Genomic DNA, 285027 nt, shown 5'->3' with positions numbered 1-285027 from the left:
TTATCTGTTTGTAGCTTGTAGCTTTACTCTCCTCATGCTGCTGTTTGCTGGCAGGAAGTCTGTGTGTGTGTGTGAGCTTGTCTAGAAATGCAAGAGAGAAGCTCACTGCAGTGTTAGACAGGAGAAAAATTTGTCTTGCAGACCCTAGACTTCTGATAAAGGGTCGGATCCCAGGGCAACCGAAATTGTGTACAGCAGAACTGATAGAGACAGGTTGCAATTATATCTGTGAAATGCTGTATTTCTTCGTGGGAAAATCCCTTTACCTGTTAGGGCAATTTAACCCTAAATTAACGAGGATGTACTATTCACAGGCTGAGCTCTCTTCATACATGGCAGATGTCAGCTGTATAATACCAATGACACCCGCCTGTAACTGCTGCATTGGTGATCCCTACCATGGCACCTAACTTGCCTTCTGATGGGCGTTGCCGTCTTGGATGGCCGATTGCCGCCCCTGTGACATCATTGGGGGTGGCAATCGGTTACCATGGCAGCCTACAATCTCATAGAGACCCGTAGGCTTGCTATGAGTAATGATATCCAATAGCCTGCAGATGGCAGGCTATTAGTTATCATCAAAATTGCTATATACTGAAATACAGTAGTATTGCAGTATATAGTACGAGCAATCAGACCCTGTAGGGTTAAAGTACCCAAGAAGGTCTGAAGTAATAGTAAAAATTAAAACAAAAACAAAACATGTAAAAATATAAAAAAGATCACATATGAAAATAAATTACAGTAAAAATCATACACATATTAGGTATCATCACCTCCCAAAATGCTTATTCTATCAAAATATAAAAAAGATTACAGGCAGTCCCCGGGTTACATACAAGATAGGGTCCGGAGGTTTGTTCTTAAGTTGAATTTGTATGTAAGTCGAAACTATATATTGTATAATTGTAGATGACAATGGCCCCGGTAACAATTGGAGTTTAAACATTTTTTGTTGTAATTGGACCAAGGATTATCAATAAAGCTTCATTACAGACACTTTACAGCTGATTATTGCAGTCTAGGACTATAGAAAAGAATTCAGAAAATTTGAATAAAAAGTGATTGAACAGTCATACAGGTCGCAAGGTGATATAAATTAAAACGCCAGTACATACTGCAAAAAATGACACCTTACACAGGTCCGCACAACAAAGTGTGAAAAACTTATGGGCCTCAGAATTTGGCACAATGACATTTTTTTTTTTTTGTACAAAAGATTAACATTTTTTTAAAATCTACTTAAACCTAATAAAACCTATATAAATTTTGTATCACTGTGATCGTATCGACCCAAAGAATAAAGAGCAGGCTTCATTTGAAGTGCAGAATAGAGATGAGCGAGCACTAAAATGCTCGGGTACTCGTTATTCGAGACGAACTTTTCCCGATGCTCGAGTGCTCGTCTCGAATAACGAGCCCCATTGAAGTCAATGGGAGACTCGAGCATTTTTCAAGGGGACCAAGGCTCTGCACAGGGAAGCTTGGCCAAACACCTGGGAACCTCAGAAAAGGATGGAAACACCACGGAAATGGACAGGAAACAGCAGGGGCAGCATGCATGGATGCCTCTGTGGCTGCATAATCGCACCATTATGCCAAAATTATGGGCAACAGCATGGCCATGACAGAGTGACAGAATGAAGCTAGATAGCATGTAAAACATCCAATAATTGACCCTGACACTATAGGGGACGGCATGCAGAGGCAGCGGCAGCAGGCTAGAGAGTGGCATGGCGACATACCCTAAATGGACTCAGGCTTCAAACCAATGGGTGGCAGAGAGGAACCAAAGGAGGTGAGCAAGAAGCGCTCAAATAATATCAGTACATGATAAAAGATTAAAGGTGCTGCAGTTAAAACTATGTTAGTTGGATCTTGGGATGGAGCTGGCGCTCTGCAGCCAGGCGAGCTTTCGCCAATCCAAGCCCCTGTCTCTAGGCTACTCCCCAAACAGCACTTCTAAGAACCTTTTGTATAAGATCAAGTGTAGTAGCGTTCTTATAAGTTTGGGATATGGCGGGTGAGGGGAATGTAAACAGATGCGCAAGAAGCGCTGAAATAATATCGGTAAATGATAAAAGTTTGCCAGTATATTTTGTGGATTACACAGCAGGGTGGCGACAAAGTTAACAAGTTTGATGTGGAATGCCCTGTAATAGCTCTTGGGCGGTGTGCCTTTTATCGCCTAGGCTCAGCAGTTTGAGCACCGCCTGCTGTCGCTTAGCGACGGCACTGCTGCTGTGCCTAGAGCTACCGACTGATGGCGCCATGGCCACGGATGGTAATTCGGAGGAGGAGGAGGTGGAGGAGGGGTGGGAGGAGGAGGAGGTATAGTAGGCCTTTGAGACCTGGACCGAGGTAGGCCCCGCAATCCTTGGCGTCGGCAGTATATGACCAGCCCCAGGGTCAGACTCGGTCCCAGCCTGCACCAAGTTAAGTGTAGTAGCGTTCTTATAAGTTTGGGATATGGCGGGTGAGGGGAATGTAAACAGATGCGCAAGAAGCGCTGAAATAATATCGGTTAATCATAAAAGTTTGCCAGTATATTTTGTGGATAACACAGCAGGGTGGCGACAAAGTTAACAAGTTTGATGTGGAAGCCATGAAAACAACCCAAAATTCTGCCTGACACAGCTCGTTTGATAAGGGGACCATGTATGGAGGCAGTGAACTAGTAGTAGATTAAAGGTGCTGCAGTTAAAACTATGTTAGTTGAATCTTGGCATGGAGCTGGCGCTCCGCTGCCAGGCGAGCTTTCGCCAATCCAAGCCCCTGTCTCTAGGCTACTCCCCAAACAGCACTTCTAAGAACCTTTTGTATAAGATCAAGTGTAGTAGCGTTCTTATAAGTTTGGGATATGGCGGGTGAGGGGAATGTAAACAGATGCGCAAGAAGCGCTGAAATAATATCGGTTAATCATAAAAGTTTGCCAGTATATTTTGTGGATAACACAGCAGGGTGGCGACAAAGTTAACAACTTTGATGTGGAATCCATGAAAACAACCCAAATTTCTGCCTGACACACCTCGTTTGATAAGGGGACGATGTATGGAGGCAGCTATATGGACGACTTTTGGAGGTAGCAATGGAGACAACGTGTGGAGGCTGCTATGGAGACAATTTAATTTGGATAGTGCCTGTATGTGGCAGTCCAAAAAAGTTTTCAAACCAGAGGAGCAGGTAGGTGGCCCTCCAGAAAAATGGAATAGATTGAGTGCCTGTATGTGGCAGTCCAAAAAAGTTTTCAAACCAGAGGAGCAGGTAGGTGGCCCTCCAGAAAAATGGAATAGATTGAGTGCCTGTATGTGGCAGTCCAAAAAAGTTTTCAAACCAGAGGAGCAGGTAGGTGGCCCTCCAGAAAAATGGAATAGATTGAGTGCCTGTATGTGGCAGTCCAAAAAAGTTTTCAAACCAGAGGAGCAGGTAGGTGGCCCTCCAGAAAAATGGAATAGATTGAGTGCCTGTATGTGGCAGTCCAAAAAAGTTTTCAAACCAGAGGAGCAGGTAGGTGGCCCTCCAGAAAAATTGAATAGATTGAGTGCCTGTATGTGGCAGTCCAAAAAAGTTTTCAAACCAGAGGAGCAGGTAGGTGGCCCTCCAGAAAAATTGAATAGATTGAGTGCCTGTATGTGGCACTCCCAAAAATTGTTTAAAACAGAGGACCGGGTAGGTGGCCCTCCAGAAAAATTAAATGCATAAAGTACTATAGCTAGAGCCAGTGGGCCCTGTCAAAAAATAGCCAGTTTCCTCTGCTTTAGTGTACAAAGAGGAGGAGAAGGAGGAAAATGAGGAGGAGGAGGAGGAGTGCATAAATTATTCAGGTTGAGCTTCCTTCACCTGGTGGAGATGGGAAATTATGAGAAATCCAGGCTTTATTCATCTTAATAAGCGTCAGCCTGTCAGCGCTGTCAGTCAACAGGCGTGTACGCTTATCGGTGATGATGCCACCAGCTGCACTGAAAACCCGCTCGGACAAGACGCTAGCGGCAGGGCAGGCAAGAACCTCCAAGGCGTACAGCGCCAGTTCGTGCCACATGTCCAGCTTTGAAACCCAGTAGTTGTAGGGAGCTGTGTGATCATTTAGGACGATGGTATGGTCAGCTACGTACTCCCTCACCATCTTTCTGTAAAGATCAGCCCTACTCTGCCGAGACTGGGGACAGGTGACAGTGTCTTGCTGGGGTGACATAAAGCTGGCAAAAGCCTTGTAAAGCGTACCCTTGCCAGTGCTGGACAAGCTGCCTGCTCGCCTACTCTCCCTCGCTACTTGTCCCGCAGAACTACGCACTCTGCCGCTAGCGCTGTCAGAAGGGAAATACTGTTTCAGCTTGTGCACCAGGGCCTGCTGGTATTCATGCATTCTCACACTCCTTTCCTCTCCAGGGATGAGAGTGGAAAGATTTTGCTTGTACCGTGGGTCCAGGAGAGTGAATACCCAGTAATCGGAGCTGGAATAAATTCTTTGAACGCGAGGGTCACGGGATAGGCAGCCTAGCATGAAATCTGCCATATGCGCCAGAGTCCCAACGCGCAAGAATTCACTCCCCTCACTGGCCTGACTGCCCATTTCCTCCTCCTCCAACTCCTCCAACTCCTCTTCTTCTGCCCATACACGCTGAACAGTGAAGGTCTGAGCAATGCTCCCCTCTTGTGTCTCGCCAACATTCTCCTCCTCTTCCTCCTCATCCTCCTCCACCTCCTCCGATATGCGCTGAGAAACAGACCTGAGGGTGCTTTGGCTATCAACAAGGGAATCTTCTCCCCCCGTCTCTTGTGACGAGCGCAAAGCTTCCGACTTCATGCTGATCAGAGAGTTTTTCAACAGGCCAAGCAGCGGGATGGTGAGGCTGATGATGGCGGCATCGCCACTGACCATCTGTGTTGACTCCTCAAAGTTACTCAGCACCTGACAGATATCAGACATCCACGTCCACTCCTCATTGTAGACGTGAGGAAGCTGACTGACCTGACTACCAGTTCTGGTGGAAAATGACATCTGGCAGTCTACAATCGCTCTGTGCTGCTGGTAAACTCTGGATAACATGGTTAATGTTGAATTCCACCTCGTGGGCACGTCGCACAACAGTCGGTGAGCGGGCAGTTGGAGGCGGCGCTGCGCTGCCCTGAGAGTGGCAGCATCTGTGCTGGACTTCCTGAAATGCGCACAGATGCGGCGCACCTTCGTGAGCAAATCTGACAGATTGGGGTATGTCTTGAGGAAACGCTGAACTATCAGATTTAACACATGGGCCAGGCATGGCACATGTGTCAGTCTGCCGAGTTGCAGAGCCGCCACCAGGTTACGGCCGTTGTCACACACAACCATGCCTGGCTTCAGGTTCAGCGGTGCCAGCCACAGATCAGTCTGCGCCGTGATGCCCTGTAATAGTTCTTGGGCGGTGTGCCTTTTATCGCCTAGGCTCAGCAGTTTGAGCACCGCCTGCTGTCGCTTAGCGACGGCACTGCTGCTGTGCCTAGAGCTAGCGACTGATGGCGCCATGCCCACGGATGGTAGTTCGGAGGAGGAGGGGGAGGAGGGGTGGGAGGAGGAGGAGGCATAATAGGCCTTTGAGACCTGGACCGAGGTAGGCCCCGCAATCCTCGGCGTCGGCAGTATATGACCAGCCCCAGGGTCAGACTCGGTCCCAGCCTCCACCAAGTTAACCCAATGTGCCGTCAGCGATATATAGTGGCCCTGCCCGGCAGCACTCGTCCACGTGTCCGTGGTCAGGTGGACCTTGTCAGAAACGGCGTTGGTCAGGGCACGGATGATGTTGTCTGACACGTGCTGGTGCAGGGCTGGGACGGCACATCGGGAAAAGTAGTGGCGGCTGGGGACCGAATACCGAGGGGCGGCCGTCGCCATGAGGTTGCGAAAGGCCTCGGTCTCTACTAGCCTATAGGGCAGCATCTCCAGGCTAAGCAATCTGGAGATGTGGACATTAAGGGCTTGGGCGTGCGGGTGGGTTGCACTATATTTTCTTTTCCACTCCAGCGTCTGGGGTATGGAGAGCTGAACGCTGGTGGATGCTGTGGAGGATCGTGGAGGCGACGATGGGGTTTTTGTGCCAGGGTCCTGGGCAGGGGGCTGACTATCAGCTGACACAGGGGAAGGAGCAGTGGTGTGCACGGCCGGAGGTGAACGGGCTTGGTGCCACTGATTCGGGTGTTTAGCATTCATATGCCTGCGCATACTGGTGGTAGTTAAGCTAGTAGTGGTGGAACCCCTGCTGATCCTGGTTTGGCAAAGGTTGCACACCACAGTCCGTCGGTCATCCGGTGTTTCCTTAAAGAACCTCCAGACTTCTGAAAATCTAGCCCTCGCCGCGGGAGCCCTCGCCACGGGAGCTTCACTACGTGACACATTTGGCGCTGATGCACCTGCTCTGGCCCTGCCTCTCCGTCTGGCCCCACCACTGCCTCTTCCAACCTGTTCTGCTATAGGACTCTCCTCCGTCTCAGAAGCACTGTGTTCACCCGGCCTCTCAACCCAGCTTGGGTCTGTCACCTCATCATCCTCCGATCCCTCAGTCTGCTCCCCCCTCGGACTTCCTGCCCTGACAACAACTTCACCACTGTCTGACAACCGTGTCTCCTCATCGTCCGACACCTCTTTACACACTTCTTCCACTACGTCAAGAAGGTCATCATCACCCACAGACTGCGACTGGTGGAAAACCTGGGCATCGGAAAATTGCTCAGCAGCAACCGGACAAGTGGTTTGTGACTGTGGGAAGGGTCCAGAAAACAGTTCCTCAGAGTATGGCGGTTCAAATGCCAAATTTTCCTGGGAGGGGGCAGACTGGGGGGGAGGAGGCTGAGGTGCAGGAGCTGGAGGAGTGCCGATTTCGGTGACATGGGTGGACTGCGTGGAAGACTGACTGGTGGACAAATTGCTCGAAGCATTGTCGGCAATCCACGACATCACCTGTTCGTACTGTTCTGGCCTCAACAGTGCTCTACCACGAGTCCCAGTAACTTCAGACATGATGAACCTAGGGAGTGTAGCTCTGCGGCGTTCCCCTGCTCCCTCATCAGCAGGTGGTGTCTCACCCCACCCAGGACCACGGCCTCTGACCCCTGCAGTAGATGGACGCCCACGTCCCCGCCCTCGTCCTCGTCCTCTACCCCTAGCCCTCGGGTTAAACATTTTGAAAATGAAAGTTATATAACTTTAATTTTTTTTTTTACTTTTTTTTGTGTTTTTTTGTGTTTTTTAGTTTTTTTTTTGTGTTTTTTAGTTTTTAAAACCAAACAATGCTATCCTATTGCTATGGCTATTTTCTAGCCAAGTATGAAAGCACACTGATGAGATGACGCTGAGTTATGAAAAAATAAAAGGAAAATAAAAAGGAAATGGCAGACTGTGCCTAATTGAAATCCAACCCCTAATAAATTTTTCCACTTCGGTCTTTGCGATGGATATGTGCGTCACTAAGCGCTAAACACAGCGGTCGCAAGTCTCACTCCAAATTCCTCACAATTGGCTAGTATATGCACTGCAGCAAGGACAGCCACCAGCAGATCAACCAGAAATAAAATATATATAACGCTATTGTAGGCGTAAGTAAGCCGTTTGGATTCTCCTTTGGCTATTTTCTAGCCAAGTATGAAAGCACACTGATGAGATGACGCTGAGTTATGAAAAAATAAAAGGAAAATAAAAAGGAAATGGCAGACTGTGCCTAATTGAAATCCAACCCCTAATAAATTTTCCCACTTCGGTCTTTGCGATGGATATGTGCGTCACTAAGCGCTAAACACAGCGGTCGCAAGTCTCACTCCAAATTCCTCACAATTGGCTAGTATATGCACTGCAGCAAGGACAGCCACCAGCAGATCAACTAGAAATAAAATATATATAACGCTATTGTAGGCGTAAGTAAGCCGTTTGGATTCTCCTTTGGCTATTTTCTAGCCAAGTATGAAAGCACACTGATGAGATGACGCTGAGTTATGAAAAAATAAAAGGAAAATAAAAAGGAAATGGCAGACTGTGCCTAATTGAAATCCAACCCCTAATAAATTTTCCCACTTCGGTCTTTGCGATGGATATGTGCGTCACTAAGCGCTAAACACAGCGGTCGCAAGTCTCACTCCAAATTCCTCACAATTGGCTAGTATATGCACTGCAGCAAGGACAGCCACCAGCAGATCAACCAGAAATAAAATATATATAACGCTATTGTAGGCGTAAGTAAGCCGTTTGGATTCTCCTTTGGCTATTTTCTAGCCAAGTATGAAAGCACACTGATGAGATGACGCTGAGTTATGAAAAAATAAAAGGAAAATAAAAAGGAAATGGCAGACTGTGCCTAATTGAAATCCAACGCCTAATAAATTTTCCCACTTCGGTCTTTGCGATGGATATGTGCGTCACTAAGCGCTAAACACAGCGGTCGCAAGTCTCACTCCAAATTCCTCACAATTGGCTAGTATATGCACTGCAGCAAGGACAGCCACCAGCAGATCAACCAGAAATAAAATATATATAACGCTATTGTAGGCGTAAGTAAGCCGTTTAGATTCTCCTTTGGCTATTTTCTAGCCAAGTATGAAAGCACACTGATGAGATGACGCTGAGTTATGAAAAAATAAAAGGAAAATAAAAAGGAAATGGCAGACTGTGCCTAATTGAAATCCAACCCCTAATAAATTTTCCCACTTTGGTGTTTGAGGTGGATATGTGTGTCACTAAGAGCTAAACACAACGGTAGCAAGTCCCCCTGCAAATTCCTCACAATATGGTACTAGCTGCACTACTAGTGCCAGCAAGCCCAGCCACAAGCAAACAAAAAAAAAAAAGTATAACGTTATTGTAGCCCTAAGAAGGGCTGTTGGGTTCTTGTTGAATCACTCCTGCCTAACAGTAATCTACTAGCACCCTAACGCTGTCCCTGACCAGCAGCAGCTCTCTCCCTAGCGGCATCCAGACACAGAATGATCCGAGCAGCGCGGGCAGCGGCTAGTCTATCCCAGGGTCACCTGATCTGGCCAGCCAACCACTGCTATCGACGTGTAAGGGTACCACGTCATGCTGGGTGGAGTGCAGAGTCTCCTGGCTTGTGATTGGCTCTGTTTCTGGCCGCCAAAAAGCAAAACGGCGGGAGCTGCCATTTTCTCGAGCGGGCGAAGTATTCGTCCGAGCAATGAGCAGTTTCGAGTACGCTAATGCTCGAACGAGCATCAAGCTCGGACGAGTATGTTCGCTCATCTCTAGTGCAGAATGAAAACCGTAAAAACAGAGCCCACAAGAAAACGCTGTAAGTGTGTTTTTTTTTTTTGGCCGATTTCCCCACACATGGAATTTTTTTTCCAGGTTTCCAGTTTTGGAATATTAAATGGTGCCACTACAATGTAAATTTTTTCCGCTGAGATATTAAGCCCTAATACACCTCTGTAAACGTAAAAATAAAAAAGTTATCACTTCTGTAATGAGGGGAGTAAAAAACAAACGCAAAAACGAAAAAGGGCTTTGTCCTGTAAGGGTTTAAAAACAAAGAGGTCCTTCTAAATCGCTGGCTTGGTGTCTTGAATCGCCCTGTATTCTTTCCCTCCTTTCCCAATATAAAAAACAAACATATACCGTATATACTCGAGTATAAGTCGACCCGAGTATAAGCCGCGACCCCTAATTTTACCACCAAAAACTGGGAAAACCTATTGACTCGAGTATAAGCCGAGGGTGGGAAATGCATTGGTCACAGACCCCCCCCCCAGTATATAGCCAGCCAGCCCTCTGTAGTATACAGCCTGACCCCTGTAGTATACAGCCAGCCCAGCCTGCCCCCTGCAGTATACAGCCTGCCCAACTTGCCCCCTGTAGTATACAGCCTGCCCAGCTTCCCCCCTGTAGTATACAGCCTGCCCAGCTTGCCCCCAGTAGTATACAGCCAGCCCAGCTTGCCCCCAGTAGCATACAGCCTGCCCAGCTTGCCCCCGATTGTATACAGCCAGCCGAGCTTGCCCCCAGTAGTATACAGCCAGCCCAGCTTGACCCCAGTAGTATACAGCATCCCCTCAGTAGTTACAGCCTCCCCTCAGTAGTATACAGCCTGCCCCCAGTAGTATACAGCCTACCCCCAGTAGTATACAGCTTGCCCCCAGTAGTATACAGCTTGCCCCCAATAATATACAGCCTGCCCCCAGTAGTATACAGCTTGCCCCCAGTAGTATACAGCCACCCCAGCCTGCCCCCAGTAGTATACAGCCTGCCCCGCATTAAAAAAATAAATAAACTTATATACTCACCCTCCGGTGGCCCCGATGTGCAGTGCTGATCCCCCGATGTCCGCACGGCTCCTCTTCTTGCTTCAGCGCCAGTCTTCTTTCTTCTGCAGGGCGCCGCCATTGCTCTCCCCGGCCAGCAGACGCATAGTATGACGCGCCACCGCTGACGTCATACTAGGCGCCGCCCGGGGGGGAAAACATGGCGGCGCCCAGCAGAAGAAAGAAGACTGGCGCGAAAGCAAGAAGAGGAGCCGCGAGGACATCGGGGAGCAGCGCTGCACAAGTATTTTTTATTCGTGTATAAGCCGAGGGGAAGTTTTTCAGCACATTTTTTGTGCTGAAAAACTCGGCTTATACACGAGTATATAACTTTGTCCAGACCTTTCTGCACCAATAAGACCAGGGTGTACTACGCAGGCTTCACCGAATCACTGCACAGCCACCAAGAGCATCAGAGACGAGTGTAATGTGTAGTGTTTTTCTATCCAGGCGTCTGCTAGCTTCAGGGACCAATATTACTTGTATGACCATATAGTATAGGGTGGCGATTATGGGAGAATAGTCATCTCTGTGGCTGTTACTGTGGCTCCACTGTCGCGGAGCACTGGCTGTGGTTCCCTTAGGGGGTAGTTGTTGTTATTATAGGACAGTGTGTCACTGTAAACTGTATCACAACATCTTTTGTATACAGGGGTAACATTTGACAAATTTGGATACTTCATTGAGTCTTTGCCTTGTTTTTTATTTTTTGCATTAGTCATGAACTGTAAAAATTGACTGACATTATTTTACTTAGTTCAGAAAACAGATTGTTCTTTGTTTCTCACATCCTACATAGCACCTTTTTTTGCTCACTAAACACCCACTCATTATATTTCTATAATTGTCTCTGATTTTACCTGCATCAGGTTTACATATATAAAACACTTTGGTTGTTTGAAGTTTCATCTTTATACAAATCCTGTGTACTTTTTTTTATTTTCAATCCCGCCAAACATAATTTTATTTTATGAGCCCCGCCATGGCCACTACACAGAGAGCTGTTATTTTGGCTTAGCTTTCTGTGTTGATTCCAGCACCAGAGACAGATTAACTGATTGGTTGGGGTCCCCTATTTCACTAAGCTAGAAAACCCCAATACGCATTTATATTATACTTACATGGTGCCTCTATGACAATGCCACAGCTTCCATAGCAACTTCTTATGAAGTGTGTAAGGGCTCATTCCCTAAAACTAATTATGTTTTTCAGGACGTGTGTTAGACGTTTTCAATCATTTTCATTCGATCATTCCCTTGGCTGTAGATTCCAGAGCTTCATGCATGAACCGAATCCCTGAGAATTAAAGGGAACCTGTCATCAGAAATTGAGTTAATTAACCATTGCTACTATGTTGTGAAGCACATTAACACATTCCATATCATGTTTCTTTCATGGTTCAATGTGATGGCATCATTCAGAGAATCAACTTTAAAGTGATTGGTAAATTGGATGTATAGAGTCATGGGGGCGGAGAGCTCAGCATTGAAGTCAAGCTCTCCTCACCTCAGAATGAAAGAGATCTAGTTAAAGATGTGCCTGCATTTAAGACCATCAGTTACAGTGAAGAGGCCATTCTGAAGTGAGGAAAGCTTGACTTCAGTGTTTAACTGTTCGCCACCTTGACTTTATACAACCAAATTAAATGTCATTTCAAAGATGATTTTCTGGACGATGCAAACACTATGGGTCATGATCTAGAAGGTGTTTCTCTTGATAGCATACAAGTAGTGGTTTATTAGGTCAATTTCTGCTGACAGGTTCCCTTTAAAAAATAGAGCTGGTTCTATTTCTGCTTGTGTTTGCATGCTGAGAAATCTTTTTTTTTTCCACTCACTGGCCGATGATTTATAGACCCATCCATATAACTGCATTAGTTGTGTGCATGCAGGGTAAGTAAAAATATGATATCAACCTTGTCTTTCACAGGGCAGGGTAGAGGGAGCATATCTGGCAGTGGTCATTATTACGATGCAGTTGGAAAGCTGAACTGGTAAAGCAAGCAGTGGAAACAGCACGGATAACACCATGTAGAGGGTCGCTTCTAGGCATGTTCTTAGCTTGAGAAAACTTCCTATACTTTTTTCTTACAATGGCTGCTGTTCTTTGCATGCCATGATTTGGAATGCCTTTGTATGCTCCATGAGACCCCAGCTTCAGGATTTTATACAAGGTTTCTAAATACACTCATGCCAAACACAGCATGCACACTCTATGCCCTCAGCATATTTGAGAAGATAAAAGTAAAATTAGTGAGCATGTGAGCCTGACCTCTAAGTTGGTAAGTGAGGCAGAAATGCTCATGGCTACAACATGACCTAATTCTGGATTGGCTCTGCAAATAACATCAGATAATCAGAACATTAACCTGATCTCTTTTGACCATATTATTTAAATGTTTCCTATTCCCTGCTAAGGTTAAAGCGTATTCACAGCTTTATAAGATGACTTCCAGGCAGATACGTGTAATAGGCTGGGCTTGAAAATAACGTTCCCTTCAGTGTAATAGCCCAGTCTCAGCCCAGGAAATTTAGAATCAAAATCAATTCTGATAAAAAAGGACACTTACTCTCATAGATCCAGGCACTTTGACCTTCTGTAATCTTCTTATATTTGTTATCCATCGCCTCCTTCCTTCTAAAATCAATGTTTAAAATTATGCTTATGAGCCAGGAGCACTAGGGTGTTCCTTACCAGAGCTCCTCCATATTGTAACCTCACACACTGTTACACTGTACTGTCCCACACACACACTTTCAGCTGCTGCTGAGAGATTAAAGTAGGTAGAAGGAGTAGCGAAGTGCCAAGGGAACAGTGAGGGGGGGGGGGGGAGATGTGCTTCTGCACAGTGTAACAACCTGTGCAGCTATAGCACAGAGGGGCTCTGGTAAATCACCCAGAGACCTTCAGGCTTATTAGCATAATTTAAAATTTAAAAGAAGCATTTCACATATAGATTACTAGACATGCTTATGGAGTATTCTTTTTGAATTGTGAGATATTCAAGGGTTGTTCAAAATGTTTCATTGCTCCTGAGAAATGTGGTGTAGATTACAAACTAATCCACAAAATAAGGCAACAAGTCTTCCTCTGCCTTATGTGCCTTTATGAGGTTGTCAAGGGAACTATGCAGTGTTTTGACAAAAAGTTGCATTACATGGTATTGAGAAATTAATGTTTTTTTCAAGGCAGGGGCGGAGGTGGTGAGACAGTTTATGACACATGACTGCACAGCCGAAAAGTTGATCACTTTCCAAAAGAAATTCACTTTAAGTCAATCAAGGAGCTTGAAAAATAATATTAAATAAATAAACAGATTAATATCATAAAATATATACTGTATGTTTATTCCTTAAGAGAAATAGACCATCAAAATCAAGCATGGAAAAAGCAGGGACACACACTGTGACTATGGTAATCTTATATTCATTATCCATAGCCTTCTTCCTTCTAAAATTAACTTTTTAAATTATGCTAATGAGCCAAAAAGGCTGTGTGAGTGTTAGGCCCGTTCCACACTTGCGAGTGTGATGCGATGAACTCGCATCACACTCGCAATGCATGCTGCCGCAGGTGTGAACTGACATGTTGAGTTCACTCCCTCGGTGCAGCGTTCGGGCCGTGCGTTCCCGGCAACATGCGTTGCGAGTGTGATGCAAGTTCATCGCATCACACTCGCAAGTGTGGAACGAGCCTAACTAGAGCTTTTCCATTCTCAAGTTTCATAGGCTGTTACTCTGTCTCCCTCTCCCTCAATTCCCTCAGAACTTTTCCCCTTCCCTCTGCCTGATGTAATCTCACAGAAGCAGAGGACGTTTCAGCTAACACGCAGAGGGGGGGAAGTGCTCCTGCGCAGATTACCACAGTCACAGTGCCTGGATCTATGACTAAGTGCCCTTGGTTTATCTATGCTTGATTTTTTATTAATCAACCGCATATATAATAAAAAGGAGTTTAGCACCATTAATGCCACAGATAAAAGTGTATAGAAAAACTAAATAGATTCAATTAACCTCAGTAAACTTACATGTACCGTATATACTCGAGTATAAGCCGACTCGAGTATAAGCCGAGACCCCTAATTTTACCACCAAAAACTGGGAAAAACTACTGACTCGAGTATAAGCCGAGGGTGGGAAATGCATTGGTCAAACCCCCCCAGTAGTATACAGCCTGCCAGCCCCCATGTAGTATTTAGCAGCCCCTAGTAGTATACAGCAAGCCCCTAGTAGTATACAGCAGCCCCTAGTAGTATACAGCAAGCCCCTAGTAGTATACAGCAAGCCCCTAGTAGTATACAGCAAGCCCCTAGTAGTATACAGCAGCCCCTAGAAGTATACAGCAAGCCCCTAGAAGTATACAGCAGCCCCTAGTAGTATACAGCCAGCCTGCCCCCACGGCCCTTAAAAAAATAAACTTATATACTCACCCTCCGATGTCAGCGTGGCTCCCCGATGTTGGCGCGACTTACCGATGTTCCCGATGTCAGCGCGTCCCGTCTTCTTTCTTCTCCGCGGCTCCTCTTCTCTCTTCCGGCATGGACGCGGCCATCTCTTCTTCTAGCATGCGCATACTACGACGCGGCCACTGCTGACGTCATAGTATGCGCGGCCACTAAGAAACCATGGCCGCCTCCATGCCGGAAGATAGAAGAGAGAAGAGGAGCCGCGGATAAAGAAAGAAGACGGGACGCGCTGACATCGGGGACATCGGTAAGCCGCGCCGACATCGGGGAGCCACGCTGACATCGGAGGGTGAGTATTTAAGTTTATTTTTTTAAGTGGGTAATTTTTTTTGTTATAGACTCGTGTATAAGCCGAGGGGATGTTTTTCAGCACATTTTTTGTACACGAGTATATACGGGTATATGTTTTATCATTAGGCTTCTTTTATACTGTCATAGGAGCTTTTAGTACATCAGATTTAGCATAGTGGCTTAGATTACTTAATAAATGTGGCATATAATATGTTGGCCTTCACTAAATTTGAGACTTTTTGGTGAGAAGTTACCAAAAAAAAAAGTTGCATATTTTTTGCAAGTATTTCCTATGACTGGAGGGGACTGCATTGATTTGGAATCACTATTGTGATAATTGTAAGACAATTGCATGCCATAAAATTTACATGACTTAGAAAGACATATGTCCAAAGCAACTACTCAACTACACATAAAGAGCATTATACAGACCAATAGCGGGAGTGTCACCTCACACACGTTTCACACTTTGGATCCACAACAATCTGATGTATACTATTTGCCTGGAAACCTCCGTATCTCTGGATAGCTTGGTAGATAATTTTCTACTTTTTGGATCCACTGCAGGTACAAACTAGAGACCCAACCTCCCGATGCATGTATTTCACCACACGTGATCTGGTAGTGCCTGACTGTTCTGGGGGTCTCTGGCAAGAATAGGGGTCACATGAGCAAGATATTTACAAAGATGTGACATCTGAGGCTATTGATTGGTTGCAGCAGTAATTGCATTCTGGTCCTGCCAGGACTCTGAGCAGAGGGAACAGGCTGCACCATGAAAACAGGGTGCCAGAGGAGAGTGAATATCCTGTATTTTTTTCTCTACTCTCGTCTACTGGAATATGTATGAAGGAATTAACTCTCAAATTTTTGCAAGATTACAGCTGATGCTACATACATTTGTTTCATAGCAATCCAGAAATGCCATTCACAACACTAGATTTCCGGTTGCTCTTTTGGAGGCATTGGAGAGTGGTGCTTGCTCATATCACTGCTGGCAACTGGCAGACTCAGTGTTATTTATAGCCCTGGTATTTACATGTGGCTGCCCAATACAAGCTCTAACTAATGTATAATGATCCTCCTAAATTATAACTTCCAGCAAGGTCATTCATTTCTTCTTGAGTTTAATTGTTTGACAAAATTTTGCACAGAAACATTTCACATAGTTCAACATCGTCAATTTTTGCAATTGTAAAGCATACAGAATATATTACTATATAAATAAAGTAATAAATACAACAATAAGTGATGCATATAACTGTTTTAATTGATGCATCTACTTATTCCTACACCATGTAATAATATAGGATGAATTACCAAGCACTTAGATGCTTTTTGCTCTCCTGGACTAAGACCTGAATCTGCTCTAATAATAAGCAAAGCTTTATGCCATTATATGACATACAAAAGTAAATAAACCACCAATAAATAAAACACTGACACTTGATTAGTGGAAAAATTAAATTTTTTTGTTGGCACTGCCTTTATTAAGATAACAACATTAACAATTAATCTTAAAATGTATTAATAACACAAAACTAGAAATGCTCAGTTTAAATCCATTTTACCAGATCTTAATCTTATATCTATTGTCCACTCAAAAAGAGCAACTAACCCATATGACCAGATTTGGCACTTATGTGAAATCTAGCCCCTCCCAAGTTTAATCATCACTTGCAAGTCTAAGTTCAATATGTCTAAACCAATTTTGGAGATATGGACCAAGTCATCTCTATAGACGCCGGCCACTCCTCCCTCTAGATCCACATGGTGAAAAGAAAAACCACCCAGTGTTGGCATAAAACGAAATAAGGATCTATTGATCCTCATTGGAATCTTCTCACAATACTACAAGTAACGACTTTCTAAACGATAAACTTTCTAAAGATTATCTATAACTGTTTCATTTCGAAAACCAAGTCCACTGTCCCTACTTTACCGATATCATCGCCACCGAGGTGCACTATGATGACATCAGGAGCAGGAAATCTGTCAAGCATGAATAAGGCCTGCTACACTAAACCTCTCCATCTCACACAGCAGCTCTCCTCTCTGCCCAGAATATAAAGGAATGCCCTAATATCCAAACGTTATAACCTGTAAAAACTAAATAAAAGGGATAATTAACGAACATAAATATGATAACATTTTGAATCCCACCTCCCTAAGCATTTTATGACTCACTCAGCCCAAGGCATGCAGCCTCTGTTGCTGCCCTAATCCTAAAGAGGTGTGTAGAGAAATATTAATGACCTAAACCTATATGAGACGAACACTTCTTCAGAACCATTCTAATCTAAACTGGGTCAGTGGGGTGCAAGACTCCTGAACCAGGAATTGAGAGGACATAATAGGCCTGCATAAAAGATAGCATCTGACACAGGTCATCGAGCATAAAGGGGAACCTCTTCAATTTCCGTAATGCAATCCAAGCAACCTTATCCCGCTGGTCAATTTTCGAATAAGGTAAAAATAACAAAAGAAACTTACCTTTCTATCAAGTTGTACATGTTGCCGCAACAAACCCCGCCACTGACTCTGCTTCTGAGCAACAGTTCCACTATCCACAGAAGCACCAAAAAATAATAATATTAAAGCAGTATAAAACAAGACAAATTCAAAGTTAGAACAACAGACCACAGAAGTTGCCACGCAGATGCCAGACAAAATCTCTGGAGAAACAGGACAACGACCATCTCTAACATAATGATCACTTTTATAACCTTTTAAAATCTGTTTAATAGCACCTCTATATAACTCCAAATATGTGCAAAACTATCTTTAAACATAGAATGGCCATTAAAATGAGCCATGAATTCCATCCATACTCCCAGTTCTTCCTTAACTTCCTTAGGCAAAGACACATGCAATAATGAGTTCCTCAAAGCCGTTGTAACCCCAGACAACTGTCTACATAAAACGTGCCACATAGGCATAATCCTACATGCAAAAGCTAATTGTCCTGACAAAGACTGAGCGGACTGAACTGAGCACTTAGATATAGACATAAAACATACTAATTCTTTCCTAAACATGATAATTTACTAACTGGCACAAACCTAGCTTAGAATCAATTGTAATACCTAAAAATTCCAGTTCTTTTCAGCCAGCGGGACACCAAATTCTGCACAGCCACTAAAGAAAACTTCCAGCAATTCACAGCAAGCCACTAAATCTCCTGGACCTGCAAACAATAAAGCAATGGATTATGCCACCCTTCATGCATCGAAAGACCACAACCCATTCCAAAAAAGGATGAAAAAGCTTCAAAATACGCACACAACAGGGAACAGCCCATTTGGAGGCAGCGATCAAACAACTACTGCCCTTGAAATTGAAAACTCAATGAACTGAACCCTGACCGGTGAATTGGCAACAGCAAGACAATGACAATGCTGTCATTCAAAGAATCACCTTCAGGAAATAATAAATGATGGTTAAGACGGAAACTGTTGGGCTCCATCTTTGTCACTACATCCAGAGGAGACAATCTAAAATCTCTAAAAGGAAAATTAACAAAAGGACCCAAAACTCTATCTGAAACTACTGCTTTGCTAATTTTATCCAAAACTACATGAGGCCTTTCTTCCACTGACTTCAGATTTCTAACAAAAACACAACCAGAACCCTCATATGGAGGGATTCTAAAACCATCACGAAAACCTTCAATTGACAATTCTGCCATCTTGCGCCTTGGATACTGTTGTAGCCAAATGAGCATTCTCTCCAGCTTTACCGGAGTCAATGCTTTTTGGCCCGCTGTGGTAGATCTCTTAAAACATCTGGACAACGGGTGACTGCCTCCACACAAGGAGCAATTGTGCTTGCATTTGCAAGTACGAGGCCATTAACAATGAGATTCATTGAAGGCAAAGCAAGTACCCTTACTAAGTGTGGTGGAATTAGAATTTTGAACCTTTTGAGTTTTGCGAATAAGAGGATTTCTGATTGGTCACCAAATTTACCCACAAGCCAATGTCCTTTACCCCCATTTAATGGAAGGAAAGACAGCAAGTTTCTGGCAGAAATTTTTCATCATAATGTTGAAAGCATCTAAAATACGTAATATCTACATACCCAAACAATGCGGAGGAAATTTTTCGGCAAACGACAAAAGCATATATACATAAAGCTTATAACCAATTATTTCAACTTAGATAGGCCTTCTCAGGTCATCCTCAGAATGATAATTTTTATCCAGTTTCTTATCTAAATAGTCTTTAGAAGAAGGAAGAAGAGATAAAGTCTATATAATCACCACTCCAAAAGAACAGTATCAGTATCAGCATCCACTTCATCTAAATGACGCCATGCGTACTCCTTCCCGATCCCGGTGGTGGGGTCCCTGCCCCTTCCCTCTTTGTGGCCCTAAGACCACTAATGGGAGCAACTACTGGGGCAGTCTGAGGGGAGTAGGTGAACAACTGGGGCAGTCTGAGGCGGTGGCCCTACTGATGAGACCCTGGCAGGTGAGTTAGCATTAACCACTCCTTGCAAAGTGGATAGTAAGGAGGTTAAATTAGACATTATGGGGGACACGTATCACTCCTATTCTTTCTTTTTCTTTTTTTGTGTGACTTTTTGCAGTTTGCAACTTTTTAGGCGTACCAAAGTTAGCTGCCTCATGGATTCAATGTAACCCAGATGTTTGTTCAACATGTGCGACTTTTGGGCTTGGAATTATCCAATTCTTACATCTACTAAGTCGCAAAACAGAGCATGCTAGACCCAGACTTACTTTTGGTAAACTACTATTTGGGACTAAAAAGTGAGAATAAACAGGCAACCCATAACATGTATCAAAAAGGGAAAAAACTTAAGATGCATGATACATGTTCCCCTATGTGTGGTAGTGCTGCAGTGCAGTTCCAGCTTAGTTTGATGACTTCATCCGGGGCACGATCGCTGGACTGGCTGAAAATTCCTCTTCAGCTATGGGTACCGGAGTGGCAAGACCAAGCTCCGCTATCCTCTGCGGCTGGTCACTGCAGTAACTCTGCCTTCCGTGTATAAGATCCACAACACGGGAAACATTCCCCAAAGCAGCTCTTGCGCTCCTCTTCTCTGCCCTCCTTGTACCAGCCCAGCGTGGTGGTAAGCTACAATAGGTGCGACTATCTCTCCTCTGACGTCACCCTTCTTCAGCTGCTCTTCCTCTGTTAGAACCCATCATTTCCGGCTGCTGGGCTTCTCCTTCAAACATGGCTCTTAGGTTTGCTCTTAAGTTGAAATTGTATGCAAGTCAAAATAGGTATATTTATTGTAGCTCCAGACTAAAAAAAAATTCATCCCTGTGACTATTGGGTTTTAAAAATGTTGTGCTGTCATGGGAACAAGGATTATCAATAAAACTTTTCAGACACCTTACAGCTGATCATTGCAGCCTGGGACTAAAGTATCATCCAGAGAGCTTCACCAGAGGTCACAGTGAGCTGAGAAGTCCGGCTGTAAGTCGGGTATCCTTAAGAAGGGGACCGTCTATGAGTATGTATGTAAGTATGTATGTATGTATGTGTATATACACATATACATATACACATACACAGACACATTCATCAAAAATGTATAAGATGCATAAAGTAAAAAAAATGTCAGCACCCCGGAATTCCTAGTGAAAAATATTTAGCACTCTTTTAATACCATGTGTTACAGCAATGTTTCAATCCTTACAAACTGGAGTATTTCTCAAGCCAAGTGCAAAAGTGAATATACAGTGGGTATTCAGGGGTATTAAGGTTTTTTTTGCTAATTAATGTTCACTATGCACCCCATGTTGACAAAAAAAAAGAGAAATGTAGATATTTGTTCTAATTTATTAAACAAGAAAAACTGAAATATCAAGTATTCAGACCCTTTCCTCAGTATTGAGTAGAAGCACCTTTTGAGCTAGAACAACCATGAGTCTTCTTGGGAATGATTCAACAAGTTCATCACACCTGGATTTGGGGACTCTCTGTCATTCTTCCTTGCAGATCCTCTCCAGTTCCCTTTAGGTTGGATGGTGAACATTGGTGGAGGCCATTTTCAAATCTCTCCTGAGATGCTCAATTGAGTCAATCAAAAATGGTCACAGAGTTACCAAAGCCACTGCAGTGTCCACTTTAATAAATGTGGGCCACTATATCTGTAGTAATGGCACCTGATATATAATGGATAAGGTAAGGTATATTACACTGGACATGAGTAAGTATAAGGACACAAAAAGGACGGAAACGTTGCTGTAGCACATGCTGATAGAAGAGTGCTAAGTATTTTTTGCTAAGAATATCGGAGTGATTCCATTTTTTTACTTTATTTGTGGACAGAATGAGCTGTAAGTTCTGTGAACACTTAGACAACACAATGTACTTCTAAGTTGATCACATTTCTGTGAAATCAACCTGACCAATTATGAATCAACACGGATACTGAATCAGACAACAGATAGTAATGATTAGTAATTGGTAACCAAACCCCTAGGAGTGGTTATGTGGGAGGTGACCACAGACCATTTCTCTGTCTTTATGTTTTTGGCTATTGTTTTGGTCACATATGCATTTTGTTGTTGTTCTCACCCCTACAGATAGCATAAGTTGGTGTCTACATCCCACAAAATGTGCTTAGTTAGTGCAGCAGATCCAGGATGGCACATTAATGTGAGCAGTGGCAAGAAGGTTAGCTGTGTCTATGTACAGAGCAAGGTTCAGATACCAGAAGATGGGGCAGTACACCAGGAGATGTTGCGGGAGCCCTGGGTTCCTTCTAATGCATAACAAAGCTATGTCTTGTGTAGCTGTACGGTGTCAGCAAATCCTACACAACAAAGGCATTGAGGCTATGGACTGGCTTGCCCCTTCCACAGACCTTAATCCAATTGAGCTCATCTGGAACATCAAGTTGCGTTCCATCGACCAATGCCACGTTGTACCACAAGAGTTTAAGAGTTGTCTAGGCATTTCCTGAAGCTTTAATCCAGGTCTGGGAGGAGATCCTTCAGGAGAACAACCACCTCCTTATCAGTAGCATGCCCAAGCTCTGTAGGAAGGTCATATAGGCAAGTGAAAGCCTCAAAGACTACTGAGCCTCATTTCCTTGTCTTATGACATTTCCACTGAAGTTGGATCACCCTTTAATTTGATTTTCCACTTTTGAGTATCATTTCATATTCGAATCTCCATGGATTAATTTGCATTGATCATGTATATGTTTTATAGTTCAAAATGAATGTATGTAATGAATAAAGGATTGCTACTGAAACATTTCAATCAGTGAGATTTGCAATGTGGTTGTAATGGGGACACAGGATTCTGGGACAACAGACAATACAGTAAACCCTAAAACTATAGCCCTGCCTGCTTGCCTATTCTAGGTGATACAAGATAACCACGAAGAGGTTCCTTCCCTGCACCAAAAGTGTAGACATATAACAAGACAAACAAATAACACAAAGGGGAGGTCAACAATCTGTCTCACAACTAAGAAGGCATATAAAATACAGAATAGCATACAAATACGTAACATAGTCAAAAACGTAAGCCAAATATTGGAAAACCAAAATAACCGATGTCTGCTGCAGGTAGAAAGCTCCAATTAAGAGTGTTAACCCTTGCTGGAACAGAGCAATTTGTGCAGAGAGCTCTGTGGGTAGATTCCAGCCATAGAGCTCTGTTCAGACTACAGACTAAAAAGAACAAGAAAGAATCCAGCGGCTTTTATGGATGACAGTACAAAGACCCTGCAAATAGTATATATATACTATTGTGTGTCTATAATTTACTTTATTAATTTATTTAGTAAACTTTAGTGAAAACAGGATGTTCCGTTTCTATTTAGCAATGCCCTCACTGAGCAATTCTAAGTCCATATTCAGAATGTAATGTGTGTTTCTATAATGTTGAATACGGCTAGAATTACAATGGTTTGCTCTGTAACCTGCCTCTGCTCACCCTGCTTTTGTATTATTGTATAATAGTTTTAACTGTAAGCTTATACAACACCAAAGATGTAACTGGAAAGACCAACTACATTCTCATTCTGAAATATATTTTCATGAATAAATTGACATGAATTATGGAAGCTAAGTTCCAAAATAAAACGGAAAACTTGCCCAGAAGAGTATTGGCTTCTTTTTTCATCAAGTCCATGGATACACCATTTTGGTCTTTACATACCTTTGGACAAGTGGCCACCTTTTACAAGTAGAGAGGTATAAGATATAAAATCAATCTTCTTTATTCATTCATTCAGCAGGAACAAACTGTCCGAGCATGATAAGAGCTAAAAGCTGCAATTTTGCAGCTGTAAATTGGAGGACACCAGTGTTCTAGATAAAAGAGCTAGGAGATGGATGGATACTTTAACCTTAGAACCTCAATCATTTATATACATGTAGGACCCCCACTGTTTACTGTATCATTTAAAACTACAAAAACAATACTAAAGAAGAAAATTCATAAAAAAGAACTAAAACACTAGTACAACCAAAATAATAATGGAAAACTGAAATAAAACTAGACGATAGCCTTGATTTAATTGACAAATGTTCAATAGGGTGTTATCATCACTTACAATTACATCCCTGGGGTGAAAACGCTTCTAGCTTTTAACCAATGTTTAATAAATTAAACAGTTTTAATCAAATCCAAAGCAGAGATGATAACACTTGAATCTATTTTAACTTCATGTACTTTGATCTCTAGACAATTGCATATTAATTAAATACACTTATGTTTTATATTTATAATAATCTTCCTAATTATACAAAAGAAAACGCCTCCCATGCAAAAATGGTTATTTAATAAAGTAAAGCACGGCAGATTTATACATTATCATCCCCAATGTTGTTGGATTTTCCACTAGGATCAGTGGTCTGGATGAAAAGTACCATGGTGATTAATATATCTTTGTGATCGTTTACTATTAATTGCATAAAAAGAGCAAAACAATAGGACTATTAGGTACCATTTATATTAAAATTTTGGCTGCTCGAAGTATTTGTTGGGGTTAGCGTTCTGCATATGCCTTAGTATAGGAAAATAATTGGTGCGCATAAAAAAACCCAACAACTTTCTTTTAGATGGGTTTCACGCGGCATTGTGGGGACGTATATGGATATACACGCTTATGGATGTCGATGGATATAGACGCCTATGGTGCCTGGCAGCAGTGCGGTGATCACACGTGTGTCACAGTACTGTACCATGCATAGGGAAAAGCTAAAGCATTCTCTTACTTTCTCCGTGCTATGGCCTAACACTGTTTTTATTTTGTCCTACAGAAATAAACAACAAGGCAAACTCAGTTTTTTCAATATTATACAAAGAAAATTTAAAAAATGTAAATAGGAATTTGGTTTGGATTTCTCCTATAGATACAGTGAATATTTTTAAAGGCAATGGGGCACATTTACTTACCTGGTCCCTGGATCGTGCGCCCGATATCCTGCATGTGTCGCTCCCCGCTCAGGTCCACTGGAGTTCACCTTCTTCTTCCCGGTGTATGTGAGTGCATGTTTTGCGACACAATTTGACTTGTTAAATCCCGCGTGTAGTCCGAAACCGTCAGATCGTCCATCAGCCCACCCTCCGATTTGTGTTGCGCGATTGCGACACAATCAGATCGCATGCAACGCAATCCCCGGCGCTATCCCCGAAAACGTCGGAAAACCTGACGGAAATGCGGCCGCGGGACCTTAGTAAATAAGTCCCAATATCTTTTATCTTCCCATAGTTTAAAGGGTTATTCCATGATTTGATATTTATGGCTTATTATCAGAACGTATGTTAAGCTCCTTGTTTATCTCTCCAACAATGTATGCAATGCTGTGTTTCCTTTGTAGTGTAACCCCTCCCTGTCAATTAGATATTGATGACAATCAATAAAAAAAAAATATTAAGGAAACCTATTTAACCCTTTCATGACTGCCATATGGCTATAGAGATTCTAATTGTACATAGATGCAGATAGCACATGTATAGATGTCATGATAGTTGCCCAATTCAAACGTCTATATCTTCTGCAAAGAGTTTGCATGTACTGTCTGTGTTTGCGTGAGTTTTCTCTGGGTTCTCCGGTTTCCTCTCACGGTCCAAAATATACTGGTAGGTCGTTGATTAGATTTTGAGCCCCATTGGGGACATGGACCGATTTGGAAAGCTCTGTGTAGCGCTGCCTAATCTGTGTGCGCTATATAAGTAAAAAAAATATTATTATTATCTTCTGAACCATGGCACCTAGACACACAGTGCAGTGTTATATTAAAGAGGCGAATCTCTTAATTTTCTCAAATGTAACTTTAACAGTGTTTCTAGGTACCGTGGCTCAAAAGATAAAACTGTTTGAAGTGTGCTGATGTCACTCTGTCAGCTGAATGTACTAACATGTTTGGTAAAGTTTTATTCAATTTTACTACTTTCTAAAAAAAACTTTGAATAAGAAAAATGGCTTATTATTTTTTACATTTACATTTTTTTACTAATTCTAAGAAAATACATTTCATAGATAAAACTATCCGATTAAGTTGAAGTCTCAAATGTCATTATAAAAATGGTATCAATATGATTTATAAAGCAGTTTCAACGATATTGTCATATAAAACAACTGCAGAAGTTGACCTCGGCATTCAGATACCAATGACCCTCAGTCACAAAAGGGTTATACGAAGGAACTGAAGATCAACATTAACATAACTATTTGACTAAAGCAAGGAATTTGTGTTATTATAAACATTCGATTAAATTTAGATTTAAATTAGACCTGACTAAATTTAAATTTAGTCAGGTCTTTCTTTGTATTATATGATTTGGTCGTGAAATACCGTCATGAAGAATGTTTAACTCTAGTATCAACTCTAGTATTTTCAGGCTGGCTTCAATTGATTCATGCAAGAAGTGGGGAGCAGCATCAAGGTTAAAGTCATGGAGGAGAAAATGTGTCGGGCTTTGTCATGTCGCCTTGCATGCACCAGCACTTATTCACACCTGAGATACACTCCATATCCCTCATTAAATAATAATCAACTTATTACTATTGGGTGGTTGGGGGGGGGGGCCTCTTTCTGTATTCTGGGAGTAGATAGATTACATTCACCCTTGCATATAGTGAATGCAGCATGCGATCAGGCTGTGTCAGACTGTGTATGAGACTGTCCAGTGTTGCAAGTAGATTAGCAATTTTACACCTACACTGCACATGTAACTAAATGCATTAGAACAGCTCTAAGGCCTCTTGCACGCAATCTTTTTTCTTTATATAGCTGCAAAAACAGATAAAAGCCGGCTTCTCACAGCATTCCCCGACAGATCTTCGTGCCATTGAGAAAGCTTTGCCCTTTGCCTTGTACCTGTGATTTGATTCCCCGTTGTGACCCCGGACCCTTTCCCGTTTATGCTCCTCCACTGCCAGCTTCTGCTGCCTGTCTTGACCTCCTGCCTGTCCCTGACCACGAACTTGCCTACTGACTCTGTACTCGCCTTGGCTACCACCCTGGACAAAGTCGCACCTGTGGAGCGACCTGGTGGTACCATGCCGCAGTAAATCCAACCGGCTTTGTGGCGGGCTCTGATGAAGACTGGGTGCCACTTAGACTCCGGTCCCAGGTGTCAGCTTGTGTCATTGTCCGTGGTGGTCCAGTGGGTCCACTATCACTGGAGCCTGACAGCCACAAAGTAGACCTATGTGAATCCTCATCTGTGTGTATGAGCCCATAGAAATAAATGGGACTGTGTGCAGCCACAAAAAACTTAAGCCATATCACCTGAGGAAATAACAATCGTGTGCTTGAGGACTCAATCTAAAAAGGTATACAAATTCATTTAGATGTTTTACAAAGCGTATTATAACTGTAAGTGTTGGATTATAGAATAATAGCATCCTGCTGGATAGACTTTTCATGTCAGTTTCACTAACTGTGCCAATGACACCAGATATTCAGAACCCAACAACAGGTATTCATGGTTCACCTCTGGATCTTTTATATAGGGATTAAAAACACTGGTTGCATATGACTTGTAGTAATAAAAGCAAACATTAAATTATTAGCAGTTTTTAAAACATAAAAAAACTATAGAAACGCTGTTTAATTTCAGGAAAGGGGATCTTTGTGACATCATTACATGCTTATAATAAGATTATGAATAAATTATGAAATTCTTTTAAAAGCTACAAAAGGCAAAAATAGATACTGCAAATACAAAATGAACCAGCAGCAAGCTATGGCTACATAACATAGGATAAAGATCACAATGCTTAGAGACATTGGGGCTCATTTACTAAGGGTCGCGCTTCTCACTTTCGTCGGACTGCACTTTTTCAGGGATTACAGGGCTTGTACAGATATTTAACAAGTGTCTGCCTGGGATTGTGTCGCACGCGATCCTTTCGTGCCGCTGCTGCCCTGGCTTCCATGCAACAAAAATTAGGGGAGTGCCATCGGACGGTACAACTGATTCGGACTGAGCGCGGGATTTGCTGACTAATACCTAAAAGTGGAGCTTGGTTCCAAAGGGGTCTGGTAAAATAATAATACTTTTCCTACTGTTGTTCGGCATTATAAGGGGTTGTCTAGTGTCTAGTAATTATATGAGGTTGAAATTAATAAACCTCTCATACCCACCTCCTCTGGTGCTCCCGTTCAGAAGTTGTACGAACAGAAACCGGTAATTAAGGGACGGTGATGCAGCTGAACGGAAGTGTGAAGAACACGGGTGTAACTAGGAGAAGCAGGGATGCCTAGCAAACTTCTGTATTGGGCCCCCCTTAAAAATATTTAATATATAATATTTGTTTACTTAAACATGTGAGTTACAATCACACACCATATATACATACATACAGCATATACACATGCATACATGCAGTACCATATATGCCCATGCATCATATACACAGACATGCAGCATATATATATCACATATACATACAAACAGCAAATACACACAATACCATATACAGACTTACAGCATATACACGCACATACAAATACAGTATATACACACCGTACACACGCATACAGCATATTCACACCCGATACACACCCAATATCCCTGAGGCTGGGGTCACCTGACACTGTAATCCCCATAGCATCTGGTGAAAATAGGTGAATATAAGATGTTTAATATTTGTTCTGTCCCCAAAGAGAAATATAAATCAATTTTATTCCTGGACAACCCTGAATAATATTAATGTGCCATTAGTGTCCCTTTACAGTCAACGAGTATTAAATGAGAGGGGGGAAAATGCTGCCATCGCATTATCTTCCCATGAGCGGATGGAATCCAACAGCCTGATGTTTATTTCCGCCAACATCTGCCATCATAGGGGGTAGTTGAAGAGAAATGTTGTATTAAAAAATCATGGAAAAATATTTGAACAATAAATCAAAACTAAATTTTGGACCGAAAATATATACTGTATATAAATATGTTATATCTAAAAACTAATTTCTCACATTTCTGATAGATTTGTTAACTTGAAAATGTTGCAGATTTATAAAATGGTTTCTTAACTTTTGATTAAACAATATATTCATTTCCCTGTCTAAATGTTCAGTGTCACTGCGTCTATTCACTATTATCTACTCAAATACATAAACTGAATCCCGTCAAAATAGAAATCTTGATTTACAGTTTAAGTGGTAAAGCATTAAGACATTTCCAGAACTGAAGGATGAGTATTCAGAGATGTGAAGTACATAAAACAGACATCTATTACACAATGTCTCAGCGCTTTTATTGACCATAGACTACATTATGCCTCTAAAGAGAGGGTATTTGTTTGCCTGAATGGCCTAAAATAGTGACAGCAAGTTCTATAAATGTATTTCAATAAGATTCCTTTAGTGAAAGCCCAAGGATAAATGTGTGATTTGTCTTGTGATTGTAACATGTGTAAAAATTGTCACAGAGCTTATTTATTGAATTAATGTTTCTTTCCATTGGAGACATTTTATGCTTCCATTCTGTGTGAATTCACTTTACCAGAACATTTTACAAGGTTTATAAGTACCTGTGATATATTGGGGTCATTTTTATTCCTTGAGGCAAAGTATAAAAGTCACTTGTATGTCAATCACTGACATGTTATGAAATGTTATAAATCATGGGAGATTGTAGTAAGACATGGATATAAGTGGAGAAATGTTCCTACACTTGTAGCCTTAGCAGCTGAAGTATTCTCTGAACTATGAGAGGTCATTTACAAGATGTGGATTTTAAATTGATTGAAATTTTTTTGGCTATAGACTTGAATGGAACCTGTTACCTGGAAATGTAATCTGCAGGCAGCATGTTAAGAAGCAGAATCAGCTAAGCAAATGAATACATAGTTTAGTAGTAACTTCATTTATATTTCTGCTCCTTCATAGTCATCATGTAGGTGATTAATTGTGCATACAAACATGTTTGTAAGTCAAAAATCTACATTTACCTATACATGTTTGTTCTTTCAAGGGTTACCTATTAATAATAAAAAAATAAAGAAAAGGTAGACCCACTACAGGCTTAAAGTCAACAGAAATTTATTATAGAAAATCTACCATCAAATTATAAAATTATTATTACTTTGAAAATTATGCTAATGCTCTGTTCATTGTAACAGCCTGTGATTTTTGTGTGAAGGAGGCCATGGATGACAAATATAAGAAGATTGACACAGTCATGGTGCCTGGATCTATGAGTGTACCAGGTTTATCATGCTTGATTTTGATTTCCTTGATGTAAAATCAATTCATAAAAAATATACATATAGGCAACATATGAGATGAATGTCGTATATTCTTCAGATATTAAAAAAAAATATATGGCAGGCTGGTACCGCTACATAGATGACATCCTCCTACTCTGAACAGGTACTGCTGAAGAGGGCATTTCTTACATAACAAATCTGAATCCATGGCATATAAAGTTGACGTCAAATATCTCCAACAAGGCTGTTGAGTTTCTGAACATTAAAATTATATATGATCATCTGCATCTTATCACTACTTTACATTGTAAAGAAGCTGCAACTAACAGTCTTCTTCATTTTTCCAGGTATCATTTGAAAACTGGAATACCGACTGGAAAATTTTTGAGAGTAAGATGGAATTGTAGCATTTATCAGGATTTTGCGATCCATGCGTTGGATTTGACAAACTGATTCAAGAATTGGGGAAACCCACATAAAGTGATCTCAAAGGCCTTTGCTCAAGCAAAAACAATTGACAGGGAGGAGCTTCTGTCACCAAGACATCAGTCCTCAGATATAAAAACCTGACTAATTGTAAAGTTACAATAATCAATGGGGTGATATTCGGAATATCTTGGAGAAAAATTAGTGTATCCTCCAGGGTGATGTACACCTAATATCCCATTATAACGGATAGACCACAATTCACTACAAGACAGGCAAGGAACATTTAAGACATTTTGGTTGCAAGCCACTTTCAACTACATCGACTACAGGGTTCTTTCCCATTTGTCGATCCAACACATTATGGAACTTTCAAGATTAAAGAATATATCAAATTTAAATTCAAATCCATCATCTATGTTCTCCTTTGTCCTTGTCCGAAATTACAGACAACTCAGGAACTTGGCAAAAGGTTTCAACACGTCAGGCACCAGGGGTACTGGACCCACTGGACCACTGTGGACGATGATGTAAGCCGACACCTGGGACCGGAGTCTAAGTGGTACCCGGTTTTCAACAGAGCCTGCCGCAAAGCTAGTTGGACTGGTTGCGCAGTCCACAGGCGCGACTTTGTCCCCAGTGGCGGCCAAGGCACAGTACAGAATCGTAAGCCAAACTTGTGGTCGGGGACAGGCAGGAGGTCCTAGTGGTAGTTCAGGGCAGGCAGCAAAGGAGCATAGTCAGAAACGTAACCAGGGTCACAACGGGAATTCAGAGCACAAGCACAGAGCACAGGGCATCAGGGCTTTCTCAAAGGCACAAAGGGGGGGACACAGGAAGAGGCTGGCTATTTAACAGAATTGTCAGCCGGTAGCATAGGAAATAATAAATGATGGGGGGCAGCATAGGAAATAATTAATGGTTAGGGGGCAGCATAGGAAGTAATTAATGGTGGGGGGCAAGATATGAAATAATTAATGGTGGGGGGGCAGCATATAAAATAATTAATGGTGGAGGGGCAGCATATGAAATAATTAATGGTGGAGGGGTAGCATATAAAATAATTAATGGTGAGGGGGCAGCATATGAAATAATTAATGGTGGAGGGGCTGCATATGAAATAATTAATGGTGGGGGGGCAGCATATGAAATCATTAATTGGCACCGGATATTGACCATTTTATCAACCAAAAGCAGGCCCATACTTCTCAATGAGATGCTGAAGTATACAAAGTGTTCCTGCTTTGTATTTTACTTCAAAATAAGATATGTCCAGTGTACGGAGGAATTTCTTATTTTTTATTTTTAAACTTCCGCCGCTCCAACGGTCTGACATGGACCATGAACGGCCCCCTATGTTAAAAAAAATTTGGGGACCCCTGCCCTACACTTTAGCTCTTAGCAGACATTTATTTATTATCTTCTTTTTTTGGAGGGGGGGGGGCATTTTATTCATTTGTGTTTAATTTTTGACCCCCTAATGAGTTGCAATAGGGACCTCCTTATTTTACTAGTTTCTATTTTGTTTAATGTTTTACATAGTACATTCATGCTTTTTTCTTTTGGACACATATTGGTTCACTTTGCATATCCGTTTGATGTTGGCGAACTGCAAGAGATATAAATTCCTTAAGGACTCCTTTGGTTTGAACATCTTTTGGATTGGATCTACATACTGAAATCCATCTTCTGCAGACGAGCAATTTACGGACTAAATTGGATTGGTTCTAGGAACATTAATTCATATGCTGGTGTTAGTAGTCAGAGGTGGTCAGTAGTTAACTATAAATTTGATGACTATTGCAAACACATTTTGAAATTTGTTGTGTAATTATGTTTTGGTTACATCTTTGGGTCTCTGCCCAGGTGAAGAGCATTTTATGGGATGTGGTCTATAGCATTTATATTTCATTGGACACCTATTTTACTGTGCATTATATGATTGTCTTGCCTTTTTCGGTAAGGCATGTTTTTTGACACAATTTGATATACATTGCACTTATACACTCTCTGATATATAAATTCTGGGTCTAATACTGATATACCTCAAAAGACAGAACTCCCAATCATGAAAAAAGAAGGTATTTAAGGTACAGATGTGATGTTTCAGCATAGTTTTTTTTAATATATTATACCTTACATATTGATGAATAACTGTTACATTTATGTCAGTGTTATATATGTTTAGAAGGGCGCACTCAGAAAGTGAAGAATGATAATATTTATTGTACACAACGCGTTTCGGGGTATGTCACCCTTTTTTCAAGTGTAAAAGAAATCTGTCAGAGAATAGAAAATATATACATATATAGGTATATAACAAATGTAGAATAAAAACTTGCAAAAATGGACAGAAAAAAAGGTTATATAAAAAATAATAAATAATAAGATGACCTATACATAAAATGCATATGCACAGGTATTAAAACAAATATTTTTCATAAAATGCACAGGTAAGTACCAGGCAGTCCCCGGGTTACATACAATATAGGTTCCTTGGGTTTGTTCTTAAGTTGAATTGTATATTTTATAATTATAGCTCCAAACTAATTTTTTTTTCGTCCCAGTGACAATTGGATTTTCAAAATTTTTTGCTGTAATGGGACCAAGAATGATCAATTACAGACACTTTACAGCTGATCATTGTAGCCTGGGACTAAAGGAAAGCATCCAGAGAGCTTCACCAGAGCTCACAGTCGGCAGAGGGGTCCGTCTGTAACTAGTGGTTGTCTATAAGTCGGGTGTCCTTAAGTAGAGGACTGACTGTATTCATGATTTGGTAAAAATGGGTGTTATTAATCAGTGGTTATTAAATTCATATAATGTACTCATAGTTGGTAAGTATTTCTAATTTAGTAAAAAGTCTAGGTATATCCGCATGCGCTTAGATACTGTAACATCCGTGCCTAAACGTCACACTATCCACAGTTGTTTATTCGTGTCTGAACTGTGGCTTAATGCTTGTGTTTGTATTAACTAAGCCACACCTTGCTTCTTGCATTTTAGTCCTGCCCAGCAAGGGTTACTAGCCTGATGGACAGTTCCCCAGTGTACTGGGGGCGTGTCCGGGATTGGCCTTATATACCTGCCTATTCCCATCATACCTTGCTGGTTATTTTTAGTCTTGTCTTATCAGTGTATCTAGTTCAGTTTTACCTGTCTCGGTTTGTTTGCCTGTATCTTGACCTGACCTGTGTATATCCCATCTGTACCTGTATCTGTATCTGACCTGTGTATACCTGCTTGAAGACCTGTATTTATCTGTTGTTTTGTCCCTGTCTCAGTCCTGTGTTTGTATTCTGTGCACCAGTGTGAACACTGGTCTATTCCTGTATTCCGGTTACCTGTTCAGACCTGTGTTAGTATTCTGTGTACCAGTGTGAACACTGGTCTGTACCTGTCCACTCCACCATCCAGCAGCTGCGAGACAAAGTAAGGCCCCTCACACACTTGCATTTTTCACGCGCGTTTTCTGAGCGTGCTTTTGATGCGCAGAACTTGCATTGCACTCTGACCCATTGTAATCAATGGGTCTTTTCACACTTGCATTTTTTTTCAGCATGCTATACTTTTGCAAGTCACACGCGTAAAAAACGTACCATACAAGTCTATGGAGATACATCAATGATTTTTTCACGCACCAATTGCCATAGAAAAGATAGAGCTCAGCCCTGAGTCCTTTCACACGCATTATCTGCGTGTGAAAAATGTATTGGAATTGCATTGAAAACGCGCGTGAAAAACTGAGACACTGAACAAACTGACTGAAAACTGATTGCACTCTGATGCAAAATGTCAGTTTTTCACTGACCAAACACTGATCGCACCCTGATCAAACTCTGACGTGATCTGCAATGCACATGGAGAATCTAATGAATATATTATTAGGACAGGTTTTTGTAGTCTAGTGATCTGAAAACTGATACCTCCCTTGAAGGACTGACAGAAAAAGACTTGTTTTATTTTTTCCCAATACTTACAATTCTACAAAAATGCTTCCGTGAAAAAGAAAATTTTAATTCAACAATTTTTATTACATGCTGCTAGAGTGTACTCAGTGACTAGATAGCCATTTTATTTACAATAGGCTAGATATAATAATGTTTTAGTTTAGAATGTTTATCAATGTTTACTGTTTAATGGACTCTTGTAGACTCCATGTGTGAGATTTGGTCTTCTGGGACGACATATAACTAATGTTACACATCATCCATAATTACCAATACTAATACTGGCACGATATTTGTGGCCGTTGACATAATTGAGAACAGGATATCCATTTTTTAGAACTGCAAGTTGTTGGACTAAGAAAGTTATTATACTTCCCTGACCAAGAAAAAGTTTAGCAACATAACATCTTATTCCAATCATAAGAAGTATAAAAAGTATAAATATCTTGCTCTACAAACACTCCACAAATGTAATTATGATTTTATAATCATTTTATGCACATTTTTACTATTTGTTATTCTTTTTGCTTTTTTGGCAGAGGTAGGCACTTTGGCCCTTCAGTGCCACCCTGCTTTTTGCCTAGCCTGAGATCTTAAAACACAATCAACAAGATATGTTAACATAGTTTACATGACATTGTTGTCACGGTTGCTCCCGCGATCCATGTCGTGGATCGCGGGTACACCCGTGCTCTGCTGCCACGGTCCCCGCTCCCCCAGCCCTCACTTACCTCTCCTGGCTCCGGCCTGTACTCTGGCTCCCTGCATGTAGGCCGCATGCTCCTTGCCTGCAGTTGCTCGCCCTCACCACTAGACGGCGCGCGCGCAGACTTCTCTAGCCTTAAAGGGCCAGCGTCCTCCTGATTGGCTGCTGCTAATCTGGCTCGCCCTTATAATCCGGCACCTCCCTTCTCTCCCGGCCGGATCTTCTCTTAGGATCTCCTATGGTTTCCATGCCAGGCTTCCCTAAGCCGTTCCTGTGGAAGAGAAAGCCCATTAGCGTTTCCAGACGCTTTCCTGTGTTTCTGTGTGTCTCCAGCGTTCCCATACGCTCATGGTGTGTCCTGTCTTCCAGCGTTCCCATACGCTTCCTGCTGTGCCTTCCAGGGTTCCAGTCCAGCTGTGTCTGCAGTCTGTGCCAGCGTTACCAGTGTTCCTCTGTGTTGCTGCTGTCATCCCAGGCTTGGACTGTTTCCTGCACTTCCCTGTACCTTGGCTGCCACCGCAGGCCTCATACCATCTCCTGCGGTGGTCCAGAGGATCCACTGGTCCACAGACTCCTCCCTCCGGACTCTTCCCATAGAGACTTTTAGTTCTGTTGTCTGTGTGACCCGTTACAATTGTTGAGATAGTATTTATGTGTTTTTATGTGTGTTTTATGCACTGTGTTGTATTTGTTTCCCCTCTTGAACATAGCGTTGTACATAATTTATATGTTCTATTTTTAGATCTAATAAATATTTTTAGATACAAATAACTTTTTGTGTACAGTCAGGTATTTCCATACTATATCTACTTTTCCCATATGATAAATGTTATTACTAAAATGTGATTCGTGAAACAAGCTTTAGATGGTTTCACTACACAAGGGAATTAATATTATAATGAAAGACTTAGCTCTATTAATACTGAATGACCTGGTTACTGAATTCTTGGATTACAAAGTTGCCTGTGAAATGTAGGTTAGGGCATATAGCCTCTATGTAACTCAGAAAGACCAAATCACTCTCATGACTAAGGAATTTCAGATCAGACATTAATTTAAGGTAAATTTGACTTGGAAGCAGGGCCGCCACTAGGAATTTTGGGGCCCCTGACTTGAATATCTTTGTGGGCCCCCGCCGGCATCCATTCCCACAGTAATACATAACATTGTATACACAATATTTTTGTTGTTGATCAAAACATTTTTAAGCCAAGACAAGCTAGACAGGACCCTACTGTACTGCATGTGCCCACTCAGTATTTACATAGCCCCTGCAAGTCCCCACTCAGTATATAGATAGCCCATGCATGTGCCCACTCACTATATAGATAGCACCTGCACATCCCCACTCAGTATATAGATAGCACCTGCATGTGCCCACTCACTATATATATAGCCCCTGCGTGTTCCCACTCAGTATATAGATAGCACCTGCACGTCCCCAGTCAGTATACAGAAAGCACCTGCATGTCCCCACTAAGTATACAGATAGCCCCTGCACGTCCCTACTCAGTATATAGTTAGCCCATGCACGTGCCCCCCCCAGTCCATAGACAGTCCCTCCAGTCCATAGATAGCTCCCATCCGGTCCACAGACAGTCCCCAGTCCAAAGATAGCCCCCCTCCAGTCCATAGCCAGACCCCCAATCCACAGACTACCAAGTCCCCCCCCCCCATCCAGAAAGCCCTTCCGGTCCTCAGACAGCTCCCGCCCCCCCAGTCCAGACAGCCAAAGTCTCACCAAGATACTCACCAAGACTTGCCTTCCTGCGCCCCTTACTCGCGGATCCGACTGATACGGCCAGTGCAGCGTGAAGAGTGTGCTTTTTATGACCCAGGTGCTGCCCCCGTTGCTTAGGCAACGGCACAGCAGTGCCTGGGTCAGAGGACACACTTGTCACAGCCCCGGGTACTGTGTCAGCTTCTCATGCACCCCTTTTGGTTGTAAACCGGGGAGGCCCTGAACACAGTCCCACTAGACTGCCACTACATGGCTTGTCGTCCATGGTTTATTACTGAATATTTATGGCAGCCCCTTGCAAGTAGTATCCAGTTAGTATTCCATAGAATTCCAGTTGGGCTTGAAATCATATAATGGGACAAAAGGACATTTTAATGGGGCACTGGTCATTTAATGTGATATTTCAAAATCATTAAAGGTGTTGGACACTTTACCTTGTGTTTTTTTGTAATGTGTGTAAGTTTGGGGGCAGGATATTAGGTAATTACCAAAAGTGGCCAACCCCTTTAATGTGCTGATTCTTTTGTCTGAGTACTTGTCACAAGAACATAGTAAAAGAAGACTTCCGCAAATTGCAGCACCAGGGGCTACATTCAACCTAAAGGACATGATGGGGCACATTTACTTACCCGTCCCATCTCTGCTGTGCGTTGTCCAACGAGAATTCGGGTCTTCCACGATCCACTAAGATTGTGCGTCCAATTTCCTGCATGTGTCGCTTACCCCGCTGAGGTCCACCAGAGTTCACTTGCTTCTTCCCGGTGCATGTAAGTGCTGATCTTGCGACACAATTTGCTTTTTAATTTCCACGGTTTGTCTAAATCAGTCGGGATGTCCGACGTTAACGCCCCCGATTTGTGTCACATGCAAGCCGGCGCCGATGCGCCACAATCCGATCGCTTGCGCCAAAAACACAGGGCAATTCAGCGCAAAATGGAAAAAAAATGCGAAACCCAACGAAAATGCGTCCGACGGACCCTTAGTAAATGTGCCCCAATATTTCCACATGTCTGTGTACATGTCTGAAACTTTATTTCTTGCCCTGGACTCAAAGTGGTTTCCAGAATTAGTGGAAAGACTCTTAAAGCGGGTGTCACTGTGGGTTTTTAGTCATTCCGCAGGTAATTAATTTCCATCCATCTGGGCAAATTTTCTAGGGTTAGCAATGGCCACATTGTTGACAAAAGTGTATGCAACAGTTGCAAATGAGGAAAGCTTTCCCCATGTGACTTGGATTGGGAAAATAAAAGAAGGTGTAATAAAAACAGGAGTAGATTTCTTACTGAATAAAAAGAGGGGTGGAACCCCTTTTTCATGTTTTTTATTGTCATAGGCTTTTGTTAACCAAGGTAAAACTACTTCTATAAAGTAAATTCCTAGATTATTTTGTTAAGGTAAACCTAGCTGATAGATCAAATCCTGTCATTTCTACTTTTCTTATTTTCCTAAAAAGTACTGTAATAGAAACAATGGAGCTCATTTACTAAGGATCCGAACGCCGCACTTTCATTGGGTTTCCTGAATATTTCCTATTTGCGCCAAATTGCCCCAGGACACGACCTTAGCGAATCCCAGCAGACCTGAATCCTCGTCGGACAACGCGGCGCAGGATCGCGACTGGACCAGGTAAGTAAATGTGCCCCAATGAACTCAAGATGGCGCCGAGACAGAAAAGTTTTGAAGCTAAGGAATGCTGACCTTACGTCAATGTGTGACAGCAAGGAAGTTCTGTCACACATTGAGACTACATGAGCTGGGAATTCTCCGCCCCTTCTGCTTCTTTACTAATTTCTATATAGATTTGTGGATCGAATTAACCTGTGCAGTGCTGATTTTTGCCCTGGGTAACAGCATTAGCAAATCTTGCATCAGCAATTTGTCTGAGTCTTCCTTTGCACATATGCTTATTGATTAGAAACACAGCCAACGCACACTAAAAGAGAATAATCTTCAATCCTACCCCAACAATTTCTCTTGAGTTTGTTGGTTAAGCGTGATGTTTGTTATGTTAGGTATATAATTTCATTGTCCATTTCCTTACCGCCATACAACTTTATAAGCTGTAGAGCGGTTACGGTTATATGCCCATACAGGGCAGGTGTCCATTGTTTAATAAAGCTTAGTTCTGGTGATGTATCTATAGGATGGTACAGTTCTATTACTGTATGCTTTGTTATGATGCTAACCTTATCTACAGAGCTCTTTTTTAGTATTTTTTTTGTTGGAGGTTGGCACTGGTGATAAACACATTTTCTTTACTAAAATGAAGTGAAAAACCTGTATATACTCAAGTAAAAACTGACTGAGTATAAGCCGAGGTACCTAATTTCAACACAAAAAACTGGGAAAACCAATTGACTCGAGTATAAGCCTAGGGTGGGAAATGCATTGGTCACAGCCTCCCCAGTATAGAGCCAGCGAGCACATGCCCCAGAGTAAATAGCCAGCAGCCCCATACTATATAGCCAGCCCCTGCTCCCTTGTATATAGTCAGCAGCCCATGTCCCCTAGTATATAGCTAGCAGCCCCCTAGTATATAGCCAGCCCCCTGCCCCCTAGTATATAGCCAGCAGCCCCCTAGTATATAAGTGCATGCCCCCTTGTATATAGCCAGTGCCTGTCCCCCCAGTATATAGCCAGTGTCTGCCCCCATGTATATAGCCCCCTGGTATATAGTCACCCCTTGTGTCCCAGCCTAAAAAAACCCCAAATACTCTGTACACACCTTTCCAACGCCCCCTGCAGTTCCTCTTCTGTCTTCAGCTCCCGGCGGCTGCCGTCGAATATAACATGATGTCAATGGCAGCTCACACAGTATGATGTCAGCAAGCGGCTGACCTCATGATGTAAAAAGATTGGGATGGTGGAATATCTCGCAAAATACACATTGGATTAAAAAAACTTAAAATATATGTGTCAAATATTTTTCAAAAATGCATCCAATGATACTAAATTTGACCCTCTACCCCAAACCCCTGGGGATGGGGGCAACTTTTACATTTTAATTGGGAACCTAATTTTTTTATTGCAGATTTAGATTACCATTGATTTTACCTAGGTCATTTTCAATTTTGGGAAGAGGTAGCACTGTTTACAATATGTCTTTAACAGCTATCCAATGTTATAAACTTCGAGCACTTAAAGGGGTTTTTCCCACGACGACAAGTTTAACAAGGATAACAAAATAACACATTCTCTAATACACTGTTATTACCAAAAATACAGCATTTCACAGATATAATTCCAACCTGTCTCTATCAATCCTGGTGTACACAATTTCAGTTGCCCCTAGACACAACCCTGTATATTCTGACTTAGGGTCAGGGAAGTCATCTTCTGTCTGACGGTGCAGAGCTCCTTCCTTCTCTAGCCGCTCCCCCCTGCATTCCAGGATGAAGCTCACAGAAACACACTGACTTCCTGCCACCAAACATTCTATTATAAAGATATTATTTGGCACAAAATTACAAAAATAGTGGAACACACTAGACTCCCTAGGATGTCCAGTATCAGCAGCATATAAAAAGTAAAACGAGCCACTAGAAAAGGTTTCGTTTAAAAATTTTTTTGCTTTTATATATTTCTTTTTCACAAATTAGTTACAAAGATATAAACATGTCAACAGGATTTTCTTTTTTTATCATTTTTGAGGTATTACCTCTAAGTCCTTTATCACATATGTTTTGGGTTGTAAGCAATTCCCATTCTTAGAGTTTCACTGTACCGTGGCTTTGTAGAGACTTCTCACAGGTAGGTTTCAGCAGAGGAGTAGATCTTTCCATCAGTCACTTCTTAGCAGAGAGACAAACACACTCGCATGATTCTTGTGACGTTTCGGAGGTCACGCCTCCTTCCTGCCACCAAACATCACATCTTAAGGAGAGAGAAGCTACAGGCGGATAAGTTCTTTATCCATACTGAATATGGTTTCTACATAAAAAATTAGATTCCCCCACTTCACCCCCGGGTGGGGAAAATACAGGTAAACTTTAATAATTATTGGATAGATTCATAAGAAATATTTGTCACTTCTGTGTTAATCTCTCCGCCTCCTTAACTTTGTAAAATTCATCCATTCCAACCTTTTTGTTACACCCTGTATACCAGTAAAGAAATTGTATTGTAAATTTTATTTTATAAAAATATTGTACTATACAAATTCATATCTATTGATAAAAAAGGAATGATTTAGAAAACAATATGTGATTGCATTTAAATGTTTGTGCGCACCTAACAAACAGAGCACTGTGTGGAATAATTCTCTCATTGCACAGAAGCCACTTACATAGGTTGCTATTGTCAGTCCAGGTACAATACTCCTGCATGCACCACGGGATTAATGTGGATTTCATGGTATTGTGCACTAAGCAGCCAGCATTGTGTAACTACTATAATTATGAGCTTAGTTTAGCACTATCAGCAATGAAAGCAAACGCTAGATAAATCAATGTTTCCTATAAATTGACAGATGAATCAAAAGGTACTTTATGGAGCTCACATGTTGGGGTGACTTTCTATTTTGTTTTGTATTAGTAAATATACAATGCTTTTTATATCTGATATATAAAGCTGAGTGTGTGTATGTATGTATGTGTGAATGTCCACTAATGGAATCTGCACCCTCGCGTTTATAATCACCAAATTTTGCACAGCCACTCCATGTGACTCAGGGGAATTTCCTAGACTAGATTTTGAGCCTAAATTTTCACCACGCTCTTCCCAACCAATCACAGCTTAGCTTCTATCAACCAATCACCGCTCAGCTTCTATTTTGCTTCATATTTTGCTTAATATGAGCTCTGAGCTTTGATTGGTTACTATAGGATATCAGTATACAGCTTATGTGTGAGTTAAGATGTGAAGTAATATAATAGAAAGGTAGATGGATAGACATACAAAAAGAGAGGTTACTTTATTCCAGGGTACAATGTTTCAGCTCCATTTCAGAAGCCTTTGTGCAAGATAGATAAACATATGGACCAGTGGAAATCTGTGCTTTGGTCTGATGAGTCCAAATTTAAGACCTTTGGTTCCAACCACCGTCTGTTTGCGTGACGCAGAAAAGGTGAACAAATCTCTACATGCCTGGTTCCCAGTGTGAAGCATGATGGAGGAGGTTTTTGGGTGTGGTGGTGCTTTACCATCATGGTAACCACAGCATCTTGCAGGTGCATGCTATTCCATTCGGTTTGTGTATAGTTGGACTTATGTTTATTTTTCTGTAAGCCCCTGATGAATCTATTATCACCATAGAGGAAACGCGTTGGGCAAATCTGTTTGTTTGTTTCCATATTGTAGGGTCAGTGATTACAGGTATAGCTGTGGACTGTCCTTGTCAGGACAGGAGCATTTGGGGTCATTTAGGGTCAGCGGTCATTTGATAGGGCAAAATAGAGCAGCCTTACAGTTCTCTCCTGCTACTTGGATGGATGAAATAAGCCTGAAGGACATCTATGCATGCTGTACCCTGACCTGTACCTGGCACCACTGACTGGGTGAGATAACTCCTGTTTTTCCTTTGCTATACTTGCGTTGGTCACTTAAATTGTAAGTTCACTGCCCTGCTGACTAAACTTTTCAGACACTACAGTATAAGAGAGACTGTTTCCAAATACTGTCGGAAAGCGGTCCCACTATACGGTGTTGTCTAGAGGCCAACTACTGTTTTGCACACTTACCTTATGGTGCACATGTTGACACCATATTTTAACGATATCTAAGTAAAAGTTATGTTTTAATATGTAATTTTTCACCTATGCTTCTTGATATATTTAGTTGGACCATCATTTATTTTTAAACAGGACAATGACCCCAAACGCACCTCCCGGCTGTGTAAGGGCTACTTGACCAAGAAGGAGAGTGATGGGGTGCTATGCCAGATGACCTGGCCTCCACAGTCAAAAGATCGGAACACAATAAAAATGATTTGGGGTGAGCTAGACCACAGAGTGAAGGCAAAAGGTCCAACAAGTGCTTAGCAACTCTGGAAACTCCTTCAAGACTGTTGGAAGACCATTCCAGGTGACTACCTCTGCAAAGCAGTAATCAAAGCTAAATGCGGCTACTTTAAAGAACCTTCAATATAGGATATATTTTCAGTTGTTTCACACTTTTTTTGTTAAGTATATCATTCCACATGTGTTAATTGATAGTTCGGATGCCTTCAGTGTGAATCTACAATTTTTATAGTCATGAAAATACAGAAAACTCTTTGAATGAGAAGGTGTATCCAAACCTATTCTGTACTGAATACATATATACATAGATAGATATACATAAATAGATAGAAATATATAGATAGACATAGATATAGATATACAGGTAGATAGTTATAGATAAATAGACACACATAGATAGATATAAAATAATGTTTGTTAACCCATTCTATTTTGTTACAGCTAAAAGTAGTTATTTACTATCCTGGGCTATGCCAGGTTCTACTATTGAATATAAGTGGATGAGCAGGAAATATTTTTAAAGTATTTTCTTAATATACTTAATAAAGCTTGTATCCATCTAGTATACTTCCCTGTTTCCAAATTCATCCATGTACATTATAAATATGAAATCATAATCGTTTTTTTCAGTGATAATCCAATCCCACAATTTCTTAGTAATGCTTCACATATATAATAAAAAGATTAAATAATAATAAGATGTTAGAAAAACTGATCCCTTGTGCATCCAGTTCCAGTACTTACTGGGCCCCGGTCTTGGCTATATACATAGGAGATGCCCACATATCAAACCATTGGTGGCAGTGTTTAAGTGCAAGGTCTGATCCTCACTGCCCCTTGCACACAAATGTATTTGTGGTCAATTTTCTATCCCCTGCATTTGCAAATAACTTATCTACCCATGTATTTCTATGGGCTCATACACACAGCTGAATATTTCACAGCCCAGAGTATGGCTAGTGCACCTGTGAAAAACCTCAGAGCATGTCCTATACTTGGCCATGTTTGTGGCTCTGCACTCCTATAGAAGTCTATGGGGCTGTGAAAAAACACTGCAACACAGGTGTCATCTGGGTGCTATCATTATTTGTGGATCTGGTAACACGATGTTGCATCATTTCACAGCTACAGTTTTTTTGCGGGTTCACAAAAACCTGTGAAATATGGACGACACAAGGACCGTTTTTGTGGATGATGAATAAGAAAACAGGCTAAAAATGGTTGAAAAACACTACACAAAAACAAAACTACAAGCCCTTGTTTGCACAAAGAAAAAAAGCGTGTGTGCAAGATGCCTAACTTGGAAAGCTTTGGGTAGCTGTAGTCTCTTTAGTAATATGTACTTTGCCTTGATTGTTTTATCTACTTTTGTTTGTGTATTGGGATAGGTTGTGGACCTGCCGATCACTTGCTATATATGGCTTGCAAATTAATTGCCTAACATTGGCTGGTTAACTGGATGGTGCTCTTATAAGAAGGGAATCTTTCACAAAAGAGACTGAAATTCGATAAACTGTGGTTGCCCCGGATTGGCTCCAGCCTAGTGTCCAGAGAATTGATTTGCTATCATCTTGGTCTTATTTAAAATGGTTTCCAGTTCCTTGAGATGGCTATCACTGCTTGTCTCTGAGTGGTTGTGGGGTCCTCCCTATGGTTACTGTACTTAGTATGGTGTGTGCCTTTTACTGTGTATATGACTTCTGTCCTGAATCCCTCTTCAGATTCCGGTGACATGTGCTACCCTGATGATTGAGCCTGCCTCTTCTGGAGCAGCGTCTGTTTATGGTTACCCAGAAGAACAGGTAATCTTCGACGCTAACTGTCCAACATTCTTTACTGCTTTCCCACTGACTTGCCTGAATTGGAGTGATGTGACACCATTGGGGGGATTTATAAACGCACTTGAGCCACAATTCTGGTGGTGTCTGCCAAATAAATGTCTAAAATGCTTTTCACCACATTTATCAAGGCATTTAGACCGTTTTTTGCACTTGTCCGACTTGTCCGGTGACCTTTGAAAATGGGTGTGGTTTTGCAAGAAAGGGGAGTGGCTGACTGGAAATAATGTGCCCAAAATTCTGGCACACAATTTAGACCAACTAAAAGTTGGTAAAAATTAGGAACCAACAGTCTTATACTGCACCAGAATTCATAATTCAAGGTGATAAATCTGGTGCAGCAAAATACTTTCCAGCTAGAGACTGGCGAAACCTGAGACATATTGTTAAATTGCCCCTCTGTAATTAAAATGTTTTAAAATATAAAATCTTCAATAAAAATTTGTTAATGAAAAAAAAAAGTTTCAGTGGTCATTTGCTGTGAAATTTGGAAACAGACTGGCAAGGAGTCAGTATGATAAGTTCTACCTCTCTATCTAACAGGCTAAACAGACAAATAAAACATCCCCACACTCGTCCCCACTAGCTGACTCCATATCGGAGGCCATATAATTATATACCTCCAAGTCAGTATATGTCGTCTGAGTCATGATGGGGGGATAGTACATGATCTACACAGAACAACGCCTGCTCCTCCACTAAACGCCTACTCCTCCATGCTACGCTTGCTACTCCAGCGATACGCCTGCTCCTCCAGCGCTACGCCTGCTCCCCCATGCTACTACAACTCCTCCACGCTACTCCTACTCCACCTCCACACTAATTTTGTGTTTTGGGGTACAGTAAAGGGTGTGAACAGGTTAATATTTTTGTGTGTGTGCTTTTACTTTATATGTCCCCCTCAAGATCACAAAAGACCCCTGGGGGACATTTTCACTTTTTTTTTTTTTTAACTTTCACTTCTTTTTCACTTTTACAAGTTTTCCCCTGTATCTGAGACTTCTATAAGAGCCTCAGTTACAGAGGAATGCCCACCTGTCACTGGGGATTCGGATCAGAGCTGTACTGGGTCTAATTAGACCCAGCAGCTGTGATTAAGCCCTTTAGACCCGGCGGTCATTCAGCGTGATGCACGGAGGAGCGGAGAAGGGAGAAGCGGTAACGAACCGCATATCCCTTCTCCCTATGGTCTCCGGCTGCCTCTGACACCCGGAGACCTGGTCCTGCTCCCCGAACTGCTCTTTTAGACTCGGACCTGCTCCTGCTCACGTTTAAAGTCAGCGGGCAGTTCGAGAGGAGTTAAAAGTAGGTGGTTGCTAAATATGCTGTATATACGGTACATAAGATAACAGTTCGCTACATTGCCATGAGCAGTATATGTAAATCCTTACTGAGAGTTATAGCATCAGAACTACACAGACCTCCAGCAAATGCTATTGCCCTAAATGCAAAAATTGAAGTGTGAGGCATATTTATATATAGGGATCTAGAAAACGTATATTCAGTCACTTTAAGTTTTCAAAAAGTGATGAATCTGCTTTTACTGATCCTCTACACTTTGTCAAGCTGAAATGTGGATTTTTATGGCAATGCTCAGAATATATTAACTAAGTGATTTCAATACATTTTCATTAGCAAGAATCCTCCTGCATTATCATCTCATTCCACCTTCTTTTCTGCTGAGCAGGAGGTCCTCAGTGCCAATTTATTTTTAAGCTCTTCTGCTTAAGGAAAGTGCACAGCGGTGCTGAAAATAATACCAACAGCCGAACTGTCAATTTATTATTTCATTGCCACATGGCACTGACTGACAATGATTTTACAATGTAGGTAAGCAATATAGACACAGGTTATCTAACGCCCTGCCACAGAGAAATAGCAGTATATTTTATGTAAAAACAGTATTAAACATGCCGAATTTAACACCTGGGTTACAGTGGTTTCCAGGGAAATTAACTATTTCTAAAATGGTTTAAAGTTAACATAATAAAACATTACATGCAACCGGAAGAATTTGATCAGCACTCACTTGATTAAGTAAAATGTGGAATAATCTTTATTCATCCAGAATAAAAGCACTACAAGTATACAGCAATGGGAATGTAAGATGCCATCTGTTGTGTTTCAGACCTTAGTGGTCTTTAGTCATAGATTTATGTTTCATGTTCTATGACTAAAGACCACTAAGGTCTGAAACGCGTCAGATGGCATCTTACTTGTAGTGCTTTTATTCTGGATAAATAAGGACTATTCCACGTTTAACTCGAACAAATGAGTGCTGATCAAATTGTTCCATTTGCATTCAAGTTTAAGATAGTGGAAGGCATCGAGCCTTGAGCACCTGGAGTAGAGCAGATTTGCTTTATCTTCAGTTGGATTATAGTAAAACTTAAGCATAATAAAACAATACTCGCCTCTCCCCAATCCCCTGCTGATCTAGCCCAAACTCCTTGGGTCCCTGCTTCTGTCCTACACACAGAGGAAATGCTCAGAGATTTCTTGCCTCAGTCAGCCACCAATCCAACTGGCAAAATTTCCATCTACAAGCATTTCTTGCAGGGGACCTGGGCAGAGCCTGTACTGAAACAGTGGAAGATGAATCACAAATAAATGACTAATCACAAATATGAGACATGTGAAAATATAGGAAGCATACAGGGTCCCCTTCAGGCCTTACACCTGTCACCCAAAATTAAAGTGAGCTGCTCCTAGTGCTTAAACAAACGCTGCAGTGTTAGAATGATAGCTATCTAACACTGTGGCGGGGTACAATGTAATCATCGGAGAAAGCTGTCCCATGTATTCATGAGGGGGCGGTCCGCGGCTCTGCCTCTACCCCGGACCGCCCCGCTCGCTCCATAGGCCAACAGTGACTGCCGCTTACTTTAGTAAGCAGCTCCTAGTGCCGAAATTTTAGGTGACAGGTCCTCTTTAAGCTGTTGCTGAAATGTGTAATGCTTTTATGTTATGTAAAACATGATATAGAACATTCTCCATCTTGGTGTATTTGTGTATTGCATATTTCTCATCTTTTGTCCTCATTTGAAGAAAATACTTTTTCCATCCCAAACACTACTCCACCTGATTGTCTTATACATTATAGAAGAGCAGAGTGCTAGAGATATTGGGGCACATTTACTAAGGGCTTTGCACCAGTTTTCTGACGGACAGTTTTCTTTCATTGTCTGCACCACAAATTTGTCACACATGTTTTGTGGTGAACTCTGTTAGGCCAGTACAGGGAAGTGACAGATTTGTGATTTCTGGCCCACGTTCTTAATGAATCTGTCGCACCAAACATTATACACAGGCAGAGCACTTTTAGTGAAGTTTCCCACTTTCTTAGTAAATGTACCCCATTATGTTCATGTAGTGCAGCCTCTTGTCTGCTTCCATTACACACCATCTTGGTTTTTGATTTCTCTGAGCTGTTCTTTAAATTCCAAGACTGATAGAACATGGGGTTATCTTTCTTTAAATTCAACTAAATAATCAATTACACCATAACTAGTCACAACAATCATGGAGGCTGGGCTGCCATATACACTGTTTTAGCTGGGTGACTATAGCCTGTCTAGTCATCAGCATTCAGTGCAAAATTATTTAGTGATACCTTTCCCCAACTGTGAAGATGCTGTGTGGTTCCTGAAGTCTGGTGCTTATGATAGTGACCACCTTGCGACAAGATGGGGGTAATTCACAGGGGGTCACATGACCCACTTTAATAAAAGGATACTAATTTAGAAATGAGGTAATATTGAATTTATTATATTGTATCTTTTTTTTAACAATTGTATTTTTATTGAAAGTTTTCCCAAAACAATACAGAGACACAATAATAATCTCACAAAATCATAGTAATGTAGCAAACATCACAAATAATATATTGTATCTTAATATGCATAAGTTGATTTCTGCATTCTTTGTCTATTTTGGCTATTGGGTTATCCAATTTTACAATCATCTTTTTACAACTAGGTCTGTAATAATATGTAACAATGACAAGGTGATATGCTCTACACCTAGAAGACATATCCAAATACTTTTTCCAGGATGGGACATGGAAAATGACGCCTCTTTTGCTACTTTGTATGGCAGCCCCTTTACCCTCAAGCATGACTTTCAGGAAGCCTAATGACATCATACCGGATTAAAGTATATCTATTCCAGAAGAAACAGATTCCCAACTGTAGACAGCTTTGTTTTGACATAATTGCATCTCTTCAGTACAGCGTAGGGAACTGGTTTAGCCAAGTGAGAGGCTTTTGACCACGGTCAGGAAGTAAGAGCTCTCCTTACTTTGCCAACTAAGGCAGGCGTGTGGAGACTTATAGCCATTGATGCTCCACTGTGGAATTATATGTTGGACTTTATTCTGTGAAACATATCATTTGTGTTCAAGAAACACATTATCATTTTTACTATTTATTGAGGTTCTGTACTGATTTTCTTATCTGAAAGCTATTCATGACTAGAGGTTTGGGGAAAGCTGCTCTAAATCAACTGCTGTTTTCCAGCCTTATGATGGTATACTACAATTTATGTATGACTCCAATATGTAATTTACAACTTTATAAGATATGAACTCAGGAGAAATAGAATATAATCTATTTATAATACTGCTACTTTTCACTTACTGTATGTGTCTTACAACATTTTCATAGTGAATGTTCCATATAAGTGCACCTGCTGTAAATAGATAACACTTTATTATAGATACTATAGATAACGTACAGATATTATATATAATAACCCCATATCACTGAACAGCTGACACATGTAACAAATGAGGCGATAACGCTGCATAATGAATAGAGGAAGCCCACAGATACAATGACTTGAGCGTGCACATAATCCACATCTCCCGCTGACGGAAATCAGTTCCATTAATACTTTATAATACAGTAAATATAGAGACATAAGCACAAAGCAACAATATTATCTACTGAAATTCTGCATGCACACCAGCCAATTTGTCAAAAGCATGACAGGTCAAATTAATAGTTACTGAGGAAAATATGTAGTGCTTGAGTTCATAACACTGTGTAAATATACAATCCAAAAAGAGGAAATTATGAGACAAATGGAAAGATGTATGGAATATGTTGTGGTTGAATGAACTGGTGTAGATCCAAAACATGAATAAAGAAATATTGCATGCAAAATGCGGGCAGCAAATAATAAAGGCAGGCACGATATGGAGCTATTCCACTGAATAATGAAGATTTACACTGTAAGGAGGCCTCACTGCTACCCCTTTCCCTTTACATGGAGCTTCACATAGAACATGGCAACTCAGTGAGCCTTGGATTATCTCCCTAGCAAGATGGAATTCAGCAGAAATTTCACAGTAAGCTGAAGCTCTTTGCTCTGATTACTCATATTACAATGTTCCTTGTGTTTGTTGAACCATTTGTTTGACCATTTCAGATAACAAAGGAAATGTTTTGAAGTAGAATTTCCAGCAAAAATAAAGGTAAAAAAATAAAAGTGCCTAAGCTGCCTAAGGGTATACCTTTATCAGCTGAAAGTACAATGTGTACATAGCCTATTATAACAAGAGATTTCCCAACAAACATGAAATGTAATACAAATGAATCCAAAAAGCAATTTATCTTATCAGAGGTAAATGATTCTTTCTACACTTACATAATTTAAGTACAAGTACACTAATTTTCTTCTCTATACCCCATTTTCAACACATACTGTATAAAAAGACTGTGCAAGGTGGTGCTGAGCAGCTCAGAAAGAAAAAGAAACATGTCTAATAGCAGATGTGACACACATAGGTGATTTGGAAGTTAATAGAATCCCTTTAAGAACGTAAATGAAATCTACCTAATAAACCAGGGGCACTTACTCATAGATCCAGGAACCGTGACTGTGATAATCTTCTTATGTTTATCATCCATGGCCTCCTTGCTTCCAAAAATTAACATTTAAAATTATTGTATTGAGCCTGAAGGCTCTGGGGATGTTTCCAGAGCCCCTCAGGAGATGTCTTTTCACTGGTCGTTATAATGAGCTGCCGGTGTAATCTATCAGCAGCAGGAAGGAGGGGAGACCTGCTCTGCTCATTGTAACAGCCAGTGAAAAGACATCCCTGATTTTATTTTAGAAGGAAGGAGGCCATGGATAACAAATATAAAAAGATGATCAAAGTCACAGTGCCTGGACCTATGAGTTAAGTGTCCCTAGATTTTAATGTTGATGTTTTTCTTTAAACTAAACAAAAATGCTGCATGAATAGATTATATAGTTTCTACCGTTCCCCTGATCAATTTGATGTTTTTTTTAAATCCTTCTGCCTGTCCACATATAAATATTAACTAAATATGATACTGATAGGTTTATACATTAATTAGCCCTTATTAGCTAAGGGGGTTGTAACCTTTGTATTATGTTTTTTCCCATTAAACTTATGTGTATGTTAATCTTCCATTGCTAAAATCAACATTTGCTGAATATCTGGAGAACAGTTTCCGCTCTATTGTGACGCTTTTAGGTAAATGTAAGGCTGCTTGGCTCTCAGCATGCTGCAGAGTCCTTTTCTGCCAATATTTTCCCAGGTAAATAATGAAAGAAAAAATAGCTCAATTTATCTTTACAGATTTATAGTCAGCATTGGACCCAAAGTTGGCACATTCAGCGGAAGTGAATGGAATCTCTGCAGTACAATAAATAGTATAAAAGAAACAAGAAGAAAACAATGTTGTTAACTAGAACGGTAAGGGGAGCAATAAATGAGAACGATAAGTTGCGATGAGGCTTTAGTGAATTATAGCAGGAAAAATTAATTCTGTAAAAAAGAAATACAGGCATCAAAAATCGAGAATGGGTGAAATATTGCCAAGGAAAGTAAGAGTTTTACATATTGGTCACACTTATTTCAGATCTTCAAACAAGCTATGATATGAAACAAATCGTGAATAAACACAAATTACAGATTTTAAATGCTTCATTTATTGAGGGGGAAAAACTTAGCCAACACTGAATCTGAAAAAAAGTCCTAAAGTACAGATAATATAAGCCCATGGCCTGGACGTTAAAGCGTAGCTGTAAAGTTATAGTGGTTTAACCAAATTATTATATGTGGTTCCCTCATGCCTAGTTTGTGCTGCTCATCCTTTTACAGGCAGTCCCCAGGTTATGTACAAAATAGGTTCCATAGGTTTGTTCTTAAATTGAATTTGTATGTAAGTCGGAACTGTATATTTTATAATTGGCAATGTGAAAAACAAAAGGAAATAAAGTCTTTCTTTCAGCTCACCGACATGTAGGAGGCCATATGAGGATCGGGCGCACGGAGCAAAGAAGTCGGGCCGCTCCGAGACAATGTGGAAGAACAAACGAAGGTAAGCTCCAGCGAGGATCCAAAAATGTGGGAAGTCAAGAAAAAATATGAAAAAATCAAAAAAATGGAAGCATAAAAACTAACTTTTAATTCATAAGGTTAAAAAACCATGTGCACATGGGAAAGAAAAAAGCCATGAGCTTACCTTCGTTTGTTCTTCCATATTTTATAATTGTAGTTCCAAAAAAAATGTTTTTTGCCCCAGTGACAATTGGAGTTTTAAAATATTTTGCTGTAATGGGATTATCAATAAAACTTAAAGGGATATTCCCATTTCAGATAGTAATTGATGTATTTTGAATAACGAAAAGTTATACAAATCTTCAATATATTTTCTGCATCAATTCTTTACGGTTTTCTAGATCTCTGCTTGCTGTCATTCTATAGGAAGCTTCTTTGTTTACTTTCAGTGGACGGAAATCTGACCATGGTCACACAGGTGTACAGCTCGTTATATCACACGGCTCTGACTACTCTCTGTGTTATAACCACCCATGCACCTGTGTGACCATGGTCAGATTTCTGTCCTCTGGAAGTAAACAAAGAAGCTTTCTATAGAATGACAGCAAGCAGATATCTAGAATACCGTGAGGAATTGATACAGAAAGTATATTGGAAAATTGTATTATTTTTCATCATAAAAACAATAACATTAATTTGCGAAAAGTGGGAATACCCCTTTAATCCCTTAACGACTTGGCCTTTTTTAGTTTTTTCACTTCCATTTTTCACTCCCCACCTTCAAAAATCTATAACTTTTTAATTTTTCCACATAAAGAGCTGTGTTATGGCTTATTTTCTGCGTAACAAATTGCACTTGGTAGTGACGGTATTTAATATTCCATGGCGCGTACTGGGTAGCGGGAAAAAAATTCCAAATGCAGTGAAAATGGTGAAAAAACACATTTGCAACGTTTTCTTGTGGGCTTGGATTTTACAGCTTTCACTGTGAGCCCCAAATGACATGTCTACTTTATTCTTTGGGTCGCTACGATTACATGGATACCAAATTTGTATAGGTTTTATAATGTTTTCATACATTTAAAAAAATTAAAACCTCCTGTACAAAATTTTTTTTTTTATTTTGCCATCTTCTGGCGGCAATAACTTTTTCATACTTTGGTGTACGGAGCTGTGGGTGGTGTAATTTTTTGTGACTTGTGATGGCGTTTTCATTGATATCATTTTTAGGACAGTGCGACCTTTTGATCACTTTTATTAATTTTTTTATATTTTCCAAAATGGCAAAAAAATGTCATTTTTGACTTTGGACGCTATTTTCCATTACGGGGTTAAACGCAGTGAAAAACCGTTATTATATTTTGATAGATCGGACATTTTCGGACGCGGCGATACCTAATGTGTTTATGATTTTTACTGTTTATTAACATTAATATCAGTTCTAGGGAAAGGGGGGTGATTTGAATTTTTAGGTTTTTTTATTATAATTTTTTTTTAAAACTTTTTTTTACTTTTACTTTTACTATTTTTCAGACTCCCTAGGGTACTTTAACCCTAGGTTGTCTGATCGATCCTACCATATACTGTCATACTGCAATATGGCAGTATATGGGGATCTTAAAGGTGAGGAACTTACCTTTAAAGGTGAGGTAGCTATGTTGGATGTGTCTTAAAGGAGTTGGTCACTTCCTGAAACTAATTCCAAACGCTCAGAAACTGCACAGTGTCACAACAAACTGAAAAGCTGATCATGCTCTACTCCAGGGGGACATTAAATAGTCTTTGCCTTCCCGTCTGTGGCATAAGTAAACATGGGTAGATTTCTTACAGCAGTCTTAATGATTTTTGCTTGGCATTATTTAAATTACCGTATATATTTGAGTATAAGCCGACGCGAGTATAAGCCACGACCCCTAATTTCAACACAAAAAACTGGAAAACCTATTGACTCGATGTATAATCCGAGGGTGGGAAATGCACTGGTCACAGCCTTCCAGTATATAGCAAGCCCCTGTAATATATAGACTGCCAGCCCCTGTAGTATATAGCCTGCCAGCAAAAAAACCCGCTGTACTCACCTTCCGACGCCCATTTGTAAATTTATTCACACACTTCCAAAATTAAATTCCTGTTTTTGATAGGTCAAATAAAATAACATTCTTGAGATTGTGATACCTGCCGGATATCTGTACCTGTTTTTCTGACCCTACTTACATGCACACTTTTATATGTTTTATCAGATAAAAGCTTTTTGTACTCTATTTTAAGTAAAAGTTAAGTTTTATTGCACTTTCACCATTTGGATTCTCTAAGAGCAACAAATAAGAAGTGAGCTATGGTTTGTAAAGTTTCCTAAGAAACCGTGGACAAGTGCCTTTAACAAGTAAAGGTCAAGAGGGCTGAGGTATACTTACCACAGAGACAACTTCAAAGGACCATAGTTATGCGTCTAGGGACCTTAAGCCTATAAGAGACTCACTATCCCATATTTTCATGTTTGTTCTCATCCATGTTTAAATGTACATGATGGAATTTGAAGTAAATACAGGGGCTAAATAATACCTACTTAAAGGGGTTGGCCACTTTCATCAAATATTTTATATGGCTTGTGTAAGGAAAAGTTATCCAATTTTCCAATATAGTTTCTGTATTAATTCCTCCAAGATCTCTGCTTGCTGTTTTGCTATAAAGCTTCTATTTTTACTCCCAGTGGATAGAAATTTGTCCAAGTGAGGGACATGCATGTGTGTCAGGCTCCAGGGGTAGTGGACCCAGTGGACCACCGCAGACGATGACATAAGGGGACACCTGGGAGCGGAGTCTAAGTGGCACATGGTTTTCACCAGAGCCTGTCACAAAGCAGGTTGGACTTGCTGCGGCGTGGTACCCCCGGGTCATACCACAGGTGCGAGTTTGTACGCGGTGGCAGCCAAGGCAAGGTACAGAAAAGGAAGACAGGTTTGTGGTCGGGGACAGGCAGAAGGTCAAGACAGACAGCAAAGGTTCAGGGTCAGAGGCAGAAGGTCAGGGCTGGCAGCAGAGGACCGTAAATGGGAACAGGTCCAGGGTCACAATGGGAAATCACACTAATCGTAAAGGTCACGGGAAACAAGCTTTTTCTAAGGCTGTGTGGCACAAAGACCCGTCAGGGAACACAGGAAGGGGAATTGATCAGGAAAGGCAGGTGGTCAGCACCAATTATCTGTGCGCTGGCCCTTTAAATTCAACAGACCTGGTGTGCGCGCCCTAGTTGGCGGTGACGCGCGCAAGGAGCCATGGGAGACGCTGCTGAAACCAGGCGAGGTGAGTAGCGCAGTGGGCCACACAGAGGTACACAGGTGTGTCTACCACTCAAGACTGGAAGTAAAAATAGAAGCTTTTATAGCAGAATGGCAAGCAGAGATATAGAAAACCGTGAAGAATTGATACAGAAAGTATATTGGAAAATTGTAGAACTTTCCATTACACAAACAATATCAAATATTTGCTAAAAGTGGACAACCCCTTTAAGTACTGGCACTCTGGTGAACAGCAGGTGACCACTATGGTCACCTAAGGACATTTTATCATGATGGTGATGCACCAAAGCACTGTAACAATCATAAATGGAAATTTAGAAAATCACTTACAATGTAATTACCCTGTTGAGCGCTAAATAGTTTTGATGAAAGGTACAAAATTACAATTTATCATAGTGTCATAAAGATGGTGCGTCCGCATAGTCAGGGTCCTTCTTCTGCTTGTATCAGTATAGGTTAGCTTGGTGTCTTTTGTGCTTATTTTCCATGGAATTAATGGTGCTCTATAAATAAATGATAATTATACTATCTGCCTAGCAACATTATAGTAGAAATACAGCACAGCATAAGGTGTGGTGCATTTTAATGGCACATAAACTAGAGCCACCTTTAGATTCTCTCACATTATAAATAGTACCCAACCCAACAGAGCGACAACGCTCCTATAAATCTTTGGCTGTAAATGTTGGTAAGGCCTTACTACATCTTATATTCTGATTGTGCTGCTCTCATAGTTTACTTTTCAAACACCTTATTAAACACCTTACTAAACCTAACAACTTACAAATAGTTTAAACACCTAACAACAAACAGAAAAGTAATGCCTTCATAGAACCATGAGAAAAGTGTGGGCGAAGCCAAAGGGTAGAAACATATTGGTTGGTGCCTATGCATTAACTAAATAAATTGTGGCCTGTCCCTATATCGATGTATACTGTGTACCTTATTATATGTAGTTATTTTGCTTACATTCTTATTAAATCATCTGAAATAAAAAATATTGAATTTGTATTCTCAATTTTTTTTGTCATATTTTTAATAATATACATTATACATTTAATAATATACATTAACCCCTTAATGACCATCAAACTCTTCTCTGTACTTTTGCAGATGTCGTAGATTAATGGCCAAAACTGTTTAAATTTATAAGTTAAAAAAAAAACATGCGTCTTCTAAGCTATTTGATAATTTATATTTTTAGGGGTTAGCATTACAAATGATTTTTTGTTTTTAAGAAAGTAGATGTCCTGTAAGAACTTTACAATCAGTTATACTAATGGTAGACTCCTATAACTTATCCATTCATTGCTTCTTCTTCTTTATTAAGGTCTTTTCTCTACAGTCTAAAACGTCTCTGTTGAAGGAAAAAAGACGTATCAAATATGATACAAACTCTCCGGAGCTCCTCCGGGCTCTGGGGGTTGATCATTTATTATAGCCCCTTTAGCCAGGTCTCGCGTATGCACACAGTGAGACATATTTATCAGAGCCTCTGTGTCACAACAGCACTTGCTAGCACTTGCTATTATTTGCCCCAATTTTCCTCAAAGCCCCTAACACATATAAAACAATATATAATTTAATAAGTGGGAAAAAGTAAAAAAACATGTTAGGTATCACCGTGTCCCAAAATGTCCAATCTATAAAGATATAAAAACGGATATTCCAGGTGGTGAACCCATAATGGAAAAATGTGCTCAATTCCGAATCAACGCTTTTTTTCCGTTTTGCAACACATAAAAAACATAATAAAAAGTGATCTTAAGGTCGCATGTCCCCAAAATGGTAGCAATGAAAACGTCAGCTTGTCCCTGGAACCTTAGCCAACTCCGTACTCCTAAGTATGAAGCAGTTATTGGAGTCACAATATGGAAGACGTAATATTTTTTGGGGGGTATATAAGTTTTTAATTTTTAGTAAACTCTATTAACACCTAATAAAACCTATATAAATTTGGTATTCCTGTGATCATACCGAACCAAAGAATATATTAGAGATGCTATTTGGAGTGTACAGTTAAAGACGTAAAACCATAGCCCACAAGAAAATGTGCAAATGTGGTTTCGTGTCGATTTTACTGCATTTTGAATTGTATTTCCAATTCCCAGTACAAGGAATGGAAAATAATATACCGTCACTAGGAAGTACAATTTGTTATGCAGAAAATAAGCTCTCATACAGCTCTGTATATGGAAAAATAAAAAAGTAATTGGTTTTTGAAAGCAAGGAGCGTTAAAAAGAAAGTAAAATGTAAAAAGCCCATCAGTGGCAAGGGGTTAATATGCCCCCCTATACCACATGATAAAAAGTTTGCAAATTCTCAGGAATAACCTGAGGTACCTGAGGCCACGTTCACATGTGGCATTTTGGTTACATTTGGAAACACAATTCAAAACTGTTCCCCTGTTGCTCATATGTAGGGGTGTTGGGTGTGGAAACCCGACCAATCTGACCCAGTTGCAGTCAAAAACTTAAGAAAAAAAGAAAAGGACTGAAAAAAATGGATATTGGAGGCAGATATTTATTATAAGTCAAAAACCTTTTTAGATATGATAATTTATATATTCATATGTTAAAATAATTGGTTTGCCCCATGCCATCCATCTTGCTAACTAAGCATATTAAGTTAACAAGACACGATGGGAGCAGTCTCAATATATGCATGAGAGGCTTCCCTCCAGCGCTCATGCTCATTTCATTTTCTATGTCAGCTGTATACATGATCCTATTATAAATTTTTTTGGTATCATTAATACTGTTTTAATTAGAGGAAGAAGTAAATATATAAATAGTGATTTTCACTTATAGATACTATAAGCTGTATGATAAATTTACATTATTTTACATTATTTTGTGTTTTCATGTGTTTGATTCTATTTGTGTTTATACTCTTAGTTCGCTATTACATTTTTTGAGTGGGGAAGGGGTGATTTGCTCCACTACAAAATTTTGTAGAGGCCCTGTGAATCTGTTGTACTAAAGGGGAAGAAAGTTGGACATTCCAGCTCTCATTTGATTTCTGATTTGTAGCTTTTTGTAACTCCACTTTTCAGTTTTACTGAATTTCCCCAAACATTAAAACTTATTTTTGGAAAGAAGAAAATAACAGATTATCGGCATATTGTATTTTATAATAACCATCTTGCATGCTGAGCTGCTAAAGCCAAAGACAACAATTAATTGCTCTTGCTGGGTTTTGAACTAGCGTGCCAGGAAGTATTCCGCTATTAAATCTGTCATTGATGACACAGTACAGCACATCAGGCTCAGCATGGAATAATCTCCCTCACTCTGTGATTTGTAACTGATGCATTCAAATGACCTAGTACATCTGCAGCTATTTCTAGCATGGACTAAATACTCTTCACAATTTTCATTAATCCTTAAATCCACAGGTTGAATTGCAGCAGCTGAGCCTCAGGTCTTTGCATTGCTGTTCCCTGGAATCCTATTTACCATGCCTGCTTCCTCATTACTCCGACTCTGCACTTATTTATTTAGTTACATGGTATTAGCCACGAAAGGAAATTAATGTGTCACACTACAATCATACAAATGACTACATTACAGTATTTCATTCTAATTCAGCAAATCTTTAATCAGCTTTTTTTGCATATTATTTATCATTGTCCACAGACACCAAAAAAAATCAGCAACTCTTTGTTCTTGGTAAAAGGTTTTTATATGATTTCTGGATGAGCATTTTAGAATGGAGAAGGAATGGCCCAATTTAATCAACAGTATGCCTGTGAGCAGGGCCGGATTAAGGGTGGTGGGGGCCCCTGGGCGCAAACTGGTGAGGGCCCTTCCAACAATATTTTTGGAAGTAAATAGTCTGCCAGCCCCCTGTAGTTTATAGCCTGCCAGCCCCCTGTAGTATTTAGCCTTCCAGACCCCTGTTGTATATAGCCTGCAAGCCCCCTGTAGAAAATAGCCACAAATAATAAGCTTTATACTTACCTCACCTTCCCTTCCAGTGATCCCACGACACTGCAGGCCCTACCTCGCTCTTTGGGCAACCGCCGGCCACTGAAGACACAGCTCCCATCGCTGGGGGAGATCGCCGATGCACTGTTTCGCCAGCAGCATGTGATGTCATCACTCGCTGAGTGAGCTCAGCTGAGCGGAGTCGCTGACTGTCGGAAACTGGTGGGGGCCCCTTAAAAAACAAAAGTGGTGGGGGCCCTGGGGCTCGAGCCCCAGGAACCCCTCCTTTAATCCTGCCCTGCCTGTGGGCTAATCCCAAGGGCTTTATTCAAGTATCTCCATTGTTTTTTTACCCTTTCACCCATATATAGAGATCTAGACTTTGCAACATGGACTTGTCTCAGAGCAGGTGACAGTTTGCACAGGTGTAGTATTTAGAGACTATCCTAATCTGGAATATAGAGCGACAAGTGGTCCAACTGAGGTATGTGGAACCCCATCGGACCCCTCGTTTTCATGATCTATGGGGGGCTCATCACTGACAATCCCACCAATCAGCAAGTTAGGCTATCCTGTGGATTGAGTCCAACTTGAAATAGTGGGAAAACCCCTTTTACAGATCTATGTTTTGGCATAAGACACCTTGGTAAATCTAGTGCACCCTCCATGTAACATCGAACTCTGTCTAAATCTTATTTTTTCTCATATACATTTTATTGTATCGCCATATTGTGACACCCATAGCATTTCTAAATTTCTGTGTAGGCAAATCTTACACATAAACTGGAGGGCACAAGCCAAGGGTCTAACCAACAGTGTAACAAATCAACATACATACAGGTAAACAAACTAGCTTAAAAGTTAAATCATAGGGAGACTAGTGTGGGAAGGTGTTTAGCGGTAACTGGGCAGTATTCAGACACAGTGATTCTAGATGTGAGGATATTTACTTTTTGAAGTGGGGGGAAGGTTATCCAGATGGACCAGGGGTCAGGAACCTTTTTGGTTGAGAGAGCCATGAACGCCACATATTTAAAAATGTTATTCCTTAAGAGCCATACAATATGCACATGCCCCCCCAGTAGATAGGTAGCCACAGCACATGCCCCCCACTAGATGGGTAGCCACAGGAAAAAAAAAATGAATATACACCTACCTGCACTCCCTGCAGCCAGCTCCTCATCGCTCCCACCCTCTTCTCTTTGACCCAACCTTAGACGATGGCGGCGATGGGTCGCACAAAGGACACACACAGCAGCCATCAATATTTATTAAAGATCTGTCTGAGAGCCAGATGCAGCCAACAAAAGCGCCACATCTGGCTCCCGAGCCATAGGTTCCCTACCCCTGAGACCATTCGTTCTGAAACTAGGCAATTGAATTGAATCAGTGAGAGAGGGTAAGTTTTTCTTAACAGGTGGAGTTAACAATGTCTACAACTTCTAAAATCTTGGGACTACAAGGTGAGCACCAGTGTGTGATCAGCGCTAATTTAGTGGCTATAAGGAGATGAGCTACCACTGTCTGCCGGGAAGGTGAGTAGGGTTGCAATTCTACAGCTTATTGGGGTGGGATTGTAGCAGGTCTCCAATATAGGCCATCTATCAGTTGCTTAACTGCAGACCAGAGGGGCTGTTCCTACCCACCATGACTCTGTCCATCTGTCATACACAGTATAGTAAAACTGGAGGTGTCTTTTGTAGCCTTGGATGTTCTGTGTATTTATATATGGTTTTCCTTTAAATTTAGGCTTTACATAACCATACAGTATCCCAACCTCTTGTACCAATATAGATTGTGTATGTCAGCAGTGATTTAACTCTTTACGATCTAATACAAATGAATATTGTAGATCATAATATTTAACAATAGTACCATTGTAGGCAAGGACCTCCACACCTGAAGGTAGAGAATATCAGCTGAATGGCTTTGCCCCTCTCAATATGTTGATGTTCAGGTCAGGGTTCCATTTTTTCATTGGAGGAAGACAATTTAGCTTTGTCGCCCATTAAATAATATAGGTGAGAGATTCCTGCGCTTGAGAGGGAAATGCTTGAGAAAGTTGAGGATCTGGTTCTGTAATGGTGGAGTGGGTAACTTCTGTAGAAATTTGAATACACTGGAGATTTGTAGTCGGACTGTGTGTACATGGAAGAAAGTACAGGTTTATAGAACCCTGTGGGTCCATCAGGTTCTGTATGCTGGAAATCTACAATTCTTTCCATCTATAGAGGTTTGGTATAAGGAGATGCATTGACAAAAATTCAAGAGGGATCTCTCTGAGGAGAAAGAGGGTTTCTGCCTTAGAGAGACAGTTAGCAGATTCGAGAAGGAGGTGGGCATTTTCCAGAGCGCAGAGATCATACATAGTTTCAGATGGGAAGGGTAGATACGCTTTGCGATATATCCAAGCTTTGTCTGCTTTATGGCGCCACCAATGAGTCATCTGGTCTACTACACAGGCCAGCTGGAAGTCTTCGAGGTTAGGTAGACCTAATTCCCCAGCTTTCCTATGTATAAAGCTGTATAAATTTCATGAGTAATAATGCAAGGGAGTTGGAGTTGCTGGAGGTGGTGAAAGGCCCCTTTTACAGTACTTTGAGCAAAATTCCATGATCTGAACAATGAGATCAGAATTTCAGATTCAGATTTCCTAAACTTCCAAAAGGCCATTTTTTAAATTTTATAATTCAATGCGGCAGGTGAGTAGACATTATAATAAAGCAATAATTAGTCTAGGAGGTAAAGTACTTAATTTCTACAGACCTGGATAATAGTTCATTTGATAATTTAGCTCTGTAAACAGTTAAAGGGGTATTCTCGTCTGGGCATTCACATTTTTTATAATTTTTTATAAATATAGTGATATGGCCCCTTAGAAACAAGTCTGTGTCCTTGGATACAGCCACCTCTGCAGCAGGGATTGCACAAAGAAACAAAAGGTTTTTGTATATGAAATGTCTGGGAGTTACTGCAGGTCCACAGCCGTCCTGTAGTAATGAATCCTGAATCCAGGAGGTCAGACAGGACTTGGTAGTGCATGTCTGGCCAGAGTGCTGGGTGGTCGTTTCCGAGGAAGCTATCTCGTTTCTAAGGGACAACATGACTACATTTATGAGAAATTATCTTCACACAGGAACATTTTTTTAATAACATCGAATTGAAGAAATGTTTACATATGGCAAAGTTAATTAAATTAAATGTAAATGCCCAGATGGGAATACCCCTTTAAAGCAATAGGAACCTTAACTTATCTGCCTGCTCCCTGTGTAAGTGCTGCTAAATATGTACAGGAAGTTTATAAATACAGTGATAACTGCAGGGAAGGAAAGATGAAAAAACAGGATAGAAATACATTGTTAAGATTTAGATATCATCATCAGTATTGATTTGTTGAAAATAAAAAGTTTGGATATACTTTCAATTTGTATATTGATCCCAGTAATATAATAAATAAACTTAAAGAGGACCCGTCAGGGCGATTTGGGACACTAAACCACCCAGGGGTCCTTATAGACCAGTGGTTTATCAAATCGCCCTCTAACAAGTCTCTCCATGGCGCTGTCAATAAAACAAACAAAAATTACTTTATGCTTACCTCAAGATGGGTACGATGAGGCGCACTGGACCCATCTCTTGTGTTTCCTGTGCCTGTGTAGTACTTCAATGAAGTCAGAGCTGTAGACAACTGCTTAATTGCAAAAAAGTGCCATAACCGCGGCGCATGCATAGTGAATCCAGGGTGTAGTTTCACTGCGCGACTGCACAGGCACAGGGAGCACTGGAACGAGGTAAGTATTAACCTTTTTGTATTTTAATAGGGGCACATAGGGACTTGCTAAAGGGCAATTTGGGAAACTAAACCACTGGTCCATAAGGACCTGTTGATGTTTTAGTCTCCCAAATTGCCCTGACAGGTCCTCTTTTAGTGCCTTTACAATACAACCTTTTACATGCAGGAAGCAAAATAAATAAATATTTGTGTAGACTAACAGAATGATTTTCAGCATCACCTAAATCTGTGTGTACTTCATGATGCAGTGCGATATTCAGCAGCATCAGCAAATGCTGTGCATAAAATGTAATTATTTTAATTGCTCTACAGCAATAGCTGGTGTCGCCATCATTCTCAGTATGTATCCCTTCCGCTTGTTTTTTTCCTTCTCTTTTCTGGCAAGAACAATTCATGCAGCTAATTACAATTTCTAGAAGTGATTAATAAGTCCATCATATGTAGAGCTCTAAGCCAAGTTTGCTATTATAGTAATTAGGAATATCACCTGTTACTTTCCAGTGACAGAAAACGAATGAGCGTGTATCATTATAATCCTGGTAATAACGTCTGTGTGATCATTAAAATACTTTAGTTTGCATTATTTAAAGACATGTTTAGTTGTCACATGTATTATTTACCAAAAAACTAATTCTGCACTTTTATCAACAGTTAACATTGAAAATGGAGCTGTAGCTGTTACTTTTGCAGAAATCATTTACTGAACTATTTCTATTATGCAAGTTTCAAAAATGAATGTTCCAAAAACAGTTCCTCCTATGACGATGGGTAGGGTGTTGTATTACAGATAAGCTCCATTCATTTCTACAGAGTTAAGCTGCAATATCAGCACAAACCATGGTGTCGCTCTGTTTTTGGAAGAAAGCAGCCATTTTTGTTTTTCAACCTTCGGACAACCTGTTTAAGTGACTGTTACTATGACAGCCTCGTGTCATACAATGACCCGAGGCTTTCTTGCTTTAGGCTATTACAATGTGCGATTTGCACATTGTAACAGATGATATGTGTTAGAGTTTTTATCCAGGGCTCCAACAACCCTTCCTCAGTTGTAAGGTAATTTCCAGATTATATAGGTCTTTGTTCCCAGCACTGGGGTGAACAGCACAGAAAAGGCACATACAGGTCATAAACTGCACTCAATCACACTTTATTCAGGGTGCGCAGTTGTGTATATTGAAAACAGAAATGTTTTGCATGTGGCTTGAAAAGGTGATAGGATACTGAGATGCTATAGGTTAGCTTGAATAGACTTTGAGCACCCCTTCCTTAGGCTACTTTCCCAAAATAATGTTGTTGAACTCTGAGTATAGTTTCTTCTAAAAAGCACTGTTCTCAAGTGAACAAGATCTCATCAATAAATGTACTAAAAAATGTAGTCAGAACATGACCTTTAGGCAGGAGCTGCAGAGAAGGACAGGAGTCAAGGACAAATTGGGGGTCATTTACTAAGGGCCCGATTCGTGTTTTTGCGACGGGTTAACCGAATATTTCCGTTTTGCACCGATTTTCCCTGTATTGCCCCGGGATTTCGGCGCACACACTGCGCTTGCACGCGCATCGGCATGCACGCGACGGAAATTGCCGGGCGTGGCCGTAAAAAGACCAGACGGATTCGGAAAAACCGCCGCATTTAAAAAAAAAGTGTCGCTCGACACGCGCTTACCTTCATCCAGGATGGCTTGGTGAACTTCAGTGCGTTCCGATGCTCTTCAGCACAGCAGCGACACCTGGTGAACGTCGGAGGAACTGCCTTAGTGAATCCTGGCCGGACCCGAATCCACCGCAGAGAACGCGCCGCTGGATCGCGAATGGACCGGGTAAGTAAATCTGCCCCTATATCTCTAAGCAGATTACACAAGATGGTGTCTGAATCATGAAATGGATGACAGTGAACAAAATAGCGTCTGGGTGAACAAAATTGCATTTGGAGAGAATATGATATCTCTCACAATGTGCAAAATCCCCATTTACTGCCAGTAAAAATCATAAACATGTTAGGTATCACCCCTTCCAAAAAAGTTGAATTTATCAAAATTTAATAACGTTTATTCCCGGCGTTTAACCTCGTTTTAATTTAGTAAATGTATGAAAACATTAAACATTTTTTGTAAAATTGGTATCCCCATGATTGTACTGACCCAAAGCATAAAGGAGACATGTCATTAGGGGCGCACAGTGAAAGGTGTAAAATCCAAGCCCACAAGAAAACTACGCAAATGCTTTCCAGTACAGGCAGTCCCCTACTTAAGGACACCTGATTAACAGACGACCCATAGCTACAGACGGACCTCTGTGCTCAGTGTGATCTCTGGTGAAGCTCTCTGGATGCTTTACTATAGTGCCAGACTGCAATGATCAGCTGTAAGTTGTCTGTAATGAAGCTTTATTGATAATCCTTGTTCCCATTACAGCAATACATTTTGGAAATCCAACTGTAACTGAGGCAAAAAAAAAATTTGTCTGGAGAAACAATTCTAAAAATATACAGTTCCGACTTGCATACAGATTCAACTTAAGGATAAACCTAAGGAACCTATTTTGTATGTCACCCCGAGACTACCTGTACATGGCATGGAATATTAAACTGTCACTATGAAGTGCGATTTGTTACGCAGAAAACAAGCCCATACACAGCTCTCTACATGGAAAAATATATAAGCTATAGAGAAAGATTTATCATTAGGCAGGTCCTTATTCTCTACTTTTGTCTGGGATTTTTCTTTCAAAAAGTCGCAAAAAAGTCACAAAATGCATAAAAAGTCCCAGCACATACACCAGCAGGGCACAGGAGTGACGTACGACTTTTATAAAAGTGGCTTTCCACTGTGAAAGTAGTGCTAGGTTTACACCATTAAAGTGAAGTGGCGGGAATAGTCCTGTGCGACCTTTGAAGACCTCAATGCGACTTTTATATACCAAAAAGCTCAGCAAAAGCAATGATAAATCTGTATTAAAAAATGTATTAAAAACAGAGTTCACCTTCTTCTTTGTGGTGCATGTAAGTGCATTGGAATGCGACACAATTTGAAAATTAAATCCTGCGTGCAGTTGGATTGTCCGACGGTACGCCCCCGAATTTGTGACACATGGAAGCAGCGCAGCTGCGGCAAAAACTGGTCATGTGTGACACAATACTAGCGCAGACTTGCCTGTCCAAGCCGCGCAGTCCCCGAAAACGGCGAACTGTCCATCGAAAATGCGATCTGCGACCCTTAGTAAATGAGCCCCACAGTGACAATCAGGAACAGCAGAAGACTGTGTAGTTTGCACTGGACTGACATGTGACACACTGAGAAATCTACTCTTATGTCCACTTTAACTTTCATTGGATGAAAAAATCTGCTCTTCATAGATCAGCTAGCAAATAAAGGAAGCTAAAGAAGGAATATGCTCAATAATGTTCCATAGTACCGTAATTACAGTGAAATCTACACCCGGAACCCCCCACCACAACTCCAGTTTGGAACTTCTATCTTTTCTCTGCCATACATTATATCAATATTTCATAACATTACAGAGATTCTTTCAACATTTACTTTAAAGGATCAAAACAAGCAACTGAAATAGGTAGAAATAGACTTTGCAACCACATCCTGCCTCGTCCCAGGAGCACACCTTGTATCTGTACAATAATCGACACCCACACCAAATAATTAAAACAGAACAAGTAGACCTGGTTGTAAAATATTTTGTATGTGACACAAGCTGTTTCGCAAATAGCTTGGGAATGTGGAGTCGCAATGTGTCATTACACGTAATCTTCTGATAACACTGGTTACATTGGCACGCAGGCAAATAATCACCAGGTAACCTGCAAGGAATGTGCAGATCCCTCATTGCTCATTCTGTCTGTACTTAAAGATTTGACTTAAATCAACTACTGCCAGTCATATCTGGAAAGCCATGATGGACAGCTTTATCTCTAGAGGAGCAGAGCCAGTGATGGCCATTCATATGCATCATCACAATTCAATGCACATATTTTAATGCCATTGAGTATATCTGATGTATCAGAGTCTTGTTCACATTCTCTACATGGCTGCAAGTTTATCCTTAGTGAATATATAGGTGGAGAATCCCCTCATTACTTGATAACTACATTTGGAAGATCCGCAATAGTAGGGGAAACACAAAGAATTATTTATGACAAGTATGATTTTTTTAAGTAAGTTCCACAGAAGTTTACATAATAAATTGTGGCCATTTTATTAAACCTTGAATGGCATCAATACATTTCTTATATATACACAATAGGCAAACAACTGTGCCCACTGGAGGAAATCATCCTCCACAAAAGAAATTCTTTTCAAATCTCTTTTAATTTCTTTACAGTTTTTAAGACAAGAATATAAGATATATTTACAATATTTGTGTCACGGGTGTCCCTGCATATGTCGGATCGCAGGCAGACCTGTGCCCCTCTCCGTGGCTGCGCCCTGTTGCGATCCCACTCACATCTCCACGTTCCTGGTCCTGTCCCCGCTGGCCAGCGTTCGTATCCCCGCCCCCTAGGGCGCCCGCGCCGGCACTTGCAGATTTAAGAGGCCAGCGTGCCGTTGTCCTGCTCACTTTGGGGTTACCTAAAAAGGCGGATTCTCCCAGCAACCCCCACCAGATCTTCCCTCGAAAGCTTTCCTCCGTGATTGTTGTTTCTCCTCTGACCTCCGTCGTGATCCTGGATCTGACCCTGACCTTGCTCCTACCCTGACCTCCTGCTCCATTCCTTATCCTGCACCATTATCGCCTGTCCTGACTATCTGTTTGTCCCCGACCACAAGACTGCCTAGCGATCCTGTACCTCGACCTTGGCTGCCACCACGGACAAGTCGCGCCTGTGGAGCGACCTGCCACAGCAAGACCATCCCGCTCTGCAGCAGGCTCTGGTGAAGACCGGGTGCCACTTAGACACTGGTCCCAGGTGTCGGCTTAAACGCAGTTGTGATACTGACAACCAGAAAAATATAAAACATGTAATGAACATATGTTAGTATGTTTTTTCTATTGTGCATTACAGTCTGGAATATATCCAGGATAGTGTGGTCTGGGGTACACGCTGCTCTAAAATGTATAGAAGAACGTTTCCCAGAGGTTTCAGGGATCAGGTCAACAAGAAATATAAGAGGGAATGGGGGAAAGGGGATAAGCATTTACATTGTGGAAAGTAGGTTAAATTGCAAGGTGGGATCCCTTGGGGGTTGACCGTAGTATGTCAATTTGCATTTTTGTGCTATTCTATAATGTTATGTGACATTTTTGTTGTGCTTTATTACATAGTGTTTTCTTGAAAACTCCATCCTATGAATCCGAGTGTGTCCTGTTATTTAGTACATTTAAGTTTTGTTTTTTTGTTTGTATTCTGTAAGATAATAAAAGAAATATAAAGATATAATGATACATTTATTATACTCCACTTTCCATGCCACCTCCACTGCTGGTGTGAAACTGAAAAAAATTTATGTAATTTTTTTCAAATCTAACATTTAATAAATCTGTGCGACAGGCTAATATATCATTTTCTTGCACACTTTTCACAAGGAGTGTATGGTGTATAAATGTAAAATTTTACAAAATTTCCAAAAAACAGTTTGACACCACAATAATGTACAGAGCTTGATGAATTCTCTCCAGTGACTATAGGATCAGACTACACAGGATTTGTTTGTGGTCTGTTACCATGGAGATGCATAGGTCCTCAAATGAGCTATTAGAACAAGTGTAATTACTTTAAGCAAAATCTTTAAAAACTTGCTTTATTTTATTTATTTTAAATGCACTAAAAAAAGCTGGTTCCAATAGTGGACAAATACTTTAATTACATTGAAGTCCCTATTACTGTCCATCCTCCCCATTACAATGATATAATGACACTATGATTGGGCTAGTCGATCTGCTCAGTACTAACATCAAAATCAACAACCAGTAAGTGATAAAATTGATCTTAATGGTGCCCCACTTCCTTACAGGTGGAAAAAAACAGAAATCTCCATCTTTCTTTATTGTTCACATGGACACATCTAAGGACAGAGCTGGGGACATGTGCAGATCACTAGAATACTCATAAGTATATCTTTCCAATATTGTATATCATTTTATGTTCTATATATATATATGTATATACATTTTTCATGATAGTTCTTTTGTTAGTCGGTTTTGCAATTAGCATGAAAAGCAAAAGCAACCACTTATACAACCATAAAATCATCAAAGTCATCTGAAAATTGTATCCTGCACACAGTATTTGAAATTTTACAAAACACAGGATAGAATTCATTTTTTTACAGAATTTTTTTTGTGTTCCTTAAATTATTTTAGCAGGCTGTAGTACAAAATGTGAAATGAGAATAAACACTGCCCTCTTGAGGTGTTTTCTAGTATAACAGCAGAGGAAAAAGCTGCACAGGCACAGCTCACTTCCTTCTCACTGCGGCTGAGAGAGTTCTGTTGGAGATATCTATTAATGAATGTATGTTGTAGCAGTGAAACCTCACATCTACAACACATTTATGGTATATCCTGGATAGTAATGGTATATGGAATACCCCTTTAACTAATGGATTTAATGGCTGAAAATTCTTATTTTGTGTTGTGCCCCTAAAGAGAGATTTTGCTGAAAGTGAACCAGAATAATGTCAATTTTCTATTTTTCACAGGTTGCAGTCACATATTGGGGCACATTTACTTACCCGGTCCGAGGAGTTCACAGAAAGTGCATTGTCCGTGTATAATGCACATCTGCCGCGGTTCAAGATCATGGTCCGACGGAGTTCACCTTCTTCTTCCTGGTGTATGTAAGTGCATTGGATGCGACACATTTTGAAAGTTAAATCCTGCGCTCAGTCCGAATCAGTTGGATCGTCCCCCAATTTCTGTTGCATGAAAGCCAGCGCAGCCGTGCCACAATCTGATTGTATGCAACACAATCTGAGCATAGACACCTGTGAAATACCTGTCAAAGCCGTGCAAATCCCGATGGTGCAAAGTCCAATGAAAGTGCGATCCGCGACCCTTAGTAAATAAGCACCATTGCGTTTACATTGCACTTTGAAAAGCAACTCAATAGTTGTTCAGAGGAAATTGTTTGTGTTAAAATAGTGTTTACAGATGTGTTTGCAATGTGTGACATTAACCTGAGATGACCAAAATACATCCACATTGTTTTCATATGCATGCAAATTTATGAAATTGCTTTTGCTTTGAGGCAGTTAGAAGCCCTGCTCCCATTAACCTGTTAAAGCACTAGGGTGTGCCATTGCTTCCTTGGCCCCCCATAGATGCTGGGAATTCAAAGAAGGAAAATGGTATCCTTGGTTAAAGGAGTTTTCTCCCAGGATAGGGTCTAACTTGCTGATTGGTGGGGGTCTTAGTGTTGGGACCCCCACAGATCACTAGAACAAGGAGTCTGATGTACTCCAGTCAGACCCCTCGTCGCTTCAAAGTTGAGCGGAGCAGCAGGAGACGCATGTCCCGGCTGCCCCATTCATCTCTATGGAGCTGACGGAGATTGCTGAGCGCTGTACTCGGCAATCTACGTCAGCTCCTTAGAGATGAATGGGACAGCCGGGGCATGCGTCTCCTGCTGCACGCTCATCTTGGGGAGTGGCAAGACCCCCACCGATAAGAAATTTATAGACCCTATCCTATGGATAGGGCCTTACTTAAAACTCGTTTAAGCAAAACTGAGCTTTTATCAGTTACCTTAAAGAGAACCTGTCACTAAGTTTTGAAACTACTAATTCCCTCAGATATGGTATGAAATGTCCAATCTAGAATTCCCTCTTTTATGTGAAATCTCACTAATTTACCTATAAAAATCTCCCCCAAAATCAGGCAAATATGACTCTTCTGATAACTTTTCACATGAAATGAGTCAAGTGGTAGAGTCACTTTAGGAGCCACTATTTTGTTCCAAGGCACCTAGAAACATGCTTTTTGTGTCATATTAACGATAAGGATCTAATATTCCTAATCTAATCGCTTTTGGCCTTGTGATCTAAAAAACTGAAGATACAGAAAGCTAAAGACACAATTGTATATGCAAGCTGCAGATAAAGATCCAGTTTCTGCCTATTTTTTGATTGCCTATGTTCTGTAGATCACATAACAATACGCTTGATGGGATCTGAAAGATGAGCCCTCTTCATACTCCCCCATTGTGCTATGGGGTTAAAGACAAGCTCCTTTTTCCCCCAGCCCAGGAAGAGATTCGCATACGTGGGAGCACAAGGGCTCCCGATTGCCACTCCCCTGAACTTTTGGTAAAACTTGCCATTGAAGGTGAAGAAATTATGCTCAAGCACAAATTGTAAAAGAGTAAATTCATTGTAATTACGATATTGAGAACCTCTTGACCTCAATACCTCAATACAATATCGTGACGAATGTAATTATAAAGGGCTTCCACATCTAAACTGCCCAAATATGTCTCAGCATCCACCTGTATGCCCTCAATACATTTCAAAATATTCCTCACTTATGATGATAAAGTGTAGACATAGGAGCAAAGGATCTGAACGACATAAAGGCTCACATTCTGTGTGATGCTTTCAATGCCCGAAACAATCAGATAGCCTTTCAACGGGTTAAGCCCTCTATGTATCTTAGGAAGGCCCTAAAATGTGGCTATCTTTGGACATTCAGGTTTCAAAATTTCTATCTCTACCTCAATTATCAAATTAAGAGATCTACTTTTCTCTAGAATGTCTATCAATGCATCCCTAAAATTTGATTTGGGGTTATCATCAAGGGTCCAGTAGCATTCTCTATTCGACATGATTTTTTTGCACATTAATCTATTGTTCATGGTCGAGAATGACTTGGTAACCCCTTTAATCTGAAGTTTAAAGACAATTGAATCATCTTTTATCAGATCACTTATACTGTCATTTTCCTACTTACTGATGTTATATTGTGCTATTTTCAGTTTATCAGTGACAATGTTCAGGAATGTGTCAATCGGCAAATCAACTGTCACTTTATGGCGACAGAAGCCTCAGTGGAAGACATATGAAAGCCCACATACAATTTGCAAAAAAACAATTAAAGGACTCCCAGACGATAAGAAATAAGATTCTCCGATTTGATGTGATAAAGATTGAACTTTCTGCTGTTAATTCTAAGCAGTATGTGTGGAGAAAACCAGGCACTGTTCATTTACCTGCCAAATACTTATGGTGGTGGCAGCATCAAGCTAGGGAGGTGTTTTTCAGCAACAGGGACAGGACTACAATTGAAGAAAAGATCAATGTGGCCAATTACAGAGATATCCTGGATGAAAACCACTTCCAGAGCGATCTTGACCTCATACTGTGCCAAAGGTTCACCTTCCAACAAGGCAAAGACCCTAAGCACACAGCTAAAATAACAAACCAGAGGCTTCAGAACAACTTTGTGACCATTTTTGACTGGCCCAGCCAGAGCCCTGACCTAATCACAATTGAGCTCTGGAGAGGTTTGAAATTGTCTTCCACCAACATTCACCATCCAACCTGAGGGAACTGGAGAGGATCTGCAAGGAAGAATGGCAGAGAATTCCCAAATCCAGGTGTGAAAAACATCATTCCCAAGACTCATGGCTGTACTGGCTCAAAAGCTGCTTCTACTCAATACTGAGCAAAGGGTTTAAATACTTATGACCAAGTGATATTTCAGTTTTTCTTGTTAAATAAATTAGCAAAATATCTACATTTCTGTTTTTTTATGTCAAGATGGGAGTATACATAATGAGCAAAAATAAGAACTTTTTTGATTTTATCAATAGGCTGTAAATGAAACAGGGAAAAATTTAAATGGGTCTGAATACTTTCCTTGCCCACTGTATCTTTATCTGAAGAAATTCCTCTATATTTTGTTCTACATTTTCTCATTATCAGAACTATAAGACATAGAAATATACACATCTTTGGCCTAGCTAGGAATTGTAATTTCAGGTATTTTGAGTTCCCAAAAGTGCATTGTCCGTCCGGAATGCACTGTGCCACGATTCACTTAGATTGTGCGCCCGATTTCCTGCATCTGTCGCTTCCCCACTAAGGTATGCCGGAGTTCACCATCTTCCTCCCGATGCATGTTAGTGCTTGGCTTGCGACACAATTTTGAAGTTAAATTCCACGGTTTGTCAGAATCTGTCGGATCGTCCGACAGCCTGCCCCCCGATTTAAGTTGCATGAAAGCCGACGCCAAAATCTGATCGGATGCGCCAAAATCCCCTTTTAAATCCCTGTCTCAGCGGCGCTAAATGGAAATCGTCGGGATGTCCGACGAAGGTGCGGTCCGCGGGGCGGGGCCGCAAAGTGTCAACTCTAATCAATTGCTGTCTATGGCTATGATGCTGTAATGCATATGACTAAATGCTGTTACAAAAGCACAGGCAGAATGGCAGCATAAACATATAAAGAAAATGAAAGACAAGAATCTACAATCAGTGATAAAAACTGTTGAAAATATTACTGGCCCTGTGCATACTGTTCATGGAATTACAACACTGATGACTATAAACCATTTACAAAATGAAGGATATGCCAATTCTACATACAATAGACTCTGCAGCAAAAGGAATACAGTGATTTTGTGGTAGGCATATGGTGTTAATGCTGTGCTGAGACGGACACACTCCTGCAAGCTGGCAGGCAGAGATAAATTAATATTTCAGAAGTACATTTACATTTTAATTGATCCAGAGGAAATTTTGCTTTTCTAAACTGTCAGAGATTACAGCACAAGCCAAATGAGGAAGAAAAAAATCACAGGGAAAAATAAACACGGGGTTACGATGTCAAGGGGATGGATTTATCAAATCTGCCGATACAGTCTTCCTACTAAGTGTAGCAACAGTTTCTGGCTGATAATTAAAGAGCAATGCCCCAAGATATACTTTTATTTCTCATACTGAATAAGATAAAGTCTAGACAAAAGATTAGTCTCTAGGCATTTTACAATCTATGTTAGAGGAAAGAGATTGGCAAGAAGAGAGCAGGTTACTGTGAAGCAAATGAAAAATGAGATGAAGGAGCCAAGTAATTGTGCAATTATGAAGGGAATCATTGATGTAATGGATCTGTGGAGACACATTCCCATGCATTCCACCAATGGCCTTCACAGGTTATGTTTCGGAGCCAGATTATCACATTTTTGACTGGAGGATTTCCTTTTTCCATTTGTGGTTTTAAGTTTATTTATTTTTACACCATGGTTAATATTTAAGGACTCTTGTGGACTCTTTTTAAATTGCAATTGCAAATTTCTTTTTATCATATAACATTACCCCTGCAGGCACTGTGCGCCATAAATAGGATAGTGTGGCCATCACCTCGTGCAGGGATAGGACAGCTGTATAATGAGGTAATGAGGAGCAGACAGAGTTGGACGCCAGCTCACAGCAAGGTAAAAAGCAACCAGTAAACTACAAAAAGCTGGCTAAAGCGGTGGCAAAAAAATTGCCCCCAGCATACAAGAGGTTGTGTATGCAGCTATTGAAGAGACTTTGCAGGCCTTACAGTCTGAGGTGGACATGCACACATCTCAAATAGCTGACGCAGAAAGGAGAATATCTACTTTAGAGGATGACTGGGCGGTTGCACTTACAAAACAAAAAGCGTTGTTAGAAGAGACTATGTGTCTCACTGATAAGGCCGATGACCTGGAAAACAGGTCTAGACACAGTAATCTGAGAGTAGTCGGTTTACCGGAAGCGGTCTCAGTAGCACAACGTGTTCTCAGTGCTCATACCGTAACAACAGGGACTACCAGGGAACTACTAAGTGGAGAGAACACACAGAATAAGTCCAACGAGGGCACCAAGGACCCCTCTACGCAACCATCAGGAAAGGAGGATAGGCCTTATCAATCCATAGAGAAAATACCTTGATTATGCTGCCTACAGAACCACATTCAGATGGAAAATGCCACCATACTGCTTTTCAGATTATTCAGCTGAACTTACTAAGAAGAGACTAGCTTTTAGTGCCCTTTGCTCAGAACTCTACAAAAGTAATTGGAGATTCCAAATCTTATATCCCTCTACAACGAAAATCACCCACCTAGACAGCATAGCCCAGATGATCACCAATCCATGGGTAGCAGAATTGACCCTGAAGGGCCTATAGACATGGTGAGAATCCACACAACATCCTAACAGCTCACCACCTTGATCCTCAACTAGAGGGAAATCTTGCTTACGCAACACCCACCGAGACCACAGAGGCAACCCTTACTTTGGGTCTGTGGAATAATTAAGAATTTCCCCGAGAAACTTTGATAAGGACTGTGATCCGTATTATATAATTTCAGGGTGAGAGGAGGAGTTGAATTCGATTTCAGGAAAATTAGGAAGTCAATGATGGACTTGTTGTTGTGTCCAACATCTTGGACGTGGGTGACTATACACCATAACTTGTATGACTCAGTTTGTATTGGTTTTATGATGTTTTTTGTTATGGTGTTTAAAGGGAGTCGGTTTCTGCACATAAAGGCTGGTGGGAGGGAATGGTGTGTACACTGACAACTAATTAGGGAATGTGAAGGGGCTTTGGACTCCCCAGAAGCACTCCCTAGTCTTGCATGTACAACATCCCCCAACGGGGCTTGCCTTTTCTTGGGGGCCTGGAGGCAGCCGGGGCCCAGAATACCGGAGTGGCTGGCGGTTGCAGCCTAGACACGATAGTGTCACAGTGCTTGGTATGGGGACCGGAGGGCTGTCCCACAGCCTGGCAGTTCTCCAGCAGGTGGTGTATGCAAGAAATGATATAGAGGGAGAGGCTGTGGTACTGATTCTCCCTGGGGCAGCCCTTAGAGTCTGCAGTGTGTGTCCCTGGTAGATGGATGGGGTGCCCTTGGTGTTACAGCCGTAGCAGGGACCAGCCGGAGGCAACGTTGTGCAAAAATAACTTACAGTTCTTCATTTGAACCAACAGCAACAGCAGGCAACATGCCCAACAATTCCTTACAGAAATAGGATACTGGGAGTGCTCTTGGAGAGGGAACCACAGGAGTCTTTTCACCAGCCTGGATGCAGGGGCAGGCTGGGATGGAGCCGTGTCCAAGGTAGGAAGCTTCAGCTTTTATCCTGGAATGGTTCAGGATTAGCCCTGAAGGTGGACTGACACCTGCTGCTGAGGCCTAGGAGGCCTGTGGTCAGAGCACGAGCTCTGAGTTGGTGCTTTTCAGTCAGAAGCTAGATGCTCAGAGATCTGCTCTCCACTGACTAAGGGTTTAGTTAACCCCTGGTCAGGTGCTCTCCTCCAATCACACTCCAGTTCACAATTAAGTGCATTGAGGCATTTCATTGGATGATAACAATAAACAATATTTAACCCTTGCCTATCCAGGCAGAATCTACCGCTGCACAATGACCTAATTATATGCGAAGTGTCCTGCAGAGGAGCTGATCAGACTATCTATTAGGGGAACACACATATTAGGGGCTTATTTGCAACAACTCCTCTGCCTTGCATTGGCAGGGATGTTGCACATGACTTAAAGAAACTCAAAGCTGGCATAGCCTTGCTCCAAGAATCTCATATACCGGTGACAGATATAAAATGAGGAGGCACTTCTGGGTGTCAGAAGAAGTAGAAGGGAAGGAGTCGAGAAGAAGGGGGGAATAGGGTTGCTCACACTCATAACGCTAAAATTACACTCCCTGTCTACTGACAATAGCATTCTGAATGTAATCATAGATATACCGGCAGGGGAGGTTAGTATATACAATATCTATGCTCCTAACCAGAACCAAAGGGAATTTTGTAACACCCTTAGAGGTGCTCTTGGAGAGGGAACCACAGGAGTCTGTTCACCAGCCTGGATGCAGGGGCAGGCTGGGATGGAGCTGTGTCCAAGGTAGAAAGCTTCAGCTTTTATCCTGGAATGGTTCAGTATTAGCCCTGAAGGTGGACTGACACTCTGTAGAGCTGCTGAGGCCTAGGAGGCATGTGGTCAGAGCACGAGCTCTAAGGTGGTGCTTCTCAGTCAGAAGCTAGATGCTAAGAGATCTCCACTGACTAAGGGTTTAGTTAATCCCTGGTCAGGTGCTCTCCTCCAATCACACTCCAGTTCACAATTAAGTGCATTGAGGCATTTCATTGGATGATAACAATAAACAATATTTAACCCTTGCCTATCCAGGCAGAATCTACTGCTGCACAATAACCTAATTATATGTGTAGTGTCCTGCAGAGGAGCTGATCAGACTCTCTATCAGGGGAACACACATATTAGGGGCTTATTTGCAACAACTCCTCTGCCTTGCGTTGGCAGGGATGTTGCACATGACTTAAAGAAACTCAAAGTGGCCATAGCCTTGCTCCAAGAATCTCATATACCGGTGACAGATATAAAAATGAGGAGGCACTTCTAGGTGTCAGAAGAAGTAGAAGGGGAGGAGTCTAGAAGAAGGGGGGAATAGGGTTGCTCACACTCATAACGCTAAAATTACACTCCCTGTCTACTGACAATAGCATTCTGAATGTAATCATAGATATACCGGCAGGGGAGGTTAGTATATACAATATCTATGCTCCGAACCAGAACTAGTAATCACTCTAGAACATTCATGCAAACCAGATAGCAACTTTTGCTGGAGATTTCCTACTTACCTAGCTCGAGACGACACATTCATTCAAAAACTCAGGGAATGGTGGACTGAGTATCAATTTTCTAGAACAAGATGGAGATCAGGGGGAAACTCATGACACATGTGGCAGCACTTATATGTCGAGCCAGGACGCAATATAAGACCAGCAGCTTACAGCTGAGAACAGCTTCCACAAAATATCTTACGATCTCGACACAGGACAATCTAGACTACTGGAAGGCAGCCATATTGCATCACAAGTCACTAATAGAAAAAGAAGTAACCCGATTTTAGGCTGAACTCTTTAGGCACAGCAATAAGTCTGAGAGCATTTTGGCGAGCCTGGAAAAAGGTCAAAAGCCAAGAAACCCCCTTATTAGACAGATTAGAGAGATAACAACACAGATTTATTCATGATGATCCACTGAAGGTATTGGCTATATTCCATAAATACTATTCACACCTGTACAGTTACCCGGACCCATTTGACAGAAGTAAGGTTAAGGAATACTTAGACAGGGTTTCAAATTAACCCTGGCAAAAGTGACCTCCTCTCGCTAGACCCATTGCTTTTTTCAGAGCAAGGAGCGATTAAGTCCCTAGATGTCTACTTAGCCACAACAAGTATAAAATTATCTGGGAATTCAGATAGGAAAAACATCCTCATCCCTATACACTCTAAATTACATCCCACTATTCCTGAAAATAAAGACTGAACTGCCTAGATAGTAAACCCTTCCACTGAACATCTTGGGCCAAATACATCTAATTAAGATGGTAAGCTTTGCTAGATTACTCTACCCCCTCCAAACGTTACTACTACTACTAAAAACAAAGGATATCAGGGAACTAAACAAAGTATTTATACAGTTTATATGGCAGGGGGAAAGGTTGCGAATGTCGTTGCTTAATGTACACTAAGCCCTCGGGGGGAATGAACTTCCCAGTAGTGACATATCATAGACTGGGTCCTCGGTACAAATCATTACTCCAACATATTACTAGAGTGGGTGATGCTAGGAGGATGTGATCTAGTCCCTGTGCACATGCCAAATTACCGACAATAGCAAAGAAATCTGCCCTCTTGAAGGACACCATAGCCCCCTGGAGGAAATTACGCCATCCATTTAAATTGTCCTACCAATTATCTAAACATCTTACACTATGGGATAATCCGGACTTTCCGTCAGGAGAGACGATCAGATTGTTTCTCTCCTGGAAAAAGAGGGGTATTCTTCAGTTAGGTCATCATATATACCCGACAGAACCAAGACTTTAAAATCTACAGGAACCTACACATCAGTTCAACCTACCTGCCAGACAGGACTTTCCCTATACTCAACTGACAACTGTTTGCCTTTCACAACTGAGATATTTGGTGGGGAAAATGTCCATCAACACTATCGACAGATTACTGGGGTGAAGAGCGGCATCTCACTTCTATATATATTAATAGGAAGGAAAGGGGATACTGTGGAAACGCCCCTACTTTCCCATACTGGGAGAAACTTGTAAGGGCCAACGATGTATCTTCTTGTATCCTACATGGCTGGGCAGGAGTTCGAAGAAATATACTGAGTGACAGATGGAGGGAGACTTTTCATAAGTAAAATCGCACTGGAATTTATACATTTAATATACCTGCATCTGTCTCCCAGCCAGCTAGGATAGCAAAATGTCTGAAGTGTGATTTGCCTCTAGTAGACATACATCATGCAATATGGACCTGTTGTGCTCTGCAGCCATTGTGGACAGAGATTCATACACGTAGAGTATTGGCTGATGTGGGAAGGTGTTAAAGTGGAGGTGGTGACATTGATAAATGTGATATATGAATTTCATAACACACAGCAGGACCTGAATCCAAGTTACACACATTATCATTTCATGTCACATAAATAGAGTGACTTGGCAAGCCTATAGCGTTCCCTGGGCCTGTTCAACTGTCAGGATTTATTAAGGCTACTGGCAGAGTTTGGTACGCAAACTCTGGGATACTTAGTGTTTCTGAAGTTTTTAGAGGGGATTTGTCAGAAACAAACAGAGAACAAACATGCCTTATATAAAAGTCTTTTTGTTCTGAAGCAAGTAGCAGTGCGATTTAAGAAATAAAATCTCTGCTTCTTATAAAGCTTGAAAGTTCTAAAGCTTGATATCTAAAAGTTCTAAAGCTTGGTTTATACTGGGTCAAAAGGAATCAATAAACTGTGTCACATTTGTAGAACACTTGTGAACCAGATGCTGTGTAGTGTAGTAAAGTTAAAGGAAATCTACCATTTGAAAATGGTCATTCTGACACAAACATACCTTTACATAGCGGTAGGTAAGCTGATGCTGGAGGTTGTCTTGTTTAGGCACAAAAAATCAGGAGTATCGTCCAAAAATCGATTTATAAAATATCCCTTGGTGCTCCTGTGCTACTCACACAGGGTGTTCAGCGCTTGGTCATTAGCACAACTATGCACGTGCCTAGCCCTGTCTTTCCTAGTTATGCCTCCGATCTCTCCCAATGGGGCAGATTTATCAAGTGTCTGAAAGTCAGAATATTTCCAATTGCCCATGGCAACCAATCACAGTTCCCCTTTAAAATATTCATGAGCACTGGTGAAATGAAAGCTGAGCTGTGATTGGTTGCCATGGGCAACTGGAAATATTCTGACTTTCAGACTGCTTGATAAATCTGCCCCAATGTGTCTGCAGCATATCCAAGGATGCAATTTTAGATTGGAAGACAACCTCAAATTTCAATCCACAAAATGTTGTGTTAAACTCCTCTACATGTGTCATTCTAAAGATCATACTATAATCTCATAGTATAATTGCCCCAGCTTTCCTAATTAAAAAAAATACATACACATTTAAACAGTCCTTTTATAAATTGCAGCTTTTAGTGGAGTGAAGATGTGCTGAAATTGTATCTGTTTAGCGAATTCTCATTTTATGGCTGAAAGTATTCACAATGAAGTTCTGGTCCCCTGGAAATACTAGATGCCATATGTGAAAAAAATAGGATGTTTCTGAATTTTCTCAGTGGACAACAAATCAGTGACATAATAAGCCAGTGTGAAAAAAAACATTGGAAACGATGGGTTTGTGAGGCATCCATGGAAATCACTGAACCAGCGATGTGATAAACAACACCAATGGGAAAGAGCCCTTAGTCTGTGGGTCACAGAAATCATGAACTATTAAATACACACTGTTGCACAGCCTACTTTAGTTAGCCCTTTATTAGTTGTCACGTCAAGGTGCCTGCCTAATAATTAGGCCATCTGCACACAATGGTGCTTATTTACGAAGGGTCCGCGGCGGCACTTTTGTTGGATTTTCTGGAGTTTTCTGGATTTGCGCCACTGTGACAGGTATTTAACTGCGGATTGTGTTCCATGCGAATGGATTGTGGTGCATCTGCGCTGGCTTTCATGCAACAGAACGGCGATCTGACTGATTCGGACTGAGCACGGGATTTAAGATTCAAATTGTGTCGCAAGACAATGCACTTACATACATCAGGAAGAAGAAGGTGAACTCAGTAGGACCTGAGCGGGAAAGTGACACATGCAGGATATCGGGCACACAATCTTAATGAATCGCAGCACAGTGCATGATCGTCGGACATGCACTGAACTCCGCGGGACCCGGTAAGTAAATGGGCTCCATTGCATTTTACATATGAAAATTCTGCAATTATTTTGCATTGTGTGCAGACAAGTTTGAAACATTTTCAAGCTATCTCTAGTTTGGTAAAAACTTAGGTTCTAATTTACATTGTTTGCTAAATGCTTCTTTCTAATAAGCAAAAAAAAAAGATTTTACAATTAAGATGTTTCATGCTTAAAATGTGCCATGTATCAGGAACAGAAGAAATAATGTGAGAGAAGTTAATCAGACAAGAAGGCAGCTGTGCAGAATGCGATTGGGGCTAGATCTGGAATTACATAATCACACATTCATTAGCAAAGCAATCAAATCCCATCAATCAGCATGAAATACACAAGTGTCTTTTACATAATAGACTGATTCTTAAATGCATTTCTGACAGGTAGGAAAAACAACAAATCTGTTTCGAATCAAATGAAAATGTTGTATAATGGATTCTAAAGAAGAGTAATGGTTTCACTGAAAGACATGTTTATTTAATACTTATTTTGTAATCTTTATTTGTTATTTAAATGTATTTCCAGTATTATTATAGAAAGAAGTAACATTCTGTACTGACATATCTTCCACAGTACACACCTGTGCCAGCAACTCAGATAAGAAATGATTGCAGAGGTAGACACGGAGTCTCTCATCTTAACTTCCTGCCATCATAAATGTATACTTAGGTGCATTAATGTGTATATGCATGTAAGAATGTATAAATGTTTGTGTATTAGTGTAGAACTATATGTATGTGTATATAAGTATATAAATTGTGATTGAGTGTATAAATGTGTGTGATTGTACAGATATGTATATTTTTTGTAAGAGTAGAGAGGCCCCATTCACATCTGTCCTAGTTACGTCCCTGAACATAGGGATACAATCAGAATCCTCCAATACTCATCTAAGAATATAACAAACATCCTCAATTAGCGATATAAGCATAGAATCAGAATCCTCCAGTACTGATAAAAGAATATAATCAGAATCCTCCAGTACTGATATAAGAATATAATACTGATATAGGGATACAACCATTACATTCTGGTACTGGTATATGGTTACAATCAGCATCTGTAGTACTGACATATGGATACAATAAGCATCCTCCAATATTGATATAATAATATAACCAACGGCCTCAATTGCTGATAGAAGCACATAACCAATAGCATTCATTACTGCTACAAGAATATAACCAGCATCACCCAGTACTGATATACAGAATATAACTAACATTATCTATTAGTTATATAAGGATACAATCAGAATCCTCCTGTACTGATATAAGGATACATTCAGAATCCTCATGTACTGATATAAGGATACAATCAGAATCATCCAGTACTGATACATAAGAATATAACCAACATCATTCATTACTGATACAAGAATATAACCAACAGCCTTCAGTACTGATATAAGAATATAACCAGCATCCTTCAGTATTGTTATAGGATTACAATAATTATTATTAGAGGTCTCCGTATTAATAAAAGACCTACCACAGTCTACAATGAGGATTTCCTGTCCAAATGGGACAAAACATTATCTGAGTGCTCATTTGCACTGATGAAACTTATTGTCCAGGAGGAAGCATCCAGACTGGAAACCTTGAAACAAGAAATTGAAATAATGGAACATTTAAAAGTGCACCAGATTACCAACTGAAATTGGACTCTGTTCACACTGCCATTAGTAAAATTTAAAACTCTATAGTGGAAGTGAAAAAGAAAGTTTCTTCGTGACTCAGAGGACTATTCAACTGGACGCGTATATACGAGACGACAACCGGAGCCCACAACCCCCCGATCCATTTTGAAAAAAAGAGACAAAAAAAGATATATAAAAAAAAGGGATCCCACGAAGGTGTCTTTCAGTTCTTCGGAGCTGGATTCAGTCTCTGGGTGACTCCGATTGATCATCTGGGACTGTGAATTTGAATACAAATAAAAACAAAAACATGTCCAATGTTACCAAACCGTCAAAAAACGGGGGCGCAGAGCCGGGAAAAAACACAGGCGATACCGCTTCAGTAAGCATAGATTACCCGACTCGCAGCAAGAGGAAGGGACAGATTTAGATCCCTCTTCAAACAATGTGCACGTCAAAGAAAATAGCTTTTTGAATTTATCTGCCTGTGTTTTTTCTGGAGATCAGATAGAGGTATTGGAAAAGGGGTTGAATTTTGTACCTTCAAAACGTTTTGATTTATTTGACACCTTGCTTGATGTAAATCGTTTTGTAAGAGCATTAACTATCAAACAACATTTTTTTGATTGTACAGAGAATATAGAAGACCAACCCAATGTTAATGTGTGTGAATTGAATGAATACAGTGACCTAGAGTTTTGCGACCAATGTACACTGCTAAATTTAAAAAATATGACTACTAGATTGGATTGTGAAAGGAATATCCATACTATCTCCACACATATACCTAACAAGGATATTTATCCTGTCAATTCCAGGGTACCATCCATGGACCAATTCCAATCTGTGGTAGAACGTGATCTATTGAAATTGAATGATGTGCAGTTCCCTGGCCATGACGACAACCTTGCCCCCAGATTACGGCTTGCTTTACATGCTTTAAAATCAAACAAAAATGTTATTAGCAAAATGGCCGAGAAAGGGGGCAAGGTTGTCGCCCTTGACAGAGACCTATACAAAGCCGTAGCAATGGGCATTCTGAGAGATATTCATACCGATAGAAAACTAAACAGTGACCCCACATCAATCTTTATGGAGCAAATCAAAAAAATCGTACAGGAAGGCATAGATAAGTATTATTCCAGAAAAACATTTAAATTATCTATGTCCCACCAACCCAGTTATTCCCATATTTCATGGGTTACCAAAAATCCACAAGGAAGTCTTTCCACCTCCTCTCAGACCGATTATCTCTGGAATCCGGTCTGTCAATGAGATACTTTGCGAATCGGTAGATGATTTGCTACAACCTCTGGTTATGACACTCCCAGGAGATAGCAAGCAGGTATTAAGAACATTTGAAACATTCGTGTGGAAGGAAAACTATATTTGGGTATCATGCGATGTCGCTGCCTTGTACAGCTCAATACCACATGATTTGGCCATCATTGCATTGGCACAATATCTGTACAAGTACAGCTCGTACTCTGTCGAGCTATGTGAATTTATCATTGATGCCACCAAGTTTTTGCTTTCTCACAACTATTTTACTTTCGATGGAACCTTTTTTCTCCAGACGAGAGAAAATGTTTTTGGGCGCGACATTGTCTGGTACGGGCGGTACATTGACGACATACTAATTGTGTGGTCAGGAGGTATGCCGTCCGTGCAAGACTTTGTTGCCTACATTAATAATAACAATGTCAATTTAAGTTTTACATATAATATTGACAGAACCAAGATAGCTTTCCTAGATCTTCTGTTAGAAGGTTGCCCGTCACAAGGCAAGATATTGTCCACTCTATATAGGAAGAAATCAGCAGGAAATACCATCATCAATGCGTCTAGCAACCATCCAGCACATACTGTCAAAGCCATCCCTGTAGGGGAATTTACCAGACTAAAGAGAGCGTGCTCGGACCGGAAGGATTTTTTGCATCAAGCGAATTCATTAAGTAATAGATTATCTACCCGGAACTATCCCAAATGGATGGTACAAAGAGGCTTTGAGATAGGGAACTGTAAAAATCATTCTGCTATGTTGTCCTTAGATAGAAAAGATAAAAAAAACTAAAAATAAATCTAATAGTTCCAACAATTTTATGGTAACCTTTTTGACCCAATACAGTACTGATTTTGATCAGGTGGTCAGTATACTTAAGAAAAACCTTCTGATACTCTTGAAAGATGGTTGTAATTTTGTGTCAAGGAGGGGACAAACATTGGGATCCATACTTTCCCCGAGTTTATTCACTAGTGAGAATTCAGGTGCACCCTTGGACACCAAGGGTTTTTTTTGTTGTGGCACATCGCGATGCAATGTTTGCACTTATTCTAAATGCTTAGACTATTTTTATTCAACGGATGGCACAAATAAATACCCAATAAAAACCTTTATCAATTGCGATACAACCTTTGTGGTGTACGTTATAGAGTGCACCAAATGTAAAGTTTTTTATGTGGGTTCTACTATCCGCAAATTGAAAACCAGAATAGCGGAGTACCTGAGAGACAGTACGAAAAACTTATCATGTAATATGTCAGGTGCATCCAGGCACTTTGCTAGTGCACATCGCGGGGAGACGTCCACTTTTGGTTTTTTTGGTATCAAAAAAATTCTCCCCCAAAAAAGAGGAGGTAACAAAAGGAGGATATTATTACAAAGAGAAGTTTTTTTGATCTTTCAGTTAGGTACACAATATCCTACTGGTTTAAATTTCAGAACAGATTTTTCATATTTTTACTAATTGGTCCATATCCAAACTGCTAGAATCCTTTTGGAACCTGATTGTATTTGAACAGCTAGTAGCATCGACTTACCTGAATCTTATACTATATCATTTTTCAGACGACATCATTCTTGAGGTAATGCGATGCTTCTGGTCGGTATTCAAACCTTATTGGAACTTTGTGCTGTGCCATTAGCAGAGAGTGAACCCAGTTCTCTTATGAATACTCTGTAATTGAAGTCTTTTTTCTATTATCGTATCAATATGCTTGGTTTTTGTGTATTTCTTTATGAAATTTTGTATTCCTATATGAACTTTACATGATATTTATCATTATATGAGGAAGAATTATTGAATTCTGTCTTTCTTCCCGGTGCCGTCTGCTGCACTCGGTGCCGTCTGTTTGATGACGTGGTGCACCACATGACACATACACACCCCTAGTTTGTGATTGGTGGATGGTTCCTTTAAATTTGTTTCTTAATTTATTGTTTCTATGCCATGACTAAGGGCACAAGCTGCCCGAAACGCGTCGGCGTTAACCTACAAGTTCCACTACGTTTTTAAAGTATTTGGAATAAAGATATTTGCTTTTATGGATGTGCTGCGATCCACTTTCACTACGACTCCTACAATAATTATCCACCAGTACTGTTATAAGGATACAATCAGCACTCTACAGTACTAATATAATAATAATCTTTATTTATATGGTGCCATCATATTTTATAGTGCTACATATGGAACAATAGGAGTGAGGGCCCTGCTCGCAAGAGCTTACAATCTATGAGTACAAGGGGGTGACTCAAGAGGTATAAGAGCTTGTATAACCGTTCAGCCAAGGGAACAGAATAAAATAAAATAATTTAATTAATAAAAATGCTGCTGCTCTAAACAGCCATCAGCCGCCATCTTATATACAATGCCAGGGGCTTAATTATAGTGTTAGCAGTCATAGCAGCATCTGACCTGACACACTAAAAAATGGAGGATTATATGTATATAACAGTGCACATTTTCCACGGTACACAGCATGAATCAGCAGCTCAGATAAGAAATGTCAGTGGAGAAGGAGGGGACAGCACAATGACAGGACTAGGGATCTCTCATCTCTTACTCCAGTTGTGTACTTCCACCATGTGGTCAGCAGCTACTGGGAAAGATCTAGGTCAGGGGTCGGGAACCTATGGCTCGCGAGCCAGATATGGCTCTTTTGATGGCCGCATCTGGCTCGCAGCCGGGGCTCCTATCCAGGGGCGCAACTACAGCCGCAGCAACTGCTAATATGCCTGCAAAGACCAGGGGCCCATATTTGGCCGTATGTCCGGGGCCCCTGTTGTGCCCCCGGCTGTAGTTATGCCCCTGGATGTTTTAGGAAGAGCAGCGCAGGGTCCGTGGGGTTAATTCAGGGGCGGGCATCTCCCTTTCCTTCCCTGCAGCAGTCTCCTCCGTGTGTGAGAGAGGGAGGGGGAGGAGACTGTCTGCCTGCAGCCAATCCCAGCGCTGGATGTAGCAGCGCGGGAGATTCAGACAGAGGAGAGAGCTGCACACTCTGGAGACATCCAGCACCCAAGGAGAAGGAGTCAGCAGCTGGGAATCAGCCAGAGATAAGTGCTGCCTCCCCCCAGTGTCCTGTCACACTCTGCACTAACCCCTTAGTGTCCTGTGTGCAGCTATGAAGCTCTCCTGAGACCCCTCTGCATCATCCCCACATATCTTCCCCGACCACTGCATTTCTACATTAATGTGAGGTTCTGCAGCAGCTTAGACACATGTTGGCTCATGTATGGGGATGTTCTGCAGCGGTTGGCGTCTGTATAGGGATGTTCTGCAGCGGCTGGCGTCTGTATGGGGATGTTCTGCAGCTGTTGGCGTCTGTATGGGGATGTTCAACAGCTGTTGGCGTCTGTATGGGGATGTTCTGCAGCGGCTGGCGTATGTATGGGGATGTTCTGCAGCGGCTGGCGTATGTATGGGGATGTTCTGCAGCGGTTGGCGTCTGTATGGGGATGTTCTGCAGCGGCTGGCGTCTGTATGGGGATGTTCTGCAGCGGCTGGCGTCTGTATGGGGATGTTCTGCAGCGGCTGGCGTATGTATGGGGATGTTCTACAGCGGCTGGCGTCTGTATGGGGATGTTCTGCAGCGGCTGGCGTCTGTATGGGGATGTTCTGCAGCGGTTGGCGTCTGTATGGGGATGTTCTGCAGCGGTTGGCGTCTGTATGGGGATGTTCTGCAGCGGTTGGCGTCTGTATGGGGATGTTCTGCAGCGGTTGGCGTCTGTATGGGGATGTTCTGCAGCGGTTGGCGTCTGTATGGGGATGTTCTGCAGCGGTTGGCGTCTGTATGGGGATGTTCTGCAGCGGTTGGCGTCTGTATGGGGATGTTCTGTAGCGGTTGGAGTCTGTATGGGGATGTTCTGTAGCGGTTGGCGTCTCTATGGGGATGTTCTGTAGCGGTTGGCGTCTGTATGGGGATGTTCTGTAGCGGTTGGCGTCTGTACGGGGATGTTCTGCAGCGGTTGGCGTCTGTATGGGGATGTTCTGTAGCGGTTGGCTTCTGTATGGGGATGTTCTGTAGCGGTTGGCGTCTGTAGGCTCGAATGTAAATTATCTATTTTTTATTTTAAAGGGAATTACCATTGTTTCGGTCCAATGGAGGCTTAGTACAGGGGGGAGGAACACTCCTTGCTGTACTAATGACTGCTGGAGCCATTGTTCTGTCAGTGTCCCTTTAAGTATATTGTACGGCTCTCACAGAATTATATTTTAAAATATGTGGCGCTTATGGCTCTCTCAGCCAAAAAGGTTCCTGACCCCTGATCTAGGTGTTTGCCGGATAACAGACAGGGTGGAGGACACAGGATGTGTTACTAAAGAGTTTCATCCAGTTAGCGAGATTGTGATAGGCTTGCCTAAAGAGATGGGTTTTGAGAGCAAGTTAGAAGCTTTAGAGGCTCTGTATTAGTCTGATAGTCAAGGGAAGGACATCCCATAGAATTGGTGCAGTTCAGGAGAAGTCCTGGAGACATGAGTGGGAAATTTGAATTAGGGAAGAGAATAATCTAAGATCACTGACAGATCGAAGAGCTCGGGTTGGGCAATAGAGATGAGAGAGGAGAGGTAGTGAGGTGCGGCATAATGCGGAGCTTTGTGGATACAATCAGCATCCTTCAGTACTGATATAGGGATACAATCTGTATCCTTCAGTACTGGTGTAAGGATACAATCAGCGTCCTCCACACAGTTTTCTCAAATGTAGTGTACTCAAAGTGTCATAGGATATATTTATTAGCTTATTACTAATGTCAAACTGGACATAAATGTGACACTGCTCCATGTGGAGATCAGAAAAAGTGAAAATGAGAGACTTCTTTGTAATAGAAATGATGTGGCTATGATTGACAGTAGCATTCCCTACATTTATACAACTACATGCATGCTTCTGTGATTTTTGAGTCTATAAATTTCAGAACTAGGTTAAAGGAGGTTATATAGAAAAACTGAAGAAACCATTTTTTTTTTCTTTTTTTCTCTAAGCTAAATTATCCTGATTTGAGATCTGACAACAAAGGAGAGACAAAGGGGCTCATTTACTAAGGGACGAGCTGCTCACTTTTGTCAGACTGTGCGCCTTTTTCAGGGATTACACAGCTTGCACAGGTATTTAACTAGTGTCTGCGCTGGGATTTTGGCGCACGCTATCCTTTTTTTGGCGCAGCTGCGCTGGCTTCCATGCAACACAAATTAGGGACCGTGCCATTGGACGATCCCACTGATTCGGACTGAGCGCAGGATGTACCTTTCAAATTGGGTTGCAAGCCCAAGCCCTTACATGCACCACTAAAAAGATGGTGAACTCTGTCAGACCTGAGCGAGGAAGCGACACATGCAGGATATCGGGCGTACAATCTTAGTGAATCATGGCACACTGCATTATCACCAGACAATGCACTTTCGGTGAACTCCAGTGGATGGCTTAATAAATGTGCCCCAAAATGAATAGTCCCTGGCACATACATAGAAGATTTTAACCCTTTCCTTATAGGGCCCATTTTTACTCTTTTCCATTTTCTACGAGCCATATAAATTCTATGTTTCAGTTTACAGAGACAAATGAGGGTTTGTTTTTGCACTTTCTAGTGGCTTCAATTTATATTTTGTTCAGTGTACAGGGAAACTGCAAAAAAATCCATTTGTGGTATAAAAAGAGAAAAACTGTTGCACCATTGCATTTGTTCTTAGTTTCGCTATATTCTGAAACCAATAACATATTCGTACTTCAGCTGTGTAAGGTGTAATTTTTTTGCTAACATTTTTATTGAAACCATTTTGGGCACTGCATAAACTTTTGATCACTTTTTAGGCACCTTTTTATGTGTTGCAAAATGGCAAAGGGATACCTAAATGTTTATGGTTTTACTTGATAGTTTTTATATGTGTTGTAGGGAAAAGGAGATGATTTGAGGTATATATTTTTTTTACTATTATTTAAGGCCCCCAAGGGTACTTGCAGTATACAGTGATCATACTGCTTCTCTATTACAGTCTGTCTCTGGCAGACTGTAATCCAGAATGTCTAATGGCAGTTATGGGAGCCTTTAACAGGCTCTCAGCTGTCATGGCAATCCATTGGCTCTATCTGATGATGTCACAAAGTGCTGACCGGTATTTAAACATGGAGGTGCCAATGAACATAAGTGTTAAGTGCTGCAATGAAACATAAAGACGGCAGTTACCGGCAGGTGTCAGCCGCTGCATATGGAGAGCACATGATCTCTCTGCATACAGACCTTACTACTGTACGATGTATATAGTCATATAGCAGTAATGAAGTAGTCGAATATACTAGGTTGAGAGATGATAAATTGAAGAGGAGTGGTACAGTTAGATTCTGGCACAAATAATAGCTGCATTTGCTTCCATGAAACATTTGGCTCTATATCAGAAGATCCCATAATATAAATACATAATTGAAGTAAATTGATTGGTTGTGGAATAGTCAGAGTTCTATCACCCTTCCTGTACTTAACACCTTTCTTGTAGTCCTTGATAGAGACGCCAGGCAGCTTTGCTGTACCTTTGACCATCTCACTAGGTGTTTGTACACATTTATGGGTATTGTGGTTATCATTTTTTCAGTTGTGGGTTTTAATGCAACACCATAAATAACTGTGTCACTCATCATTGGCCAATGCACACTCCAACCTTCCTTCTCGTTGGAACTGGTCTTCTTTAAAGAGTGGCTGACAAAAAATGAAATATTTCTATGTTTTTGGAGAAGTCAGTAACAAATGATGTATTATAAAATATTCTCATACTACATTCCTCCTAAATTATACATATATATAGTGTAGTGCAGACCAAAAGTTTGGACACACCAGGCCATTTGGCGTATCACCCCATCACTCACCTTCTAGGTCACATAACCCTTACACAGTCTTGAGGTGTGTTTGGGGTCATTGTCTTGGTGAAAAATAAATGATGGTCCAACTTAATGCGAACTGGATGGAATAGCAAGCCACTGCAAGATGCTGTGGTTACCATACCAGTTCAGTATACCTTCAATTTTTAATAAATCCCCACAGTGTCACCAGCAAAGCACCTTCAAACCTCCTCCTCAATGCTTCATGGTGGACACCAGGCATGTAGAGTCCACTTCTTCACCTATTGTGCGTGGCACATGGAGGTTGGAACCATAGATTTCAAATTTGGACTCATCAGACCATAGAAAAGATTTCCACTCCTCTAATGTCCATTCCTTGTGTTATTTATCCCAAACAAGTCTCTTCTGCTTGTTGCCTGTCCTTAGCAGTGGTTTCCTAGCAGTTATTTTACCAGCTATTTTACCTCTTAACAGTTGTTGTAGAGATGTGTCTGCTGCTAGAACTCTGTGTGGCATTGACCTAGTCTCTAATCTGAGGCTGGGGACTCGGATGAACTTATCCTCTGCAGCAGAGGTCACTCTTGGTCTTCCTTTCCTGGGGTGGTCCTCATGTGAGCCAATTTCTTTGTAGCGCTTAATGTTTTTTGCAACTGCACTAGGGGACACTTTCAAAGTTTTCCCAAATTTTCTGACTGACTGACCTTCAGTGGGACTATCAGCTGTGTATCCACCTGACTTCTGCACAACACAACTGATGGTCCCAACCCCATAAATAAGGCAAGAAATCCCACTTATTAAACCCGATAGGGCACTCCTGTGATGTGAAAACCTTTTCTAATGACTACCTCTTGAAGCTCATCAAGAGAATGCCTAGAGTGTGCAAAGCAGTAAGCAAAGCATAAAGGTGGCTACTTTGAACACTTTTTTGTTTGTTAAGTATATAATTCCACATTTGTTTAATTCATAGTTTTGATGCCTTTACAGAAAATCTAAATATCCGCCCTTGTCAAGTCCACATAGAATTAACCTTAACCACTGATTGTGATTACAGCTGCCCCATATTTATGAGCAGTGATTATTCCATAATTATATATTACTACAGGAGAACACATTAAAAATATTTCCAATCCTAGAAATACTCTATTGTTCTTCTTTGGGGGACAGGGACAGATAAGATTGATAAGAACCTAGAATAATTTCTGTATATGCAGTAGCAGAATAAAATTGTTATAGTTGAAGGTATCCTAAAGGTTAATAGGCAGTACGCTTTTGGTCAAATTTTTTTAAGGAATTTTAGATTTTTTTTAGCTTAATCTCCACAAGAAAATGCATTATGATACATATACACTCACCGGCCACTTTATTAGGTACACCATGCTAGTAACGGGTTGGACCCCCTTTTGCCTTCAGAACTGCCTCAATTCTTCGTGGCATAGATTCAACAAGGTGCTGGAAGCATTCCTCAGAGATTTTGGTCCATATTGACATGATGGCATCACACAGTTGCAGCAGATTTGTCGGCTGCACATCCATGATGCAAATCTCCCGTTCCACCACATCCCAAAGATGCTCTATTGGATTGAGATCTGGTGACTGTGGAGGCCATTTGAGTACAGTGAACTCATTGTCATGTTCAAGAAACCAGTCTGAGATGATTCCAGCTTTATGACATGGCGCATTATCCTGCTGAAAATAGCCATCAGATGTTGGGTACATTGTGGTCATAAAGTGATGGACATGGTCAGCAACAATACTCAGGTAGGCTGTGGCATTGCAATGATGCTCAATTGGTACCAAGGGGCCCAAAGAGTGGCAAGAAAATATTCCCCACACCATGACACCACCACCACCAGCCTGAACCGTTGATACAAGGCAGGATGGATCCATGCTTTCATGTTGTTGACGCCAAATTCTGACCCTACCATCCGAATGTTGCAGCAGAAATCGAGACTCATCAGACCAGGCAACGTTTTACCAATCTTCTACTGTCCAATTTCGATGAGCTTGTGCAAATTGTAGCCTCAGTTTCCTGTTCTTAGCTGAAAGGAGTGGCACCCGGTGTGGTCTTCTGCTGCTGTAGCCCATCTGCCTCAAAGTTCGACATACTGTGCGTTCAGAGATGCTCTTCTGCCTACCTTGGTTGTAATGGGTGGCGATTTGAGATCACTGTTGCCTTTCTATCAGCTCAAACCAGTCTGCCCATTCTCCTCTGACCTCTGGCATCAACAAGGCATTTCCGCCCACAGAACTGCCGCTCACTGGATGTTTTTTCTTTTTCGGACCATTCTCTGTAAACCCTAGAGATGGTTTTGCGTGAAAATCCCAGTAGATCAGCAGTTTCTGAAATACTCAGACCAGCCCTTCTGGCACCAACAACCATGCCACGTTCAAAGGCACTTAAATCACCTTTCTTCCCCATACTGATGCTTGGTTTGAACTGCAGGAGATTGTCTTGACCATGTCTACATGCCTAAATGCACTGAGTTGCCGCCATGTGATTGGCTGATTAGAAATTAAGTGTTAACGAGCAGTTGGACAGGTGTACCTAATAAAGTGGCCGGTGAGTGTACATGTGAACATAGGTTTACGTGACAAAAAATATAATTCTGCTGCAGGGGTCCCCGGGTATCATTCCTCAAAGTATTTTGCTTCTCAGTCCCCATTTAATACCTTTTTGGCCAACATGCAACATAATAATAACAATTCTTTATTTATATAGCGCACATAGATTACGCAGTGCTGCACAGAACGTACCAAATCAGTTCATGGTTTCCAGATCTAAAATAAACTACAAACAGCAATATGGAGGGGCGGGCCCTGCCTCCTGTGACATCATCACAAACACCAATGACCAATGAGATCATAGCTTGTGCATCTTAGACACATCCACACAGGCGAGTGTGGAGCTTGTAGATAAGAGGCTGTTTAATACACATAAATGAAAATGTGAAATTTTATTCAATGACGAGAAAAGTTTCAGTATTATAACTTTTGCAACTAGAGAAAAGTGAACACCGATACAGGTAATAGGGGGCACGGACACAATGTACCCCGCACTATATTAAATAGATTGTTTTCAAAACCAAATAACACCACACAAAAAGGAAACAAAAACCAAGATATAGAAAGCATAAAATAACAATTTACTAGATCAATTAAAACAAATCCATTTAAAAGACCACATACAGAGAAAAACTCCACCAATGGTCAAATAACTAAATGTACATGATAAATAGATAACAGTAGACCTGTATAGGAGTATAGAGCTATAGTCAAGGTCTTTTCTTACAAATAAGTATTGCACATTATCCAGTTGAACAACAGAGGACAAGGGACACATACACAGGTCTACATACACACATAGCCCTGACAAAGCAAGGAGAAACACGTGTCCAGTTGTGGCCACTCTTGGTCTGTACATACCAGTGTATGTGTCCTCTGTTATTCATCTGGGTAATGTGCAACACTTGTATGTAATCGAATACCTTAATCTCTATGTTCCTATACAGGTCTACTGTGATCTATTGTGACTTGTTCTGAGGACTATACCTTCCATACAGGTCTACTGTGATATTATTTCAAAAATGAATAGTGTAGGTGATAATAGTAAACTATTATCTTAAGCCCTTAGTTACCTGGCTCATTTGTTCCCCGATGACCAAGCCATATTTTAAAAGTTGACAATACTCATGCTCTGCAACACATTGGTATTTTCAGCCTATGCACACGCATAAGATTACATACGGATTGCCAAGTCCTGCTGGAGGCAGAGGAGAGGTCAGAGGGCCCTCATAACAACCGCAGCATCTAAAGAGTTAACCTCTGGTAGTGTTCTCCTATCCGGATCCATGCCTGATGCTGGTTTGGTACTAGTAGTGAGCAGGAAGCTGGTTAGGAGAAGATTCACCCAAGGATCATGATGCTGGGGTAAATCATAAGTGGTATAAAATCTTCTCTGTCTTTTTTCTGCTTTACTGCTTTCTCCTGTAGTTAGCAGTGTATCTGAAATCCTTATTGTATTCTTAAACCTCAGACAGATAAGGAGGCTAATTATTAACTCATTGCATATATTTAGCATATTCCACTTGATTCAGCTCTGTTGAGAGATTAGACTATTCAAGAGTTAAGTCATTACAATTTGCACACATTACGGTTACCTTATCTCTCACGAAGGTGTCCCCATCTGCACTGAGTGAAAGTATTATGGCTATGGCAGGTTTTTAATTTACTTACTCTCCTATACGTAATCGAGGGTCGTTTTGTCAACTTCATCATTAGAGCTAAATCAAGCCTCAGCACTTTCCAGAATTTCTCTAGGATATTCTTTATTTGTTCATCAAAGAGGCGCGGAATAGTCCTCTCCCCTTCTCTTTTCTTCGAAGCGGTCAGATCTATTTATCTAATCTGTGGCCTGAGCTACATTTTTTGTTGAGGTTTTTTTTTTGTGGAAAAGTCTTTTCAAGATCTAGAAGGATACGACTCGCTCAAGAAGTCAGATAATTGTGAACCTTAATACAAAGGATTACAGGCTGAGCAGATGGGTAAGATGGTTTCTCTCATTCATTACATGCCTCTTCATGGAAATTCTGTTATTCAACAATTAGTATAGGAGTAATTAACTCTTTCACCATCTGTTGGAGGTACTGCATAATAAAGATTTTCTTTTCTGACTAAACAGTACTGTATGTCATAAAAGTCAGAAAGGGGTTAATTGATTGTTACAGTAGGACTTCTAGGTAAATATACGTAAGTAGGCAGGATAATCCTTCATGCAGAAACTAAAAAGCGTACCAAATTGGCATCTATGAGTAGACACATGAAAAAATAAATCATATATACTTACCTAGTTCCGGAGCTGCCAGTCTTTGTGGGTTGTAAAAGGTGAAACCAGTGTAGTACACCCCGGCTTCACCGCACAGGCGCCGTAGGTGCCGGCACCAGAATCTTCAGACGCGAGTACAATGTGCCTCACCTGACTCACATGTAGGGAAGTATAAATGTTTGTTTTTTTTAAATTAGACTATGGACAGATGTCATACAGGTCAATTTGGTACCCTAAACTACAGGTCCAGTCTGACCTATAGTTGGCTTAGGGTCCCAAATCGATCCAACCGGCCCTCTTCAAGAAGCAATTTGTTTTTTTGGGGGATGATTTGGGAGCTTATAAAATATCATATAAAAAGAGCTTATAAAATATCATATGGTCCTGTAGTAATGATGTTGTCTTCAACATTTGCATAGATCTCACACAGTAACGACTGAGGACAGTGATTGGCTGCATTGGGGATGTGAGTCGTGCCATGGCTGGTGACTGTACACTGTTTTGATTTTCTGAACACTTCTTTTTAAATTATTAAGAATTCCTCGGAATTATTCTGGAACTCGGAAATTATTTAAACTGCTACGAGTTTGTATAGAGTTGTAGAATATATAACAAACTATAAAACTTGAATGCCTGTTTATTACATAACTTGATTATTAGATTTGACATCTCCAGATTTCCACCTTGAAAATGTCAAGATAATATTTGAAAAGACAACATTAAGAGCGTCTATTGTCTAGCCTCTCTCAGACATAATGGGATCTATTTCTCTCCTTCCTGTGTCTTTTTTTGCCTTGCCTTGTTCCGTGGGGATTTTCAGGAGCACTGCAGCAAATCATCTTCCATGCAACGGTGACCTCTGGGAAGCTAACAAATTAAGGTGAGCAAGCCAGAGCAATAAGACATCAGTGACAGATAGAGCATGCTCAGAGCTAGAAAGGGGGTAGAGCTGCAAATGACAGCTCAGTCTGCAGATGGTGCACTGAAAACAGCTATTATCATATGAATGAAACAGGCTGCCGAGATTTCTTTAGGATTCTCCAATCACACTTAAGACAATAGGATCCCTCATCATCCATTTTCACTGCAAAGGACAAGCAGGTGGACTCCAGATAGCATTGTGCTTTCTACTCTATCCTCAGCAATGTAAGCTGTATGTGCCTGATAGGGGTGATCTCCCATACTCGACAGCCTCAGAACCTCAAACCTGCAGCTGCACTGGAGCCCGAAATATTATGTTCTCATGGTAAGTAATAATGATGTTCATATTTTATATACATGTATACACAGTATTTGTATAAAGCTTATGTCACATTGTAGAACATATATTATAAAAGACGACGTTTTTTAAACGGTCGGCTGTGTATTTATATGGATTTATGCACATGGCTGGAAACCTTTAGTTGACGTAGCTCTGGAGATGACATCCTGGGCCTGAGATGGGATTTATATAGCTATACTGTATATAGATATGTTGTAACATTGTACGGTCAGACATGTCGCACTATAATTGTGGATGTAACGTGAATGGATAATATCTGGTGACATGTACATCTGTTTGACCATGTGCCTTAAATGTAAAGGAGTTAAACAATGTTACTGAATATTTAGAGGTAACATAGTGGGGATCCTGTATACAAACAGTTAAGGCTACAGAAAGCATTCATTTGTAAAGAAAATGTAAACAGATATACTGTAAGTAATAATTCAAATGGGACATAATTTTGTTAAAGGACACAAAAAAAGTTTCTATATTTTATCAAGCTTCAGACCGTAACTGGCATCATTCTTTGTGTGGCACATATATTCGAGTATATGTGTATACTCGAGTATAAGCCGACCCGAGTATAAGCCGAGTTACCTAATTTTAACAGAACAAAATGGGAAAACCTATTGACTCAAGTATAAGCCTAGGGTGGGAAATGAGTGGGGAGCCTCCACCCAGTATATAGCCAGCCAGCACATGCCCATCAGTATATAGCCAGCAGCGCCCTAGTATATCGACCTCCCCCTAGTATAAAGCAAGCAGCCCCCTAGTATATAGCCAGCCCACTGTCCCCTAGTATATAGCCAGCAGCCCCCTTTTCTACAGCCAGTACCTGCCCCCTAGTATATAGCCAGCGCCTACCCCCTAGTATTTAGCCAGCAACCCCCTGCCCCGTATATGCTCAGCCTATTAAAAAAAAAACTCTATCTGTTGAAGCTCCGTCTCCGGGTCCCCATGCACTGCCGTCACATATACCATAACATCATTCGCTTGCTGACCCAAAGATGGAGCCAAAACTTTAAAATTGGACCTGCCGGGGGCGTCGGAAAGGTGAGAACAGTGGGGTTTCTTTTCATAGACTCCGAGCCGAGTTAAGGTTTTTCAGCACATTTTTTTGTTTTGAAAAACTCAGCTTAGTGTATATGGTACATAAAATACTTTCCAACTCTTTCAAATACACCAAGTGTTGGAAATTCATCTTATAACTATCAGTCATAACAGGTATTCTTCAAATGCATGGGGAAATTTTTATGTATATGTTGTACAGATGAGACATTTCTTCTGTGTTTTTGGTCAGAAGGCAAGTTTTATACATGATCCTCAGAACCTCACTCTAATCTACTGAGAAATATGTTCTTAAGGGGGTCATAGAAGGTAATTAAAATAGATGCTATCTAGAAGTGCCAGTCATTTTTATCCTTTTATCTTTTAGTGTTACTCAGCCTTAGAAACATTTTTATTTATTTCAGAAGTGAATACAGTAATGATGGTCTTACAATACTTATTGAGAAAATAAGATTCTCTCCCATTTTTAATTAGTCACTAGTCACTTAGTTAGTGAGCAGAGTTTCTGAGGCTTCTCCAGTAGGTATGTAGTTAGATAAGGAGAGAAGACTAAAGTTTAAATATTTTATTTTCTAGAAAATTTTTCATTAGATAAGTCAGCTCAGATCTCAGTAACTTTATCATTTTATCCTTATCTATCAGCTGTGTGTGTGAGTATCGGAGGAAACGCTGATCAAAGCCAATTGCCCACAAGGGAGCTTGGTCTGACATACGTCATCTATGTGCTTTTAGAATTTATCAAACCAAACTGAGAATCATTGAACCAATGTCCGTTCTAGGCTCTGTCCATTGAATCCTGGAAGTGCACAGAGTAAGTTTGTTGGACCAAACTTTTCTGTGGGCAACGGGCTTTAAACACACTGCTAAAAACGGAAGAAATTGAAATAACACTCGGTAAAGAAAATTATACAAATTTTTAAACAAAATTATACCATTATCATATGTACTTTTGATATATGCAATTTGGCTATAAAGTTGAGCTAAAATATGACTTGTTTTATGTTTCAACCATGTCTCTCTAAACAAGCAGCATATTATAGGACAAGAGAGGGTAAACTGATTAATATATATTAATATATGTTGTTTGGGTTGTGCAGTTGGTCCTATGCGTGGTAAATAGCCCATCATGTATAGTACGACCGTGTGCAGCACCCTGTCTCACAACACCGTGGCCGAGCCAGGCGGCCATGCCATCAGAGATAGAGCGTAGGTCCTTTTTTTTACCTGATTTGTGACGCAGCTGCATGACTTTTAATGGAAAGGGGAGGGGTGAGGAGTCCTCCCTTTCCACCATCCAGGACTCCTGTTCTCTCTATTTTATGGGGAAGAATACTTGATGAAAAATACTGATGGTAAAAGGAAGTCTTCCCTTTTATCAAAGGTTCCCAAAGACATTCATGTAGGGAAGGCTCCATTCCATCATGCGTCTGTTGTTCTGAATGGAGAAGATTAAAAAAAAAAGTATTTTTTTGTTACAAATAACTGAAGAGAAGATCAACCAATACAGGGCAGTGTCTAAGCTGAGTCTAAGCATCAATTTAAATGAATTACAAATAATACAAAATCTATTCAACAATCTGTTCAGTTCATCCCATTATATAATATTCGGAATAAAGCAGTAGTTCTCTTTAAACAAGTTTATCTCTTGTAAGGTAGTCCAGCAGTGGAAGTATTGACATCATGTTCACAAGACTTCTGATCCTTTCCCAGTCCTCAGCACTGAGAGCCGTAGCTGACCCTCCCGAGAGGTATGTTTTTTTTAAAACAAAATTTCCATAAAACCTTCAATCTAAAGGATCAGAAAACACCTTTTATGATAATGCCAGTAGATGAATCTACACATGGCAAACTTATTTCCAAAATGTCTGTAACTCATTTATCAAAATCCACGTACATGCCCCTAAACCCTTTCGACAAAAAAGGAACTGAGGTGCAGCCATAGAAATATCTGCAGTAAATTGGCGATATGTGAATATAGATGTGAATATGCTGGATAAGAGCAGGTTAATTGCTTATCATCTTAACGCTGGATAAAACCTAACAAAATCCTTGATTATTGTGGCAGGATTACAAAGTCACTTGCCAAGTCTGTCCGTCGTTGCCTCATTTATCATTTAGATCTAGTACTATTAGATGATGTGAACACTGTGGGCATACTGAATATTATATCACATTACACGGAGTACATTAATATATGAATGCTTGTTTAAAATGAGAAACCTAGGTTTCAGTCCCAGGAGTAAGAGTTTTTAGACTTTCACTGAATACAAGCTGGAGAGTTGCAGATTTAGAGTACCGTATATACTTGAGTATAAGCCGAGACCCCTAATTTTACCACCAAAAACTGGGAAAACCTATTGACTCAAGTATAAGCCAAGGGTGGGAAATGCATTGGCCACAGACCAATATAGCCAGCAAGCCCCCAGTGGTATATAGCCAGCCCCCTATAGTATACAGCCAGCCCAGCCTGCCCACTGTAGTATACAGTCAGCCCAGCCAGCCCCATGTAGTATACAGCCAGCCCAGCCTGCCCCGTTTAGTATACAGCCAGCCCAGCCTGCCCCCTGCAGCGTACAAACAGCCCAGCCTGCCCCCAGTAGTATACAGCCAGCCCAGCCTGTCCCCAGTAGTATACAGCCAGCCCAGCCTGCTCCCAGTAGTACACAGCCAGCCCAGCCTGTCCCCAGTAGTATACAGCCAGCCCAGCCTTCCCCCAGTAGTATACAGCCTGCCCCCCAGTAGTATACAGCCAGCCCAGCCTGCCCCCAGTAGTATACAGCCAGTCCAGCCTGCCCCCAGAAGTGTACAGCCAGCCCAGCCTGCCCCCAGAAGTGTACAGCCAGCCCAGCCTGCCCCCAGTAGTATACAGCCTGCCCCCCAGTAGTATACTGCCTGCCCAGCCTGCCCCCCCAGTAGTATACAGCCAGCCCAGCCTGCCCCCCAGTAGTATACAGCCAGCCCAGCCTGCCCCGTTTAGTATACAGCCAGCCCAGCCTGCCCCCTGCTGCGTACAAACAGCCCAGCCTGCCCCCAGTAGTATACAGCCAGCCAGCCCTGGGTAGTACACAGCCAGCCCAGCCTGTCCCCAGTAGTATACAGCCAGCCCAGCCTGCCCCCAGTAGTATACAGCCAGCCCAGCCTGCCCCCCAGTAGTATACAGCCTGCCCAGCCTGCCCCCCAGTAGTATACTGCCAGCCCAGCCTGCCCCCCAGTAGTATACAGCCAGCCCAGCCTGCCCCGTTTAGTATACAGCCAGCCCAGCCTGCCCCCTGCAGCGTACAGCCAGCCCAGCCTGCCCCCAGTAGTATACAGCCAGCCCAGCCTGTCCCCAGTAGTATACAGCCTGCCCAGCCTGCCCCCCAGTAGTATACAGCCTGCCCCCCAGTAGTATACTGCCAGCCCAGCCTTCCCCCCAGTAGTATACAGCCAGCCCAGCCTGCCCCGTTTAGTATACAGCCAGCCCAGCCTGCCCCCTGCAGCGTACAGCCAGCCCAGCCTGCCCCCAGTAGTATACAGCCAGCCCAGCCTGCCCCCAGTAGTATACAGCCAGCCCAGCCTGTCCCCAGTAGTATACAGCCAGCCAGCCCTGGGTAGTATACAGCCAGCCCAGCCTGCCCCCAGTAGTATACAGCCAGCCCAGCCTGTCCCCAGTAGTATACAGCCAGCCCAGCCTGCCCCCACTAGTATACAGCCAGCCCAGCCTGCCCCCACTAGTATACAGCCAGCCCAGCCTGCCCCCACTAGTATACAGCCAGCCCAGCCTGCCCCCACTAGTATACAGCCAGCCCCCACTAGTATACAGCCAGCCCCCACTAGTATACAGCCAGCCCACCCTGCCCCCACTAGTATACAGCCAGCCCAGCCTGCCCCCACTAGTATACAGCCAGCGCATCCTGCCCCCAGTAGTATACAGCCAGCGCAGCCTGCCCCCAGTATACAGCCAGCCCAGTCTACCCCAGTAGTATACAGCCAGCGCAGCCTGCCCCCAGTAGTATACAGCCAGCCCCCAGTAGTATGCAGCCAGCGCAGCCTGCCCCCAGTAGTATACAGCCAGCCCAGCCTGCCCCCAGTAGTATACAGCCAGCCCAGCCTGCCCCCAGTGGTATACAGCCAGCCCAGCCTGCCCCCAGTGGTATACAGCCAGCCCAGCCTGCCCCCAGTAGTATACAGCCAGCCCAGCCTGTCCCCAGTAGTATACAGCCAGCCCAGCCTACCCCAGTAGTATACAGCCAGCGCAGCCTGCCCCCAGTAGTATACAGCCAGCCCAGCAACGTGTGTTGACTCGTGTATAAGCCAAGTTGAGGATTTTCAGCACATTTTTTGTGCAGAAAACCTCGGCTTATACAAAAGTATGTACAGTAGATGAAATTTTTTTTGTTTTGGTTTTATAGTAAATACAAAAAGCCCTGAAAATCTTCAGAACTTGTTGCTGAGTGTTAATGGGAATTTGTCATCAGGTTTTCACCTTTCATCTTTATTAATTTAATTTTTAAAAAGTAGCTAGCACCTTGCCAGCAAACTCATTGAGTCATAAGTTGTGGGTTTCTCAGCTGGAAAGCCTCCCTCATTCACCCGTCCTTCAGGAGTTTCTCTTTAGTGAGTCACTGGGTGACTTGGCCAACGTCTCCCTCAACCCTCCAATCCCCCCTCCCCCTTGCGACTCAGTGAGTCTCATGTCAAGGTGCCAACTACTTTTTTTCAATTTATTTAATAATGATGTTAGCTATGGATGTTTATAATTAAAACAGAATGGGAAAGAATTAGAAAACGTCTATGGGAACCTGTCGTTAGGTTTAAGCTGAAGGGATGCATGGCATGGACGCCTCTGTCTTTTGTCAGTTAAAACAAAAATGCTGGAAGCAAATTGACATCTTAGGCCCTTTTAACGTGCATTTAAATCTCAGAATCCTCTACTTTTGAAAGTCATGCGCGTGAAAAACCATACAAGTCTATGGAGATACAGCAAAAACGCATTGCACTCTGAGACACACACAAGTCCAATGCAAGTGCAATGCGTTTTTCACGCATCAATTGCCATAGAAAAGATAGAACTCAGTCCTGAGCCCTTTTCAGGCACGTTTTCAGTGCATGAAAAATGCATTGAAATTGCATTAGACTTGCAGTTTTTCACTGACCAAACCCTGATCTCACTTTGATCAGACTCTGATGTGATATGCAACACAAGTATGAAAGAGGCCTAAGGGTTGCGACGGTGAATTTGCAACCTCTTTGAGACATTTGCCAACCTACTCCACTTTTCGTTTTAGCATGCTTATACCTGCTTATTTATCAAGAGCATCCATATGTGTAAGACAGATGAAGTGCAAATTTTCAGAAATATGCAAAGATAGGCACACATTCACCCCAGCCCCCTCCTGGCATAGAAAATACTTAGTTATAATATAATTAGTTGTATGTAAATTTTAGTTTTTTTTTTAAAAAAGTCTTAAATCCACTTCAGATATTATGGTAAATCCTTATACAGGCAGTCCCCGGGTTACATACAAGATAGGGTCTGTAGGTTTGTTCTTAAGTTGAATTTGTATGTAAGTCAGAACTGTATACTTTATCATTGTAACCCCAGCCAAATTTTTTTTGGTCTCGGTGACAATTGTATTTTAAAAATGTTTGATTGTCATTAGAAACATGATTAACAATAAAGCTTCATTGTAGACACCAGTGTAGACACATACATACATTGTGTATACAGTATGCTGTTGTCTCAGTGAATAGCCACATGCACGCTCCAGCGTGGAGAAATGTATTGAGAACATGTGAATTGTCTTCAGAACTGTAAGATTATTTTTTACTGTGTTTGTGAACAACAAATAGATATTAAGCATTTTTATAAAACTTAAAAAGAGTCTGTGCTGGTGGATACAAATATTAGACATTTGCATAGGAATAGTATTCTTTAACCCTTAAAGGACTCAGCCCTTTTTGGTTTTTGCGCTTCCATTTTTTACTCCCCTCATTCCTAAAGCAATAACTTATTTATTTTTACGTTTACAGAGATGTGTGAGGGTTTGTTATCTGCAGGAAAAATTGTATTTTTTAGTGGTGCCATTTAATATTCCATGCAATGTACAGGAAAGCTGGGAAAAAATTCCAAGTGCAGTGAAATTGACAAAAAAAATTTGAGGCGTTTTCTTGTAGGCTCTGTTTTTACAGGTTTTATTCTGTGCTCCAAATGACACTTTCTCTTTATTCTTTGGGTCACAGGGATACTAAATTGCTATAGGTTTTATTCGGTTTTAACCTGTTGGCGCTCAGCGTTCGATATATTAGACGCAGTGCTGAGCCATAACCGGCACCCCTGAGCCAAACCGGCATTGGGACACACGGGGTGCCGGTTATAACTTGCCTTTGGGGGGTCTTTCCCCCACAATCAGAAGTACATCAGTATTGCAGAGTATTATCATGAACAAGCAATAAGATGATTGCGTATTCCATGTCCCATGGTGGAAATAGTCCATGGTGGAATAGCCCATAATCCCCATAACATATAAAGAAACATATAACTCTAAAAAAAAGTCTAAATCAAAACACAAGCCCCACATATATAGTATCACCACGTCCATAACAACCCGTAGAATAAAAGTAAACAATTATTGAACCCGCACGTTTTTAAAAAAAACTGTTACAAACTCGATAAAAATTACAATTTTCACCTATTGAATCCCACAAAGAATGCAATAAAAAGTGATCAAAAAAACATGAAATGCAGAATGATACTAGTGCAAAGTACAACATGTCCCGCAAAAAACAAGCCATCAACCAGCTCTGTAGCCAAATAAGTAAAAATGTTATGTCACTTGGAAGACGGCAATGCAAAAATGATAGATTTTTCCACACATTAGGTTTTATTTGGCAAATCTAGTAAGATGTACGAAAAAATATTCATGTCTGCTATCCCCGTAATCGTATCGACCCATAGAATAAAGATAACATGATTATTAGGCTATACGGTGAACACCAAAAAAAAAAAAAGTAAAAAATCCAGTACAGAATTGATGCTTTTCTACTCCTGCCCTCAAAAAAAAATTCCTAAATTTTCAACAATAGGGGATACCAACCCCAAAATGGTAACACTGGAAAAAGCATCTCATCCCGCAAAAACAATGCCGTCACATGGCCCCAATAACGAAAACCCGAAAATTTTATAGCCTACAAAAGTGGCCAAAGAGGAAACTAAAATTCTGGCAGCTGCAGGACGCTCCTTCCCTTCTGCGCCCCGCTGTGCCCCCATAAAACAAGTCACGTCCACATGTGGGGGGTCTCTGTACTCGGGAGAAGTCACGGCCACATGTGGGGAGTCTCTGTACTCGGGAGAAATTGCATAACAAATTGTAAGATGAGTTTTCTCTTTTTATCTTTTGGAAATGTGTAAATTTTAGGGCTAAATGAACGTATAAGCAACACAATTTGACCATTCAAAATTTCACCTCCATTTTGATGTAATTACTATGAAGATCTCAAGGGGTTAACAATCTTCCTAAAAGCTGTTTCTGATAGTTTAGTTTGAGGGGTGCAGATATGAAAATGGGTTGGTTATATAGGGGGGGGGGGATTGATGTTAAATAAGTAAAATTTCATTCAAAACTGTATTTATCCCCAAAATGGTCAATTCTGAAAATACGGAAAACCGATATTTGATTTGTAAGCCGTGTGACATCAAAATAAATTATCCAGACATTTAAAAAATGATGAAAATGTAAAGTAGACATATGGGAAATGTTATTCAGCAATTTATTTAGCTGGTAAATCTAACTGCCTGAAAACGCAATGATTTAGAGTTTCGAAAAATGGCAACTTTTTAAAAAAATTCATAATTTTTTCTTTTTTTGTAAATAAACGCAAAACTCAAATTTTTTAAATTCAAACTTAAAATTAAGTAAAACATGTGAGGAAAAAACAATCTCAGAATCACTTTGATAAGTAACAGTGTTCAAAAGTTATAAAAACCGTATAAAGTGACACAAGTCAGAATCCATAAAATGGGACTGAGCCTTCAGCTGTAAAATGGCTGTGTCCTTAAGGAGTTAATACATTTTAAAAAATTTTAATCTTTTGTACATAAAAAAATATTTTATATTTTGACTAATTCTGTGGCCAATAGCTTTTTCACACTTTGGAGTACAGACCTATGTATGGTGTTACTTATATATCAATTTGGGACCTATATGACTGTTTAATCATTTTTTATCCAAATACTCATGGATGGAAAAATGGAAAAAGTGGCAAATCGGACATTTGGGAGCTATTTTCAGTTACGGTGTCCACAGACGACAATAATCTTTTTAATATTTTGTTAGAACAGGCATTTTGGGACGTGGCAATACCTATCATAATTTTAACTGTTTATTTTTATATGTGATCTGGGGAAAGGGTGTGATTTAAACTTTTTTTTTTTTTACCATTATTTCAGACCCTCCAGGGTACTTAAAACCTGCATGGTCTAATTGCTATATACTGCAATACTACTATAACCCCAGACAGAATCTTTTTGATCTCTGTGACAATTGGACCAGGATTAACAATAAATCTTAACTGAAGGCATAACTGTTACAGCTGTTTATTGTAGCCTGAGGCTTAAGTACAGTAAATTACCAACATCCAGAGGTCCGTTTGTAAGTTGGGTGTTCTTAAGTCAGGGACCGCCTGTATAGGATAATTGGGGTCCATCTTATGGGGGTGTTTGCCTTTCACTGGATCAACACTGTAGAAATGTAGGATGGACTTGAGTCTACTTTCAACATTACTGTGTAACTATGGAGTATCATGGAACCCTACATTACCTAAATTTGGTTTCTTAAAAATCTGCAGGGGTCTAAAAACCAGCCACAAATTGAACAACAAGTTATTAATTTCGATGAGGGAGGATAATTGGCTCTGACTATGTATCCCCCAACCATATTCCCTGCCAGAGAAGTTTTGCAGACCCTCTACACAACCACATGTGGGCATATTATTTCCACAAAGATCAAGGGGAGACTTTATTAACTTTAAAATTATTTATAAAATTCTATTTATTAATAGTAAGTCTTATTATAGAAAATTAACTCCTCCATATCCATACTTAACAATTACCTTTACTGCTTAAAAGGAACTTGTCACCACATTTGCACTTATACAGCTAGTTACATGCTCCTATGGGCCCTATTAAGTAACTGATACCCTTCTTTTAGCTAAATATTGTTTCCTTCACATCCCCATAAATCAATTTTATCTTATATTACCTATAACAGTACAGTTTGCTAATGTTAGGAGGTTAAAGGACATGAGATGATGTCACTCTGGTCACATGACATGAATGTAAAGCAGAACTGTCAGTCAAAATAAAGGGGCGTGGTTCACTGGCAGCCCAGGAGAGGGAAGAGTCAGCAGACATGAGTCAGGAAAGCTAATTTGCATATCAGACAAATACCTGTAATTAAGGTACAGTGTCTCACTGGCAGCTAATTTTAGGTGATAGGGGGAGTACTTGTAACTCTTTATCAGCAGGCTGTCGCAGGTGTCCCTGCGATCCATGCCTCGGACCACAGGCACACCTGTGCATCTCCCCATGGCAGGTTGACCGCATCGCTGATTGGCACTGGTAATTCCTGCTTTCCTATAAAGACCGGCGGCTCCCTTCACTTCCCGCCGGATCTTTGCCCTAGAGAAAGCTTCCCAGTGAGTTCCTGTGACGTTCCTTGTTCCCGTTCACTGCCTCTGCGATGACCTCTTGTTGTGACTTTGAACCTGACCTCTGCACCTCTGCCACCTGCCCTGACTTTCTGCCTGTGCCTGTCCTCGAGCCTGGACTCCGACTCTGTACCACGACCTTGGCTCCCACCGTGGGCTAATCGCGTCTGTGGAACGACCTGGTGGCACCCCGCTGGAACAAGACCATCCCGCTTTGCAACGAGCTCTGGTGAAGACCAAGTGCCACTTAGACTCCGGTCCAAGGTGTCGGCTAGTACCATCTCCCGCTGTGGTTCAGGGGGTCCACTGACACCGAACCCTGACACATGCATTGTTAGGCAGGGTGGTAAAATTCTGGTGACAGTTCTTTTTTGAAATACCTATTTAGTAAAGATAATCAGGAAACCCTCTTAGTAATGTGGTTGTTCGCTAAAAATACAGTTAAATGTCAGAGGACTCTCATAATGTATCATTAATTACAACTCTCCCCTCTCTTGCTCACCTAACTTCCTGGGAAAGGCTGTTCATCTGTTAGAGGATCACTCCTCCAACCAGGGTTTGGCTGAAAGGTCTCCCAGAAGTGGACCAAGAGCATTGGTAATAAAAGAGGGAGCAGTATATAAACATTTATTATTATGCTTGCCCCCCTGTAGAGTCCCCTACAGGAACACACCTTCAATAGAGGATTTGAATGTAGTAGAGAATATCTACAAAGAGAGTCTCTTGCACTGGAAGATCCGAAGAGCTTTGCATGAGGCCCTTGCTTTCCCCCATATGGTTCCCCGTATGGACATCTCCCTTCTATCATCTTTCAGTTGTTAATTAGCAGTTATCATTAATAAATATGAATGGGGCTGCTACACTAATTCTGCTGTTAAAAATAAAAGAATGGCATGATGTAATCTAGATGACACAGAAGCAAACTGCTATGAAATAACCTCTGTGGGCCCAGGTTTTGTTTCATGGGACCCTTCTACGGGTAGATATTGTGTAAAGAGAACCCTTTAATGAACACGGGGACATTGTATGTAATACATGTTTTTAAAACAACGTTTTCCTTTTTTAGTAGCAGCCATTTACTAGCATTCGTGTTCTATCATTTCCATGATCGTGTCTTCGGCAAGCTGTGCACTTACTTGTTAATTTATTAATGCTTCCCACATGGCTACTACTGTATTATTTATCAGACCATAGATCCTGCCACTTGATATGCCTTATGCTTTTTCATTTCTCCCCCTGCTGAATGGAGAAGGAACCCATCTGATACACAGCTGTGGCTTTTGTGTGGGGAAACGCACAACCCTCCCCAATGTAAGGTTTTTAAGAATATTACAAAGTAGACCCATAGCAAATACCAGTCAGAAAGCAAACAGTGTAATTTACCCAGACTGCAGCTGCTCTGTTATAAAATTGGGTGGATTAATGGTACATTCCATTAATATGTACAAGCAGTGGGTAGGCTGATAGTTGTCATAGACTTTCCTACCTCCTTGTACATGGTGAATACATGGTAAACAGGTCTCATCCATAAGTAGCTGTGCTGCAATGTATGGTGCTGGTCTAACCAGTTACCTCTACAGAAGGCCTGTGGTAAAGCCAAACATTGTTCCTGTTTCTCATGCCACCTTGTAAAGAATCGAGAGGTGTCAGCAAGACCTTCATGTTCTGACTTGTGTCATTTTACTATTATGAGTAATGCTAATGTTATGAGTAGGCATAGACTTCCTAGGAATTTTGTGGCATCTCATGTACATTCCTAATGACTGAACCTTTATATCAGTGATGGCAAACCTTTTACAAACCAGAACCAAAATCCACTTATTTACCGTGAAGTGCCAGCATGGAATTTTATACAGTAACTTATTTCTACCTGTTTTTCCACATCTTTCTATTGTATCGGCCCCCTGAGGCAACCAATACAGTTGACAGAAGGAGGGCAAATTCAAACTTCTGTAGCTTCTCTCCAGGGTCTCTATGTACAGGAAGAATGGTGGGTCCAGGAGGATGACTTCCAAAGACAATGCAGTTCTGTCAACACCTTCTCACTTTTCCGGCAGTTCCAAATAGCCAATGAATTGTCGAAACTCTTAAGTTGCCTGGGACTGCAGGAAGATTTGGTGGATTTAGTCATATTTGGTGAACTCTGTCCTTGGACAATGGCCTGAGTGCCCGCAGAAAAGGCCCTGAGTGCCACCTCTGGCACCCGTGCCATAGGTTCGCCACCACTGCTTTATATGATCTGTGACATGACACAACATCCTTTTTACTACATCCATGACGTATCCATATGGTGTTGCTTTATATGCCTCCTCTGTTGATGATTACTCACTAACGGATTACCATCACTCCTTAAAGGGAACCTACCACCACGAATCTACCTATAAAGGTAGATCGGGTGGTAGGTGGATCAATAGGACGTGAGGATAGCCCTTTTAAGGGCTAATCCTCACGTCCCCGCACTGTTTTGTGAACTTATATTAAAGGTTTCTGCTAATTTTGTTATGTGGCTACTGGGGCGTGGAGTAGCCGCAGCTGTGGCTACACGGCGTGGCTACTCCACGCCCCAGTTGCCACTTTACCCCTCCTACCCACAATCTTCGGCGCGCAGCTCCTTGCAGCTGCGCGCCCTCGTCTGACGAACCTGCCATCTGCGAATGCGCAGAACAGCAGGCCCGCGCCTGTGCGGTCACTGCTCCGAAACAGGCGCGGGCCTGATCGCCGGACGAGGGCGCGCAGCTGCAAGGAGCTGCACACCGAAGATTGTGGGTAAGAGGGGTAAAGTGGCTACTGGGGCGTGGAGTAGCCGCGCCGTGTAGCCACAGCTGCGGCTACTCCACGCCCCAGTAGCCGCATAACAAAATTAGCATAAACTTTTAATATAAGTTCACAAAACAGTGCGGGGACGTGAGGATTAGCCCTTAAAAGGGCTATCCTCACGTCCTATTGATCCACCTACCACCTGATCTACCTTTATAGGTAGATTTGTGGTGGTAGGTCCCCTTTAAATATGTATAACCTTTTCTCATTTACACAATGCACTTAAATCAGTGGTTCTCAACCTGTGGGTTGCGATCCCTTTTGGGGTCAAGCAACTGTCTCACAGGGGTCGCCTAAAACCATCGGAATTATGTATTCTGGTGGTCCTAGGGACCAAGACACTGCTTAACAATCAGTCTTGGTCCACTTCTTGACCATTCTCTCCTGTAACTAAATAATCAAATGTACATGTGCTTTTAAAGGGAACCTGTCACCACATTTTCACAAAGCCCGTTAGATACAGGTTCCCAAAGAGCCCTTAACTAGGTGACACCCTTCTTTTAGCTAGGTTACATCCCCATAAATTAACTTTATCTAATATTATCTGGCATTAGAGGGGGCGTATCATGCACGGCCTGCACCTCCCATCTAGTCCCTATGTCTCTTCTCAGGATGTCATGTGACCAGGGTGATATCATTCAAGGCCCTTTACCCAGTTACGTTTGCAACGTCTTCCCTGTGTATGTATCTGATAACATGAAATAACAGCAGCTGCCATGGAGGATGAGAAGGAGTAGAAATCCATAGAGGCTGCTGTGATTTCATGTTATCAGATACATACATAGGGTAGACATTGCAAATGTAACTGGGTAAAAGGTAAAGATGATGTTATATGACATGAAGTGCCTAATGATGTAAAAGAGCTCTATCTCCATGTCCTAGCAGTGAGACCTGTCAATCATGAACAAGGAGGCAGTTAACACTGCAAATACCAGACCACATTAATATCATTGAACTCACATCAGGTTTATAAACAGTTTTTTTTTTTTTTTTTTAACATCGCAGCCATGAAAGGAGCCGTTTATGGATAAGGACAGTGCTTTTTAATTATAGTTAATTAACTATTTATTTTGGGTGGGTCCATTTGCAGAGAGCTGCAGAACAGCAAAGAGGCTGTTAGAGTGCAAGCAGGTAAGTACTTTGTACCGATGGCCACTGCATAACTCCCAACTTTTGGGCTACAGAAAGAGGGACCCCATTGTCCCACCCACAAACATACTATAATATTGAGCTTAAAGAGGACAGGACCTGTAAAAACGGCAGGAGCTGCTTACTAAATAGATGCAGCAGTGTTACACTGCTAGTGTTATCGGAAATCTCTGACAACGCTAGCAGACACTGCCGCGATGTACACTAGTGTATACACTATTCATGAGGGGGCGGGATAGCGGTCCGGCGTTTCTATCGTACATCACAGCAGTGTCTGCTAGCGTTATTGGAGGTTTCCGATAACGCTATCATTGTAACACTGCTGTCCTCCATCTCGCCACACATAGTAGCCTCCGGTACTTTATCTCTTGACCTCCACCATCCCTCGCATCATTCCCTATTACAGACTGGGGTAATATTCAACCAGAAGTCTGCAACATAAGTCACTTAGCAGAAGGAGGGCCTATACAACTTCTCAATACATAGCTAAGAGCACAGCAGTGTGAGGACACTCACCCAGCACTGCAGCTCTGTATGGTCAAACTGCTGACAGATTCCCTTGAACTCACAGCAAACTCACACGAAGGGCTTATCAGACAGATGTGTCCATTGCGCATCCCCAAAAAACGCAGATGTGCGATATTCGTATACAGTCAATATTGTATGCAAATCCGTTTTATTTACATCCTTGCGTGGGGTTTTTTTGCAGATCCACTGACTTATGTGGAGTTCTATAGTCTGCAAAAAAAATTGTGATTGCTACAACTTTTTCTCACACCATAAAAAAAAATTGCACACCTGTGCGGCAGTATGCTATCTGCAAAAAAGAAAAACGGATTGCATACTGATATCAAACACGCCCATTTGCATGAACCCGAATTGACAATCTTCTATCATAATACCCAGAAGACAGTTACAAGAATTCAGGAAAATAGACGTCAGGCATGAGCAGCATCAGTCTCCTGTCCCTTATAATTGGACACAAGTCCTGAATTCTGTAATACAAGAAAACCTGCATAAACGCATCAAGCCAAACACAGACAGTGCCGGATCACAAGAAACCCTCCGCACAGAGCCGCATCACGTGTTAACAAGAAACCCTCCGCACAGAGCCGTATCACGTGTTAACAAGAAACCCTCCGCGCAGCTCTGCACTATACACATCCTGCCGGCATCTCCACAGTAGAGAGAGAAGCCTGACTCCTCCCACGCCTGGAACTAGTCATGTGGTCATGACATCATCAAAGGTCCTTGAGCTCAATAACTTCTATCTTCTGACGACACTAAAGGTCCTTGATCCGTGCAGAATCTGCAAGTTGAGATGATTCACGAGGTTTTCTTTTGATGTCACCTCATCAGTGGCCTAAAGAGCAGGTAATAGGAGCAGTGCGCACTGTGAGCCGCATGGAGGGCACAACCATACAGCACATGCACGAGGGGTAAACACTAACAAAAAGGCTGGATTTTCTTGCATGTGACTGATCACATGGATGTGACGTCATGAAGGTCCTTTTCTCCTACCACTATTACCTTCCAGTTGATGTCATCATAGTCCTTGTGAGGTCATGATCTCCCAATAAATAAATAAATGCTGTATGACAGCATAGGTATTACATTACAGTTGTTATAGCTTACACTAGTAGAATACTTTGTGCTGTAGCTATATATTTATGTCTGTAATAAGTGTAAGAGCTTCCTTATGTCGCCCCACACTTATTTCTAGGAGGGGAGGCAGATAACAGCGGGAAAAACTCACCTTACAGTCACTACTATCACCAGCTGTGGTTGTGTATGAATAAGGCCCAGTTCACACCTGTATCCGGCTTTTCATTACACTGTCCATTTGAGTAGAGCATAACAGAAATTAAAATCGAAACCGAACATTTAGTTCCCCATTGACTTCAATGTACGTATACTTGCCTTCATTTACGCTTCCGTTATTAATAGCGTGAAAAGAATGTGGCCACTGTGCTATTTATTTTTGGTGGAGCGGTTAACGTTTCTTGATGAATGCAGTTACCAAGCGAGCCGGGGCCGGGTTCAGGCATGGCGTTTTCACAATTCTATTCACAATTCCAAGGCTCCGGTCATGATCATATGATAAGTTAACATTGCGTTACCATCGCAATGTGATCATGACTGTAGCACCAATAATATGCTGCTATGTTCTGCTACACTAAAAGCTTAATATGACTTTTGTCCCTGCCTTAGAGGATTTGCAAATGATGGCCATGAACTGTACTGGTAAATCCTGAGCAATATATTGTAGTCACAGAAACCTTGTCTCCACACCGTGCCTTAGTTTTCTTACTGTCGCTTATCATCTGCAGCACTGGAGTCCTCTCATTGATGTCCTCTAGTCCCTGATTGCCAGCTCCTCAGCCCCTCCGCTGCTAATTGACCTATTCTCCTTGAGACAGATTCTATTTAAGCCTTCACTTCAGAATCTGCATCCATTTAGCATAGAAGTGCTGTGAAATGCGTCTCTCACTGTAGAGGCCCTGTCCTCACTTGTTTGATTTAAGAGGAACACAGCATAATACACAGTGGTGGTGCTGCTGGACATACAACTTACGAAAGCTTTCCCCACACTTTACTACTGTCACTAGGATGATCATTGGGATGTCAACTAACGAGGAAATTAGAAATCTTCAAATCGGAGAACCCCAGATTGCTGCCCCAGATTCCGAATGACCACCGGTGGTGGAAAGCAGGACGGCATACTATCTTATTGCTGAAAGATCTGATTAAATTAAAAAAGAGAATCAACACGTTTTGGAATGCATCTAAACGCATGTGTCATGTTACCATGTGTATGGCAGCTTTAAAGCTTTTTCTTCATTGCTGGAAGTGTAAGCAGCTGTGCTAACATTTTCGTACCTACTTACACTGCCAGCAGTGAAGATAAATGCTTTTAAACGTGCCTAACACGTTGTAACATGAAAAACGCATACAATCAGACGCATCCCCAAACGGCATGTATGAACACACTCTGAGGAATGGTGCTGACTGTGCCCCCTTTTTTTTTTTTTTACTTACAAGTAGCATTAAAAAGTACTGAGGAAAAAGATGGGGGAAAGGTCCAGTTCGTATCCAAAACACACATTCATCACTTTAACCCCTTAATGAAAAGGCTTTAATTACTAGCCATTTTTAACAAATAGTGATTTAAGGGCAATAACTTTTTTTTGTGACACATAGGGCGAGTCAAAAGTCAAATGTTTAAATAGGCTTTTTTTGGTAATGTATCACACTTTTTTTAAATATATAAATTAACTCATAATAAGTCTTATAAATTTCCTAGTGTGCGATGGTCATTTTGATATATAAAATGTATATACAGTGGGTACGGAACGTGTTCAGACCTTTAAGTTTTTCACTCTTTGTCTCATTGCAGCCAATTGGTAAGATCAAAAAAGTTCTTTATTTTGGTCATTAATGTACACTCTGTTCCCATCTTGACAGAAAAAAACTGAATTCTGGGTGCTTTTGAATATTTATTAAACAAGGAAAACTGAAATATCACATAAGTATTCAGCCCCTTTGCTCAGTATTAAGTAGAAGCAACCTTTGAGCTGGTACAGGCATGAGTCTTCTTGTGAATGATTTAACAAGTTCTTCTTGGATTTGGGGATCCTCTACTAATTTTCCTTGCAAATCCTCTCCGCTTACCTCATGTTAGATGGTGAATGTTGGTGGAGGCCAATTTCCAAATCTCTTCAGAGATGTGCAACATCCCCCACCGGGGCCTAGCCCTTGAGGTGAGGCCTGGAGACAGCCGGGGCCCGCAGTACCGGAGTGGCTGGCGGTTGCGGCCTAAGCACGCTTGTGTCACGGTGCTTGGTACGGGGGAACCGGAGGGCTGTCCTACAGCCTGGCAGGTCTCCAGCAGGGTGGTGTTGGCAAGAAATGATGAGGGAGCGGCTGCTATAGCGGATCTCCCTGGGGCAACCCCTTAATGTCCCGAGTGTGAGTCTCTGTGTGGTGGACAGGGTGCCGGTGATGATGGGAGTTGTAGTAGCAGGGACCAGACGAAGGCAGAGGTTGAAGAAAACAACTTACAGTTCTTTATTGGAACCACAGAAACTTCAGCAAACGTGCCTTTAACAGGTAGATGGAGTACTGGAGAGGTATTTGGAGGGAGCCGCAGGATGTAGGTCACCAGCCTGGATGTAAGGGCAGGCTGGGAGGCAGCTGTGTCCTTAGAGGAGGCTTCAGCTCGGTCCTGGATCTCTTCAGGTATCACCCTTGAAGGTAGGATGATACCCCTTTCCTCACTACACTAACTCTAGTCTTATTGTTCCACTTCAGGCAGGGGCTAGGCTCTTCCTGCACTGGTCTGGTGTGCTAGAGACTCTGAGCTACTGCTCAGCTAACTACTCTCTGCTTGCGTCCTGCAGACCCAGAGGGCCTGACTAGGACCGGTCTATTCTCCCTTCTGGGAGAGACTGCTCTCTTCTCTCTCTGGGGAGAGACTTCTCTAGAACACTCCTGGCCAGAGGTTTTATTACCTTCCCTTGGTCAGGTGGTGGCTGCTCCTCCAATCACCTCTCAGTGCACAGAGACAGGATGTAACACAGACATTGGTTGACATAATTACATCACCAATTAACATCTGCCTTGCCAGGCAGGATAAACCACTGCAATTTCCCCTTGATCCTATCAGGACCATGTAGTGTAATGGTATTACATGCAGGTGGGACGTATTCGCAAACCCTCTCTCGCCATTGCATCGGCGAGGGTGTTGCATACCCCGGGGGCAATTGAAAGAGCCGCCCTCGGCTCGACTACAGATGTATTGTGGCACAGAGGGGGCTAAGGGCACTTCTGGGAAGTGCAGGCTATGTGAGGTGTAGGGACAAACCGCCCATGGTCCTGGAGACAGGCACCTGGGTTGGTGTCGGACTAAGACAAAAATATGTAAGAGCTGTATGACAGTTGGTCGCTGACGCCATTAAACCGAACTGTACAGTAGGAAAGGTGTGGTGTCATGTCCTGTAATCCACTCCTTGCACCAAGGCCTGTATATTTGTTTGATCAACGCTTCTTCCCTGGCGGCAATTATATGGTGTCTATCTGCATTGCATGAGCATATGCGACACGAGTACCTCCTGACTGACAACCTTACCCATGTATGAGTGGCATCCAGGTGCTATCTGTGTAACACCCCCGGTCCCCTAAAGACCCGCAGTTTACGGACTACCCCCATGTGCAAACCTCAGTTTGAGGGATCAGGTAGCGGTCAGTGTTTTACATAGAAAGACGGTCCGACACAGCCACACTACAACCTGAAAAGCCTATGAAAGGGTTAATGCAGACTACTGGCATATATGACAGTGTGCAACAGGTTAGCAAAATCACATTGGCTTAGCAGCCCAATGGGTACACATCTTATAACATAACGTTACAGATAGATAGGCTACTCAGAGTAGCACGGTAGCAAATGTCTCTTTTCCTGAAAAGGAAAGGCATAAAAAGTGCAAACAGAATGTCCATACCTAGAAAGGAAGGCATTAAGTGCAAAATAATAGTCAATAGCAATAGCAACTTTTCCCTGGAGTATCTGGCAAAAAGTCTCTCAGAAGGTCTCTACTGACAAAGTCCATCTTCTGGGTACAGCCCTTGATGTGGGGGAAAAGTGCAATGAAGAGGCAAAGGGTCTCCTCTATTTGGAGAGGGACAGAGTCCTTTGAAGAAACTCTCTGCTGTGGCAGAGGAAGGGTGCTATCATAGCACATGACAGTGTATAATCTCTTGACTGAGATAAATAAGGGTAAGAGTCTCAGGAAAGTCTCTGGCTCTATAGGGTAAGGACAGAAATATACAATATGTACATAGTACAGTACCTGAAGCGGGCTTTCAGCCCATCAGGGATTAGTCAGTATCGCTGGGTTCAGCAAAGACAGGATCCAGCTCCTGCAGGGAATCCTGTGCATCCTCAGCGGGAGTAGGTACCGGCTGGGGACACCCGGTGGCAGCAGTGGGTACTGCAGGTGCAGCAACATCCTCCGGACCTTCAGGGGGAGGAGCGCTGTCGCCCGGGGTGTCGGCTGTTCCAGCCGGGGGCTCAACTGAGCCAGGGACCACAGAGGGGTCCAGGAAGAAATAAACAGAGTCCAGCGGCCGTGCCGCGGCTCCTTCCAGCTCCGGTTCTTCCGGGGCCGGGTCATCACCCCATTGGTAACCGGCAAGGGGAGATGCGGGCCTAGATGGAACCTCCGGACACGGTTCACTAGCCGGAATGTCTTCTCCCACAGAAGAGCCGCGGGACCTGGCAATGCTCCCGGCAGGGGAACCGGTGGGGGTGGCGCCCTGTATCATGCCCGGCCCATGGATGGCAATGGGACCCGTACTCACAATTACTGTGGATGGGGCATTCACGTGGGTCACCGCCCGGGGACTTGCAGCCGAGGAGGAAGAGGTGTTCGGAGACTCCGGCCACTCGTCGTCCTCATACCAGTCGTCCTGCGGGAAGTAGCGGTCCTCGTCGGAGTCGGGGATCCGGATCACGCCAGCCGCCCAAGGTCCTCGGGGCCCCTCTTGCAGGGAGAACTCAATACACTCGCCTGGCTTCAGGTTGTGCTGGCTCTCCGGCAGATCAGGCCTCTTGACGGACCGGCGGGGTATAAATACTTCCCGTCCGGTGTAGTCCTGGGTGGCGAAGCCATAGCCCTTCCGCTTGTCAAAGAACCGGACCATGCCGGTGGTGCGGTTCTTCTCGACCCAAGCTCCAGCTGTAGATCGACCGGCCATATACCGCTGGGCCTCCTCTCTGCGTCGCTGGTCCGCGACAGCGTCTCGGAGTCGCCGACGGGCGGCCTCACCTCGGCCTTGAGGCTGCAGAGGTTTCGGTGCTGGGGCTCGTGGCTCCGGTTCAGGCTCGGATCTCCTTGGACGACAGGTAGGTGCCGGAACAGGAGCAGGAACCACCGAAGGGTCAGGAACCACCACATCGGGGCTAGCAGGCCGCGCAGCCGGAGTAGTAGGCCCCGGAGCAGGTGGAGCGGCAACACGAGGCCCAGGCGTTGGCTCAGCAGGAGTCGGGGCCTCTCCACGTGGCGCCTCCACGTGGACCCGCGGTACCGGGATGGTAGCCGGGATAGGGACGAGGAACCGCCCGGGTGGGATTTGGTACTGCGTCACCGTTTGGTAGCATGTCCTGGTGACGAAGGCCCGAGTCAATCCTCGGTGCAGCCGATGTCCAGCGGAGGGTCTTCGGACAGGCTGCGCAGAGACCACCACCATAGTCTCTAGGACCTCGTAAAACTCCGGACGCTCCACAGGAGGGAGAGGCGGAGGACCCCACATGGCGTTGTCCTCTCTGTCCAAAGTCCACTCCAGTTCTGGCGCTTCTCTGAGGCAGGGCAGGAAGTCCGCCTCGAGCCAGTGGGAGGAGTCCGAGTCCTTCCCGCCAAGAGCTGTGGTGGGCTCTAATTTTTCCTGCGCCACAGGAGGCGGGGTTCGCGCGCTTCGCGCGGAGGTGGAGCTTGATTTGTCATCTGGGTTTCCCGCCAGTGAAGGTTTTGGCGGGCTGGAATTATTTGCTGCGCCACAGTTTCTGAGGAAAAAATCTTCGGGCGCGGCAGCGCCGGATGTAGCAGAGCTGGTACAGTTCTTGCCAGGATTAACCTCTGGAGTGCGGGAGTGGCGCTCGACCGCACGTGGCAGCAGTATAACACAGTTCATTCCAGAAACACACAAGTCCTTGGGCCTAAACCCGGATGGCAGCAGGGTTAGGCAGCACAGTCTTTTAATAAAGGAAAGTCTTTAATGCCGTAATAAGGCACAGAAGTCTATATCCTGTTCGTGACGCCACTTGCAACATCCCCCACCGGGGCCTAGCCCTTGAGGTGAGGCCTGGAGACAGCCGGGGCCCGCAGTACCGGAGTGGCTGGCGTTTGCGGCCTAAGCACGCTTGTGTCACGGTGCTTGGTACGGGGGAACCGGAGGGCTGTCCTACAGCCTGGCAGGTCTCCAGCAGGGTGGTGTTGGCAAGAAATGATGAGGGAGCGGCTGCTATAGCGGATCTCCCTGGGGCAACCCCTTAATGTCCCGAGTGTGAGTCTCTGTGTGGTGGACAGGGTGCCGGTGATGATGGGAGTTGTAGTAGCAGGGACCAGACGAAGGCAGAGGTTGAAGAAAACAACTTACAGTTCTTTATTGGAACCACAGAAACTTCAGCAAACGTGCCTTTAACAGGTAGATGGAGTACTGGAGAGGTATTTGGAGGGAGCCGCAGGATGTAGGTCACCAGCCTGGATGTAAGGGCAGGCTGGGAGGCAGCTGTGTCCTTAGAGGAGGCTTCAGCTCGGTCCTGGATCTCTTCAGGTATCACCCTTGAAGGTAGGATGATACCCCTTTCCTCACTACACTAACTCTAGTCTTATTGTTCCACTTCAGGCAGGGGCTAGGCTCTTCCTGCACTGGTCTGGTGTGCTAGAGACTCTGAGCTACTGCTCAGCTAACTACTCTCTGCTTGCGTCCTGCAGACCCAGAGGGCCTGACTAGGACCGGTCTATTCTCCCTTCTGGGAGAGACTGCTCTCTTCTCTCTCTGGGGAGAGACTTCTCTAGAACACTCCTGGCCAGAGGTTTTATTACCTTCCCTTGGTCAGGTGGTGGCTGCTCCTCCAATCACCTCTCAGTGCACAGAGACAGGATGTAACACAGACATTGGTTGACATAATTACATCACCAATTAACATCTGCCTTGCCAGGCAGGATTAACCACTGCAATTTCCCCTTGATCCTATCAGGACCATGTAGTGTAATGGTATTACATGCAGGTGGGACGTATTCGCAAACCCTCTCTCGCCATTGCATCGGCGAGGGTGTTGCAGATGCTTAATTGGGTTTAGCTCAGGGCTCTGTCTGGACCAGTCAAGAATGGTCACAGAGTTGTTCTGAAGCCTCTGCTTGGTTATTTTATCTGTGTGCTTAGGGCCATTGTTTTGTTGGAAGGTGAACTTTTGGCCCAGTCTGAGGTACAGAGCACTCTGGAAGAGGTTTTTATCCAGAATATCTCTGTACTTTGCTGCATTCATCTTTCCTTCAATTGCAACCAGTTGTCCTGTCCCTGCAGCTGAAAAACACCCCCATAGCATGATGCTGCCACCACCATGTGTCACTGTTGGGATTGTATTTGGCAGATAATGAGAATTGCATGTTTTTTCTACACATACCGCTTAGAATTAACCTAGCTGCTTGGTCTTCCAGCTCACTGCATATAGCTACTTCACTATGCAGTTAAGAAAGGAGAAGGCAGAGGTGCCAATAAAACACTTCTGCTTTCTCCTTGGGGTTTCTGGCTGTCTCTAACAGCTACATCTTTCAGCACTGTAGCAGTTTCTCCTCCTCCCATGCTGTTTGCATGGAGCAGGAGAAACTCCCTTAACACCGAAAGATGTTGCTGCAGACTAGAGCCCCGCACTAGCTGACTTCCATAGTCAGTGGGCAGTTGGCATTGATTTAATGTCAACCCTTGTGGATTCTTTTATTGATTTTCATCTATTGCATCATTCCCTGAACTAACCAAAACACAACCTACATCCAGAGAACAGCGTCCAACCCCCACCTGAATAACAGTTATATAGAAGTGATGTCACATGTGTAACTAATGAAGGTAACCACCAATTACGCACCTTGTTGAAACCTGTTCACCCTATCCGCACTTTCCTTTCATTCTTATTTTTTCCATACTCCAATGTTGATAAATAACATCCTATCAAAGGGTTTTCTGGAAAGAATATAACTAATTGTGTAAATGACTTCAAGTTTGGAGCAGGATCTGCTGCTTTTATTCTCCAAATAATGTTCCTTCTTAGAAACACTGCTTGTGCTGTAACTTTCCTTTAATTCCTGAACTACAATAATGTAAGATAGAATAGGATCGGCACTCAAAAGGAACTCCCAGGGTCTTTTCCAGATGATATCTTTATTGAAGTATAAAACACATAACATCCAACACAAGGTAAAGCAGTGGGGTCAACACGTTTCCAACATACTCATACTGATCATTGCCTTATAAGCCCAACACCTGTGTGTGATGTATGGAGGTGAAACCCCACCTCCACATGTCATATGAGCTATGGTGGGACAAGGGTGCGTTCCATTTGGGCGGACAAGGTAAGTATTCAAAAATTCCATCATTAGTTAAAAACACTAATACAAAAATAGCACTAGCAATGTCAAAGAAGTATGATTATACAATGGGACTAGCACACAATAACATAAACCTTAAGTACAAATTAATATAGATATAGCATTTAATTGTAGTCACTATCCAAAAATTAGCCTTACCCCAAATACCTTATAACATTATAATGACAAAACATTTTGATTGTCGACAAGATCGAAACTATGTCATTAAGTAACATTGTATGGAACCAACAGTGAAAAATCAGATATACATTAAACTATGTAGTGCCTGCGATCAGAAATCATATATAATAGTAAACGGGAATCTACTTGGGAAATCAAATATGTTTCTTGATTAAGTAACTTCCTTTTGATGTCACCTCCCCTAATCCAGGAGAAGTTACAAGTAGATTTCTTGTAAACCTCCCTAAATCGTCTTGATTTTGAAGAAATATTAACTGCATCATTAGTTATATCCGATAAGTGATGCCTGATTCTGACCTTGAGGTGCCCTGCCATGTGTCCTATGTATTGTTTGTTGCACTCCCCACAGTTGATCATGTAAATAGCATTGCATTTACATGACCATATTGTGACCAATTGTGTGTGACCACTTTTAAAACACATGACTAAGCCACGTACGTCTACTATTGTGACTGCTAAAAAGAGTAGGAGTACTCAAATAACTAAAAAAGTGGGGGCTTGCTTGGCAACACAAAAAACAGGCTGTTGGGAAAACCAGTGGACTTTTTAAAGTGCTTGTGTTGAACCGAGATATTCTTTTTTTTCTAACAATTGTATACTGTACTGAATTATTAATGTTATGTTCAGCTTTGTTCACAACCCTATTTTTATATCCTCTCTGATGTAAAGTGTACATGATGATATGCAGATGTTTCTTTAGCTTTATACTGTTATTTATTTTTCTTTTCATAGGTCCCCTCTAGTATGTTAAGGTGGAATAACAATGACAGTCACTCCTATTAGGCTTCCTTGTGGATATCCTGACCCAGCACATCTGCAGAATGAACATATCTGCTGTTTTTAATGCTCTGCTTGTATCTATACTGGCAGCAGTGTTGTGGAAATATGTCAAGTTATGGGAACAGTTTTCAATTATTGAGGAGGAGTTGGACCTCACACGCCAATCCCAAGAGTTTTCTCAGGTACGGATAGACTATCAGGCGGCCTTATATGCTCTTGTGGAAGATGGCACTAAGATGGTTTGTACGGGTAGGATGCATACCGATCGTGTGTGCAGATTTGAGTCACTTTGTTACTCTACGGAAGCAGAGGAGTTTGTCTTCTTTCAAAGCAACTCATCCTTTATGTTGCCAAGCTTGGGTTCTAGACGGTTCCAACCCGCTCTTCTAGACTTGTCTTCAGTAGATGACCACAACACACAATATTTTAATTTTGTTGAGCTTCCAGCTGCTGCACTAAAGTTTATGCCCAAGCCTGTCTTTGTACCAGATGTTGCCCTCATCATGAACAGGTTTAATCCAGATAACCTCATGCATGTGTTTCATGATGACCTCCTCCCAATATTCTACACCATGCAGCAGTTCCCAGACTTGGACCTGGAGTCCCGTCTATTCTTTATGGAGGGTTGGGGTGAGGGTTCTCATTTTGACCTGTACAAGCTTATGAGCAATAAGCAACCTCTCTTTAAAGAGCAGTTGAAAAATTTGGGTAGGTTACTTTGTTTCACCAAGTCTTATGTTGGTTTAACGAAAATCACAACATGGTATCAGTATGGTTTTGTCCAGCCACAGGGGCCAAAAGCAAATATATTAGTTTCTGGTAATGAAATAAGACACTTCACAAAATTTATATTGGGAAAACTGAACATTAGCTCTGATGATAGCACCTCTGATGACTATATAGTTCTTTTCAGCCGAACAATGGATCGACTTATTGTAAACGAGGCTGAATTGCTTCTGGCTCTTGCTCAGGAATTTCAGATGAAGACTATCACAGTCTCTTTAGAAGACCACACTTTTGTAGACATTGTACGCTTGGTCAGTAATGCTTCCATGCTTGTCAGTATGCATGGGGCACAGTTAGCCTTGTCTCTCTTTCTGCCAAAAGGGGCTGCTGTGGTAGAGCTTTTTCCTTATGGTGTAAACCCACATCACTACACACCATATAAAACTTTGGCGACGCTTCCAGGCATGGAGCTCCAGTATGTTGCTTGGCAAAATAAAGATGTGGCGAACACAATCGCATACCCTGAGAGGTCATGGGAGCAAGGTGGCATTATCCATCTAGATGCCAGTGAGCAAGAACGTATTATGAAAAGCAAGGAAGTGCCACGTCATCTTTGCTGCCGTAACCCAGAATGGCTTTTCCGTATCTATCAGGACACAAAAGTGGATGTATCATCTCTCATTCAAAGCATAAGAAGTGTTATTAAAACTAAACCTGGTTCTCGGAAGCAGAAGTGGGCAAATGGAATATATCCTGGGAAGGTAAGGGAATCCAGATGCCAGGCTTCTTCTTCTGAAGCAAGTGGAACAAAGCTATCTGTGTCTTGGCAGATTCCATGGAATCTCAAGTATTTGAAAGTAAGAGATGTGAAATATGAAGTATGGCTACAAGAGCAAGGAGAAAACACATATATGCCTTACATATTATCTTACCAGAACCACACGTTTTCTGAAAACATTAAACCGTCAACAACCTATTTGGTGTGGATCCGTTGCATATTTAATAAAACTCTACTTGGACCATTTGCAGACGTTTTGATGTGTAAAACATAACACAGGACTATCCAATATTTCTGTCTATCCACCACAATAGCAAAAAAAAAAGTTCAGTCTGGTGACTTTACCAACCTGCCATAATAATTGAAAGATATATAATGCTGTGGTAAGAAAATACCTGGATGGCCAGCAGCTATACCATAAATTAATATATTATTTTCTAGAGGCTACTTGTACAGTGTGTGTTGTTATGTGGATTATGAACTATGTTTCAGTATATATTTATTTTTAAGAAATAAAGAATGGACATTCATTGAAAGGGTATATTCACCTTTGGACATGATTACACATTTTCTATATTGTTCTGTAATCTTGTAGACATAATTGCTTTACTTCTCTTGCACTGAGGTACAGTATGTGTCAAAGAACAGTTTTACACTGACAATTATACTTGTTTCTGTTGTATTCAGTTATCAAATAAACCACTATCTGCTTAGTAGAGCTCCTATAAAGCATTGGGAGTTAAAGTTGTTGTCTTGGATTGGTTTAGGCTGATTATGGTCTCCTCTTACTATTCCGTCTTTACTGCCCTCTAAGCAAATCCCTGGTCATAGTAGCATCCAACTTCAGTCAGCGATTAGAACAGACAGTTCCTGTATAACCCACTATAAACATATAATCAAATAATTTCCTCTGATTCAGGGAGCAACCTTTTATATTCTTCTTATACTAAATTACTGTACATGTCAAGTATAAGGACGATACTCATATGTTGATCCAGCAAGAATATTGGGAGACCAACAGAAAAATTGAGACATGTGTAGTTCTTGCTATAATATATGCTTTCATTCATATTTAGCATATTGAAAGTAACACAATTAGTTTAACTAGAAACCTGCAAATATATTTCATATAAAAACCTGGAAAGCTGTATTCACAAAATGAACAGTGTTTTCTTAATACTAGAAGCCTGGTTTCAGATGGCTGTAATGACATTCTACTTGCTAAATAAGCTCTTGATATATATGCTGAGCGTATCCATAGACCATACTGGCAGATGGTGGCATCCTTTTTGCCTTCATCTGACCAGTATACGTTGGATCCTGCAGGAAACACAAGATGGAGAAATGTAGCAGGCCACATCTTTCCATCCTGCTTCCTAATATTGAGCAATGTACGGTATACCCTCAGTGGAGGCCATAATAACCTGTGTGGGACAGATGCAATAGAATAGATCCATCCCAGGCCTCTGCTGAGAATACACTTGTATAAGAACAGTAACATCACTGGGGAAACATCCTGAACATTGTCTCTCAATTTTAACTCATTCTCTCGCTTTTGGGTGGGGAGTGTCGACCAAGAAATACAGTGGGATACATCCTCATCTCTATTGTAAGGACATATCAGCAATCCACCCAACAGATCCTTTCAATGGAGGGCAAAACATGGTGTGAATGCAGTCAGTTCGGGGCCATGTCAATGAGGTTTTAGCTAAATTCAGATCACTATAGACCCTTGAAACTATACTATACCTTGTAACCTAACGTTTAACAAAATTTTTAAAATCAGAGAGAGGGTGATGGTAAACTTTGTAATATACTGTATTAACTATATTTCCGTGTCCTTATTTTTTCCTCTGCCTTTCTTTCTTATTTAAGCAGTTTGTGTAAATCAGCTTTCTGTCTTGTATCCACTGTTAGCTGAGAGATAAAGGGAAATGATAAAGTGTTTAATGACTTAAAGGAACACTCCACTTGCAGCTGCTTCATTGAATTATACCTGGTTCAGGTCCTGAGGGAAGACCATGGTTCTAGCATTGTTCTAAGAATACAGTAAAAATGAGTCATGATCCTATCTTCATGTCCTGCACCATGCATTATTTAATGAATTACCTTTGACTGGAGTGTTCCTTTAACTTTTTATAGACGTTTTATTTCCTCAGAGCTGAATCAACGAGGAAAATATCCTCTAGGTATGTAACAAGTTAATCACTATACTGCTCACTACAGGAGAAAGATGGAGCACAAAAAGGACACAAAGAAGCTGCTAAATGTAGTATATTCAAAAGGATGTATTGTCACTCACTGAATTAAATTCTGAAATTAGAATAATAAAAATTGCTTCAAAGGTTCAAGTTACACTTTTAAATTGGTTCATGCAGATGCTGAACTGTGACCAGGTTACAGCTTTCTAAATCAGGTATTACATTTTTATCAAGCTGCCATGTTACTTTCCTAATGAATAGGTTCATGTATATACATAGTGTATTTTTTGACAATATTTTGACAATTATTCTTGCTACTATGTGTATGTTATTTGTGATGTATTTGGTGTGAATTCATGGATTCATTTATTTATTATAAAAAATTTTAGACTTTAGTAGCAAAACATTGAAGACTGTGTGCAATATAAAATGTCTCTTGTGTTCATTTCTAGTGCTTTTTTTACTATGGTGATTGATGACCTTTACAAATAGAGGCTTTAGAAATAAATTGTAGTTGTTGACAGGAAGAGTGTCTGGCCATATTTATAAATATATGATGTAGTGCTACCTCTGTACCAGTCCCCTGTTTACCTCATACATTAATGGGGTATTCCCACAAAGACAAGTTTCTTATATGTACTCAGCATGACAAAATATCACATTCTCTAATTCACTGTTATTAACAAAAATGCAGCATTACTCAGATATGAGTCAAACCAGTCTCTATCACTCCTGCTGTACACTATTTCAGTTTCCCCTAGACACAACCCAGTAACTTCTGACTTAGGGTCTGACACCATCTTGGATTTTTGTGTGATTGTCCAGATAAGATTTCTGTCTATAGCTTCTCCCCCCTTCACGGAGCTCAAAGACACTGACTGATTATATCCTGTAAGCACATGGTGAGCAAAGAGAGCTGCAAACTACAAGCTACAAGGAGGTAAGTGATCCAGGGGAAGGGGGATGCAGGCACATATCTGTGAGATGGAGCAAATTCATAGTGAAATGATCTATCAGCCTCTGTGTAATCATCTCATGCATTTCAGATCTGTCTCATCTCTCTCTCTCTTACGTGTCAGTGTATTAGTACAATGCCAGAAGCCAGATGAAAGTGTATTTCACCTGTATCCTAGTAATGCAACCACATTGTCACCTTACAGAACTAGATGGATAATACAGTAATGTGTCTGCTTAGAGTGGCCCCGCCCATAGCCTGGGATTTTACACAGAGCAGACAGAAGAGTGATAGGATAAAACTGAGTAAACTGTAAATTAAGGGGTTAAAATTATCTTTATTGTGTTAACATCACTAGGGGGTTGAGATGTGAGAATTTTTTTTTCGTGGGAAAACCCCTTTTTGGATAAATGTTTTTTTGACTGAGATACAAAAAGAAAGTGCAAGGGTGGTCAGTACGGCAATACTACTTCTTTAGTAACTTCTCAGATATCCAGGTTGAATCCTGTTATTGTAAAAAATTTTACAAAGCGTTTCAGCTCTGCATACCTGATTCTTCGAAAAGCCTTTGGTAAGAGATATATTTGTAACTCCTTAGTTTTAGTGCAAGTCAGATTTAGTAAAGTTGGTGAAGAATGATTATGTCTGGCCACATAAATATTTATGCAAAAGGACTTTACCCCACCCATTAACATTTTAAAGGAAATAACCATTTGATTTGATGCATTATGAACTAAACATACCTTGATAATGCTGTAGCTACACTGATTCAGAAACATATCTTGTTTAATCTCTGAGCTGAGTGGTTTGCTGAAAAAACAATTATAACATTATGATAATGAAGCTCTGTCGCTCCTAAGCCTGCCCTGGCGCTTTTCCTCTTACATTAGTTATGCAATGCACCAGAGGCTGATGTAATCACTGTGTTGTCCCTGACCGACAGAATTAATCAATTGTTGTTCCATCCCCCAGCTGCTGTGTATGAGTGATCAAGCTCAGGTTGATTAATCGTGTCTGGACAGTGCAGACAGCTCCATGTAACATGCAGGCTGATGGCAATCCATCTTTCCCAAGATCCTGAATGTTATAATTGTTTTTTCCGCAAAACCACTCAACTCGGGAACTAAACAAGATATGTTTTTGCATCAGTGTAGCTACAGCATTCTCAAGGTATGTTTGGTTCATAATGCGTGAAATTATGGATTTCCTTTAATCATCAATTCATTTCTTTAATGTTTTATATAATTTTGTACATATACCGTATTTTTCAGACTATAAGATGCTTCTTACTGTGGGACGCACCCTACATTTAGGCTTCCAAAAAAGAAAAAATATATTTTACACCAAATAAAATATCCCTGTTGGTCGCACCAAAGCACAGCACACACAGCTCTGCTCCATCCATACATTTGCACACACAGCTCTGCATCATCCATACAGTTACATAGCTCTGCTACAGCCATACTTTTACACACACAGATCTGCTTCATCCATACAGTTACACAGTTCTGCTCCATCCATACATTTACAGACACAGCTCTGCTACATTCATACATTTACACACACACACACAGCTCTGCTTCATTCATACATTTACCCATACACAGCTCTGCTTCATCCATACATTTACACAGACACAGCTCTGCTACATCCATACATTTACACAGACACAGCTCTGGGGAGGATCCAGACAAGTAGCTTCAGAACAGAAAATGCCATAACTCTGGAGAGAAAAGGGTGAGCAGCAAAATATGGGCATCTTCCCATATTTTAAAAGGGGACATTTTGTAAAAATCATAATGAAATCAGAGTTACACTTTAAATGATATACAGAGATAAATAATTCTTATTTTGTAATGTGCTGCTGAGCTGGAAGTACTAAATATTACAGTACAATGTGCCTTCTGGGCAGCATCAGTAAGACAATATAATTTCCAAGCAGTACCAGACATCAAAATTCAACATGTAACAGTTACCCAGCAGTACTAGGCACTATAGAACGCCTCCCCAGCAGTACCAGACACCACCAAACACTTGGATTATTGACCGATTGAAAGCGAACACTGACGGACGAAATTAAGGGCAAAATGATCAGTGACGTCAATGCAAAATTACTGCCGACACCCTCTGCACTCTTTTGGGGGGTTTCTAAATGTATCAGGGTATAACAGAACAGCTTCTGTCGTAATCTATGGAATTATTTGATGTCAGTGTAAAAAGAGTGCACTCTTTGATGTTATAGTGGGATCTTGGCCCTCAGCTCGGTCCTTTCGAGCTGGCACAGACGTTACCTTGTCATGCTGCGTTCCCGCTTTGCTTATTTGGTGAAGTGGCCTATGTAAGTGCCCATGAAGAGTGAAGCGATTCTAAGAGCGGCGGCTGTATCATACTAAAACACAGCATTGTTTGAAGGCCAAACCACGCTCCCTATGCATATTTAAGCATGGCACAACGTTCTACAACACTCCACAGGCTCTCAGCAGCCAGGAAATACCTGTTTTTTATTATCGTGACTCGTGTTGAATCGGGACGAACCAGATTTTAACAAATTCGCCCATTTCTAATACTTACCTACTCTCCTCTTCATCCCGATACCGGAGCTGGTTTTCTTTAATCTTGACACACTGGGATGACCTGAAAAAAAAAGACTTATAAAAAGCAGATGTGAGCATGGGGCTGCTAATTATTCACACCTTCTGCATGACGCCAGAGGCATGAATAATTGGCAGCCCAAAGCTCCCGACACCACATCCCAGGACTCAGGCCTGCTTTTTATAAGACTTTTTTTTTTTTTTAGGCGATCCCGAAATCAGGATGAAGAGGACAATAGCTGAGTATGTTTAGCTTAATTTTACAGTAATGTAGTGGTAGATATTCTTTAAGATGGTTATAATTCAGTGTTGGCATTCTAGGGGATAGGATTAGGAAATGCTTACATTCTGCTTCTCTCCCTTCCTTCTCTGATACAAAAATCTAAAGTTATGCCTTACCTCATACCTATACCGCCCCTACTGGTAGCGGTACTTAAACTTTCCCCACCCCTCTCACACTGGCATCAGTAAGTGACCCCTTACAGACCTCCACTGGCAGTAGCTGTAAGTCAGCTACAACCTTTTGTGTATAATAAGGACCCAGAAAACTACAAAATCTTATAGAGAGCTAAGCCCTCTCCATAGCCAGTATGCAGGGCCGATTCTAGCTTTTTTGCTTCCTGAGGCGAAAACTGAGATGCTACCCCTCCCCCCCCCCCCCCAAAAAAAATCCTAGCCCTGATCTCCTTCTATTTTCAGTGCGCTGAATTTACATACACAACTTAAAGAGAACCCGTCATGCAAAATACCCCCCTAATCTAAATAGATTTTCATAAACTGCCATTAGAGATCATTGCCTCTATCACTTCATTGTCCCTCTACATGCCTGTAAACTTAAGCAATGAGGTCCTAAAGCTGTATGCAAATAACCTGTGAAATGTCCAATGAGTAATTAGCATATTCAAGCTGTCCAGCTTATTCATGAGTGGGAGGCACAGCCACACCCCCAGTGCTTGACTGGCAGCCTGTATAATGGTATAAGGCTGTATAATGATGTGCTTCCTGGTTCTGCTGGCCACGCCCCCTGCACCCTTTGTGTGTATAAGAGAGATACAACAGCTCCAGGAAGCCATGTTATAGCAGAACACGTCAGGTACATATGTCTGTGTCTCTCACATGTCAGCAGATGCAGCACACACTAGCAATCCTTTACTATATACTCACCGGCCACTTTATTAGGTACACCATGCTAGTAACGGGTTGGACCCCCGTTTGCCTTCAGAACTGCCTCAATTCTTCATGGCATAGATTCAACAAGGTGCTGGAAGCATTCCTCCGAGATTTTGGTCCATATTGACATGATGGCATCACACAGTTGCCACAGATTTGTCGGCTGCACATCCATGATGCGAATCTCCCGTTCCACCACATCCCGAAGATGCTCTATTGGATTGAGATCTGGTGACTGTGGAGGCCATTTGAGTACAGTGAACTCATTGTCATGTTCAAGAAACCAGTCTGAGATGATTCCAGCTTTATGACATGGCGCATTATCCTGCTGAAAGTAGCCATCAGATGTTGGGTACATTGTGGTCATAAAGGGATGGACATGGTCAGCAACAATACTCAGGTAGGCTGTGGCATTGCAACGATGCTCAATTGGTACCAAGGGGCCCAAAGAGTGCCAAGAAAATATTCCCCACACCATGACACCACCACCACCAGCAGCCTGAACCGTTGATACAAGGTAGGATGGATCCATGCTTTCATGTTGTTGACACCAAATTCTGACCCTACCATCCGAATGTCGCAGCAGAAATCGAGACTCATCAGACCAGGCAACATTTTTCCAATCTTCTACTGTCCAATTTCGATGAGCTCGTGCAAATTGTAGCCTCAGTTTCCTGTTCTTAGCTGAAAGGAGTGGCACCCGGTGTGGTCTTCTGCTGCTGTAGCCCATCTGCCTCAAAGTTCTACGTACTGTGCGTTCAGAGATGCTCTTCTGCCTACCTTGGTTGTAACGGGTGGCGATTTGAGTCCTGTTGCCTTTCTATCAGCTCGAACCAGTCTGCCCATTCTCCTCTGACCTCTGGCATCAACAAGGCATTTCCGCCCACAGAACAGCCGCTCACTGGATGTTTTTTCTTTTTCGGACCATTTTCTGTAAACCCTAGAGATGGTTGTGCGTGAAAATCCCAGTAGATCAGCCCTTCTGGCACCATGCCACGTTCAAAGGCACTCAGATCACCGTTCTTCCCCATACTGATGCTCGGTTTGAACTGCAGGAGATTGTCTTGACCATGTCTACATGCCTAAATGCACTGAGTTGCCGCCATGTGATTGGCTGATTAGAAATTAAGTGTTAACGAGCAGTTGGACAGGTGTACCTAATAAAGTGGCTGGTGAGTGTACATTACACACAGACATGAGCAGAAGGAGAGGGGAGGGGTAACAGGGGTGACATGACTGCATCTGACCATGTGACTAGCCTTATTTACATAATAAAGAAAAGATGATTTTGCAATGATTAATGTATGAAATAACCAGATAAAGGCTGTGATGGGATCCTTGTGAGCTGCTCCAACAGGTAGCAGTGACAGGACTAGTGACAGAGACCTGATGACAGGTGTCCTTTAACTCTAGCGCTGTGTTTACAAACGCAGCACTAGTGTACAGGGGCAGGCCTTGGCCCGATCGCGTATACATTTCTATGTGATCGGTAACCAGAACCTGGTGTCTTGCATTAAAACAATACAAGACACCGAGTTCTGATTGCTTACAACTGTGAAAATTGTGATTATTTCAGGGCTTCTACCCCTAAAACTGGCACAGATAATTGTCCCCTAAAAATTACTGTATATTCCGGCGTATAAGACGACCCTCCTACTTTCCTGTTTAAAATATAGAGTTTAAGATATATTCGCCGTATAAGACTACCCCTTTTCCAACGCATACAAAACACTGGTAAAAATTAAAAAAAAAAACAGATTTGAATTTAACATGGTCCTTTTTTTAATTTAAATTCTTATGACATGCAGGTATATAGCAGGAAAACTGTCGCTCATAAGGCATACAACAACAACATTACCATCGTCCATTTTACTGTAAATGTTACCATACTGTACCTTAAATTTTTATTTTATTAAATATTCCATGCCATGTACTCAGAAGCGGGAAAAAAATTCCAAATGCAATGAAAATGGTGAAAAAACGCATTTGCGCCATTTTCTTGTGGGCTTGGATATTACGTCTTTCACTGAGCACCCCAAATGACATGTCTACTTTATTCTTTGGGTCGGTACGATTAAGGGGATACCAAATTTGTATAGGTTTTATAATGTTTTTATACATTTACAAAAATGAAAACCTCCTGTACAAAAATTATTTTTTTGATTTTGCCAACTTCTGGCGCTAATAACTTTTTTATACTTTGTTGTACGGAGCTGTGGGTGGTGTCATTTTTGCGACATTTGATAATATTTTCAATGATATCATTTTTAGGACTGTACGACCTTTTGATCACTTTTTATAGATTTTTTTATATTTTTGCAAAATGGCAAAAAAGTGCCATTTTTGACTTTGGGCGCTATTTTCCGTTACGGGGTTAAACGCATTGAAAAACCGTTATCATCTTTTGATAGATCGGGCATTTTCGGACGCGTTGATACCTAATGTGTTTATGATTTTTACTGTTTATTTATATTTATGTCAGTTCTAGGGAAAGGGGGGTGATTTGAAATTTTAGGTTTTTTTATTATTTTTTTTTTTAACTTTTTTTATTTTTATTTATACTATTTTTCAGACTCCCTAGGGTACTTTAACCCTAGGTTGTCTGATTGGCAGTATATGGGGATTTTCCTCATTCATTACAATGTGCTATCAGCACATTGTAATGAAGGGGTTAAAACGAAATAGCCTCGGGTCTTCGGAAGACCCGAGGCTACCATGGAGACGGATCGCCGCCCCCGATGACGTCACGGGGAGCGGCGATCCTACGTAAGATGGCGGCGCCCATGCGCCGCTATCTTTTTGAGGCTGCCGGCAGCTTTGCCGGCAGCCCACGCTGTGAAAGCACGCTGTGAAAACACCGGTAAGCCACCGGTACTGGTAAGCCTCTGCTGCAATATGCAGCAAAGACTTACCGGCTATGGAGAGGGCTCAGCGCGTGAGCCCTCTCCATGAACCGGGACCCGACCGCCTCCGTGATTACACGGCGGGCAGTCGGGATTACCGGCGTATAAGACGACCCCAGAAAAGACAGAAGATTTTTCTGTCTTCAAAAGTCGTCTTATACGCCGGAATATACGGTAAATAGTATTTACACTAAAAGCACATAAATACGCAACACATTCTATCTGTACCTATACATACATACATACAACTTACTACATTAACATTCCACATTAATACACTTTTCTAATCTATATATACATCAGCCATATGTATGAACTACACCACTACTCCTATAATTAATCATGACTTACCATTCTTCTCCAGGATATTGCTGGTATATGAGCAGGTGGTAGATGGAGGGGGCAAAAGAGTAACTGAGGGGGTCAAATGCGGACCAAAATTAGTGGGGTCGGACAGCCATGTTCTTCTTCCTGCGCCTTCTCTGCTTCTCTCTCATCCCCTCCTTTCCCTACCGACAACAGAAACCCTAGGAGAGCAGTGCAGGAGGGGGAGGGGAGCCAGTAGCTCTAGAAGACAAGCAATTAGCACCGGAAACAACTGTAATGTAGTATGGCAGTATATTGTAGGATCGATCAGACAACCTAAGGTTGAAGTACCCTAGGGGGTCTGAAAAATAGTGAAAGTAAAAATAAAAAAAGTTTATAAAATTATAATAAAAAAACCTAAAAATTCAAATCACCCCCATTCCCTAGAACTGATATAAATAAACAGTAAAAATCATAAACACTTTAGGTATCGCCGCATCCGAAAATGCCGGATATATCAAAATAAAATAGTGGTTTCTCATTGCATTTAACCCTGTAGCAGTAAATAGCACCCGAAACCGAAAATGACACTTTTTTGCCATTTTGAAAAATATAAAAATAACAATAAAAAGTGATCAGAAGGTCATACAGCCCTAAAAATGCTAGCATTGAAAACTTAATCAAAAGTCGCACAAAATGACACCAGCAATGGACACCGAAGTATGAAAAAATTATGAGCCCCAGAATATGGCAAAATTAAAAAAAAGGAGGTTTTAATTTTTGTAAATGTATGAAAACATTATGAAACATTTACAAATTTTGCATGCCCATGATTACACCCACCCAAAGAATAAAGTAGACATGTCATTTGGGGCACACAGCAAAAGCCGTAAAATCCAAGACCACATGGCATGGAATATTCAATACCACCACTATAAAGTGCAATTTGTTAAGCAGAAAACAAGCCATTACACAGCTCTTTCCGTGTAAAATAAAAACAGGTATAGATTTTTGAAGGTGGTGAGTGAAAAAAGGAAATGAAAACACAATAAAGGGCCAGGCCGTTAAGGGGTTAACTGGGGGACATATGGTCGCATGGCCCTCACCCCATTTTTAATTATTATGTTCATGATTTATTTTAAGTAATCGGGGGAGATTTATCATCAAGTTTCTGAGGAAAAACTGTTCTAGTTGCCCATGAAACCAATCACAGCTCAGCTTTAATTTTATAAACATCTGTGGGAGGATGAAAGCTGAGCTCTTATTGGTTGCCATGGGCAACTAGAACAGTTCTGCTCTAAGAGACTTATGATAAATCTCCCCCATTATGTGTAATTAGGTGTTAGGTGTATACACTAGAAAACAGGGGGCTGTATATATTAGAAAAGGGGGCTGTATATAATAGAAAAGGGGGAATGTATATGAAACATCCCCCATCGGGGCCTAGCCTTTTTCTCTTGGGGCCTGGAGACAGCCGGGGCCCGGAATACCGGAGTGGCTGGCGGTTGCGGCCTAGGCACGCTAGTGTCACGGTGCTTGGTATGGGAACCGGAGGGCTGTCAGGTCTCCAGCAGGTGGTGTTGGCAAGAAATGATGAGGGAGAGACTGGGGCAACCCTTTGGGGTCTGGAGTATGAGTCCCTGTGTAATGGATAGGGTGCCCGTGATGGTGACAGCCGTAGTAGCAGGGATCAGACGGAGGCAGACGTTGTCTAAAAGCAACTTACAGTTCTTTATTGGAACCAACAGGAACAGTGGATAACGTGCCCAAACGAATCTTGACAAAATAGGAAAAAATGCTGGGGATGCACTTGGAGAGGGAACCACAGGGATTGGTCACCAGCCTGAATGCAAGGGCAGGCTGGGAGATAGCTGTGTCCTAGTAGGACGCTTCAACTTGTCCTGGGTTACTTCAGAGATCACCCTTGAAGGTAGGATAATACCCCTTTCCTCTCACTAACTCCTCAGAGCTCTACTGTCTCACTGTTTGGCCTGACTGACTAGTCTGACTCCTGTCAGACTGCGCTCTCTGTCTCTCCTCACTACACTGACTGAACTGACTGTTGGCACTCTCCAACCGTCACTTCTCCTCAGCTCCTGGTCAGGTGGTGGTTACTCCTCCAATTACATCCCAGCTTACAATACAATATTATAACAGCTGTGATTGGCTGATGGGATGACATCACATTAAACAATTAACTCCTGCCTTACCAGGCAGGATCTATCGCTGCAGTGTTCCCTGTGTTTTGTAGTGACCTGTTGTGGGGTTGATCAGACTCCACACAGGTTGCGAGCTACATATTGGGACGTATTCGCAACAACCCCTCTGCCTTGTATCGGCAGGGGTGTTGCATATACAATAGAAAAAGGGGGCTGTACATAATAAAATAAGGGGGGCTGTAAATAATACAAAAAGTGGCCTGTACATAATAAAATAAGGGGGCTGTAAATACAAAGGGCTACATATTATAAAATAAGAGGGGGCTGTATATCATAATAGGGGGGCTGCATATTATAGAATAAGGAGGCTGTATATAATATAATAATGGGGGCTGTGTATAATATAATAAGGGGGGCTGTATATCATTTCAATTTTTGCCTCAGGCAGCAAATACCCTAGAATCATTCCTGCATGTTGCTTACGTTTAAAGACCTGTGTTTCCTGAGAAAGTAAGATCTTGATGTAGCTTTTTTAGCCACTAGGCCGCGGTATTCAGCCCAGTCTAGTTTGTTGTCATTGAAATGCAGGAACTTGTAAATTCTGACTTATTCAATGGCTTGCTCTTGGTCTTTGGTGGCGATTGGTCTGCTTTGTGTTAAGGCTTAACACATCTCACAGAATGTTTTTGCATAAATTACCATGCATGCTAATCATGACTACTAACGTAGGCGGTAATTTCATCCTTTGCAGCAATAATTTGTGATACATCTGTTTTTGTAGCAATAGCTGAAGACACGAGTCAGCCTCCTTGTGCCCTCCAGTTGATGCATTTAATCCTTTGTTCGTTCAGCAGCTTCAGATCCTGTGTCTTTTTCTGTATTCAGGCTGACAGTAACAACATAGCTGGAGGACATCTTATAGAATCTGTGCGTTATAATCATCATGTTTGTGGTGATAAGATTTAAATCATGAGAGAGAGACTGTAAAATACCTCTGCTATTCTTATATAAACAAAGACCGGAGGCCAGGACAGTATAATACAAGCAGTGATCGCCCAGAGCCCCTCATAAAATTAATGGAGCGGGGAGAAGATCCCTTCAACATCTTCTCACCAGTTCAACTATAGGTTATGGCCTACTCACTGAGGGTCACAGTCTCCATCTGGATTTATACATCCAAGGAAAATGTGAAAATATCCATATTTTAGTTTCACCAATGTCCCCATATAACTACAGATAGACTTCTACAGAAACTATGTCAATGGCAAAGATGTGGCTTCGCTACAACAGGGAGCAATTACATAACCCCTAAAATATTACCACTAAAATCATCATGTGTATTATGTATGTGTGCGGGGTATTATGAGGAAAAAGATGGAATTACAAACAAGTTTATAGGATGCCCACAGGACAAGATATCAGCCAAGAAAGATTCTGAGGCAGATAAGGTTTGTTTACATGTCCTAGTAATAAAAGGCAATTATCATATGCCAGGCCTTCTGGTGTCATCACAAGCAGGGGGGCTGGTCAGGAGATGTTAGACTCTATTAAGATGAAAGTCTCCATCTAAAAATTGTCATTCTTTGGGGCTCCCAGGTGGATAGTTTGATCAGGCCTTTCTTCTTCCCCAGGTGCCGGACTTATAATGTCACATAATGTATTAAGTTCTGTTTTCTTTATCCCTTTTTGTTTTACCAAACTGTTATTTTTGTTGCATTGTATGTTTATGTCTGTTTAATGTGTCGCCCTTTTTGTATAATAATTGTTTATTGTAAGCACTGTCCTTTTGCTTCTTGTGTTCTAACGATTCCATAACTCTGATGAGACAATACCTACATCGATTGCTTAATTTGTAACTGTAAACTAATATTGGTGCATCATATATCTTCAGTGTCTTGTCAGCCTATATATGATGAGTGATGACAGCTGTATCACTCAGGTTCTTGGAAGGTGGAAAGCTGTCAGAGTATGGTCTAGTGAGACCCGGCACGTCCCCTTCCTAAACCTAAGTCAGACCCAGTCAGCAAGCAGCCAGTTTCCTGACCATGTTCCTTAAAGCCACACATTAAAATTAATTTCAGCTTAATACTGAAAAAGATCTTTATTTAGGGCTCAAACAGCCCATATCAGTTTTAAGGTGACTTTCGAATTAACTGTCAAAATTTCAAAAAAAAATGGCTTCGTTACCAGCATGAGAGCAGACACTATGACACACCAGTCTCTTAATAAAGATTGTGGGTAAGCATTTTCTATCTATATAAAACACAGAAAATCATCTGCACAGGGGTGTGAAAAGGTGATAAAATACTGCAATGCTATAGGCCAGCTGAATATACCAAAACTTCTCCATTTAAGAGATTTTTCCAAAATGTTGATGGACTATGCACCATTTCTTCCAGAGGCCCTGTTCTCATATAAACAGAATGGTTATACTAATTGTCCTTGTGTTAGCTTTGTATAAGTCACAACATGGCCTTCACGTGGAGAAGCTACAGAAAGGTAAACAACAGTGAGGACAAAGTCATTTCTAAACCGTTCACACAAATTGATGTTTGAATCATGACATGGCTGACAGTGGTCAGCATAACCCCCGGCTAAGACAAGATGGCGCCTGTAGCGAAATATATCTCTAACAATACTGTATTGATTTTCAGGGCCTTTATCTAAATCCCTGCAAATCTTCACATGTTGCCTGACTTTAAAATTTAAAAACTGGCTGGAAATTGTATGAAGTTAAAAATCAAAACATAACTCACCTCACCTGTGTAATGTTGAGACTACAAAACGCTACAAGGAAAAGAGTTAAGCAGGTCAGGCATATTTTTAGTGCCGTGGGTAAGGGCATCAACCAACTTTTAAAATTATGCTAATGAGTCAGAAGGGCTCTTGGGGGTGCATAAGCAGAGCCTTTCCATGCTACAGCTTCACAGGCTGTTACAGTGTCTCCTCTCCCCAGCTCACGCAAGACAAAGTGGGAGGAAGAGACATGCTCCTGCAAAGTGTAACAGCCTATGAATCCGTTGAAGTTATATGCAAATAAAGGGAATATTTCATATGCATTTAGTCCCACAAACCACCCCCAACTTCTTATCAAGGAAGGTGAAAGATAGAGATGAGCGGATCCAATGTTAAAGTTCGGCATTTGGTTTAGGCCTCCTGACTCCTGACGTATTGCCGGATTGGTGGTCGAGCTGCAGCCGGATCTGCTCACCTCTAGTGACAGGTTTATAATGACACTAGTATTTTAAATACAATATGCAGAGATAATTTTTAATCAATGAAATAGCTAATGAACTTCACATCATCTGACCACTAAAATTAACAAATACTTTAAGATACTCCATAGATATCCAAACTCCATTCTCATTCCTCATGTTATATCATGCACACAGTTTCCTAATTAAAGGGGCTTTCTAAAGTTTAGATAACAAGGTTCCCTTCTCACCAATTTATGGAGCAGAATGCTGAGCATACTATCCTGTCACTCCTGACTATGTGAGTGCCACTCTCTGCTCTCCGGATCAAAGTGGTCCTGTTCTTGTGATGGGCGGGCCTTCCAGCAGTCTGACCCTCCCCAATCACCTTGTTATCCCCTTTGCTGTGGATAACTTTTAACCCTTTTAACCCTTTTAATAAATTTAATTTATGTGTGTTCATGTGCCACCAGTATATATAAGTAAAACATTTATAAAACATTACTGTTTTTCTTTAACTAGAATAATGAGAAACAATGTAAAAGAAATACTTCCATTTATTTGTACAACATTTAACACATTTTTAACATTCTACCAAAAAGTAAAATCATTGAAGTGGTTGTAAATAAAACCTGTAAAATGGCAGGCTGCATGTTATAGTCTAGGAGGGTCTATGAATATTAATACGTTGTATCGTATATACAATAATCTGGGTTAAGCAGCCCTAGTGAAATCCTAAGCACAGAATGCTCAGTGACATAAATTAGTAAATTATTAATTTTACTGAATCATTTTAAACAAAAGTATATATTACTATGCTCAGCTTCTCCTGCTCTATAACATGCTGCCAGCAGATTACATGACTATAGTAGGCGGGTTTTACAAATCTTGTGACCGTCTTACAGATAAAGTTTTTCAAGCATAATGAAAGAAGCCAAAATTAATAGGACAAAAAGAAAGGGCCTTCTCCATGCTTTTACCTCTGACGAAAATGCGGTCCACGGACCCTTAGTAAATGAGCCCCAATATTTTTAAACACTGTCATCCCGCCACCAGATTCAGACTCTACCAAAGGTGAAGAGGTGAATTCCTCAGTGGGCCCATGGCTAGCATCTAAGGTTGCTCTGTCAAGAGCCAATCAGCAGGTTACTGACAGGGCCCCCAGGGCCATAACAATTGATTGATACTGCTGAAATAATTTATGTTGCTTATATTTTAGGAATTTGTGAATAGGTCTTAGATAATACTTGTATATGGTGGGCCCTAAGAACAGATTTTACTATTGGGTCCTAGGCATCCCAGTCTGACGCTTACACACATCTCTTGCTTTCTTATATTTTAAGACTAATCTTTTGGTTATACAACCATATATATTATTAGCAGAATTTTAGACTTGTTTGCCCTGTTTTGTTTTCTTTCTCTTTTTGAAGTTGATAGCTTTCCAGTTCTTGGTGGTCAGTAGGTAGTTAGAGATCGGAGATAAGTGGTATAGACTCTTTTTCTATGTACTTCAAAAGTATCTTTCCTCTTTGCTCAATAGTTTCAACTAATTTCTTCACTCCCTTGAAGCCACCTTGGCTGTTCCAGAATATATGGTCCATCTCCAGTGACCTTAACAGCATGTCCTGTAAACATCCTGACTTCAGTACTTGCACAGCTGATTCTGGAAACCTAAGAGAATACAATAATATAATTATTTTTTATACAAAAACTGTTTGGCAGTATATGTACAATGCTCTATGGGCACGGGTGTGTCCCCTGAAATTTATTAGTTCACCATTGATATGACTTGTAAGCTGAAATGCATAAACAAGTCACAAAGGCTTTTTGATGGACAATGAGTGTTTTTTTTTGTAACTGTAAAAGAATTAAACCGAGCAGATATGTGTAGTTTTAAATGGATTCCTATGAAGTGACTGGAAATTACTACCGTAAATTACTACATAAAATGCTAAACATAAATGGTAACAGAGCCAGAGGTAACAAGTTCCAAAAATATTAATATCAAATTTGTGTCTAAAAATGCAACACTGTCTTACCCATCAATCCCTTGCAAAAGCCTAAAATTCAGATTATCATCAGGGTGACCGGGCCTCCCAGCATTGTCAATGTAAACTAAATGAGAAGGGTCACTATGACGCACCTAAAAAGAAAGACAAAGCTAAAATAAGTTTTCATGAATTAATTTAATAAAAGAGAGACCACTCCTGCTGAAAGAGGCATCTCGGTGATAAATGGATAATTGTTGGGGGGAAGGGTGATTACTGGTTTGGGGGGGGGGAGGGGGGGCTTAGTGCCGTGTGTAATAATTTCAAGACAGTGAATTTAGGAGATTATTAAAGCAGCCATAGATAATCATGTAAAGTGTAAATGATTAACACCTACCAGAATATGTACTAAAATAAGTTCATTTTGGTTGCGACATTTGTCATGCAGCAGCTCCTCCACACAAGACTCTGTAGGCTCTGGGTTAAATCCACAACAGTACCTGTCTAATCGATCCTGAACCTAAGAAATAAGCACATTTAGAGGAACTGGTTTATACAGAATGTATGTATATAATCCATCACATACACTTGTCAGTCAGCTCTTTACAGTGATGATGTCATTGATTGTCATTTATTTAGTACATCTACTTAGGTGATTTAGTGATAAACAATAAAATAACAAAAAAAAGGATCTATTATAAAAAACATAAAGTCAATATGGAGCAACACATGCATAAAGAAGTAACAATGGGTGCTCGTCCTTAAATAGGGTAGCGCGGTGGCTCAGTGGTTAGCCCTACAGTGTTGCAGCGCTGGGGACCTGGGTTCAAGTCCCAGGTCAATATCTGCAAATAGTTTATATGTTCTCTCCCTGTTTGCTTGGGTTTCCTCCAGGTCTTCTGGTTTCCTCCCACACTCCAAAACATACTGGTAGGTTGATTTGATTGTGAGCCCCGTTGGGGACAGGGACTGATCTGGCAAGCTCTGTGCAGCACTGCGTAATCTGTGTGCGCTATATAAATAAAGGAATTATAAAAGACTGGCCTGGCTTTACCCAAATACGATCCAGATAAAATGACTCTTGTATTTATTCCACCAAAATGTTATACAGCATAGCAACTTTTCACCCTTTCTCTGGATTCTTTTTTTAAAATATATACATTTTCTTCATATATTCAAGGTATAAATTCATCATGGTTATCAATATGGAAATCATGGCAGATTTGCATAGTCTCATGGTTGAGGCATATTAATAATATTTGCTTGGTGATCACAGGGCAGCTATTGGGCAAAATTGTGCCATATGGCCAAAAACTTATAGCATATTTCTTTGGGTGAAGCACATAAAAACAAAGGGGCTGGTGTATCAAGCCTTGTGTGTGTAATTGACACATAAGGCATTAAAAATTTGCAATGGTGCACATGGGATTTGTAATTTTGAATACTTGTGGCTTAATTCAAATCCTCACCAATACCATCTTCATCCTGCCACACACAGATCTAGCATGTCAAAGGTCACATGACAAAGGTCACAAAAGTGAAACACATTGCTGCAATATGCTTATTGTGCAGTAAAAGCAATGTAAAAACAAATTGTTCATGAAATTAAAGCACCTGAATTCAAATGCTATTTGTGTCTTGTTACAATTTATCTACATTTTGGATTAAGAATCCCACACTGAGCAACACCATGTTCCAAAAAAAAAAGTGTGGGCTACCTCTGTCTATGTTCATTCTGGCTAAATTCAGTGATTATGATTTTACCATCATAGAATATCCTTCTATTTGGTATCATTTACTGCAGCTAAGATTTTCCTGTAACTCAACATTTGGCAAGCTCCAGTACAGCAGCTGTTACAGAACTACAAACTATCAATCTCTTGACACATTCAAGCTATGACTAATCCTAAATTTGAGAGATATGTATCCCAAATATGGAGAAAGGCTTTTTAGGGTCAGTTTTTGTGCCTGAAAGATAACAAAAGAATTAAGGACATATCTATAGGCTCATAGGACTTTTTGTAAGTTCAGCTTTACAACCCGCAACACTTGCTACTGTTGCCCAAACATAGTTTCCTAGTAGATAAGGTTGCAAAAAGACTCAGCTAAATTAAGTCCGACCTATAAGTAATAGAATTTAACCAGAAGAGGGCAGTTTATAGAAAGCCTCCTAACGGGTTGAGGAATGTCTGGCCTGCACAGAAGGATTTATGTTGCAAAGCTTCAAAGGACATCAAAAGAGATGGACCTAAGAAAACTCCTAGCTTATGGACCACAGATTTATTATCTGATGCTCTATGACGTCATCATGTCCATGCACACTCATCACGGTTCTGTTGCATGATAGGGTCCACAGTCCCCTGCGATATAACATAACTTACGGACCAGTGGTTTAGTGTCCCAAATCACCATGTAGTATGTTTGAGCTATTATATTAAAAAAAAACTTTATACTCACCTCGTCCCTTTCTCCCTTTGGTAGTTGCGGGAAACAGCAAGTGAAGCCGATGAAGTGCACCCCAATTTCACTGCACTAGTGCCGTAGGTACAGCGTATGCGCTGTGAAGCTGGCACATAACCTTCTGACATTGGACTCACATCAAGGTGAGTATAAAAGTTTATTATTTGTATTTTTCACAACATAAAGGTTGATTTGGGACCCTAAACCATAGGTCCATAAAGGCCAGTAATTGGCTTACGGTCCCAAATCGACCTGACAAATCTGCTTTAAAGTTTGTCTTTCCATCTCCTTTTCCAGTTCTGTACAATGAAACACCTGCTTATCACTTGTGGCCAAGTGTAGATAAGCAGAATATGTACTGTATTTTTAATAAAAAACATATTATCCTTCCAAAATGTTACATCTCATTCATCTTGGCATGTGAAAATCCTGTTTAGCTCTTCTACTCACAACATCTGCAAACTGCAAAGTGATTTATTCCTTACCGTTTTCTTAGCAAAATACCCAGAAATAGGTAATTCTAGCCTTTATTTGCACATAGTACAGCCGCACAGTGACTACCCATCACCTGACCTTAGTGACCTGTGTGCTCTTTGAATATAGGATCTGCAATATTCTGATCTTCTTGTGTAATGCTGAGGTGCTGCACCTAAGTGGTTTATGAAAGAGGAGGCTCCTTTTGTCAGGCGCCCTGCCCCTGCCTGTATGATTGCCCTTATGTTTGCTAGGGCCCCCAGTGATTTCTACGGGCCCCACACCGTGGGGGCACCGTTGCTACAATTATCATCTGGCAACTGTATCTGCATCTCTCCTCTTCATTATTGGACCACTGCCACTGCTGTGTGAGGCAGAAGCCAGCAGATCCATCACACCTGCCGACATCAGAACATCAGAACAACTGCCGACATCACAACCACAAAATGAGGAAGAGGAAGGAGAGACCTGCTGAGTCCCAAAGTGGATAGGTGAGAGTATGATTAAAACATTTTTTTTTAATTCCCAATTTGAGAGGGGAAGACTTTTTAAAAGAGGTCATCTGCATAAGATGTGGGGAGGGCTACAGAAACATAAGGTGGGAGTGGGGCTGCAGTGATGGCCACATAAGGTGAGGATCTATGGACAGGGAAGCATGAGGGTACAAAAGGGTCATAAAGTGAGGATCTATAAAAAGAGATGCATAGTGTACCGGTCTACAGAAAGTATGTTGAGAAAATTGTTGACGTACCGTGTTAGCCAGGAAAAATCAAAAATCTGATGTAAATACTTTTGTGTAAAAACTACAAAAGTTCTTAAGAAATGATACCTTTATTGGCTAACCAGAAAAATTATATTTGGTGCAAGCTTTCAGGGCACACAGGCCCCTTCTTCAGGCATGGATACAAATGAAGCACTGAGAGAAAAACACAATATTTGAGGGATGTTACAACAAAATAATTAGTACATATGGTGAGACTCAATTAAGATAAGTTGGGGCAATAAAACTAGAGCTTATGTTACACAGAGAAGGGTGATGGGCACCTGGGTTTATGGCCCATTACATGGACTCGCTTCAATCCCCACAAGAGACTAACTCCAGACCCCTGCCATCCTAGCCCCCCACCCCCTGCCCATCACCCTTCTCTGTGTAACATAACCTCTAGTTAAGCGCAGACAAAGCACCACGTCTGACATCACCCTTATGTGTTTATGATCAGCAAGCAGCATGCAAGCCAGCTTTCCCAAGGTCCTGAATTTTTTTATAGTTTGTTCAGCAAAACCACTCAGCTCACGGATTAAACAAGATATTTTCTGCATCAGTGTAGCTACAGCTTTCACAAGGTATGTTTGGTTCAAAATACATGAAATCAAATAGTAGATTTTAAGGAGGGACAACTATAAGGGAAGCATTATAAGAGGGGGTCAAAGAAAATGGGGCATTAATCTATTGAAGAGCCACTAAATGGAGCAGTGCATTTTTTCACACTAGTGGGTGGAGTTAAATCACTAAGTCAATTTAAATAAAGCTGTAACTGGGCAAAATTTTGCTATGTAGCCATATGTTTCCAGTTATGCCCCTGCAAGAAACATTTGTTTTAGTTATTGTTTTGTGCTTTTTTGAAAGACATCATGTGGATGTTCCATACAGAGTAATGTGTAGAAAATCTGCAGCATAATACAGTGCGAGTGTAGTATATGGGATCTATTCCAATCCCATTCAAAGACTGCAGTAAAAAAACTGCAGTGTTTCCATTTAACTGCGGCAGATCCTACTATAGAATTTGCATTGTAAACCAAAGTACCCCACAGCCTCCGCAATAAAATTGTGGCATAAAAGTGAGTTAGAAATTTTGGCTAGCTTCTAATGCTTGTGGAATGGCTGCAAAATCACTGCTGGAGTAGTAGATAACCGTTCTTCCAAGACACATAAAAGATGGTCTGGTCCTCGACTATGTTTAGAAATGAAATTCTTTTCCATTTGGATAAAATGATAATGGGGCTCATTTACTTAGGGCCCCGCGGACCGCACTTTCGTCGACATCCCGACGATTTCCATTTTGTGCCACTGGGACAGGGATTTAAAAGGGATTTTTGGCGCATGCGATCGGATTTAGGCACAATCGCGCCGGCTTTCATGCAACACAAATCGGGGGACAGACCGCCGGAGGATCCAACGGATTCGGACAAAGCGCGGGATTTAACTTCAAAATTGTGTTGCAAGCCAAGCACTTACATGCACCGGGTGGAAGATGGTGAACTTCGGCGGACCTGAGCGGGGAAGCGACAGGAAATCGGACGCACGATCTTAGTGAATCGCGGCACAGTGCATTCCGGACGGACAATGCACTTTCGGGAACTCTGAGGGACCGGGTAAGTAAAGGTGCCCCAATGTCTCTGTCCAGTTGTCTGTATTAATTCTCCGGCACCTCTATCACGCTTGTGTTTATTGTACTATGACCACTAGAGGGCACTATTCTATAATACTTCTAAATCTACAAAACTAACATCATTAATTGCAAAGGGGATTTGTTTCAAAAATATTTTTATAGACGTGTTTATGAAATTTCCGATCCGTCACTTACTCCATTTATTTGTTGCATCTCCATTACTAGGTACAATCCTTTTTGTGTTGCAGATCTGTTACCATATTAACTGCTTGTAAATCCAAAGCTTCCACAATCGCATTAAGCAGAGCTAACTTTTATATTTGTTCAATATGCCTAAACAATAAGCTGTACTGAATATACTTGCCAGTCTCGGTTAATTACCAAGGCAGTGTTGAGAATTGTCTTCTAGAATATTCTACTTGCAGCTGTGATTTCTGGAAGTCTAGAGAATGAACGCGCTTATATAACTACATCATACTTTCCTGAAACGAGACCAAGGCTCACACTGACAGAATGGAGGGTTCAGAAAAGGAGAACATTAGAATGGATATTTAGTTTCACCAAATAAAAAGTAATGCTCTTCTGAAGTCTCACAGAAGATATCTTCAGCCCACCACAAGGACAGGTTTAAATCGACAAATCCTATCAACCACAGTGTTCAACACATCGGAGGCATCTAGGACATACCTGAGTATCACTTGACACCTGGCAGTTAAACTATGCAGCGCCCCTCACAGCTCAACTTCAGGACATCTGAGTTCAACTAATACCTTCAGCATCATGGCACCACTCATCCCCCCTTCCCAACTTTGAGAAATTACGAGCTTGTGTGTAAAAGAAGAGAGCCTGCACACGTCCAGCACAGCCTTAAAGGGAACCTGTCACCGCTGTTTGAAAAAATTAAGTTACAGGCAGGTTCCCATAGAGCTCTTAAAGGGCAACCTTTCTTCATCTAATAAAATCTCTACTACGAAAAGGAAAAAAATTAACATTGATTCTAGTTAGTCGAGGTGGGCGTATGCATATGCACGAGTCTGGCAGCTTGCTCACATCTTCTTTCCCTACGTCATCCGGCTGTCAGCTGAATTATCACAAAAATGCCCTACGTCTGCCATGCAGCGTGAGTGTCGGCGAATGCTTGGCTTTACAGCTTCCACCTTTCGCGCATGGCAGCCGTAGGCATTTGTGTGATAATTCAGCTGACAGCCGGATGACGTACGGAAAGTAGGTGTAAGCAAGACTCAGACTCGCACATATGTATACGCCCACCTCGACTTGCTAGGATCTCTGCCTGGATACCAGGCAGAGAATCAATGTTAATTTTTTCAAACAGCGGTGACAGGTTCCCTTTAAATTGTGCAAAACTCTGTTCATAGCATTTCTTGTCTTTGACTTTTCTTAGAACTTAAATAAAACCAGAATAAGTCATTTTCTTATGACTTATGAGGTTTAATGTGGATAAATGTAAGGTTATGCACCTGGGGGCCTATAATCCAAAGGCAAAATATGTGCTTGGGGAGTAAATCTGGGAGAGTCCCTTGTTGAGAAGGACCTGGGGGTACTAGTAGATCATAAATTGAATAACAGCATGCAATGTCGATCAGCTGCCTCTAAAGCCAGTAGGATCTTGTCATCAAAAGTATTAAAAGTGATATGGACTCTCGTGATTGGGATGTAATATTACCACTATACAAGGCACTGGTTCGGCCACACCTGGAATATGCTGTCCAGTTCTGGGCACCGGTCCATAAAAAGGATGCCCTGGAGCTGGAGAGGGTTCAACGTAGAGCCACAAAAATGATAAGGGGTATGGAGGGTCTTAGTTATGTGAAAAGATTAAAACAACTAGATTTATTTAGTCTGGAAAAGAGACGACTACGAGGGGACATGATTAATTTATATAAATATATGAATAGTCCATACAAAAAATATGGTGGTAAGTTGTTTTAGATTAAATCAAATCAAAAGACAAGGGGGCACTGTCTCCGTTTGGAGAAAACAAGGTTTAACCACCAGAGGTGACAAGGCTTCTTTACTATGAGAATTGTCAATCTGTGGAATAGCCTGCCTCAGGCGCTGGTCACAGCAGGGACAGCGGAGAGCTTCAAGAAGGGTCTAGATGTCTTTTTACACCTAAATAACATTGATTGTTATGTTATATAGAATTGTTTCCCCTAAATCCCTTCCTCATCCAATCCCTACCCTTCCTTGGTTGAACTTGATGGACAAGTGTCTTTTTTCAACCATATAAACCAGGGGTCCTCAATTTACGGCCCGCGGACCCTCTCTATCGGGCCCCCGCCGTGGCACCCTTGCGCCATCATGCTCACTGACGGCGCAGCGCTGCTGTCATTTGTTACCTAGCCTCTGCGAACCTGGGTGCTGTGAGTAGGCCCTATTGACAGCGTGAGGAGACATTGGCTCCTCGCAATGTCAATCACCGCCACAAGAGGTCGCCCTCTCTCCCTGCTCTTCCGGAGCTGACGGGTCAGTCGGATGCGGGGAGAGCAGAAGAGTGGCTACTGAAGGAACACGCTGGACCCAGGTATGTATGAGATTTTTTTTTTAATAGTACTACTGCCCATTTTAGTGGATTGTGGGGACCCTGGTTATGATGAGGGGACATTATACAATGAGGGGGGCATGCATGAGGGGACATTATACCATGAGGGGGGCATGCATGAGGGGACATTATACAATGAGGGGGGCATGCATGAGGGGACATTATACCATGAGGGGGGCATGCATGAGGGGACATTATACCATGAGGGGGGCATGCATGAGGGGACATTATACCATGAGGGGGGCATGCATGAGGGGACATTATATCATGAGGGGGGCATGCATGAGGGGACATTATACCATGAGGGGGGCATGTATGAGGGGACATTATACAATGAGGGGGGCATGCATGAGGGGACATTATACCATGAGGGGGGCATGCATGAGGGGACATTATACCATGAGGGGGGCATGCATGAGGGGACATTATACCATGAGGGGGGCATGCATGAGGGGGGCATGGAGAAGGGGACATTATACCATGGGGGGGCATGGAGAAGGGGACATTATATCATGAGGGGGGCATTATACCACGAAGGGGAAATGTTTATTTTAAGGGAGACATAAATGAGTGGGGCATGTTAATGATGATGGGGCATGTTTATACTGAGGGGACATATTAATAATGAGGGGACATATTATTGACTGCTGGCCGAGAGCATATTACTGACTATGGGGGCATATTACTAAAATATTATTAAATATTATTATTAAAATAAGATATGTGCAGTGTACAGAGGAATTTCTTATTTTTTTTTTTAAACTTTAGTCCGGCCCTCCAACGGTCTGAGAGACCAGGGAACGGTCCCCTATGTAAAAAGTTTGGGGACCCCTGGTATAATCTATTTTAGGTGTTTCAACAAAAATAAGTGATAGAAAATGCATGCTATTTTTAACCCCTTAAGGACGCAGGGTATTTTCGCTAATTTCTCGCTCTCCATCTTCAAAAATCCATAACTTTTTCATTTTTCCGTGTACAGAGCTGTGTGAGGGCTTATTTTGTGCGTAACAAATTTTACTTTCCCGCGATGTTATTTATTATTCCCTGCCATGTACTGGGAAGCATCAAAAAATTTAAAAAAAACTGCATGTGCGTCACATTCTTGTGGGCTCAGTTTTTACGACTTTGACTCTGCGCTCCAAATAACACCTCTATGTTATTCTTTGGTTCGGTACAATCACGGTGATACCAAATTTATATAGGTTTTATTGCGTTTTAATACATTTTCAAAAATTAAACGCTAATAACTTTTTCATACTTTGGGGTACAAAGCTGTGTGAGGTGTCATTTTTTGCGAAATGAGCCGACGTTCTCATTGCTACCATTTTGAGGTCTGTGCGACATTTTGATCATTTTTTAGTACATTTTTTATGTCATCTAAAGAGGTCATTGCCGTCAATAACAGTTTTTATATTTTGATAGATCGGGCATTTTGGGACGCAGTGATACCCAATGTGTCTGTGATTTTTACTATTTATTATATTTTATATCAATTCTAGGGAAAGGGGGGTGATTTGAACTTTTAATATTTTATTATTTTTTTACATTTTTTAAACTTTTTTTTTCTTTTTTTCCCCACTATTTCTTAGACCATCTAGGGTACATTAACCCTAGATGGTCTGATCGCTCCTGCCATATACTGCAATACTACTGTATCGCAGTATATGGCATTTCTGCTCACATCATTGTAATGGATGTTCAGAAGCCATGTATCCGTGGGTCAAACGAAGACCCGAGGCTACCATGGCAACCGATCGCCACCCCCCGATGACGTTCGGGGGAGCGGCGATCGGAGGTAAGATGGCGGCGCCCATGCGGCGCCACGTTTAAAGTGCCGCCGGCGACTTTGCAAAACAAAAAAAAAACTGTATACTTAACGCGGTCCAGAGTGCACTGTACCTGCACAGTGATTCAATAAAGCCGCTGTAATACACCCTACATATGCTGTAGGTACGGAACAATTTAGCTGGATGTACTACTCTGGCTTTATTGAATCACTGCACAGATGCTGGGAGCACAGAGATGAATCTGATATGACTTAGAGGGATTTTCCCATGAAATAAAGTTCTCAAATTTTTATCCCCTAGTGATGTTTACACAAAAAAAAACTTTTTTAACCCCTAAACTTTACAATTGTGCAAGTTTAATTGCTGTTTTGGCTCCTATAACTCTTTGCGGGATTGCGGGTAAAATTCCAGAGTGTGGGCGGGGACTCTCTAAGGTGACACTTTATGTTTCATCTGTGCTATGAGATGCTGTGTGCTGACAATGTGCTTAGATTTTCAGGGTACAGGGTTTATCTACACTTTTATTTAGCTTCTAAACATTCTACTAGTATCTGACACATAGAAAAAGAGAGTTGAGACAGATCAGAGATGATGAAATCCATGTGATTGATATAAAACACAATGACACTTTCAGCTCTCAGCTGACACCTACAGAGTCAGCTTTTCTATATACCTCCCTCCCCCTTCCCTGGCTAAAGACCTTATCTGTCTGTAGCTTGTAGAGTGAGTCTCTGCACACTGCTGTCCGACCATAATCAGAAGTTTTACGGTCGGCAACCAAATTGTAAACAGCAGGACTAATAGAAATATGTTGGAATTATGTCTGTGAAATGCTGTATTTATGTTGATCTTCGTGGGAATACCCCTTTAACGGACTCATCTCTAGGTAAGTATAAAGGTTCATTATTTTCGTAAAAGGAAGAATTAATAAAGCAGACTAGACAGCCTAAATATGCACCAGATTCAGCACTTTTCACTCTTTGTCAATTGGTGGACAAGAAAAACTTAAGTATCATAGGTTAATAAGTATTCAGACCCTTTGTTGCAACACTCATATTTAACTCACATGCACCCCAAGCGCAGAGGTACGAGGGGTGTATGAAGAGGGCTCACGGGCTGAGCCCCCTTCATACAGAGGTGGGGTTTGCTGCATATTGCAGCAAACACCCACCACTAATACCCGCAGTCAGTGCTGGTATTGATCGCGGGTATTAACTCTACCGATGCCAGCGCCATCTTGGTTTCGCTCGTTGCTCTGCCAAATGTCATTGGGGGCAGCGATCGGTTGACCTGAGGCTGTCTGGTTTCTTTTTTTTAAAAAAAGTTTAAACGATAAATCACCTCCCTTTCTCTAGAACTCTATGAATTGTAAAGAACAGTAAAAATCACAAACACGTTAGGTATACCGCATCTAAAAATGCCCGATCTATCAAAATATAAAAATGGCTATTGCTGACGATGAACCCAATAAGGTAAAATGGCGCCCAAATATTCGAACCGCTACTTTAATGCCATTTTACATCACATAAAAAATGTAATAAAAAGTGATGAAAAGGGAAAAATGTTGCACAGTCTTCAAAAAGGTAGCAATGAAAACATAAGCTAATTTTGCAAAAAATTACACCTCACACAGCTTTGTACGCCATGGTATGAAAAAGTTATTAGCGTCAGAAGATGGCAAAAGTTTTTTGCAAAATGCAGCAAACCCCATATCTGTATGAAGAGGGCTGACCCCGTGTGTCCTCTTCATAGCTCGCTGACAATATATCCGTCAGTGAACGTGAAGGGGTTAATAAAGTGTATTAAAATGTTTACTATTATCACTTATTGATTTATGTAATTTAGTTACATTTTTTAGCTACGCTTTAAAAATAAATAGGCTTCTATTTCTTCTATTTACTATGTGGATGTCATATCCATACACTCTTCGTACAGAGTCCACAGGGTAATTGCCCTTAATTGAATACAGAAAATTGGCCTTTACGTCTTTCTAGGAAGTCTGACCTGCGAGTATCTTCATTGTACACTGCGGTGCTCTAAGAATGAATCTTTGACAGTGTTGGCTGCAATATACAAACCAGGAAATAAATGTGGCTTAGTAGGAAAGACCAGGACAAAAAGATACTTGCTTCTCTGCTCAGATTTATGTTTAGAGAGCGGTTGAGAAGCAAATACAGTCTGCTGGTTTAGGAAGGCTGCCATGGTCTAGGCCGGCGGGCACACACAGACTGTGTGTTCAGCAAGAGAATCTCTGATAGCATTTACATTGCTAAATTTTACAGCTTCATGGCAAAGGACAGCTTGTTGGAAGAGAGGGTGGAAAGGTTAAAGAAACCCCAGCAAAGCTCAGGTAAAGGTGGATATGTGGCAACTGATGGTCTTAATAAATTATAAATTTGGCTATTATCCCAAAACAAAATAAGCATCAATGTTTTAGCTTTGAGGGGAAATTGTATGTCTTTGTTTTTCTAAAGCATTTTAAAAGTTGGGTTATGGTCACATCTGTGTCATAGCCTTGCTATATAGAGATGGCGATGGGCAATGGTGCATGATGGCGGCCATGGAAAGTCTTTTGGAGTGCTTGTCATTTTAACAGAACGATTACATATAGACCAATTCTAGGGAAAATATTTAGGGAATATATCTCTGCATATAGCACTGCCTGCAAACTTGCCGCAAAAATAGACTTTACTTCGCACAGGCAAACCTTTATATATAAAAAGGTGCAAGTTTTCTTGAGTTGATGTTATATTTATCTAGCATCTGACTACCATTTCTTACATGTTGTCACACGTTTAAAAAAAGATTTTGCATATTATACACAAGCCTAGTCCAGTCCAGTTTGGACTTTGGAACGACACACCATTTTGACCAAAACTCTCCAGGAGCAGGTTGTCCAGATGAAGGCCAAAGGGGTGACCCTATCAGCCATATCATGAGAAGTTGGTCATTCCAAGTCTGTGATTTCTATAATATTGCATCTTTACAATATCAAAAACTCATTCAAGTCCCCCAAGAAGGCTGGTTGCCCTAGAAAGACAAATGCAAAAGAGGAAAGGATAATGCTGAGAATCTCCATGGGTATTCCTTTCAATACTGCAGCTGGAATTGCTCGCCAGTTCAGCACTGAAAAAGGTAAGTCTCTCTCTCGTCATACAGTGTCTTGACATTCAAAAGACATCTACCATCAGTTTTAGCAAAACAAGTAAAACAGTTAATTGAAACAGAAAACATTGAAACGATGAAATGGGCAGCCTAGAGCCATGATCTAAACACTATTGAAATCTCTGGAAAATCTGTGGTGACAAAGTTATGGCCAAGAAACCCACAACAGTCACAGAACTGTGGAAGAGACTGGAAGAAGAGTGGAGCAATATCCTACCAGAGCAGTGTGAGAGACTTGTGATGTCCTGTGGCTCCAGATGTGCTGAAGTCATTCCCAGAAAAGACCTGTACACTTTCTACTGATTGGTGACTGGTGTAACCTTCAGAAAAATGCATTATTTTTTGCAAAAGAAAGGATTTATGTTGATATATTTTGGTAATTTTGTAAAACACTGTTTTAGTGACATGATGTACCCCTTCCAAAAAAATCTGTCAAATGTTGGTCAAAGAAGACTACATTATTTCTGATAAAATCAAGTCATCATACATTGTTCTCTAACTTTGTATCCAATCGCTTGCGACAAAAACCTGGGGCAATTCAGAGCAAAACGGGAAAAAATCAGGAAACCCGACGAAAATGCGGCGATCAGACCCTTAGTAAATGTGCCCCACTGTGTCTATCACAGAAGATGTCAAGGTGAGCAGCTTCTATGTAGGTGTTTTTCCTGTTTCTCACTAAGCTGCTTTCCATTTCTAAAACATACTCACTGTTCAGCTGGGCCTTCTACAAGTTTTGCTATGAAGCCCTTTTTAACCTAAGCATCTGTCATTAGAATTTGTATCCACAAACTTTCATTAACTATTCATTCATGACAGGGACAAGTTCACAATTATGTCCTTCTATATTCTAGGAGATTCAGCATTGTGAGTGTATTCAAATGACATGTATGGCATCAGAAGGATGGAGAAGGGTCACGCTGGTCTCAACAATGTTTAGTATGTCATCATAAGCCTTCAGTAGCTGCCATCAAGCTGCTGACTTGCGATCATGTACCTGGACTATAAAACATCAATCAGGACAGGATGAGACATCCCAGCATGACTCTACTCCATTCACATGTTACAAGTCATATTCATTCAGTGTAATGCTAAATCTCCCAGAATACATAATAAGGAATTCCATGGAGAAAAAGGTTGCTGGCTATTTTGTGGGCCTAAGTCCTCCTGACAGGCCCATTTAAAGGAGACTTCTCTACCTGATTTGCCAATTTAAAAAGTTGACATTTTGTTGACAATCAGATCAAAGCTATTTGCCCTCTTTCCCTAGGAAATAATATCAGGAGTAATGCTTTGAACTTAGAGCAGAAACTTAGAACTTTCTGTTTTCAACATAGCCAAAACAGTAATCTGGTCGTACACAAGGGATGGTGACTTCAAAAGTAACATTATCTGTACATCAACTCTGAAGATATCCCTAGAAATGATCCAGAGGGAAAAGTTCGGATAAATGTTTACCATGTGCTCAGTATTTGCAGGTCAGGCATACTTAGCAGGAAACCTATCCAGCACTTCCCACAGCGGTCCCGTCAATAAAACATTTGGAAGCCATATAACTAATAAAAAGTGTTTACAAATGTTTGGAAAGTATGATACTATATTATGATGTAAGTATGTTTCTTTATAGTATAATCCAAACTAAACGCTGGTATTAACTGCTGACAACAGCTTAACCTCTTAAGGACGCAGGCAGTTTGCACGTTAAAGGAAATCTACCACCAGGATGAAGGATTGTAAACCAAACACACTGACATACTAGTATGTGTGCCCTCAGACAGGATCTGCTCTGCTTTTAGCTTCTTACGATCTTGTCTTTATGAAAAAAATGCATAAAAAATTATGCAAATTAGCCGGAGGGCCTCCCGGCTCTATTGACATCTATGTGCATTAAATAGGCTGGCCACTTTACCTTATGTTTTTGTAATGTGTAAGTGTGGGGGGCAGAGCATTAGATAATTTACCAATATACATCTATTAACCCCTTAAGGACGCAGCCAGTTGAAGCTCAGCCCGTTTTTAAAAAAAATTTGATCAGTGTCTCTTTGTGTCGTACCAACTTTTTAACACTTTAACTTATCAAACTGATTTTGTGACTGTTTTCTTGTGACACATTGTAGTTTATATTAGTAGTATAATTTTGCTGATTGGTTGGGTTTCTGTGGGTAAAAATTCAACATTTTAGGAAAACTGCAAAAAAAGACTTACCGGCTATGGAGAGGGCTCGGCCCACGAGCCCTCTCCATGCACCGGGACCCAGCGCGCGCCAGGATGGGGTTAAAAATATTACACTGGTGTGGCCCACAACCTTAATTCTGCCCAGGGCTGATGATAGCCTTAATCCATCACTGTAAAACGGGTCAACTTCTACCTGTCTCTCTAGAGATGACTACAAAATTTACATATAAGAAGCCTATAGGGCACATTATGGGAGGATATATGCCAGAGACTATATAAAAGAGAATAATTGGTGGTCACTTTTGATCTCTCAGGATATTCCTAGCTATCTGGGTTACTGGAGAGTTATTCAATTACAGCATTTTTTGAAATCTTTACCACCGGCCATCTCTTTTTGTCGAGGATTAACAGCATTTGAGGAAAGATGTATGGGCAAAGGCCATATTTCCCATTCCCTCTCAAATATTTATACCCAATGGAGAGACGGAGAAACTAGAGAGAGACCAATTTTCATTGAGAGCTTGACCTCAATATAACAGAACAGCAAGAAAAACAGATCTATAGTATGGTACATGGTTCTTCAATGGCCTCTAACATTTAGGAGCTAGGGTATAAAATATTAACAAGATGGTACAGAGTCCCAGTAGTATTAAATAAAATGCACTCATCCGCTTCACCAATATGCTGGAGATGTGAGGGGGAGAGAGGTACTCTGATCCATGTGTTCTGGGAATGCCCCGGCATACGTCCCTTCTGGGAACAGGTCGGGCGAATACTGGGGCATCTGGGTGACAGTGAAATATAACTAGACCGCCCACTCTGCCTACTTCATTTGTCCAAAATTCCATTAGATAGATATAGATCTTTAATTGTAGGGCCCTTGATCAATGCAGCAAGGGCATGCATAACATCAAATTGGAAGAATACAAATACCCCCACATATAAAGAATGGATACATAGGGTTGAAGAGATTAGGAGAATGGAGGAGTTAACAGCATATATGAAAGGTAAACATGCAACCCATCAGAAGATCTGGGATAGATGGATCGAGTTTCAGACTACGGTAGATTATAAGAGATTGCTTGAAGAATGACACCTTCAATGAGCCATGGGAGAGACTGACCGTTGGGGGACCTGGGTGAGACGGTGGGGATGGAGAGGAGGGGGGGGGGTCTCCTTTTCCTTTTTTCTTCTTTTTCTCTCTTTTTTTTTTTAATTATATAGACTTCACTAGCAATGGTCGGTAGTACTGATCTAGATTTTTATTGGATGGAAAGGATATGATGGGAGGGTGGGAAGGGGGTATTGTTCATACATATGGATTGTGTTTGTGTTTTTGTAGCATATGTATACATTTGGAAAAATATTTAAATAAAGAATTTGAAAAAAAAAAAGAAGCCCATAGGCACAGAAAAGTCAACAGCTACTGAACTTTACCAGGTTCTATGAATTATGTGGGTATCAAAAAAGTAGTTTGTAGGCAGGATGTTCTAGTTTTACTGGAGTATTGTGAATACCTTGATAAATACAAGGTCCCACTTTAGTTGCAATTTTATGAGCCCTATTTATTTTCTGACCACACTGAATTGGTCAAGATTGTTTTGATAATAACAGCCAATTAGGACTGTTAGGTAATCAATATACAAATGGAGTTTATAACCCTTCACCATATCCAACCCAACTTCTACTCATATAGGAGTGAGGAGTGTCATTCCTATTGTTCCATATGACTGTTTGTTCTTTGTAATGTAAAATAGTTGTATATGTCCCCTATGATTTGTAAAGCGCTACGGAATTTGATGGCACTTTATAAATAAAGATTATTATTTTATTCTACTCATATAAACTGGAGTCAGTTTTTGAAACACTGTTAGGAACACACCAAACTCACTGTATATAAAGAAATATAATAAATATTGCATACCTGCAGGAGAAAATCGAATAAAGACAATTTGGGCCATTCGGTATGCTTAATGCCGACACACGGTGCTTTATCAATGGAAGTAAGAGAATTTTCCATGCCACATCGGTGCTTCAACATATTCTGGTATTCTAGCCAGCCCAAGGCATGAGAATTCTGGTCATTGTTGGTATCATTTAAATGTTTGATGTCAGGTGCCCACCACACGATCGGTCTTGGTGCACCATTGGTATACTTGTATGGTAAAATGTTGTTTGTAAACAATCGAGCCACTGCCGGAAGGCTACGATTCAACCCAAGGACCCTGTCAAGATGGAAAGCTAGAACTTCATATAAATCACTTTCTCTTTTAATCAATCCACACAAGCCTTGTTTGCAATGATTCTTTTGATGACACTGTCCATCCATGTGGCTGAGACACAGAGCAACTTTAAGAACCTGTCCATGAGCAGGGATCCTTGATTTTGCTATAATTTCCCCCTCAAAAAGCAACTTCATTTTCTGCAAATCATCTGATGTAAACCAAGGAGGAGGATTTCCAGTGAATCTTTCTGCATTCAGATGATCTGACTTAAACTTCTCAGATTGGAATTTTATGCAGTCTGAGCTGAAATGGCTTTTATAGTTTCCTGAAGAATCCTGGAAAAGTTCTGTTTTATTACTTGAATTCTTCCTGGCGCTTTCCCCATTTCTTACAGAGTCTGCAAATCGACCCGATGGAAACATATATTCATCTATTTTTGAGTGTTCTGTTTGAGTTATTGAATTATTTTTTAGATTGGTTTGGGTTTTAGTTTTGGATTTTTCCTTATTATTGTTTTTAACTAAAACTGGTCTTGGAAGATGGATAGCATTTGGCATCAGATTATGAGGAGCCTTGCCTGCAAGGTTTCCTAGTGGACCTGAATAGTTGTGTAAAGTTTTGTTTATATGGGCTACCAGTATGAGCCTCTTCGGTTTATGTGCTGTGGCATTGGTTACAGCGAGTAAATGTTTGGTCGCAGGTCTCTTCCCTTGGGTTTGATAATGATTATTTTTCCATCCGTTTTGCTTACTAAGCTGACCTAAATCGTTTTTTTCCTTACAGTTGCGGCTGGAGTTTAAAAATAATTGCATGTCTACCCTGTAACTCTCATGGTCAGATTCCCAACCTTTGTGGTAAGCACCTCGAAATTGGCCAGGGCTAGAGTCTGTGGTGTCAGTCCAAACTCGCTTATGTCGGACTACTTTTCTGTGTTGGGATCGTAGATGGTCAGTCACTGTATTTGTGTCTGCAGGCAAAGCTGGGAAACTGCTAATGAGCACCAGAGAAAAGAAGAACAAAAGGCAGAAACTGACAAATGGTCTTCTCTTCAAGCGCATCCTCAGCCATAACATCAGGGCCTGTAGTGAGAAATAAAGACATAGTATTATAAAATATTCCATACAGTAGAACTGCTTGTAGGTGACAGTAAAATTATTAGAATAATTTAAGTCAAGTCAATTTAAGTAAAGTCATTAATAAAAAGTCAAGTGTACATAGTACATTAATAGAAATTTTGGTAGCATGATTTATGGGATTTTCTAGGATTAATATATTGATGCCCTACATTAAGAACCATCATATCAGATCAGTACAGAACTCTGTTTCCCGGAGGTACATATTCAATGGTGTAATAGCCATGAGCTAAATGGCAACTGACTTGCATTAACCTGGAATAGCTACTGTACATAGCTATATACAGCAGTAAACTGCCCTCAAGTAAAGCTACAATCACTATCTAATTTCCAGTGGTCACAGCTTTTGCTATCAGCTAGTAAATGAGACGTCACTGATGTCCACTGTATATCAAATCTAAATTTATATCTCTAAATTCTTCTAATATCAGCTCAGGCAAGATTTCTGTTTCCATAACAATGTACAAAATAATCTGAAAATAAAAATCTTATAATAAAATAGGAACTGGTGGAATACCAGGAACCACCACCAAAACAGCTGTAGAGGCTGCAATCGGGCCTGTGCTGAGAGGGGCCTGGACAGGCTGCTCAGTGCCTCTAGACAGAAATAGAGTTGACTACTGTTGGCTCCCTGCTACACCATTGAGTCTCTGTCACTCCTTTCTGCTGCAGAACCCAGCAGCCATGATGTGATTATGTCATTGCACATGCCAGGTACACAAAAGGGGACATAAGGGGGGATATCTAAAGGGGGCAGAAGAAGGGAGGTCTTTATAAGGGTAGCCATAATGTTGGGAAGTTACACAAAGGGAAGTATAAGTTGGGGGGGAGGGGGGGGGGCTAGAGAAAGCAATAAAAAAACAGAGTGTCTATTTTTGGGCTCCAGACAATTCTAGTTATACCCTATATACGGTATATTTCAGTGTCTGATATTAGGAAAATATAACACACTACAAAGCAACCAGCTTAGAAGAAATGTGAAATACATTAAAAATGTTTAGTATCCTGCTATGTAATGGTTTACAGTACTTTTTACATTCTTGTATCCTTTTGTGGTTTTGACTGTTTACATACAGGTGAATGTATTTGGAGATACTGGTGATCCATTACAATGTATTTTTAAGATTTAGGCTACAGTAATATGGGGACAAAGAAGGGCTCTGTGGGCCTTTGTTTGCATCTCGTGTGTCATCGGTTGAGCTCCGATGACTGCCCGGGATGCAAAAATTACCAGGAATAGGACCTGCTCTATCTTTTGCATCTCAAGCAGTGGTTTAATGCACGGAGCTGTGAAATCCACAGCCATGTACATGAGTCCATAGAAGCAAATGTTCTAGCTCTACAAAATACGGCTAATACACGTCCTCATTTCCCCATCGTGTGCAGATATCATTACTACAGTTCTCTTACAGACATAGGAAAAATATATTTATATGCACGTAACCTTACATCTGCCCTTTTACATACCCCTGTTCACCGCTTTCCTGCCCACAGCCCTGTGATATGAAGATTTACACTGAACCAGAGAGCCCAAACAACACCGCTTGAAATCCTCTACCTTCTTGTCTTAAAGGTCATCCCCTTCTTCTCCATGACCTGAAATCAACTCACGGAGGAGAAGGGGCATTAATAAATTGAAATAAACACTGTATGGATTTACTAGTGTTTATTAATTGCAGATTTATTTGCAAATACTCAAGAAATCCACCGAACATTTTAGCTATGGAGTCTTTATTGTCCTGGAACTTGGCAGAAAGATGGTGAGAGAATATATAATTGAAACCACCAGCTAGAACATTCTACATGTGCATTCTACTGTGCATTATCTTACCCTTATATTGCTTAAATGTTTTCAGTCTTTTTAAGCCATTCTAGCCCAAATGAAATTTGGCATTAGTAAAACAGAGGGAAGTAATAAGACACATCACATGTGCTGGTAAATTCATGGAATTCACTAAGGAGTGAACTGACGTTATTTCACCCACTGATCTTGTATTATTTTTCAATGTGTGAAAAATGGAAAAGATAAGCTGTGCGTAATTCATTGCCACAGACAAATCCCACACCATGTTGCCACAGACCCTGGTATCAGGAGTGGTTCAGGGGGTCAGTTACAGACATGGTGATACCAAATATGTGGGGTTTCTTTGTGATTTTGTGTTTTTTATGTATCATTTTTGTGGTATTTTGTTGAGTACTAATCTGTTTTTTTATTTATTTTTTATTACAGTTTGACTTGAATAAGCGATCCTTGAACAAGCAGTTCAGGACACTCCAGACAGACGTATTATCCAATATAAAAATAATACAGATGACTCATCTCAGTTAAGGAAAACAACTTGCTTATAGACTTGCACTTAAGACAGAAAAACTGCTGTAGAACCAATATTAGTCCAGCATAAGTCCAGTTGGACTATACCCCAGAATTATGATACCGGGTTTATGCTTTTACTTTGTGACATTGGAAGCTAACGAAAAAAGGATTGATTGTATTACAACTTGGGCCAGACAGATTTATTAATGGGCTGAAACCACTATAATAAATCTGATGGGCAACAGAGCACCAAAGAATCGTCCCAAGAAGCCTGCCTAATAATAAATGAACCCCCATGCATCATAAATCATTGTCATCATTTTTTATACCAGTACAAATATTGTAAGGATAAAACATCAAGGCTATATTCCCAGCAATAAACATAATCAAGGTCAAGCTCATGGGGAACTTTTTACAAATCTTTATTAGCGCATGTTTAACCCCTTAAGGACGCAGGGTTTTTTCGCTCATTTCTCGCTCTCCACCTTCAAAAATCCATAACTTTTTCATTTTTATGTGTACAGACCTCTGTGAGGGCTTATTTTGTGCGTAACAAATTTTACTTTCCCGTAATGTTATTTATTTTAACATGCCATATACTGCGAAGCTGAAAAAAATTCCAAATGTGGAAAAATTGTGGGCTCAGTTTTTACGACTTTGACTGTGCACTCAAAATAACACCTCAGCTTTATTCTTTGGTTCAGTGCGATCGCGGTGATACCAAATGTTTTAATACATTTTCAAAAATTAAAAGAATGTGTACAAAAAAGAAAAAAAAAAAATTGCCATCTTCTGAAGCTAATAACTTTTTCATACTGTGGCGCACGGAGCTGTGTGAGGTGTCATGTTTTGCGAAATGAGCCGACCTTTACAATGCTACCATTTTTAGGTCTGTGCGACATTTTGATCATTTTTTATTCCATTTTTTATGTGATGTAAAAAGGTGTAAAAGTCGCATTTCGGACATTTGGGCGCCATTTCCCGTCTCGGAGGTCACCGCCAGCCGTAACCGTTTTTATATTTTGATAGATCGGGCATTTTGGGATGCGGCGATACCTAATGTGTCTGTGATTTTTACTGTTTATTATGTTTTATATCAGTTCTAGCGAAAGGGGGGTGATTTGAATTTTTAATATTTTATTAATTTTTTTTTTTTTTTTTCCCCACTATTTCTTAGACCATCTAGGGTACATTAACCCTAGATAGTCAGATCGCTCCTACCATATACTGCAATACTTCTGTATTGCAATATATGGCATTTTTGCAGCTCATTCATTACAATGAGCCACTGGCTCATTGTAATGAATCTGCAGATGCCAGATATCCTTGGGTCAAACGAAGACCCGAGGCTACCATGGCAACCGATCGCCGCCCCCAGATGACGTTCGGGGGCGCGGCGATTGCAATAAAGATGGCAGTGCCGCCGTCTTTTAAATGCCGCCGGCGACTTTGCCGGCGGCAACGAAAGGGTTAATGGCCGCGATCAGTGCAAGCACCGACCTCAGTTATTAGCGGTGGGGGTTTGATGCAATATGCAACAACCCCCACCTCTGTATGAAGAGGACTCAGCCCTTGAGCCCTCTTCATACATTCCCTATACCTCTGCGCCGTAGAGCTACGGCGCAGAGCTTTAAGGGGTTAAACATCCACGGTGGTACAAATAATCCAGAAAGTCAACGCGTTTCAGGGAAATTCACTGCCCTTAATCATGACTTAATCATAAGTCCAGGGAACTCATTTGAATGCACCTTAGGATACCTTATGTCAACATAAAAGCAGTAGTAAAGAATAAACACTTCTGCCTCAGACGTCTACAAACTGGTACTATATCCAAACTATGACTATATACGCTTGGTCAGAGCTAATGTATATGTTTCCATATAAAATATGTTTGTTTCACTGGCTCCTTTCCAGGATGAGAAATCATTACTTCTGAATCAATGAACTTCCACTAGGGAGAGAGCATCGTGCTAAGACATTTCAAGAGGTTTGCTAAGATGTCTTTAGATAAATTGACTACCTAATGCTAACCCTCCCTTTCCCCATTTATATTTAAAAGGGACTGTATTACCAATTTTATTTTTGACTTTGATTAAAAACAGATAGCAAAATGCATCCTTTTGTGATCTTTTTTATTTGTTGGTTGTAGATTTTTTTTTTTTATAATGAAAACCTTGTAATGTATTGTCATTGTCATTAAAGGGGTTTTCCAACGAACACAGGTTACTCCCTATCCACAGTAATAACTAATAATAATAATTCTTTATTTATATAGCGCACACATTATGCAGTGCTGCACAAAGCATGTCAAATTGGTCCCTGTCCCCATGGGGCTCACAATCTAAACAACCTAATAGTATGTTTTGGAGTGTGGGAGGAAACCGGAGTACCCGGAGGAAACACACGCAAACACAGAGAGAACATACAAACTTTTTGCAGATGCTGACCTGGGTGGGATTTGAAAAAACAGGACCCCAGTGCTGCAAGGCAGAAGTGCTACTCACCCAGCCACCGTGCCGCCCTACAGTGATGAGAACCCCACTGATCACGAAAACGAGGGGTCTGGTGGGGTCCCACGTACCTCAGTTGGACCCCTCCTCACTCCAACAGACTAATGGAGCAGACGGCCGTGCATGACCAGTCTGCTCCATTAATCTCTATGGAGCTAACAGAGATCGGTGAGCGCGCCGCTTGACAATTTCTGTCAGCTCCATAGAGATTAATGGAGCCATGAGGGATCCGACGGAGGCATGTGGGACCCCATCTTACCTCTTGTTTTTGGGATCTGTGGGGGTCTCAGCACTGAGGCCCCCACCAATAGCAAGTTTGGCCCTATCCGTGGGAAAACCCCTTTAAGTAAAGCAGCTTGTTCAGTGAGTATTATATCTGAATGTGTTGAGAGCTGTGTCCACCTCCAGCAGATTAATGATTAACTTCTTCCATACCAAAATCATATTTCCCTTTATCATTCTGGTCTCTGGGGTGATTCAACTATTCAGACTGTCTGTGCAGAGTTAAGTAGCTTTGTCAGTTTCTTTTATTTCTATGCTGTCAATGGTGTACAGAGAGAGAAAGCTGATTTACAATAATGAAGAAAGGCAGGGGAAAAGAAGGACCTAGAACATATTTATATCTTTTATACATCTATTCCAAGTTCTTCACTACTTTTTTGCTTTGTAAAGTGAAGCCTCCTGTCTATTACCTCATGAGCCACACATTCATGTGATCTCTAACTGTCCATGAGCAATTACCCTGCCAAGACCTTAATTCTATAATTATGGTACAACATAAGGTCCTGGTAGGGCGATTGGTCATAGACAGTAAGAGATCACATGACCCTCTGTCTTCAGCTATTTTATGGAGAGGAAACTCTGGCTGATTAGTCAGTTTATTCTGATTTCACATACTTATGTGTCTTTTTTATATAATGCATGTAAACTTCTGATTTCAAATGTGTGTATGGGTCAATTGGAAGGAAAAGATGTCATGCCAACCTACATCTGTTAGAAGTGTATGGAAACCTTTATTATTATTTCAAGTTTTTACTGACAAACCTGTTTGCATTTCTGAAAAGCTGGGTTACATTTGTGACTTATGTCTGTCCAGGTGTTACCGTATATACTCGAGTATAAGCCGACCCGAGAATAAGCCGAGACCCCTAATTTCAACACAAAAAACTGGGAGAACCTATTGACTCGAGTATAAGCCGAGGGTGGGAAATGCATTGGTTACAGCCTCCCAGTATATAGTCTGCCAGCCCCTGTAGCATACAGCCTGCCCTGCCCCTGTAGTAGGAAAAAAATAACACTGTACTCATCTTTCCGACGTCCCCCATAGGTCCTCTTCTGTCTCAGACTGTCTCAGACAGAAGAGGACCTATGGGTGACGTCAGAAAGGTGAGTTTTGTCTTTATGTTTTTAGTTGACTCGAGTATAAGCCGAGTTAGGGTTTTTTGAGCACAAATTTTGTGCTGAAAAACTAGGCTTATACTCGAGTATATAAGGTATATACTTGTGTAGGATATCAAAATATGTCTGTCCTGTGTTCAATAGCCTGAAGTGGGGTGTAGATCCTAAACTAAGCAAACCAGTCAAATGTCAGTTAAAACTCTACAGCCAGTGTTAGAGGAAAACTATGTCTGATCGCTTGACATATGTGTAGGCACCCTAAGAATCTTAAGCTAAAACTGTATATTAATGCAAATGTCTGTGAGTTATTAGATTGCAGAGGCAGCGGCCAGACCAAGCTTTGATGCCTACAATTGCTCAAATCTTATAAAGAATAAATAAAACATCCCTGGATAACACACTTTTCCTTATGTAAATCAGACCCTGCAAAGAAACTGAGTCTTCAAAGGAATCATTCTGCTGTGGATCGTGATGCTCTGGGCTATAAAACATGTTGAAACTGAGAACATGCTCATAACTAATGCACTGTTCTTACAACATTGCTCCACTTTTTATATTAAATTATTCTATATGTAAACTATAAAACCTTTTGCTACTACGTAAAGAAAAAAACACCTACATAACGCTTCCATTGTTTTATTTGAGCTGAAAATTCAACAGAAAAGCCAATACTGATAGCTTAAACATTTGCTAAGGAAAAGACAGTATCAGGTTTCCACAAAGGCATCCAGGAGCTCAGCTGTGAAGTCTGTTAGTTCACGTCTCCAAACGAATTGACCTGGAAAGCATGTTCATGAAATTCCATACTTCTCTTAGACAGGAAGATAAAGAATTCTCAATCATTTGCTTTAGTTTTGCTTTTTTGTTTTTATAGTGCACATCAGTATAATAATGGTTGCCTAGCTGACTGACAAAAATGCTTTTCTGCAAAGTTTATGTCTCCTTTCACACCATTCACAAATATTGGATGTGATCCATATGAACTTCAGATTTTACTCCATTGTATTTTGTTTTGAATTACTACATCAAATGTATTTTTAACATGAAATAATTGTAAATGATTATGAATCGGTGCACATTATAGATGCTGTAAAGAGAAGAATCAACTTAACATTTAACTACACACAGTTATATTTTATTACATATAACAATATAGTAGCCTGGAATTCTGCTGTCACTATTTATATCTATTTCTATTTGAAGAAACCATTACAATTGCATGACAAATACAGGTACAGATTTCTTCTGCTTCTATAGATTTTTCTTGAAAAATATGCAAGCTAGATCTGGGTCCTCTTTGGACGCACTCACACGTGGCATAAACGCATGCATTTTGAAACGCAATACAACAGGTGAAGAGAGGAGTTTTGTCTAATTACATTGCTGTTAGCATTGGGCAGCACGGTGGTTCAGTGGTTAGCACTACAGCCTTGTAGTGCTGGGGTCCTGGATTCAAGTCCCATCCAGGTCAACATCTACAAAGAGTTTGTATGTTCTCTTCAGGTTTGCGTGGGTTTCCTCCGGGTCCTCCGGTTTCCTCCCACACTCCAAAACATACCCGTAGGTTGATTAGATTGTGAGCCCCAATTGGGACAGGGACTGATATGGCAAGCTCTGTACAGAGCTACGCAATCTGTGTGGGCTATATAAATAAAGGAATTATTATTTACAATACCAGCCGTTAACCACATGTTAACAAAACATGCATGTTGTGTTAACATCACAATAACAGCTGCATTTTGTGAACAACATTGTCATTAGGCTAATTTCCTCTCTTCAGCTGTGAAAATGCCCTTTTCCTCTTCCTTTCTCAGCTGCTATTAGTTGTTTTGCTTGACACCAAAGAGGTCAAATGATCCCAGTCTTCCAATATGTAAGTGGATCCTTCACCTCTCAGATGTGTCCTATGAATGTCCCATAAATGTGAAGAATGCAAGAAGAGGTAAACTAAATAAGTCAAGATTTTAAAAAAAGAGCCATAAAAATAAGACAAAACAAAACAGAGTAGATGAGAATAAGACAACAAATAGTTTTGTATTAAGCTATACTGTAAATCAGGTTTTTCCATTAAGTGGGGTATTTGATAAGATAAAAATGGGATTTAAGGGTACACCATCCCAGATGGATCCACCTAAGAGAAGGCTGCAGGATGTCAATGCAGGATGCTCTTAGTTTAATATTTTTTGAACTTCTGAGAGAAATTCTCATTTGCTTTCAGTTCCATAAAAGAAGCAACCCCTTTAGCAGTGCACAAAAAGTCAAATAAATGAACACTTGGAACCAGAAAGTAGGTCATACAGAGTTAAAAGATGAACCTTTTGGATTCTGTTTGCCCCATTAAAGTAAAGGAACTCCTTGCCCTTTATGAGTCAAAGCTGCTTTGGGGCATTCAAACAGATGCACCGGAAGAAAAGCCAGACACAAGTCAACTTGCTAAATCTACATTAAATATTCAAGGACTTAATGATGTAGAGTCACACTGACTTGAATAGCTCTTTGGCCATAATACAACCATATATTTTATACCTAGAAGATCATCTGATGAAACAGAAAACTGGAATTTTCAATTTTGTCTGATAGATGTGTTTCAGCTCTGTTCTAATGTTGCACAGTTTACACTCAATGGGGGGTATTTATGATTGGTTTTCCTGGGCTTTTTTGGCGTAAAAAAGTCTCAACGTAGTCACATTGAGGATTTTTGAGACTTTTTGCTTCTAAGTCTCACATGACTATATACACCTCTTCATTAATCTTGCCTAAACATAGAACTACTGCTAGTGCAACACCGTGCAAAGCCACATTCATGACTTGAGACTTTTGCAAAAAATGTAAAACTTACTCCAGTGCTCTGCTGGTCTAGACCATAAGAACATTTATTAAAGGGCCAAAGCCACTTTAATTAATCTGATGGGCAGCGGAGCTCCCAAAATAGACTTAGAACTGTCTCAATGAGCTGGTCTAATGATAAATAACCCCCAATGGCCTTTAGTATGAGGTGAAGTATAATGTGATTTATGTAATAGTTCTGCATTCCTTTACAACTGATGAATCTGTATGGTATATCCCCTGGAAAATAACTTGTGAACATTTGTTTTAAGAATGTTTTAAGTAAAGACTTTTTTTCTGACCCTGATAAAAAGAGTGGAGGGGTTCCGACACTAAAACTTTTCTTTATGTTGCTCAATTTGGGCACTTCTCTTCAATCCCAACACTTTTCCAGGTCTTTTAGTTTCCCAACACTTTTTTTGGTGGATAATTTGACCAACAAAAATAAGTCTACCAATTTCTAAACCCCTTCATGAATGTGGTTTCACATTTCTGACACTAATTTGTTTTTCTTAAGTTGTACATTACAAATACATTAAGGGTGTGCGCCACAATATAACATCACAGTACAAAACACTGCTAAAATTGGGTGCCAAAAACCAACTAGCGCCACAAATAATGAACGTCTACCAATGTCTAACACTTCTGCAAGAAAACCAGAGGAATGGGCAAACATTGCATTGTATCCAAATGCAAAGTGCAGATGGAGACCTTTTCACACTGACCTAAAAACTGCTCCCAAAAGTGTAGGATCACATACAAATAATGCCAGTTCCATATGGGTGATTAGGGTTGTTTCAGCAGAGAGTGCATTATTCAGATGAATGTTACAGAAATAGAAAGTTACATATAAGAAAGTTAAATATACAGAAAGTTATAGAAATTCTGCAAACAATCCAGGACATGTAAAAATAACTTCCGTGTTGAATGTGTTCAATAAAGATCAATCTTTAGATCCTTCTTCTTCTTCATGTTACATAAATATATCTAGACCAGTGGCTCCCAATTGGGGTTCTATCGAACCCTAGGGTTCGGTGAGTCGGTCTCAGGGGTTCGGTGAAGCCTCTGCCACGGAGGTCAAGACACACACATATTTGATTTATCACTAAAGAAGGGTTCAGTGAATGTGCATATGAAACTGGTGGGTTCGGTACCTCAAACAAGGTTAAGAACCACTGGTCTAGACTTTTAACTTACACTGAACATTCAGAATATTTAGGGAAATAACTGCCTAGCTTGCAAAATGACTTTAACAGATGGTGAGAAAACCTCAAAATGCTACACAAGAAAGTAAAGGCTAAATGCTTTTCTTCCCTTGTTTTTAACAATTGTATTGCATAATAATGTAAAGCATGTGCTCCATGAAAGTCATGCTAAAAGCAACCAGCTTCTTCTCCCCAGGCATGAAAGGGTTATCTGACAAGTGTGTGACAAATGTTACATGCTGGGGACAAGATGTGCCCATTTACCCATACTGATGATCCCAGACCAAGCCCTCCATACCATGTCTTGAAGAGCAGCAGAGATGACAGTGTAGCCATCCACAGCAGTCCGGTCTTCCGGTGGACCTCTTTTCCATAGGCAAGTCAGTGCTTTAGCCTCCTATTCCTTAGGATCCCACTACTTCACAGCTCAGAGGTATCAGGTTTACATGGTTCTTGCTCAGCTCCAGCACCACACTGTCCGTACTCTCTCCTTAAATACTATCCAGATGTTTTGTATCCACAGTCGCATGTGTTGAAAATTCTTTTCTTTTTGCTGAGTTTGCATTAAAATGTGTAGCCTATATGCTACTCTCCTCTAAAGCTACTGTGTGATATAAATCATGAGATTCCCCTTGGCTAAGTGAATGTCTGTGTGTGCAGTATCTGGGGAAGTTCAGCCAACTTTTGTGTCACTCACAGAGAAGGCTGCAGCCAGCTCAGACCAGACTGCTAACAGGAGGAGAGGGTGGGATTAAGGTGAGGCAGAGGAGGGGGGGGCTGATGTTTCAAAGGGGTCTGGAGTGGGAGACTAGAGGTTCATTTATTTTTGAAGTTTTAGAAGAGTTGAAAGATATCCTGGTACAACGTTTCAAGGGAGGGGGGGGGGGGGGCTATAGGCTTCATCTTTTAAACCATATAGAACCCCCCCTCCAAAAAAATGTTTAAAAAGTCCTGATAGTTTATGAAAATTTTGCATAGTTAATGTAGTTCAGAAACAAATTTTTCAAACATGGACTCAGATAACCTGTATATGCTATGCAAACCAGAGAGAATTGCCAAAGAAGGGAATGCAGCCTGCCAGCTTATAATAGGAAACAAAGACAAAAACACGTTCTGTCAGCCAAAAACATCTGATGGTGCCCTAAAATGAAGATTTTCTGTACTTTACTGATTATACAATCCAGGTGATTGATATAGACTTTTTGGCATTACACAAGTGGCTTGGATATAAATTAAACATTGTTTTAGCCCCATCCTTTGTAATGTGTATGCCTATGCTAATGACTTATCCAAGGATTTCCTGTGCAGAGTTCAGAACTCTAGTGTATCAGTTGTCGGAACATACAGGGCTGGCCAACATATAAAGAAAGAAACAGACCAGGATGTGTTCCTGTAGAGTAAAAGAACATTATCTTATACGTCTCAATCTCTATATTAAATATGCCTAGTACATCTATTACCTACAATTGTTATTACATGCCAGTTCTAAACAATTATCGTTAGAGAACATATCTCTTTGAATGAAGAAGAGATGGAACACTGGATCAAAAAGTTTTAGCACATCCCCTCTATTGAATTTTCATACATAATGCTCTGTAAAACAATAAAACCTCGTAACTTACCTGTGATACAATGGTGTCTTCCTGTCTGGCTCCTGCTTTGGTCACAGTCAGCGGATGACATCAGCATGCTACCTGCGCCAGATAAAGGGAGCCGCGCAGCTGTTCTGTAAAACACTCTCGTAGTCAGGAGTGGGGTAACTGTTCTATTCTTCCTTAGCCTGGCCCCATGGGGGTTTTCCATATTTACAAACAAGTAATAAAATAGAATATGATGGTCCCTATAGTCCCAGTTAACTTAATAAACACTTATAAAAGTAAGGGGATGCAGGTTATTGATATGCATGAATCATGGCCATGTTTGTAGTCTTTCTGTGACCTCCACTATCCACCCACCAGCAGCAGTAATGGTGCCCCTTTTTTAAATGCTGGGACAGGCCCCTGACAGCAGTAACTCCAGTAATACCCTGATGGTGGCCCTAATAAGTACCCCACCTTGGTGCCCTTTTTGTCCCCTAGTTGAGAAGCATGTATACATTTATATTTATAGGGTAGCCAGGAAAAATGATAGTCAGCTTTTTGTGTAGAAAATTGCAATCTATCCATTCTTGCCATATGTACGGTGCATTAGAAGAGGCCATTTCAGTGTATACTGTCAAGAAGCAGAGAACATTTCTATGAACACAGGGTTCACTTTTATCAAAAGTATTGCAAACTGCACTACCTTTGGAGTGTGCACAGTGCACCAAAGTGGTGCATGGTCCTCATTAATCTGGCACTCCCTGCACTGCTTGGGAAGTGTGCACCAACTTTATTTTGGTGCACCTTTAACACAGAGCGTGCAACACAATTCTGTCAAGTCGCAGTAATGAATGTGGCGCAAGGTTCGACTCTGCATCGGAACGCCCATTTAGTTGCAGAATTTTATTTGCGCGTCGAGCATAGTGCAGCTGCAACACAACACTGGGGCAAACACTTCATAAAAACATTTGAAAATTCAAGCAGAAAAGTGGCATAAACATAAATGGAGCCCAGAATCTTAATAATTCCATTACAGGCAGTCCCCGGGGTAACGTACAAGATAGGTTCTGTAGGTTTGTTCTTAAGTTGAATTTGTATGTCGGAACTGTATATTTTATAATTGTAGCTACAGACACATTTTTCTGGTCTCTGTGACAATTGGATTTTAAAAACTGTTGGATTATCGTAAGAACCAGGATTAACAATAAAGCTTCATTTCAGACACCTGTGATAACTGTTATAGCTGTTTATTGTAACATAGGGCTGAAGTACAGTAAATTGACAATTACCAGAGGTCCGTTTGTAAATAGGGGTTGTCTGTTAGTCGGGTGTTCTTAAGTAGGGGACCGTCTGTATTTAGAAAAACACTTGTAGAAACCTGAAGTCTAGACATTAAAAATATAGACAGCAATTTGTGTAAACAGGGGTAAAGATGCACCTGATTTCCTGGCCATCATGCCTTAACATTCCTGCTTTTATTAGGCAGTTAAATATAATGTGGTGGTGCACGTTATAAAAAAGTTTTTAAAAAGTTAAAAAAAATGTTTTCAGAGACAGCTGAAATTAACTGCGATCTTAACTCTAAAGAATGGTTCCCACCCTACAGGGTAAAGCCTTGGAGGAAATCATAGACGTCGAAAGTGAAGTAAACATGACCTAACATGATCCTGCCACATCTTCATGGTCTATCAAACAGTTAATAGTGCATATTGACCAGTTTTGTGTTCATTTCATCCAAGGCAATGGTCATGTGCCAGTGGATATTTTATGACTTGCATAACGAGTAGCCAAGTTGTCAAGATAAGATGTGCAATGTTTTACATACTGTAGACTGAAATTTGTTGTGGGGTCCAGAAAAACAGTGAACTCAGCTTTGGTTGGTGTTATTCTCTTTTGCTGAAAAGAAATCATAATTTGAATGTACAGCAATGTTAGCAAATGCTCTCAATATATCCCATATCTCAAGAAATGCATGAGGGGCTCATTTCTATAGTTCTGTCGTCCTGTATGATAAAATGGTCACATATTGAACCGAAGGTTCTATCAACAATTAGAGAATATTCTCACTGGTTTGGCTTTGTTTTCCTTATCGCATACTGGAAAATGTATTTGAATATTTCCCAGAATTCCCAAGTGAAGCATCAATGGTTGCACGCCTGCAGTGGAGTTCTTTGATGGCAAAGTCGATTTAGGGAGTCTTTTTACTTCCGTGTCATAATATCCCTGAGAATTTTCTCAGTAGATAGTAGAGGTCTCCTAATTCCTCAAATGGTGGAGACCCGAGGGCACATTTAAATTGTGTTCTCCTTATAATTCATCCCTAACTACAAAGGAACTACATTTAAAGGGGTTTGCCTATGAAAGAAAGTTACCAAATTATAATCCCCTAGTGATGTTTACACAATAAAGATCATTTTTAACCTCCATACTCGGGGCAACCAAAATTGGACTGATAGAGACAGGGTGGAATTATATCTGTAAAATGCTGTATTTTGGTTAATAACAATGAATTAAAGAATGTGTTATTTTGTTACCCTGAGTATATTTAAGAATCTTGCCTTCATGGGAAAACCACTTAAAGAAAATCTCCCATCCAAATCATCTATGATAAATTAGGGACACTTACTCATATATGTAAGCACTGTGGCTTTGGCAATCTTAGATTTGTTAACCATTGCCTTCTTCTTTCTAAAATCAACTTTTAAGGTTATGCTAATGAGCCCATAGGGCTCTTGGGGGTGTTTTCAGAGCCTTGCTGTAGCTTGACAGGCTGTTACACTGTCGCCTTGCACTTCCCCCTCCCGCTGCCTGATTTAATCTCACTGCAGTAGAGGAAGTTTCCACACACAGTGGGGGGGGGGGCTCCTTGTACACTGTAACTGGCGTTTATCATAAGAGGCTGTCATTTTTGACATGCAGCTTATCAGCATAATGTTAACACTGGATACAGTAGGTCATGTCAGCGATGGTCTGTGGACAAAGATGTATTTCCTGGCAGTTTTATGATTACATTCTTTCAAGTCTTTACTAGAAGAAAAAATGCATTTTGCAATTTAAACAAGAGATAACATGTTTAAGAGGTGCTGCACATAAGGATCAGCACAATGACATATACACACTTTAAGATGATGAAATTCCACCTGTTTGGAATAGATTTCTGGCATTCAGCTCTTTTCACTAGGTGTCTGATTCATTTGCCTAATAGCCTTATGCTATATTTATAGTTACTACACATCAGATAAGGCAAATTATTGTCTGTTGTGAGGGTTGGAACATCTTGCCAAGAAGGGTTTTAGGTTGTGCATCTTCTAACTGGTGTACTTTTTCTGTTTAGGCCCCAGGGACAATAGGGGGATGAGGAGTCCATTTGGATAACCAATCTCTATATTGATTATCGGCTGCACACACGTTAAAAATCAGCCCTGGTACACTTACCCCTCCGGCCTCCAGTGCCTTCTGCAGCAAATTTTTCTTTAACACTTCACAGGTAGCGGTGTATGCCCCAACTATACAGTGGGTATGAAGATGCCAATGACACTTGCATAAACTCATAGGGGCCGATTTTTCAAGAGTCTGAAAGTCAGAATAATTCTAGTTGCCCATGGCAACCAATCATCGCTCCCCTTTATAATATTCATGAGCACTGGTAATATTAAAGGTGAGCTGTGATTGGTTGCCATGGGCAACTAGAAATATACTGACTTTCAGACACTTGATAAATCTGCCCCGTAATCTAGAGATCAAGTACAACATCAATATAAATGCTTCGAGAATATTACATGGACCAGAAGTAGCCACACAAAATACACAACTATTAGAGGGTTCAGTCACTTCTCTCATATTTTAGTAAAAATCTGTGAGGCCTTTTTAACAAGACCACTTAAATTTGCACAAAAAACGGTCTTATATATGGGGGGGGGTCTGCTGAAAAGTATACCTGAGCCAGGGTAAAATGCCAACAAACATGTACAGTTCCCAAAACACACATTTAAAGGTCATTTATCATCAGCTAAATGATGGTAGATGTGTCCTCTGAGAGCACCAGGACGTTGAAATTATACAAGACAAAAAAAACGGGCAAAGGAACTGGCAACCAAGACTAGTCCTATTGGCGCTATAGAAAAGCACTATGAAATCAAAGGAGTGTCCACATCAATAAAATTGACTCTACTCCGAGTAAAAATCAGGCTAATTTAATAAGATAAAAACAAAATGTAATAAAATAAATAAAGTAAAATACAATTGCATAAGACAATGTGTTGTCCCTGTTAAAGGTACCCCTTTATCAAAACAAATGGACTGGTGTAGATAGTGGGAAATGAACATGTATAGGCTGTTTAGTATGTGTCACATGACTTGGTTAGCCACTAGACAATAGTCAGATGAAACATAGGAATGCCAACCACAGGTAACATTGCAAATATAAGAGAAGTTAACACATTTAAGTGAATACCACTAAGTAAATTCTACTTACAAATTATTTGTTGTTGTGTGTTCTGACGCGCTAGCGTGCAGTCGTCTCAAAACGTACCAAGATGGCCGCTCGCTGATGACTGGGGCGGAAGTGACGATAAGCTTGCGCATGTGCAGTCATACTAATGTGGCTGTGCGACTTTGCTTTCAGCAAAAAAGGTTATACCAGCGTCAATGGTTCCCTTGGCAACCTGATGCCATGCCATATGTGCTAAATGTGCACACTAAGAAAACTGGTGAAAGTCTATCTTAAATATATGTGTGTGCAACACCCTCGCCGATGCAATGGCGAGGTAGTGCTTGCGAATACGTCCCACCTGTAGGTAACACCACATTACACTACATGGTCCTTATAGGATCAAGGGGAAATTGCAGTGGTTAATCCTGCCTGGCAAGGCAGATGTTAATTTGTGATGTAATTATGTCAACCAATGTCTGTGTTACATCCTGTCTCTGTGCACTGAGAGGTAATTGGAGGAGCAGCCACCACCTGACCAAGGGAAGGTAATAAAACCTCTGGCCAGGAATGTTCTAGAGAAGTCTCTCCCCAGAGAGAGAAGAGAGCAGTCTCTCCCAGAAGGGAGAATAGACCGGTCCTAGTCAGGCCCTCTGGGTCTGTAGGACACAAGCAGAGAGTAGTTAGCTGAGCAGCAGCTCAGAGTCTCTAGCACACCAGACCAGTGCAGGAAGAGCCTAGCCCCTGCCTGAAGTGGAAGATTAGACTAGAGCTAGTGTAGTGAGGAAAAGGGGTATCATCCTACCTTCAAGGGTGATACCTGAAGAGATCCAGGACCGAGCTGAAGCCTCCTCTAAGGACACAGCTGCCTCCCAGCCTGCTCTTACATCCAGGCTGGTCAAATACATCCTGTGGCTCCCTCCAAATACCTCTCCAGTACTCCACCTGTTAAAGACACGTTTTCTGCAGTTCCTGCCGGTTGCAATAAACGAACTGTAAGTTGTTTTCTTCAACTTCTGTCTCCGTCTGGTCCCTGCTACTACAACTACCCTCATCACCGGCACCCTGTCCATCACCCAGAGACTCACACTCGGGACATTAAGGGGTTGCCCCAGGGAGATCCGCTATAGCAGCCGCTCCCTCATCTTTTCTTGCCAACACCACCCTGCTGGAGACCTGCCAGGCTGTAGGACAGCCCTCCGGTTACCCCGTACCAAGCACCGTGACACAAGCGTGCTTAGGCCGCAACCGCCAGCCACTCCGGTACTGCGGGCCCCGGCTGTCTCCAGGCCTCACCTCAAGGGATAGGCCCCGGTGGGGGATGTTGCAAGTGGCGTCACGAACAGGATATAGACTTCTGTGCCTTATTACGGCATTAAAGACTTTCCTTTATTAAAAAGACTGTGCTGCCTAACCCTGCTGCCATCCGGGTTTAGGCCCAAGGACTTGTGTGTTTCTGGAATGAACTGTGTTATACTGCTGCCACGTGCTGTAGAGCGCCGCTCCAGCACTCCAGAGGTTAATCCTGGCAAGAACTGTACCAGCTCTGCTACATCCGGCGCTGCCGCGCCCGAAGATTTTTTCCTCAGAAACTGTGGCGCAGCAAATAATTCCAGCCCGCCAAAACCTTCACTGGCGGGAAACCCAGATGACGCATCAAGCTCCACCCCCGCGCGAAGCGCGCGAACCCCGCCTCCTGTGGCGCAGGAAAAATTAGAGCCCGCCACAGCTCTTGGCGGGAAGGACTCGGACTCCTCCCACTGGCTCGAGGCGGACTTCCTGCCCTGCCTCAGAGAAGCGCCAGAACTGGAGTGGACTTTGGACAGAGAGGACAACGCCATGTGGGGTCCTCCGCCTCTCCCTCCTGTGGAGCGTCCGGACTTTTACGAGGTCCTAGAGACTATGGTGGTGGTCTCTGCGCAGCCTGTCCGAAGACCCTCCGCTGGACATCGGCTGCACCGAGGTTTGACTCGGGCCTTCGTCACCAGGACATGCTACCAAACGGTGACGCAGTACCAAATCCCACCTGGGCGGTTCCTCGTCCCTATCCCGGCTACCATCCCGGTACCGCGGGTCCACGTGGAGGCGCCACGTGGGGAGGCCCCGACTCCTGCTGAGCCAACGCCTGGGCCTAGTGTGGCCGCTCCACCTGCTCCGAGGCCTACTACTCCTGCTGCGCGGCCTGCTAGCCCCGCTGTGGTGGTTCCTGACCCTCCGGTGGTTCCTGCTCCTGTTCCGGCACCTACCTGTCGTCCAAGGAGATCCGAGCCTGCACCGGAGCCACGAGCCCCAGCACCGGCACCTCCGCAGCCTCAAGGCCGAGGTGAGGCCGCCCGCCGGCGACTCCGAGACGCTGTCTCGGACCAGCGACGCCGAGAGAAGGAGGCCCAGCGGTATATGGCCGGCCGATCTACAGCTGGAGCTTGGGTCGAGAAGAATCGCACCACCGGCATGGTCCGGTTCTTCGACAAGCGGAAGGGCTATGGCTTCGCCACCCAGGACTACACCGGACGGGAAGTATTTATACCCCGCCGGTCCGTCAAGAGACCTGATCTGCCGGAGAGCCTGCACAACCTGAAGCCGGGAGAGTGCATCGAGTTCTCCCTGCAGGAAGGACCTCGAGGGCCCTGGGCGGCTGGCGTGATCCGGATCCCCGACTCCGACGAGGACCGCTACTTCCCGCAGGACGACTGGTATGAGGACGACGAGTGGCCGGAGTCTCCGAACACCTCTTCCTACTCGGCTGCAAGTCCCCGGGCGGTGACCCACGTGAATGCCCCATCCACAGTAATTGTGAGTACGGGTCCCATTGCCATCCATGGGCCGGGCATGATACAGGGCGCCACCCCCACCGGTTCCCCTGCCGGGAGCATTGCCAGGTCCCGCGGCTCTTCTGTGGGAGAAGACATCCCCGCTAGTGAACCTTGTCCGGAGGTTCCATCTAGGCCCGCATCTCCCCTTGCCGGTTACCAATGGGGTGATGACCCGGCCCCGGAAGAACCGGAGCTGGAAGGAGCCGCGGCACGGCCGCTGGACTCTGTTTATTTCTTCCTGGACCCCTCTGTGGTCCCTGGCTCAGTTGAGCCCCCGGCTGGATCAGCCGACACCCCGGGCGACAGCGCTTCTCCCCCTGAAGGTCCGGAGGATGTTGCTGCACCTGCAGTACCCACTGCTGCCACCGGGTGTCCCCAGCCGGTACCTACTCCCGCTGAGGATGCACAGGATCCCCTGCGGACCTTGGATCCTGTCCCTGCTGAACCCAGCGAAGATGCTGACTAACCCCTGAAGGGCTGTAGCCCTCTCCAGGTACTATGTCCATTGTACATATTGTATATTTTTGTCTCCATTTTCCCCAAAGAGCCAGAGACAGTCCTGAGACTCTTACCCTTATTTATCTCAGTCAAGAGATTATACATTGCCATGTGCTATGATAGCACCTCTTCCTCTGCCACAGCAGAGATTTCTTCAAAGGACTCTGTCCCTCTCCAAATAGAGGAGACCCTTTGCTTTTTCAGTGCACTTTTCCCCACATCAAGGGCTGTACCCAGAAGATGGACTTTGTCACTAGAGACCTTCTGAGAGACTTTCGCCAGATACTCCAGGGAAAAGTTGCTATCGCTATTGATTATCATTTTGCACTTAATGCCTTCCTTTTTAGGTACGGACATTATGCATGCACTTTTATGCCTTTTCTTTTCAGGAAAAGAGACATTTTATGCTGCTACCCTGAGTAGCCTATTTACCTATGTAACGTTGTCACGTTATAAGATGTGTACCCATTGGGCTCCTAAGCCAATGTGATCTTAACCTGTTGCACACTGTCATATCTGCCAGTAGTCTGCATTAACCCTTTTATAGGCTTTTCAGGTTGTAGTGTGGCTGTGTCGGACCGTCTTTTTGTGTAAAACACTGACTGTTACCTTATCCCCAAACCGAGGTTTGCACATGGGGGTAGTCCGTAAACTGCGGGTCCTTCGGGGACCGGGGGTGTTACAGAGATAGCACCTGGATGCCACTCATTCTATGGGTAAGGACGTCAGGAGGTACTTGTGTCGCATATGCTCATGCAATGCAGATAGACACCATATAATTGCCGCCAGGGAAGAAGCGTTGATCAAACAAATATACAGGCCTTGGTGCAAGGAGTGGATTACAGGACATGACACCACACCTTTCCTACTGTACAGTTCGGTTTAATGGCGTCAGCGACCAACTGTCATACAGCTCTTACATATTTTTGTCTTAGTCCGACACCAACCCAGGTGCCTGTCTCCAGGACCATGGGCGGTTTGTCCCTACACCTCACATAGCCTGCACTTCCCAGAAGTGCCTTAGCCCCCTCTGTGCCCCAAAACATCGGTAGTCGAGCCGAGGGCGGCTCTTTCAATTGCCCCCGGGGTATGCAACACCCTCGCCGATGCAATGGCGAGGTAGTGCTTGCGAATACGTCCCACCTGTAGGTAACACCACATTACACTACATGGTCCTTATAGGATCAAGGGGAAATTGCAGTGGTTAATCCTGCCTGGCAAGGCAGATGTTAATTTGTGATGTAATTATGTCAACCAATGTCTGTGTTACATCCTGTCTCTGTGCACTGAGAGGTAATTGGAGGAGCAGCCACCACCTGACCAAGGGAAGGTAATAAAACCTCTGGCCAGGAATGTTCTAGAGAAGTCTCTCCCCAGAGAGAGAAGAGAGCAGTCTCTCCCAGAAGGGAGAATAGACCGGTCCTAGTCAGGCCCTCTGGGTCTGTAGGACACAAGTAGAGAGTAGTTAGCTGAGCAGCAGCTCAGAGTCTCTAGCACACCAGACCAGTGCAGGAAGAGCCTAGCCCCTGCCTGAAGTGGAAGATTAGACTAGAGCTAGTGTAGTGAGGAAAAGGGGTATCATCCTACCTTCAAGGGTGATACCTGAAGAGATCCAGGACCGAGCTGAAGCCTCCTCTAAGGACACAGCTGCCTCCCAGCCTGCTCTTACATCCAGGCTGGTCAAATACATCCTGTGGCTCCCTCCAAATACCTCTCCAGTACTCCACCTGTTAAAGACACGTTTTCTGCAGTTCCTGCCGGTTGCAATAAACGAACTGTAAGTTGTTTTCTTCAACTTCTGTCTCCGTCTGGTCCCTGCTACTACAACTACCCTCATCACCGGCACCCTGTCCATCACCCAGAGACTCACACTCGGGACATTAAGGGGTTGCCCCAGGGAGATCCGCTATAGCAGCCGCTCCCTCATCTTTTCTTGCCAACACCACCCTGCTGGAGACCTGCCAGGCTGTAGGACAGCCCTCCGGTTACCCCGTACCAAGCACCGTGACACAAGCGTGCTTAGGCCGCAACCGCCAGCCACTCCGGTACTGCGGGCCCCGGCTGTCTCCAGGCCTCACCTCAAGGGATAGGCCCCGGTGGGGGATGTTGCAAGTGGCGTCACGAACAGGATATAGACTTCTGTGCCTTATTACGGCATTAAAGACTTTCCTTTATTAAAAAGACTGTGCTGCCTAACCCTGCTGCCATCCGGGTTTAGGCCCAAGGACTTGTGTGTTTCTGGAATGAACTGTGTTATACTGCTGCCACGTGCTGTAGAGCGCCGCTCCAGCACTCCAGAGGTTAATCCTGGCAAGAACTGTACCAGCTCTGCTACATCCGGCGCTGCCGCGCCCGAAGATTTTTTCCTCAGAAACTGTGGCGCAGCAAATAATTCCAGCCCGCCAAAACCTTCACTGGCGGGAAACCCAGATGACGCATCAAGCTCCACCCCCGCGCGAAGCGCGCGAACCCCGCCTCCTGTGGCGCAGGAAAAATTAGAGCCCGCCACAGCTCTTGGCGGGAAGGACTCGGACTCCTCCCACTGGCTCGAGGCGGACTTCCTGCCCTGCCTCAGAGAAGCGCCAGAACTGGAGTGGACTTTGGACAGAGAGGACAACGCCATGTGGGGTCCTCCGCCTCTCCCTCCTGTGGAGCGTCCGGACTTTTACGAGGTCCTAGAGACTATGGTGGTGGTCTCTGCGCAGCCTGTCCGAAGACCCTCCGCTGGACATCGGCTGCACCGAGGTTTGACTCGGGCCTTCGTCACCAGGACATGCTACCAAACGGTGACGCAGTACCAAATCCCACCTGGGCGGTTCCTCGTCCCTATCCCGGCTACCATCCCGGTACCGCGGGTCCACGTGGAGGCGCCACGTGGGGAGGCCCCGACTCCTGCTGAGCCAACGCCTGGGCCTAGTGTGGCCGCTCCACCTGCTCCGAGGCCTACTACTCCTGCTGCGCGGCCTGCTAGCCCCGCTGTGGTGGTTCCTGACCCTCCGGTGGTTCCTGCTCCTGTTCCGGCACCTACCTGTCGTCCAAGGAGATCCGAGCCTGCACCGGAGCCACGAGCCCCAGCACCGGCACCTCCGCAGCCTCAAGGCCGAGGTGAGGCCGCCCGCCGGCGACTCCGAGACGCTGTCTCGGACCAGCGACGCCGAGAGAAGGAGGCCCAGCGGTATATGGCCGGCCGATCTACAGCTGGAGCTTGGGTCGAGAAGAATCGCACCACCGGCATGGTCCGGTTCTTCGACAAGCGGAAGGGCTATGGCTTCGCCACCCAGGACTACACCGGACGGGAAGTATTTATACCCCGCCGGTCCGTCAAGAGACCTGATCTGCCGGAGAGCCTGCACAACCTGAAGCCGGGAGAGTGCATCGAGTTCTCCCTGCAGGAAGGACCTCGAGGGCCCTGGGCGGCTGGCGTGATCCGGATCCCCGACTCCGACGAGGACCGCTACTTCCCGCAGGACGACTGGTATGAGGACGACGAGTGGCCGGAGTCTCCGAACACCTCTTCCTACTCGGCTGCAAGTCCCCGGGCGGTGACCCACGTGAATGCCCCATCCACAGTAATTGTGAGTACGGGTCCCATTGCCATCCATGGGCCGGGCATGATACAGGGCGCCACCCCCACCGGTTCCCCTGCCGGGAGCATTGCCAGGTCCCGCGGCTCTTCTGTGGGAGAAGACATCCCCGCTAGTGAACCTTGTCCGGAGGTTCCATCTAGGCCCGCATCTCCCCTTGCCGGTTACCAATGGGGTGATGACCCGGCCCCGGAAGAACCGGAGCTGGAAGGAGCCGCGGCACGGCCGCTGGACTCTGTTTATTTCTTCCTGGACCCCTCTGTGGTCCCTGGCTCAGTTGAGCCCCCGGCTGGATCAGCCGACACCCCGGGCGACAGCGCTTCTCCCCCTGAAGGTCCGGAGGATGTTGCTGCACCTGCAGTACCCACTGCTGCCACCGGGTGTCCCCAGCCGGTACCTACTCCCGCTGAGGATGCACAGGATCCCCTGCGGACCTTGGATCCTGTCCCTGCTGAACCCAGCGAAGATGCTGACTAACCCCTGAAGGGCTGTAGCCCTCTCCAGGTACTATGTCCATTGTACATATTGTATATTTTTGTCTCCATTTTCCCCAAAGAGCCAGAGACAGTCCTGAGACTCTTACCCTTATTTATCTCAGTCAAGAGATTATACATTGCCATGTGCTATGATAGCACCTCTTCCTCTGCCACAGCAGAGATTTCTTCAAAGGACTCTGTCCCTCTCCAAATAGAGGAGACCCTTTGCTTTTTCAGTGCACTTTTCCCCACATCAAGGGCTGTACCCAGAAGATGGACTTTGTCACTAGAGACCTTCTGAGAGACTTTCGCCAGATACTCCAGGGAAAAGTTGCTATCGCTATTGATTATCATTTTGCACTTAATGCCTTCCTTTTTAGGTACGGACATTATGCATGCACTTTTATGCCTTTTCTTTTCAGGAAAAGAGACATTTTATGCTGCTACCCTGAGTAGCCTATTTACCTATGTAACGTTGTCACGTTATAAGATGTGTACCCATTGGGCTCCTAAGCCAATGTGATCTTAACCTGTTGCACACTGTCATATCTGCCAGTAGTCTGCATTAACCCTTTTATAGGCTTTTCAGGTTGTAGTGTGGCTGTGTCGGACCGTCTTTTTGTGTAAAACACTGACTGTTACCTTATCCCCAAACCGAGGTTTGCACATGGGGGTAGTCCGTAAACTGCGGGTCCTTCGGGGACCGGGGGTGTTACAGAGATAGCACCTGGATGCCACTCATTCTATGGGTAAGGACGTCAGGAGGTACTTGTGTCGCATATGCTCATGCAATGCAGATAGACACCATATAATTGCCGCCAGGGAAGAAGCGTTGATCAAACAAATATACAGGCCTTGGTGCAAGGAGTGGATTACAGGACATGACACCACACCTTTCCTACTGTACAGTTCGGTTTAATGGCGTCAGCGACCAACTGTCATACAGCTCTTACATATTTTTGTCTTAGTCCGACACCAACCCAGGTGCCTGTCTCCAGGACCATGGGCGGTTTGTCCCTACACCTCACATAGCCTGCACTTCCCAGAAGTGCCTTAGCCCCCTCTGTGCCCCAAAACATCGGTAGTCGAGCCGAGGGCGGCTCTTTCAATTGCCCCCGGGGTATGCAACACCCTCGCCGATGCAATGGCGAGGTAGTGCTTGCGAATACGTCCCACCTGTAGGTAACACCACATTACACTACATGGTCCTTATAGGATCAAGGGGAAATTGCAGTGGTTAATCCTGCCTGGCAAGGCAGATGTTAATTTGTGATGTAATTATGTCAACCAATGTCTGTGTTACATCCTGTCTCTGTGCACTGAGAGGTAATTGGAGGAGCAGCCACCACCTGACCAAGGGAAGGTAATAAAACCTCTGGCCAGGAATGTTCTAGAGAAGTCTCTCCCCAGAGAGAGAAGAGAGCAGTCTCTCCCAGAAGGGAGAATAGACCGGTCCTAGTCAGGCCCTCTGGGTCTGTAGGACACAAGTAGAGAGTAGTTAGCTGAGCAGCAGCTCAGAGTCTCTAGCACACCAGACCAGTGCAGGAAGAGCCTAGCCCCTGCCTGAAGTGGAAGATTAGACTAGAGCTAGTGTAGTGAGGAAAAGGGGTATCATCCTACCTTCAAGGGTGATACCTGAAGAGATCCAGGACCGAGCTGAAGCCTCCTCTAAGGACACAGCTGCCTCCCAGCCTGCTCTTACATCCAGGCTGGTCAAATACATCCTGTGGCTCCCTCCAAATACCTCTCCAGTACTCCACCTGTTAAAGACACGTTTTCTGCAGTTCCTGCCGGTTGCAATAAACGAACTGTAAGTTGTTTTCTTCAACTTCTGTCTCCGTCTGGTCCCTGCTACTACAACTACCCTCATCACCGGCACCCTGTCCATCACCCAGAGACTCACACTCGGGACATTAAGGGGTTGCCCCAGGGAGATCCGCTATAGCAGCCGCTCCCTCATCTTTTCTTGCCAACACCACCCTGCTGGAGACCTGCCAGGCTGTAGGACAGCCCTCCGGTTACCCCGTACCAAGCACCGTGACACAAGCGTGCTTAGGCCGCAACCGCCAGCCACTCCGGTACTGCGGGCCCCGGCTGTCTCCAGGCCTCACCTCAAGGGATAGGCCCCGGTGGGGGATGTTGCATGTGTATAATTGTGTCTAGGACCTGTATCTACACTGAGGACCCTAAAATGTAAATAAAGATGATGGTAAATGCAAATCATTAAATAAATAAATAAATAAAAGGCTGTATGTATATGTAAAATGGCATAATAAGATCAAAAATGCATATTAATCTGAAAATTTAGGAAAAATATATAATATATGAAATACACTCACCGGCCACTTTATTAGGTACACCTGTCCAACTGCTCGTTAACACTTAATTTCTAATCAGCCAATCACATGGCGGTAACTCAGTGCATTTAGGCATGTAGACATGGTCAAGACAATCTCCTGCAGTTCAAACCGGGCATCAGTATGGGGAAGAAAGGTGATTTGAGTGCCTTTGAACGGCCCTCGCCTCTTCCCGCACCACCCACCCTTAGACCTCAGATCAGACGTGACTACCCGCTGAATTTAAGCATATTATTAAGCGGAGGAAAAGAAAGTATCCACGATTCCCCCAGTAACGGCGAGTGAAGAGCCCAGCGCCGAATCCCCACGTGGGACATGTGGTGTGCGGGAGACCGGACCCACCCCATCGCGGCTTCGGAGGGCCCAAGTCCTTCTGATCGAGGCCCATCCCGCGGAGGGTGTTAGGCCGGTAGCGGCCCCCGGCGCGACGGGACCCGGTCCTCCTTGGAGTCGGGTTGTTTGTGAATGCAGCCCAAAGCGGGTGGTAAACTCCACCTAAGGCTAAATACCTGCGCGAGACCGATAGCAAACAAGTACCGTAAGGGAAAGTTGAAAAGAACTTTGAAGAGAGAGTTCAAGAGGGCGCGAAACCGCTAAGAGGTAAACGGGTGGGGTCCGCGCAGGCCGCCCGGAGGATTCAACCCGGCGGCGGTCGGACGGCCCGGGCTCCATTGGACTCCCCACGCCTGTCCGGCGGGACCCCTTCGCAGGGGCCTCGTGGGCCGGGGGGACGTGGCCTGGACGGATCATCCGGCCGCGGCAGGGCGCACTTCCTCCGCGGCGGTGCACTGCGACCGGCTCCGGGGCCGGCTGGGAAGGCTCCGAGGTGGGAAGGTGTCCAGGATGGGCGCTCATCGGCTCCAGTCGTCGGGGCTCACGTCCGCCCGGCGTTACAGCCCCCTCTTGGCCCGATGCACGCCGTAGCCCGGGGCCGAGGAAGACGATCGCCTCCGCTCCCTCCGGTCCGCTCCGCCACTCTGATCCCCCGGTCTCTCTTCCCTTTCGGGGGGGAGGGCCGGGGTTCCCTCGGGGGAAGCGGGGTCCACGGGGAAGAGGGACGGGACCCCCTGCCCTCAGTGCGCCCTGACAGCGCCGCGCCGCCGCGGCGGGGTAGGTCCACGTTTTCTCTCCCGTCAAAAGGAGAGAAAAGGGGTTCAGCGCCAGGGGTCGGCGGCGATGTCGGTGACCCACCCGACCCATCTTGAAACACGGACCAAGGAGTCTAACGCGCGCGCGAGTCCAAGGGCTCGAACGAAACCCTGTGGCGCAATGAAAGTGAAGGACCGGGCTTGTCAATTGGTGCCAGAAGGGCTGGTCTGAGTATTTCAGAAACTGCTGATCTACTGGGATTTTCACGCACAACCATCTCTAGGGTTTACAGAGAATGGTCCGAAAAAGAAAAAACATCCAGTGAGCGGCAGTTCTGTGGGCGGAAATGCCTTGTTGATGCCAGAGGTCAGAGGAGAATGGGCAGACTGGTTCGAGCTGATAGAAAGGCAACAGTGACTCAAATCGCCACCCGTTACAACCAAGGTAGGCAGAAGAGCATCTCTGAACGCACAGTACATCGAACTTTGAGGCAGATGGGCTACAGCAGCAGAAGACCACACCGGGTGTCACTCCTTTCAGCTAAGAACAGGAAACTGAGGCTAAAATTTGCACAAGCTCATCGAAATTGGACAGTAGAAGATTGGAAAAACATTGCCTGGTCTGATGAGTCTCGATTTCTGCTGCGACATTCGGATGGTAGGGTCAGAATTTGGCGTCAACAACATGAAAGCATGGATCCATCCTGCCTTGTATCAATGGTTCAGGCTCGTGGTGGTGGTGTCATGGTGTGGGGAATATTTTCTTGGCACTCTTTTGGCCCCTTGGTACCAATTGAGCATCATTGCAACACCACAGCCTACCTGAGTATTGCTGCTGACCATGTCCATCCCTTTATGACCACAATGTACCCAACATCTGATGGCTGCTTTCAGCAGGATAATGCGCCATGTCATAAAGCTGGAATCATCTCAGACTGGTTTCTTGAACATGACAATGAGTTCACTGTACTCAAATGGCCTCCACAGTCACCAGATCTCAATCCAATAGAGCATCTTTGGGATGTGGTGGAACGGGAGATTTGCATCATGGATGTACAGCCGACAACTGCGGCAACTGTGTGATGCCATCATGTCAATATGGACCAAAATCTCTGAGGAATGCTTCCAGCACCTTGTTGAATCTATGCCACGAAAAATTGAGGCAGTTCTGAAGGCAAACGGGCGTCCAACCCGTTACTAGCATGGTGTACCTAATAAAGTGGCCAGTGAGTGTATATGAAAGGAGATGAGATAAGGACAAAGACAAATTGAGAGCATACAAGATTGTAACAAAGAGTATAAAACTCGATGAGTTAAAAAACACTCTCAGGGCTCTCATTTAAGCCCGCTGGTAGAGAGTGTTCAGCTTGTGTATACAAAACATCTCTCTATGTTTCAATGTCTGAAACGATGAGGAATGTTACTCTTTATCAGTTCAATAGGTGTAATCGTGAAATCTTTATAAGTGCAATCATTGCATTCTGTGGCATGTTTAGAGAAACTATGTTTCACAAAACCTTTATCGATGTTGCTGCGATCTTTATTCAATCTCTCTCTTAGGGGTTTGATGGTACGCCCGATGTACTGTAAATTACAAGTACATTCTAAAAGATATATGACATAATTGCTGCTGTAATTCATGAAATCTTTTATGGTATATGACTCCCCTGTGGTGTTAGAGATAAAGCTTGCACGTCTATGAGAAATCGTCTCACAAAACTTACAACGTCCGTGGCTACACCTAAAAGAACCTATTGTTCTTGGGAGTAGGGATATAGTGGCTGTGGAAGCACTGGTGACAGGTTTAAGACGACTGTCAATTGTCAATGTCAATTGTGTTTTTTTTGGAATAATTCCCAAAGATAGAATCCCCCAATGTTTATGAAGGATCCTTTTCATATCCGAATGCTCGTTGGAGTATGTAGTAATGAAGTTGAGTCTGGTTTGTTGGAACTCTGTTAGAGGGATGACAAATCTAGGTGTAAGGCAGCTCTTTTGGTCCAAGGAACCCACTCTCATGTATGCTGCTCTTAGAAGATGGCACAGATAGCCTTTTGTTTCAAATTTTCTCTTAGGATATTGCTTTGGAGGTGGTAATCCGAGTCATTCGTGCAGTTTCGGCGTATTTGTTTGAACTGGCTAAACGGGATGTTAGTGAGCCACCTTTTGAGGTGGCTACTTTTAAACTCCAGGTAGCTATCGCTGTCTACCTTCTTGAAATAGGTTTTGGTCTTGATCTTTTCTTTATCATGATATACAGTGATATCCAAGAACTCTATTTCCTTGGTGGCAATTTGTTCAGTAAATTTCACATGATAAAAATATCATATATGAATCTCTTAAACACAATACATACAAGAGGATGTTGATGGAGTTTCTGCTCAAACAAGCCAACAAAGATGTTTGCAAAGCTAGGGGCAAACTTGCCCCCCATGGCTGTACCTCTCTTCTGCAGGTAGATGGAGGATGGCGCCTCTGTCAGTACATAGACATGCATGGCTTAATGTTTAAAACTAACCTCACGACAAAGTCCAAAATTAGAATCAGAGTCCCACAGCGGGGCTGCTCACCTTGTTGCCTCTTTGATAGAAGCCAAATATTCCAGTTCGGAATTGGATAGGTTTTCCAATGGTACACTCATTTGGAGATGTCTGCACCCTAGCACTGTCAGAACATACAACAACAAATTATTTGTAAGTAGAATTTACTTAGTGGTATTCACTTAAATGTGTTAACTTCTCTTATATTTGCAATGTTACCTGTGGTTGGCATCCCTCTGTTTCATCTGACTATTGTCTACTGGCTAACCAAATTATGTGACACATACTAATTGTTGGGGAAGGATTTAAAGGAAACCTACCACTTGAAGTGGCAGGTTTCTGATGGAAATACTGGGCACCAGCTCAGGGTGAGCTGGTGCCGGAGCTTATTTTTGTTAGTGTTTTAAACCGCGGTATCGCGGTTTAAAACACTTTTTACGCTTTATAGCCGGCGCAGGGAGGTACGCGCTCTGCGCTTACCGTGCGCGCGGCTACATAGGTATGATTTTGAGGTTTCAGGCTATATTTTTGGGCTACTGGCAGCTGACTTAAGCACACCTTGAAATCGAATACTGTGGACCATTGGAAAGCCTATCCAATTCCAAACTGGATTATTTGGTTCCTATCCAAGAGGCAACAAGGTGAGCAGCCCCGCTGTGGGACTCTGATTCTAATTTTGGACTTTGTCGTGAGGTATCACCCGAGGCTCCGTCCTCTGTTTGTCGTTTTTTCTTTTTTGTACATTGAAATTATATCTGTGAAATGCTGTATTTTTGTTAATAACAGTTATTTTATTATCCTGAGTATCTTTAAAGTGTAACCGTCATTCTGAGCAAAAAAAACTAAAAAACATAGTTCTGCTCCAGGTGTCCCTGGGAATCATTCCTCAAAGTATTTTGTCTCTCGGTCCTCATTTAATACCTTTTTTGTCCCATAGCAACCATGGTTTCCAGCTCTCAAAAGAACTAGAATCAGCAAGTTGGAGGGGCGGGACCTGCCGCCTGTCACCTCATCACAAGCCCCAGCTGCTGACCAATGAGACCATAGCTATCTATCTATCTATCTATAGGTTATTTATAGATTATTTTTGCACAAAGTTGCCTCCTACTGGTCCCTGCCACAGGTCCTTCCTGTATCCATCCTTATTTTATCTGTGATGCAATAAAGAAGGCTTTTAACAGTATTATCCGTGTGGAGGAATCCTGAGTGCTGCCGTACCGCATTTTGTTTCTATTTTGGATCGCGAGGATCTGGGAAGCGTGCACCCCCCACACGGGAAAGTCACTGCAAGGAGGAGAAGCGTGATTGGGTGAGGGGACAGTTTTTCTTTTTTTCTGATATAGCCATCTTTAGTCTATTGTTTTCTCATTGTAGCTTATGCACAAATGCATATTTGGGACAGTTGCGTTAGTGCATGGTGCTTTTGATATCCTATTTTATTTACATAGAAAAATTGACAGAGGGACAGAATAATCAGCTTTATCACATGGATATAATATATATGATATGGATATTTTTTTTACATATAGTGCTAGATGCATCTAGATGCTAGTGAAAATTACAACATACTTAAACAAATACTCTGTTTCCAATATAGGATTACAAATAGAATAGTTTCCAGCATACTGACAATAGTTGCTTTGTAATAACTAGGGGAGGGACCACCCATAATGATATCCCTTTAGGAGTAACACACAATAAATACATAGTGTGATTCTTGGATAAGAACCACTAACACACCCCACAGAAAAGCTATTTGTACAAAAGTTATCTTATACTGTACAATTACTATTCCAACACAAGAAGAATAAGTGATAAATAAGTAAGGAATCAGAAGGATGTTTTTCATGTTTCCCACAATAATCATTGAATGTGCTTGTTATTGATCAATGAAGACATAATAATAGATTTTTGTCCCTTACCAAGTCTTAAACTTAAATCATTTCAAGTCCAGATGAACAACACTAAAGAGTTCACTTAGGCCTAAATAGAAAGACCATAGGACATCCACTGTATATTATAGGAGGCTCTGACCTCCTGATAAATATTGGTGAGCAAATGTGCTGAACTTGCAGGGCAGTTTTGGCCAACTCTTCTTTAAAATGTTGATGCAGTTCATTGAGGTTTGTGGCCTATCATTTTTGTGCAGTTCTTTTAAGGTTGCAACAAATGTATGTTTTTTAGACATTAGGGCTTATTTACTAAGGGTCTGCGGAACGCACTTTTGAAAATTTTCGGGATTTGCGCTGCTGTGTCAGCTATTTAGAAGGGGATTGTGTCGCACGCGGACCTTGGAGCATTGGCGTCGGCTTTCATGCGACAGAACTCGGCGGGCAGTCCGTCTGACGATCCAACTGATTCGGACTGAATGCGGTATTTAATATTCAAATTGTGTCGCAACCAATGCACTTACATACACCGGGAAGAAGATTGTGAACTCTGGTGGAACTGAGCGGGGAAGCGACTGATGCCGGAAATCGGGCACACAATCTTTTTGAATGGCGGCACAGTGCATTGTCGTCGGACAATGCACTTTGGGTGAACTCCGTCGGCCGGGTAAGTAAATGTGCCCTATTGTGTTGGACACTGCCCTGTTGCATGACATATTCTTGAGAAAGCTTTAACTGTTGGATATATATAGCCTTTGCGTTGTAAGGGATTAGCTCCGGGGATCGTCGTCTCCTAAGCAGACGACCAGCACACACAGGGACTTCACACAATGTGAGTAAGGTTAAGACTGGCCTCAGCCAGCTTTATTAGGCAGTACACAAACTCAAAACATAAAAATAATACCTAAGCCTCTCCGGCACTAACTAAACATCGAGGTTCCCTACCTCACCAGGTGCTGGCCTACTGCCAGCCACCCCAAAACACAGCAACAGTTCACTGCCACCGCTCCACAGGCCTTTGCCGTAGCCTGTCTCTTCCCCAGGGTGGAGCCCAGTGTGAAGTCTGCCCCATGTATTAGTGCAGCCCCTCCAGCTGAAAACTAATCAACTTAATTAGACAGACCCAACTTTTCCAGGTCTGTCTTCTACTCAGCTTTTCATAAGGCAAAATGCACATTTTATGCCCAAAAGCTTCTCTAGTGGCAGCCACCCTGCCACATATCCTCCCCCTGTGATCAAGGCCGTAGGCCTGATCAATAAGCTTAATTCTCCCTCCGGGGTCAAAGCTCCTATATTGGGGTCTAATCCCTACGGTTCCTAGAAGCACTGTAGAGACCCTACTATCTACTACATCTTCTATACCTGGAAAATGACAGCTTTTTTCCTTAACTGCAGGAGACACAGACAGCTCAAAATTAGTCCCAGCATCTCTTCCTTCACACAACTGATCATCTTCAATCATGTCTCTATTAACAATGATAGATTTTCTTCTCCTCTTTCTCTTGCATTTTACTGAAGACTCCACATACCCCTCACGGCTTGGCATGGTTAGGCCCCATCTCTTCATCACCTTGTGGATACCGTCACACCGGTTACCATCCACTGAGGCATATGCACTGTGCTTTTTCCCCTTAGCATTGCACACGACACGCACGGGTTTGCCCGTTTTCCAGTCTTCAGCACCTTCTTTGTCATTGAAGGGGGCATTACCGTTCAGAACCAGGGCACGATTCACATTGGTGAGCTTCTGGTCACATGTCTGCAAAGCTGTGCGCTTGCTACCTCTGAGGTCACAACCTCCGCTCTCGGTGTAGGTGAAACTCATCTCAACATCAGCATCATCCTCATCACCTCCAGCTAACACTTCGGACTTCGGACCCAAGTCCTGGCATGGACTTTCCACAATGGCAGCCTTAAGCTCTTCATGGCTTGCACTAGGTTCCTGGCTGACCTCTTCCTCGGTCAGTCCTTCATACACCTTGCTGGCCAACACCTCAGTCTTCACCGAGTCTTTCCTGTGTAGGAATTTCGAGGGCTCTGTTGACATTATATCAGACACCGTCTCCTCACATCCACTGCAGTCATCACCCGGTATATCTTCAAGGCACTTCTCACCATCCAGACCATCTTCACTTTCGCTCTTCAGATGATCAGGCAGATCTACCGTTGGGTGCAGCTGTGCTGGAGTCTCTGTAGGGCCCATCTGGGTATTCCTCCACTTGCCCAGAGAATGCTGGCATGCACTATGACAGAGACGAGACGACAGAGCTTCCACACGTACACAGCAACTCGGCTGGTCCCTTTGTTGTAGACTTGGCGCCACTTCAACCTTCTCCACAGGTTCAGCAGGCTGAGACAGCTCTTCACCTGTCTTCGGGGGGTAACCATTAACCCATTCTTCGGATTTTCCCAAGACTGTATTCAGACTACTGGTTATAAGCGATCCCACTTGGGTGGCCATCACGGTTGAGACTACAGAATTAGTCACACCCACACCGCCTTGTACTGCACCAGCTTCCCAGCCCAATATACCGGACATCGCACCTGTAATAGTGTCTCGGGCACCAGTCACTGTATTTGTCTTCAATACGGCTTTTCCAGTTGGCTGCTGAAGAAAAGCCAGGTTGGACTCCTGTTTCCCCAAACCTTTGCAAGCAAAGTCATTACTTGTGGCAACCGGTGGCTCCAGAATGCCTATGAGAGGCCTTGATCCAGTCACTGTAACGTCAGTCAAGGGCTTCTTCTCCTTCTCAGCAACATCACGATCACTGCGGATGCATGGGCGACCTTCCCTCACAGAGTTGTAGACTGCACTCACCACACTGCAGGCAGAACTACCAAAGGGCTGGTGCATCACATGTTCCACCACCTTCTGGGGATCTGGGGTCCCCTCATCCGTAGGTGTATGGTTAAGAGTGGCGCTTCCACCCTGTTCACACACAATTTCAGTCAGCACGCCATCATGCGTATTCTGCGGTTCATCAGCAGGTGTACAGGGGTCTGGTTTACGCCTGGTCTCCTTCCTAGGACACTTCTGGTGCCACATCACGACAGAACACACCTGGAGGTCGGCATCACCATTTTGGCACTTTCTTTTGTTCCCTGAACACGTACACATGTGAACCTCCCATTCACTTTTCTTTGCAAACACTGTATCACAGAAAGGACAGGACGAGATATCAATCTTCAACTCATGTTTCTGTAATATATGTCTCTTTAGGTCATCTTTTCTTCTATAAGACACGTGACAATTGTAGCATTTATACCAGTTATTCCGCAAACCAGTATTCACATGACGCTTCAGTTTATTGATGCTTCTTCTGGCCTTGTTCACACACGAACTCAGTACATCAATCTCCTCAGAAGCCTCAGGTGTATCAGATGTCTGGTCTCCCCCTGACATTTCCTGAACACTAATGTGAGACTCCTCCACAGGTGACTGACACAGGCTATCCCCACCTCCTGCAGGTTCTGAGCGAGTAGCTGCTTCTCTAGGGCTCTGTTCACACTCACTGTTTGTGTAACTCTGGGCTGAAGGGAAACCACTAACAATCAGGATCTCATTATCTTCACCTGCCCTTGCTATGGCGGTATCCCTATCTGAACTGCCATTAGCTACATTACACATCTCAGGCTCGCTACCTGTGTCATTACAACTCACAACCTCTAGGGGCACCTCTGAGCTAACTCTCTCAGTATCTAGGGCTGCACCTAGTTCACACTCTGCATAATTCTGAACAGACATTGTAACGCTATCAGATGTTATCGGCATTGCAGAATTGTCACATGTTACAGGTAGTGTCATATAATCACAGTTAACACTATAATCACAGGTTAGAGGCAGATTATGCACAACATTACACTTTTCTGGTTTAACTTCAGAAATTAAGGCATCACAAATATTATCATCATCACATAGTCCATCAGACTTTATCAGTCTCAGTGGCAGAGTCTCCTTCTGTGGGATCGAGACCCCTTGGTCACAGTTCAGACTGCAACCTGTAGAGACTCCACCCACCATCACCTCAGGTCGCTGAGACTTCTCCAGATCGTCCTTTGGAGAGATTGGGACTGTACCCGATGTCAGAGGGGTCTCCCAGGAAAAGCAGCTATTCCCACCACTTGGAATACTTTCCCACAAGTCCCAGAAAAAAGGGAGGTTTTTCCCCAGGATGAACTCCACCTCCAGATCTGCACAAATCTCCAGCTTATGTGTCACAATCGCAATATCACTTTCAAAGTCAATCCAGACAGTCTTACCCTTCCCTGGCTGGTACTTCAGGAACAATAAGATGTCCGGATTAACTCTGGAGACATCCTGAGAACAGTCCAGGTCCACCATCAGCGGGATTCCACCCACTATCATCTCACAGGTCTTGACTGGCAACTTCTCTGGTCTCCTGACCAGAGGACAATGAGGTGCACTGACCTCACATGGCACAGCCGCATGCTGTCGCCGTTGGTTGCCCCTAGCAACCACATCTCTGCGCTGCTGCATACACGCTGCAACACGTGGCCACTTGGCCGCAGGACATTCCGCCACACACCGGTTCATCCGTAGACATCTGCAAAGCTGCTCCCGTCGGTTGCCCCCGGCAACGGCACATAGCAACCTCTCCTCAGGAACTGCAGACCGATCACAGACATCTCGAACCATCGGCTGGGATCCGCTCGCCTTGGCAGTTGGGGTCTCCATAACCCGAATGGCTTCTGGCATTCCAAGGTCCTCCCACATCATCTGCCGGCAGCGTCTCTGGAACTCATCCATCGGACCCATGGTGATTACTCCCACAGCAAACAAGCAGTCTCTGTATATCTCTCACACCAAGACAAATCTTCCCGTGACCACAGCGCCTCCAGCAGCAGGAACAACACTCTTTCACATGAGGGTTACTGGCCCTTTAAATCTCGCTGTGTGTGCTGATTTCCATGCCACAGCATACCGCCACCATATGTAAGGGATTAGCTCCGGGGATCGTCGTCTCCTAAGCAGACGACCAGCACACACAGGGACTTCACACAATGTGAGTAAGGTTAAGACTGGCCTCAGCCAGCTTTATTAGGCAGTACACAAACTCAAAACATAAAAATAATACCTAAGCCTCTCCGGCACTAACTAAACATCGAGGTTCCCTACCTCACCAGGTGCTGGCCTACTGCCAGCCACCCCAAAACACAGCAACAGTTCACTGCCACCGCTCCACAGGCCTTTGCCGTAGCCTGTCTCTTCCCCAGGGTGGAGCCCAGTGTGAAGTCTGCCCCATGTATTAGTGCAGCCCCTCCAGCTGAAAACTAATCAACTTAATTAGACAGACCCAACTTTTCCAGGTCTGTCTTCTACTCAGCTTTTCATAAGGCAAAATGCACATTTTATGCCCAAAAGCTTCTCTAGTGGCAGCCACCCTGCCACAGCGTACTTTGCAATTTCACATTGTCCATCAGTTTGAATAATCATTAACCTGCCATAAATTTAATCTATAACCCTTGCCAGTATTCTGATGCAGATTATAGTAAATTTGGCAATCCAGGGCTTTTAGGCCCTGGCCTGCCTTGTGCTCTTCTCCACCCTACCCACTTTTGTTGAAGTGTTGTCTTGAATGCTACTTGCTCAAAAAGTGGCAAAATGTGTGTGCACATATTTGCTGACATTCTTTTTTTCAATTACTCAGTTCATACTGTAATTTGTTTTGTTTTTTTGTCCCTCAAAGGTTTTCTTTCCTTGTACACAAGAAACCCGATGTGCAAGACAAAAGCTCCTACAATATGTTTCAAATGTATTTCTTCTTTGGTGGTCTCCAATACAAACCAAAGGCAGTGATTAGGTTTCTATTTGTTGCACCTTAAATATATGGTGAGAAATAAAGCAACTTCTATATTATTTGCTGGAGAAGTTTCATTAACAGATTGCATGAAAAAATGAATTATCTCATTCTAGAAAGTAAGAAAATCAGCCAAAATGTGGACTCTGAACTCAAGGCACATGAGCTCCTTACACATCAGTGTATGATATTTCCTTATAAAGTAAAAGAACTCAGCTCTTATCAGCATGAAAGCAGACAGTTCTTCGTGGAGTTCACCACATTGTACTTATGATTAAAAGTATAAAGCATGTGAAAGGAGACATGAGGGGAAGGGGACATAGTCTCATCAATTTAAAAGTAAGGAATCATGAGAATGGTAAAGCGAAGCTAAACTATCTTTTTAATTGTAGATATGAATAGAGCAGGTGGTAATAGTAACATTTGTGTTATCCTTTATTAAGTAGAAAATAAGTTATGGGTGGGGGAGCTCAGAGGGGCTACTGAGGAATCCCTAGTGAATCACTCAAGTGATTGAAAAGAAAAGTACAACTAGTGATTGCTTATTAAATTGTAAATTTATTTACAAAGTTAACACAAAGGTACAGTTTTCACTGTCAAGATGTGGAGTTCCACGGCAGGGATAACCAATCTACAAATAAAAGAGATGAATGGGGAGTCAGAGAGTGGGCCTGGGCTGTCCTCTATTAGACAAATGATATAATTAGGGAACTCACCTCAGGAGTGAAATACTGCTTCGGACTCCCACTAAGGGCATATGTGTGACTCCTGAAAGATGGTGTCGAAAACACCGGTGTTCCAGTATGCAGTAGAGGCCGTTTTTGGGTATGGGGGTATAACCCCGTAGGAAGTACACACAGAAATGCACAGAAAAAGAATAGGGTAGTGGAGAGAAATTGTCCAGTAGGATTAAGGGTATGTAAGACTCAAAGGTCGTGTAGTAGTACCCTACAAAAATCCCTATTGTGGACTATAGAACTATCACACCCTAAAGGCCTAGCCTCGGAACTGGGGTCCTTTTTAACCGCAGTCCCGACTGGAACCTGACCCTGCAATAGCTGGCCCTGTTATTGGCCTATTAACAGCAGGTTGCGTCAGGTTAAGCGTCAGAGGGGAGTCAGTATAACATCAATTCTGACCCCCTATAGTCTAGAGAAAGTGTGTCATGGCTGAGATCTGAATCCCATGTCCCATGTCCCGACAAGACTTGTTTCGCCCTATGGGCTCATCAGGGGATTGCTGGGTTCATGCAGAAGATACAGCCTGCAATTAGGTAATAGGAAATGCATGTAGTGTGAGACCCTCATAAACTATAAAAATACAAGTTCAATGCAAGTAAAATGCTCTTACCTTGTCCCTTGTAGGGGCAAGTGCTTGATAGCCAGGCAGAGGATGGCTGGTGAGGTGTATAACCTCACGGTAGAAGCCAGGAGGACCAGTGGGTTCTCTGGGGTGGTTGCTGGTGCCGCGGCTTTTCAAGAGCACATGCCGTGACGTCAGCTTGTGCAGGGACCGCCCACTTAGAGCCGCCCACTCTGGTGAGCCAATCGGGGAGGAGACTCCCAAAATTGTGCCGTGTGCGCCGCATGCGCACGCGATGGGAACACGCCGGCTAAAAGTGTCCGCGTGTGGCCGCGCCAGATTTGTGTCGCGGCCGGCGTGCGCGTGCGACCGGTAAAATACCGGAAGTCACGCGCACGCTCCCAGCGCGTCCGCACTACCTAACAGGGAGGCGCCCGAAGAGGCGCGGTATCAGCCCAGGGGGAGGGCCGAGTCTGCTGGTAGCGGGGCGGGGTTAGAGGGTGGGCACAGTGACGGTAGTCGGCTACAAATTAGCTCTTGATGTGTGGTGGCCGTTAAAGCTCATCCACGTAATAGTAAGGACCCATCCAGGATATGATAACCCAACCTGGGTCTAGATAAACAGAAGAAAAGGAGGGGGGGGGGGGAATTTGAAGGCAGAGACAAACATCGTATGTGAAGGACAGAGGACCAGTGTTGACGAGGATAGGTAGAAATTTACAGAAAACAGGCGAAACTTAATTGTTCATTTAGACCCAGTGGAGATTCAGTTTTCAGTTTGAAAATCCACCGTGTCTCTTTCTGTCTGAGGAGGCGATCCCAGTCGCCTCCTCTTTCGGGGGGTCTTATCAGGTCGATACCAGTGAAGAATAAACCTGTGGAATTACCCTGGTGTTCGTCGTGTATGTGTCTTGCCAGGGGTTTATCCCGGTTATGCTTAATGTCACCAAGGTGTTCGCCTACCCTCCTACGAAATTCACGGAACGTTTTACCAATGTATTGTTTACCACAGTGGCACGTGGCCAAATAAATAACTCCACTGGACTTGCAGTTAATGAAGTGGTTTATGTTGTAAGTGAACCCTGTGGTATTGCTGGTGAATTGCTTACAACTCTTCATCACCTTACAAGCTACACAACCACTACAACGATAGCATCCTTTGATGGTTTGGCTCAGCCAAGTGTGAGTAGGTTTAGGTCTTACAAAATGGCTGTGGACTACTCTGTCTCTTATGTTACGTCCTCGCCTAAAAGTAATTGTGGGGTATGTCGAGGTCACAGATGATATGTCAGGGTCCAGCAGCCCGCTACCAAGGTTCAGGCTTTATCAATAAGTGGGAAAAAGAGGTTACAGGGTGCTCCATACGTCTTATGCAACTCTTGCTACAAGAAGAGAAGACTAGGTTAGACACCCTTACCACCAAACTAAAAGAACACATCGACATTACAGACAAATTCTCAACAGACCCCGATTTTCCCACTCTTGAAAAACAGCTGCAGAATAATCTAGAAAGATTCCAGTATCACCTTAAAGAAAGGAAACATAAACAATTCAACAGGGACCTTAACGATTTCCGGGACAATAAGGCGTATTCCCGTATAAACGTTAGAACAACCCCTGTCGACACAGATCAGACAACCGATACCGACACCGACACTGACCGTTCAGTAGCAAGCCAAGGCTCTAGAGGGAGAGGAAGGGGCAGACGCGGTAGAGGCAGAGGAACCAACCGGAAAGATACACCATGTCCGGAAAACACGTCCCTGAACCCTGCGTCACATACTACCATATCCTCATCCTCATCATCATCTTTTTTAGCACCAGGTCCGGAGTACCCAATAAGGAGTCGGAACCCTCGGGCTCGGACCTAGATTCCCTCATTGTGAATCTATCAGATAGAACACTCACACTTGCAGAAACTTCTGTCTTGAGGAAGGGACTATCTTTCGTCCCCACAAACAAATGTGACAAATTCAACTGGCACAAAGACATACAACTATTTTTACGGAAACTTCGCTGGCACAAATTTTTCAAAATCAAGGACAGGAAAGAATGCCAGGACCTAGGCATCCCTAGTGATATCCTAACTGACGTACATCTACTAGACAGTCTCTCTGAACCCCTAGCAAGCACGACAGGCAAAGGCCCTTTTACGGACCTAAAAAATCGAAGTACCAAAACTCCCCCGATAGGTGACATCTCTAGCATTGACATTTTTGCTAAACTTGTACTGGACGATTTAGAAACTGTAGATGCAAGATCCAAATACATGAATTGTAATAGGGAAGAAATGGAGGCATTATCATCTCTTGAGGATGATCACAATATTATTATCAAACAATCGGACAAAGGAGGGAATATAGTGATCCTCCGTTCAGAAGATTATAGAAGAATGTGCCTTAGCCTCCTTAATGACAGAGAAGGCTATTCCGTCCTTGCAAACAATCCCACTACACAATATTTAGCAGAATTAGAAGGCATCCTTAAAAAAGCCCTACTGATGGAATTACTTAACCAGGAGGAATATGATTTCCTCCTACCCCGGTTTCCGGTCTTAGCGACTTTCTATGGGCTTCCCAAACTACATAAGGGCACTAACCCTTTAAAAGGGCGCCCAATCGTCTCAGGAGTAGGCTCTCTCTGCCAAAATGTGGGCATCTATTTAGACAAGGTACTAGCCCCCTTTGTTACCACTCTTCCATCTTACACAAAAGATACCACCGACCTACTTAGGAGGTTGGATGGCCTGTCCATTGGACCCAACACTGTCCTGGCCAGTATTGACGTGGAGGCCTTATACTCCTCCATTCCCCATGAACAGGGGTTGAGGGCAGCCGAATTTTACCTCAGTACTAGAGGTAGGCAATGCCAAGCACACAACCTCTTCATACTTGAATTACTCAAGTTCTGCCTTACCCACAACTATTTCACCTTTGACGGCGCGGTGTACCACCAGCTCAGGGGCACGGCAATGGGTAGCCCGTGCGCACCCACCTACGCAAACTTGTTCCTGGGCTGGTGGGAACACTGCTGCGTCTTCGGTGACCATGGCCCTACTGGTATCAGTATGGCGAGCCTCTGGGCTCGCTATATTGACGACATATTTGTGACATGGGAAGGTACCGTGGACCAATTTGGGCAACTTGTACAAGACCTTAACAACAATACCATGGGACTCAGATTCACGTACGAAACACAGATGTCCTACATCCCATTTTTGGATGTAAAAATACAAAAAAACTCCATAGGCGAACTAGAGACGTCTATCTTTAGAAAACCAACCGCTACCAACTCTTTACTTAGATGGGAGTCGAACCACCCCCCTGCCCTAAAGCGCGGCATCCCGTACGGACAATACCTTAGGGCCCGGAGGAATTGTTCCACGATGGAGGAATTCCTTAAGGAGGCCAAAGTACTTCGGTCGAGATTTCAAGCACGAGGATACCCAGACGCTATCCTGAAATCAGCTTATAAGAGGGCACTTACTCTAAATCGCTCCAATCTCCTCAGTACGCACCCGAAACCAGCAACCCCACAAACCATCAGACTTATAGGTACCTACGATGGAGGCACTGACACCATTCGTAGGATCTTATCTAAGCATTGGCATATCTTACGTATGGACCCTGACATATCATCCGTGACCTCGACATACCCCACAATTACTTTTAGGCGAGGACGTAACATAAGAGACAGAGTAGTCCACAGCCATTTTGTAAGACCTAAACCTACTCACACTTGGCTGAGCCAAACCATCAAAGGATGCTATCGTTGTAGTGGTTGTGTAGCTTGTAAGGTGATGAAGAGTTGTAAGCAATTCACCAGCAATACCACAGGGTTCACTTACAACATAAACCACTTCATTAACTGCAAGTCCAGTGGAGTTATTTATTTGGCCACGTGCCACTGTGGTAAACAATACATTGGTAAAACGTTCCGTGAATTTCGTAGGAGGGTAGGCGAACACCTTGGTGACATTAAGCATAACCGGGATAAACCCCTGGCAAGACACATACACGACGAACACCAGGGTAATTCCACAGGTTTATTCTTCACTGGTATCGACCTGATAAGACCCCCCGAAAGAGGAGGCGACTGGGATCGCCTCCTCAGACAGAAAGAGACACGGTGGATTTTCAAACTGAAAACTGAATCTCCACTGGGTCTAAATGAACAATTAAGTTTCGCCTGTTTTCTGTAAATTTCTACCTATCCTCGTCAACACTGGTCCTCTGTCCTTCACATACGATGTTTGTCTCTGCCTTCAAATTCCCCCCCCCCCCTCCTTTTCTTCTGTTTATCTAGACCCAGGTTGGGTTATCATATCCTGGATGGGTCCTTACTATTACGTGGATGAGCTTTAACGGCCACCACACATCAAGAGCTAATTTGTAGCCGACTACCGTCACTGTGCCCACCCTCTAACCCCGCCCCGCTACCAGCAGACTCGGCCCTCCCCCTGGGCTGATACCGCGCCTCTTCGGGCGCCTCCCTGTTAGGTAGTGCGCACGCGCTGGGAGCGTGCGCGTGACTTCCGGTATTTTACCGGTCGCACGCGCACGCCGGCCGCGACACAAATCTGGCGCGGCCACACGCGGACACTTTTAGCCGGCGTGTTCCCATCGCGTGCGCATGCGCCGCACACGGCACAATTTTGGGAGTCTCCTCCCCGATTGGCTCACCAGAGTGGGCGGCTCTAAGTGGGCGGTCCCTGCACAAGCTGACGTCACGGCATGTGCTCTTGAAAAGCCGCGGCACCAGCAACCACCCCAGAGAACCCACTGGTCCTCCTGGCTTCTACCGTGAGGTTATACACCTCACCAGCCATCCTCTGCCTGGCTATCAAGCACTTGCCCCTACAAGGGACAAGGTAAGAGCATTTTACTTGCATTGAACTTGTATTTTTATAGTTTATGAGGGTCTCACACTACATGCATTTCCTATTACCTAATTGCAGGCTGTATCTTCTGCATGAACCCAGCAATCCCCTGATGAGCCCATAGGGCGAAACAAGTCTTGTCGGGACATGGGACATGGGATTCAGATCTCAGCCATGACACACTTTCTCTAGACTATAGGGGGTCAGAATTGATGTTATACTGACTCCCCTCTGACGCTTAACCTGACGCAACCTGCTGTTAATAGGCCAATAACAGGGCCAGCTATTGCAGGGTCAGGTTCCAGTCGGGACTGCGGTTAAAAAGGACCCCAGTTCCGAGGCTAGGCCTTTAGGGTGTGATAGTTCTATAGTCCACAATAGGGATTTTTGTAGGGTACTACTACACGACCTTTGAGTCTTACATACCCTTAATCCTACTGGACAATTTCTCTCCACTACCCTATTCTTTTTCTGTGCATTTCTGTGTGTACTTCCTACGGGGTTATACCCCCATACCCAAAAACGGCCTCTACTGCATACTGGAACACCGGTGTTTTCGACACCATCTTTCAGGAGTCACACATATGCCCTTAGTGGGAGTCCGAAGCAGTATTTCACTCCTGAGGTGAGTTCCCTAATTATATCATTTGTCTAATAGAGGACAGCCCAGGCCCACTCTCTGACTCCCCATTCATCTCTTTTATTTGTAGATTGGTTATCCCTGCCGTGGAACTCCACATCTTGACAATATCCTTTATTAAGGAAGAATCTCTATGTCTTTTTTCTGCTCTGCACTCTCCTTTAGTAAGCAGTGAAGCCCCATACACATCATTGGGATAAGGAAAAAAGGCCAAAAAGTGACTCTGGGGCACATATCGATTTTCCCTTGATGATTCAGCTTTTAGGAAATGAAACTATCCAGGGACTTGTCTATAAAGAGTTTTGCATTAGACAATTTATCAGGTTCCTTTATCTCTCAGTGGATACAGGACAGAAAGCTGATTTACACAAACTGCTTAAATAAGGACGAAAGAAGAACACAGGAACATATTCCTTAAATAAAATATATTACAAAGTTGACTATTATAATCTACACTACTGATTTATGCAATTTTTGTTAACAGTTCAGTTAAAAATCTTGTAAAGTCATAAAATATTATTCTTATTCCCTTTTCTGACAGCAGTAATGCAGCCACATTTTGGTTCCAAGTATTTCAGCCACAACAATGTACTTAAAGTGCAGCACACATTTATCTTATTTAAAAGCCTAGATGAGAGGTGCACAACCCTGGTACGGCCCCTTAAGGTTGAGCAGTGTGACAATGTAGCCCTTGGACCAATAAAGGTTGTTCACCTGACCTAAATCCATAGATCAGGAATAGAACAGACATTTAAAGGAAATTTTATAATTTTTCACAAATTTGTATGAAAAATATTCAGCACATCCTGTATTGATCAAACTGTACCAATTTATGATATATTTATATTTGTTCATTTAATCACGACTCCACCAAAATTATCACTGACTCTGCTCACATTGGCCCCAACATTGGTGTTGACAATTTTAGCAATGTTTTGGACTGTGATTATATATTGTGGCGCCTTAATGTATTTGGTGCACTGTAAGGCTACATTCACATGGCCGTATGGGGGACGTACACTCACCGGCCACTTTATTAGGTCACCATGCTAGTAACGGGTTGGACCCCCTTTTGCCTTCAGAACTGCCTCAATTCTTCGTGGCATAGATTCAACAAGGTGCTGGAAGCTCCTCAGAGATTGTGGTCCATATTGACATGATGGCATCACACAGTCGCCGCAGATTTGTCGGCTGCACATCCATGATGCAAATCTCCCGTTCCACCACATCCTGGATTGTGTGCCCAATCTATTGGATTGAGATCTGGTGACTGTGGAGGCCATTTGAGTACAGTGAACTCATTGTCATGTTCAAGAAACCAGTCTGAGATGATTCCAGCTTTATGACATGGCGCATTATCCTGCTGAAAGTAGCCATCAGATGTTGGGTACATTGTGGTCATAAAGGGATGGACATGGTCAGCAACAATACTCAGGCAGGCTGTGGTGTTGCAATGATGCTCAATTGGTACCAAGGGGCCAAAAGAGTGCCAAGAAAATATTCCCCACACCATGACACCACCACCACCAGCCTGAACCATTGATACAAGGCAGGATGGATCCATGCTTTCATGTTGTTGACGCCAAATTCTGACCCTACCATCCGAATGTCGCAGCAGAAATCGAGACTCATCAGACCAGGCAATGTTTTTCCAATCTTCTACTGTCCAATTTCGATGAGCTTGTGCATATTGTAGCCTCAGTTTCCTGTTCTTAGCTGAAAGGAGTGGCACCCGGTGTGGTCTTCTGCTGCTGTAGCCAATCTGCCTCAAAGTTTGACGTACTGTGCGTTCAGAGATGCTCTTCTGCCTTTTTTACAACCTTGGTTGTAACGGGTGGCGATTTGAGTCCTGTTGCCTTTCTATCAGCTCAAAACAGTCTGCCCATTCTCCTCTGACCTCTGGCATCAACAAGGCATTTCCGCCCACAGAACTGCCGCTCACTGGATGTTTTTTCTTTTTCGGACCATTCTCTGTAAACCCTAGAGATGGTTGTGCGTGAAAATCCCAGTAGATCAGCAGTTTCTGAAATACTCAGACCAGCCCTTCTGGCACCAACAACCATGCCACATTCAAAGACACTCAAATCACCTTTCTTCCCCATACTGATGCTCGGTTTGAACTGAGTTGCCGCCATGTGATTGGCTGATTAGAAATTAAGTGTTAACGAGCAGTTGGACAGGTGTACCTAATAAAGGTGAGTGTATATATGGCTGAGGTATATACACTGTATATACATCCCCCATAGACGGCAATGGGCTCACAGGGTCGTACGGAAGTGGCACAGTACCGCACACGTGCGGCACCATACCATTCCCTAGCCGGGAGATAAATAAGACATGCCCTATCTTTCTTCATAAAACGGCGCTGTGCGCCATACATCGCTATGGGGGGGGGGGGGCGGGGTGAGCGGTGCTCCTACCTCCTCCTCTCCCACGTGCCAATGTGTGAATGTAGCCTAAGACGAATATATCTTTGTCAGAAATGTCAAACCATATTCATGAAGGGCTTTAAAACTTGATAGACTTGCTTTTTGTTAGTTTCATTTTGTGACAAAAATGGTGCCAAAAAAAAGTGTTTGGAAACTAGAAGAACAGACAAAGTGTCAGGGTTGAAGAGCTGCGCCAAAATTGAGCATAAAAAGAAAAGGTTATGAGTGTCAGGGAAAAAAGCTAAATTGTGGTGCCAACATATAATAAATATGGCACACATGGCACAGCAACAAAATAAATGCACCCAACAAAAAACTGGTGTAAAGCCAAAAATAATTGCCCCTTGTGCACTTTGGAATGAATATATGAGGTAATTTCCTGCAGCTCTCTATTTTATCACCAGACACCTACAGTGTTCTGGTCAAATTCCATGGATCAAGCCCAGTGGGATGGGAGTCCTTGCATTGTAGTGAATTACCATCTCAGCACTGCTGTTCATCAGCAGACAGAGAATCCTTGTATTATATTTTTCTTATGATGCAAGGACTCCTGTCAACTGCACAGTGCTCAGATCTGACCAGCACATGCGCCCATTTCCACATACTGAGCAAGTCCATGTGTAGTGGGGCTTAAACTGAATGTTTTTTCCAGTCTCCTCAGCGCATCCCACTCCATAACATTTTGCCTATAGTTCAGACACCCTATCTAATGTTACATATTTCCTTAACGCCAAGTTAAGAAGTGGAATTGAAAAAAATTAGTAAATAGTATATTTTTAACATACTTTTTGTGTTGCAATCCACTTCTGGTTTAGAGTTAAAACATGTAAAATACATTCAGACAAGCTCAGAACAGCCTTCTAAAAAAACATGCATAAGTGCTTCCATATGCTTCTAATTTAGAAAATAATACCGTAATTACTCGGATGCCAAATGTACGGAGGCATTCTCCTGAGAAACCCTGTATATAAGCTCCACACAGGGACTTGTGTATTGCCATACTATGCTTCTTGAGGTGTCACACAAAGATGGTCATTCCTCCATATCTAGTAAAGTTTCTTGAAAAAAAAGCTATATTACGATATATAACTGCTAATCTCAGCTCGGGAGAGGAGCAAACTGGACAAACTGTTTAGGAAAGCCAGCTCTGTCCTGGGGGTCTTCTTGCCACAGTGCAGGTGGTAGCTGAGAGGAGGACACTGTGTAAGCTGAAATCTATTCTGGAGAATACTATAGAAAGTCAGCAGTCCTTAAAAGGAGGGGTGCAGTGCTCCCATAGGTCCGGCAAAAAAACTCAAAGTGATACAAAGTAGATTGCAGGCAGCACTCCAAAGTCCAAAAAGTAACTTAAAAGTGAAGTTTGGAGTGCTGCCTTTGTATTCAGGAGAATAGCTCCCATCCAGTGTATTAGCCTGTGGTGGCATTGGGTAGCACCTTCAGTGACCGACCTCTTCACCCCAAGTGTGAGAGAGAGTGTGATTGTAAGTCATTCCTCCTCACTGCCATCAGGCTATTTAACCAACAAGGCCCAACCGGAAGTAACCTGTGCTCAGCACCTAACCAGTCCCTGCAGGTCCCATCCACAGACTGAATATCAAACAATCATAACCATTGCTTGTCTTCTTTTTTTTTTTTGTCTTTTTATCACTTTTTTCTTTTTGTTCATTTATCCCTAATATTATTGTTCTGTCATTGTTTGTACTGTACTCTCTGTACTCTCTCTGCTGCTGTAACGCTGTGAATTTCCCCACTGTGGGACTAATAAAGCACTATCTTATCTTAAATGTTACATATTATAGTGGTAATACAGTAGTATTGTAGTGTATGGGTTTCATTATTGCAGGAAAAATGTGCAGCAGAGACAGCTTTCCGATGTGGATTTTTTATCCATGGAAAATAATTGACTTGTCACATAACGCTGTAAATTCTGGTACGGAATTGCTATTGCTATTGCTATTATTAATTAGTTATTATTATAGTTAACTCACATTTATTGCAGATATTTCAGTGACTGTCTTATTTATCCATGTGTTTGCTGGTGAAATAGCCCTATAAAGAAGGAATAAAGAAGATTAGATTCCCCCTCAGGCAGCTATATGCATGTCATTTCCTGTTGCCTGATAAATTCTGCCACCTTGTGGCTGTTTCTATATATTATTATCAAAATATAGTGCAAATCCGAAGCAGAACTGCAACATACAAGGCATGCAGAATGTTCACTTTTCTGAATTACACACACAAAAAAAAATGAAATACCAGAATTGACATCATCATTTACATTACAATTTTTGCAGGGCAATTCCAAAAACAAGGCCAAAACAGAAGTTGCATAGTTTATTTGACTTTAGGGAAATAATGGGGCAAACTTGTTAAAAGTGTGTCAAGGTAAGGGGTGTTTCCCATAGTCATGAATTATGGACAAATCGCATCATCACAGCAATATGATGCAAGGAGTCCCTGCTTCCCAGCAGAACAGCATGATTACAGGAGGACAAACCGTGCAACTGCAAGGTTCATGATCTACTGATCAACCTCTGAATATATAGGACGCACCAATCTTACACGGCATGAGATTTCTTGCGGTTTCTTGTGACAGTACTAAGCCTTTCTTTGGAGTTTCACTAGCGTGAGATTCATTAAAGTGGCATTAAAGAGTAACTGTAAAGGGTTTTTTCCCCATAAATCAATAGCTCTTGGGATGTAAAACAACTTTGCCTATTATATTTGTTACCTACGTATATTTAGTAGTTGCTTTGCTATAGCCCTTTGTTTTACACTTTGTTTCTGAGTCGGTTTAAGGGAGGGGTGGGGCTGCTGTTCCCTGCTCACAGAGGAGGTCATTTGACAGTGTATGAAGCAGAACTGGATGTGTCCAACACAGTGAATGCAGATATCTCCTGCACAGCATAGTGAGATACATCTCCCTGTTCCCTATCAGTCCCTCCATCTGTGATTCTACAGAACATTCTCTGTCTCTCTATGCATCTCATGCTGCTCCCCTTCCCCCACTTTGTCATAGGCAGTATCAGCTCTGTGTAGATAAGCTATTAATCCTTAGTGCTGACACAGCACAGGCTATAGACTTCATGTACTTATGATTTATTTCACTTATTAGATGTTCCCTGCTCCTCCATGTGATGGAAGCTGCCAGGCTGTCACCATATACATCCTGTATGTGCACTGTGCAGTATTCAATGGATTTACTTGTGGGAAACTAAATGGATTTAATCTTAAATTACTTCGCGATAGAACACAAGGCATCATTGGGCCTATGGGCAAGCTAACCGGCCTCAGCCTGAAGGCAGAGACTGACAGATATTAGTCTCCGCCCACTTCACCTCTACTGAGAGAGATTTTTGTCAAACACTTTCAGAACAGCAAATGCCATAACTTTCGAAAGAATAGGATGAGCAGCACAAAGTAGGTATCCTTCTGTTTGTTCAAAGGTGAAATCACATATAATAATTTGGTAAAATCACTACAGCTTTACAGTTACGCTTTAAATCTCCTTGCATTGCTCTTATGCGACAGTCACATAAAAAGTTGCAAAACATCAAAAGTCGCAGCACATAGACCAAGGAGTGGACTGGTATCAATTTTTGCCAAGATTAGCACCTAAATGCAAAGTTGTAATTCATGAATTCAGCCCTATGTTAAATTATGAATTTGGTGCAAAGTGACTTTGCACTATCATATGTTCATTGGTACAATGGAAAGTTGCAAAATAGCATTTGCAGAACAAATGGACCAAAAACAACACCAAAAATAGATAAAGAAAACGATAATACATCACCCCAGTACTTAACCCCTTCACATTCCAGCTTTTTTGTTAATTTTTTGCTCCCCACCTTCACTAATCTATAACTTTTTCATTTTTCCATGTAAAGAGATGTACATGGGCTTATTTTCTGTGCAACAAATAGTACTTCTTAGTGATGGCATATACTGGGAAGCTGGAAAAAATTTCCAAATGTGGTGAAATAGGCAAAAACGCATTTGTTTCTTTTTCTTGTGGGCTTGGTTTTTATGGCTTTCTATGTGCACTTTAAATGATACGTCTACTCAGGGCCGGCTCTAGGTTTAAGTAGGGCCCTGGCGCCGGTGCCTCAGTGGGCCCCTTTACTATGCCTCCCAAATATGAGTCAGAGAGAGTGACCCGCGACCCACTTTTGCCCCCTCCTGTTACCCCACCATACATTTTTCATGTTACCATGTGTTTTGCTGCTTTTAAAGCCATTTTCTTCATTAATGGAAGCGTAATCTGCTGTGTTTACATTTTCACACCTGCTTACACTTCTAGCAATGAAAAAAAACTCTTTCTAAGTAGCCAAACACATGAAAACACATGTGGTGTTATGCATACATACAAACGTGTGCAGAAAACACTGTGGACCACATTTATCAAAAGTAGTGCACTAAGAGCAGTTTGCCTGTGGAGTGTGCAGGATGCGGCACATTATAGAATACTGCCGCACAGTCTTCATTAATCTGGTACCCCTGAACTTTTCGGGAAGTGTCAACAACCTTTATTGGTGCACTCTTAACTGTGCAACGCAATTCGGTCGTGTTGCAGTAATAAATGTGGTGGAGGGTCCGACTATGCACCGGACGCCCCTTTATGTGCAGAATTTTGTGGTGTGGCGGCTACAGAGCAGCTGCCACACAAAACTGGTGCAGACACTTTATAAATACACATGCAAGCAGTTTCGACATTCAGACAGAAAACTGGCGCAAGCGCTTTAATATATGTGACCCATGTGTGAACGCAGCTTCAGGGTTATTGTTTTTAAGGAATAGGAGGAGGTCAACAGGAAGGGAGACATTGGAAAAGAGGTAGAACAGGTGACACCGGGGTAAAATGGCAGGGGACAGAAAGTGGGCAATAATTTACACTGTAGGAGGGAGAAAATGAATGTCAGACATCAGCAGGTTTTAGACTACTCTGCAAGGATGGACTACAAAAGTAAGAGGTAGGCAGTGGCATGAGAACCTGACTGTCAGGGGCAAGATAGCAAAGGGTTAACTGAACAGACAGAGGCCTGACTCCTACCATGCTGTACTCCGGAGCCTCCTCACACATGGTCATGGGGTCACCATACATCGTTGCAGACAGAGGTGACAAGTTCAGCACATGCTGCCTGTGTCTGCGTCCAGCCTGTCTTCCTTATACAGCAGCCGGCCGACCCCTGAACAGTGGGAGGTTTGCACGCCCCCTACAGGAACCCGGGCAAACGCTGCACAGGCACTGATGATGCAGAGAGTGACTGCTCTCTGCATCATTATTATATCCGTAGGACACAGCTCCCCCGCCTCCAGTGGGCCCTGCCAGCACCAGTGGGCCCCGGCACTTGCCCAGGTATGCCGGGTGCTGACGCCGGCCCTGCGTCTACTTTATTCTTTGGCTAATACCAAATTTATATAGGTTTTATAGTGTTTTAATACATTTTAAAAAATATAAACGTGTACGGAAAAAAAAATTGCTTCGCCATCTTCTGAGCTGAATGCTACAATTTGAGGACAGTATGACCATTTGATCATTTTTCATAATTTTTTTAATGTTTTTTAAAATGGCTAAAAAGTGTCATTTCGGACATTTGGGCACTATTTTACATTTTGGGGGTTCAACGCTGGGAATAACTTTTTATATTTTGAATAGATGTGGTATTTTGGAACATGGGGAGATCTAAGATGTTTGTGATTTTTAGTGTTTATTTTTAGTTTTATTTATTTATTAATTTTTTTTTATCCTCTAGGGGACTTTAACCCTAGACAGTCTTATTGTTCCTACTATATACTGCAATACTACTGTATTACAGTGCATGGCATTTTTACGCACGATTTATCCTTTAAATGCCGCCATCGGCAATCAAATCGGCGATCACCCATGATCATTGCTAGGTGTTAGCGGTGTGTGTTTGCTGCAATATGCAGCAAACACCATGTCTGTATGATGAAGGCTCACCTCAAGACTCCTCTTCCTCCAAGCTTAACAGCTCTATGACGTAACAGTACGGTGTGGAGTTTAAGAGGTTAATCTGGCATACCAGAAGACTGTCTAATTCTATTCTGCACTGGTCTAAAGACAGACACACCTCCCCTAATCACCTGCAGATGATTTAGTGTCACCAAATTACCCTCACCATTTTAAATATACACAGATTTTGATACAGATCAAAATTAGAGGACAACACACAATGTCCCGAATGTCAAGGTCATTGTGTAGTCATGTGTGAATATATCCTACAGTAAAATAGCAGTATTTTGTAAATGGCAGTTCTTACAAAGCACAGAATAAAAAAGTAAATGAGATAATTGTAAAAGAACACTGATCAAAATTACAGATCACTTTCAGATACCTGCAAGTAATTGGTGTTATTCTGGTGCTTAGTGCTCATTATATTACTTATCTGACAACCCCCAATTAACCAGCAGCCAAACTTTCCAGTTTTCACTGACTTTGCAAAAATGGTGTGCCGTTCCCAAGTGACTGAAACCCTCCGGCAGCAGGCTGTCCAGATGAAGACCAAGGGGTCACCCTATTAGCCACAGTTGGTTGTTCCAAAGTCTGTGATTTCTAGAATATTGCATCTCTTTACAACCTCACATACTTACTCAAGTGTTCCAAGAAGGCTGGTCGTCCTCAAAAGACAAAAGTAAGAGAGGACAGGATAATGCGGAGAATCTCCATAGGTAATTGTTTCAATACTACAGCTATCTTATATCCATAAAAGTATTGTATTGGTAAAACAGGTGAAATTGGGGATGTAATTTCACCTGACGAAGGCTCCTGTTCGGAGCCTTGTGTTGTGTTTTACCAATAAAATACTTTTATGGATATAAGATAACCAACGCCTTCATTGAGTGAAGCAGCGCTGTATCTACCAAGACTAACCCTCGTGGACATCTACTTCTCTGCCAAAGTCTGCCATTCTGAATGAACAGACCCTGGTCTCGTGGGCAGCAGCTCCTCTTTCAAACAACAGAACACTTACAATTGTGTGACATGCACAAGGTGAGAGTTTTTCCTTAGCAATTATCATTTTTAATAAGAATTCACTTGAGTCCTTTGCGCTCTTCTACCTCTTCTCTCCACACCGGTCACTGTTGTTGCATGTCCGTGGAGTTCCCTGGCACCCTATTCAACGCCAGTTCGTGCAGTTACTCAATACTACAGCCTGAATTGTCATACAGTGTCTCAAAGAGTCAAGAGCATTTAGACTAAAACCACACTTTGCAGTGACCAAACCTCTCAATGGCAGAAAGAATCTAAAGGATAAACTCACCTTTGCTGAGGAGCATGTTTTGTGGACAGAGGTGTCGTTCATTTACAAACTAGGGAAAGACTGATCCCAGAGTATGTAAAGAAGTTAAAGGTGGTGAAGTGGTGTCATGGTTTGGGAAATTGGACCTCTCATACAGCTACCTGAATGTAAGTGTGTATAAGAACCTTATTCAGCACCATGTGGTAAATTCCTTGCATTTTTGCTGAATCAGCTAGCAATTTTCATGCAAGACAATGCATAGACACACAGAAAAATGGGTAAAGCAGTACCTTGAAACAAAAAATATTTAAACAATGAAATGGCCATCACAGTGTCCTGATCTAAACACAATACAAATCCTCTGGAAAATCCTTGGTGACAAAGTAGACCAAAATTACACCAGAGAATTATGATGTCCTCTGACCACAGATGTGCTAAAGTCATTCCAGTGTTGTCAGTAAGAAGATTATTTTGTTATAATATTTCTTTGTGCTACAGTCATTGCTTTTCTAATTATGATCACTATGTTTTTTGCAAACTGGTAAATAGACTTACTGGTAATTTGGTTTCCATTGGTCCACCTTTAGTTTCCACCTTGTCCCCCATGACAGCCTACCTAGAGATGTAACAAATGAGATGATAATTTTAGGGCGAGATAACAGCTTCTAAAACTTTCTGTCTGAAAGCAAGATCATCCAATCTTTGTAAGTCCCCCCGGTAGTGTTTAGCAAAGGTAGAAGAAAACCAAGTGGCTGATTTGCAAATTTGGTCTAGAGATGCTCCCCGTTTTTCAGCCCATGAGGCTGCCATGGCCCTGAATGAGTGGGCTTTAAGGACTTCAGGGACCGGTCTTTGTTCCACTTCGTAACAGGTTGATATAGCCAACTTTAACCATCTTGCTATGGTCATCTTAGATGCTTTCTTGCCTTTGTTAGATCCCTAAAATTGTACAAACAGAGTCCTTCCTCCATTTTTCTGTTACTTTGATGTACTGTATATCAGTCCTTTTTGCATCTAGGGTGTGCCATTTGGATTCTTTGCAGTTACTTGAATTCTGGTTGAACGATGGAAGGATTAACTTCTGCTGCCTGTGAAAATTAGATATCACTTTAGGAGAAAAAAATTTAGAGAAATGATAATCCTATGTTCCCTATTCTAAGATAGGGCTCATGGACCAAACATGGTCTTGAGTGTTAAGAATCAGATATTTATATCTACCAGTGGCTCAAAGGATCCTTCACAAGGACGTTAAGAACCACGGAAAGATCCCAAGAAAGGCTGAGCCTAGAGGAAGCTTTAATAAAACATTTGACCTACCTGTGTTCCGCAATGTGCGTCGAAGAAGCAGGCCAAGGCTGATACTTGTACTTTCAGAGTACTTGTTTTTAGACCCAGGTCCAGACCAGATTGCAGAAAATTCCAGGATCTGTAAAATATTTGGTTCAAGGAACGACCCTTCAGGATCCATGCTGACAATCTGAGGCTGGCAGGTTTCAGATGCAGAAATGATCCTGTCTTAAAGGTAGAGCAACTGGGTCTGCTAGAGATAATCTCTTCAGGGTTGGATACCAACTCTTTTTTTCATCCAGTCTGTGACTATTGAAATGACATTTGTTCCATCCAAGCAGATCTTTTCTAGTTCTTTTGCTATCAAAGCTATTGGTGGATATGCGTAAGCTAGGTCCATGTCCCACTACAGTAAGCTTTGCTTAGCAGCTGTGAGCAAATGTAGATGTAGAGGCCCGTTTGTTTAGCTGCTAGGGGACCAGGTTCAGTAAGCACATGGCAGGATCTAAAGAGAAGTTGTAGTTGAGGACAGAGGATACCATATTGATCACCATTCTCCAGTACTCACAAATTAAGTAGCAATGCCAAAAAAATGTGTGGGACAGATGCTCCATCTCCTCCACACGTCCAGCGTAAATCAGGGAAGTCAGAATAAATGCAGTGTAGCAGGGCTGGGGTATTATAATTTGAATTGGTTTTCTTTGAATTGTACAGATTGGGACGATTTAATTGCCCTATACTAAATAATCCTCCAGGTCTCCTGAGTTAGCTCTTTACCCAAGTATGTCTTCCATTTCCACATAGTTGTGCTTTGGGGGATCAGGCGGGTAGGTAAAAAATTATATAGTCGAGATGAGGCTTGCCATGGATAGTTCCATTTTGCATAGCCTCTCAAATTCCGTAGGTGTAGGGACCTTAGTGGAGCCATACAGTGAGGTAAGGTATGATTTGATGGGTGCTCAAATCTGGATTGTAGGTCTGGGTTTTTTGGGGTAGAAATTCAACAATCTGCAAAATTATACTATCAATACAAACTTCAATGCGTCACAAGAAAACAAATCTCAAAACCAGGTAAAGTGTTAATTATACGATATTACGACACAAAGATGTGTGTGGTCTTCACGTGCCTGTATGACCTACGTGTCATGCTCCGATGTTGGAGATTGTCTCTGAGGAATCTTCTCCCAGACCTGGACTAAAGCATCCGCCAACACCTGGACTGTCTGGTGCAATGGATGGAGCGACATAGCCCAGATGTGCTCAATCGGAATCAGGTCTGGAGAGCAAGCAGGCCAATCCATAGCTTCAATGCCTTTATCTTGCAGGAACTGGTGACACTCCAGCCACAGGAGGTCTAGCAGTGTCCTGCATTAGGAGTAACCCAGGTCCAACCGCACTAGCATATGGTCCGAGGATCCCATCTTGGTACCTAATTGAAGTTAGGCTCTCTCTGGCAAGCACAGTAAGAGCTGTGGGGTCGTCCAAAGAAATGCCACCCCACACCATAACTGACCCACTGCCAAAACGGTCATGCTGAAGGACATTGTAGGCAGATCGCCTCCAGAATATTATATGTGTTCAGTGTGAACGGGCTTTCATCTAAAGAGCACAGGCTGCCAGTGGCAAATTTGCCAATCCTGGTGTTTTCTGGCATATGCAAAGCATCCTGCACAGTGCTTGGCGTTGAGCCAAACCAAATGTGGAGCTTGGGCCTCATACCAGCCTCTTAAAGTCGGTTTCTAACAGTTTGTGCACATGCACATTTGTTGCCTGCTAGAGGTATTGTTGCATGGCTTGGGCAGTGCTCCTCCCTGCACAAAGGTGGAGCTAGCTGACTGCTTCTGGGTTGTTGGCCTCCTCCGCATCTCCTGGTGTACTGTCTCCTAGGTGCCCCTGTGGACATTAAGCTGACAGACATAGCAAACCTTCTGGCCACAGCTTCATTAATGTGCCATTCTGGAGGAGCTGCACTACCTGAACCATTTGTGTGGGTGGTAGAGTGTCTCATGCTACCATGAGCTTGACAGCACCAACATTGAAAATTTACCAAAACTTCAGCCAGAACGCATAGGTATTGAGAAGTAGCCTGTGGTCCCAACCTGCAGAACCACCCCTTTATTTTGAGTGCCTTGCTAAATGCCAATAATTTCCACCACAGCATGTGAAATTGATTGTCAGCATTGCTTATGTGGAAAGTTTGATTGAGGGTGTGGTCAGACCTTGCAGTTAAAACTTCACCTCTATATTTGAGGCGGTTTTAGGTGCAAAGACATGACCTATATGTGTAAATTTGATTTTGAAGGGGAAACCTATACAATAAATGTACTTACCCTGTTGAGTTAATGTCCAACTTGTTAAAATAAGAAACTGCACCCAAAACCTCAGTACTGATTATGATGCAGTTTCAACTGATACACGTGACCGCACCCGAAGGGTGGAGTTTTGAACACTTTTTGGCCTGTTTTTAAATAGTCCATCAAAAAACGCATGCGTTTTGACCAGTATGAATGAAGATAATTGGTCAAACCTGTCAAAAACTGATGCGTTAACCCGTGCATTTTTTGAAGGACTGCTTAAAAAAGGGTCAAAAACACATTCAAAACGCCACATGTGGCATCTCCCTAAGGGTATGTTCAAATGTTCAGTTTTTCAGACGCAGTTTTTGATGCCCAAATCAAGAGTAGAGACAATTTAGGAGGAGTAGTACTTCTTAATGATAAGTCCTCCCCCATTATGATCCACACCTGCTTTTGGCTTCAAAAATTGCATCTGAAAAACTGAACACGTGGCTGCACCACAATTCACATCGGTGATTTATAACTGAACCCATTTTGGCTTATGGACACAGATTGATTTACAAAGGCCTCAGAACTTTACAGCAGGCTCGTAACCACAGACAGCAATGGTCTGGAGCCAACTCAACAAGGTCTATTGAGTTTTCTATGCACACACTCTGTACACATAGGAGACTTATATATCATTACTAAATGCAAGTGTTTCCTGTAATAATCTTGTCTAAATTTGTAAAATGTTTGACTACGGCACAGAAAACTCCTACAGAATTAGCAAATTTTAAAGTTATTAAGGTGAATCTAGTGACTGTGGTAATCTGTTATCCAAGGCCTTTTGTCTTCTAAAATAATGCTAATAAGTGTGAAGGGCCCCTGTGTGTGTTACTAGAATCCCTTCGTGCTGCAGATTCAAATGCTGTTACACTGTGCAAGGAGCACCTCCGCCTCCCACTGCATGCCTGATGTAATCTCACTGCAGCAGAGGGAGGTGGAAGCACTGGGAAATCAGAGGGAGAATGAAACAGCAACAAGGAGGGGCCCAATTAAACACACAGGAGTCCTTCAGGCTCATTAGCATAATTGTAAAGCTGCTTCTAGAAGGCCATGATCAATTACCACAGTCATTGTGCCTTGATCTACAAGCAAGTGTTTAAGGTTTATCACGACAGATTAGCAACCACAATGAAAATTGCAGTTGTACTTTATGTATATTTTTTCAATAAAACTATTAACAAAAGCAGTATTTTCTGAAGACACTTAGTTTAAAATAGGTTTGCAAAAACTGAAGAGAAATGTCCAGATTACAATTAAATAGATATGCTGTAGATAAGTGCAGCATCTGAATAAACCATTACTGTAAAAACAACAATGTGAATGCAGATAGATGTAGAAATCATGTGTTTATTTGCCCAGGAACAGAAACTTATGCTTTAGTTTGCTTAGTAGCCTCCTTAACAAGCTTCTTCATTTCATGTCTGATGATCTTGTTCCTCTGTGAAAAGGACAGAAAAAAAAAAAAATAAGTCAGACAAAATGTTACAAGCTAGTAAATAACTATAAAGCCTTGGTGCTAGACTACACATGGGAGCCTCACTACAATGCAACTAATTATTATGCTAAAAAACAGCTGCCTCTACTACATGACACGTTTATTGATTTCACTTATACAGTGTCCATTGCCTTACAGCCAGGAAGGGACATCCCAACACGACTCTTATTAATTCTAGTCTATTTTAGCCAAATGTAAATCTCCCAGAATATAAAAGGACATAATTGGGAACCTGTCAGCGCCATTACAGTCTGACTGGCGTTTTAGACCTAAATTCTAACTATACAGTTTATTAAAAGTAGTTGGATGTGATATTTGGTAGTATGTGGTGACATTAGTTATGGACTTTATAGGTAATCTTTTATCCTTATTTAGTACAGTGTTGCATAAATTCCTACATAAACTTACCATTTTCTTTGCCTTCATGACCTTGTAACGCTCAAAGTCTGTCATCTTTGCCTTCTGCAGAAAAGTAGAATTACATTGATAAGCTACCATAAGCAGGTTATCCATCAGATTTTGCAGTGGCCAAACACAACCAAAAGCAGATCAACTTAGGTCAAATTTACACCAGTACCAGGGGTTATGCTCTTCTAAAACAGAGTAACATAAATTAAACCACCTGTCTGAAGACGACAGAAGGTGAACACTTATTTAAGGCAGAAACCTGTCATAATGGAACCTGATGTATGTACAAGTCCCCTTAGTCTTCATGATTTAAGAGACAACTCCGCCCCATCATTCTAGAGAACTACGCACCACTAAATGTAAGATTTTAACAGAAAACTTACCCTCTTTCTGGCATCAATTTTCTTAGCCCAGTTTGTTTCGGCCCATTTTTCATTGATCTTCTCCTTCTCCCAAGCAACGCGTACACATTTTTGGCGGGCGCTAAAATTATAAAAAGGCGTTTTAATCTCTAATAAGAAATGGAAAGATTTTTTTTAGGGCACTAGCCAACATTTGAAGGGAGCCTTTTAGGGTAAAAAACCCCACTCACAGGGGTTCGCTGCAGGTGACATGGGCAAGTTTAAAGAAAATGAGTCATCACGAGTCACCCCCCTAAAAACTAACACCAATGTCTGCAAATACTAAGGTTTAGGCCAATTTATGAATGCAAATTTGGTGGGGAAATTTAGAGCACCCACGACTCTGCTCTTGCAATAGCCATAATCATGCTTTTTGGATGTCAAACATGACGCCATAGTTCAGGAACCACATTGCAACGGCTGCTGCTAGGTTGTTGCTAGGCAGAAGCACCTAAGGCTTTTCTGTATACATGTACATTCACATGACGGTAGGGAGAAGTATGGACGGTGGCAAGCTTGCAGCCGTACATATGTCCCTCATTGACTGGCAATGGGGGCATGGAGCGATACGGTGCCACACGTGTGGACACGTTTTATCTTTCCCCGTGTTACGGGCCATATGCTGTGCATTTCCACGGAAAGGAGGGGGGGACTTAAACTTGCGGGCATATGTGCAGTGTGCATGGAAAGTACAGCTGGTGACCCTACTCCTGCGTGTGCCTTGTTTTTTTTTACCTTTTACTTCACCCACATTTCATTAATATATAGCCATTTAACCATTAAAATACTGCATGGTGCTTGTATGTTTGGGCCATAATCTTTTTTTTGTATACATGTTTATTTCTACTAGCCCCATGAAGTTATTATGGTGTTCCATCAACAGTTGTACTTTGCCCAATTTTTGAGGAGATCAAAATTGTATTTGTCTATAGCCTAGCACAGTGGTGGCGAACATATGGCACGGGTGCCAGAGGCGGCGCTCAGAGCCCTTTCTGTGGGCACTTGGGCCATCGCCCCAGCACACCAGACAGAACTCAAAGAATCTTCCTGCAGTTGCAAGTCACTTAAAAAATGCTGCCTTCAGAAATATTTTGATACTTGCGATAAATAAGGGGGGTTTGGGTTGTAGTTTGGGCACTCAGCCGCTAAAAGGTTTGCCATCACTGGCCTAGCAGATCAGCATAGAAACAGTCATTTATCTACAAAACATTTCAGGAAATCACAATGCAATACCGCATGCAATAAAAAAAATAAATAATGTCAGGTGTTAATTATGAGAAGTTTACACAATCAGAAATTTTCACTTGGAGGCCATATAAATAAGTAAAGAAGGAACATTGTACATACCTGTGGGGAAACTTGATGACAAAGTCTGTAAGCTGCATGCATTTAAAGGGCATGGCTTGCCTCCTCACACCAGAGCAGGGTCCATCAACAAGAGCCTGTAAAGACATGAGGACACATACAGGAAAATTAACCCAAGTGAAGGTTGAAGAGCACCTAAAAACTCTTGAGACTGAATTTTTCTTTTTCCAAAAATTAAATAAAAAGCCGGCAATAGTAAACTTATACAAAAAGACTCTTCATCCTGCAGTGACCAGTCTATGGGGAAGCCTTCAGTGATACAATCACTTACAGATGCAATTAACTCTTTCCATACCTAGAAAACCTTTCCCTACTTAGAAAGTCTAAGTAGTTAAGACTGTCCAGTGACAAGATTTAAAAGTCATCAGACACAAGTTCCTTTAACTCTCAGCAGTGGATACAGGACAGAAAGTTGATTTACACAAACTGCTTAAATATGAAAAAAAAGTAAGGGGGAAGTAGGAAAAATTTCTTTCAGTATAAAACCAATTTTACTGGGATTTGTAAGTCAAAACTGTATATTTTAGAATTATAGCTCCAGACAAAAATTGTTTTCGCCACAGTGAGAGCCTTTCCAGAGGTCACAGTGGGCAGTGGGGTCCGTCTTTAACTAAGGGTCATCCGTAAGTCGAGTGTCGTTAATTAGGGGACCGTTTTATGCAGTTTAGCCAAGTTTTTAGTAACCCTGAAACCATGTCCATACTAATGTCACATTAACATTATTGCGAGTAGACAGAAGCCATCAATATTTACCCTGTTCTGATCAATGACATCAACAATTGCCACTAGTTTGCCAGCATGGGGGCCGAAGGAGATGTAGGCAATACGGCCAACCTGGACATAGCGCTTGTACACCTGCAAGGGAGACAAAGTGTTAAGTTAAGTGTCCGATATACAAGACAAACTTTTATCCACAGGAATCCAAGGGCAAATAAAACTAAAATAGCTATATGAAATAAATGTACAGAGTCATTCCTCAACATCTGTCAAAAGGTGGGACACCCCTCCCCCCCATCCAGTACACATCACAAACTGACATGGTGATAACTATACATGCCACCTTTATTACAAACTCATGAACAGGCAGCCCCTGACCTCCAGATACACAGTATTTCACTAGTGACCAGCAGGGCAGTGCTAATGTCTCATAGAACCCTCCTCCATACATCACACAGTGCATGGCTATGGATGACTGCCTCTGTTCATTATACATAAAGCTTGGAACTCCAATAACTTTATAAAACATACAATGTGATTGGCCTGTCCTGGAGGGCTACAGCCCCCGCTGCCCGGTACAGTGCGGAGGAGCAGGCACAGGGGAACCCAGCTGTACACGGCACTAGGCCCGGAGCACAGGGCGCCCTCTCCCTGCAGGGTCTACCCCCATGTTACAGGATGAATACCACGCGCACTGGCGGCAGTACTGACACCCGGGATCCATGCGGCCCCGGCCTCTCCTCACCACCGCACACATCGCTATAAAACACACCGGGACAGATAGCGCGACAGCTTCTCATTGCCCAGAAAAACAACAAGGACTTCAACACCAGCCAGGACCTGCTCAAACAGCGCAGCATGGCAGAGCACAGCAGCACCCTACTCACCATGATGGCGGCGGCGAGCAGAAAGGAAGAGGCCCCGGCAACGCTTTCCGGATAACCCAGGAAATAGGACCAATGAACGAAGAGGAAAGAAATGACGTCACCTATACTAGTAACAAACTGGCAGATTAGAAGAGTAGGGCGGAAGTACACCCATGGTGTTACATGATTGGTTTATATGTGGCTAGTTGAACCTATGGTATTTTCGTTTACAGGGTAACATCGTGTGATTAATTTACTGCAAATATTAAGACGCGTTTCTGGGCTATGGAAACATGGACGCCGATGCAATTCACTGAGAAGTAGTCATGAAAGACCTTTCAAATTATGCAGAGAGATGCATCCATCTAATTCAACCTTTTTATGCTGTGGTCCCTTTATTTTTTTGTGTTTCCTTTTTATCTCTCCAGTGACGCAGCCAGTTTATAGCTTAAAGGAAACCTACCACTTGAAGTGGCAGGTTTAAGAAGAAAACACCGAGCACCAGCTCAGGGTGTTGAGGGATATTGTGCATTATTCTCATAATAAAATACATTATTAATTTTATTCTTGATGATATTTTTTGGCTCTCTTTTTGGGTTATTGATTGTATTTTTGTTGAGAGTTATAGTGATATTCTATGAGGCTCCCTTTTCTTCTATTGGTTTTTGAGCTGGTGCCGGAGCTTATTTTTGTTAGTGTTTTAAACCGCTGTATCGCGTTTTAAAACACTTTTTAAACTTTATAGCCGGCGCAGGGAGGTACGCGCTCGGCGCTTACCATGTGCGCGGCTCTCCTTCACTTCCTATGTAGCCGCGCGCACGGTAAGCGCCGAGCGCGTACCTCCCTGCGCCGGCTATAAAGTTTAAAAAGTGTTTTAAAACGCGATACAGCGGTTTAAAACACTAACAAAAATAAGCTCCGGCACCAGCTCACCCTGAGCTGGTGCTCGGTGTTTTCTTCTTAAACCTGCTATTTCAAGTGGTAGGTTTCCTTTAAGGCTCAGTCCCATTTTTTGGATTCTGACTTGCACCTCTTTATATGCACTGGGTGCACTATTTTAGTGTTTCTTATTCTACATATGTCTTGTCTTTGTTATTCAACTTTATGGCTTCATAATAAACTTTTGTATTGCATATTTTGCATCCATCTGTTTTCTTATTGATTTTCAACTTTTGAACACTGTTACTTATCAAAACGATTCTGAGTGTTTTTCCCTCACATGTTGTTCTTCATTTTAGTGGTACATTTTGGCTGATAAGTTTTGCGTTTATTTACAAAAAAAAAAGACAAAAATTAAGAATTTTTAGCAAAAATTGCCATTTTCGAAATTCTAAATAATTGTGTTTTCAGGCAGATAGTTTTAGCACCTAAGTACCGTATATACTCGTGTATAAGCCGAGTATATACACGAGTCAATACTTTAAAAACCCCCACAAAGCTGGGCTGGCTGTATACTGCAGGGAGCAGGCTGGGCTGGCTGTATACTGCAGGGGGCAGGCTGGGCTGGCTGTATACTGCAGGGGGCAGGCTGGGATGGCTGTATACTGCAGGGGGCAGGCTGGGATGGCTGTATACTACAGGGGGCAGGCTGGGCTGGCTGTATATTGCAGGGGGCAGGCTGGGCTGGCTGTATACTACAGGGGGCAGGCTGGGCTGGCTGTATATTGCAGGGGGCAGGCTGGGCTGGCTGTATACTACAGGAGGCAGGCTGGGCTGGCTGTATACTACAGGGGGCAGGCTGGGCTGGCTGTATACTACTGGGGGCAGGCTGGGCTGGCTGTATACTACAGGACGCAGAATGTGCTGGCTGTATACAACTGGGGGCAGGCTGGGATGGCTGTATACTAGAGGGGTCAGGTTGGGCTGGCTGTATACTACTGGGGGCAGGCTGGGCTGGTCGTATACTACTGGGGACAGGCTGGGCTGGCTGTATACTACAGGGGACAGGCTGGGCTGGCTGTATACTACTTGGGGCAGGCTGGGCTGGCTGTATACTACTGGGGGCAGGCTGGGCTGGCCCCCGGGGTACTGGAGGGGCCCACTCGGGCCCCCGGATCAATTGTACCAGTGTCGCTATAAGACACTGGTACAATTGATCACCATCCGGATCGATCACTTTTCTGCCTCTATGTTGCGCTGGTCGGGAGCGCAGCATAGAGGCAGAATCTAAAACTCACCTGTCCCGGTTCCCATGACGCGGCACTCCGCAGGGTATGCGACAGCTCTGAAGCCGGCGCACCTGATGACGTCATCGGATCACGTGTGCCGGCTTCAGAGCCGGCGCGTACGGGAGGCCCAGGCTGAAGACAGCTGCAGGCGCTGCTCTGGGGGAACCAGGAAAGGTAAATAATTTTTTATTTACTGGAGGAGAGTCAGTGTGTATACAGGGGGAGAGGGGGGGGGGGTTAGTGTGTCAGCAGGAGGGGTCATTGTGTCCACAGGGGGAGGGGGGGGTTCAATGTGTCCGGAGGGGGGGGTTCAGTGTGTCCGCAGGGGAGGGGGGGGGTTCAGTGTGTCCGCAGGGGAGGGAGGGGGGTTCAGTGTGTCCGCAGGGGGGGGGGGGTTCAGTGTGTCCCTGGGGGGTAGGGGGGGGGTCAGTGTGTCCCCGGGGTCAGTGTGTCCGCAGGGGGAGGGGGCGCAGTGTGGCCACTGGAGGGCGGCCCATGGAGGGGCCCACTAAGGCTCTGTCGCCCAGGGGCCCACTACAACCTGGAGCCGGCCCTGCTACGGGGGGCAGGCTGGGCTGGCTGTGTACTACAGGGGACAGGCTGGGCTGGTTATATACTACAAGGGGCAGGATGGCTGTATACTACTGGGGGGGGGCTGTAACCAATGCATTTCCCACCCTCGGCTTATATTCGAGTCAATAGGTTTTCACAGTTTTTGGTGGTAAAATTAGGGGTCTCCGCTTATACTCAGATCAGCTTATACTCGAGTATATACGGTAAGTTGCTGAATAACATTTCCCTTATGTGTACTTTAAATTTTCATAATTTTTTAAATGTTTGCATAATTTATTTTGATGTCCCGTTGCTTACAAATCGAATATTTTAAGTATTTTCAGAATCTACTATTTTGGGGATAAATAAAGTTTTGAATGAAATTTTACATATTTAGCATTAAAATCACCCTACATAATCAACCCTTTTACAAATCTGCACCCCTCAAACTATCAGAAGCAGCTTTTAGGAAGATTGTTAACCCCTTGAGCTCTTCATACTAATTGAATCAAAATGGAGGTGAAATTTAGAATGGTCAAATTGTGCCGGTTATACGTTCATTTAGCTCTAAAATGTATACATTTCCAACATATAAAAAGAGAAAACCCATCTTAAAATATGGCTGTTACTTGTTTTATGGCCGTACAGCGAGGCGCAGAAGGGAAGGAGCGCCCTGCAGATGCCAGGATTTTAGTTTCCTCATTCGCCCCTTTTGTAGGCTATAAACTTTTAGCTTTTTCATATTGGGGCCATATGATGGCATTTATTTTGCAGGATGAGATGCTTTTTCCAGTGTTACCATTTTGGGGTTGGTATCCCCTATTGTTGAAAATTTATGACCTTTTTTTGAGGTCAGGAGTAGAAAAGCATCAATTCTGTACTGGATTTTTTTCTTTTTTTTTTCATGTTCACCGTTTAGCATAATAATCATGTTATCTTTATTCTATAGTTCGATACGATTACGGGGATACCAGACTTGAATATTTTTTCTTATGTATTACTAAATTTGCCAAATAAAACCCTAATGTGGGAAAAATCGATCATTTTTGCATCGCCGTCTTCCAAGTGGCATAACATTTTTATTTTTTTTGGCTACAGAAATGGTTGATGGCTTGTTTTTTTTTTTGCGGGACATGTTGTACTTTGCAACAGTGTCATTCTGGAGTACATATGTTTTTTTGATTGCTTTTGATTGCATTTTTTGTGGGATTAAATAGGTAAAAGTCATAATTTATGGCAGTTTTTTTACGGCATTCATCGTACGGCATTTACTTTTAATTACAGACGCAGTGATATTATATATGTGGGGTTTGTGTTATGATTTAGACTTTTTTTGTTATATGTCTCTTTATATGTTATGAGGATTATGGGCATTTTTATTTATTTATTTATTTATTGAATACATTTTTTTTTATTATTTCCACAATGGGACATGAACAAGCAATCATCTGATTGCTTGTTCATGATAATACTCTGCAAAACTGATGTATTGCAAGGTATTAGCAGTGTCACCCTCATCGGGCCCCAGGGCTGCCATAGCAATGATCGGCGCCCCCCAAAAACGGCGTGGAGGGTGATCGTGGGGGAAAGACCCCCAAAGGCATGTTAACCAGTTCGCGCCCGCCCGCCGTGTATTCACGAAGGCGGTCGGGTCGCGCAGCATGGAGAGGGCTCACGGGCTGAGCCCTCTCCATAGCCGGTAAGTCTTTGCTGCATATTGCAGCAAAGGCTTACCGGTAACGGTGTTTACCGGTAACAGTGTTTTCACAGCGATGCCTGCTGCCGGCAGCCTCAAAAAGATAGCGGCGCATGGGTCCGTCTCCATGGTAGCCTCGGGTCTTACGAAGACCCGAGGCTATTTCGTTTTAACCCCTTCATTGCAATGTGCTGATAGCACATTGTAATGAATGAGGAGGAAAATCCCCATATACTGCCATACTGTAGTATGGCAGTATATGATAGGATCGATCAGACAACCTAGGGTTAAAGTACCCTAGAGAGTCTGAAAAATAGTAAAAATAAAAAAAAGTAAAAAAAAAAATTATAATAAAAAAAACTAAAATTTCAAATCACCCCCCTTTCCCTAGAACTGACATAAATATAAATAAACATAAACACATTAGGTATCGACGCGTCTGAAAATGCCCAATATATCAAAATATGATAACGGTTTTTCAATACGTTTAACCCCGTAACGGAAAATAGCGCCCAAAGACGAAAATGCCACTTTTTTGCCATTTTGAAAAATATAAAAAATCTATAAAAAGTGATCAAAAGGTCGTACAGTCCTAGAAATGATATAATTGAAAATATTATCAAATTTTGCAAAAAATGACATCACCCACAGCTCCGTACACCAAAGTATAAAAAAGTTATTAATAACTTTTGTTCAGGAGGTTTTAATTTTTGTAAATGTATGAAAACATTATAAAACCTATAGAAATTTGGTATCCCCTAATCGTACTGACCCAAAGAATAAAGTAGACATGTCATTTGGGGTGCTCAGTGAAAGACGTAATATCCAAGCCCACAAGAATATGGTGCGAATGGTTTTTTTCAGCATTTTCACTGCATTTGGAATTTTTTTCCCGCTTCCGAGTACATGGCATGGAATATTTAATACCATCACTATGAAGTGCAATTTGTTACGCAGAAAGCAAGCCATCACACAGCTCTTTACGTGTAAAAATAAAAAAGTTATAGATTTTTGAAGGTGGGGAGTGAAAAATGGACATGAAAAAACAGGAAAGGGCCCTTAACCGGTTAAATGTCACGGTCATGTCATGCTTATCCCAGGTAGATTACCACTGACATCCCGCGACTCCCGAACCTGCATTGGCTCAGCGCTAATAGTGGGAGCTTGCGCAGTACTTGTATGGCGTTGAGCGCTAAGGGGTTAAAAGCCATAATTGTTTTATTTTTCACTTTAGAGAGCTGTATGAGGGCTTGCTATATGGCCAGCGGCACACGTGGCGTTTTGAACCCATTTTTGGGCCGTTTTTAAGCAGTCCATTAAAAAATGAATCAGTTTTTAACCAGTTTTACCAATTATCTTAATTAAAACGGGTCAAAAACGCATTTTTAATGGACTGCTTAAAAACGACCCAAAAAACAGGTTCAAAATGATGGCCTTTGCAGGACACATTGGGGGATAATTAGCACTTTAAAATATCCCCCACTAATATCTAATAAGATGCTCCGGCCTCTTAGTACATACAGGTGCAGTCACCGCCAGGTTTGACCTGTTAACACTAAGTCTGGCCTGGCAGAGATTATTGCTATAGTCCCATCAAGGTCAAGAAAGAGTTTGTCAGCAAAGAGTTTGTATGTTTTCTCTGTGTTTGCATTGGGTTTCCTATGGGTCTTCTGGTTTCCTCCCACACTCCTAAACATACTGGTAGGTTGTTAGCCCCATGTGAACAGGGACTGATTTGGCAAACTCAGAGCAGTGCTGCGTAATCTGTGTGCGCTATATGAATAAAGGCAGCCCCGGCTCCAGCACCCGGCATACTTGGGCAAGTGCCGGGGCCCAGAGAGCTGCCGGGGGCCCACACACGCTGAGCACATGTTCACTCTTCACTTCCTGTGAGGACAAGCTGTGCACCGTTTCTCCCCTCTGGGACAAGGCACAGCACAGGTAGAGACTACAGAGCTGCCTGTGTGATGCAGCACATTACAGGTTAATCCCCCCTCCTCCTCCCCCCATCTCCTCTTCACATGGAGCTGCAGTAAAGCAGAAATCTGTCAGCTCAGAGATCAGGACGAGGAGGAGGAGGAGGAGAAGCCTGAAGACTCCTCTATGTGATACCAGGGCTGCTGCAGACACCACAGGGTATGTGACATGTATGGATGTGTATGACTAATCCATACAGTGAGTGAATTGTATGTGTGATGATGTGTTTGCTTGCATGTGTGTCTGCATGTATCTGTCTGTCAGTGTGTGTGTGCCTCCATGCTTTTCTGTACCTGTCTGCATGTATATATGTCTTGCTGCATGTGTGGATGAGTGGATGTGTGAATGATATGAATCATCCAAATATACATGAGAAGCAGAGAGGGTTCTGTGTCAGTGATGTGTAGTATGAGGTTACACAGCAGCTCAGGTGTGTATTATGAGGTTCTGCAGCAGCTCAGGTGTGTATTATGAGGTTCTGCAGAAGCTGAGATGTGTATTATGAGGTTCTGCAGAAGCTGAGGTGTGTATTATGAGGTTCTGCAGCAGCTGAGGTGTGTATTATGAGGTTCTGCAGCAGCAGTGATGTGTATTATGAGGTTCCGCAGCAGCTAAGCTGTGTATTATGAGGTTCTGCCGCAGCAGTGATGTGTATTATGAGATTCCGCAGCAGCAGAAGTGTGTATTATGAGGTTCTGCAGTGTTGAGGTGTGTATTATGAGGTTTTGCTGCAGTTGAGGTGTGTATTATGAGGTTCTGCAGCAGCTGAGTTGCAGTTTCAGTTTTATTACTTGGCCTAGTGGAGGGGAACACATTTTTAGGTTCGCCCTGTTGGTTAAATAACCTCAAAACTGCCCTGACCATGACACGGCTGTTAGGGGATGATAAAATGGGGAATATTTCAGGCAATAGGAGACCATTTTAGTTTTTGAATTTTTAATGCTGGCACTGCAAAGGGGCCCACTTAAGCTCTGTCGCCCAAGGGCCTACTGAAAACTGGAGCCGGCCCTGAATAAAGGAATTATTACTATAGTCTCTGCAGGTTTTCCAACAGACTATAGTAAATGAGGTGGTTTGGGGCATTTATGCCCTAGCTCACCCACTGAATGCCCTGCTCTCTGCCTCGACACGCCCAACGTTGTGTTTAGGTCATAAAACATTCAAACTGGAGGAGTTTTATGTGTCTTCTCCACCAGAAAACTGTTGGAGAAAGCAAAATAAATCTGCCACGTTATCCTTCCAGTGGCAGCTTTTAATGTAACATGCAATATACTGGCAATGTTCCAAATGCGGTGAAATTGACAAAAATGCAGTATGGCAATATATGTGCATTTTACACATCATCTATTACAACGTGCAAATTGCACATTGTAATAAAAGGTTTAAAACAGCAGCTTTGCCTGGTAACACCCGGTGTGTGTTTCTGCAATATGCAGCAAACACCCACCTTGTATGGAGAGTACCCATACACACGCTGTTTAAGTGTGACATACTATTAAGTCACATGTCGTTAGGGGGTTAAACAAATATATCAGTGATAGAATCAGTGAATATAATTTTAAACATACACAGAGTTAAAAGATAGGACAAAAACAACTATAAAAGAATACACTAACTAGAAAAGCCCAATAGATGGCGATATGTCTGCTATATTGAATAGGGCTGCCACTAGGAATTTCTGGGCCCCTGACCGGCAAATTTTGTGGGCAAAAATTATGTGCGCTGCTGCTCTACTTTTCTTATTATAAATAATGGAACAGAACGATGGAGGGTGCGATGGAGAGGTGAAATGTGCTTTACGTATATATAAAAATATCTCTTATAAATAATTACCTATGCACCAATAAATGCCCTGCTCTATATAGGCATAAAAATATACACACATATTACTACAAATAACCATTAACCCCTTAAGGACGCAGCCATTTTGTAGCTTAAGGCTCAGCCCGATTTTTTGGATTCGGACTTGCTTCGCTTTATATGGTTATAACTTTTGAACACTGTTACTTATCAAAACGATTCTGAGATTGTTTTTTCCCCACATGTTGTACTTCATTTTAGTGGTAAATTTTGGCAGATAAGTTTTGCGTTTATTTACAAAAAAAAGAAAATATGATAAATTTTTTGAAAAATTTGCCATTTTCGAAATTCTAAATCATTGCGTTTTCAGGCAGATAGATTTACCACCTAAATAAGTTGCTGAATAACATTTCCCATTTGTCTATTTTACATTTTCATAATTTCTGAAATGTTTGGATAATTTATTTTGATGTCACGCGGCTTACAAATAGAATATCGCTTTTCCAGATTTTCAGAATTGACTATTTTGGGGATAAAAACAGTTTTGAATGAAATTTTACATATTTAGCATCAAAAAACCCTATATAACCAACCCATTTTCAAATCTGCACCCCTCAAGCTATCAGAAACAGCTTTTACGAAGATTGTTAACCCCTTGAGATCTTCATAGTAATTGAATCAAAATGGAGGTAAAATTTAGAATGGTCATATTGTTCCCTTATACGTTCATTTAGCACTAAAATTTACACATTTCCAAAATATAAAAAGAGAAAACCCACCATACAATTTGTTCTGCAATTTCTCCTGAGTACAAAGACCCCCCACATGTGGCCGTAACTTGTTTTATGGGGGCACAGCGAGGTGCAGAAGGGAAGGAGGGCGCTGCAGCTGCCAGGATTTTAGTTTCCTCATTGGCCCCTTTTGAAGGCTATAAAATTTTTGCTTTTTCGTTATTGGGGCCATGTGATGGCATTTTTTTTGCGGGATGAGATGCTTTTTCCATTGTTACCATTTTGGGGTTGGTATCACCTATTGTTGAAAATTTAGGAACTTTTTTTGAGGGCAGGAGTACAAAAGCATCAATTCTGTACTGGATTTTTTACTTTTTTTTTTTTTGGTGTTCACTGTATAGCCTAATAATCCTGTTATCTTTATTCTATGGGTTGATACGATTACGGGGATACCAGACATGAATATATTTTCTTACGTTTTAATAAATTTGTCAAACAAAACCCTAATGTGGGGAAAAATCTATCATTTATGTATTGCCGTCTTCCAAGTGGCATAACATTGTTACTTTTTTGGCTACGGAGCTGGTTGATGGCTTGTCTTTTGCGGGACATGTTGTACTTTGCACCAGTATCATGTCTGAGTACATATGGTTTTTTGATCGCATTTTATAGCATTTTTTGTGGGATTGAAAAGGTAAAAATCATAATTCTTGGAGGGTTTATAACAGTTTTTTTTTACGGCGTTTATCGTGGGGGTTCAATAATGATTTACTGTTATTCTACGGGTTGTTACGGACGCGGTGATACTATATATGTGGGGTTTGTGTTATGATTTAGACTTTTTTTGAGTTATATGTCTCTTTATATGTTTTGGGAGTTTGGGGAATTTTTAGTGATTTATGACTTTATTTTTTTATTGAATAACTTTTTTTTTTTTTTACTTTTTCACTTTTATACCATGGGACATGAACAAGCAATCTTCTGATTGCTTCTTCATGATAATATTCTGCAATACTGATGTATTGCAGAGTATTATCAGTGTCAGCCTATACACTTGCATAGGCTGGCACTGTGCCAGTAAGATGACGTCACAGACGCCATCTTACTGGCAATTCTTGCAAGTAACTCTGGGGTCCAGATCCCTATAGCAACGATCGGCGCCCCCCGAAAACGGTTCGGGGGGGGCGATCGTGGGGGAAAGACCCCTCAGATGCATGTTAGATGCTGCGGTCGCGCTGACAGCGGCATTTAACGGGTTAAGCACCCGCGATCGGAGACAACTCCGATCGCGGGTGTTACACTGGGGTGCCGGCTATTAGTTACAGCCGGCACCCCGTGTTTCCCGATGCCGGTTCGGCTCTGATCCAGAGCCGAGCCGGCATAGGCGCCGTGGCGGATATATCCGCCACTGAGCGCTAAGTCACTGCGCTCCGTGGCGGATATATCTGCCACGGAGCGTGAAGGGGTTAATTATGCATACATATATACACACACTTACATTCAGAACTATGCACGCTTATGTGTGCATGTGCCTGGCATATATATAAGTCATATGCTGTATGTAAATTTTTTTTTATACACATGCAGACACAGAAACATACATATGCAACATCCCTACCAACACGAGGGCCAATTCAATGTTGCAAAACTGAAATCCCTCTCCATGCAACAGGTTACTCTGTGAGAGGTACTGTAACCAATCAGATGTTATGTATCATTGTAATTGAAAAAGCAAGCTGGTTGGATAAGGGAGGTGCCACCTCACAAGGGGAGTTGATAGGGCCCCTTGTGGCTGCAAAGTTCCAGAGAGTCCTCCATAGGAGACCAGGCCCCAAGAAGAGCTCCATTATCCAGGGCTCTGCTCCAACTTTGCTGCTGAAGCAGCCAACTCTCCTTCCCCAGCCTGAACCTGTTTATCCAGGCTGTGAGGATATCTTCCCACGATCACCGCTGGGCCGCACTAGCCAGCCACTCAGGTATTCAGGTCCCCGGATCCTCCAGCCATCGGGGATGGGGGGGGGGGGTGATGTTGCACATACAGACACATGCATGCCAGTTGCTCATTGTAATGAATACTGTGTAAAAATGCCACATACTGCAATACAGTAGTACTGCAGTATATGTTAGGAACGATCAGACCATCTAAGGTTAAAGTACCTTAGGGCAGTGCTAGCGAACCCATGGCACAGGTGCCAGAGGCGGCACTCAGAGCTCTTTCTGTGGGCACCCGGGCCATCGTCCAAGCACATCATACAGGACTCAAGGAATCTTCCTGCAGTTGCAAGCCACTTAAAAGATGCTGCTTTCAGTCATATTTTGATACTTACTTCGTTACTAGGGACTGTAGGAAGAAGGAGAATGAGTAGACAGGAAAAAAATTATCTTTGGAGGACCTCCTGCTGACCCCACAATTCTCTGTGTACAGAGGGACACTGGAAAGAAACTAAAATGATGAAAATTTTCCATCTTTCTACTATGTTGCTGTCATCAGGAGGCTAATATGATTGAAAGTTGTTGAACAGGGAGCAATAAATTACTGCTTTAATTTTAGGTTGGCACCTCATGAAAAAATTAGGGGGGTTTTGGGTTGCATTTTGGACACTCGGCCGCTAAAAGGTTTGCCATCGCTGCCCTAGAGGATCTAAAAAATAAATAATAAAAAAAAAATAAAAAAATGTAAAGAACTAAAAATTCTAATCACCCCCCCTTTCCCTAGAACTGAAATTAAACGTAATCAACAGTAAAATTCACAAACATGTTAGGTATCTCCTCGTCTCAACATGCCCAATCTATCAAAATATATAAACTATTATTGCGGACGGTGAACCCCATAACGGAAAATAGCGCCCAAATGTCCAAAACGTGACTTTTACACCTTTTTACATTTTTTTCTTCAAATGTAATAAAAATTGATCAAACAGTTGCACAGTCCTCAAAAAGTTATTGCATCAGAAGATGGCAAAAAAAAAAAAAAAATTCTGTACATATTTGTTTCATTTTTTAAAATGTATTAAAATACAATAAAAAATGTACATAAATTTGGAATCACCATGATCGTACCGAAGTAAAGAATAAAACAGAGGTGTTATTTGGAGAACACAGTGAAAGTTGTAAAATCTGAGCCCACAAAAAAGTGACATAAATGCGTTTTTTTCCCAATTTCACCACATTTGGAATTTTCTACCTGTTTCCCAGTACACGGCAGGGAATAATAAATAGCGTCACGGAGAAGTAAAATTTGTTATGCAGAAAATAAGCACTGCCACAACTCTGTACTTGGAAAAAACCCTGTGTCCTTAAGGGGATAATCAAACTCTACAAACTGGATGGTTTAATGGGAGGGTGGGGCTGCTTTTTACAGAAGAGGTCATGTGAGAGAGCTCTCTGTGTATGTAGCAGAGCTCTGATGTTCATAACCATGGATACAGATATCTCCTGCACAGAAAAATTAGATATAAGATCTCCCCTGTTCCCTATCAGTACCTCCATCCCAGTCTGTGATTCTACAGAACTTTATCTGTCTCTCTCATGCTCAAGCCCTTCCCCCACCTGGTCATTGGCACTTTGTACATTGTGCAGATAAGCTATTAACCCTTAGTGCTCACTAAGGCTATAGCACAGGCTATAGATTGCATGTAACTGGTTTATTTATGATTTCTACCACTTATTACATGTCCCCTGCTCCTCCATGTGATGGAAGCTGCCAGGCTGGTCACCATATACATCCTGTATGGGCACTGTGCAGTGTCCAGTGGACTTACTTGTGGGGAACTACATGGATTTAAAGCTAAATTCCTTGGAGAGAGAACACAAGGCATCATGGGATCTGTGGGAAAACTAACTGGCCTCAGCTTAAGGGCATAGACTGATTAGTCTACGCCCACTTCACCTCTGGTAAGAAGGTTTTTGTCAAAGACTTTCAGATCAGCAAATGTCTTAGATCTTTAGCTCATGAAAAATGAGAGCAAAGAAAACAGTTTTATTAATATTTTGTTATGTATATATATATATATATATATATATCCCAAAAGAAAAAAAAACACAACACTTTAAAATTAAAAAATGTGATCCCTAAATGGTCCTCTTTATTTCATACGTTATGACTCTGTTCAGCCCAGAGCATTTACATTGTGGTAAGAAATTCTATGCAAATGCCATGCTTGAAAGTGCGTGTCTTGCGACACAATTCGAAATGTTAAACCCTGCGCGTAGTCCAAATCCATCGGGTTGTCCGATGGCCTGCCCCCGATTTGTGTTGCGTGCAAGCGCGCGCGGATCCGCCAAAATCTGATCGGGTGCGCCAAAATCCGTGGCGCAAAATGGAAATTGTCAGGAAACACTTAGTAAATGAGCCCCAGTGTTTTGCATTGCAATAATGCAAACGGGTAACGTATATGCGATTGAGCCACTCCCTAAGTGCATTTAGTTTCCAAAGGCAATACAAATGCCACGTGTGATCACAGCCTCATACAAAAAGACGTTGAACACGTCTATATAGTAAAAAGGACCACTTTGGTATCACATTACAGTGCTTCTTTCATTGAAGGATCTCTTGCCTGGTCTTATAAAATGTGCACCTACTTTCTACTTTTTTCTTTATTTATTGTGTTGCTTGGACTTTCTTTTTGTGTGTATACAGGCGGTCCCCTACTTAAGAACACTCGACTTACATACGACCCCTAGTTACAAACGGACCACTGGATATTGGTAATTTATTGTACTTTAGTCCTAGGCTACAATAATCAGCTATAACAGTTATCACAGGTGTCTGTAATGAAGCTTTATTGTTAATCCTGGTTCTTATGACAACCCAACATTTTTAAAATCCAATTGTCATAGAGACCAAAAAAGTTCTGGCTGGGATTACAATGATAAAATATACAGTTCCGACTTACATACAAATTCAACTTAAGAACAAACCTACAGACCCTATCTTGTATGTAACCCGGGGACTGCCTGTATAGTGATTACTGCATCAAACGTAATCCAATAGCATTCTAATAACGTAGACTGATCAGCTTGGATCTACCATTGGAACCATCTCACTGTAGCAAGCAGAAAATGAAATGTATGTAAAAACATGGTACCAGCCCCACTCATCCCACTCATTGTTGAGTCTCTAGTTTGTAAGTGGGGAATGAAACTGCTGCTTGTGTGTTATTATTTTTTCAAATTTTAAAGGAAATGTTAAAGAGAAAAACAGCCAACACAGATAACATTTTATTCATCAAATGGATTGCTATAATGCAATCAATTTGTCCAGATAGCATAGAATTTTATTAAAGTGGTTCAGTTCAGTGGCAAAACCCAAAAAGCATCAATCTATATAACTACAGTATATTTCTATGTATCAGCATTAGGTTTTCCAGTTGCTTTTATACTATCTGACCCTTGAAAACTGCTGACACTGCTATACTGGGAAAGAAGACTGGAGATGAGTTACAAGTTAGTGAAATTATTAGTAACAATTGAACAATGTACATGTAATGTTTTGGCCTAATCTTCAGGCTTTTTCATTAAATCAGATCAAAAAGGTCAAATGTATCAAAATATACATTTTTGAATTGCTACTGTCAAATTACAGAATTTTCATCTTATCTCCCCCAGAGTGCCGGATAGATCAGTGTCAGCAGATTTTTGTAAACTATTCACTATTATTTTGCAGTAGTAATATACAAGAAATGTCTTTACAGATAACCAGAAGAGTAATATAATCTACAGACTACAATATCACTTTCATACATCTATAAATCCACAAGTTTAAATGTCTCTGGAAATTAAATAATATGCAATATGTTGATATAGTTCTTCATACAAACCCCATGTCTTAATATCTTCCTTTAGCATCTTTAGCATCCAACCTTGGTATTGCAGAGCAAATTCCCATCAGCATTGTTCACTCTCCTTTCCCTGAGGTTACTTCCTTGTAGTATGAGGATGTGCCCTGGCGCACCTTATTTGGCACAGTACATTTTCTGGATTAAATCCAAAACTTTGCAAGGAAGAATACTTCTCAGCATGTGATTATTTGAGCAGTCTTGCATATAAACCAGATAAACATAGGTCCCTCAATTAATCATTCTGGTAGACCTTTACATTGAAGGTTAAATATTAGCCTAGCAAGCACGGACAAGTAAAATTACAAGGAGAATCAGACATAGTAATGTTATTGCTGCAAACAAGAATAGAAGTCCAGCAAAGACAGTTGGCTTCATAGGGAGAAGAATTAAGGGTCTTTCTGCAGGGATCATATTGGTGAGATTTAGCATGTAACCCAGAGACCAAGCAATACTGCTGTTGCCAACCTGTCAAATAAAAATAAATTATATATCAGGCTAAAAATAAGGGTTATCACATGAACAACAGGCATATAGGTGATTGTTGTTGGTAGGTAACTGCTTTCATCTTACTTACTCTTAGACACCGTGGTTTTAAAGGACTGTGGCATCGGAGGGGTTTAATATTTAATAGATGCTGCTTGCAAGTGTAAGCTTTATAATGCAGCCAGCAACCACAAGCTATGATCATCATGTATGTCATTAAGCAAATAATTTCTCCTACATTTAGATCCAAACACACTGGTTCAGAATCTTTAGACATAATGGGGGGAAATTTAATATATTAAGTATATGTAAAAGTGTTGGAGTTTCGTTTGTGGTCAAGCGTTGACATGGCAGCCTATTAGAATTATTAGCTGGAGGTCCTCTTCTTTATTAGCTCTACATGGCAGTATAAAACTTGGCAATTGGTTCAGATGGAAAAGGGCCCCCTAGAAGCCTTTGGCCTCAGGCAGCCACCCAAACCACCTATATTACATTATAGATTGAGACCCTCTGACACTTAAAGGGGTATTCTCAACTGGGCATTCACTTTCAGTTTCATTAATCTGCCATTTATAAACATTTCTTCAATTAGATGTTATTAAAAAAAATGTTCCTGTGTGAAGATAATTTATCATAAATGTAACTTATATGGTCCCTTAGAAACAAGACTGTGTCCTTGGTTACGGCCACGTCTGCTGGAGAGATTGCACAAAGAAACAAAAAGTTTCTGAATATTAAATGTCTGGGAGTTACTGCAGGTCCCACAGCCGTCCTGTGGTAATGAATGCTGAATCCAGGTGGTCAGGCAGAGCTCATTAGCGCAAGTCTGGCCACTGCTGCCAGAGTGTGACGTGGCCGTATCCGAGGAAGCCATCTCGTTTCTAAGGGACTACATGACTACATTTATGAGAAATTATCTTCACACAGGAACATTTTTTTTAATAACATCCAATTGAAGAAATGTTTGCATATGGCAAATGAATTTAATTAAATGTGAATGCCCAGATGAGAATACCCCTTTAAGGTTTTGCTCTGTGTGACTCACATTTCTCTTGATCATCTTTCAGATGTTTCTAACCCTTAACAAGAGTCTAGCTGTGATTTATTTTGGGGTTTTTTTTGCACATTATTTGCAAAGATACTCCCCATCTTTAAAAGTCTTGTAGCTGACAATACATATCAACGCCAAAATCAAATATTATATCACACAGAATTATTCAATACTTTATTATTTATGGGTTGCATGAGACATATCAATATATGCGCCAGATCCAATATACCGAGATGACAGCCCACATTAGGACTGGCCAAATACACATTAGGACTGGCCAAATTAGGAGAACGAGAAAATAGCTCTCCCCATCCAAACTGAAAGAATTTTTCTGCTCTGCAGAGAAGAATGGCAGAATATCCCCAAATCCAGCTCTGCAAACCTTGTGGCATCATACCCAAGAGGACTGCAGGCTGTAACTGCTGAATACATACACTGAATATAATGTTTTAGATTTTACTTTTCAATAAATTAACACAGTTTCTATTTTCACATTGTTATTATTATTTAAAGATTGTGTTGTTTTTTAGACTGTAATTTTAGATTGTGTTGCAAGGGCTTAATAATTTGGCGTACGGCAGAAAGCGTCTCCAGATTTATAAAGGTGTAAAAGAATTTGTTGAACTTTTTGTTGGTCTTATTTTGTGCCAAAAATTGCCCTAAAGAGTGCTAGAGTAACTAGAAGTTCATGAAAAGTGGGTGGATTCAAAAACTGCACCCAAATATACCTGTGAGTTTCAGAAAAGAAGCTAAATTGTGGTGCCGACATATCGCATCATCGCACAGTGACCGAGGCCAAGAAATAGGACATGATTGTTCGGTTTTCTATGGAGAGGGGACGGTTGGGAAAGTTAATCTTCCTTCTGCATCCGACCCCAGTGAACTCATGGTCGCGAGGCAAGAGGGCAAGAAATAATGCAAATACAGCTGTAACTTGCAATGTTAGTTTCTATTAATTCCTATAAATCCCCTTCCATGTTTGTTTTGTAAAAATTGTAAGGAAAGTAACTCTGAAAATCCTAAGATACCATGTATACTTGTGTAAAAGTACACGAGTCAATACAACCAACCCAGCACTTAAACAAAAAAAGCTTATATACTCACCCTCCAGCGGCCCCGATGCGCAGTGCTGCCCCCCCGATGTCCGCGCTGCTCCCCCGATGTCAGCGCGGGTCCTCTTCTGTCTTCCAACTTCTTCTGTCTTCGGTAACATCCTGCAGGGCGCGGCCATGTTTCTTCACGGCCGGCGCATAGTATGACGTCAGCAGCGGCCCGTCATACTATGCACCTGCCGATCGGGAAGACCGGGAAGGGCCTCGGGCTGACATCGGGGGAGCAGGGCTGTGCATCAGGGCCGCCCGAAGGATGAGTGTATAGGGTTTTTTTTTTTAATTGCTGGGCTGGCTGTATACTACTGGGGGCAGGCTGGGCTGGCTGTATACTACTGGGGGCAGGCTGGGCTGGCTGTATACTACAGGGCGCAGGCTGGGCTGGCTGTATACTACTGGGGGCAGGCTGGGCTGGCTGTATACTACTGGGGGCAGGCTGGGCTGGCTGTATACTACTGGAGGCAGGTTGGGATGGCTGTATACTACTGGGGGCAGGCTGGGCTGGCTGTATACTACAGGGGGCAGGCTGGGCTGGATGTATACTACTGGGGGCAGGCTGGGCTGGCTGTATACTACTGGGGGCAGGCTGGGCTGGCTGTATACTACTGGAGGCAGGTTGGGATGGCTGTATACTACTGGGGGCAGGCTGGGCTGGATGTATACTACTGGGGGCAGGCTGGGATGGCTGTATAATACAAGGGGCAGGCTGGGCTGGCTGTATACTACAGGGGGAAGGCTGGGCTGGCTGTATACTACTGGGGGCAGGCTGGGTTGGCTGTATACTACTGGGGGCAGGCTGGGCTGGCTGTATACTACAGGGGGCAGGCTGGCTGTATACTAATGGGGGCAGGCTGGCTATATACTACTGGGGGCAGGCTGGGCTGGCTGTATACTGGGGGGTCTGTGATCAATGCATTTCCCACCCTTGGCTTATGCTCGAATCAATAGGTTTTCCCAGTTTTGGTGTTAAAATTAGGGGTCTCGGCTTATACTCAGGTCGGCTTATACTCGAGTATATACGGTAATGAGGCTATTAATAATTGGTTTTTCCTGGGCTTTTTTGGCATAAAAAAGTCCCATTGTTATGTTGTTGTTGTAACAACACATTTTAGGCCAAACTAGTTTATTTAGTATATACGGTTTCTAAAAAGACACATGTCCATCAAGTTCAACCTAGGAAGGGATTGGATGAGGAAGGGATTTAGGGAGACAATTCTCTATAACATAACCATCAATGTTATTTAGGTGTAAAAAGACATCTTCCCAAAGCTCTCTGCTGTCCCTACTGAGGCAGGCTATTCCACAGATTGAACGTTTTCATAGTGAAAAAGCCCTGTAGCCTCTGGTGATTAAACCTTGATTTCTCCAGCTGCAGACAGTGCCCCCTCATCTATGGATTTGATTTTATTTGGAACAGCTTACCACCATATTTTTTGTATGGACCATTGATGTATTTATATAAATTAATCATGTACCATCTTAGTCGTCTCTTTTCCAGACTAAATAAATCTAGATGCCCAAATTCAACTTTCCTGATTTAAACTTTTGTTATATGAAAAAAATATGCACATCATACAAACCTTGCTCCATTCCTGACCCTCCATAACATCTATCATTTTTGTGGCTCTACGTTGAACCCTCTCCAGCTCCAGGGCATCCTTTTTATGTACTGGTGCCCAGAACTGGACAGCATATTCCAGGTGTGGCCGAACCAGTGCCTTGTATAGTGGTAATATTACATCCCTATCAAGAGAGTCCATACCACTTTTGATACATGACAAGATCCTACTAGCTTTAGAGGCATCTGATTGACATTGCATGCTGTTAATTTAATCTATGATCTACTATTACCCCCGGGTCCTTTTCAACAAGGGACTCTCTCAGGTTTACTCCCCCAACATTTGAAGGGCAGCGGACAGAAACAGAGCTGTCCCATGAGCCTGCGTAATCAAAAATTACCCTCAGTGTTTTCCACATTGGAACTGTATAAAAGAAACATATGCAATGCCAACAAATCCACTATTTAAGTAATTATTTACCTCTTTCTGAAACAGAATTTGCGGCCAGGAATCACTGTCAAATTTATATCCATCGACTAATAGATTGTAGATGTAATTAGCTGAAAAACAATATGATCTTGCATATGTTTCATTAAATCTGGATAGGATCTGTGGAAGCTAGAAGAGAAAAAGATAAGCTGTACTAAAAGCATAAATATAAAGACATGTAAAGTATTGCTTATGAATCTCGCTGTAATATACAGACTGCCCATTACTCCTCTTGAGACTAAATGTATAGGAACAGAGTTCACTTTAGACACTGTATTAATATGTTATATTCTGCTAAGAAATAACCAGCTAAATATGTAATTCATGTTAGGGTTAGAGGCCCAAATTCAACTTTCCTGATTTAAACTTTTGTTATGTGAAAAAAATATGCACATCATACAAACCTTGCTCCATTCCTGACTACAGAAAGAAGACATACTTGAGTTGAATTCATTTAAATGGAAATTCCCAGTAAGATTTAAAGCACTGGCTGTGTAGTAAAAACCAGAAAATGCCTGGAACATAAAAAAATAGTTAACTGTATTGAAGATATATTGTAATATATGACATAAAAGGTCATGCAACTAAAAGACTTTAGCACAATTCAAGTATAAATATGTTTTAGTGGGCTGCCCTATGAGGCACTTCTAAGGCCCCTTATCCACTTGCGTTTTTCATGCGCGTGCTTTTGATGCACAGAACTTGCATTGCACTCTGACCCGTTGTATTCAATGGGTTTTTTCAGACTTGCAGACTTTCAGACTTTTTTTTCACGCACATATGTGCATATTTTTTAGCAGCCTTTTAAATCTCAGCATGCTCTACATTTGCAAGTCACGCACGTGAAAAACGCACCATACAAGTCTATGGAGATGCATCAAAAACGCATTGCACTCTGAGACAAACAAAAGTCCAAAGCAAGTGCAATGCGTTTTTCACTGATCAATTGCCATAGAAAAGATAGAACTCAGCCCTGAGTCTTTTTCACAGGCGTTAAAAACTCATTGAAAATGCATTGGAAACATCAAAAAAGGCGCGTGAAAAACTTAGACACTGAACAAACTCTGACTGAAAACTGATTGAAACGTCAGTTTTTCACTGACCTAACCCTGATCACACCCTATTCGGACTCTGATGTGATCTGCAACGCGAGTGTGCAAGGGGCCTTAGCCAGAAATCATAGTATACTAAACAGCAACCAAGACAACATTAAAAAAAAAACAGACTGCAGGACAGAACTATATTACTTCTATTATAATTACTTCAGAGGTAGGACTGACTAAGGCACCAAGACACAATAATAACAACTGCTTACCGAAAATCCTCCTTTCACCTTGGGCTGGTAAACATCATCAAATGAACAGTCTTGCTTGCCATGACATGACTTATAATTAAACAGATTAGACACTTTCTCCATACATTGGGCTGGTTCTCCTCTTCCCACAAAATTAATGAGATGCTCGGCATTGTAGGTTGCTGGTCGGTAAGATGCAGAACACAGGCTTCCAAATATGTGGTTCATTGTTAAATTGACTCTGTAATTCCGAGGGTAACATGGATTTTCTACATAAGGTTTCCCTTGTGAGCTCTAAGCATGGTAGACACAAGATGAGCAACAGTTCAAACTATGTAAAAGATCATGATTCATGATATATCTGATAAAATCAACACAGTTATTTGACTTCCAATATTGTCACAATAGTTCTGCTGAAAAGCCTGTTTATACAAAGGAACCATCTCTGCATGAAAGTAATAGAGAATATTTACACATTATAGAACTAAATGAGTCGGTGTAGAATAAATGTTGAACCGGTGGTGAGTAGACTGATGGACCACCATGAAACGAAAGAACATTAAAGGAATCCTACCATAAGGGATCTACCATCAAAAGTAGATCTGATGGTAGATTCCTCCTGTCTGCCTCTGCCCAATGTAATTTAATAATCCTGGAACCCAAGCTAACTTGTTAAAAATTTTATTTTAGTGATATGTACATAAACTGCAGAGGCTACTGGAGCATGTATTGACATGGGTGCTCCTGCGCCCCATGTCCCAGGTGGCAGGTGCACCCATGCCCCTCTCTGCTCGCCGGGACCCCTGCTGTCTGGCTTACCTTGCCATGTTCCAGCAATGGCTCTGGCGGCCTGGCACGCCCGCCCCCCAGCTCCTAGGGCACATGTCTGCTTCTGGAGATTTGACCAGCACGCTGATAATTGCCGCTGGCCAGTTGCCCCTGTGTCCCATCGGATCTTTGTGCTTCTATGCCTGAGAGAACGCTGTGCTCCTTGCCATGTGTGTTTATCCTGATATCCCATTGTGACCTCTATTCTGTTCCTGACTTCGCTCCTGTGCTGCCTGTCCTGGCCTACCAATGCATCCCGACTCTGATCCTGTGCTGCCTGTCTCGACCTCCTACTTGTCCCCGACCACAGTTTTGCCTTACGACTCTGTACTACGCCTTGGCCGCCACTGTGGACAAAGTCCTGTCTGTGGAGTGACCTGGTGCTTTGCGGTGGCTCTGGTGAGAACCGGGTGCCACTTAGACTCCAGGTATCAGCTTAAGTCATCGTCCGTGGTGGTACAGCGGGTCCACTACCCCTGAATCCTGACATGTATTAGTCTTAGCTCCCATTGCCTGGTCAGGCTAGTACACGCCCCAGTAGCCTCTGCAGTTACACACACAGCACGGCATCATCCATACAGTTACACACACAGCTCTGCATCATCCATACATTTACACACACAGCTCTGCTACATCCATACAGTTACACACACAGCACGGCATCATCCATACAGTTACACACACAGCTCTGCATCATCTATACATTTACACACACAGCCCTGCTTCATCCATACAGTTACACACACAGCTCTGCTACATCCATACAGTTACACACACAGCACGGCATCATCCATACAGTTACACACCAGCTCTGCATCATCCATACATTTACACACATACAGCACTGCATCATCTATACATTTACATGATAATGATAATATGATAATATGGAACGAAGTTTGCTGCTCTTGGAACACAAACTCTCTGGGGAAGATGGGTGTGGGGAGGGAAGTATGGAGGTGCAGAGTGAGGGGGCAGCTAGTTGGGTAACATGTAGAAGGCGGGGTAGAGGGAAGAGTTGTAGGGAGTCTAGTCCTGATCTGGTGCATCCCAATAAGTTTGCCAGGCTGGTGGATGAGGGGGATATCAGCTCTGGGGTAGCAATGCTGCAGAAAGACGTGGCCGCTAGCAACCAGGGGAATGAAGGGTAATGGGAGCACAGGCAAGGTCAGACAGGTGCTGGTAGTGGGAGATTCCATTATTAGGGGAACACACAGGGCAATCTGTCACAAAGACCGTGCATACCGAACAGTGTGTTGTTTGCCGGGTGCTCGGGTTCGGCATGTTGCGGATCGGGTTGACGGATTACTGGGAGGGGCTGGTGAGGAACCAGCGGTCATGGTCCACATTGGCACTAATGACAAAGTAAGAGGTAGGTGGAAGGTCCTTAAAAATGATTTCAGAGATTTAGGCCATAAGCTCAGGGCAAGGACCTCAAAGGTAATTTTCTCCGAAATACTGCCTGTACCACGTGCCACACCAGAAAGGCAGCGGGAGATCAAGGAGGTAAATAAGTGGCTCAAAAGTTGGTGTAGGAAGGAGGGTTTTGGGTTCATGGAGAACTGGACTGACTTTTCTGTTGGCTACAGGCTCTACAGTAGGGATGGGCTGCACCTCAATGGGGAGGGGGCCGCTGTTTTAGGGGAAAAAATGGCTAGAAGGTTGGAGGAGTGTTTAAACTAGAGACCTGGGGGGAGGGCAACTACACTTGTGCAGGGCAAATAGACAGTGTACATAGAGAGCTGGGAAGAGTCATAGTCCATGGGGAGGAAGGGGGGCTGGAATGAGATTGGGGAATAAGGACAAAAGGAATACGGACAGGGAAAACCATATAAAGTGTATGTACACAAATGCCAGAAGCCTCACAAACAAAATGGAGGAACTGGAACTCTTGATGTTGGAGCGGAAATATGATATAGTGGGTATCAGCGAGACATGGCTGGACAGTAGCTATGACTGGGCTGTTACTATTGATGGTTATTGTCTTTTTAGAAAGGATCGTATAAATAAAAAAGGTGGAGGGGTTTGTTTATATGTGAATTCGTGCCTCAAGCCCGTCCTGCTAGATGACATCAGTAACGCAAATGTGGAGTCCCTATGGGTTGAGATAAGAGGAGGGAAAAAGAATAATAAAATATTACTAGGGGTTTGTTATAAGGCTCCAAATATAATGGAGGCAGCAGAGGAAATGCTGATAAGTGAAATGGATGCGGCTTCAAAGCAAGGTGAAGTACTTATCATGGGGGACTTCAATTACCCAGATATTGACTGGGGGGCAGAAACCTGCAGGTCCTTCAAAGGTAGCAGGTTCTTGTCAACGACAAAAGACAATTACCTGTCGCAACTAGTCCTGGAGCCAACAAGAGGGGGGGCACTGCTGGACCTTATCCTTACCAACAGACCTGATAGGGTATCAAAACTACAGGTTGGGGGGAACCTGGGGAATAGTGATCATAATATCATTGATTTTGTATTACGCTTTACTAAGAGTGTTAGTGAAGGGGCAACCAACACTCTAAACTTCAGGAGGGCAAATTTTCAGCAACTAAGGGAAGACCTTAAAGGCATAGACTGGGATAATGTTCTCAAAGACAAAAGCCCCCCCCAAAAATGGGACTTTTTCTCATATATTCTGAAAAAGTCCTGTGAGAAACACATACCTTATGGGAAAAAGCATAAAAGGAACAAGAAAAACCCTATGTGGCTAACTTGTCTTGTAAGGAAAGCAATAAGCGAGAAAGATAAAGCGTTTAAGGTGCTAAAACGTGAAGGTAGCGATGAGGCATTACAGGATTATAGAGAGAAAAATAAATCCTGTAAAAAGCAGATAAAGGCCGCAAAAATAGAGACTGAGAGAAATATTGCCAGGGAGAGCAAAAATAATCCCAAATTATTTTTCAAGTATATAAATGATAAGAAACTAAAAACAGAGAGTGTGGGTCCCCTTAGAAATAACATGGGGGTCATGGTGGAAGGAGATGAGGAAAGGGCCAATCTACTGAATGTCGCCTTCTCAACTGTCTTTACCCAGGAAAATCCCCTGGTGGAAGACACAATGAGGAATAATGTTAATTCTTTTTATAATGTCAACAGTTTAACCCAGGAAGAGGTACGGCGCCGCCTCGCAACCACTAAGATAGATAAATCACCTGGGCCAGATGGCATACACCCCCGGGTTCTGCATGAATTATGTACGGTGATAGACAGACCGTTATTTTTAATATTTGAAGATTCACTGAGGACTGGTTATGTTCCACAGGAATGGCGCATAGCAAATGTGGTACCAATATACAAAAAAGGATCAAATAGCGATCCTGGAAACTACAGACCCGTGAGTCTAACTGCTGTGGTGGGGAAAATATTTGAGGGGTTTATTAGAGATGCTATCCTGGAGTATCTCAATGTGCACACCCTTATAACCCAGCGTCAGCATGGGTTTATGAGAGATCGGTCCTGTCAGACTAATCTGATTGGTTTCTACGAGGAGGTAAGTTCAAGACTGGATCTGGGGGACGCTGTGGATGCTGTATATCTGGACTTCTCAAAGGCATTTGACACCGTGCCACATAAAAGGTTGGTATATAAAATGAGACTGCTGGGAATAGGAGAAAATCTGTGTATTTGGGTAAGTAATTGGCTTAGTGATAGAAAACAGAGGGTGGTCATTAATGGCACATTCTCAGATTGGGTTGATGTTACCAGTGGAGTGCCACAGGGGTCAGTATTGGGGCCACTTCTTTTTAATATTTTTATTAATGACCTTGTAGTGGGTTTACACAGTCAAGTTTCAATATTTGCAGATGATACTAAGCTGTGTAAAGTAATAAATATTGAGGTTGATAGTTTAGCATTACAGAGGGATTTGTGGAAGCTTGAGGGATGGGCAGAGAAATGGTTGATGAGGTTTAATGTAGATAAATGTAAAGTTATGCACTTGGGCCATGGAAACAAAAAGTATAATTATGTTCTAAACGGTCAATTACTTAGTAAAACTGAAGCTGAAAAGGACTTGGGGGTATTGGTGGATGGTAAACTTAATTTTAGTGACCAGAGCCAGGCGGCTGCTGCTAAAGCAAATAAAATAATGGGATGTATCAAGAGAGGAATAGATTCTCATGATAAAGACATAGTTTTGCCCTTATACAAATCCCTGGTCAGACCACACATGGAATATTGTGTACAGTTTTGGGCACCAGTGTATAAAAAGGACATAGTAGAACTGGAACGGGTGCAGAGGAGAGCAACCAGATTTATTAGGGGAATGGGGGAACTAGAATACACTGACAGATTAAAAAATTTGGGATTATTCAGTTTAGAAAAAAGACGACTGAGGGGAGACCTCATTACAATGTACAAATACCTGAACGGACAGTACAAGGATCTCTCCAAAGATCTTTTTATACCTAGGCCTGTGACCAGGACAAGGGGGCATCCTCTACGCCTAGAGGAGAGGCGATTTTACCATCACCATAGACAAAGGTTCTTTACTGTAAGAGCAGTGAGACTATGGAACTCTCTGCCGCAGGAGGTTGTTATGGCGGACTCTATGTACATGTTCAAGAGAGGCCTGGATGACTTTCTGGAGAGAAAAAATATCACGGGTTATGGGGATAAAACATTTATTTAATTCTTAAAGGTTGGACTTGATGGACTTGCGTCTCCTTCCAGCCTTATATACTATGATACTATGATACACACACAGCCCTGCTTCATCCATACAGTTACACACACAGCTCTGCATCATCTATACATTTACACACACAGCCCTGCTTCATCCATACAGTTACACACACAGCTCTGCATCAGCCATACAGTTACACACACATCTCTGCTCCATCCATGCAGTTACACACACATCTCTGCATCATCCATACAGTTACACACACAGCACTGCATCATCCATACAGTTACACACATAGCTCTGCATCATCTGGGTCTGGCAGTGCTGGATCCTCCTGACCTTCGGTCTACTTTTTAGCAAGCTTCTTATAGTCCAAAAATTATATAAATTTGTTAGGCGAGTGTAAAAGTTGCAAATTTAGGCACAAATATGCAAATGCAATAAGATAGTTGCAAATATAGGAGGGAAGAAAAAGAAAAGCCTAAGATACATAAAACCCCTTTCTATAACTTCTACTCCTTCCTCTTTCCCAAAATATTCCTGTGCATTATTGTAGACCCCTCAAAGTGTTGTATGAAAATGTAAAATTGCAATAAAAACATTTCAAAAAGACCAATTTTAAATGCAATATTGTCATTGTATTACAACAGCATTACCATGTTGCCAATGAAGGATCTGTTTTGTTTTTAAGCCTTTTTTGCCGTTATTTTTTTTCCTATTTGAAAATAATTCTACATTAGAATTAACAATAGATTTACCAAGGGAGGTGCTTTCCATTATGCACTGTGTCCGGTTGCTGATTATTTCTGCTTGAGTCATTGTAACCTGCCAAGTGGGAATAGCTGCACTGAGGCCATTGAAGGCCAAAACAAACTACTACATGTTACAGTACTGTCTATGGATAAAGTTATGGACCCAGATAACAGTATTGTAGCATCATACCTGAGCTAATGATGCCAGCAGACGTTTCTCTGATTCATCCCTGCCATAGCATTGATAGCTGTGAGTGTATACATTGTACTTATAGCCATAAAGTGTCACTTCCAACGTGTTGTTGGGGTTCTGTTCTGACTTTTCTGGAATGAAGGAGATCTGTGTAGAGGCACCACCCAAATCCAGCGCTCCAGTGGTCTCTGCTGCATCTGGACGTACCCATGTACTCCAAATGTTTTTCTAAAGATAAAGGAAAAAAAACTTATTGCATGCAGATTGAAGATAATTATATATACTTAAATGTTGTGGTTTTACTAGGAATCTTGGTTTTGCACTTTGATTTGCCTCATACAATAGGACTATTCTGTGGTTTCATGCTGCAGTTTCAATGGTGAACCTGCTGTCAGATGGGGCTACCAGTTCCCAGTAAAGATTTTTTGTAAAATATTTTAGTCAACTTGAAAATACAGCCATTTGCTTACCTGTGTGACTAAAATAAAAAATTGTAATTAGACTTTTATTTTATCTGTATCAATGACAAAGGGGTTATACCAAGTTTTCAATGTATCCCCTATCTTCACATTAGGACACAACAAGCTGTTCATTGAACATCTGACTGCTGAGACTCCCACCGATCACTAGAAAAAATCTCCCAGCAATCCAGACAACAGGAGTCCCATTCTCACTAATCTATTCAATAGTATGGGAGAGTGAGAAAAAGCCAGACCAGATCCGAAGTCACCAGTCAACCTTAAACTCCAAGATATTTGTAGAGCATAGTGCTCAGCTATCTCCAACACTCACTCAACAAATTTCTTTGAGTTGGGTCATCTTTCACTGTTCTATAGCATTCCACAGAATGGTGACTGAAAATCTGTCCTAAACTACAGACTGGGGCCTTTCACATATAACCAAAAACTACCACAGCATCTCAACAGCTGACCTCTCCCCCATCCATTATAAACACAGTTAATGTTGATTTTATAGGAAGTAGAGGACTGGGGTGTCTATATGATAACCAAAAATTGAGTATAGTAATGTTTTTTGGTTCTCCTACAATGTGTTGTAGAGTTGGAGTAAACGACTTTTCTGCTGATTGAGTCACCTTTCATCCTGTGTATATGGCAAGATACTCAATACTATGTATACTCTCCAACTATCTGTCTGTATACCTACTGTATATGCAAAAGTAAATGCAGTTAAACAGAATATGCCCATCATATTGTAGAAATGCTGACAAGAAAATGATTCAAGCAGAATGTATCCTAAGTAGTAGTACTAGTAGCTTCAGGAGTGTTTAGTCAAACATTTCAGAGGGATGAGATCATCTCCCATTGACAGCACACAGTTATTACTGTCAAAATGTATTCTGCTGTCACTTTTTCTAACACATTAATGATCACCAGCTGGAGAAGAATACAATTATTTTCTATGTCCAGAGTTATATTGTGAATATCCATGGATTAAGCTGGCAGCTGAATCATCATTTCCTAACTAACTCCCGATACACAGATAATATATTATATATTTAATGGGGTGAGGGGGGGGGGTAAACTTCTGCCATTCCTCTGCCACATAGGCCATTACTGTTGAGTCTGACTTGATGGGGTGCAGAGGGTGACAGCCTTTCTACAACTAATAGGATGGATATGTTCTGTTAACACCATTTACTTTTGCATATACAGTGAGTATACAGACATAACCAGTATAGTTGAGAGACAAAAACACGGATGCAAGTGTGTCTCTGCTTCTGGTGGGTTATTCGGTCGGTTGCTTGAATAACCCACTTTTCAAAACGGCTCTTCGGCCACCCCCCTCAGGGCTCTACTTCTGCCACCTGAGATTGGATACTCATCCCGCCTCATGGCATATATGGCTGTGCCCATCAGGTTCCTCTTCCTCATTACACCACTTCTAGCCAAAATATATCTATGCTCTCCTACATGCAATACATAAACCTCTGTATTCTACACGGCAGCTTTATTACTAGCACACACCTAATGGGAATAATGGCTACAGAAAAGGCTGATCATGCATCCAGCTTTCTGATTCTGACTACTTGTTACTCATACAAGCCTTAAGTGAGCTGCCCTGGCATCTATATTGAAGACCTATTCTCAGGCTTGAATTATCGATTTTATGACTGATTGGTGATTGGAAATTGGTGCAGGGCCAGAATTGACACCACACCAGTTAGATATTAATAGACCATCAATATAAATTAATGGACATTGACCTTTAAGCTGGAAAGAAATACTCAATAAGGTTAAATTGATTTGCCAGGATTATCAGTGGGAGTAGAAAGCATGCAATCTGCACACACCTCCAAGAAATTTCCCATTAAATAGTTGACTGTAATCCATCCGTACACCCCTTCCTCCTGACCCGTAATGATCTTGGCTCCTCTAAAATCAAATGGCTGGGTTTTGAAGTAGTTCTCAATACTGGTGAGGACACCTTGAGCGGCACTTTCATTTTTCAACCTAAGCAGTTTACAGAAAACAAAACACCTTGAAACTGGGTCTTCAATGTAACACTGAAATACATATATGAGCTCTTGTATTCATTCTTCTATAATGCATATTGTCTCGTTCTTTAATACAAAATATAAAAATGTTTCCCAATAAAATATGGAAGTTTTAAAAAAAAAAAAATTAAATTAAAGTCTCCACTTCTATTACTGCTTTCTCTACTTAAAGTTGACAACAATTGTTTACAGAGCTACAGTAGGGAGGTGCCTGCATATATAAATCACTAATAACCTCATTAGCATATATATTGGGACCACTGCTGAGGTCAGTTGTTTGCTTTAGTGGTGATGTGCATATACTTTACACCTCTCCAATCGAGCCATGTAAATAATAATAATAATCCCTTTATTTATATAGAGCACACTGATTACACAGCGCTGCACAGATCTTGTTAATCCCAGAATGAATGACTGAAGGCTGGAAGTATGACAGGTACAGTAAGTATAGGTTTATTTGCTTTCTTTAACCTCTCCCTGCCTTGTTACGCCTTCTATCACAAGTTTCAAAATCAAGGCACCTTTAGAGATTTTATGATTTAATTGAGTGATGTTTTCACCAAATGTCAGTACTTACATATCCTAATCACAATGCAAAAGATACCATACTACCATAGATATCCATAAATTAAGCTATGCATAATAATGAGAATGTAGGCACAGGAAAAATTATTAAACACATGTAGAAAAAGAGGTGATAAAAACCATGGAAAGTTGTGACACCAGCTGAAATCTATCAATAATTAGAAAGCAATCCTAACAATTAGTGAAAAATAATATCAGCTGATTCAACTAATGGCCCACAAAAAAAGGATGTCATTACCAAGGTGCCACATAAGAAAGTTCTTGTAATGGGTAACCAGTGAGCAGTCTCCAGACCTTTGGAACATTATTGTTGCAAAATATACTGATGCCATTGGTTATAGAAGAATTTATAAACAACTGAAGGTTCCAATTAGCACATTTGGGGCCATAATCTGGGAGAATATAATTAAATTATTTGGATGCCATAATACACGCCAGTTTTCTGGGGTACAAGTCCTGAAATAATTGCTAACCGCCAGTAAGTGTGATTATTTTCCCCTTTCACACCTTCTCCACGCCATGAAGCACCCATTGGCAGAGTAGGGCGGCTAAAGACGTTCCTTTTCTGCGCCTGCGCACTAACTCTAACCTGAGCTGCACATTTGCAGGTTTTTACACAAATCTAAACCCGTGCATCATGAAAATAAAATGTGGAAGGACATTTCAGGAAGACAATGTAAAGTTGGTTTCAGGGAAAGAAAATAAAGCTGCAAGAATGGTCCAGCCAATCACCTGACTTGCATTTAATAGAAATTCTTTGGACCGAACTAAAGCTCAGGGTGTGTTCACACATTGCTGTTTAAACTGCACCTTAAAACTGCATCTCAACTGCAATCTCTTGTTTCATCGCTTATAAAAGCTTTTGTACAAAGTATGAAATAAATTCCAGTAAGCGAGTTACGACCTTTTCCCTGTGTCATTTCTCATTATTAACACAACTTAATTTATGAACATCTTTGGCTTGGATGTGGAATCCTTGTTACCAATATCTGGTGAATTGTCAAGAGCACCTTTATAAAGATGATTACACCAAAAATTGGTGATGTGTTCAATATTTATTTCACCCCCTGCATGTATATTTTGGTCTGCATATTTTTTAATAAATCTTGCATATTTCTTTATAAATCACTTACATGAGAAGCCGCATTCCTGCTGTGGCTCCCAAATATAAAGGTGTGCTATTCTGCTGATTAAAGGGAATGACACTGATAACTTTCTTCATGCAGCTATCAATGTTTTTAGCTGCATTTTCAGGTTCACTAGCATAGCCGGAAATCCCAGGGCCTGGAAAAAACAAATCAAACTAAGCATTATTAAAAGGAAACCTACTATTAAGGTAGATCCGGTGGCAGGTTCCTCTAATAATTGCTATTGGAACCCTTTTTTAGGGCTAATCTTTCAGTGCCCGATAAGTTTGTAAATCTTTTATTGCCCTAATATGCAAATTCATGAAAGAGGCTACTGGGGCATAGAGTAGCCGTAGCTGAAGATACACGGCATGGCTGCTTCACGCCCGAGTAGCCGTTCTCGATTCTCCTACTATTTCTTCAGTGCCAGCTCCTGGTAGCTGCACGCACTTGTCTGCGCTTGAGCTGGCAGCTGAGCGTGCTGGGTTCCGAAGCCGGAGCTAGAGAACATGCACAGTGGCTCCGACATCAGTGCCGAGTACACACAGCTGTCAGCTGTGCGTAGTATATGCAGAGCATGCAAAAGTGCATACAGCTTCCAGGAGCCGCACGCTGAAGGAGCAAAAGGGGCTACTGAGATGTGGACTAGCTGCGCCACGTAGCCTCAGCTCCGGCTACCCCACACCCCTTTAGCCTCTTTCACTAATTTGCATATTAGGGCAATAAAAGATTTACAAACTTATTGGCCAGTAAAAGATTAGCTCTAAAAAGGGCTCCAATGGTATTTAATGGAGGAACCTGCCAACGGATCTACCTTAATAGTTCAATCCTAGATGGTAGGTTTCCTTTAAAGTACCTGCACAATTGTATTAATATCTATATCAAAGTTTATACAGTTAAAAAAAAGACACGTCTTTCTCATTTTACATGTTTGTTCTCACTTTACAGGAAAATGTGTAATGGTTTATAAAATTTATACTTTAGTTTTAGGTTTAGTTTTAACTTCTTAATGAAATCTCAAGTAATTGGTCTGCATCCATGTGGCTGGACCCATAGCACCATACATGTATGTGTTTTTAATAATTAAGGTTTGAGGCAACAGTATCTATTGACCAGTTCTATTGAACCTTCCAGTATCTTCTTTTCTTCAAGCTTCACAGGTTCTGTGTAATGCGCTACCCACGACAATAAGGTTTAATTCCCAATCTACATAAGCCCACGGCACTATTGTTTAAATTGTTTACTACTGCAGAAAGTCTGAATTTGTCTACACCTGAATGCAAATTATTATTACAGTTACCTCTAAAAATAAATTAATATTTGATTTCAGTATTATGCACACTTCAAAGCTGTAATGACATTATCCCATAATACTAATTTGATACTTTTATTTTCAAATCTGTTCACGTCTAAATTCGTCTTTTGTCTGGATTAGTTAATCTATCAGACTTGGGACCCCCCCCATCCTACAGTTTAATGTGTCAAATTATAATGTGCGTTAAGATTTTAGATGGAATTCCTTTTAAAGGAAACCTACCATCAGGGATCTACCTACCAAGGTAGATCCGATGGTAAGTTCCTACTATTGAGTTCATCGCCATTCTGCATGTGACTAATAATGATCAGAACCTAAGAAAACCGTACCTTATATTTATGCAAATTATTGGCCGTGGCTACTTGGGTGTGGAGTAGCCGCTCTGTGTAGCAGGAACAAGGTCTACTCCACACCATGTAGCCATGGTCGATCCCATGTCATCATGCATTGCAGGCCACAACAGCGAATAAGTTAAGACCTACAGTTCCGGGGGGGCTAGATGTGGGTGACAGGTTCTCTTTAAGAATTCATTCTGTTGGTAAATTATTTGCCAAATTGCTTTAAAACTGAACAGACTGTACCGCCTTCAAGGACAGAGTCACACAGGGAAAATAGAGTCAATGATAGTTATAGCCAATTTCTTTTCATTGATGGATAAACATCCCTTGCAGTTTCAACGTAATATAAGCAGTTCAGAAATGTCTTACCATTAACGTTGCACTTGAAGGCCTGACTTACTACCCCAGTGTTGTTCTCCTTTTCAGCAGGCCATTGATACACATACACGGTGGTTCTTGAGGATCCTGCATCCAGCACTATGCCATACTAAACAAGTACAACATACATGAGTAAGTGAGAAGTACATCAAACAACAAATAATGGTCTTGTTGACAGAACCAATATGTAGGTCATTGTTCTGGACCAAATGCTATTGGTGTTTAAAATTATGGTGGTCATGGACATAAAATAAACTGGTGGAAAGGACATACATCAATTCCCATTAAGGCCATTTTTTGGGCCTCTTTGTCTTGCACGCCAAATTGGTATGTACAGTCTCCATCATACAAGACCTGGTCTAAACAAGTCCAACTTGGTGGAGAAGTGAGTCTGATCTACTAGGAGTTTAGTAGATCAGAGACGATGCTAACAAACATGGAGGAAATATTACCACTTTAGAAACAGCCTATGAAGCTTTAGCACCGAGGGGCTATGGTAACACCCCCAGCTTCACAGGCTGTTACATTGTCTCTCCCGCCCCCTTTGCTCCCTAAGCGCTCCCCCTCCCTCTGCTTGACATAATCTCACTACAGCAGAGGACGTTTCAGCACACAGTGGGAGGTGGGAGACACTCCTGCACACTGTAAGGACCTATAAACATACAGCACAAAGGGGCTCTAACACCCCCAGGAGTACTTCAGGCCATTAGCATAATTGTAAAGCTAGATTTTAGAAGGAAGGAGGCCATGAATAACAGATATGATAAGATTACTATAGTCACAGCACCTGGATCTATTAGAGTCTCTGGTTTTTCATGGTTGATTTTGATGGTAGATTTCCTTTAAAAGACAGATTCGAAGTCCCTTGCCCTACTTCTTTAAGTCTTTTAGTAAGTTCAAATGTCTACATATACTTCATCATATGTTTTTACATGTTTTTTTTTCAGGGTTTAGTAGCTAGCAAGAAAATATGGGTATAAAAGTTAATAGACCTGAAAATCAACTGAAACTCCACTATATGGGTGAATATAGTGCTGCCAATTTTTGGTTTTATTACCACTGGATAATGTACTGAACAATATACAATCATATCAAATGCTTAGAAGGTACAAACTTGACATGTATTTTGACAGCTGTATGGCGCTGTATTCTAAAACAATACTTCCTGGTTTAAATATATTTCACAACCAATCCAAAAACTCACTACTAAATATATGCAATAATTATACCGGGAAGCCCTATGTAAGGATCCAAAGTAACCAATGTCTGACAAAAACTGAACAATATACAATCATTTCAAATTAATTGAAGATGCATGAGCCACAAAGACAACGGTATACAGTAAGTATACAGACCATGGGAGGACACCAACCCCGCCATGTGTTAGGCAACACAGCATATTGACAACTACTAATGTAAATCCAATAACTTTAATTCCAAGGAAAGTCCATAGGCAAAACAAAAACATTAGGCAGCACTAAAAGTGAAAAACTGTCTGTTTCATTCACCTCATGAAGGCTTCCTCGTTTAAATATATCCGATAACCAGTCCAAAGATTCCCTACTTAATTCATCTATTACACCTTATAAATATCCAGCATACCTCTTGATCCTACTACCTAAAAGCTCCTAGGCTGCTCTCTAATGTCGGACGATCAAATGGATTTGGACTGAGCGTGGGATTTAACTTTAAAATTTTGTCGCAAGACATGCACTTGCATGCACCAGGAAGAAGAAGGTGAACTCCGGCGGACCTGAGCGGGGAAGCGACACATGCAGGATGTCGGGTGCACGATCTTAGTGTCGGAACAATGCACTTCAGGTGAACTCCTCGGACAGGTAAGTAAATGTCCCCCACTGTGTCTTGACATGTGATTACATAGAACAGATGGTTGTGAAAAATGCAGATTTTTTAATTTTACTATATTTGCAAAAACTCATGTAAAACATTTGTGTGCTAGTAAACTGACTTCACACATCAATTTTTATTCACATACACACTGAAGACCTATACTAATGGAATATAAATCAATCATGTCATTATGGGTGTAGTCGTTACCATGACTCCGAAAGTATCAGCTTTCTAAACACTGTACCAACAAAGATTTTGTGGTTATTTTCTAAATGTATATATCGGCCATATGTTCAACATCTTATAGCTGTTTATGGTAATACAGGACTAAAGGTTAAATCCAGCTATGGAGAAAAAGCTAGTAATGACTAGATCAGAGATGAATATCCAATGTATTCCCATTCTCAGAATGGTCCATGAAATCTCAATGTATAGTTTATATTTCATATGCTGATGATTCATTATTTGTTACTTTTAAAACTACAATAAAAATAGTTAAACAAAGAAAAAAGAATGTATATCATATAAGGTGATAGAGGGAATATAATTAAATTACAAAATCTACCTGTTCTTAATGAGTTATGTGGTCACAACTTGACCATGAAGTCAAATACATTGGCCCATATCTATCAATCTAGTGAAAACTGTACTACGTGCATTTTGCCTCACTAATGTGCAGTGTGCGCCAGATTATTGAATACTGGCGCATGGTCTTCAATAATATGGTGCACCCTGCGCTGCTCTGGACCAACGTTTTTGGATGCACCTTTAACATACAGGGGGCATATTTAGTAAGAACAGTGCAAACTGCACTAAATGCAGTTTGTCTGTGTAGTGTACAAAGGGCACCAGATTCATGTTTTGTGGCGCTTTTTGCACTGCTCTGACAGAGTGCACCACTTTTTTTTTTTGGTGGATCTTTAACATGGGCTGTGCAACACAATTTTGCCGGACTTTGCATGTTATATCTGACACAGGGTCCGTCTGAGCACCAAACGCCCCATAATTTATGTTGCATGATGCTTATTGCAGCTGTGCCACAAAAAGGGTCTGTGCAACAAATATGGCGCAGGCACCTGTTAAATACCTCTGCAAGCAATTTGCACGTGCAACGTACAAAGTCAGACAGAAAACTGGTGCACGGCCCTTAGTAAATGTGCCCCAAAGTGTGTGACACAATTCTATTGAGTCGTAGTGATAAATGTGGTGCACAGTCTGGTCTGCACAGCAACGCCCCTTTAGGTGCAGAATTTTGTGATGTGGCGGACACAATGGGGGTCATTTACTAAGGGCCCGATTCGCGTTTTCCCAACGTGTTACCCGAATATTTCCGATTTGCGCCGATTGTACCTGAATTGCCCCGGGATTTTGGCGCACGCGATCGGATTGTGGCGCATCGGCGGCAGCATGCGCGTGACGGAAATCGGGGGGCGTGGCCGCACGAAAACCCGACATATTCGGAAAAACCGCCGCATTTAAAAATCGAAAATGTGTCGCTTGGGAAGCGCTTACCTTCACCTGGTCCAGCTCAGTGTATTCCGGCGCGTTCAGATGATTTTCAGCGCAGCAGCGCCACCTGGTGGACGGCGGAGGAACTACCTTCATAAATCCCGTCCGGACCCGAATCCTGTGCAGAGAACGCGCCGCTGGATCACGAATGGGCCGGGTAAGTAAATCTGCCCCAATGTAGTTGGGCCACAAAACTGGCACAAAGACTACATAAATACATGTTGCACATTATTTCCAGTCTAAAGTCAGACAGAAAACTGGCACAAAGACTACATAAATACATGTTGCACATTATTTCCAGTCTAAAGTCAGACAGAAAACTGGCACAAACACTTTAATAAATATGGGCCACTGAATCAAGTCCAGTTAGCCACATTTAGCGGTGTGCAATTTTCAAATTTGTCTTACTAACTCCAAAAGCTGAGGGTGATTTCTGTAAAGGGGTATGGCTCCATAGGGAAGAGGCATGATTTAAATGTATCTGTCTGGATTTTATATTTTTAGTGTGTGGCTTTGGTTTGGACATATTTTGTCATACTTTTTATACCTCTTAGGTGTGGTTAAATTCTCCAAGAAGTGCAAATTTTCCCAAAAGTATTTGAGTAAATGTGTAGCCCCAAGTGAGAGGAGATTCAAATTTAGATATCTAAACAAGCACCTCAGATGAAAAACTGGGCACTTTTTCAGACTGTCTAAGGCACTTTGCATCATTTAACTATTAGTAAATGTGGTATCAATGTCTTCCTCCACTTAAAGGGAACCTGTCACCACATTTTTCACTAATACAGCTAGTGACAGGTTCCCATAGAGCCCTTGCAACTATATGCCTCCCTCTTTTAGCTAAAAATAGTTTCTACCCCACATAAATAAACTTTGTTACCTCACCTGGCATACAGCCAGTACCAGCAGTGAGCCAGAGGGCTCACTCATTTCTACTCTGCCCCATGCCTACTTTTAACCGTTCAGCACTTCCTGTCATGTGACTAGGGTGATCTCATCTAAGGTCCTTAGAGTTTTTTGTGCATTTTTATGTGACTTTTTTTGGTGCAATTCCAAAGCAAATCAAGATGACAAAAACATTACAAAAAATACCAATAAAAACAATTCACCAAAAACCTACTCCCTCCCAAAAAATGCATGCAACAAACATAATTGACCCCCTATAAGTACTTTATTTAGACAACTAATAAGGACCCCAGACCAGGTTATAATTAACCCCTTAAGGACGCTCATTTCTCGCTCTCCACCTTCAAAAATCCATAACTTTTTCATTTTTACGTGTACAGACCTGTGTGAGGGCTTATTTTGTGCGTAAATAGCAAATAAATAGCAAAATTTCTGTCATTAGTAAATATGAAAAATATGTTGACTTGCAAAACATTATATACAACTGGGGAAATGTTAATTATTGAAAGAGATTGTACCTTTAATCCAGGAGAAAGTAACCTTTCATGATGAATCTGAATGTAAGCTATCGCAATGATAACAGATACGCTGATCAAAAGGAACAAAATGGAAATGATAAGAGGAATTTTCACCTTAGAAGGCATCCCAGGACCTACAAGAAAATAACAATACAATTACACACAGCTTTTGGGGTTAAATGACTAAACTGTACATTACCGTACTCTAGCTCTATAAGCTCAGTGCATTGTCTTGTCCAGTACTGAGCAATGAACAGGGGTACAAAAGATCTTCAAAGCTGGTACACTGGTTTTCTCATCAGCTTCTGTTGTTATGTTAACTCTTTCTGTCCCCCCAGCAGTTAACCACTCAATCAGTCCTATTTAAGAAAGATATGGGCATCACTCACGTGGCGCGAGTGATTTGAGTTCAGCCACTTATAGGTTTACAAAGTTCTACTCTAGAAGCTCCCACAGGCATATTATTTTCAGAGGACTGCAGTGTCCTCATCTGTATCTTGTATTCTAACTAGTCATAGGATGTCTCTAAAGCAATACTTGGCACTGTAATAATGTAGCCTAATAGCTAGCAGGAATTCTGGTAAGATTTTTGTGTATAAAGAAAAAAGTAAAATATTCTCTATTAGTTACATGAAAATTATAGCCAAAATACAGCCAATTAACCAGAATATGCACATACTCTCTATTCAATAGGTCATGTAAGCAGGAGTTCTAGTTATTAGATGGGATCCTAATACATTTATATAGGATAGACAGGTTATAAATATCCCAGTCTTTAATTAGTTAAGTACACTATACAAGTTCACTGTATGATCTGATCCAAACTTTATGTGCTGATTATGTAATCGTTTTCAATCATTTTCCTCAAGGTCATAATTTTTTGTGTAACCAATTTATGTGAGTGAAATGCTGCCAAGGCTATTCTAGGAAACAGAGCGTTTGGGTTTGGCTAGAACTGAGAAACCTTATCATTAATACTAAAAATAAGCAAAGTGATGACATGAAAGTGAGTGTGAATAATGTCTATGAGCTGTTGTTCCACCTGTAGATTTTTAATTCGTCTGTGTCTCTGCCAAGTCCAGTTTTCCATTATCATAGTATCATAGTATATAAGGCTGGGAAAGGACCTCTGATATTTTTGCTCTCCAGAAAGTCATCCAGGCCTCTCTTGAACCCTTAAAAGTTCCATAGTCTATAGGTAAAACAGGTAGGACGGCCCTCACTTGATTCCGGTAAAATAGTAGAAAAGCTTTATTCATACAAAATAGGAACAATACAGGCAGGTAACAGTAACAAAGTGTCAGTCTCACTGCTCTTACAGTAAAGAACCTTTGTTTATGGCTACGGTAGAATCGCCTCTCCTCCAGGCGCAGAGGATGCCCCCTTGTCCTGGTCACAGGCCGAGGTATAAAAAGATCTTTGGAGAGATCCTTGTACTGTCTGTTCAGGTATTTGTACATTGCAATGAGGTCTCCCCTCCCATCTTTTCTCTAAACTGAATAATCCTAAATTTTGTAATCTGTCATTGTATTCTAGTCCCCCCATTCCCCTAATAATCTTGGTTTCTCTCCTCTGCACCCTTTCTAGTTCTACTATGTCCTTTTTATACATTGGTGCCCAAAACAGTACACAATATTCCATGTGTGGTCTGACCAGCAATTTGTATAAGGGCAAAATTATGTCCTTATCATGACAATCTATTCCTCCCTTGATAAATCCCATAATTGTATTTGCTTTAGCAGCAGCCACCTGGCTCTGGTCACTAAAATTAAGTTTGCCATCCACCAATACCCTCAAGTCTTTTTCAGCTGCAGTTTTACCAAGTAATTATGTTTAGAACATAATTGTACTTTTTGTTTACATGGCCCAAGTGCATAACTTTACATTTATCTACATTAAACCTCATCAACCATTTCTCTGCCCAATCCTCAAACTTCCACAAATACCTCTGTAATGCTATACTATCGGCCTCAGTATTTATTACTTTACACAGCTTAGTATCATCTGCAAATATTGAAACTTGAGCTTGTTAAACCACTACAATGTCATTAATAAAAATATTTAAAAGAAGTGTCTCCAATACTGATCCCTGTGGCAGTCCACTGATAACATCAACCCAATTTGAGAATGTGCCATTAATGACGACCCTCTGTTTTCTATCACTAAGCCAATTACTTACCCAAATACACAGATTTTTCCCTAGTCCCAGCAGTCTCATTTTATGTACCAACCTTTTATGCCACACTGTTTCAAATGCCTTTGAAAAGTCCAGATATAAAACATCCACAGCGTCCCCCAGGTCTGGAACTTACTTCCTCATAGAAGCCACAAGTAGCTTCATATATTAGTAGCTTGATCATCACATTCATGGTGCTGAAGGGGGCAGTAGAAAGTAATATTTGGGACACTTTAGTGGCATTATAAATCGAGGTCAGGGATGGAGCAGGAGGTCAGGGCTGGCAGCGGAGGAGCGAAGTCAATAACAGGTCCGGAATCACAATAGAAAATCAAAACACAAGCACAAGGCACAGAGAACAGCTTTCTTATCGGCCATAGCACGAAGACGCCAGCGTGCGTGCATCCTAGGGAGTGGGGGCAGACAGGCTGACCACCGGGGACTGTAATTGTGAAATTTTTAATGAGTGCATAACAACCTAGGGTGCCCAATTGTGCTGCTACACAAAAAATTTTATTACATTCAGATGTACTTAAAGGGGTATTCCCATCTGGGCATTCACATTTAATTTTATTCATTTGCCATATGTAAACATTTCTTCAATTAGATGTCATTAAAAAAAATGTTCTTGTGTGAAGATAATTTCTCATAAATGTAGTCATATGGTCCCTTAGAAACAAGACTGTGTACCTGGATACGGCCACCTCTGCTGGAGTGATTGCACAAAGAAACAAAAGGTGTTTGTATATGAAATGTCCGGGACTTACTGCATGTCCTACAGCCGTCCTGTGGTAATGATTGCTGAAGCCAGGTGGTCAGGCAGGGCTCAATAGCACATGTCTGGCCACCGCTGCTAGAGTGCAGGGTGGTCGTGTCCAAGTAAGCTATCTGGTTTCCAAGGGACAGAATGGCTACATTTATGAGAAATTATCTTCACACAGGAATATTTTTTTAATAACATCCAATTGAAGAAATGTTTACATATGGCAAATGGATAAAATTAAATGTAAATGCCCAGATGGGAATACCCCTTTAAAATAGTGAAACTATGGCTCCCTCATGCTCAGGACAAATGGGGGTCCAGTCGGACAGACTTCCATAGAAAGTGATGGCATGTTCTAGTCAAAAACAATAGTACAGTTTGTGACTTAGCATCATATATTTTATATACAGACAGTGAACAGAAGAGAAAGGGTTATATTTTGGACTGTAAGCTTTTCTGAAGAGGTGTGTTTAATGGTAGCCAGTGACAGTGTGGATGGAAGAAAATACTTTTGGAGATGTGGATGCAAAAGTATGAAGAATACACAGGAGAAAACTGACCAATGCACAATACATTTTCTTGCAACAATTGAACTTTTATTTGAATGCATTTGCTCTTTGACATGATAGTGCTAGCAAATTCAGACATGCTACTGCAAGCCCTCTATTACAGTAAGCCATCTCTTTGTATGATCTTATTTGTTTTTGGATTTTTCCACCCATGTAGCTCATATTTGAAAATCAGGTTTGAGTAATTGTCATATACATCTGTTTGACTTCATGGTGACATAACACTGAGAAGGAGAAAGTCATACATCATAAACACACCAGTTTAGAGTACCTCAAAGCCTGAAAATTGGATACAAGTAAGTGCCTAAGGGCAACAATTAAGTGTTTTTTCTTATCACAGTGTTTGGTGATTTCCCTATTAGGACAAAGCTTAATCTGTGACTAAAGTTTAGATACAGCAGAGACGAGAGATTATGTGATTATGTGCTACTGGGGAACCTGTAACTATGGGCAACTGTGGTGGGCACTGTGGCTATTGGCAACTGGGAGACACTGTGACTAACAGCTATTGTGTTAGCAATAGTTATCTCTAGGGGAGAAAAAAAACAGTATTACATTTGTGATAAGAATGTGGAAGAGATGATGATCAAGTGAGGAATGTACAACTTCTCTAATCTGTTGTCTTGGATGCTGTGACTATAAGCTACAGTGAGGGCCATGTGACTATATTTGCTCTGTCTATATTGTTATTGTAATAGTTGTACCATCTGCACTCCTTGGTCAGGATCCATGTGCTAAAGTCGAAGGGATTAAACCCCACAATAAATGCTGCCAAAAGACTGTGCACAACTCCAATGATGCAAAAGTATTTATTTGTTTCAAAGTGCAAAATGTGATGTTTCGGCCACACAGGACTTTGTCAAACACTAAATAAAGGATACAAATGAACACTTTTAAAATTCATAGGCGACACATGTATCTTACAATATATACATAACAACATCAGAAATCTACGTGACTGAAATGTGAATGAACATAGATTGGATGAAACTGTAAGTACTACCAAAAAGATACCACCATATCTATCTTGTATATACTATCAACTTGATAATATACAAGATAGATATGGTGGTATGTTTTGGTAGTACTTACAGTTTCATCCAATCTATGTTTATTCACATTTCAGTCACCTAGATTTCTGATGTTGTTATGTATATATTGTAACATGTGTGTCTCCTAAGAATTTTGAAATTGTCCTTTTGTATCCCTTACTTTCGCATTACTGAAGTTGTGCAGTCTTTTTGCAACATATATTGCTATTGTGAGGGCTCTGTTATTATATTGCCTACTGTGAGCCTCATGTTACTATATTGGCTATTGTGGGGGCACCATATATTGGCAGCAGTGAGCAGAACTGTATCGTGTTAGGCTACATTCACACTGCCGTATGGGGGACGTATATAAGGCCGGCGTAAACCTCCCCCATAGACGGCAATGGGCGCACGGCGCCCTACGGGAGGACTTGTCCTATTTTTTCCCGTATTACCACGCCGTGCACCATTTATCCCTATGGAGAGGGGCGGGTTTGAGCAGCGTCCTCAGAGACGTGTCATGGCTGAAAGAAACTGACATGGTCACAACAGAGAAAAGGACAAATTCTTTAATCAAGAGCATAAACTGTCACCAGATTTACAGTAAAAAATGGGGGAGTACGGTTCAATGCTTTTTTGGGGCATAATGAGGGGGGTCCCATTGGGAACTTTACCCCGGGCCCAAAGGACTCTAGTTACGCCACTCGGCCTGTGATAGCCTTAGGTATATGTTTGCATTTTGGGGTAGTAGTATAAGAATCCTGACACAGGTTAAAGTGCAATTATATGCCAGACCAGAACTGGAATAGAATTAAAACATGAAGGCCGGAGTCTCTTAGTATATTGGGTACATTGTGTGCCAAGTCATGATAAATTCCTCCAAATGGCTCATTTCCTATATTTAATTCCAAAAATAAATTTTGTTATGTGCCAAAATCCTTCACAGGATGAAAGTCTTATTATTTCTTTAGAAACAAACATATAAAGTGTTAATTATTATGCAACAATCACAAATATCTAGATAAGTAAGAAACAGCATGCTATCCATCAGCACCCACACATGGATGGCTCATACACATAAGACGCCTTGTTAACATTTTGCAGTTAGCTTATGTGTCGTTTCTCATCGGTGTGGCTTTTTAACATGAATTGATTCCTGAATATCTAGATTTATGTGTGCTAACTAGCTGTGCTTCTAAATCAGTGAACCACACATAACACATCCAACACTTAGTCATGTACTGTAGTTATTCAAGTATCCCACTAATTTGCCTGACGGGGAGAAGCTTTTTTTCTTGCATCAATAAATCTTTCCCAAAATAGACAGGAATATGATAATATAAAATATTATAATCTAATAACATATAATTTGACTAGCTTTCAATGTACAAATGATTTCATAAGCAATATAACAGATTTTATTAATCATCTCTAAGTTAAAATTAAAAAAATATTACATTTTTTAAATATTAATGATTTATTAAATATTATTAATTTGAACTGACTTTTGCTTCCACACTTAACAAAGATCTAACAGTGGCTAAACATTTCAGAGGCCACAGTTACTGCAAAAATAATTAAACCGCAAAATAAATTATTTGCACCATGGGTTTTGTACTATATCTGTATTCTGTTTTTTTTCTTGTAGATTTAGGCACAGGTTCTAATCTTTGAAATGAAAAGAAATCACAAGTTTAAAATCTCGGTGGACACCAAAACATTCCGGATAATTCTTACTGTGAAAGTTTTCTTTCTAACCTTGTACATAAATACATGTACAAATTGCTTGCACATGTATTTATGATGTGTTTGAGCCAAGACATAAAGGGGTGTTTGGTGCCGATTCGGAGCGTATTCCACATTTATCAATATGGTCCGAAAGAAATGTTGTGCACACCCATTAAACTGAGAGCACCGAAAAAACCTTGCGCAATTAGCACGTGCAGAATGCACAAGATTATTGAGGACCATGTGCCAGTCTTCAATAACCTGGCATACCCTGCGCTGCACCATTAATAAATCTAGGCCAATGTTTGTAATATATGTAGAATGTTAATGATTCTAAACCGAAATGGGATTTCCACTTTCTTATTGATCTCAGTTTTTTTCTCAGAAATATAAGAGTCTGACAGCCGTTTTTTTCTATAAACACAACCAGGGTTGGTGTATGAATCACAGACTGGCTGGATTTCAAACAGTGTTCGTTCAATTAAATGTGGCAAGCGCAAGCTTAGTGCTACCAGTGTACCAAGTCAATATATACACAGTACTATATCCTGCAATTCTCACTGTACACAGTCGCTTTAAGAATAGACCAATATTTGCTAATTCTGTAGAGGATTTCTGTGCAGCAGTCTTCTAATTTACACCAGAAACATGACAGATAAGATCAAAATAGAAGATAACACCTCTATTCTAACAGACCATCTTTAAATCCACTGCTAACAATAGATCATGTCACAGCTTCATCTACACCTCCTGTTTGCAGAGACCTTGTCTAGAAAACTCTCCAGTGAGTTGACTAAGGTCCATTGTTGTCTATGGCTATGAGGCTGCTGTAAGACAGATTGCAAAATTCAGCCACTATAGCTCAAAAAAGATGGCAGCCCCCAAAACCATAGACAATCAGAAAAGGAAAACAAAAAAAAATTGTATATTCTGTTATTTGGTTTTAGTCAAAAAAATAATTGGAGATACATTCCCTTTTAAGTCTGTTCTAGTGAAACCATGGATCTGTTGGAAATAAACACCCTTCTATCAGCACAGTATAGTAAAACAATGGGATTTAAGTCCTTTTGTATGGGTAATGAATGTCAATAAAGGACTATAGAGACTGTAATTCCTGAAGCGGCTGCTTTTAAAGGTGTTTGCCTAATTAAGAAAATAATTAGACAAAAATTATTGGATAGAAATAAGAAAAACCTTCAAGGCCAAGTTTACACCTCCGCCTTCTGCTTACCACTAGCTACAATTGATTTTCATGCTCCTATCACTTATGTGTCCATTATTATCATTGATAAAAACAAGCATCAGCCCACTTTATTTTTATTGTTCTTTAATGTGCACAAGCATATCAGAAATGCACATGTGACTATTTATACTTTTAAAGCACTACTCTTCAATTTGTCCCCAACTTACAGACAACCCCTAGTTACAGATAGACCTTTCTTCCTGCTGTGACCTCTGATGAGGCTCTCTGGATGCTTTACTTTAGTCCCAGGCTGTAATGATCAGCTGTAAGGTGTCTGTATTGGTTTATTGATAATAGGTGTTCCCATGACAGCCCAATATTTAGAAAACCCAATTGTAAGGCCCCTTCCACACTTGCAAGTGTGGTGCGTTGAACTTGCATCACATTCGCAGCAAGAGCAGCCTAGATCGCCCAGCCCGAATGCTGCAAACTGGAACTGACATGCTGAGTTTTGTTCCGCTTTGTAGCGTTCGGACCGGGTGATCTGCGAGTGTAATGCAAGTTCAGCGTATCAGACCCGCAAATTTGGAAGGGGCCTAACAGGGAAAAATACATTTTTGTCTGGAGTTACAATTATAAAATATACAGTTCCAATTTGCATACAAATTTAACTTAAGTACAAACCTAAAGAACCTATCTTGTGCGTAACCCAGGGACTGCCTGTATACTCTTTCTTAGGCTACATTCACACAGACGTGGCGGCGGGCACACTTCTGCCCCAGGGAGAGGAGGAGGGGGTGAGCGCTGCTTATCCCCGCCCCATAGTAATATATGGCGCACAGAGCTGCATTCCGGCGTCAGATAGGGCATTTCCTATCTTTCTCCCGGCTATGAAGAGGTACAGTGCCACATGTATGCCGTATCCCGTACGGCGCCATGTGCCAATTTCCGGCTATGGGGGACGTATATATGCCGTATATATGCCGTATATACGTCCTCCATACGTGTGTGTGAATGCAGTAGGTACATGGCTGTAGAGTGGGAAAAAATAGCAGTAGAACCTAGGCACTTGCTAGACACTTGGTGCATGAAGAATCTGTAAAATTCAGCTATAGCAAGTGCAGGTGCACATCCACCCCAAACCACTACCTGTCCTTCCACACCCACTTGGTATGGAGGTAGCATAGGGGAATAAAAAGTTACAATTCCTGGCCATGGCTTGCAAAACTAGTGTATGAGTAATGATCAATGTCCCCAGTTCCCTCAAGTACCCTTTGTCACATAATTATACACCAATGTACACCATAAATGGAATGGTGGCTTGAGGGCCCTGTCAAAGACTAAAACCCAAGAGCTACAAGTTGTACCTCTGATTTAGAAAGTTAATAACCAATTATTAAACAAATATATTTTGTCTAATTTCTGAATTATTTACTTTTATAACATTTTGTACATCATTTATAAAAAGAAGTCATAATGAAAGGAAGGATGTTGGTTATTGGCAACTACTTAGAGGTGACCTTTTGTGTAAACAGTTTTCACGTAAGCAACTTATCCTGTTTGGCCAATGCTACAAACACATGCATTGTAATAAACCAATTAAGCTAAACACAATGCCTCAAACCCCTTCCCCTGATTTATTTTAATGAACTGTAACAATAATGATGACAGATAACACATTTAGGAAAAAGGAATAGTTACGGTAATTAAAATTGTGCATGAAATGGAAGTAAAACACCCATTATTCCAAATAGGAATTAAAAAACATAGAAGTTGCAGCTTCCTCAAATGTTGTAGTTTAATCCAACTGCAACATCATTCTATGGCTATATAAAGTAAAAGAATTGTTTGTGCGCAAAACAAGGTCCTGATGAACACCATATATTTACAGAAGATTAAGGGATTGTCTGCATTTGAAAAAAATGTTTGCTTTATTCCAACCATGCCTGACCATGGTTAAATAATAATCATCTTTATTTATATAGCGCCATCAATGGTTTGTGCTGGTATTGCATCTCAGCTTTATAAAGATGATGGAGCTTAGTTGCAATACTATATACTACCCATGGTCAGCGGAGGAGCTGTTTTTGGAAGAAAGCAGCCATGTTTTTCAACATCTGGACAACCCCTCTACCATTTTAAGCTTTCCTTATACATAATATATTTTTTATGTGTAAACTACAATATGTAGTTAGCAATATGTCTTATAAGTGAAACAACTAATAGTTATACTATGACAATGCTCTTTGTAACATGGTATAAACCTGGTCACATATAACTAGATTGGATAGATGACTGTTGATCGACTTGTCCTGTTAAATGCCATTTGTAGGATATTTAGTGACATTGCGATTGAGGGTAACAGTGACTGATAGTAAAACAAATGAATGATTAAAGTAAATGTTGATTAGTCTGTGACTAGATAGTAAAAATAATAGTGGTACATGCCGATGGACAAAAATCTTTCTTTCAATCTGCAGATTTCTTAAAAACCTTGATAGGATTACAATTGATACATAGTTTTATACAAGTGCAATACATTTTCCCACAATTTATAACATGATGATTGTATATGTAAGTACAAATGTGGACGAAAAAGGAAAACAACACAAAGGACTGATAAAACACTTACCGGTATCAGAAATAGTAAAATTAATGCAATCATTAATCAGGAAAAGCTAACATTATATGAGAGATCATTTCTATGCCAGCTATTCAGAATGAATGAATAAATTCTTACCCTTCTTTCCAGCTCAGTGTACAAATAGTCTGGATCTGGCAGTCACAGAGATCTGCAGTTTAGTCAAATGCAGCAGGAAAATTCTAAGTCGTCCTGGTACTTTGAGCAGGAGCAAGGATGTAGTCAGCAGCATGGAAATGAATGGGCAGATATAAAATTGTGTTCTAGACACAGGGCTGCTGTGCAAACCACTCCTCCAGTAGGGGAGTATCCAAGGCATTAACAAAGAGGCATAGGGAGAGATTAATTCCACAGGCGGTAGGCAGAGTGAGCCTGACGGAGAATCACATTCCTTAGTTGTCACATTCACAAATCTAGGTATTGGAAACTATTATGATTATTGGAAATTTGTACCTGGAGATTGTATGCGATTATAAACAATGAATATGTATTGTGCTTTGTTTCTATAATTTGTAGACTCATACAGAACATTCAGTCAGGTATTTTCTGCATCAGTAAAAGTTCCCTCTTACTGTTCTGTAGCTTCCTAAGGCTTGAGCTACACCATGACTTGTGCCGTGAAACACTGTGCAAAGCCTACAATCCTTATACATGAACACATTAAAATGGCCGTATACTACCTGTACCATATCATTTTCTTACGGGTAGCATACGCCACATACATTTCAATGGGCAAAAGTATTGTCCACTGTACCATAAGCGAGACCTAACAAATATAGAGTGTGTCCTATTTTTTCCAGTATTTCCATTCCATACGCCCAATATAAGTTTAAATGTTTAAAATATGTGTAGCATACAAGTGCACCGTATGCTGCCGTATACATGCAGTATCCAGGAAGGCCAGAACCAGTGGGAGGTGCATTCTGTCAGCCAGCCAATAGTCAGCCAATAGTGCACATATGGATGAGCAACGTCATGTGTATCTGGATTCATACGCCACAGAAATACAGTACTGGAGAATCATATATTATATACTGTCACATTTCCTGCAACAAGCCCAATATGGTGCTGTAAACCACAAGTTACCCCAACACACATGATTTCTGGCAAGATGAGGCTTGCAATGTGATATTTGCTTTGCCTAAATTCTCTATTCCAGTGAAGTGGTCCATGTTCATTTGCCGATACACCTGGCAGGGCGAGAAGTATCAGAAGTCTATTGTTTCACTTCTCCATGATGAACAATAAATAATTGTTGGTGTTTTTTGTGAAAACAAGTCAGTGGTTTGCTAATGAAAGGAGTCAATGCTAGACAGAGTAAAAGTAATGTTGGCTGTACATGACTTGGTCTGTGAAAATTAACATGTGTGCTGGTCAGTACCCACAGATCAAGCACAGTGGATTGGATGGAGTCCTTCTATCATAGAGATATAGTATATGATGCAAGAATTCTCTCCTTTCCTAATGAACAGCAAAATTAAACTGTAACAGTTATTACACTGTTGGTGCTGCTTTTAAGCTAGTAAATTTAGTTTTTTTGCACACAAGCACTGATGTGAATAAAGACTCAGTGGCCCAGATTTAATAAAGCCCCTGTGCCAGTTTTCTTTTGGACTTTGCACTTTCTTTTCAGTGCAAACTGCTTGCACATGTATTTAAGAAGTGCTACAGGCTACACTGTATCCGACGTGACACAAAATTCTTCACTGAAATGGGCGTTCCATTGCTCAGTCCAACTGTGCACTACATTTCACATTTCTATAGTCACAAATCAGAAAAAAGTAATACAATCACGCTAATGGTTTTTTAATAAAAGCTGAGAAGCATGTGTTGGGTATGGTAGGTCATGTTTTTTGGCCACTAACTTCTTCATTTTTTCACAAAAACAGTTTGTGAGAAGTGAGTATATGGTTCTATGCTAATGGAATATTATGGCGCTATATAAATAGAGATTTATTATGATTATAAAATATATCACCGCACTTTTCAGTCTTTGGGTATGCACCAAGCACTGTGAATCTAATTGATTATATATTAGGTGCCGTATAAACTGGACTGCCTTGTATATTAGATACCGTACTCTCAGCATTACCATTTTCTTATGCTGATGATTTTTTAAAATATCTTCTTATGTAAATGTGAATAGATTGCAGATTAATAAATATAGTTCTAGTATGGAATATACATATTTTCTTTCTGTCTAAAGCAGTGATGGCGAACCTTTTAGAGCCTGAGTGCCCAAACTTCAACCGAAAGCCACTTATTTCTTGCAAAGTGCCAGCACAGCAATTTAAGCAGTAATTTATTTCTCCTTGTTCTTTGACAACTTCAATCGTTCAGCCTCCTAAAGACAACAACGCAGTTGAAAGGAGGAGGGCAAATTCGCCTATCATTGTAGGAAGATTCTGTAGGAAGATTCTTTGAGTCCTGTCTGGTGAACTTCATGCTGGGGTGATGGCCCGGGTGCCCACAGAGAGGGCTCCAAGTGCCATCTCTGGCACCAGTGCCATAGGTTTGCCACCACTGGTCTAAAGGCTATTTCTGTGATCCTTATTTAATCTCTGTTCCAGGACATGTTTTTATATTACTATATAGAAATAATCTGAGGCTCAGGAGACTGTATATGTATGTCAACTGCAGCCAATCTAATCTAAAACTTCTCCAGCTCAGGAATAGTCCTTTGCATTCTTAAAATATCTTTTAGTTATGATCTAAGATCAAAGTTCTTTGCTATAATTCACCAGAAAATTAATGCTATTTTTTGACAAATGGAAGACTGTGTAGGATAAAATCTTGTAGAGATAAACCTTGTAAAGATTCTATTTAGGACCACAAATGGGACCACCAGCAGTACAATAGTGATTGTGTGCTAGAAATGTTGGTCAGGCAATACACGATAAAAAGTGTTCCAGTCAATTAGTGGATGAATCATAGTTGGGGAAGGAAGCTTTTAAAATACTCCACAAACACTAAAGGGATATTGTACAGTGTGAAGCTAAACAGCTTAGCGTGACGGTATTCCCCTCACAATTTCTAGCCACTAGAAATGTGTTACTGAAGTGAAATATCTGATTGCTGGGTTCTGACCACTGGAACGTCCATCACTTACAGTAAGCGTGTTCCTTGTGTTAATGATCTATTCCTCTACACCGGCCATCTTGAAACAAGAGAACCAAACAGCAGCCATTTTGGATCAAGAGGCCATTTTAGTATTAGCCAGGGGTCATGCCAGGGATCAAGTACTGTCCAGCTAATGTCATGATTCAAACTTCATTTTTATGTAATCGGTTTGCTCACCTGCCAGCTTCTCCTTGACATTTAATGAGAGGCAAATCTGTCCTTCACTCTTGTCCTATATTTTTGCTCTATCACCTGCTTATCTTATGTTTTGGCTTGCCCGAGTCTTCTCCCCAGGAAATTAGTATAAACAAGGCCTCTGAGAACAAATAGTTAACCTTTTTTCGGAGAAAGTCCTTGTAAAATTCATTATGGCCAATAGCACTGCAGTATTCTATCTCCTTGTCACGCCCCCTTTTCCTGATGACTCTGTATTTTATATATGCCGCTGAGCACACTAATAAACTGGAAGATTCTACATTCAATAAGAGACTGGTGTGTATTGGGCTTGTGCTCTCGTCCCGGTACTGGGCAGCCATGAAAGAGTTAATATGAAAGTCACCTTACAACATGAAGAACAGTTTTGAGTCCTAGATAAAAATCTCTCACACTTGTGTAGTAGTGCACAGGTCTGATCCTGCTCCATTCACTTTAACCGGAAATATGCTAGAAAAAAGGAGAAATATAGTACTCATAGGGCAATCCTTATTTGCTCTCATACCTAACTTTTTTTTGTATCTGTGATTTTGTATCCCATAAACTCTCTGTTGCGACCTGGATTGTCCTTGTGGTATTTGTTTGTCTGTCTTGTTATGTATCCATAACGGGTTGTCCCATATCACCTAGAATATGCTGAGGCAAGCAGGTAGGGCTGTTGGGAGGGGGGTCTGGAGTTTTAGGATTTACTGTCCTGAGTCCAGTGTCCCCATTACACTTCAAGTTTTTACATAATGTTAATAATTTTTTATGATGTTCATTTTAATTATGGTTTAACTCTTTTACCATTCCACGATCCACAAATTACAATAGATAATGTCCACATATTATGTACTTGTATGCAGAGTTCTCAGTTTGCTAGTTATCTAAGAAACACTAACACTTACTTGACTTCCATTGGTTGAAAGGGGGCTTAAAGGGGTTGGCCATTTTAATCTGCAGTGTTATGTGTAATCTGGAATGTCAAGTGTAATGTGTAAGTCCATGAGTAATCACCCTGCCTGGACTTTATAATAGTATTTATGAATAAAAGATTAAGGTCCTGATGGGGGATTGCTCCTGGTCGGAGAATACATGACCATCCATTTTCAGCTATTATGTAGAGGAATTTCAGGCTGATGGGGTAAATGAGACAGAGCTCTTCACTTTACAGATCATGAAGGCAGAATAGAACTTTTAATAGATGTATATTGGTAAATTACTTAAGATCCTGCCCCCACGCTTACACACACATTACAAAAACATTAAGTAAAGTGGCCAACCCCTTAATGATGCTATTAGTGACCTAATGACCTATTAGTACTGCACAGGCGGCATTGACTTGCTGACCAGTGGCATACTATTATGTCCTGCTTCAAGGCACCGGCTCCCAAATGGAGTTGGTGCCAAAAGCTGTGGGTGTCAGCTGTATATTACAGTTGACACCCACATGTAACATTCATGATCAGAGATTCCTCCAATTGTGGGTGTTAACCCCTTACACCCTGCAGTCACACATGACAGCAAAGTGTGAAGGGCTTCTGATGATCATCAGACCCCCACACACACACTGCTTACCTGCTATAACAGACCCCAAACCAAACAGTAAGAAAAAAAAGTTAAAAATAATTAATAACGTTTTTGAAATAAAAATAAAGAATTGACCGTGAAAGTCCCCTCGGTGAAAGCTGTTAAAAAAACAGAAAAACTTCCAAAAAAACATACAGCTGAAAAAAAACTCATTAAAAAAAAAATAATAATAATGTATATACTCGAGTATAAGCCGACCCCAGTATAAGCCGAGACCCCTAATTTTACCACCAAAACTGGGAAAACCTATTGACTCGAGTATACGCCGAGGGTGGGAAATGCATTGGTCACAGATCCCCCCCCCCCCAGTATATAGCCAACCAGCTGCCCCCTGTAGTATACAGCCAGCCCAGCTTGCCCCCAGCAGTATACAACCAGCCCAGCTTGCCCCCAGCAGTATACAGCCAGCCCAGCCTGCCCCCAGCAGTATACAGCCAGCCCAGCCTGCCCCCAGCAGTATACAGCCTTCCCCCAGTAGTATACAGCCTGCCCCATGTAGTATACAGCCTGCAGTAGTATACAGCACTGCCCCCAGTAGTATACAGCCTGCCCCCAGTAGTATACAGCCTGCAGTAGTATACAACACTGCCCCCAGTAGTATACAGCACTGCCCCCAGTAGTATACAGCCTGCAGTAGTATACAGCCTGCCCCCAGTAGTATACAGCCTGCCCCATTTAGTATACAGCTTGTCCCCAGTAGAATACAGCCCAGCCCAGAATTAGAAAAAAAAACTTATATACTCACCCTCCGGTGGCCCCGATATGCAGCGCTGCTCGTCTTCAGGCTTCCGCGCCGGTCTTTTTTCTTCTGCAGGGGGAAAAACATGGCGGCGCCCATCAGAAGACGAGGCGCACGGACATCAGGGAGCAGCGCTGCACATCGGGGTCATCGAAGGGTGAGTATATAAGTTTATAAATTTTTAAGTATTTTTTACACTTTATACTTACTCTTTGACTCGTGTATAAGCCGAGGGGACATTTTTAAGCACATTTTTTGTGCTGAAAAACTCGGCTTATACACGAGTATATACAGTAAGCCAATTGCAATAGTAAAACAAATGAGCTTTCTCTATATTAGTTTTTTATTACATTGTAAAAATATTTTTAAAACTATATAAAAATGAGATATTACCGTAATCATAGTTCCCAAAAAATTGCAAAGACTTGCGCTTACCTTCACCAGGTATAGGCCGGTGAACTTCAGTGCATTCCGGCGGGCCTCGGCGGACTTCTGCGCAGCATCGCCACCTGGTGGACGTCGGAGGAACTACCTTAGTGAATCCCGGCCGAACCCAAATCCACCGCAGAGAACGCGCCGTTGGATTGCGAATGGACCGGGTAAGTAAATCTGCCCCATTGTGTACATATTTTGAAAAATACATTAAGGTAGCCAAAAAAATTAAAATTGCACCCAAAGGGTTAGCACACTTTATAAAAGATGTTTTACATACTTTGAGAGTTGGTGTTTGTATAATGGTGTAATTTATGCAGTATTTAGGCCTCTCAAAGTGACTTGAAAGCTGAGCAGGTCCATCAAAAGTATGTTTTCGCATTTTTTATGCAAGTGTGAAAAATCGGACCAAAAGTTTTAAGCCTCATAATATTCGACAAAAAAAGAGACGACACCTAAAAAAACATGTTAACATAAAGCAGAATTTCTAAAATCAAGAATTTTTGCCAAATATCACTTTTTTACATAAATAAACGCAAAATATTTCACCCAAATCTTTCAATTAACATGAAGTAAAATGTGTCATGAGAAACCAATCTCAAAATCACCTGTATGTGTTAAAGCGTTTACAAGTTATAAGCACTTATAGTGACACAGGGCAGATTTGAAAAAATGGGTCGTGCCAGGAAGGTGCAAAATGGCCAAGTCATTAAGGGTATGTTTGTTGTATGCACTGGGTGCAAATGTGGAGGGCCATGTGAATTACTTGAAAGGGAACTGTCAGCAGATTCAAGCTGAATTGGATTCTTTTTAAACCCAGGTATAGTTTTAAGGACCTTAATCACTAGATCAAGGATTGTAAACCAAACATTCAGACACTCTGGTGTGCCCCTCCTCTGGCAGGATCTACTTTTTTTTAGCTTCTTATGCCCTTGTTTTTAAGAAAAAGGGCTTTAACATTATGGAAATGAGCCCGAGGGGATCCAGACTCCATTACTTCCCATGGAGCCTGGAGCTCATTTGCATAATTTTAACAGCTTTTTTGTCAAAACCACGGCATAAGAAGCTAAAAGAAGAGCAGATCCTGCCAGAGTGGGAACCTTACAGTATGTCAGTGTTCTTACAATCCTTGATCTGGTGATAGGTGTCCTTTAAGACTACCTGTCTTGATAAATGTGGTGCACTGTGTTTTTTGGTGCAAATTACAACAGAACTCTGCGAGAAACAAATTGATAATTCTGCCTCGATTGTAGGTATTTTTGGAACTTCCATGATGAGCAAGTCTTCTATCTTTGTTCCTATAAATATGTTTGTTGCTTGGCATGCATGTCCATAGCAACCCCATGTTTTCCCATGTATGCAGGGTATAATCAATTACTTCAAGAACTTTGCCGAAATATACCCATTACACATGCACAAAACCTGCATATGTTTATTCAGACATCCTAGTGTTCCTTATGTGAATTTCCTTTGCTTTTTTGTAAAGGAGAATAGTGTTTGGATTAGAAGCAAATGTTTCTAAGCTCATGTACAGAATACTACCATGGATACTGTATAAGGATTTCCATTTGTTTGCTTTTTTATTCCCAGATGTAGGGTTTCCTTTACATTCTTTCACGATCTGTATCACATCAGGCAAGCCCATGCATTCATTTGCTGCCCTGCAGTTCACTGATTTTATATAATCTCCCAGGGACGTACATTAAACTCATGAAATCCCATAGCGAAGTCAGGGTTATGCCCACCAACAAAGCTCTATATTTATTTCCATTTTCCACCTCCATACCACAAGCAGTATATATTTACCAGCAGATACTTAACATGCACTGTATGAGAACCTAATATTATCCCCATACAGTGAGAATATTACGGCCCTACTGTTACAATGACCATGTTGGAAAGTATAATATTATAAATGATACAGCTGTGCAAACCCAATATAATCAGGGGCTTAACTTCAGGGGGTACAGTCGCAACTGGGCCCAAGAGGCTTAAAGGGCCCATGAGGTGTCACTTTCCCATATGAGAAAACTAGAACTATAAACCATATATTATATTCGGCGGCTTGGCACTGGGGCCCCATCGGCTTCACTGAATATAATATCACCACATCATTACCACTACCATTACCACCACATCATACAGTAACCACTACCATTACCACCATATGACTGAATAATACCACCACACTATGGCCACTACATAGTGACTGAATTATACCACCATGCCCATACTGAAAAAAAGCTTATTTTTTCAATTGGCCCACACAATATTAAGCATCCTCTGTAGTATGGCAACTTTCAAAGGTTAGTGCTGATTCTTCTCCATCAGGCACAGAATTTAATAAAGACATATTAATATTGCATTACTATATTTGTGCAGAATTCAGCACCAGGACTTGTTAACCTGAAAACTGGCCTAAAATACGTGAAATAGACACAATTCCTGGACTTGTGAGTGGGCATGGGGGGCATGAAGGGGAGTGCACCCATAGGTGGAAAGGGTAGTCTGGGCTTCTTCTATGCAACTATTGCGAAATTTCATGCCAGGCCAGACCTACCGTAGCCAGGAGGCAAGAGCCTCTTGTACATCCGGACCACTAGCTGGGGGCTACATCATATGATGGTGCACCCTGGTATAGAATGCCCCCTCATGAATTTATATACAGTCCTCCTGTACTGTATATTTCAAAGGAAATATCCCTTTTAAAGGACCACTAACTATATATATATATATATATATACTGTATATATATATATATATATATATATATATATATTACATTATACAATAATCAGTACAGCTTTTAGAACTATTTGTAGATAAAAGCACAGGGTACACTGCAATATTCCACTATCACAGCTATACAATATATGGAACCTTCTGCTTCTGGCTCTGTCCACTACATTGGTGCCTGGAGGTAGACACAACATCTGTTGGGTCTTGATGTAGTACGTGGAGAGAATGATCAGTACTATGCCTGGTAAAAAAAAATGATGCAATGTGTAGCCCCTTCTAACAGATGGTGAGGACAACGTAAGTCAAACCACCACTCTTTTTCTTAGAATAACAGGGGTTAAAAGCATTAGAGGTTAATAAACATCCACAAGTGATCCACATCTTCTTCCAATAGTCTTTTATTAATGTAGACAACTCAAATGAACATCATGTGATTTTATTCCACAGATGTATCTATTTCTATTTCCAATAAACCCCAATGAGATGGTAGAAAAAGAAACACATTAGCCATCATTTTCTGGTTATATAGTTGTACGTTCATTGCAGCAGAAGAATTCTGTTTTCACATCAACTGCTGTAATAAAACGCTACAAATTATAGAGGAAAAGTCATTTCCATTTGCTATTTCTGTGAAGATCCTAGGGCCATTCATTTAGGCAATGTGTGCACACAAGAGTATCTGCCCCCCACCCACGATAGATTGCAGCCATACAGGGAATGTTTCCCTTCTCCCTTTGCTGAAATCTGCTCCTATTTTTAATAAATAATGATAGATGGGAGACTGGAGTGTAGCAAAATGAGAAAAAATATGTAAAGATACATTTCTATGGATAAATGTGTGCATGTTACCCACATAAAGACTATTCAACATTGCTGGCATGTTATTTAAAATCAGAATCCTATTACCAGCCAGTTTTAATATGCTAATACGGCTGCATTTGAATAGATGAATGCGTAATTCCTGTAGCCTAAGGGCTTATTTTGTGAGATGAATAAGAACACTGCCAGAAAACTGAGGATAACGCTAGATGAGTGGTGAGTGGGCGATATTCTATCAGGACAGTGGAACAGCGGGTGCCAAACTAACCTTAATGTACGGCTGGAGGAGTCAAGAGATTTGCTCACATTCATACCACACCACATAGGAGCACAAGCATAATACATGCTAGGTATTTCTTTTAAGCTTATGCACTCTTATGCCTTGTTTACTGCAGATTGCCTCCCCACCCCCCACCCCCACCACCTTTATTGAGTTAAATTACAATGAATGATAGTAGCAAATGACAAATAATGTACCCAGGGGTAGGCCTCACGGTAGGCGCTCCGGTCTGGCCTCACTTACCTCTCGACGTTCCTGCTCCCATCCCGGCTGGCCAGCGCGGCCCCCTCCCTAGTACGTGCACGCTGGAACTTGCAAATTTAAAGGGCCAGCATGCCGCTGATTGGCACTGACCACTTCTCGGGTTTCCATAAAGCTCAGCTTCTCCCAGCATTCCCCACCGGATCTTTGAGCTTCATGCCATTGAGAAAGCTTCCCTCTGCGATTGATTCCTGCGTGTTGACCTCCTGTTGTAACCCCGGGCCTATTCTTGACGCTGCTCCTTCACTGCCAGCCCTGACCTCCTGCTCTGTCCCTGACCACTGAACTGCATTGACCTTCTGCTTGTCCCCGACCAAGAGATTGCCTGCCAATTGTGTACCTCGACCTTGGCTGCCACCGCAGACAGGTCGCACCTGTGGAACAACCTGGTGGCACCCTGCTGCAGCAAGACCATCCTGCTTTGCGGCAGGCTCTGGTGAAGACCGGGTGCCACTTAGACTCCGGTCCCAGGTGTCGGCTTGTGTCATTATCCACAGTGGTCCAGGGGGTTCATTACCCCAGAAGCCTGACACTTTTTACAACAGGCTCTTTACTTAAGGAGCAAGAAGTCTGTTCCATCGTGGGGCACGAGAAAAATATGCTACCTACTCTAATATACAATTCCAGTATTTAAAATGCATTTCATATTAATTAGCTATTTAAATCAACCTTTTGTACAAATGATTTAATTAATGTATTAACTCATATACGGACATATACAGCACCTTTACTAACCAATAAAAACAAAAATGTTGTTTTAACTGCATAGATTTAGTGTAGAACACCCAAAACATGTATAATACAGCACCAGAGCCAAGATAATACCATAAATACAGTCCCATTACCAAATCCTATAGATATATAGCACCAGAACTGGGATTGAAATAAAAAATAAGGCACCAGAACTGAGAACCGTAAATAAATACAACTTCTGAAACCACTTCAGTAAAAAAAAATGCAACACCAGAACCCAGCTCAGTACATAAACTACACTAGAAAGAACACAGCTAAGTAAATAAAAATAGAACTGAGCTGTTTAAGAGATATTGAGCCACACCTATCAAAAGTATTGAAAACTGCACTGTGTCTGTGGAGTGTGCAGAGTGCACCAGATTAATCAAAAGTGGCGCATGGTTTTCATTAATATGGTACAACCTACACTGCACAGGAAGTGCACCAACATTTTTTTGGGTGCACCCTTAACATTGAGTGTGCAACACAATTCTGTTACGTTGCAGTATTAAATGTGGTGCATGGTCCGACTCTACACCGAAAGGCCCCTTTATGTGCAGAATTTTGTGGAGCAGTGGACACAGTACAGCCGAGACACAATACTGGGGCAGACACTTTATAATACATGTGCAAGCAGATTGCAGGTTTTAGTGCAAGGTCAGACAGAAAACTGATGCAAACACTTTAATAAATGTGGGACATTGAGTATTGAGTGCAGAATTGAGAGCTCATGTATAATACCAGTATTTGCTATAAATCCTATGATGTCTGACCGGAGGAAACTTTTTCATTTTATTTGTCTACTGGGCCACCATTTCAGCTTCTTTCACTCACAACTCTCTGCAGATTTAGCAACACAAAAAATGTAAGTTTCTCACCTTTTTATTACATCTTTTTATTATTATACATCATCTTCTTATTAACTTAATACTATTCTTCCCGTAGCAATCACTATTATGTTCCTACAGTAACCAATATAGTAACATTCCCCTTACAGTAGCCAATGTAGTAAAATTGCCTCCACACATTAGCCAATATAGTCACAGGGCTCCCACGCAGTAGCCAATACAGTAACAGTACCCCCACACAGAGGCCAATATAGTCGTATTCCCACCACACAGTAGCAAATATAGTAATAGTGGCCCCACAGTTACCAAAATAGTAATGGCACACACCCACAGTAGCTAATCTAGTCAAAGTGTCTGCAAATGGTTCACAGTGCCCCCACACAGAAGCCAACAATCATATTGCCCTCACACAGTAGCCAATAGTCAAAACCATCCACAGTAGTCAGTAGACACAGCACCAACCCTGTAGTAACCAACAGTCACACCAGCAGCTCCTGGCAGCCAGTCACATTGCCTCTCCCCAGTAACCAATAGACACAGTGGCTGCCCCACAGTAGCCAGCAGTCACAGTAGCGGAGTCCCAGTGCTTGCCTCCAGTATCCAGTAGTCATAGTGCTTACCCCCAGCAGCCTGTGTCTGTCTCCAGTAGCCAGTAGTCACAGTAATGCCCCAGCAGACATTAGTCATAGTTATAGCCACAATAGCCAGTAGTCACAGTGATACCCCAGTAGCCAGCAGTCACAGTGATGCCCCCATTAGTCACATTGATGCCTCCCATCAGTAGCCAGTAGTCACATTGACGCTCCCAGTAGTGATTAGTCAGTGATGGCCCAGTAGCAAGCAGTCAAAGTGATCTCCCTGTTAGTCACATTGATGCCCCCATTAGCCAAAGGTGATTTAAAAAAACATATATCGCTTGTTAGTCTTCTTGCGCTTTTATCCCAGAGCTGTGGTGCAGAGACGCTTGGTGACATCACATGTCAGCCTGTACCAGGTAACTTTTGACTGGATGCAGGTGGACACGTCATCATATGTTGCCTGAGCCGGAACCACCATCACACAGATCTTGGTGCTGGCAGCCCATGTGATGGAAGGAGAGCAGTGGAGCACAGGTGCTAAGAGCAAGGGGTGTGAGCCGGCCATCCCACCCCTAACTGTACTCAATTGATCCATATGTTTAAAGTACCTTATTCACCACTTACATGGTTCTGGGAAGAAAAATGTATATTTTGCTGCTGAAATATTCAAAAAATTGACTGAGTAATGTTTTTAGTTTCTATTGTTATAGTACTGTAGTTGTTCTAATCTGTAAATTTTTGGGTGCAAATTGAGTAACTTTTCCTTTTTTTTACTTTATGTTTCACTTTCATATGGCCAATTTAATAAAGGAAAAACAATCTCATACATCTTCCTCATGCATTTTTTTTCAATTTCAAAGAGTACACAGAAAAGATGGGGTAAGAACAAAGGCAATCATAGACTAGTATGCAAAAACACATTGCAGTATACATGTCCATGGACCAGACAGAATTTGTGAAAAATGTACTAATGAGCTGAGTTGAATCTTGGTCTACAGATCTTGCTTTGAATATTTCTCTTCCAACTTATACATTCAAAAAGATTTCTGCAGTATGAAAGAATTCAATGTAATATTCATGAATATCTGGGGGAAATGATTGGCTTATCTGTATAAATTGTCACATGTAGAGCTCTTGGAGCTCCACTCATCTCTTCTTTGTGGACCCTGACATAGTAAAGTACAGTATCTAGTTCCTGTCATATTTGCATTTGAAAATGAATATAATTAGTCCTGTTAGTCTTTTACACTGTAAAGACAACAATACAAAGAATACTCTCATGAAAACAAAGGACATCCTGCCACTATTGTTCAGGGAGAAGTAATAATGGTTTCACACAGTTTATTATACAAATAAGTCTAATAATAACTTAAACTAGGTCAACAATTTAATCACCTCTTAAAATGAAAAGAAAAAAAATGACTTTTATGGCATTGACTGATCAGACCTCTAGTTATCAGGTGCTTGTCCTTGGTGGAGCAACTATGTTAGTAATTGCCTAATATCATAGCTATGTGCTACAGTATCATTGCTTTAGTAATATTACAGTCAGTGTTTGACTATACAACAGGCAAAAACACGATCAATTTGAGGGTTATAACTACCATTTTAAAGTGGTAGGTTTCCTTTAATCATACAGAGCATACTCACAACAAATCACCAAAAATAGGGATCATAAGTAGGTTATTTACAATCCAAACCTTAAAAAACAGAATCCTAATGACAATTCGTTGACATTGATACAAGCTTTGAATGGGGAGAGTTCAGCTTGGTCGTTGCGTCCATTATTTTGTCCCGTGATTGACCAGT

At 42.0% G+C, this 285027-nt stretch overlaps 4 protein-coding genes across 7 annotated transcripts; 1 reads left to right on the top strand and 3 right to left on the bottom strand.

Moving 5' to 3' along the window:
* The first annotated feature begins 96305 nt into the window (after positions 1-96305).
* On the top strand, positions 96306-124767 carry POMGNT2 (protein O-linked mannose N-acetylglucosaminyltransferase 2 (beta 1,4-)). 3 transcript variants are annotated; one of them, XM_072153524.1, is made up of 2 exons: positions 96306-96325; positions 122503-124767. In XM_072153524.1, the coding sequence occupies exon 2, from the start codon at positions 122592-122594 to the stop codon at positions 124326-124328; it is 1737 nt and encodes a 578-aa protein (XP_072009625.1). In that variant the 5' UTR covers positions 96306-96325; positions 122503-122591; the 3' UTR covers positions 124329-124767. The 3 variants fall into 3 exon arrangements, with proteins under 3 accessions (XP_072009625.1, XP_072009622.1, XP_072009623.1); XM_072153521.1 differs by lacking the exon at positions 96306-96325 and adding an exon at positions 96366-96691; XM_072153522.1 differs by lacking the exon at positions 96306-96325 and adding an exon at positions 112638-112804.
* A 15305-nt stretch (positions 124768-140072) lies between these two features.
* GASK1A (golgi associated kinase 1A) lies at positions 140073-216698 on the bottom strand. 2 transcript variants are annotated; one of them, XM_072153519.1, is made up of 7 exons: positions 215046-216698; positions 214284-214344; positions 208455-208515; positions 158457-159836; positions 141919-142041; positions 141573-141676; positions 140073-141204 (listed from the first exon to the last, which is right to left on the bottom strand). In XM_072153519.1, the coding sequence occupies exons 1-7, from the start codon at positions 215194-215196 to the stop codon at positions 141000-141002; spliced, it is 2085 nt and encodes a 694-aa protein (XP_072009620.1). In that variant the 5' UTR covers positions 215197-216698; the 3' UTR covers positions 140073-140999. The 2 variants fall into 2 exon arrangements, with proteins under 2 accessions (XP_072009620.1, XP_072009621.1); XM_072153520.1 differs by lacking the exons at positions 208455-208515; positions 214284-214344; positions 215046-216698 and adding an exon at positions 170442-170826.
* Positions 216699-218689: 1991 nt separating this feature from the next.
* On the bottom strand, positions 218690-222767 carry RPL14 (ribosomal protein L14). Its single transcript, XM_072153518.1, has 6 exons — positions 222634-222767; positions 221783-221884; positions 221012-221106; positions 219647-219746; positions 219264-219317; positions 218690-218798 (listed from the first exon to the last, which is right to left on the bottom strand). The coding sequence occupies exons 1-6, from the start codon at positions 222634-222636 to the stop codon at positions 218730-218732; spliced, it is 423 nt and encodes a 140-aa protein (XP_072009619.1). The 5' UTR covers positions 222637-222767; the 3' UTR covers positions 218690-218729.
* A 13971-nt stretch (positions 222768-236738) lies between these two features.
* ENTPD3 (ectonucleoside triphosphate diphosphohydrolase 3) lies at positions 236739-271156 on the bottom strand. Its single transcript, XM_072153517.1, has 10 exons — positions 270988-271156; positions 260798-260931; positions 256005-256122; positions 253989-254139; positions 252067-252226; positions 249753-249983; positions 243383-243655; positions 242472-242582; positions 242059-242196; positions 236739-237841 (listed from the first exon to the last, which is right to left on the bottom strand). The coding sequence occupies exons 2-10, from the start codon at positions 260921-260923 to the stop codon at positions 237653-237655; spliced, it is 1497 nt and encodes a 498-aa protein (XP_072009618.1). The 5' UTR covers positions 260924-260931; positions 270988-271156; the 3' UTR covers positions 236739-237652.
* Positions 271157-285027: the final 13871 nt, after the last annotated feature.

This window comes from Engystomops pustulosus, chromosome 5, assembly GCF_040894005.1.
Source record: "Engystomops pustulosus chromosome 5, aEngPut4.maternal, whole genome shotgun sequence".
NCBI classification, from domain to species: domain Eukaryota; kingdom Metazoa; phylum Chordata; class Amphibia; order Anura; family Leptodactylidae; genus Engystomops; species Engystomops pustulosus.
This window is presented reverse-complemented; position numbering and strand designations above follow the sequence as displayed.

Bases quoted from the DNA above. Each gene is read 5' to 3' on its own strand.
- POMGNT2 (XM_072153524.1), top strand. From the start codon at position 122,592: ATGAACATATCTGCTGTTTTTAATGCTCTGCTTGTATCTATACTGGCA.
- ENTPD3 (XM_072153517.1), bottom strand. From the start codon at position 260,923: ATGCCTTCTAAGGTGAAAATTCCTCTTATCATTTCCATTTTGTTCCTT. The intron at 254,140-256,004 runs GTAAGACATTTC...TGTTTTTTCCAG, and splicing joins CTTCAAGTGCAACGTTAATG to GCCCTGGGATTTCCGGCTAT. The intron at 243,656-249,752 runs GTATGATGCTAC...TACCATGCTTAG, and splicing joins TGCTGGCATCATTAGCTCAG to AGCTCACAAGGGAAACCTTA.
- RPL14 (XM_072153518.1), bottom strand. The intron at 221,107-221,782 runs GTAAATATTGAT...ATGTCTTTACAG, and splicing joins ATGTCATTGATCAGAACAGG to GCTCTTGTTGATGGACCCTG. The intron at 219,747-221,011 runs GTATGTACAATG...TTATAATTTTAG, and splicing joins GTCATCAAGTTTCCCCACAG to CGCCCGCCAAAAATGTGTAC.
- GASK1A (XM_072153519.1), bottom strand. From the start codon at position 215,196: ATGGATCCTGAAGGGTCGTTCCTTGAACCAAATATTTTACAGATCCTG. The intron at 208,516-214,283 runs GTAAGTCTATTT...CCTTCTTTATAG, and splicing joins CAATGGAAACCAAATTACCA to GGCTATTTCACCAGCAAACA. The intron at 142,042-158,456 runs GTATGCAATATT...CTTATTTCTTAG, and splicing joins TATTCGATTTTCTCCTGCAG to GTTCAGGATCGATTAGACAG.